This window comes from Bufo gargarizans, chromosome 2 (genome assembly GCF_014858855.1).
Source record: "Bufo gargarizans isolate SCDJY-AF-19 chromosome 2, ASM1485885v1, whole genome shotgun sequence".
Lineage (NCBI taxonomy): Eukaryota > Metazoa > Chordata > Amphibia > Anura > Bufonidae > Bufo > Bufo gargarizans.
The window spans coordinates 379,347,229-379,626,665 of NC_058081.1; the positions used below are offsets into that span (position 1 = coordinate 379,347,229).

Here is a 279,437-nt window from a genome sequence, read left to right on the forward strand (position 1 = left end):
CTATATCAGGATATAACCTGCACTGACTATCTGTATTATATATATATATCAGCTCCACTATATCAGGATATAACCTGCACTGACTATCTGTATTATATATATATCAGCTCCACTATATCAGGATATAACCTGCACTGACTATCTGTATTATATATATATCAGCTCCACTATATCAGGATATAACCTGCACTGACTATCTGTATTATATATATATATCAGCTCCACTATATCAGGATATAACCTGCACTGACTATCTGTATTATATATATATCAGCTCCACTATATCAGGATATAACCTGCACTGACTATCTGTATTATATATATATCAGCTCCACTATATCAGGATATAACCTGCACTGACTATCTGTATTATATATATATCAGCTCCACTATATCAGGATATAACCTGCACTGACTATCTGTATTATATATATATCAGCTCCGCTATATCAGGATATAACCTGCACTGACTATCTGTATTATATATATATCAGCTCCACTATATCAGGATATAACCTGCACTGACTATCTGTATTATATATATATCAGCTCCACTATATCAGGATATAACCTGCACTGACTATCTGTATTATATATATCAGCTCCGCTATATCAGGATATAACCTGCACTGACTATCTGTATTATATATATATATCAGCTCCACTATATCAGGATATAACCTGCACTGACTATCTGTATTATATATATATATATATCAGCTCCACTATATCAGGATATAACCTGCACTGACTATCTGTATTATATATATATATATCAGCTCCACTATATCAGGATATAACCTGCACTGACTATCTGTATTATATATATATCAGCTCCACTATATCAGGATATAACCTGCACTGACTATCTGTATTATATATATATATCAGCTCCACTATATCGGGATATAACCTGCACTGACTATCTGTATTATATATATATATATATCAGCTCCACTATATCAGGATATAACCTGCACTGACTATCTGTATTTATATATATATCAGCTCCACTATATCAGGATATAACCTGCACTGACTATCTGTATTATATATATATCAGCTCCACTATATCAGGATATAACCTGCACTGACTATCTGTATTATATATTATATCAGCTCCACTATATCAGGATATAACCTGCACTGACTATCTGTATTATATATATATATCAGCTCCACTATATCAGGATATAACCTGCACTGACTATCTGTATTATATATATATCAGCTCCACTATATCAGGATATAACCTGCACTGACTATCTGTATTATATATATATATCAGCTCCACTATATCAGGATATAACCTGCACTGACTATCTGTATTATATATATATATCAGCTCCACTATATCAGGATATAACCTGCACTGACTATCTGTATTATATATATATCAGCTCCACTATATCAGGATATAACCTGCACTGACTATCTGTATTATATATATATCAGCTCCGCTATATCAGGATATAACCTGCACTGACTATCTGTATTATATATATATCAGCTCCACTATATCAGGATATAACCTGCACTGACTATCTGTATTATATATATATATATCAGCTCCACTATATCAGGATATAACCTGCACTGACTATCTGTATTATATATATATATCAGCTCCACTATATCAGGATATAACCTGCACTGACTATCTGTATTATATATATATCAGCTCCACTATATCAGGATATAACCTGCACTGACTATCTGTATTATATATATATATCAGCTCCACTATATCGGGATATAACCTGCACTGACTATCTGTATTATATATATATATATATCAGCTCCACTATATCAGGATATAACCTGCACTGACTATCTGTATTATATATTTCCCTTACGTCCTAACCAGCAGCACATGTGGGGGTTTATCCGCCCCAGTGAAACTGGTAGGACAGACGGAATGTTTAATGAAGTAAAGTAATCAAATAAATCCACGCCCCCATTACCTCACTATAAGAGGCCAAACCCCCCATACATCAGTGTGTTTTTTTCTGTCCTTGGGACTGCAGGACAGACGGGGCAGCCATTTGGCTGCCATGCTCTTAGATTTCATGCTAACCTTGTGTTTCTCTTTCAGGGTTGCAGCTTATCTGATGAAGCTGGTGCTGCCGGCATGTTGGAGGCTCGGAGCTCCTGCATTCAGCTTCCTGTTTGGCTTACACACATTGTGTTCCAGCGCCCTCTGGTGGTTTGTTGCTGAACAACAATGATTAAAGTTTGTTCAAACCTGGCGTCTGACGTCAGTTTGGGCGCCAAATTTGAATATATAAAGCCTCCAGTCCTTCCAGGCTGTGCTGTTTGCAGCCTTGGGTTGGTTTCTGAGGCAGACTACTTTAGTCACCAGCTTTCCTGTGTCTGGTAGGTTTGCTGCTTCCTTGGTTAGCTAATGAATAGACATTGTTCATTCATTTTTAACTCTTTCTCTGCAGATAATGTCCTCTGCCGGTGATGGGGATCGGACTGGGCGCAAGACGTCATCCAAGCGCAAGCATTTGGCGTGTAAGGATTGTGACACCCCTCTAGCGGACTCCTATGAATTTAATAGGTGTCCCTCTTGCCGTCCTCCTCCTCCCCTGCCTCCTGATACGGAGCCTACCATACGGGACGTAGTAGTCTGGGTAAAGGACTTTGTGGAGTCCTCAATGAACACCCTAAGGGATTCCATGTCATCCAGAAGACCCAGTGTCCGATCTCCTCTGAGACCCACTCCTATGCAGGAGGAAGTCTACCATACCGTGGACGAAGTCCATTCCTCTGAGTCTAGCGGGGAGGAAGAAGAGGCTGGAAGGTACGCCTTTCCTGTAGAGAAGACCCAGAGGTTACTTAGATCCATCCGGTCGGGGGACCAGGATGTTGATCCCGGGGAAGCTTCAGAGTCCACCTCTAGGGGGCCAAGGGCCTTCAAAGTGGACGAGACTCTGTCTCGATTAATGAAGCTAGAATGGAAACATCCTGAGAAGGCACCGGTCATCTCAAAGCGCTTCAAGTCCATGTTCCCGATTGTGACTTCCCAATTTGACCAGTGGGGCACTGTGCCCAAAGTTGATTTGGCAATTGCAAAATTGTCTAAGAGGACTCTTGTCCCGGCTGATGACGGCTCCAACTTACAGGACCCGATGGACAGGCGGGTAGAATGCACCTTGAGAAGGTCTTACTCCACTGCTGCTGCTGCTGCTGCATCTGTGGCCATATCCTCTACGGAGGTAGCCGTCTTCCTCCAAAGACGCCTCCGACAGGTGCAGTCGGATATCGACTCTGGCATATCCCATGATGACATCCTGGCGCAGTTTAAGTCCATTCTACGTGCCGTGGAATTTCTGTGTGACTCTGGCCCACAACAGTTAAAATTAGCCTCTAAAGCTATGGCCCTCTCTGCAGCGGGTAGGAGGCCACTATGGCTAAAACCTTGGGTGGCAGATAATGCCTCCAAGTATAATTTATGCAGCCTCCCTTACGAGCCAGGAAGGCTTTTTGGGACTGAACTGGACCGCATTATGGAGGGTCTTGCCGATAAAAAGGGCAAATGCCTTCCTCAAACCCCTAAGGGTAGGGGTAGGCAGGGTAGAGGGTCCAGATCCTTTCAGGGCCAATCCAGGCCTCAGCGAGGCCGTGGGTCCAGGAGGGGAGGATCATATCGTTCCGGTGGGAACAAAAACAATAAAGCCGACCAGTGACGGCCCTCCCCTTCCGTCAGATCCAATCATAAATTTGACTCCTATTCTTTCAGACCTCCCAGTCGGAGGCCGTTTAACTTTTTTTCTAAATACCTGGACAGAGTTTGTTCCAGATCCCTGGGTCCTGAATATAATAAGGACAGGGTACAGGATAGAATTTTTATCTGTTCCCCCAGAAAAATTTGTTTTGACAAGATTACTTCCACGCGCGAAGCAAACGGTGTTGGAGGAGTCTATACTGGAATACAGGCGGAAAGGGGCCTTGGAGGAGGTTCCTCCAGAAGAGATTGGATCCGGCGTCTATTCGCCAGTTTTCCTTGTTCCCAAAGCCACAGGAGGTTGGCGCATGATCATAGATCTCCGCTACCTCAACCGATTCATAAAGAAAAGGCGGTTCCGGATGGAAACCATCAAATCGGTAATCAGCATCCTGAGCCCAGGGGACCTGATGGTCACACTGGATCTAAGGGATGCCTATCTCCACATCCCTGTGTGCCAGGCCCACAGGAAGTATCTACGAGTGGCAGTAAGTCTCAGAGGGACGGTGAAACATTTTCAGTTTGCCGCACTTCCCTTCGGCATCACAACCGCGCCCTACATCTTCACCAAAGTGGTGATAGCTGTAGTAGCTCCCCTCAGATTGAGAGGCCTGGAGATCATTCCATATCTGGACGATTGGCTTCTAAAAGCCCACTCGGTAGAGACGCTTCATCTTCATCTTCTGCAGGCTCAGTCCTTCCTCCAGCGCTTGGGCTGGATTATCAATTGGCAGAAGTCAGAGATTTCTCCCTCCACTACCAGGAGGTTTCTGGGGTTCATAATAGATTCTGCCAACATGACGCTCTACCTTTCTCCGGAAAGGAAGTTACGCATTTCCAAGACTGCAGATCAACTCATGGTTCCCCGCCGGGTAACTATCAGAGTATTGATGAGGATGTTAGGCCTAATGTCAGCAGCCGTGGATGCGGTTCCTTGGGCCTTGTGGCATATTCGCCCTCTTCAAGCGGAAGTTCTGAGTCTATGGGATCGAACTCCCAGAGGGCTAGAGACAAAGTGCTCCCTGTCATCTCAAGCTCGCCGCTCACTGAAGTGGTGGAAACAGGTCAAAGATGGGAGGTCCTTGATCCAACCTTGTTGGATCCTGTTGACGACAGATGCATCCCTTCTAGGCTGGGGTGCCCATCTAGAGGAACTTCAAGTTCAAGGATCCTGGAGCCCTCAAGAGCGTTTGATGTCATCCAATCTGAGAGAACTCAGAGCAATCCGGATGGCTCTCTTTCATTTTTTCCCCCTTATCAGAAACAAGGCTGTAAGGGTTCGCTCAGACAATTCTACTGCGGTATCTTACATCAACAAACAGGGAGGCACCAGGTCTCAGAGTCTACTCTCAGAAGTAGGTCTAATTCTGTCTTGGGCAGAGCAGAATCTTTCCCACCTTTCAGCAGTCCACATTCGGGGGTCCCTGAATGTGGTTGCAGACCAGCTCAGCAGAGGAGTCCCAGCTCTGGGAGAAATGTCTCTGAATCAGGAGATCTTTCATCAGATCACTCTCCGGTGGGGTCGCCCGGACATAGATCTCATGGCGACAAGATTCAATGCCAAAGTGGAAACGTTCTGTTCCCTGTATCGGGAGGACAATCCCTTGGCAGTAGATGCTCTGTCAATTCCATGGGAGTTCAGGCTGGCCTACATCTTTCCTCCCATCGCCATGATACCCAGGGTATTGATGAAGATTCGGCAGGACCAAGCCTCAGTAATAGCCGTGATTCCATTCTGGCCCAGGAGGTCTTGGTTTACCCTGCTCATGCAGATGAGCCGAGGGCAATATTGGAAGCTTCCCCCAATGCAGAACCTGGTGTCCCGGGGCACTCAGCTCTGCCTGGATCCATCCAGACTCAATCTGACAGCCTGGAGATTGATGAGTCCCTTCTAGAGCCGGAAGGGCTATCAGCAGCGGTCTTAAGAACGATGTCTCATTCCAGAGCTCCTGCGACTGTCAAGGCCTACGCCAGGGTAAAGCGCATTTTTCTTCTATGGTGTGCATCTCATCAAGTACCATCTCAGGATCCTCCAGTATCAGCTATTCTTCAGTTCATGCAGGATGGACTAGATAAGGGCCTCAGCCCTTCTACACTCAAGGTACAGATCTCTGCTCTGTCAGCCGCCTTTGGCAGATCTTTACATCAAGACCCTCTGATTAAGAGGTTCCTTAAAGGAGCCGTACGTCTTAAGCCTAGCATTTCAAGACCTATACCGCAGTGGGATCTCTCAGTGGTGCTTAAAGGGTTGAGTGGTCCTCCCTTTGAACCCTTGGAAGAAGTGGACTTTAAGTTTTTATCCTGGAAGGTAACCTTTTTGTTGGCCGTAACTTCGGCCAAACGCATTTCAGAGCTTCAGGCTTTTTCGGCATATGAGCCATACACTTTATTTTTACCGGACAGAGTCCTTTTACGTTTTTTACCCACCTTTTTGCCTAAGGTGCCCTCTGTGCACAACATTAATCAAGTTGTGTCTTTGCCTGTGTTATGTTCCTCTTCTTCCTCTGCAGAAGAAACTTCCCTCCATACTCTGGATGTGGCCAGATGTTTGAGAATCTACATTGAGAGATCCCGGGAGTTCAGAAGGTCAGAGAATCTTCTTATCCTGTTCTTTGGCAGGAATAAAGGGAAGAAGGCCTCTAAGCCTACTCTAAGTAGATGGATCAGAGAGGCCATCAGAGAATCTTTCGCTTCCCAGAATAGACCTCCTCCTGCCTTTGTCACTGCTCACTCCACCCGAGCAGTCTCTACTAGTTGGGCCGAAAGGTCTCTTATTCCTCTGGAACAGATCTGTTCCGCGGCCTCCTGGAGCTCACATTCTACCTTTGTGAGCCATTATAGACTCAACCTCAGGGGATCAGAAGACACTGCCTTTGGGCGGTCTGTTTTGAATTCCATTCAGCATTGAAGTCCCTACCCTTTAGGCTAACTTCTTGCTAAGTCCCCACATGTGCTGCTGGTTAGGACGTAAGGGAAGCGTTAATTTCTTAACGTTAATTTGTTTTCCCTTAGTCCTAACAGCAGCACACAAATATCCCTCCCTTTGTTTTTTGAGAGTTTCTTGTTATGACACACTGATGTATGGGGGGTTTGGCCTCTTATAGTGAGGTAATGGGGGCGTGGATTTATTTGATTACTTTACTTCATTAAACATTCCGTCTGTCCTACCAGTTTCACTGGGGCGGATAAACCCCCCACATGTGCTGCTGTTAGGACTAAGGGAAAACAAATTAACGTTAAGAAATTAACGCATATATCAGCTCCACTATATCAGGATATAACCTGCACTGACTATCTGTATTATATATATATCAGCTCCACTATATCAGGATATAACCTGCACTGACTATCTGTATTATATATATATCAGCTCCACTATATCAGGATATAACCTGCACTGACTATCTGTATTATATATATATCAGCTCCACTATATCAGGATATAACCTGCACTGACTATCTGTATTATATATATCAGCTCCACTATATCAGGATATAACCTGCACTGACTATCTGTATTATATATCAGCTCCACTATATCAGGATATAACCTGCACTGACTATCTGTATTATATATATATATCAGCTCCACTATATCAGGATATAACCTGCACTGACTATCTGTATTATATATATATCAGCTCCACTATATCAGGATATAACCTGCACTGACTATCTGTATTATATATATCAGCTCCACTATATCAGGATATAACCTGCACTGACTATCTGTATTATATATATATCAGCTCCGCTATATCAGAATATAACCTGTACTGACTATCTGTATTATATATATATATCAGCTCCACTATATCAGGATATAACCTGCACTGACTATCTGTATTATATATATATCAGCTCCGCTATATCAGGATATAACCTGCACTGACTATCTGTATTATATATATCAGCTCCGCTATATCAGGATATAACCTGCACTGACTATCTGTATTATATATATATCAGCTCCGCTATATCAGGATATAACCTGCACTGACTATCTGTATTATATATATATCAGCTCCACTATATCAGGATATAACCTGCACTGACTATCTGTATTATATATATCAGCTCCACTATATCAGGATATAACCTGCACTGACTATCTGTATTATATATATATCAGCTCCGCTATATCAGGATATAACCTGCACTGACTATCTGTATTATATATATATCAGCTCCACTATATCAGGATATAACCTGCACTGACTATCTGTATTATATATATATCAGCTCCGCTATATCAGGATATAACCTGCACTGACTATCTGTATTATATATATCAGCTCCGCTATATCAGGATATAACCTGCACTGACTATCTGTATTATATATATATCAGCTCGACAAGGGCTGCTGGGGAGGGTCTAATATAGTAAGGGGACTTCTCATTGGCCCACAAGCAAGAAGGGATGTCACTGATGGAAAAAAAAATCTCGAATATTTGAAATTGCGAAAATATATCACTATATTCTAAATATTTGCAAATTCTCGAAGTGCCGATATTCGCGATTAATATTCACTATTCGAATATTCGTGCCCAACACTACTGAAATACAGGGCCCATGGCTATATACCTCTTACAAAGGTGACACCAGTGGCGATTTCAAAATTGGTTTAGAGACCCCAACTGTTGTCGGTGACTCCAGTAGAGATACAATAGGACGGTCTGTGGTCTAGGGACCCCAATTGTGGCTCTGGTAGAGAGATAATGGTTAGGGCTGTGGTCTGTGAACCACTACAGTAGAGCTGTAATAATGAAGGTCTATGTTCTAGGGATCTTGACTTTTGTACATGACTCCGGTAGAGAAATAATGGTTAGGGCTGTGGACATCGACTGTTTTATGTCACTGCGGTAGAGATGTAATAATGGGGGTCTATGGTCTAAGTCACGTGACACTGGTAGACCTATAATGGTGGGGGGGTCTGTGGTCTAGGGATCTAGACTACTGTCTGTGACCCAGGTAGAGATATAATGGTGAGGGTCTAGTGACTTCGACTGTTGTACACGATTCTGGGAGAGATATAATGGTGGGGGTCTGTGGTCTAGGGACCTTGACTATTCTACATGACTCCAGTAGAGATATAATGGTGGGGGTCTCTGGTCTAGGGACTGTTTTACATAACTCTGGGAAAGATATAACAGTGGGGGTTTGTGGTCTAGGGACCTTGACTGTTGTACATGACTCCGGTAGAGATATAATGTTGGCGGTCTGTGGTCATGAGACCTGAGTGTTCTACACTCTAGAAGAGATATAATGGTGGGAGGTTGTGATCTAGAGACCCCGAGTGTTGACTCCAGTAGAGTTATAAATGGGGGGGAAGGGGGGGGGGGATCTTCTGTTTCAAGAATCTGCTTTACTCACTTTGATGGGGAAACAACTTCAAAGCAGAATCTTCTGTCGGCGTCTGGACACAGCTTTACAGCGCAGAGCCGAAGGTCCACGATCACCACCGTCAGCACGTTCTGGAAGAAGAACATAGGAGCTAAGGAGAGATCAGCACTGAAGGGGTTAACAGCCAGGTCTCACAGCTAATTACTGCTGACACCCTGCCTGTATATCCTGTCTGAGAGGTAGTCACAGCCCCGCCTCCTGCTGATGACATCACTGATATACTGACATGTGATCAGACATGAGGTCACACACCTTATACTACAGGAACATCTATTACTGCTGACAACCTGCCTGTATATCCTGTCTGAGAGGTAGTCACAGCCCCGCCCCCTGCTGATGACATCACTGATATACTGACATGTGATCAGACATGAGGTCACACACCTTATACTACAGGAACATCTATTACTGCTGACAACCTGCCTGTACATCCTGTCTGAGAGGTAGTCACAGCCCCGCCCCCTACTGATGACATGTGATCAGACATGAGATCACACACCTTATACTACAGGAACATCTATTACTGCTGACAACCTGCCTGTACATCCTGTCTGAGAGGTAGTCACAGCCCCGCCCCCTGCTGATGACATCACTGATATACTGACATGTGATCAGACATGAGGTCACACACCTTATACTACAGGAACATCTATTACTGCTGACAACCTGCCTGTACATCCTGTCTGAGAGGTAGTCACAGCCCCGCCCCCTACTGATGACATGTGATCAGACATGAGATCACACACCTTATACTACAGGAACATCTATTACTGCTGACAACCTGCCTGTACATCCTGTCTGAGAGGTAGTCACAGCCCCGCCCCCTGCTGATGACATCACTGATATAATGACATGTGATCAGACATGAGATCACACACCTTATACTACAGGAACATCTATTACTGCTGACAACCTGCCTGTACATCCTGTCTGAGAGGTAGTCACAGCCCCGCCTCCTGCTGATGACATCACTGATATACTGACATGTGATCAGACATGAGGTCACACACCTTATACTACAGGAACATCTATTACTGCTGACAACCTGCCTGTATATCCTGTCTGAGAGGTAGTCACAGCCCCGCCCCCTGCTGATGACATCACTGATATAATGACATGTGATCAGACATGAGGTCACACACCTTATACTACAGGAACATCTATTACTGCTGACAACCTGCCTGTATATCCTGTCTGAGAGGTAGTCACAGCCCCGCCCCCTGCTGATGACATCACTGATATACTGACATGTGATCAGACATGAGGTCACACACCTTATACTACAGGAACATCTATTACTGCTGACAACCTGCCTGTATATCCCGTCTGAGAGGTAGTCACAGCCCCGCCCCCCGCTGATGACATCACTGATATAATGACATGTGATCAGACATGAGATCACACACCTTATACTACAGGAACATCTATTACTGCTGACAACCTGCCTGTATATCCTGTCTGAGAGGTAGTCACAGCCCCGCCCCTTGCTGATGACATCACTGATATAATGACATGTGATCAGACATGAGATCACACACCTTATACTACAGGAACATCTATTACTGCTGACAACCTGCCTGTATATCCTGTCTGAGAGGTAGTCACAGCCCCGCCCCCTGCTGATGACATCACTGATATACTGACATGAGATCACACACCTTATACTACAGGAACATCTATTACTGCTGACAACCTGCCTGTGTATCCTGTCTGAGAGGTAGTCACAGCCCCGCCCCCTGCTGATGACATCACTGATATAATGACATGTGATCAGACATGAGATCACACACCTTATACTACAGGAACATCTATTACTGCTGACAACCTGCCTGTATATCCTGTCTGAGAGGTAGTCACAGCCCCGCCCCCTGCTGATGACATCACTGATATAATGACATGTGATCAGACATGAGGTCACACACCTTATACTACAGGAACATCTATTACTGCTGACAACCTGCCTGTATATCCTGTCTGAGAGGTAGTCACAGCCCCGCCCCCTGCTGATGACATCACTGATATACTGACATGTGATCAGATATGAGATCAGACACCTTATACTACAGGAACATCTATTACTGCTGACAACCTGCCTGTATATCCTGTCTGAGAGGTAGTCACAGCCCCGCCCCCCGCTGATGACATCACTGATATAATGACATGTGATCAGACATGAGATCACACCCCTTATACTACAGGAACATCTATTACTGCTGACAACCTGCCTGTATATCCTGTCTGAGAGGTAGTCACAGCCCTGCCCCCTGCTGATGACATCACTGATATAATGACATGTGATCAGACATGAGATCCACACCTTATACTACAGGAACATCTATTACTGCTGACAACCTGCCTGTATATCCCGTCTGAGAGGTTGTCACAGCCCCGCCCCCTGCTGATGACATCACTGATATAATGACATGTGATCAGACATGAGATCACACACCTTATACTACAGGAACATCTATTACTGCTGACAACCTGCCTGTGTATCCTGTCTGAGAGGTAGTCACAGCCCCGCCCCCTGCTGATGACATCACTGATATAATGACATGTGATCAGACATGAGATCCACACCTTATACTACAGGAACATCTATTACTGCTGACAACCTGCCTGTATATCCTGTCTGAGAGGTAGTCACAGCCCCGCCCCCTGCTGATGACATCACTGATATAATGACATGTGATCAGACATGAGATCACACACCTTATACTACAGGAACATCTATTACTGCTGACAACCTGCCTGTATATTCTGTCTGAGAGGTAGTCACAGCCCCGCCCCCTGCTGATGACATCACTGATATAATGACATGTGATCAGACATGAGATCACACACCTTATACTACAGGAACATCTATTACTGCTGACAACCTGCCTGTATAGCCTGTCTGAGAGGTAGTCACAGCCCCGCCCCCTGCTGATGACATCACTGATATAATGACATGTGATCAGACATGAGATCACACACCTTATACTACAGGAACATCTATTACTGCTGACAACCTGCCTGTATTTCCTGTCTGAGAGGTAGTCACAGCCCCGCCCCCTGCTGATGACATCACTGATATAATGACATGTGATCAGACATGAGATCCACACCTTATACTACAGGAACATCTATTACTGCTGACAACCTGCCTGTATATCCTGTCTGAGAGGTTGTCACAGCCCCGCCCCCTGCTGATGACATCACTGATATAATGACATGTGATCAGACATGAGGTCACACACCTTATACTACAGGAACCTCTATTACTGATGACAACCTGCCTGTATATCCTGTCTGAGAGGTAGTCACAGCCCCGCCCCCTGCTGATGACATCACTGATATAATGATATGTGATCAGGCATGAGATCCACACCTTATACTACAGGAACATCTATTACTGCTGACAACCTGCCTGTATATCCTGTCTGAGAGGTAGTCACAGCCCCGCCCCCTGCTGATGACATCACTGATATACTGACATGTGATCAGACATGAGATCCACACCTTATACTACAGGAACATCTATTACTGCTGACAACCTGCCTGTATATCCTGTCTGAGAGGTAGTCACAGCCCCGCCCCCTGCTGATGACATCACTGATATAATGACATGTGATCAGACATGAGATCACACACCTTATACTACAGGAACATCTATTACTGCTGACAACCTGCCTGTATATCCTGTCTGAGAGGTTGTCACAGCCCCGCCCCCCGCTGATGACATCACCGATATAATGACATGTGATCAGACATGAGATCCACACCTTATACTACAGGAACATCTATTACTGCTGACAACCTGCCTGTATATTATGTCTGGCACTACAGAGACCACCTCCATTACATGGCACTACAGAGACCACCTCCATTACATGGCACCACAAAGACCACCTCCACTAGGTGGCACCACAAAGACCACCTCCACTAGGTGGCACCACAAAGACCACCTCCACCAGGTGGCACCACAAAGACCACCTCCACCAGGTGGCACCACAAAGACCACCTCCACCAGGTGGCACTACAAAGACCACCTCCACCAGGTGGCACTACAAAGACCACCTCCACTAGGTGGCACCACAAAGACCACCTCCACCAGGTGGCACTACAGAGACCATGTGTACTTGGCGGCACTGCAGAGACTACGTTTACTTGGTGGCACTACAGAGACTACGTGTACTTGGTGGCACTACAGAGACTACCTGGACTAGGTGGCACCACAGAGACCACCTCCACTAGGTGGCACTACAGAGACTACGTGTACTTGGTAGCACTGCAGAGACTACCAGGACTAGGTGGCACTAGAGAGAGCTTTCTGTCTCTTGGAAGAGAGCTAATCTGCATAAACATTCTATTAGGAGACATTTCGCTAGTGACTTGTGGCTGTGTAGCCCTCAATCTAAGTCTCACCATTGAGAAGGGTCTATGAGAGCAGAGGACTGGGGCTGTCACCATCCCATTGCTTATACTGGAGTGTGCCTGTGCCATCTCCCTGCAGCCATTCCTGCCTGGTTCACCTGGTCTTCCGTCAACTCGTGTTAAGCTCTGGTTTGTGCATATCTATAGGGATCTCCATATTGGCCTCTTCAGCAGTCCAACAATGTTCCTGGTGTGACTGCTGGTTCAGTACTGACATACAGTAGACCGTCTAGAGACCAGTATAGTGCACCCAGCAATGTGTCTGTACATTAGTACTGGTGGTGGACCCATCTACCATTTATGACTGCACGTCTTCTCCTCCTACTTCATTTAGATTATTTTTAGTTAGATGATTTTGTTCTACTTTACAGGAAGGATGAGATGGGCACCGTCTTCTCTACTCACCACTTTCTTCTGATAAACCAGTTGGTTATTCTGAATGGAAAACCAGCGACTGAAAGAGAAACATCTGCAATTATCTTCATCATTGTTCACAGCTCTGTAAATATATGGACCCATGAAACCTGAGGAATCCATGCAGGCATCACAGAGGCTTATAGTGTAGGAGGGGTGGTGTCTTAGAATACAGAACCTGCAGTAGAAGCACCTGGAATAGGGAAGCAACTAGACAAGAGGAACCTGGAATAAGGGCTTCTAGAATACAGGACCAAGAACAAGGATAGATAATGGAGTAGGAATAACCTGAAAGACAGAGATTAGAATAGAAGAAACTCCTTGGATTATGGCAAGCTGGAATATAGAAACCTGAAATAGAGGAACCAGGAATAGCGGCACCTAGAATGGAAGTAGCTGGAATAGAGCAATGTAGAATACAGACGCTGCAACGTTTTATTGCCATGCAAAGGTCTCAACTGTACAACTCCTGTGGTGGAACATAAAACAGAGCAAATCACAATAATAGAACCTGGAAAACAGCCACTTGGAAAAGAGGAACCTACAATGGGTCCGCGATCCGTCAGTTTCGCAAAAAGATAGGGCAAGTTCTATCTTTTTGCAGTGCAGAGGCACGGAACAGAACCCCAGAAAGCACTCCGTAGTGTTCTGTTCCATGCTTCTGTTCCGCACTGTTCTACAGCTCTGTATTTGTGGACCCATTGAAGTTAATGGATCCGCATCAGTGATGCGGAATGCACACAGAGCGGTGCCCGTGTATTGCGGATCCGCAAATGCAGTCCACAATACGGCAATGGGCAGCATACGTCCGTGTGAATGAGCCCTAAAGCTGTTTTCCAACTTCATCACAAGGTCTGGACTCAATTTATTTCTTCAAATCCCTTGATAATTCCCCCTATTTGCTCTGCTTCGGACAACAACGCCTGGTTTCCAGTGTATCCAGGTAGGAGCACCGTGATACGTGCACCAACGTTAAGGGATATTTAGGCCACCCTACACCACTCTGGCATTCCTACACCTGGATACCATCTACTACAGTATCACTAAAAAGGGGCCCTGTGCCCTTGTTGCTTCCCTGCAACTGGCATCACGAAAACAAGTACACCTATTTCTCTTAAGGGGACTCCTTGCCGTTACCGTGCGGCGCACAATCACTTACAAGAACCTGGCAGTCAAGAAACCTGGAATAGAATAGCTTACAAGAACCTGGCATATAGAAAGCTAGAAGACAGATCCATTGGTATGCCTTGCAGAGGTGAAAGAATTTCTTGAAATTGGGTTTGGATCTGAAGTTAATGGATCAGTGCTCATTAAAGTCAGGTAGGACACTCTGAGGTCTCCTAGGACTGTTTCCAAACCCCATGAAGCCAGCATTAGTAACGTCAGTATAGCTATGGGTCGGGGATGGAGCCGGCCTGGCTAATAAAACCTTGCATGGTCCGATTTTAATTAAAACATGATCCACAAATTAACCCTTTTTGGTAGCTTCTTCTCTGTCTTCTAACCTTTAAAATGGTGACCTTCATTTTTAGAGATTCGTCTGAATCAAACTACAAAAGATTTGGATTTGACTTGAAACTGAATTTTTGGGGAATTCAATAAAAATTCTATTTGTTTAGAAGTGATTTACTCATCTCTAGTCCCTTGCCTTGTCTATAAGGTCTATGAAATGGGACAGGTCTTAGCTGAAGCCCTCTTTCCATGGGTTGGAAATACCATCTACAAATTTACATTTTCTTTAAATGGTTAGGGTTATTTCACAATAACACATTGAGCCCCTTTTTAGGCAATCTAACCCCCGTTACTCTACACAACATTAATGCCCCCTCACCGGCTCCACGTCTTAAAAGTATTACTGGCTCGTTTGAAGAGGTATCCTTCATTCACGACCTCTGATGTGTCTCCATCTCCTTGACGTACCAAGTCTTCATCGGAAATCTCCTGAGGAGCATCAAGATGTGGAGAAGACACAACGGTGAGTTGAGGCAGCAGAACACTGTATTAATGACAGCAGTGACATAAAGGGACTGCACCATTGATGAGGACAGAGAGAACATGAAGACTAGCAGATGAGAACTAGACAGGAACGGTTCTGTCTCGGGGGAACTCACGGTGCGTTTCATGCTGACCAGCTTCTGCTCCAAGTCTCTGTGCTCACGAGCTCCTTCTAGCACTTTTTGATGGACCTGTACATACAAAGCGCAAACTGTACAAATGTACTGAGGAACGTTCAGTGACATGTGTAATAGTGTTTAGTATGTCTACTAGGTCATAAGTAACATCTCCCATACCATACACCATGACAATATATCCACCCCGGACGTGTCCAGTGTAATGTCAGAAGTCTTGATGCTATTAAAAAGAGAAGCAATATAAAATATTGTAATTTGAGACCTAATAATGGTTTTAATGGTTAACTAAAATACATAATGGTATAAGGCGAGATTTCGAGACCCCTTAGGTCCCTTCTTCAGGACAGAAATGGAAAAACCCTCTTAAGAAGCATGGATATACACAGGAAAGAACAGAGGTGGAGGAAAAAGTCGCAAAACGCCAACAGTGGAATGGTCTTAGAGATGTATTTTTCTCCTTTCCCTTTGGTGATCCTGGCAGCAGCATTACAGACCTCCAAGTATTAGTATTAAAGGGTCATTTCAAAGCCCAGAGGGATAGTCGAATTTGGGAATACAAGTTTATGACCGTCTTGGATACACTTAAAGCCTGGATCACACGGGCTGATTGAGTGAGCCATTGTTGGGGAGGAAGTGTTCCCTCCCGGGAATTGCTTGCTCTCTAGTGGAGGAGACCGCGGCTATTACATGCAGTGATCTCCTCCTCAGTATGGCGGGGGGGGGGGGGGTGGTGCGGCAATGGCTATGACATCGCTCGTCCCCATACTGGCGGCAGATAGCTATTAGACAGCACAATCTGCCCCTGGCAAGTGCTGATTTTTAGGCGTGCTTAAATGTCAGAGTTGACCGATGAACGAGCGTTCAGCGGCAGCATTACACTCCAAGATGATCGCTAACGATTGTTCATGCAAACGCCTATTAGCAATTATAGGCCGAAAAATCGGCAGGTGTAACGTGGGCTTAGCACAGGAATTAATTTGTGGCCTGTGACAACATCGGAGGAGAAAGAGAGGTCGTCTCAGAGACAACCTTCACACATTAATTCCTCCACCTCTCTGTTCTTTCCTGTATGTCCATGTTTCTTTAGAGATTATTTTAATTTCTGGTCTGAAGAAGGGACCTCAGAGTCTCGAAATCTCGCCTTATAACATCATTTATTTTAGTTAACCATTAAAAGATATCAAAGTACAATACTTTATATGGTTTCTCTTTTTGAGGGCATCAAGACTTCTTACTACTGGCTAACATGGAGGAACCAAACCTTTCTTTTTTCTGCATAATGTCAGCCAAACCTGACCTCTCCTACATCACTTGTGCTCCACCCTAGACCTGTCCAGCACAAGTGGTGCTCTATCTGACCGATCACAAGTTTGGTCCACCTGATCTGCCTCTTACCTGTGTTTCATAAACTCTGCCCCACCTAGGACCTGCACAGTCTCGGCTCTACCTGACCTGTTCAGCACAGTCTCTGCTACACCAGACCTGTTCAATCTTTTACAATAAAACCCTTACAGGACAACAAGGTTGATAGGTCCCAGGTGACTAGCCTTCAAGAAACCCCCACCCCATTGGACTCACCTGTGCAGCAAGGCTCTTCCGATAGTCATCCAGGTTTTGCAGCACTGTGTGACTCTGCGCCAAAAAACAGGCCTGAGCATCAAGCAGCTGCAGCATCTGGCAAAGAAGCAATAGACATTAGTGCAGAATCTAAAGACATCACCTCTGAAATGGGAAATGTCCTCTTGAATGATGTCCACTGAACCCCTATCTGCGCTGACCACCAGTCACTAACCCCTAACCAGTCCCACCATCATCTCTGAAGGATCTATGAATATCACAGTAATGGGGTATGATCCCTTCACCACTACCATATTGCAGACCAGTTAGTGTGTATAGGGAATACTGTCTCCCTCTGTTATGTAGGGATCAGTCATGGAATCAAGAAGATCACCCACCTCTTCTACACTTCTGTCCTCTCTACATGAACTCTGTCCTGGCTTCCTATACACATTACCAAACCTCCCAAAAACTCACAAACTCCAGGATGTCAAATTTCTTCTTCCCTTGGATGACATTGATCTAAAAGAGAAAAGAGGTGAATGGTGATGTCGTGGCGAGATTGTGGTGTGATATAAGCCTGGTATCACAGATATGGCCATAGCCGTCTCATCGTGGAGTGATATAAGCCTGGTATCACAGATATGGCCATAGCAGTCTCATCATGGAGTGATATAAGCCTGGTATCACAGATATGGCCATAGCCGTCTCATCGTGGAGTGATATAAGCATGGTATCGCAGATGTGGTCATAGCGGTCTCATCATAAAGCGATATAAAGATGGTATCACAGAAATGGTCATAGCGGTCTTATCTTGAAGCGATATAAAACTGGGACCACAGATGTGGCCATAGCGGTCTCATCATGGAGGCATATAAACCTGGGACCACAGATGTGGCCATAGCGGTCTCATCATGTAAGCATATAAACCTGGGACCACAGATGTGGCCATAGCGGTCTCATCATGGAGTGATATAAACCTGGGACCACAGATGTGGCCATAGCGGTCTTATCATGGAGGGGTATAAACCTGGGACCACAGATGTGGCCATAGCGGTCTCATCGTGGAGGCATATAAACCTGGGACCACAGATGTGGCCATAACGTTCTCATCATGGAGGCATATAAACCTGGGACCACAGATGTGGACATAGTGGTCTCATCATGGAGGCATATAAACCTGGGCCACAGATGTGACCATAGCGTTCTCATCATGGAGGCATATAAACCTGGGACCACAGATGTGGCCATAGCAGTCTCATCGTGGAGGCATATAAACCTGGTATCACAGATATGGTCATATCAATCTCATCATGAAGCGATATAAAGCTGGTATCACCGATGTGGCCATAGCAGTCTCATCGTGGAGTGATATAAACCTGGTATCAAAGATATGGCCATAGCGGTCTTATCATGGAGGGGCATAAACCTGGGACCACAGATGTGGCCATAGCGTTCTCATCAAGGAGGTATATAAACCTGGGGCCACAGATGTGGCCATAGCGGTCTCATTGTGGAGGCATATAAACCTGGGACCACAGATGTGGCCATAGCGGTCTCATCAAGGAGGTATATAAACCTGGCACCACAGATGTGATGGTTATGTCTTCTAACCTGCAATGTGTAGTCCAGGACCCGTTCTCGGAACGCTTTACGAGATGCCTGCACTGCTGATGACGCTTCCTGCACCTCTTGCACCTTTTTGCGAGACAATTCTGCATTGTGATTCAGCGCACTTTCCAATCCTTCCCTGCAACGCTCCAACTCCTTGCGACTGTCTCGAAATGATCGCAAGTCTCTGAGAAGTGATACAGACATATTGACTGGGGCTTAAGGAAACATGACAGGACAGAGAGAGGCGATCACACTGGGAGCACATGGGGGAGAACGCAACTCATAGAAAGAGACCTTGAGCTGAGCTCTGGATGTAGCAGGTCTCATTCCACAAGAAATCAGAATTGTGACAGAAGTCCAGAACATAAGACCGCGACTTCTCTCAGCCGAGTCCATATCTGTAGACACACAGAAGTGCCCCCCCATTGTAGTGAAGCCTCCTGTGGTCACACAAATAATGAAGTCACCAGCCATCAACACCAGTCACATAATATGATCCATGCACAGGTCACCGGCCTGAAGACCTTGTTGTTCCTGGCCATGATGAGAAGACAAGGCACAAAGAAAACAACCACAGGCAGGGGGCAAACTATAGGGTACTACCCAGGCCCTGAAGTCTCAGGAGCCCTCAATTCTCCGTGACAAGCTTAGTACTATGACTGGTATAGATAAGGTGCCCTGTCTTAGAGCTTTTATTGGATCTTATGATCTTCACAAGGGTAAAACTATGGAAGCCTCACTCTTTAAGGAGATGCTGCAGTTTCTGTCTGAAGCTTAGCTGGATGGAGTCCAGGAGTTCCTGCAGGAACAGTATGGAGAGCAGTTAGGAGAGGAAAACATTATAGGAAAAAGAGGAGAGAGGAGGAGGAGAGAGAGGAGCCGTCTCACCAGGTGATTGTCGGTGATTCTATTCAATCCCTCAGAGAACTTCTCCAGACATTCCTGTTCCAAGAAACATCAAAAGAAGTCACAACAGAGGAGATAAGAGGTCCAAGATCATTATGTAACATCACCTAGCACTATGGCCCTCACAACATCATCCTAACCAATCACTCTGGTCCTCATAGCATCTTCATCCTGATCCAAAACCATGGTCCTCACACCATCATAATCCTAACCCAGCACCATGTTCCTCGCACCATCATAATCCTGACCTAGCACCATGGAACTCACACCATCATAATCCTGACCTAGCACCATGGAACTCACACCATCATAATCCTGACCCAGCACCATGTTCCTCGCACCATCATAATCCTGACCTAGCACCATGGAACTCACACCATCATAATCCTGACCTAGCACCATGGAACTCACACCATCATCGGCCTGTTATGTGCCGTTACTTAGGCATCGCACAGCCACGTCTGTAGGCATCGCACAGCCACGTCTGTAGGCATCGCACAGCCACGTCTGTAGGCATCGCACAGCCACGTCTGTAGGCATCGCACAGCCACGTCTGTAGGCATCGCACAGCCACGTCTGTAGGCATCGCCCAGCCACGTCTGTAGGCATCGCCCAGCCACGTCTATAGGCATCGCCCAGCCACGTCTATAGGCATCGCCCAGCCACGTCTATAGGCATCACACAGCCACGTCTATAGGCATCACACAGCCACGTCTATAGGCATCACACAGCCACGTCTATAGGCATCACACAGCCACGTCTATAGGCATCACACAGCCACGTCTATAGGCATCACACAGCCACGTCTATAGGCATCACACAGCCACGTCTATAGGGATCTCCCAGTCAGGTGTATAAATATATGCTTGGAATTTATTTAAGCAGTGGATGGAGTGGAATACTGGTGGAGTGATATACTGGTGGAGTGGTATACTGGTGGAGTGGACTTTATTTACATAGTGTTGTCAGTAATAGCAGTGAGTGGAGTGGTATACTGGTGGAGTGGTATACTGGTGGAGAGGTATACTGGTGGAGTGGGATACTGGTGGAGTGGGATACTGGTGGAGTGGGATACTGGTGGAGTGGGATACTGGTGGAGTGGACTTTATTTACATAGTGTTGTCAGTAATAGCAGTGGATGGAGTGGTATACTGGTGGAGTGGTCTTTATTTACATAGTGTTGTCAGTAATAGCAGTGGGTGGAGTGGAATACTGGTGGAGTGATATACTGGTGGAGTGGGATACTGGTGGAGTGGACTTTATTTACATAGTGTTGTCAGTAATAGCAGTGGGTGGAGTGGGATACTGGTGGAGTGGACTTTATTTACATAGTGTTGTCAGTAATAGCAGTGGGTGAAGTGGTATACTGGTGGAGTGGTATACTGGTGGAGTGGTATACTGGTGGAGTGGTCTTTATTTACATGGTGTTGTCAGTAATAGCAGTGGGTGAAGTGGTATACTGGTGGAGAGGTATACTGGTGGAGTGGGATACTGGTGGAGTGGTATACTGGTGGAGTGGACTTTATTTACATAGTGTTGTCAGTAATAGCAGTGGGTGAAGTGGTATACTGGTGGAGTGGTATACTGGTGGAGTGGACTTTATTTACATAGTGTTGTCAGTAATAGCAGTGGGTGAAGTGGTATACTGGTGGAGAGGTATACTGGTGGAGTGGTCTTTATTTACATAGTGTTGTCAGTAATAGCAGTGGGTGAAGTGGTATACTGGTGGAGTGGTATACTGGTGGAGTGGTCTTTATTTACATAGTGTTGTCAGTAATAGCAGTGGGTGAAGTGGTATACTGGTGGAGTGGTATACTGGTGGAGTGGTATACTGGTGGAGTGGACTTTATTTACATAGTGTTGTCAGTAATAGCAGTGGGTGAAGTGGTATACTGGTGGAGAGGTATACTGGTGGAGTGGTATACTGGTGGAGTGGACTTTGGTTTTTGTGGTTAGTATTACACACCATTTTGCGTTAGGCTTTTGTGGATTTTTAAGAGGTTTTAAAAACCTAAATATATATAAAACCCATCAATATTGTCGGTTTGTGCTGTTGAGGTGGACACAGAAGACCCTTGGAGTTTTTTCCCCATCAATCTTTTCTGCAGTTTTCATACGAGCCCCTGGATCTGAATGCTTATTCTTAACGACCTGCAGTTATAGTACAGCCAGTGCGGTATCTGCACAGCGCCACCTGCTGCCTGTTCATTTTCTTATTTCTCTGTCCACCTCGCTGAAGTGGACGCACATGCTCAGTTTCATCCTTTAAAGGGAACCTGTCACCGGGACTTTGTGTACAGAGCTGAGGACATGGGCTGCTAGATGGCCGCTAGCACATCCGCAATACCCAGTCCCCATAGCTCTGTGTGCTTTTATTGTGTAAAAAATAATTTGATACATATGCAAATTACCCTGAGATAAGTCCAGGGGCGGGACTCGTCTCACCGGCGGGACTCGTCTCACCGGCGGGACTCGTCTCACCGGCGGGACTCGTCTCACCGGCGGGACTCGTCTCACCGGCGGGACTCGTCTCACCGGCGGGACTCGTCTCACCGGCGGGACTCGTCTCACGGTAATTTTCATATGTATCAAATCGGGTTTTTTACAGAATAAAAGCACACATAGCTATGGGGACTGGGTATTGCGGATGTGCTAGCGGCCATCTAGCAGCCCATGTCCTCAGCTCTATACACAAAATCCCGGTGACAGGTTCCCTTTAACTGTCTCCTGAGCTGTGATAAGGAGACAGTTGCAGCAGAAAAGACATTCCCGTGAGAAAGGACACGCCCTTAGCTGCCAGCTTGATATAAATCTTGTAGAGAAATTGGAGCAATGAATGTGGAGATCTCTGGATCCATGTGAGGTCCAGGGCTGGTTCCTGCTTTATTAGAAAGAGACTGTCATGTCTTATATGTCTGATTTTCGGTTTTTTACATGGGATAAGCCCTTTGAAGGCTGTTAAGATGTCACATTGAGGGAGGGAGACACTTACTTTCAACATGGAGTCTTCTTGTGAGTGGAAGGACAATTCCTGCAGAGCACAAACAAATTGTCGGTTGGAAGAGCAGTACTGCCGTCCACCATCCATGGCGTGAGCACAGAGCTTAACCAGCTGTAGACAGAGAAGACAAGTGAGTGTGAGCTCCCGGGCCCAGGCCAATTCCTGATACATTGCTTGCATGGTATGTTGGTGATGTGACCCATCCTCTCCTATTAATGACACTAGGAATATCTAAGGAAAGCCTGAGAAGATGCACATTGCTCATTCTATGGCTCTGCCCCAGTGACCATAGTGAACCTGGGTGTGAATGGACACTTAGTCAGGAGACCAGCCCAGAGTTTTATGCAAGAATAGTTTGACACAAGAATAGTTGCCCCATCATACAGAAGACACACTGAGAAGATTCTATGGGATGATCAGGATACAACAAGTGGTACTGATCCAGAATACTCAGGGGTACACAACCCTACCAGTTACCCCAAATCAACATTAACCTTCTCTAGACGACTCTCCAGATCGAAAACCTCTGTCTCCACCATCTCCATGGCCGCTCTGCAAGACAAAAGCACAAAAGAACATCCAGATATGAGCAGATAAGAGGCCATCTCCATCTCCTTTAGGTTCCTCTGGGTTCTTATATGTGAAACCCAAAAACCCACTTGTATCTCGTGATCCACACATTTATATGTTCTGGGTGATTACATAAATAAGAGCTTCTGTTCCTGTGTGGAGTAGTCAACTTATCATGAATGACTTCTCCAGACCATTTATGGTGTAACAGGATGTAGAAACCCTCCAAGTAGATCAAGGAACCCATGCCCCACATAGAAAGCATGATACATATAATAATATCCTCCTGCTGCTTGAAAGTGATATCTGTGATGACAGTGGGTGAGGAACCTCTGTCTCAACCAAAAGATTCGACTTTGGGACACTCCTAACGGCGTAATCATGGCAGTTCTTTGTTTTTCACCCTTTAACTTTTATACAGATACCTGGACTTCGCTGCAGAGGAGCCACCAGGCTGCTACCTGCTAGAGTAGTCTCTGAGCAATTGACAGCTCACCCATTGGGGTCAGAGACACCGGTGAGGAGCACTGAGGGGTCAGGCATAATCATAGTCAGGGACATGCCTAGGTCATGTGCTATACAGTAAATGGTCTGAGGTCAGGGAAGGCAGAGTATGTGCTATACAGTACATGGTCTGAGGTCAGGGCAGGCAGAGTATGTGCTATACAGTAAATGGTCTGAGGTCAGGGCAGGCAGAGTATGTACTATACAGTAAATGGTCTGAGGTCAGGGCAGGCAGAGTATGTACTATACAGTAAATGGTCTGAGGTCAGGGCAGGCAGAGTATGTGCTATACAGTACATGGTCTGAGGTCAGAGCAGGCAGAGTATGTGCTATACAGTAAATGGTCTGAGGTCAGGGCAGGCAGAGTATGTGCTATACAGTACATGGTCTGAGGTCAGGGCAGGCAGAGTATGTGCTATACAGTACATGGTCTGAGGTCAGGGCAGGCAGAGTATGTGCTATACAGTACATGGTCTGAGGTCAGAGCAGGCAGAGTATGTGCTATACAGTACATGGTCTGAGGTCAGGGCAGGCAGAGTATGTGCTATACAGTACATGGTCTGAGGTCAGGGCAGGCCATGATGTGTTAATACAGGTCGGGCAACGGTTATATCAGGCAGCTGATTGTCCAGTAGACAAGCAGAGGTCAGTACACAGGCAGACAATGGAGACACCTCTTCAGGAACTTAGCAAGCTATGGAATTTACTGCTCACTCTCCCACAGTGGAAGGTACCAAAACCCCCCCAGGGTTGCCAGCAATTGTCTAGTTAAGATTAGGGTGCACATACTACTCCCTTTAGATCTGGAGGGAGCACACATCGACCCTAAGAGCAGACGAGGAGAGGCTATGCTGGCAAGCAGTTGTCAGCCTGCAAGAAGGAACAGAGCATAACCTGCAGCCGGGTCCTCCAGGAAGACAGAGTGAGGTAGGTGTGGGCCGACACTAACAATGTAACCTCGCCCCCGAATCTATACCGGCTCTATAGAGGTTTTATATCCAGCGGGCCAGTCCCCAATATTGACGCATGTCCCAGGTGGTCAGCAGGAACAATACAGTGAGATCATCATTATTTATGGGACCTCATCCTAGGCGGGAGCATTTATGGGAACTTTCTACTGTGTGGCGAGGCACTAAGGGGGCATTCTTATGTGGGGGGAGGCATGACTTATGCTGGATCTCTGATCGTCAGCCAGTTAGGATAACCCTGACTGCCTGCTTGTTAGAGGAAGTGAAGCATTAGATGCAGCAATCGCCTCCACAGTATGAGGACCAGCGGTGGCTACTGCAAGCATTACTCTGTGCTGCTGTTGGCGCTCCTACAGACTGATTATTTCTGGGCAGTAGACCGCGCTGTCTGCTGCCCAGAAATGTAGGCGTCCTCATGGTTTCACTCATTCATCAGGTGATCTGTGGGATCTTTAGATGGGTCAATTATCAGGAACAGATGTTCGTAGGAACTATCACTCCCAATAATTGCCCGAACATCTGCCTGTGTAAACCCAGCACTAATGTGACAAGCGATGCAGATATTTTCCCTCTTGGGCTTTTCAAAGAATGGGAGCGTGTCCTCTGTAGAGATGAGATCTAGACAACAAGCACCAGTGTCAGGGATATGGTACTGTGCCACGGCCGCCCCCACACCTCAGTCTTAGGCCACGGCCGCCCCCACGCCTCAATCTTAGGTCACGGCCGCCCCCACGCCTCAGTCTTAGGCCACGGCCGCCCCCACGCCTCAGTCTTAGGCCACGGCCGCCCCCACGCCTCAGTCTTAGGCCACGGCCGCCCCCACGCCTCAGTCTTAGGCCACGGCCGCCCCCACGCCTCAGTCTTAGGCCACGGCCGCCCCCACGCCTCAGTCTTAGGCCACGGCCGCCCCCACGCCTCAGTCTTAGGCCACGGCCGCCCCCACACCTCAGTCTTAGGCCACAGCCGCCACCCACTCCTCAGTCTTGGGCCACGGCCGCCACCACATCTCAGTCTTAGGCCACGGACACCACCACACCTCAGTCTTAGGCTACGGCCGCCCCCACTCCTCAGTCTTACGCCACGGCCACCCCCACACCTCAGTCTTAGGCCACCAGACATTGCCTTCATATCTTCATAGCTGTTCCCAACCAGTTATCAGGGGCACCACCAGGGGTGCACCTAGCCTTTCTGCTGCCTGAGGTGAAAACTGAAACGGCGCCCCCCACTAATGCCAATTTCTTTACCTATCGACTTTGCCGCAATGAAAGCGCTCATTGCCCATGGCCGTTCCGCTGCCCCCCTCTTGCCCCTATCTAGTGCCGCCTGACCTGGCCTCATTGGTGTTGCACCCCTGGGAACCACCTATCACCACAGATATGTCAGTGCACTGTCCCACCATCTGTTGGTGGTTGTAGTTCCCCCTGTAGAGTAGAGTAAGATGCAGTGATCCAAGGATTCTCGGGCCGATGAGGGGGCGCCCTCAGGTAACTCAGGGGAGCATGGTGATGATAGCCCCTCCAGTCATCCTGGAATGGTCAGATGATTATGACAACCAATGATAGGTCACCGTCCAGAGAAGCCGCACGGCGTCCAATAATTCAATGCATAACACAAGAGAACAAGACAGAGGGCAGTGAAAAAGTCTTCCCGCCCTCTCAGATTCAGTTACGTGTGTGGACAGTGGCTTCAGAGGTCTCTTCGGTCACATGTGGACCCTTCATGTGCATCTTCTGAACAGATGAGCTGATGTTCTGTGGAGAGTCCATTGGTCCAGTGCACAAGTTATGGATCCATATAGGTCCTGAGCCCCCCACCCCATGTGTGACTGGTGCATACTGGATCTACAGCACATATAATGGGACCCACGTGGTCCATAGAGCTCCACTTCTGCCCCTCCCTCCAGAGCCGAGCAGGGGTTGTATCATCACTCTCATCATTGTGAGGTCCAGAGCACTCCGCTCTGTCGTTTCTTGGATGAGACATCTCTTTATGTTACCTCAGCCGTGTTAGCCCCCCCATATCAAAATTTTTGAACAAAACATATGCAGTTGGTTAGATCTTTGTTAGATCAATTGTTGTTTGCGTTAGATCTCATACAGAAGTAGAGATATTAACAGTTATTTGCAGGGGGGGCTAACCCGTCATCAGCCCCCCCCTTATCAAAAAATTGACCAAACAATTAGCTATTTTGGAGGATATATGTTAGATCCGGTATGATCAACTAGTTGTTTTGTTAGATCTCGCATAATTACAGACTTATTAAGTGATTAATGAGGGGGGGCTAGCCCCCCTACATGCAACTTTCAGGCAAAATTTGATGCAGAGTATTAGGCCTTCGTTATATCCGGTAAGATCAAGTGGTTTCAACGTTAGATCTCATATAATTACAGAGATATTTCACATAAAAACACAGATATTAGGTAGTATTAAATAGGGGGGCTAGTCCCCCACATGCAATTTTCTGGTAAAATCTGATTCAGACTAATAGATCTGCATTAGATCCGCTAAGATCAAGTGGTTTCAACTTTAGATATCATATAATTATAGAGATATAAATATTTGGTATTACGTCAGGGGGGGCTAGCCCCCCCATATGCAAATTTCAGGTAAAATTTGATGCAGAGTATTAGGCCTTCGTTAGATCCGGTAAGATCAAGTGGTTTTAATGTTAGATCTCATATAATTACAGAGATATTATAAATATTTGGTATCACATAAGGGGGAGCTAGCCCCCCTATTCAATACTTCCTAATATCTGTGTTTTCATTTGAAAAATCTCTGTAATTATATGAGATCTAACGTTGAAACCACTTGATCTCACCGGCTCTAACGAAGACCTATTAGCCTGAATGATATTTTACCAGAAAATTGTATGTGGGGGGCTAGCCCCCCCTTATGTAATACCAAATATTTATAATATCTCTGTAATTATATGAGATCTAACGTTGAAACCACTTGATCTTACCGGATCTAATGCAGATCTATTAGTCTGAATCTAATTTTACCACAAAATTGCATGTGGGGGGGCTAGCCCCCCTTTTGCCGAAGTGACGGGTTAGCCCCCCTGCAAATAACTGCTAATATCTCTACTTCTGTGTGAGATCTAACGCAAACAACAATTGATCCAACCTGATCTAACAAAGAGCTAACCAACTGCATATGTTTTGTTCAAAAATTTGGATATGGGGGAAGGGGGGGGCTGAGGTCTTTATGTTTGCATTAAGTTTGACTCATCATCTGCTCCACATCTTCTCAATGAGGTTCTATAGGGGTCCATGGGCTCAGGAGTGGTCATGCCCAGGCTCGGACTGGCCCACAGGGGTACAGGGGAATCCCCCGGTGGGCCCCAGAGTAAGGTGGGCCCCTGTCTCCCACCCCTTGCACAAGTGGGACATAACACATTAGATTTACTGTACTACATACATATATTCAATGTACAGCACCTCAACCAGCCGGTGTTCATATAAAAAAACTTGTTAAATTATTTATTATATTTGAATGTATCCGTACGGTGGGCCCTCAAAATAAATTTTACTGGCGGGCCCTAGGTACCCCAGTCCAACACTGGTCATGCCCCCCGAAAACTGAGAGACTTCAACTACTTGCATCACGTCTTGTAGAAACCTGGAGGAGACGGAGGTACCAGGCTTGAGGGTGCACTTACATTTGCACAAGGATTACACGGGGGTGTTCTGTGTTCCGTCAGAAGAGGGTGAAACATTTTGATGTCTACATGGAGGGGTGAGGGGCAGCCGTGTTGAGACATTCGTAGTTTCCTCTTCTCACTTCCTGCCTCACAGCGGTGACATCGGGGGGGTATCCGGGATGCGCACCTTGTACACGAAGCCAGACGTTAACCCCTCACCTACCAGACCCGGACCATCAGCATGACATTAACCCCCCGACTGCCAGGCCCCAGACCATCAGCATGGCATGAACCCTTTATACTCCAGAGCCAGACCATCGGCAGGACCAATAACCGGGCACTTGTCAGACCCTGGGCATCAGTATGACTAACCCTATACCCACCGGAACATGGAAGACACTGATCGTCACAGCATTAACCCTCGCTGCCACTTTCAGTTTCCATCTGCTGCTATGTACATACATATCTACCCAGTGATAATATATATATGTATACACACACCAACCCAGTGATATAATATATACACATATCTACCCAGTGATATTATATATATACACACACACACACACAGTATATACATACACATATATCTACCCAGTGATATTATATATATACACATATATCTACCCAGTGATAATATATATATGTATACACACACCAACCCAGTGATATAATATATACACATATCTACCCAGTGATATTATATATATACACATATATCTACCTAGTGATAATATATATATGTATACACACACCAACCCAGTGATATAATATATACACACATATCTACCCAGTGATATAATATATACACACATATCTACCCAGTGATATAATATATACACACATATCTACCCAGTGATATAATATATACACACATATCTACCCAGTGATATAATATATACACACATATCTACCCAGTGATATAATATATACACACATATCTACCCAGTGATATAATATATACACACATATCTACCCAGTGATATAATATATACACACATCTACCCAGTGATATAATATATACACACATATCTACCCAGTGATATAATATATACACACATATCTACCCAGTGATATAATATATACACACATATCTACCCAGTGATATAATATATACACACATATCTACCCAGTGATATAATATATACACACATATCTACCCAGTGATATAATATATACACACATATCTACCCAGTGATATAATATATACACACATATCTACCCAGTGATATAATATATACACACATATCTACCCAGTGATATAATATATACACACATATCTACCCAGTGATATAATATATACACACATATCTACCCAGTGATATAATATATACACACATATCTACCCAGTGATATAATATATACACACATATCTACCCAGTGATATAATATATACACACATATCTACCCAGTGATATAATATATACACATATCTACCCAGTGATATAATATATACACACATATCTACCCAGTGATATAATATATACACATATCTACCCAGTGATATAATATATACACATATCTACCCAGTGATATAATATATACACATATCTACCCAGTGATATAATATATACACATATCTACCCAGTGATATTATATATACACATATATCTACCCAGTGATGATATATATATACACTGTGGTAGTGGAGCCGCTAGAGGACCATATGACGGCCACTGAAATGATGCATCTCACGCAGAGGAGCCCGGGTGAGAGCGGGAGAGGCCGGGGATCAGCCGGGCCGGTAATGAAGGTAATGTGGGCCGGGCTCCTCAATCAGGGCCCCCAGCCTGTCCTCTGACCCTGTGGGGGGGAAGCGCTGGGTGGTAGACTCTGATAGAGGGGGAATACTGTAGAGTCAGTGGTCTATGCTTTATGTTTTGGTTGCTGTAAAAAGTGATAATAAAGCTGCCCGTGGCCGTGTGCACCACATCTGCAGGGTCGGAGCGGCTTCTGGAGGTGCCCAACCGTCTACGCGGAGAAGACACCGATCCTGGAGAGCTAAGTGACCCCGAGATGTCACATATGGTGGAGGTACGCTATGGCATGAAGCTGGGTTCTGCAGAGCATAAAGGGCCAGAAGCCCAATTTAATCTCTGCTGATGAGACTGAGGTCTGCGGTGCAAAAGAAATGTGAATGCTGAGATTGTCTCTAGAAAGCGAGAGAGACACCTGGAGGCCGTGGTCTCCGATAAAGTGGACTCGCTTGCTGAAAAGTCCATTACCATGGGTCTCGTGGAAGAATATGTCAGGAAAACCTGAACACACAGATGGGATGGTGCGGTTTGATGCAGAGCGGGAGGCTTTGGAGGCGCACCTCCAGTCGGCCCCGGAGAGAGAGAGAGAGAGTCTTTAACGCTGAGTGGACACGTTGTAAAGGTCCAAGGTGTTGGGGATGTGCCGGGAGTTCCAGAGAAAAAGGGGATGTGTGATGTTGCTAAGGGCAACCAACGGGAGCAAAGCGAGATGGAGAGCGGCTCTGCTCTTAGGAGCTCATATGTTCCCTGCAAATGTGTACAGGGTCCTAGAGAGGACATATGGAGGTGCCATAATGCCGATGCTAGGAGCAACCAACCACTACACCATGCAGCTACCCGCAACAGAGGGAGGGCTGCTGGAGAGGCCGTCAAGTGGGCTAGTGCAACGGATTGTCCTTTGGTCAGGAGGCCAGAGGAAGACATGCAAGTTGTTGGTGGGTGGAATCCCACTATCGGTGGAGCTGGATTGTCTCCAAAGAGTGTCACGGGTACTTCCAGAGGTACTGATGTTCCTTAAGACGGGTCCAGAGACTGGTCAGACCCTAAACTCTTACTTTTGTGACTGATTATGGAACTGTACAACATGAACTGTTGAAGTGTGCTGAGCTTAAGGTCCATCCTGGGCAGAGACTTCCCATATTTCTGGCAGTTGTGGGAGGGAGCAAAGGTCCCAGATCCGGCTGCAGAGCTACCTTAAAGGGAAAAGCCAGAGGAGACTTGGCCAAACATCCGTGAGGTGATGGCGGCTGGAGTCTCACTGTCGGACAGTCGGAATTGTGACCAGACAAAAATGCAACCAGAGAAGTTGCTAGGAAAGAGTCCTGAGCGTGGGGAGTCCATGCTGGTTTCTGCTGAGACTGTGCAACATGGACTTAAAAAGCCTAATGGACTCATGGGCAACAACGGGTTAAATGAGAAGGTGTCTGATGGAAAAGACACCACTGTTATGTGGCGATAGTAATGTGGTGTTACATAGCATGTCTAACCTGCTCAGGTAAAAGCAGCGTGTGAACAGGCAGGAAGCCGGCTGAGATGTCTCCCTCACAGGCGTCTGCAGGAGAGAAAGTCACTACTACACCTGGATTGTCAGCTACAAGAGGGAACTGTGGGATGGCTAACCTCAGGGATCCAAAGCTAACCCGTGTAAGAGGCAGCAGGATAGTGAGACCTGAGGTTGACAAAACTGTTATAAAATCCAAAGCAGATGTGGTTACTGAGGAAATGTCCAAGGTGGGGATGAGCTCATGTGTGCCCCAGGAGGTCAGGGCTGATGATGAGTGGTACATGTGATGTGTGTGCAGCTCAGAGAGTGAGGCGGCCATGTCAGTTTCCTGTGAAACGAAGATGGTTGCTAGTGGCAACCAGGAGTCAGGTGTACTTGATGAGATGAGGGTCAGGTCTGTGAGCTTGATGTGGGAAGAGAAAATATCTGGCAGTGACTGTATGCTGGAAGGGTGTACAGAACCAGTGGTGGACCATGGAGGGACCTCCTTGGAGGCCGCTGATAAGGTGGCTGTGTGTGCAGCAGGTGTCAGTGCTGAGAAGATACAGAACCAGTGGTGGACCATGGAGGGACCTCCTTAGAGGCCGCTGATAAGGTGACTGTGAGTGCAGCAGGTGTCAGTGCTAAGAAGATACAGAACCAGTGGTGGACCATGGAGGGACCTCCTTAGAGGCCGCTGATAAGGTGACTGTGAGTGCAGCAGGTGTCAGTGCTGAGAAGATACAGAACCAGTGGTGGACCATGGAGGGACCTCCTTAGAGGCCGCTGATAAGGTGACTGTGAGTGCAGCAGGAGTCAGTGCTGATAAGATACAGAACCAGTGGTGGACCATGGAGGGACCTCCTTGGAGGCGGCTGATAAGGTGGCTGTGTGTGCAGCAGGTGTCAGTGCTGAGAAGATACAGAACCAGTGGTGGACCATGGAGGGACCTCCTTGGAGGCCGCTGATAAGGTGACTGTGAGTGCAGCAGGTGTCAGTGGTAAGAAGATACAGAACCAGTGGTGGACCATGGAGGGACCTCCTTGGAGGCCGCTGATAAGGTGACTGTGAGTGCAGCAGGTGTCAGTGCTGAGAAGATACAGAACCAGTGGTGGACCATGGAGGGACCTCCTTGGAGGCCGCTGATAAGGTGACTGTGAGTGCAGCAGGTGTCAGTGCTGAGAAGATACAGAACCAGTGGTGGACCATGGAGGGACCTCCTTAGAGACCGCTGATAAGGTGACTGTGAGTGCAGCAGGTGTCAGTGGTAAGAAGATACAGAACCAGTGGTGGACCATGGAGGGACCTCCTTAGAGGCGGCTGATAAGGTGACTGTGTGTGCAGCAGGTGTCAGTGCTGAAAAGATACAGAACCAGTTGTGGACCATGGAGGGACCTTCTTGGAGGCCGCTGATAAGGTGACTGTGTGTGCAGCAGGTGTCAGTGCTGAGAAGATACAGAACCAGTGGCGGACCATGGAGGGACCTTCTTGGAGGCTGCTGATAAGGTGACTGAGTGCAGCAGGTGTCAGTGCTGAGAAGATACAGAACCAGTGGTGGACCATGGAGGGACCTCCTTAGAGGCGGCTGATAAGGTGACTGAGTGCAGCAGGGGTCAGTGCCGAGAAGAGCCTGAGTTCCCTGTTGTGTGATGCTGAACCCTATATGTCGGCTGCTGGTGTCCTATGTACTGACCCCTCAGAGCCAGTTGAGTCCAGCAGGGATATGCTGCAGGATATGGAGGCTCATACTGGGGTGAATGTAGCTCAGGATGATCCATCTGAGTGCCTGGATGATAATATCAGTAAGGTCTGCACGCTGATGGAGGTGGTGTTCACTGGTAATGAGCCAGAGACATTTGTGGAAAATTCCTTACAGGTGTCAGTTGTCGGTAGTAACCTGGAGTATAACACCGCCAAGGAGGACGTCTATGGTAGAGAAGTGTGTTCAGTAAAAATGCTTGCCCCCTGCAGGTCGTGAGTGAAATGTGGAAGCTTATCTCCAGGTTGAGAGGGAAGCCACCGAAGGGGATGGCAAGACTGGTCCTGTGGGTGCAGATGTGATGTGTGTCCCGGTCACTGATGTTACAGGCGATGTAGACCAGGCTGCCGGTGGTAACAACGAACATGTTATGACGAGTGATGTGGTACAGGTTGTGGTGGAGGCCCCAACATATGAGCTTGTATGGTATGACTCTCGGGTATCAGAGCTCAGGGTCAGTTATACTGAGTGTAAAGAGCCAAGAGAGGATAGAGACTCGGCACTGTCAGTAGTGAGAGAGTTAATTACTGAATTGTCTGAAATTGCTAAAGTAGCACTTACACAAGCCCAGGGTGATGAGCTGTGCGATAGTGATGGAGAGAGAACAGATGATGCACCTTCTAGAGAGAGAGGTCCACAACCTCATGTAGAGGAGATGCTCATAGAAGGCGATAGACACGGCATGCCTACTGCTGAGGTGACCCTGGAGCGGGGTTATTTAATCTGAAAAGTCCTACGGCCTTTATCGAGGGGTCGGATATGTGGCAGTGTTGCTGCCAGAGGGCCATATGACGGCCATTGAAATGGTGTTGCCCTGGCGTCCCTCAGCAGCACAATATGGGGTGTCTCCACCCCTGTGAAGCGAATGGGACCGGGAATATTTTAATGAAAATTAATCAAGCACCTCCCCAAGTGCCTATATAGGGTCGAACCCACACAAGGACATTGAGGTTTTTTTCTGTCCTTGTGTGAGCCGGACTCTTGCTCCGTCCTTACCTTACGTTTCTTTTTTCTTTCTTGCAGGGATTTGACCGGCGGCTTCTGCTCCGTTGAGTCAGCGGAGCTCCGGTCATCTGATCAGGACGCACTTCCGCTGCCGCCTCTGCTGGATGGAGCGACCTAGAGTGGGGAGGTTTTTTTCCAGATCTCCCTACATTCTATAGTATTAGTATATAGTTATACAGAATTCTTCTATGTTATAAAATGTATTTTTTCTTCTTCTTGCTTACTACGCTCTGAGTGGGTGGAGCCTATTTTGGCGGGAGTTCCGCCTATTTAAGGGAGGCAGCGCTTTCACTTTGTCTCTTGGCATCAGAACTGCTTTTGTGGTCGCCAGAGTTCTGATATTCCTTTGCTGGTTACCAGTATCCCTTGTTGTTTAACTGTGCTTCTAAGCTTCAGCTGTGGGTTTTTTCCTTCTCCTCCTTGATTAGGTTTTGTTTTTTTCTTGCTATAAGCATATTTACATTTTCTCTCTTTTAAACAGAATGTCTTCTAGGGACTCTAGCGAGAGGGTGTCCTCTAAAAAATCAGGTTCTAAGGGAAGACATTTGCAATGCATTTCCTGTGACATCCCCTTACCAGATAATGATGACTACACCAGGTGTCATGATTGTTGGCCAAAATTACCGCCAAACACGGAACCCAATATACAGGATATGTATGTGTGGATGAAGCAGTATATGGAGTCTTCTTCCAAGGAAATTAAGGAGATCAAGGAGTGTCTTGCAACTAAGCCCAGGAAAAGGGCGAGATATGATGCATCGCCATCACCTATGCAGTCTGATGAGGACTTCAGAATCATTGATGAGGTACGCTCTTCTGACTCTGAGGTAGAAGAGGAGGAAGGGGAAATAGCCAAGAATATATTTCCTGTAGAGAAATTCTCCAAACTTATTAAAGCGGTGCAAGCCGAGGGCTTGCCTGACCAGGGGGAGGCTCCAACCACCTCAAATGAGGATCTAGGACCTTTCAGGTGGAGGAGTTACTCAGTGACATGATGTTATCTGGGTGGAAACATCCTGAAAGAGCCCCGGTGATAAGTAAACGCTTCAAAACGCTTTTTCCTATCAATGGATCTCACCTCCTAAAGGTTGATGTTGTGGTGGCAAAACTATCCAAGAAAACCTTAGTGCACTCTGAGGACGGTTCAACATTGTGTGAACCTATGGATAATAGGATTGAAGTTTCTCTAAAGCTTCTAGTCAGGCTTGTGTGTGGGTGGCTTATTTTCAAGTAGCCAGATCTATGAGGAAGTGGTTGGATAGAGTCCAAAATGAGGTAGACTCTGGGGTTAGTAGAGAGAACATCCTGAAATCATTTAAGAAAATTAACCTAGCAGTAGATTATTTGTATGACTCCTCTTGTCAGCAGGTAAAACTTGACGCTAGATCCATGGGCCTATCATCTGCGGGCCGTAGGGCTCTATGGCTTCGCCCTTGGTCGATAACTTGCCCAAATATAACCTGTGTAACTTAAAGTACGCACCAGGTAAACTGTTTGGATCTGAATTTGATAAGCTCATGGAGGATTTATCAGATAAAAAGGGAAAGTCCCTTCCCCAGGCACCTCGTTCCTTTCGTTCCAACTACAGACAGTCTCGTCATGGTTACTCCCCCCAAAGATCCTGTCAATGCAGACTGCAGAGACGGGGGAAGAGGAGCTGGATCCTCCGGAAGAGGAGCCTCCAAGTCTTCCAGAGGTTCTGCAAAGAGGAGTGACTTCTGACGCGAAGCGTCTCCCTGTAGGCGGCCGCCTCCAAAATTTTCTTTCAGCCTGGCAGAGTGTTATAGAGGATCAGTGGGTGCTGGATATAATAAAGAGAGGGTACGCCCTCTCCATCCAGTCCTCTCCTATGGAGAGATTTCAAATTTCCTTGGTCCTGAGACCTCCCAAGCAGGCTATCATAGAGAATGCAATCTTGGAGTTGATATCAATAGCTGCCGTGGAACCAGTTCCCATTCTAGAGGAAGGAAGGGGGGGGGGGGGTTATTCCCCTGTCTTCCGTGTCCCCAAACGAGGAGGCAAATGGAGACTCGTAATAGATCTCCGCTACCTCAACCGGCATTTGGTGAAAAGAAGGTTCTGCATGGAGACAATAAGGTCAGTAAAATCCATTATTATGGCAGTCAATCTCATGGCATCATTAGACCTAAAGGATGCCTATTTTCACATTCCTATCCTAGAAGCCCACCGAAAATGTCTTCAGATAGCCGTGAAAATAAGCGGAAGGTTAAACCACCTTCAGTTCAGGGTGTTTTCATTTGGGATCACATCGGCCCCCTTTGTATTTACAAAGGTGGTCTCAGCCATGGTCACAGTTTTAAGGGTCCAAGGGATCCGTATAATTCCATATCTAGACGACTGGCTGATCCTGGCAAGATCTGTGGACAACCTGGAGGTTCAGGTCAGCACCACGGAAAAGTCCCACCTAATTTCATCCACGAGGATAACCTTTCTGGGATTCATCATAGATTCCCACAAGATGCGTTTGTACCTCTCGCCTGCAAGGAAGGACAGGATATCCAAGGGATATCAGTTCCTAAGAGTTCTGAGTAGAGTAACCTTGAGAGTCCTCATGAAATTCTTGGGTCTACTGTCCTCCTCTGTAGAGGCAGTTCCATAGGCATTATGGCATCTGAGCTCTCTTCAGGTGGAAGTTCTCCAGTCATGGGACAGAAGAGTGTCATCGTTGGAAAATCTTCACACTCTATCAGCCAGAGTGCGTCTCTCATTGACTTGGTGGGCTACTCCCCTGAATGGTTGGTTTCTCCAGGAACCCAAGTGGATTCTATTAACAACCGATGGTTCGGGTTGGGGAGCCCATCTTCTAAGGAAAACAATATCTGTAACTTGGACCAAGGAAGAGTTGTCCCTCTCCTCCAATATGAAGGAACTATCTTCTATTTGCTTCATGGAATCTGGCGTTAGTCCTTAACCTCGTAGGGACATAAAGCGTACAGGTACGCCCTGATGTCCTGGTACTTAAGGACACAGGGCGTACAGGTACACCCTGTGTATTTCCGATCACCGCGCCGGGTGGTGATCGGAACAGAGTGCCTGCTGAAATCATTCAGCAGGCACTCTGCGACAATGCCAAGGGGGTTCCCGTGACACCCCCCCCCCCATATCGGCGATCAATTCAGACCTGCGGTTTGCAGCGTTTACGGGCGATTCTGGCGGGGATTGGCACTGCCATCGGGTCCCAGTGCTGCTGTAATGGGGACCCGATGGCATGAAAGGCAGCGCGATGCCTTCCTGAGGCATCGGCGCTGCCTTCCGGTGACGAGCCTGTGAGATCCAGCCCCCTGGATCTCACAGGCCGGAAGCTGTATGAGTAATACACACAGTATTACTCATACAGCCAATGCATTCCAATACAGAAGCATTGTAAAGGGGATTAGATCCCCAAATGTTGAAGTCCCAAAGTGGGACAAAAATATAAAGTGAAAAAAAGTTGAAAAAATTAAAGTTTCCTCCCCAAAAATGTAGTTTCAAGTAAAAAAAAAAACATTTTAGGTATCACCGCGTCCGTATCGAACGGCTCTATAAACATATCACATGACCTAACACCTCAGATGAACACCATTAAAAAAAAATTGCTAAATAAACTTTTTTTTTGTCACCTTACATCATTAAAAGTACAACAGCAAGCGATCAAAAAGGTGTATGCCCACCAAAATAGTACCAATCTAACTGTCACCTCATCCCGTAAAACTTAAGTAAATTTAAAAAACTAGACATATTAGGTATCGCCGCGTCCGTAAGAACCTGCTCTATAAAAATATCACATGACCTAACCCCTCAGGTGAACAGTGTAAAAAAAAAGCAATTTTTTCTCACCTTACATCACAAAAAGCGTAATAGCAAGTGATCAAAAAGTCATACCCCCCTATAATAGTACCAATAACACAGTCATCTCATCCAGATAAAAAAAATTAACCCCTACACAAGACAGTCGCCCAAAAAAACTACGGCTTTCAGAATGTGGAGATCTGTGTCTGACAACCTGCTCTATAAAAATACCACGTGATTTAACCTATTAGATGAATGTTGTAAATAACAAAAAATAAAAACTGTGCCTGTAACGGACCGTTTCAGCAGACAAGGGGTTAAAATCCGTACTGCCCACAGGGTTTTGAAATCCAACCAATCAATACCTTACAACACACACAATGCAAGTACAGCAACCAATCGTTCCCGCCCCCTAGAGGACCAGAAGGGAGACTGCGACACAGAACAGATACAACATATCCCCACAATGCATCATGGTTTCCTCCTCTCTGTCCCAGAGACAACCGAGGGCAATCCAATTATCTCTCAGGACAAAGGGAGATCGCCAATACACATGTGGAGACAACAGGACAGACATCACCAGTTAAACACACAATGGCACACCCCCACAGCAAACACAGACATGTAACATATCCCCAGATAGCTCAAGTCTGAGTGCATATCATTAGGTGAATGGCACTCAGAATACACGAATACAATACTATTAGCTATCTGGGTGCCCTCACATAACATACAATTTAACCGAACGCATAATAACATAAAATACAATTCTACAGACAGATTTAAGCTGTGCGGCCGGTCTGTCTTCTCCTTTACAGTTACTATGGGCCATAATCCTGAGGCAAGAGGCCTTCAAACAGTCCCCTCCAAAACCCAGTGGCGAGGTTGGTTTCGCCACAGTGCCAAAATACTTTTGCCTCAGAAAAAGTGTAATATAGAGCCACCAAAAACCGTATGTACCCTAATATAGTACCAACAAAACTGAAACCTTATCCGGTAGGTTTGCAAAATGGGGTCACTTTTTTTTAAGTTTCTACTCTAGGGGGGCATCAGGGGGCTTCAAATAGGACATGGTGTAAAAAAAAAAAAAAACTGTCCAGCAAAATGTGCCTTCCAAAAACTTTTATCTCTATTTTCCATTAATTCTTGTGGAACACCTAAAGGGTTACCAAAGTTTGTAAATCAGTTTTGAATACCTTGAGGGGTGTAGTTTATAGAGTGGGGTCATTTTTGGGTGGTTTCTATTATGTAAGCCTCACAAAGTGACTTCAAACCTGAACTGGTCCCTAAAAAGTGGGTTTTGGAAAGTTTCAAGATTTGCTTCTAAACTTCTAAGCCTTGTAACTTCCCCAAAAAATAAATTGTCATTCCCAAAATGATGCCAACATGAAGTAGACACATGGGGAGTGTAAAGCAATAGCTATTTTTGGAGGTATCACTATGTATTGTAGAAGTAGAGAAATTGAAATCTGGAAATTAGCAAATTTGTCTAAATTTTGGGTAAGTTTAGAATTTCTTTATAAATAATTTATTTATTTTTTACTCAATTTTAACAGTGTCACGAAGTACAATATGTGACGAAAAAACTGTCTCAGAACGGCCTGGAGAAGTCAAAGCGTTTTAAAGTTATCACCACATAAAGTGACACTGGTCAGAGTTGCAAAAATGGCCGGGTCCTGAAGGTGAAAATGAGCTCACTAGACATAATAGGGATCAGAGACATGATGGATGGTGGCTCACTAGACAATAGGGATCAGAGACATAACTGATGGTGGCTCACTAGACACAATAGGGATCAGAGACATGACTGATGGTGGCTCACTAGACAATAGGGATCAGAGACATGATGGATGATGGCTCACTAGACATAATAGGGATCAGAGACATGACAGATGGTGGCTCACTAGACACAATAGGGATCAGAGACATGACGGATGGTGGCTCACTAAACACAATAGGGATCAGAGACATGATGGATGGTGGCTCACTAGACACAATAGGGATCAGAGACATAACGGATGGTGGCTCACTAGACATAATAGGGATCAGGGACATAACAGATGGTGGCTCACTAGACAATAGGGATCAGGGACATAACGGATGGTGGCTCACTAGACACAATAGGGATCAGAGACATAACGGATGGTGGCTCACTAGACAATAGGGATCAGGGACATAACAGATGGTGGCTCACTAGACAATAGGGATCAGGGACATAACAGATGGTGGCTCACTAGACAATAGGGATCAGGGACATAACGGATGGTGGCTCACTAGACACAATAGGGATCAGAGACATAACGGATGGTGGCTCACTAGACAATAGGGATCAGGGACATAACAGATGGTGGCTCACTAGACAATAGGGATCAGGGACATAACAGATGGTGGCTCACTAGACAATAGGGATCAGGGACATAACGGATGGTGGCTCACTAGACACAATAGGGATCAGAGACATAACGGATGGTGGCTCACTAGACAATAGGGATCAGGGACATAACAGATGGTGGCTCACTAGACAATAGGGATCAGGGACATAACAGATGGTGGCTCACTAGACAATAGGGATCAGGGACATAACAGATGGTGGCTCACTAGACACAATAGGGATCAGAGACATAACGGATGGTGGCTCACTAGACAATAGGGATCAGGGACATAACGGATGGTGGCCCACTAGACACAATAGGGATCAGAGATATAACGGATGGTGGCTCACTAGACACAATAGAGATCATTTACAAAGACCGCGTTTTACGCCGGTCTTTGTTTCTCCCTTGTGATGGCGGAGAAGTGCCTAAGTTATGATGAGCTCACCGCCAAAACTCCATATGCGTTTGTGTACCCGTACAAAACAAAAGTACAAGCAAACACAATGCAGCAGCAGTCTGCAAACATAAAACATATGAATGCATGCTATACTCGCACCACAAAATGAATATAAGATATTAGCAAATATATTTTTCAGCCATGGCGGCGCGCACCTGTGCATTCACTGCATCTTACAGGATGTGCTGACAAAACAAAACAAAGTAGGACATTGCAGTGAGCTTCTACTAACAGATGGCGCCCCCTGCAGTCTGCCCATTGCCCCTGAAAAAGAAAAACTAAAAAAAAAAAAAAATTAAAAAAAAAAAAAAAAAAAAAGAAAATGAGCCCGGTCCCTAAGGGGTTAAACGGATTGCCAGCCGCTTGAACCTTTAGAGCAGGCACGCTTAACCTGCGGCCCTCCAGCTGTTGCAAAACTACAACTCCCAGCCTGCCCAAACAGCCTACAGCAGACCTTCACAGAGTATAATGACCCCTCAATGCCCCCCTTCACACAGTATAATGACCCCACAGCGGCCCTCCATTCAGAATGACCCCCAGTAGCCCCCACACTGGGGGAATACAGTATGGAGGGGGCACTGGGGGTCATTATACTGTATGGTGGTCACTGGGGGTCATTATATTTAATGGAGGCTCTGGGGGTCATTATACTGAATTGAGGGTCATTGGGGATCATTATACTAAATGGGGGACACTGGGGGTCATTATACTATGTAAAGGGCCCTCAGAGTATAATGACCCCCAGTCGCCCCCACACTGGGGGTTATACTGTATGGAGGGGGCTGTACTGCATCAGTCTGAGGATTGTATGGTGACCAGACGCCACTGTGCGGCATCAGTCTGAGGATTGTATGGTGACCGGACGCCACTGTGCGGCATCAGTCTGAGGATTGTATGGTGACCGGACGCCACTGTACGGCATCAGTCTGAGGATTGTATGGTGACCGGACGCCACTGTACGGCATCAGTCTGAGGATTGTATGGTGACCGGACGCCGCTGTACGGCATCAGTCTGAGGATTGTACGGTGACCGGACGCCACTGTACGGCATCAGTCTGAGGATTGTACGGTGACCGGACGCCACTGTACGGCATCAGTCTGAGGATTGTATGGTGAACGGACGCCACTGTACGGCGTCAGTCTGAGGATTGTATGGTGACCGGACGCCACTGTACGGCATCAGTCTGAGGATTGTATGGTGACCGGACGCCACTGTACGGCATCAGTCTGAGGATTGTATGGTGACCGGACACCACTGTACGGCATCAGTCTGAGGATTGTATGGTGACCGGACGCCACTGTGCGGCATCAGTCTGAGGATTGTATGGTGACCGGACGCCACTGTACGGCATCAGTCTGAGGATTGTATGGTGACCGGACGCCACTGTACGGCATCAGTCTGAGGATTGTATGGTGACCGGACGCCACTGTACGGCATCAGTCTGAGGATTGTATGGTGACCGGACGCCACTGTACGGCATCAGTCTGAGGATTGTATGGTGACCGGACGCCACTGTACGGCATCAGTCTGAGGATTGTATGGTAACCGGACGCCACTGTGCGGCATCAGTCTGAGGATTGTATGGTGACCAGATGCCTCTGCGCGGCATCAGTCTGAGGATTGTATGGTGACCGGACGCCGCTGTACGGCATCAGTCTGAGGATTGTATGGTGACCGGACGCCACTGTACGGCATCAGTCTGAGGATTGTATGGTGACCAGACGCCACTGTACGGCATCAGTCTGAGGATTGTATGGTAACCGGACGCCACTGTGCGGCATCAGTCTGAGGATTGTATGGTGACCAGATGCCTCTGCGCGGCATCAGTCTGAGGATTGTATGGTGACCGGACGCCGCTGTACGGCATCAGTCTGAGGATTGTATGGTGACCGGACGCCACTGTACGGCATCAGTCTGAGGATTGTATGGTGACCAGACGCCACTGTACGGCATCAGTCTGAGGATTGTATGGTAACCGGACGCCACTGTGCGGCATCAGTCTGAGGATTGTATGGTGACCAGATGCCTCTGCGCGGCATCAGTCTGAGGATTGTATGGTGACCGGACGCCGCTGTACGGCATCAGTCTGAGGATTGTATGGTGACCGGACGCCACTGTGCGGCATCAGTCTGAGGATTGTATGGTGACCGGACGCCACTGTACGGCATCAGTCTGAGGATTGTATGGTGACCGGACGCCACTGTACGGCATCAGTCTGAGGATTGTATGGTGACCAGACGCCACTGTACGGCATCAGTCTGAGGATTGTATGGTGACCGGACGCCACTGTGCGGCATCAGTCTGAGGATTGTATGGTGACCGGACGCCACTGTACGGCATCAGTCTGAGGATTGTATGGTGACCAGATGCCTCTGCGCGGCATCAGTCTGAGGATTGTATGGTGACCGGACGCCGCTGTACGGCATCAGTCTGAGGATTGTATGGTGACCGGACGCCACTGTACGGCATCAGTCTGAGGATTGTATGGTGACCGGACGCCGCTGTACGGCATCAGTCTGAGGATTGTATGGTGAACGGACGCCACTGTACGGCATCAGTCTGAAGATTGTATGGTGACCGGACGCCACTGTGCGGCATCAGTCTGAAGATTGTATGGTGACCGGACGCCACTGTACGTCATCAGTCTGAGGATTGTATGGTGACCGGATGCGGCTTTACGGCATCAGTCTGAGGATTGTACGGTGACCGGACGCCACTGTGCGGCATCAGTCTGAGGATTGTACGGTGACCGGACGCGGCTGTACGGCATCAGTCTGAGGATTGTACGGTGACCGGACGCGGCTGTACGTCATCAGTCTGAGGATTGTATGGTGACCGGATGCGGCTGTACGGCATCAGTCTGAGGATTGTATGGTGAACGGACGCCACTGTACGGCATCAGTCTGAAGATTGTATGGTGACCGGACGCCACTGTGCGGCATCAGTCTGAAGATTGTATGGTGACCGGACGCGGCTGTACGGCATCAGCCTGAGGATTGTATGGTGACCGGACGCCACTGTACGTCATCAGTCTGAGGATTGTATGGTGACCGGATGCGGCTGTACGGCATCAGTCTGAGGATTGTACGGTGACCGGACGCCACTGTGCGGCATCAGTCTGAGGATTGTACGGTGACCGGACGCGGCTGTACGTCATCAGTCTGAGGATTGTATGGTGACCGGATGCGGCTGTACGGCATCAGTCTGAGGATTGTATGGTGACCGGATGCGGCTGTACGGCATCGGTCTGAGGCATCTGGTAACGCAGACATTTTTGGTATACATTACATGGATGGTAAAAATGTGATGTGAACCCAGTGTCAGGATAAGCCCCAGTAGACAGCGGAGCAGCGGAGGCCGCCATGTGCTGACAGAGCGCTGCCTGGTCCTGGTGGTCGGGGGTGAGGACTGTGCTTCCCAAGGATCATTATCTACTGGGAAATACAGGGCCCAGTATAATATACACACATATCTACCCAGTGATAATATATGCACACACACATATCTACCCAGTGATATTATATATATACACACATATCTACCCAGTGATATTATATATATACACACATATCTACCCAGTGATATTATACACACACACACACACACACACATATCTACCCAGTGATATTATACACACACACACATATCTACCCAATGATATTATACACACACACACATATCTACCCAGTGATATTATACACACACACACATACATATCTACCCAGTGATATTATACACACATACATATCTACCCAGTGATATTATACACACACACACATATCTACCCAGTGATATTATACACACACACACATATCTACCCAGTGATATTATACACACACACACATATCTACCCAGTGATATTATACACACACACACATATCTACCCAGTGATATTATACACACACACATATCTACCCAGTGATATTATACACACACACATATCTACCCAGTGATATTATACACACACACACACACACACATATCTACCCAGTGATATTATACACACACACACACACACACACACACATCTACCCAGTGATATTATACACACACACACATATCTACCCAGTGATATTATATATATACACACATATCTACCCAGTGATATTATACACACACACACATCTACCCAGTGATATTATATATATATATATACACACATATCTACCCAGTGATATTATACACACACATATATCTACCCAGTGATATTATACACACACACACACATATCTACCCAGTGATATTATACACACACACACATATCTACCCAGTGATATTATACACACACACACACATATCTACCCAGTGATATTATACACACACACACACATATCTACCCAGTGATATTATACACACATACATATACACACACATCTACCCAGTGATATATACACATACACACACATATTATACATACAGATATTATACACACACATATATGACACACGCACCCTTGCCTGGGGTGCAGGCCTCACGCCTCATCACTGACACATTATGTGCTCTGGGAATACAGAGATAAGTTGGGAGGTTGCAGGGGCAGAGTCGTCTTACCTGGTGCGGGGAGAGTCTGTGAGACATTCCTCAAAGTCCAGAATGACCGTCATCTCTAATCAAGGAGTAATAACAGCCCAGAGAGAGAACAGCCGGGCCCAGCGAGACTGAGGGAGGAAGAGACAGCGACTTCCCCAGGAAGGAAGAGAAGAGGTAGTCTGTGTAGGAGACACTGAGACGAAGAGTCAGCTCTTATGGCGAGACCTACACATGTATGTGTGTAATAATTGTATTATATCTAGACTGTGTATATTACATGTGGACGGTGTATTAGAGGTGTATACTGTGTATATTACATGTGGACGGTGTATTAGAGGTGTATACTGTGTATATTACATGTGGATGGTGTATTAGAGGTGTATACTGTGTATATTACATGTGGACAATGTATTAGAGGTGTATACTGTGTATATTACATGTGGATAGTGTATTAGAGGTGTATACTGTGTACATTACATGTGGATGGTGTATTAGAGGTGTATACTGTGTATATTACATGTGGATGGTGTATTAGAGGTGTATACTGTGTATATTAAAGGTGGACAGTGTATTAGAGGTGTATACTGTGTATATTACATGTGAATGGTGTATTAGAGGTGTACACTGTGTATATTACATGTGGACGGTGTATTAGAGGTGTATACTGTGTATTTTACATGTGGATAGTGTATTAGAGGTGTATACTGTGTATATTACATGTGGATGGTGTATTAGAGGTGTATACTGTGTATATTACATGTGGATGGTGTATTAGAGGTGTATACTGTGTATATTACATGTGGACGCTGTATTAGAGGTGTATACTGTGTATATTACATGTGGACGGTGTATTAGAGGTGTACACTGTGTATATTACATGTGGATGGTGTATTATAGGTATATACTGTGTATATTACATGTGGATGGTGTATACTGTGTATATTACATGTGGACGGTGTATTATAGGTGTATACTGTATATTACAGGTGGACGGTGTATTATAGGTGTATATAGTGTATATTACATGTGGATGGTGTATTAGAAGTGTATACTGTGTATATTACATGTGGATGGTGTATTATAGTTGTATACTGTGTATATTACATGTGGATGGTGTATACTGTATATTACAGGTGGACGGTGTATATAGTGTATATTACATGTGGATGGTCTATTAGAGGTAAATACTGTGTATATTACATGTGGATGGTGTATTAGAGGTAAATACTGTGTATATTACATGTGGATGGTGTATACTGTGTATATTACATGTGGACGGTGTATTATAGGTGTATACTGTGTATATTACATGTGGATGGTGTATTATAGGTGTATACTGTGTATATTACATGTGGATGGTGTATACTGTGTATATTACATGTGGACGGTGTATTATAGTTGTATACTGTGTATATTACATGTGGACGGTGTATTATAGGTGTATACTGTGTATATTACATGTGGACGGTGTATTAGAGGTGTATACTGTGTATATTACATGTGGATGGTGTATTAGAGGTATATACTGTGTATATTACATGTGGATGGTGTATTAGAGGTGTATACTGTGTATATTACATGTGGACGGTGTATTATAGGTGTATACTGTATATTACAGGTGGACGGTGTATTATAGGTGTATACTGTATATTACAGGTGGACGGTGTATTATAGGTGTACACTGTGTATATTACATGTGGATGGTGTATTAGAGGTGTATACTGTGTATATTACATGTGGACGGTGTATTAGAGGTGTATACTGTGTATATTACATGTGGACGGTGTATTAGAGGTGTATACTGTGTATATTACATGTGGACGGTGTATTAGAGGTGTATACTGTGTATATTACATGTGTATGGTATATTAGAGGTGTATGCTGTGTATATTACATGTGGATGGTGTATTATAGGTGTATACTGTGTATATTAAAGGTGGACGGTGTATTAGAGGTGTATACTGTGTATATTACATGTGGATGGTGTATTATAGGTGTATACTGTGTATATTACATGTGGACGGTGTATTATAGGTGTATACTGTGTATATTAAAGGTGGACAGTGTATTATAGGTGTATACTGTGTATATTACATGTGGATGGTATATTAGAGGTGTATACTGTGTATATTACATGTGGATGGTGTATTATAGGTGTATACTGTGTATATTACATGTGGATGGTGTATTATAGGTGTATACTGTGTATATTACATGTGGACGGTGTATTAGAGGTGTATACTGTGTATATTACATGTGGATGGTGTATTAGAGGTGTATACTGTGTATATTACATGTGGACGGTGTATTAGAGGTGTATACTGTGTATATTACATGTGGATGGTATATTAGAGGTGTATGCTGTGTATATTACATGTGGATGGTGTATTATAGGTGTATACTGTGTATATTAAAGGTGGACGGTGTATTAGAGGTGTATACTGTGTATATTACATGTGGACGGTGTATTATAGGTGTATACTGTGTATATTACATGTGGACGGTGTATTATAGGTGTATACTGTGTATATTACATGTGGATGGTGTATTATAGGTATATACTGTGTATATTACATGTGGATGGTGTATACTGTGTATATTACATGTGGACGGTGTATTATAGGTGTATACTGTATATTACAGGTGGACGGTGTATTATAGGTGTATATAGTGTATATTACATGTGGATGGTGTATTAGAAGTGTATACTGTGTATATTACATGTGGTTGGTGTATTAGAGGTGTATACTGTGTATATTACATGTGGACGGTGTATTAGAGGTGTATACTGTGTATATTACATGTGGATGGTGTATTATAGTTGTATACTGTGTATATTACATGTGGATGGTGTATACTGTATATTACAGGTGGACGGTGTATATAGTGTATATTACATGTGGATGGTCTATTAGAGGTAAATACTGTGTATATTACATGTGGATGGTGTATTAGAGGTAAATACTGTGTATATTACATGTGGATGGTGTATACTGTGTATATTACATGTGGACGGTGTATTATAGGTGTATACTGTGTATATTACATGTGGATGGTGTATTATAGGTGTATACTGTGTATATTACATGTGGATGGTGTATACTGTGTATATTACATGTGGACGGTGTATTATAGTTGTATACTGTGTATATTACATGTGGACGGTGTATTATAGGTGTATACTGTGTATATTACATGTGGACGGTGTATTAGAGGTGTATACTGTGTATATTAAAGGTGGACAGTGTATTATAGGTGTATACTGTGTATATTACATGTGGATGGTATATTAGAGGTGTATACTGTGTATATTACATGTGGATGGTGTATTAGAGGTGTATACTGTGTATATTACATGTGGATGGTGTATTATAGGTGTATACTGTGTATATTAAAGGTGGACGGTGTATTAGAGGTGTATACTGTGTATATTACATGTGGACGGTGTATTATAGGTGTATACTGTGTATATTACATGTGGACGGTGTATTATAGGTGTATACTGTGTATATTAAAGGTGGACGGTGTATTAGAGGTGTATACTGTGTATATTACATGTGGACGGTGTATTAGAGGTGTATACTGTGTATATTACATGTGGATGGTGTATTAGAGGTGTATACTGTGTAAATTACATGTGGACGGTGTATTATAGGTGTATACTGTGTATATTACATGTGGACGGTGTATTATAGGTGTATACTGTGTATATTAAAGGTGGACAGTGTATTATAGGTGTATACTGTGTATATTACATGTGGATGGTATATTAGAGGTGTATACTGTGTATATTACATGTGGATGGTGTATTATAGGTGTATACTGTGTATATTACATGTGGATGGTGTATTATAGGTGTATACTGTGTATATTACATGTGGACGGTGTATTAGAGGTGTATACTGTGTATATTACATGTGGATGGTGTATTAGAGGTGTATACTGTGTATATTACATGTGGATGGTGTATTATAGGTGTATACTGTGTATATTACATGTGGATGGTGTATTATAGGTGTATACTGTGTATATTACATGTGGACGGTGTATTAGAGGTGTATACTGTGTATATTACATGTGGATGGTGTATTAGAGGTGTATACTGTGTATATTACATGTGGACGGTGTATTATAGGTGTATACTGTGTATATTAAAGGTGGACAGTGTATTATAGGTGTATACTGTGTATATTACATGTGGACAGTGTATTAGAGGTGTATACTGTGTATATTACATGTGGATGGTGTATTATAGGTGTATACTGTGTATATTACATGTGGATGGTGTATTATAGGTGTATACTGTGTATATTACATGTGGATGGTATATTAGAGGTGTATACTGTGTATATTACATGTGGACAGTGTATTAGAGGTGTATACTGTGTATATTACATGTGGATGGTGTATTATAGGTGTATACTGTGTATATTACATGTGGATGGTATATTAGAGGTGTATACTGTGTATATTACATGTGGATGGTGTATTATAGGTGTATACTGTGTATATTACATGTGGATGGTGTATACTGTGTATATTACATGTGGACGGTGTATTATAGGTGTATACTGTGTATATTAAAGGTGGACAGTGTATTATAGGTGTATACTGTGTATATTACATGTGGATGGTGTATTAGAGGTGTATACTGTGTATATTACATGTGGATGGTGTATTAGAGGTGTACACTGTGTATATTACATGTGGATGGTGTATTATAGGTATATACTGTGTATATTACATGTGGATGGTGTATTAGAGGTGTATACTGTGTATATTACATGTGGACGGTGTATTAGAGGTGTATACTGTGTATATTACATGTGGATGGTGTATTATAGGTGTATACTGTGTATATTACATGTGGATGGTGTATTAGAGGTGTATACTGTGTATATTACATGTGGATGGTGTATACTGTGTATATTACATGTGGATGGTGTATTAGAGGTGTATACTGTGTATATTACAGGTGGATGGTGTATTATAGGTGTATACTGTGTATATTACATGTGGATGGTGTATTAGAGGTGTATACTGTGTATATTACATGTGGATGGTGTATTAGAGGTGTATACTGTGTATATTACATGTGGATGGTGTATTAGAGGTGTATACTGTGTATATTACATGTGGATGGTGTATAATAGATGTATACTGTGTATATTACATGTGGATGGTGTATTCAGGGGTGGACTGACCATTTTGACCACTAGGATGCCCCGTCAGGCTCCGCTGGTCACTGCCGTCGCCCCGCCGGCTCTGTGTGCCCCCCTATCCTATCCTTCACTTTGCAAGCAGTATGGCTCGTGTAGTGCAGGACTCACTGTGAATTCTAATGAAGCGCTGATGAGTACTGGAGGACGGGGAAGCGGTGAAGGCTCTGTGCTCACCGCTTCCTGGTCCTCGGCTGTCGGCTGTGCAGGGCTGCGCACAGTGCGAGTCGCTCAAGGACGTCACGCTGTGCGCGACAGCCGGGGGAAGAAGATCGCGGTGCCGGTGAGGAGCGGCGGAGTCCAGGAGCAGGACAGGTAAGTGTTTGATTTGTTTTTGCTGGGGGCATAATGGCCAGGCTGCTGGGCTACTATCTGCACATTGTAAAAAAATAAAGTAATCTGCAAAATACTATATATTGGTGTCAGAAGTTGTGCTTTTTTTAATTTTTAGAATAATGATACAGGCTTTTTATTTGATACTTTTGTGTTGATTCTTTTTTTCCTTCTCTATATTAAGGGACACTACAGTCACCAGAAGCACAACAGCTGAACGTCGTAGTTCTGGCGTCTATAGCGCGTCTCTGCAAGCCTTTTTTTCTGAAAAGGCAGCGTTTACATTACTGCCGATGAACACCTCTAGTGGCCCCTCATCAGACCACGTGCAACCCTGGCATTCACGCTAAACTCTCCTCCCACGAAGCCACGCATGCGCAAAAGCCTCCCAATGCTTCCCTATGGGACAGCAGCGGTTAGCTATGACACACTGCACATTCCTGTACAGCTTCTGATACTCACACACTGACCTTTTCTATGCATTTTATTGCTGAGGTGACCTGTGATGTACTTGCACGTGGCACGTTACTGTGGAGCTCTGCCGTACACGGAGTCTGAGATACGCTGGTGTTGTGCTGGAGGCGGGGTTATTTATTTAAATTAGTAAACATTTATTTTGAACATAGTGAAGAGAAATACTGTACCAAGTGTAGGTGATATGGGCGGTGCTATATGTGGGTGTGGCTTGGGGTGGGTGGGGACACATGGGCCCCACAATCTCCTATTGCCCAGGGGGGCCCTATAAGTTGTCAGTCTGGGTGTATTATTGGTATATATTGTGTATATTACATGTGGACGGTGTATTAGAGGTGTACACTGTGTATATTACATGTGGACGGTGTATTAGAGGTGTATACTGTGTATATTACATGTGGACGGTGTATTAGAGGTGTATACTGTGTATATTACATGTGGATGGTGTATTAGAGGTGTACACTGTGTATATTACATGTGGACGGTGTATTAGAGGTGTACACTGTGTATATTACATGTGGATGGTGTATTAGAGGTGTATACTGTGTATATTACATGTGGACGGTGTATTAGAGGTGTATACTGTGTATATTACATGTGGACGGTGTATTAGAGGTGTATACTGTGTATATTACATGTGGATGGTGTATTAGAGGTGTATACTGTGTATATTACATGTGGATGGTGTATTAGAGGTGTACACTGTGTATATTACATGTGGACGGTGTATTAGAGGTGTATACTGTGTATATTACATGTGGACGGTGTATTAGAGGTGTATACTGTGTATATTACATGTGGACGGTGTATTAGAGGTGTACACTGTGTATATTACATGTGGACGGTGTATTAGAGGTGTACACTGTGTATATTACATGTGGACGGTGTATTAGAGGTGTACACTGTGTATATTACATGTGGACGGTGTATTAGAGGTGTATACTGTGTATATTACATGTGGACGGTGTATTAGAGGTGTATACTGTGTATATTACATGTGGATGGTGTATTAGAGGTGTATACTGTGTATATTACATGTGGATGGTGTATTATAGGTGTACACTGTGTATATTACATGTGGATGGTGTATTATAGGTGTACACTGTGTATATTACATGTGGATGGTGTATTAGAGGTGTATACTGTGTATATTACATGTGGATGTTGTATTAGAGGTGTATACTGTGTATATTACATGTGGATGGTATATTAGAGGTGTATACTGTGTATATTACATGTGGATGGTGTATTAGAGGTGTATACTGTGTATATTACATGTGGACGGTGTATTAGAGGTGTACACTGTGTATATTACATGTGGACGGTGTATTAGAGGTGTATACTGTGTATATTACATGTGAATGATGTATTATAGGTGTATACTGTGTATATTACATGTGGATGGTGTATTAGAGGTGTATACTGTGTATATTACATGTGGACGGTGTATTAGAGGTGTACACTGTGTATATTACATGTGGACGGTGTATTAGAGGTGTATACTGTGTATATTACATGTGGACGGTGTATTAGAGGTGTACACTGTGTATATTACATGTGGACGGTGTATTAGAGGTGTATACTGTGTATATTACATGTGGACGGTGTATTAGAGGTGTATACTGTGTATATTACATGTGGATGGTGTATTAGAGGTGTATACTGTGTATATTACATGTGGATGGTGTATTATAGGTGTACACTGTGTATATTACATGTGGATGGTGTATTATAGGTGTACACTGTGTATATTACATGTGGATGGTGTATTAGAGGTGTATACTGTGTATATTACATGTGGATGTTGTATTAGAGGTGTATACTGTGTATATTACATGTGGATGGTATATTAGAGGTGTATACTGTGTATATTACATGTGGATGGTGTATTAGAGGTGTATACTGTGTATATTACATGTGGACGGTGTATTAGAGGTGTACACTGTGTATATTACATGTGGACGGTGTATTAGAGGTGTATACTGTGTATATTACATGTGAATGATGTATTATAGGTGTATACTGTGTATATTACATGTGGATGGTGTATTAGAGGTGTATACTGTGTATATTACATGTGGACGGTGTATTAGAGGTGTACACTGTGTATATTACATGTGGATAGTGTATTTGAGGTGTATACTACATGTGGACAGTGTATTAGAGGTGTATACTGTGTATATTACTTGTGGATGGTGTATTATAGGTGTATACTGTGTATATTACATGTGGATGATGTATTATAGATGTAATATACACAGTTATATAGCTATAATACACCATCCACATGTAATATACACAGTATACACCATCCACGTGTAATATACACAGTATATACCTCTAATACACCATCCACATGTAATATACACAGTATACACCTCTAATACACCGTCCACATGTAATATACACAGTATACACCTCCCACATGTAATATACACAGTATACACCTATAATACACCGTCCACATGTAATATACACAGTATACAACTATAATACACCGTCCACATGTAATATACACAGTATACACCATCCACATGTAATATACACAGTATACACCATCCACCTGTAATATACACAGTATACACCATCCACATGTAATATACACAGTATACACCTCTAATACACCATTAACATGTAATATACACAGTATACACCTATAATACACCATCCACATGTAATATACACAGTATACACCTCTAATACACCATACACATGTAATATACACAGTATACACCTATAATACACCATCCACATGTAATATACACAGTATACACCTCTAATACACCATACACATGTAATATACACAGTATAGACCTATAATACACCATCCACCTGTAATATACACAGTATACACCATCCACATGTAATATACACAGTATACACCATCCACCTGTAATATACACAGTATACACCATCCACATGTAATATACACAGTATACACCTCTAATACACCATCCACATGTAATATACACAGTATACACCTCTAATACACCATCCACATGTAATATACACAGTATACACCTATAATACACTGTCCACCTGTAATATACACAGTATACACCTCTAATACACCATCCACATGTAATATACACAGTATACACCTCTAATACACCATCCACATGTAATATACACAGTATACACCTCTAATATACCATCCACATGTAATATACACAGTATACACCATCCACGTGTAATATACACAGTATACACCTCTAATACACCATCCACATGTAATATACACAGTATACACCTCTAATACACCGTCCACCTGTAATATACACAGTGTACACCTCTAATACACCGTCCACATGTAATATACACAGTGTACACCTCTAATACACCATCCACATGTAATATACACAGTATACACCATCCACGTGTAATATACACAGTATACACCTCTAATACACCATCCACATGTAATATACACAGTATACACCTCTAATACACCGTCCACCTGTAATATACACAGTGTACACCTCTAATACACCGTCCACATGTAATATACACAGTGTACACCTCTAATACACCATCCACATGTAATATACACAGTATACACCATCCACGTGTAATATACACAGTATACACCTCTAATACACCATCCACATGTAATATACACAGTATACACCTCTAATACACCGTCCACATGTAATATACACAGTGTACACCTCTAATATACCATCCACATGTAATATACACAGTATACACCATCCACGTGTAATATACACAGTATACACCTCTAATACACCATCCACATGTAATATACACAGTATACACCTCTAATACACCGTCCACCTGTAATATACACAGTGTACACCTCTAATACACCGTCCACATGTAATATACACAGTATATACCTATAATACACCATCCACATGTAATATACACAGTATACACCTCTAATACACCATCCACATGTAATATACACAGTTATACACCTCTAATATACCATCCACATGTAATATACACAGTATACACCTCTAATACACCATCCACATGTAATATACACAGTATACACCTATAATACACCATCCACATGTAATATAGAGTTATATATCTATAATACAAAAATCACTGCAGAAAATGCACTATAATGATCCGCAGCTGACAGTACTAGCTAATTCCTCAGGCCGATGTTAAAAGCTGAGAACTTTGCCCATATCCTCCAGTCAGGAACATATCGGAGCCCCTCATGCGCCACATCTTGGGGTCCTACCACTAACCTGCCCGTGGTGTGTGCACAGGGTCTGAACAGTGCAGTGAACTCCCAGCCAGACTCTCACCTGCCTCCATAGTGGTATCACCGATGCACTGTGAGCCACACCCACAGCAGACCATGTGACACAGAAGATACCACCACAATAAAGTGGCACATTCCATACAGATAAAGACAGAAACTCACTGAAAAAAAGTAGCCTAAACGTGGTGGAAATGCTCCAAACCCAGACACTGTAGCGCGTCTATAACCGGGGGAGCACCCGTTTAGGCCACTTTTTTTCAGTGAGTTTCTGTCTTTATCTGTATGGAATGTGCCACTTTATTGTGGTGGTATCTTCTGTGTCACATGGTCTGCTGTGGGTGTGGCTCACAGTGCATCGGTGATACCACTATGGAGGCAGGTGAAAGTCTGGCTGGGAGTTCACTGCACTGTTCAGACCCTGTGCACACACCACGGGCAGGTTAGTGGTAGGACCCCAAGATGTGGCGCATGAGGGGCTCCGATATGTTCCTGACTGGAGGATATTGGCAAAGTTCTCAGCTTTTAACATCGGCCTGAGGAATTAGCTAGTACTGTCAGCTGCGGATCATTATAGTGCATTTTCTGCAGTGATTTTATTTTCATCTGCACAATGTATCATTCTGTGTAAGATGTCGTTGTGGTACATGCAGTCCGCCCCGGCATCCTCCATTGTACGCATTTTTTGCTGGGGATTGCTGTTATCGGACCGCATGCGGAGTAATTGCTCCCCCGGTTATAGACGCGCCACAGAGTCTGGGTTTGGAGCATTTCCACCCATTTAGGCCACTTTTTTCAGTGAGTTTTTTTTTTATGCACCTATAATACACCATCCACATGTAATATACACAGTTATACACCTATAATACACCATCCACATGTAATATACACAGTTATACACCTCTAATACACCATCCACATGTAATATACACAGTATACACCTCTAATACACCATCCACATGTAATATACACAGTATACACCTCTAATACACCGTCCACATGTAATATACACAGTATACACCTCTAATACACCATCCACATGTAATATACACAGTATACACCTCTAATACACCGTCCACCTGTAATATACACAGTATACACCATTCACATGTAATATACACAGTATACACCTATAATACACCATCCACATGTAATATACACAGTATACACCTCTAATACACCGTCCACATGTAATATACACAGTATACACCTCTAATACACCATCCACATGTAATATACACAGTATACACCTCTAATACACCGTCCACCTGTAATATACACAGTATACACCTCTAATACACCATCCACATGTAATATACACAGTATACACCTCTAATACACCGTCCACATGTAATATACACAGTATACACCTCTAATACACCGTCCACCTGTAATATACACAGTATTACACCTCTAATACACCGTCCACCTGTAATATACACCTCTAATACACCATTCACATGTAATATACACAGTATACACCTATAATACACCGTCCACATGTAATATACACAGTATACACCTCTAATACACCGTCCACATGTAATATACACAGTATACACCTCTAATACACCGTCCACATGTAATATACACAGTATACACCTCTAATATACCATCCACATGTAATATACACAGTATACACCTATAATACACCATCCACATGTAATATACACAGTGTACACCTCTAATACACCATCCACATGTAATATACACAGTAATACACCTCTAATACACCATCCACATGTAATATACACAGTATACACCTCTAATACACCGTCCACCTGTAATATACACAGTATACACCATTCACATGTAATATACACAGTATACACCTATAATACACCATCCACATGTAATATACACAGTTATACACCTATAATACACCAGCCACATGTAATATACACAGTATACACCTATAATACACTGTCCACATGTAATATACACAGTATACACCTCTAATACACCGTCCACATGTAATATACACAGTATACACCTCTAATACACCGTCCACATGTAATATACACAGTATACACCATCCACATGTAATATACACAGTATACACCTCTAATACACCGTCCACATGTAATATACACAGTATACACCTCTAATACACCATCCACATGTAATATACACAGTATACACCTATAATACACTGTCCACATGTAATATACACAGTATACACCTATAATACACCATCCACATGTAATATACACAGTATACACCTCTAATACACCATCCACCTGTAATATACACAGTATACACCTATAATACACCGTCCACATGTAATATACACAGTATACACCATCCACATGTAATATACACAGTATACACCTATAATACACCATCCACATGTAATATACACAGTATACACCTCTAATACACCATCCACCTGTAATATACACAGTGTACACCTCTAATACACCGTCCACATGTAATATACACAGTGTACACCTCTAATACACCGTCCACATGTAATATACACAGTATACACCTCTAATACACCGTCCACATGTACAGACGTGGACAAAATTGTTGGTACCCTTTGGTCAATGAAAGAAAAAGTCACAATGGTCACAGAAATAACTTTAATCTGACAAAAGTAATAATAAATTAAAATTCTATAAATGTTAACCAATGAAAGTCAGACATTGTTTTTCAACCATGCTTCAACAGAATTATGTAAAAAAATAAACTCATGAAACAGGCATGGACAAAAATGATGGTACCCCTAACTTAATATTTTGTTGCGCAACCTTTTGAGGCAATCACTGCAATCAAACGCTTCCTGTAACTGTCAATGAGACATCTGCACCTCTCAGCAGGTATTTTGGCCCACTCCTCATGAGCAAACTGCTCCAGTTGTGTCCGGTTTGAAGGGTGCCTTTTCCAGACTGCATGTTTCAGCTCCTTCCAAAGATGCTCAATAGGATTGAGGTCAGGGCTCATAGAAGGCCACTTTAGAATAGTCCAATTTTTTCCTCTTAGCCATTCTTGGGTGTTTTTAGCGGTGTGTTTTGGGTCATTGTCCTGTTGCAAGACCCATGACCTGCGACTGAGACCAAGCTTTCTGACACTGGCTAGTACATTTCTCTCTAGAATTCCTTGATAGTCTTGAGATTTCATTGTACCCTGCACAGATTCAAGACACCCTGTGCCAGACGCAGCAAAGCAGCCCCAGAACATAACAGAGCCTCCTCCATGTTTCACAGTAGGGACAGTGTTCTTTTCTTGATATGCTTCATTTTTTCGTCTGTGAACATACAGCTGATGTGCCTTGGCAAAAACTTCGATTTTTGTCTCATCTGTCCACAGGACATTCTCCCAGAAGCTTTGTGGCTTGTCAACATGTAGTTTGGCATATTCCAGTCTTGCTTTTTTATGATTCGTTTTCAACAATGGTGTCCTCCTTGGTCGTCTCCCATGTAGTCCACTTTGGCTCAAACAACGACGGATGGTGCGATCTGACACTGATGTTCCTTGAGCATGAAGTTCACCTTGAATCTCTTTAGAAGTCTTTCTAGGCTCTTTTGTTACCATTCGGATTATCCGTCTCTTAGATTTGTCATCAATTTTCCTCCTGCGGCCACGTCCAGGGAGGTTGGCTACAGTCCCATGGATCTTAAACTTATGAATAATATGTGCAACTGTACTCACAGGAACATCTAGTTGCTTGGAGATGGTCTTATAGCCTTTACCTTTAACATGCTTGTCTATAATTTTCTTTCTGATCTCTTGAGACAGCTCTTTCCTTTGCTTCCTCTGGTCCATGTCGAGTGTGGTACACACCATATCACCAAACAACACAGTGATTACCTGGAGCCATATATATAGGCCCAATGGCTGATTACAAGGTTGTAGACACCTGTGATGCTAATTAGTGGACACACCTTGAATTAACATGTCCCTTTGGTCACATTATGTTCTGTGTTTTCTAGGGGTACCATCATTTTTGTCCATGCCTGTTTCATGAGTTTATTTTTTTACATAATTCTGTTGAAGCATGGTTGAAAAACAATGTCTGACTTTCATTGGTTAACATTTATAGAATTTTAATTTATTATTACTTTTGTCAGATTAAAGTTATTTCTGTGACCATTGTGACTTTTTCTTTCATTGACCAAAGGGTACCAACAATTTTGTCCACGTCTGTAATATACACAGTTCCCTTACGTCCTCAACAGCAGCACAGATGGGGTTAACTGCCCCTGTGGACTGGTAGGACCGGCGGAATTTTAATGAGCCCAAGAACCAATAAACGATCTTCAGCTCCCTGAAAGGGAGGAGATCACCCCCCAGCCCACCGTGTTTTTTTCTGTCCTCTGGACAGGTGGACTGGCGTGTCGCTCCCTCTTGGGAGCTGAAGATTGCTTAGGGTTCTTTTTCCCTCCTTAAAGCTTAGCTCGCTTTCTATGCATCTCAGTGCCTTTATTTTAGGCCTGATCATGGCGATTTCGGTCTGGGGTACCGTTGGGGAGGGGGGCGTCCCCTCCCCTCTTCTTTCATCATCTGTAGACGGTGCTCCGTTCCTCCGTTACCGCATGTGTGCGGCGCTATGGGCGCCGCCATTTCCCGGAAGTGACGCGCCTTAGGTGCGCTACGTCACTTCCGGTTTTCCGAAGCGATGCGGTGATGTATAAAACTCACCTTTTCTTAAACTGGCTCCCTAGAATGACATCCTGGACTTAGGATTAGTCTGGGGAGACAATTTTTCGTTTAGGTAGAGCCAGTATAGGCTCTGGTTTTTCTGAGTGCTTGCTTTGGCAGCACATATACAAAAAAAAAAAAAAAAAAGGGAGTGGTGCTGATCTCGTTTCAGGAACCCGCCCATTGGGCGGGGTTTCCTCCTTTTAAGCGCCCAGAGCCCATCAGTCAGTGCTCTGGTTGCGTTGCTTTCACAAGTTAGCTCCAGAGCTCTCCTGTGCTTTGTGATATTCCTGCAGTATTGCTTTGCTTGGGTTTTGTACTTCCTCTTCTTTCAGCTCTATTTCTTCTAGTGCTGGTGGGCCCCCTTAAGGTCTGGTTTTCTCCACCTCCTGATGTTGTAGGTGTTATGACCTGTTTTGTTTCTTCCATTACAGACTATGGCTTCCCCTAAGGAGGATCAGCGGAAGGCTGGGGCCAAGAGGAAGCATTTGGCATGTTACGAATGTAACACACCCCTAGTTGACAGCTGTCCTTACTCCAGATGTGAGAGTTGTCGCACGGCATCCACGGAACCCACGATGCAGGAGATGTTCCAATGGACCAAGACATACGTGGATGATTCCATCAAGGGAGTAGTTCAGCTACTTAATGAGAGGCTACCAGGTCCCTCTCAGACTCCCATGGAGGTGGTCGCACCGGTCGAAAGACCTACCCCCTGTTCAGTGGGGTCTTCTTCTTCTGAGGAAGAAGAATCTACTTCTTGCTTTTTTCCTCCAGAAAAGACGCAGAAGTTACTCAAGTCCATCAGGTCGGGGGACCAGGATGTTGACATGGGGGAGTCCTCCGATCCCGCCGGTCGGACACAGCGTGTCTTTAGAGCGGATGAGACCCTCCTCTCTGTGATGCGCACAGAGTGGAAGAAGCCTGAGAAGGGTCCAGTGCTTACCAGAAAATTCAGACTCATGTACCCGATGGCTAAACCCTTGGTGGAATCGTGGGGTTCCGTTCCCAAGGTGGACATGGCTATAGCCAAGTTGTCCCGGCGCACTCTAGTCCCTGCAGACGATGGGTCTAGCCTGCAGGACCCCCTAGACCGGAGGGCAGAGTGCACCCTTAGGAGGGGTTACGCGGCGGCCGCCGCCTCCGCATCTACTTCCATTGCGGCCACTGAGGTAGCCACCTATCTACGCTCTAGGCTTAATCAAATCCAGACGGATGTGGACCAGAGCGTATCAAGAGACGACATCCTGGCAGCCTTCAAGTCAGCCAACCTGGCTATGGACTTTTTAGTTGATTCCTCCCAGATGCAGCTAAAGCTGGCCGCCAAAACTATGGCCCTAGTTTCAGCTGCCCGCAGACCACTCTGGCTGAAACCGTGGATTGCGGATAACGCATCCAAGTTTAACCTTTGTGGGCTCCCCTTCGAACCAGATAGGTTATTCGGGTCCGAATTGGACAAAATAATGGAGGGGCTCTCCGATAAAAAAGGGAAGAGCCTCCCCCAGCAGCCCTTTCGGGGACGCCCCAGACAGGAAAAGAAGGGCGGAGGTCGTTCTGGGCAGCAGTCTAGGCGCAGAGATTGGGGGGGGCCATCTCGTAAATATCCGAGACGCCCCCGCAAACCCACCAGGGAGGCAAAACCCTCCTGACTATGGGCCTCCTCGAGGCTCTTGGATAAGCCCTGCTGCCCCTGCAGTGTCTCCTCTAGATTTTCCCGTACCCCTCCCCCAGATTCCCGTGGGGGGCCGTCTTACCCATTTCAAAGACTCTTGGAGCCGGTTGATTGCAGACCCCTGGGTCCAGGACATAGTTTCCGCCGGGTACCGGGTAGATCTTATCTCTCTCCCCCCAGAGAGATTCATCGCCACACGAAGCTTCGGGTCTGCCAAACAGGTGGTCCTAGAATCTTACATTCAGGACTATATTTCCAAGGGAGCCCTGGAGGAGGTACCGGCAGGGGAGAGGGGCCTAGGGATTTATTCACCAGTGTTCCTGGTTCCCAAGAAGACAGGAGATCTCCGGATGATCATCGATTTGAGATTCCTCAATCGATTTATAAGGAAAACAAGGTTTCGCATGGAAACCATAAGGTCAGTCAGCCATATCCTCAATTCTGGGGACGTCATGGCTACTCTGGACCTCAAGGATGCGTACCTTCACATTCCGATCCATTCCGCTTCCCGGAAACTCCTCAGGATCGCGGTCCAGATCTCAGGGGTTTGCAGGCACTTTCAGTTCGCCGTGCTTCCCTTCGGAATCTCTTCTGCCCCCCTCATCTTCACCAAGGTGGTGGTTTCGGTGGTGGCAGCTTTGAGACTCCAAGGACTGACTATTATTCCTTATCTGGACGATTGGCTTTTCATAGCCTCTTCAGTTCCGATCCTTACCCACCATCTTCAGGTCGCAGTCTCCTTTCTCTTCCGCCTAGGCTGGATTATCAACTGGCAGAAGTCGAATGTGAGCCCATCGACTTCAATCCATTACTTAGGATTCGTGGTCGACTCTGTGGAGATGTCCCTCCGGTTGACTCCAGAAAGGAGAGCGCGGATTCAGGACCTGGCAAAGGTCCTTTATGTCCCTCGTCGAGTCTCTATCCGGACTCTCATGAAGATGCTGGGGCTCATGTCAGCGGCTGCGGATGCGGTCCCTTGGGCGTTATGGCACCTCCGTCCTCTTCAGTCGGAGGTCTTACACCTATGGAACGGCAGCCCTGCGGGGCTAGATTCCCTGTGCTCCCTGTCCGGTCAAACCCGAAATTCCCTCAGATGGTGGTTTCAGCTACCAGCAGGGAAGTCTATGACCCAACCAGCTTGGGTCATATTGACTACAGACGCGTCCCTTGTAGGCTGGGGCGCTCACCTGGACGGATCCCCAATTCAGGGATCTTGGTCTCCTCTGGAGCGGCATCTTTCCTCCAATCTTCGCGAGATGCGAGCTATCCGGCTAGCCCTCCTTCACTTTGCGCCTCAGATCCGGGGCAAAGCAGTGAAAGTCCAGTCAGACAATATGACTGCTGTCCTCTATATAAACAAACAGGGAGGCACAAGATCATTGCCCCTTCTGTCAGAGATCGGGGTAATTCTTCGGTGGGCAGAGCTGAACCTTTCCCATCTATCTGCCGTTCATATTCGAGGCTCCCTCAATATGATAGCGGACCGCTTAAGTCGAGGATTACCGACCATGGAGTGGTCTCTGCATCCGGAGATCTTCAGGCAGCTAGTTCACAGATGGGGTATGCCAGAAGTGGATCTCATGGCAACCAGGTTCAACGCCAAGGTGATGAGGTTCTGTTCCCTCTACAGGGAAGACAACCCCCTGGCGATAGATGCTCTGTCAATACCGTGGAGGTTCAGGCTGGCTTACATCTTCCCTCCCTTTTCCATGATACCGAGGGTATTGATGAAAATCCGTCAGGATCAGGCCTCGGTAATAGCCATCATACCGTTTTGGCCCAGAAGATCCTGGTTTACCCAGCTCATTCAGATGAGTCGGGGACAATACTGGAGACTCCCCCCGGAGCAGACCCTGGTGTCGTGGGACACTCACCTCTGCCCAGATCTGCACAGGTTCAACCTGACAGCCTGGAGGTTGATCAGTCCCTTCCCAACATAGAAGGGCTTTCCGAGTCGGTCCTGAGAACTTTGTCGCATTCCCGAGCAGAGTCTACAAAGAAGGCCTACTCCAGGATCATGAGAATCTTCGAGGCATGGTGTGATTCCAGACAGGTGGCGTCTGCAGATCCGCCCCTTCCTGCGATACTTCAATTTCTTCAGGATGGATTAGATAGAGGCCTATCTCCAGCTACCTTGAAGGTACAGGTTTATGCCATCTCGGCCTGTCTCAACAGGCCACATTCTCGGGACCCACTCATCAAACGCTTCCTGAAGGGAGCTGAAAGACTAAAGCCTACTATACTGAAACCTATCCCCCAGTGGGATCTTTCAGTAGTGCTCAGGGGGCTAGCATCTCCCCCCTTCGAGCCCTTGGAGGAGGTAAATTTTAAATTTCTGACTTTAAAGATGGTCTTTCTTCTGGCTATAGCTTCAGCCAAAAGAGTTTCTGAATTGCAGGCTTTTTCCGCAAATCACCCGTACATTATTTTTCTACAGGATAGAGTACTCCTGAAGTTTTTACCTTACTTCAGGCCTAAGGTGCCTACTTTCCAGAACATCAATCAGGTAATATCTTTACCAGTTTTGTTTACAGCCTCCTCCTCTGATACTCCAGCTAGAGACCCGCTGGATATTTCAAGATGCCTCCAGATCTATGTGGATAGATCTAGTGAGTTCAGGAAAGATGAGAATCTTCTTATCCTGTTTGCCGGTAAGTCTAAAGGCCGTAAAGCGTCTAAAGCCACCATTAGTCGCTGGATCAAGGAGGCCATTTTGGAAGCTTTCGTCTCCCAATCCTTAGATCCTCCCGAGTTTGTGAGGGCCCATTCTACTAGGGCGGTCTCCACCTCGGTTGCGGAGAGAAGACTCCTCCCCTTAGAGTTGATCTGTAAGGCGGCCTCCTGGAGCTCTGAGTCAACCTTCATCTCCCATTATAGGATAGATGCTAGGATGGCAGAGTTTTCGGCTTTTGGGCAGACTGTTCTTAGTTCTGCCAGGCATGAGGACCCTCCCTAGGGGATTCTTCTTGCTATCTCCCCATCTGTGCTGCTGTTGAGGACGTAAGGGAATCGTTAATTTCTAACGATAATTTGTTTTCCCTTAGTCCTAACAGCAGCACACAAATATCCCACCCTAAATACATTATGCTTGTTAAAAACACGGTGGGCTGGGGGGTGATCTCCTCCCTTTCAGGGAGCTGAAGATCGTTTATTGGTTCTTGGGCTCATTAAAATTCCGCCGGTCCTACCAGTCCACAGGGGCAGTTAACCCCATCTGTGCTGCTGTTAGGACTAAGGGAAAACAAATTATCGTTAGAAATTAACGATTATACACCTATAATACACCATCCACATGTAATATACACAGTATACACCTATAATACACCATCCACATGTAATATACACAGTATACACCTCTAATACACCGTCCACATGTAATATACACAGTTATACACCTATAATACACCGTCCACATGTAATATACACAGTTATACACCTATAATACACCATCCACATGTAATATACACAGTATACACCTATAATACACCATCCACATGTAATATACACAGTATACACCTCTAATACACCATCCACATGTAATATACACAGTATACACCTCTAATACACCATCCACATGTAATATACACAGTATACACCTCTAATACACCGTCCACATGTAATATACACAGTTATACACCTTTAATACACCGTCCACATGTAATATACACAGTTATACACCTATAATACACCGTCCACATGTAATATACACAGTTATACACCTATAATACACCATCCACATGTAATATACACAGTATACACCTATAATACACCAGCCACATGTAATATACACAGTATACACCTCTAATACACCGTCCACATGTAATATACACAGTATACACCTCTAATACACCGTCCACATGTAATATACACAGTATACACCTCTAATACACCGTCCACATGTAATATACACCATTATACATCTATAATACACCATCCACATGTAATATACAGTTTATACCTATAATACACCATCCACATGTAATATACACAGTATACACCTATAATACACCATCCACATATATAACAGTATATATTACATGTGGATGGTGTATTATAGGTGTATACTGTGTTTATTACATGTGGATGGTGTATTATAGGTGTACATTACATGTGGATGGTCTATTAGAGGTGTATACTGTGTATATTACATGTGGACGGTGTATTAGAGGTGTATACTGTGTATATTACATGTGGATGGTGTATTAGAGGTGTATACTGTGTATATTACGCGTGGACGGTGTATTAGAGGTGTATACTGTGTATATTACACGTGGATGGTGTATTAGAGGTGTATACTGTGTATATTACATGTGGACGGTGTATTAGAGGTGTATACTGTGTATATTACATGTGGATGGTGTATTAGAGGTGTATACTGTGTATATTACATGTGGATGGTGTATTAGAGGTGTATACTGTGTATATTACATGTGGACGGTGTATACTGTGTATTATAGGTGTATACTGTGTTTATTACATGTAGATGGTGTATTATAGGTGTATAATGGTGTACATTACATGTGGATGGTCTATTAGAGGTGTATACTGTGTATATTACATGTGGATGGTGTATTAGAGGTGTATACTGTGTATATTACATGTGGATGGTCTATTAGAGGTGTATACTGTGTATATTACATGTGGATGGTGTATTAGAGGTGTATACTGTGTATATTACAGGTGAACGGTGTATTAGAGGTGTATACTGTGTATATTACATGTGGATGGTGTATTATAGGTGTATACTGTGTATATTACATGTGGATGGTGTATTAGAGGTGTATACTGTGTATATTACATGTGGATGGTGTATTAGAGGTGTATACTGTGTATATTACATGTGAATGGTGTATTAGAGGTGTATACTGTGTATATTACATGTGGATGGTGTATTAGAGGTGTATACTGTGTATATTACATGTGGACGGTGTATTATAGGTGTATACTGTGTATATTACATGTGGATGGTGTATTAGAGGTGTATACTGTGTATATTACATGTGGACGGTGTATTAGAGGTGTATACTGTGTATATTACACGTGGATGGTGTATTATAGGTGTATACTGTGTATATTACACGTGGACGGTGTATTATAGGTGTATACTGTGTATATTACATGTGGACGGTGTATTAGAGGTGTATACTGTGTATATTACATGTGGATGGTGTATTATAGGTGTATACTGTGTATATTACATGTGGATGGTGTATTATAGGTGTATACTGTGTATATTACATGTGGATGGTGTATTATAGGTGTATACTGTGTATATTACATGTGGATGGTGTATTAGAGGTGTATACTGTGTATTTTACATGTGGATAGTGTATTAGAGGTGTATACTGTGTATATTACATGTGGATGGTGTATTATAGGTGTATACTGTGTATATTACATGTGGATGGTGTATTAGAGGTGTATACTGTGTATATTACATGTGGATGGTGTATTAGAGGTGTATACTGTGTATATTACATGTGAATGGTGTATTAGAGGTGTATACTGTGTATATTACATGTGGATGGTGTATTAGAGGTGTATACTGTGTATATTACATGTGGACGGTGTATTAGAGGTGTATACTGTGTATATTACACGTGGATGGTGTATTATAGGTGTATACTGTGTATATTACATGTGGACGGTGTATTAGAGGTGTATACTGTGTATATTACATGTGGATGGTGTATTATAGGTGTATACTGTGTATATTACATGTGGATGGTGTATTATAGGTGTATACTGTGTATATTACATGTGGATGGTGTATTATAGGTGTATACTGTGTATATTACATGTGGACGGTGTATTAGAGGTGTATACTGTGTATATTACACGTGGATGGTGTATTAGAGGTGTATACTGTGTATATTACATGTGGATGGTGTATTAGAGGTGTATACTGTGTATATTACATGTGGATGGTGTATTAGAGGTGTATACTGTGTATATTACATGTGGACGGTGTATACTGTGTATTATAGGTGTATACTGTGTTTATTACATGTAGATGGTGTATTATAGGTGTATAATGGTGTACATTACATGTGGATGGTCTATTAGAGGTGTATACTGTGTATATTACATGTGGATGGTGTATTAGAGGTGTATACTGTGTATATTACATGTGGATGGTCTATTAGAGGTGTATACTGTGTATATTACATGTGGATGGTGTATTAGAGGTGTATACTGTGTATATTACAGGTGAACGGTGTATTAGAGGTGTATACTGTGTATATTACATGTGGATGGTGTATTATAGGTGTATACTGTGTATATTACATGTGGATGGTGTATTAGAGGTGTATACTGTGTATATTACATGTGGATGGTGTATTAGAGGTGTATACTGTGTATATTACATGTGGATGGTGTATTAGAGGTGTATACTGTGTATATTACATGTGGATGGTGTATTATAGGTGTATACTGTGTATATTACATGTGGATGGTGTATTAGAGGTGTATACTGTGTATATTACATGTGGATGGTGTATTAGAGGTGTATACTGTGTATATTACATGTGAATGGTGTATACTGTGTATATTACAGGTGGACGGTGTATTAGAGGTGTATACTGTGTATATTACATGTGGATGGTGTATTAGAGGTGTATACTGTGTATATTACATGTGAATGGTGTATTAGAGGTGTATACTGTGTATATTACATGTGGATGGTGTATTAGAGGTGTATACTGTGTATATTACAGGTGGATGGTGTATTAGAGGTGTATACTGTGTATATTACATGTGGATGGTGTATACTGTGTATATTACATGTGGATGGTGTATTAGAGGTGTATACTGTGTATATTACATGTGGATGGTGTATACTGTGTATATTACAGGTGGACGGTGTATTAGAGGTGTATACTGTGTATATTACATGTGAATGGTGTATTAGAGGTGTATACTGTGTATATTACATGTGAATGGTGTATTAGAGGTGTATACTGTGTATATTACATGTGAATGGTGTATTATAGGTGTATACTGTGTATATTACATGTGAATGATGTATTATAGGTGTATACTGTGTATATTACATGTGGATGGTGTATTATAGGTGTATACTGTGTATATTACATGTGGATGGTGTATTATAGGTGTATACTGTATATTACATGTGAATGGTGTATTAGAGGTGTATACTGTGTATATTACATGTGGATGGTGTATTAGAGGTGTATACTGTGTATATTACATGTGGATGGTGTATACTGTGTATATTACATGTGGACGGTGTATTACTGTGTATATTACATGTGGACGGTGTATTAGAGGTGTATACTGTGTATATTACATGTGGACGGTGTATTACTGTGTATATTACATGTGGATGGTGTATTAGAGGTGTATACTGTGTATATTACATGTGGATGGTGTATTAGAGGTGTATACTGTGTATATTACATGTGGATGGTGTATACTGTGTATATTACATGTGGATGGTGTATTAGAGGTGTATTACTGTGTATATGTCGTGAACCAGCAGGGCGTTGTCTAAGTGAACCCCTCTTTCTTCACAGTACCTGATGGTGAGGATAGACTTTCCCGATGGGAATACCAGGTCGCTACCTTGTGAGGTGGATTGCCCCGACAACGAGGGCAGGGGTGAAGACTGGGTGGAAGATGATGTGGAGGAGGATGAGTTCCTTGACCCCACATTGTCACGGCCAATGGTGAACACTGTGACACTGTTGCCACATTTGCAGTTGCCCGCGGCAACGTGTTGCTATGAGAGCATGCAGTGGCAGTGTCTCGGCCTTCTGGGTGATTGCCGTGACATGGTTGCCACACATGCTGTTGCCGGTGGTTACGTGGTTTGGTATGCTTATGTGTGCACTTCCCCTTTAAGTGGCTTCCTTCCTCTGTCTGGTGTTGGAAGGGTTAACTCCCTAGTGTTTTGTGCACACTGGGTTGTGTGTTTGTGGGTGCGGCTGCTTGGGCTATTTAGTCTCTGCTGGAAGCCTGTAGCTGAGTGTTCCTCCAGGCTTGGTGTGTGCTGGTGGTTCACGGCTCCTGGCTTCACCATCTGTCCAGTGAGGGCCACCCTTGTGGTCATAGATGTTCTATGTCATCCCGGTGTCTCCTTACCTTCCTGTCCCAATTTTTATGGAGTGGGTGATGTGCAGGGCAGGGGCGTACATAGAAATCACTGGGCCCCATAGCAAGCATCTGAATTGGGCCCCTTAACCCTGCCCACTACCCACCCCTGGCCCGTCCCACCTCCTGTCCTGGCTCCTCCCATGCCACACCCCATTAAAGAATCCCTAATGCCCCCCAAAATGCCCGGGGGGAAGGAGTAGGAGAGCACACTGTCCACTATGAGCCCCCCAAAATGCTCAGGACAGTGTGCTTTCCTTCTACTCCTCTCCCCCCCTGGGCATTTTGGGGGGCATCAGGGTTTGGGGGGCTCATAGAGGACTCAGGAGGGGGGGTGGAGGCTCATAGAGGACAGTGTGCTTCCCTCCTACTCCTCCCCCCCCCCTGGGCATTTTGGGGTAATGGGGGCATTAGGGGGGCTCATAGAGGATTCAGGGGGGGAGGCTCATACAGGACAGAGTAGGAGGAAAGCAGACTGTCCTCTATGAGCCCCCCAAACCCTTAATGCCCCCCAAAATGCTCAGGACAGTGTGCTTTCCTTCTACTCCTCTCCCCCCTGGCCCTGGGCAGTTTGGGGGGCATTAGGGGTTGGGGGGCTCATAGAGGACTCGGGGGGGGGGGAAGCTAATACAGGACAGAGTAGGAGGAAAGCAGACTGTCCTCTATGAGCCCCCCTCCCTATGAGTTCTCTTGCTGCCTGGCAGTGGCAGGCAATGCTGCCTTAATCTATCCCTTTCCCGTTCCCATACAGAACAACAAACAGGCACACCAACCAATCAATAGAAGGTGACCACCGTCCTGGGACTCCGTGTCCGGTCAGGAGTGGGCGGGCAGGCAGGCAGACCTTCAGGCTAGGGGCTGAGCTCGGTGCAGGGTCAGGTCAGAGAATGAGTGGGTTTAAGCGGCGCCCGCTCCTGCTGCCTGCAAACACTGGCCAATCAGCAGCTGCCTCTTTGTGCTGCTGACATGTGCTGATTGGCCAGTGTGAAAAGAGAACACGCCTGCAGCCTGGCCGGGAGAATCAACTTCATGCAATGAGGCAGGTTAATACAAGACAGGAGGGGGGCGGGGCCACCGATCAAAGACAAGTGCCGCGGGCCCGCTGCGCCTGCGCCACAGTGTGTGTAGTGTACTACTAGTACTGGCTAAAATAAACAGAGGGGGCGGGGCCTTCCCTGTGCTCCGGGCCCCCCTGCGCTGCGGGCCCCATAGCAACGGCGTGGTCTGCCTATATTGGCGGTACGCCACTGGTGCAGGGTGTTTGAATGTCTAGTTTGCTGTTACATGTCTGGTTGTGTTTGGTTTCATGTTTACTAGACATTCCCCTGTCTCAAGTTATTGCAGCTATGTTGTCCTGGGTTCCTGTGTGGTTCGTGGCATTAGCTGTGTCCTTTAATGTTGGTGTGGACACTAGCACTTGTGCACGGGTTCCAGTCAGTGTGTCTGTGGCAGGTAAGTGTGTTACTGGTTTCACTTACCTGCCATCTCCTTTAGCTGTATGTGTTTCCCCTCCTTACAGCCTGGCCTTAGTTAGAGACTCCTGTTCCTCTGTGTTGTGGATGAACAGGTCGTCTCTCCCCTGCTCCTAAGTGAGGGATTTCCAGGGCGACTCAGGATATTAGGTATCCAGTGTACGAGCCGTCCCACCATCGGGGTCCGCTCATATGGTGAGGAGTCAGGGAGAGGATTAGGAACACGGAAGGAGGTGACCTGCTCCCTTATCAATCCTTTTTGGCCTGGCTGATCCCTTTTCCATTTGACACCGCACGGTGGAAGGTTTCCCCCACTCTCCGCCGTGACACACTGTTGTGTCTTTTCATAGGTAAATGCATTTATATCCAATTCATTCTAGTCAAGATGGATGTTCATTGCCTTTTAAGAGTCATGCTCGACTATAGTTCCAATTCTGTCTTGAGTAGGCCAAAGTAAGGTCGCACAAAGGTTTCTACTCTTCAGTGTTATTCTTCTCATGAATGTACCAGTCTGAGAAGAATCCTCCTTGTCTACTTATAAATTTATGACGGGAGATAAAGATAAGCTCTATGCAGCTGGTGATAATTACCTATACAATTAGGAATTTATTAATGAAGAAAAATATATAATATGTATGTATTCATTTAATGAGCCTTAGTCCTTAGCATAAGACAATCAGTAGGATATATATATATATATATATATATATATATATATATATTACTATATATTATATTGTTATATGTTAAGAAGACATGTATCCAGTATATTATATATATTTCTCATTAGGATAATATTCGTCTCTAAAAGAGTGTCTGTAAAGATATGTATTTTGTAACAATTATTCACATCTTTGGTACGAGAGGAGGTACTGATATCTCTGTGAGAAAACAAGGCCATTCAAGTTATTTATGATTTATAAATCAACAGTGTGAGAAACATTCAGAGAGACGCCTAGAGGTCTGTCTCTAATTGCTACAAGTGTCAGCATTAATCCCTATAGCTTTGAATTAAAGCTTCTAAGGTCAAATGTATATAATACGTTTTATTCAGACTTACATCAGTTAACCCTTTATACTATGATGCAAATAGCTTATACAGCAGTGCCACCTAGGTATGAGTAGGTGACATTACAACAGTAGCAAAAGTGCATTCTGGGTAAGGTTATGATGTCACATTTTTTATCAATGGTCACGCCCATCCGACAATGATTAGAAAGTTCCAAACTAGGAAGGTGTGTCTAACTGATAAGTTTGTGATCATAAACCACACACAGAAGGTAGGAAAAGGGGAATAGAAAAAGGAGAGAGAGAAGAGATAAGTAAAGCTCTCTAGAGGGGTCTATCAAGATGAAAGCCATGGTGAGATGCGCTATGATGGACCACCCAGCTTTCCTAAGAGCAGAAGTGAGATTCCTACTAGGACTTGGTAAGAGACACAGAGAATGATATTTCATTTTATTAAGACTAATTTCATAGTGTGGGTGACATTATACCATCTAGATTGGCGAATAAATAATTACATTAATTGATCATCTCCATATTGAGATGTAGTCTTAGGATATTGTGAGGCTTCATTCTACCTGCAGAAGAATCTAGACTCAATCTAGCAAAGCATTACATGATTGTGTGTGTGTGTGTGTGTGTGTGTGTATATACAGTACAGACCAAAAGTTTGGACACACCTTCTCATTCAAAGAGTTTTCTTTATTTTCATGACTATGACAATTGTAGATTCACACTGAAGGCATCAAAACTATGAATTATCACATGTGGAATTATATACATAACAAACAAGTGTGAAACAACTGAAAATATGTCATATTCTAGGTTCTTCACAGTAGCCGCCTTTTGCTTTGATTACTGCTTTGCACACTCTTGGCATTCTCTTGATGAGCTTCCAGAGGTAGTCACCTGAGATGGTCTTCACTTCACAGGTGTGTCCTGTCAGGTGTAATAAGTGGGATTTCTTGCCTTATAAATGGGGTTGGGACCATCAGTTGGGTTGTGGAGAAGTCAGGTGGATACACGGCTGATAGTCCTACTGAATAGACTGTTAGAATTTGTATTATGGCAAGAAAAAAGCAGCTAAGTAAAGAAAAACGAGCGGCCATCATTACTTTAAGAAATGAAGGTCAGTCAGTCCGAAAAATTGGGAAAACTTTGAAAGTGTCCCCAAGTGCAGTCACAAAAACCATCAAGCGTTACAAAGAAACTGGCTGACATGCGGACCGCCCCAGGAAAGGAAGACCAAGAGTCACCTCTGCTGCGGAGGAGAAGTTCATCCGAGTCACCAGCCTCAGAAACCGCAGGTTAACAGCAGCTCAGATTAGAGACCAGGTCAATGCCACACAGAGTCCTAGCAGCAGACACATCTCTAGAACAACTGGTAAGAGGAGACTGTGTGAATCAGGCCTTCATGGTCGAATATCTGCTAGGAAGGGGACAGGCAACAAGCAGAAGAGACTTGTTTGGGCTAAAGAACACAAGGAATGGACATTAGACCAGTGGAAATCTGTGCTTTGGTCTGATGAGTCCAAATTTGAGATCTTTGGTTCCAACCACCGTGTCTTTGTGCGACGCAGAAAAGGTGAACGGATGGACTCTACATGCCTGGTTCCCACCGTGAAGCATGGAGGAGGAGGTGTGATGGTGTGGGGGGGCTTTGCTGGTGACACTGTTGGGGATTTATTCAGAATTGAAGGCATATTGAACCAGCATGGCTACCACAGCATCTTGCAGCGGCATGCTATTCCATCCGGTTTGCATTTAGTTGGACCATCATTTATTTTTCAACAGGACAATGACCCCAAACACACCTCCAGGCTGTGTAAGGGCTATCTGACCATGAAGGAGAGTGATGGGGTGCTGCGCCAGATGACCTGGCCTCCACAGTCACCGGACCTGAACCCAATCGAGATGGTTTGGGGTGAGCTGGACCGCAGAGTGAAGGCAAAAGGGCCAACAAGTGCTAAGCATCTCTGGGAACTCCTTCAAGACTGTTGGAAGACCATTTCAGGTGACTACCTCTTGAAGCTCATCAGGAGAATGCCAAGAGTGTGCAAAGCAGTAATCAAAGCAAAAAGTGGCTACTGTGAAGAACCTAGAATATGACATATTTTCAGTTGTTTCACACTTTTTTGTTATGTGTATAATTCCACATGAGATAATTCATAGTGTTGATGCCTTCAGTGTGAATCTACAATTGTCATAGTCATAAAAATAAAGAAAACTCTTTGAGTGAGAAGGTGTGTCCAAACCTTTGGTCTGTACTGTGTATGTGTGTGTGTGTATACATATATATATATATATATTGTCGGGTATATAAAGCAAATGCTTTATATAAATATAAAAAAAAATTATCGGGTCAAAAGAAAAATTATGCAAACTATATTGACCCGTTAGATGGACATAAACATCTCAAAGAGTTCAATCGAGAACCTGATTATTTTGTGCAATCAGTAAAACAGGGTACAAGCGTCTATGCAAAAATATAAATGGTTTATTATACAATAGGTTAAAATACAAACGAAAATGAATCAACATAAATTTCAATAATATACAATGATGTGCAGTACCCAGAATTCACCACTATATGATACCAACAAAACACTACTCAACCAACACAAGAATATTATGCAATACAGCTTTAAATCTGTGAGAGATATACAATCAATGGATTATGCGGAAAACTCAATCAAGAAGATGACAGATACGAGCCCTTGCTCCGCCCAAAAATGATGACCAATCTTTCAGATAATGGTAGTATTGCACCAAAACTTCTAAATTATTGGCTTGATATCAAACTATGGAATACAAAGATTCCCAACAAAGAGTTTCTCCAATATTATCCCCTTCTTTCAGTTATATGCATCTTAACTGAAATCAGAGAAAATACTGATGTAGCAACTAACGTTACACGTCCGCAAGTGAGCGGGTATCTGGCTAAGTATCAAGCCAATTAATTTAGATCAATACTACATAAAAACAAAATATACATTACCCAAGGGTCAAGTGATGTGCAGAGTCTTGGGGCAGCCAGCTCTCAAGAGTTTTTCCCGATAATCCAAATGATTCTCCAGAGATCTATAATCCCAATGTTTGTTTCTTTTTCTTTTTTCCTTTTCCCCTTTTTCTCCCCTTTTTTTTTCTTTCTGGTAACTGGTTTCTTAACCCAAAACTTATCAGATGAACACGCCCCCCGGGTTTGGAACTTTCCAATCATTGTTGGAGGGGTGTGTGCATTGATAAGGAGCATGGCGTCATAATACTACCCAGAATGCAATTTTGCTACTGATGTAGTATTAACCGCTTATATCTAGATGGCACTGTTGTATAAGCAATAAGCATCATACCATTAAGGGTTAACTCATACATGCCTAATATTTTCAATACTTCACACCTCTGACATCTGGGGCCTTGTCTCAGGGCTGAGGGACAAACTTTGATACATGAATATATACTTTGAGGAACATCTAGACCATTCTCACACTGTGGAATTCATGTTCAGATAGGAAAAACAACGAAGCCTCAGAATCTGCAGGTGCGGTGTATCTTCCAACTTTCTAAATGTATAATATATTGTTACAATAACACTAGTTATGAACAGTACAGTAATCTTCTCATGGACTTACTTCGGCCTACATGAAACTTCATACAAAACAGTGAATATAAATCAACATTGCTCTTAAAGGCAATGAACACCCATTATAACTAAAATAAGTAAATATAACTGTTTACACTTATGAAAAAGCACAACAATATATATATATTTATACACACAGTATATTGATAGAACATTCTTCGCCAAGCTAAGTGATGGATTCCCACAGGAAAGACTTATTTCAAGCCCTTCCCATTTAAGATATGGTCTAGGAAAGATCCTAGATCCCTGTTATTTGTCTTAATATTCTTACCAAAGTCACGTATGTGAAAATAGTCCAGGATGGGGCGGAAGGACACAGTTATCTCTTCTCAGTTATATCTTTGGATGGATTTTCCCATCTTGAAGTCATGTGACGTGTAGTTGGTTAGAGGGCGCGGAATGTATTAAGCATTCTATATTGATGTCTAGGATTAGACAGGCCCGTCCTGATATCATGAGATTTTCCCTGAACAGAGGTAATGTATATAACTTATGTTCCTATGTGATATCCTAACCTAATAATAGCTTGGTTATAATGTGACAAGTTATTTCCACTCACATGTATTGTTAGGCTTGTAATGCTTTATATTAACGATATATACATTCATTCACATGTATCATTGTGTTCATTTACTTCTATATGTTTATGTGACGAAACCAACCTCGCCACGGTGTTTTGGAGGGGGCTGGTTGCTAGCCTCTTGCCTCAGGATTATGGCCCATACTAACTTTAAAGAAGACAGACCGGCCGCACAGCTTAACTCTGTCTGTGGAATTGTGTTTTATGTTATTATGCGTTCGGTTACATTGTATGTTATGTGAGGGCACCCAGATAGCTAATATCATTGTATTCATGTATTCTGAGTGCCATTCACCTAATGATATGCACTCAGACTTGAGCTATCTGGGGATATGTTACATGTCTGTGTTTGCTGTGGGGGTGTGCCATTGTGTGTTTGGGTGGTGATTCCTGTCCTGTTGTCTCCACGTGTGTATTGGTGTTTTCCCTTTGTCCTGAGACATAATTGGATTGCTCCTCGGGTGTCGCCAGGCAGAGAGGAGGAAACCATGATGCATTGTGGGGATGTGTTGTGTTTGTGTATCCTGAATTTCTGCATATCTGTCCTGTGTCGCAGTCTCCATTCTGGTCCCCTGGGGGCGTGTCCACCAGATGGAGACCTGTATAAATACTGGCGAGTAGCCCTCAATAAAGTGTTCCTGTTTTATCCTTCATCATGTTGAGACTGGTGTTTGGATAACTGATCAAACTGGGGGATTGCTATACGCTGAAGATTTGCTATACTCCCCTGGCATAACTACGAGCTCTTGTAAGAGCTGTTCCTGCTCTCTGGCTGTAGGAGAGGTTCACCCACTGGAGCCTGGAGCCTTGTCGTAGGCACAGCGTGGGTGGAGGACGGTGAGACCCCATCCAAGCTACGGCGGTTCGTGGGGTCTGCAGGGCGTATGGTGTCAAGTGGAGTGCTTGGAGTCCTCGGAAAGCACTAGGAGCATCTATCGACGGAAGTACCCGGTCGGGGTGCTAGGCGTTCCGTTACAGTTTATAACCTTGTAACCAATAAACCTGTGTATTGTTGTATAATGCAGAACTACATGTTTTATCATTAACGTCATCTCACGTCAAAAGAACTTATTATCTGAGGAAATAGTCGGACTCAGATGTGAATTGCATCAATTAGGTTGTCTATAATTCACCAGCTCATGATTTTAAGAATTTATGACAAATGTTATACATTTTATTTTTTATGGTTAATTATTTTTAGGACCATAATTAATAATTCTTAATTGAATTATCACCCCCCCGACAACACATGGAATCAAGGTCATGCGAGTGACCTATGTAGTTTGGAGGAAGAGGCGGTGGTCGCACAGAGCCACCAGCACAGCAGAAGAGGGAGCAGGGTGCAAAAGCGGAGCGGCCGTCCCCTAGACAGTACGCCTGCTACTGCCCACCGCAGCAAGGGACCGAGCACACCAAAGCCAGCTCCAAGGAGTTCCCTGGCGTGGCAGCTCTTCAGACAATGTGCTGACGACAAGACACGAGTGGTTTTCACGCTGTGCAATCAGAGCCTGAAGCGAGGCATAAACGTTCTCACCCTGAGCACAACCTGCATGACCAGGCATCTAAGTGCAAAGCACGAGCTGCAGTGGAGTAGACACCTCTGTAATGGATCTCCTGGCACCCCGACCGGGTACCTCCGTCGATGGATGCTCCTAGTGCTTCCCGAGGACTCCAAGCACTCCACTCGACACCGTAAGCACTGCAGACTCCACAAACCACCGAAGCTGGGTGGAGGTCTCGCCATCTCCTACCCACCCTGGACCTACGACAAGGCTACAGCCTCCAGTGGGTGAACCTCTCTTCCTTCAGAAAGCGTTGCAGGAACAAGTAACAGGAACAAGCTCTTACAAGAGCTAGTAGTTATAGCCAGGGGAGTATAGCAAATCTTCAGAGTATAGCAATCCCCCAGTGTCGATCAGTTACCCAAACACCAGCCTCAACATGATGAAGGGTAAAACAGAAACTCCCTTTATTGAACACACAGCATTGACTTGTATACACATTTTCCAAGAAGGGTACCACCCCCATGGACCTGGTTGGGAACGGAGGACATGACATAGCAGCCAATCCTTTACAGTTTAAACACAAAACTAACCCTATTCAACAAACACACTGGCATTGTCTGTGACGCAATTAACAAACACACTGGCATTGTCTGTGACGCAATTAACAAACACAACATGCAAACAGACATCTTCACCCCCTCCATAATGAATGAATAGGGAGAGAGGAGACACATGTGATGGGATTATCTCCTGAGTGTATCATAGGGTGATCTACTCATCTAGGAGTCGGCTGCTCTTATAGTCAGCTATCTTAATCCCATCACTAACACAATCAGTGGGAGTCTCAGTGCAGAGTTAACCCTTTGTGTTGCTAAATCCACACCATGCCTTTTTACTGGGCAATAGGAAATATGTGGCATATAAATTCCACACATAAATCAGGGTTCATAGTTCCTTGTAACCCCAAAAGGTCTGAGGGGGTCTCCATAGTTCTGGGTCCATAGTCTGTAGGAAGAAGGTTGGCCCTCAGGCTTCTCCAGCAGCCCCAGTGATGGTTCAGTCCGTCACAACATCAAAAACCAAGAAAGGTCTCTGGCTCCTCCTGCTTCCTCTTCTGCTGCAGTCTCGGCCTCTTCATACACCTCTGGAGTGACAGTGCCACCTGCCACCCCGCAAACAGAGGATCTGCCAGCAACACCAACACCTGGGTCACCAAGCATCTCCACAATGTCCCACGGAAGCGTTCAGCTCTCCATCTCCCAAACACTGGAGCGGAAGAGGACGTACCCCCTACCCACCCGCGATCCCTGGCCCTGAATGCCAGCATTTCTAAATTACTGGCCTATGAAATGCTGTCATTCCGTCTGGTGGAGACGGAGAGTGTTAAAGGCCTTATGGCGGTGGCTGTCCCACAGTACGTCGTGCCCAGCCGCCACTACTTTTCCTTCCCTGCACAACCAAGTAGGGGACAAAATCAAGTGTGCACTGCGCAACGCCATCTGTGGCAAGGTGCACTTGACTACGGATACGTGGACCAGTAAGCACGGCCAGGGCCGTTATATCTCCATAATAGCACACTGGGTAAATGCAGTGGCGGCTGGGCCTGAGGCGGAGAGCTGTTTGGCGCACGTCCTTCCACCACCGAGGATTGCAGGACGCTTCAGTTTGCCTCCTGTTGCTTCCTCCTCCTACTCTGCTTCCTCATCCTCTACCGGCTCCTCATCCGGTCAGCGTAACACCTTCACCACCAACTTCAGCACAGCCCGGGGTAAACGTCAGCAGGCCATTCTGAAACTCATATGTTTGGGGGACAGGCCCCACACCGCACAGGAGTTGTGGCGGGGTATTGAACAACAGACCGACGAGTGGTTGCTGCCGGTGAGCCTCAAGCCCGGCCTGGTGGTGTGTGATAATGGGCGAAATCTCGTTGCAGCTCTGGGACTAGCCAATTTGACGCACATCCCTTGCTTGGCGCATGTGCTGAATTTGGTGGTGCAGAAGTTCATTCACAACTACCCCGACATGTCAGAGCTGCTGCATAAAGTGCGGGCCGTCTGTTCGCGCTTCCGGCGTTCACATCCTGCCGCTGCTCGCCTGTCTGCGCTCTGTTATGCTACCGCCTCATATGCGACGTGCCCACCAGGTGGAACTCCACCTTGCACATGCTGGACAGACTGTGCGAGCAGCAGCAGGCCATAGTGGAGTTTCAGCTGCAGCACGCACGGGTCAGTCGCACTACAGAACAGCACCACTTCACCACCAATGACTGGGCCTCCATGCGAGACCTGTGTGCCCTGTTGCGCTGTTTCCAGTACTCCACCAACATGGCCAGTGGCGATAACACCGTTAAACTGAACCCGGCCTGGATCCCTCAGGACTTGTCCGCACCTTGGGCAGAGTAGACCTGTATACCGGCACTGAGCCGCCATTGTTACACTGCAGCGCAATTACTCATGTTTGTATTCTGGATATTTCACCCTCTTCTGCAGTGTACCCTCATTTTAATTTTTTTAATTAAAACCAAAAACCAGTGCTGACTACCTCGTCCTCCTCCACGGCCGCTTCCACCGACACATCCACCGCCTCCTCAACCTCCTACTCCATGTGGACCTCCACCTCATAAATCAATTTTTTTTTATTTAAATACTTTGTCAGTTACATTTTCTGGTGAAATTCAGCAATTTTTGGGTGTGATATACCACTGCTATATCAAGTAGACAGGTTTAAAACATTTTTTATATATATATCTGCAGATGGGAACTATGTGGATAGTTGGTGTGCTATTTGCTCACCAGGCGTGGGGGTGATACTGTTTATCTAGCCTAGTGGGGAGGATACACGACAGTGCGAGTTTTATAGAATGTTGTAGGAATTTACTCATATCTTCTTTCTATATCCATAGATAGACACTTGAGAAAAAGAGAAGATCCTTTGTCATATAATTGGACCTGACCGTACATGGACTACCCCAGTGTGCAGGCTTGATGGTGACCATTGGCTGGTGTTTAGGAGGGGTAACAACGACAAGTCACACACCGCACGTCAAGAAAATCCGACCGACATCGATTTTTTTCTGTGATGATATGAGAAGCGAATCCTGGCCTGGAATCTGTATGCCAGATGGCGTCTCCGTCAAAGTATTAATGCAGGGAGATGGGAAGGATCCCCCATTGTATCTGCACACTAGCTAACGTTGGCAGTGTTGATGTGGACTTAGGGGAACGCACCGCTTCGGTTTTACCGGTAGTTTGGTGGTGGCCCCCACTGAACACATCGCCACATTTTGATTTAGGTCGGTCAGCTGATTGTGCGGAGTGTCACTGTCCTGTCCCCCTCTGGGATAGCCATCCATGCCGTCACCATGGTCACTAACACGCCCCCTAGACGCCTGGTGAGGCGATCCGGGCGTGTGTCTTCCTTTACCCTGCCCCCCGGGGCCGCTCTGCTTGCGATGCGTTCCACTGGGCGACGTTGCGCTCCAGACGCAGCCATGTGGGGAGGGTGACGGATGACGCACGTCGCGGCGCATGCGCCGGGGAGACGCTGAAGCAGGCACACTTGGCTACTCCATGACGGTTGGTCTCACCAGTTTTTAATAATATGATACGGCTGTATAATGAATTGTTGTTTTTAACTCTTTATGGTTAGAACACTTTGTGATCACTTAGGTTGTAGTGGATGCCGGATGTAATTGGAATACCGATATCTGTACATCGTATATATGATATGTGACACTTATGATTTAAGATCCACACTGAGTATTTATGCCACATGATGGTTTATGATGGTTTTACTATGTGATGTAAATAAGATATGCACCTGGATAGTCATGTGACAGTGTGATGTAAATAAGATATGCACCTGGATAGTCATGTGACAGTGTGATGTAAATAAGATATGCACCTGGATAGTCATGTGACAGTGTGATGTAAATAAGATATGCACCTGGATAGTCATGTGACAGTGTGATGTAAATAAGATATGCACCTGGATAGTCATGTGACAGTGTGATGTAAATAAGATATGCACCTGGATAGTCATGTGACAGTGTGATGTAAATAAGATATGCACCTGGATAGTCATGTGACAGTGTGATGTAAATAAGATATGCACCTGGATAGTCATGTGACAGTGTGATGTAAATAAGATATGCACCTGGATAGTCATGTGACAGTGTGATGTAAATAAGATATGCACCTGTATAGTCATGTGACAGTGTGATGTAAATAAGATATGCACCTGTATAGTCATGTGACGATGTTGGACGGTCATGTGACTTAATTGTTAACATTTGATTTCACTAATTACACTGATTTTGCAATGAATTGTGGGTATATAGATCCCACAGTATAGCACTGTTGTAGCTTGACAAAGGCCTCAGTGAGAAGGTCGAAACATTGCTGGGAATAAAGTTTGGGGTCGTCACCCTATCACCAATAACTGGAAGTGCTGCCTCTTCATTCGGTGGAGGAGAAGCTAGCCTCTCTGAGGAACATTGCACCCAGTGCACAACGTCTGACTGTGCTGCTGCACCATTTGCGGTATTATACACTACGTGCAGAATTATTAGGCAAATGAGTATTTTGACCACATCATCCTCTTTCTGCATGTTGTCTTACTCCAAGCTGTATAGGCTGGAAAGCCTACTACCAATTAAGCATATTAGGTGATGTGCATCTCTGTAATGAGAAGGGGTGTGGTCTAATGACATCAACACCCTATATCAGGTGTGCATAATTATTAGGCAACTTCCTTTCCTTTGGCAAAATGGGTCAAAAGAAGGACTTGACAGGCTCAGAAAAGTCACAAATAGTGAGATATCTTGCAGAGGGATGCAGCACTCTTAGAATTGCAAAGCTTCTGAAGCGCGATCATCGAACAATCAAGCGTTTCATTCAAAATAGTCAACAGGGTCGCAAGAAGCGCGTGGAAAAACCAAGGCGCAAAATACCTGCCCATGAACTGAGAAAAGTCAAGCGTGCAGCTGCCAAGATGCCACTTGCCACCAGTTTGGCCATATTTCAGAGCTGCAACATCACTGGAGTGCCCAAAAGCACAAGGTGTGCAATACTCAGAGACATGGCCAAGGTAAGAAAGGCTGAAAGACGACCACCACTGAACAAGACACACAAGCTGAAACGTCAAGACTGGGCCAAGAAATGTCTCAAGACAAGATTTTTCTAAGGTTTTATGGACTGATGAAATGAGAGTGAGTCTTGATGGGCCAGATGGATGGGCCCGTGGCTGGATTGGTAAAGGGCAGAGAGCTCCAGTCCGACTCAGACGCCAGCAAGGTGGAGGTGGAGTACTGGTTTGGGCTGGTATCATCAAAGATGAGCTTGTGGGGCCTTTTCGGGTTGAGGATGGAGTCAAGCTCAACTCCCAGTCCTACTGCCAGTTTCTGGAAGACACCTTCTTCAAGCAGTGGTACAGGAAGAAGTCTGCATCCTTCAAGAAAAACATGATTTTCATGCAGGACAATGCTCCATCACACGCGTCCAAGTACTCCACAGCGTGGCTGGCAAGAAAGGGTATAAAAGAAGAAAATCTAATGACATGGCCTCCTTGTTCACCTGATCTGAACCCCATTGAGAACCTGTGGTCCATCATCAAATGTGAGATTTACAAGGAGGGAAAACAGTCCACCTCTCTGAACAGTGTCTGGGAGGCTGTGGTTGCTGCTGCACGCAATGTTGGATGGTGAACAGATCAAACACTGACAGAATCCATGGATGGCAGGCTTCTGAGTGACCTTGCAAAGAAAGGTGGCTATATTGGTCACTGATTTGTTTTTGTTTTGTTTTTGAATGTCAGAAATGTATATTTGTGAATGTTGAGATGTTATATTGGTTTCACTGGTAAAAATAAATAATTGAAATGGGTATATATTTGTTTTTTGTTAAGTTGCCTAATAATTATGCACAGTAATAGTCACCTGCACACACAGATATCCCCCTAAAATAGCTAAAACTAAAAACAAACTAAAAACTACTTCCAAAAATATTCAGCTTTGATATTAATGAGTTTTTTGGGTTCATTGAGAACATGGTTGTTGTTCAATAATAAAATAATCCTCAAAAATACAACTTGCCTAATAATTCTGCACTCCCTGTATATATATATAATTGTCATTAACATTTTCGGGTGAAATTCACCAATTTTTGGGTGTATTATACCCCTCCTCTACCTCGTTGACAGTTTAATAAATTTCAGTAATTTTTCTGTTACATTCTTGGGTGACATTACACAGTATTAGAGGTGAATAAACCGCCGCTCTGCAGGTGACAGGGAATAGCGTTATATATTATTCGGTAATTGATGCGCCACCTCCTTACAGTCACTGCTTAAACTTTGAAAAGTTCTCCCACTTTTACGCTTTAATAATTTCTCCCATATTTTAACTTAAATTTTAAATTTGGAAAAACGAATCCTCCCTTGGCGGTGGCCTCTCTTTCTCACGCTCCCTCTCCGGCCTGGAACCCTGATTTGTCGATAACCGTGATCACCATGGTCGGCGCAGAAAAGAACATGGAACGTTGATAGAGCAGATATCCAAATGGATGATGGACGTCACGGGGACGTGCGACATGGTGGAGCAGTAAGTGGGCGCACGCCTACACAGACTGGCTGACGGGTCTGCCCCCTGCAACTTCTGGGTCTCCACATTGGGCACATGGCCTGAGCTTGCCCTTTACCCTTGGAGGTGCTCCCTGCCCTGCAGCCGGTGCACTGTCTGAACGTGTGTTTAGCACGACTGGAGGGGTTATCACAGGTTATATACCCCAATGTTAAAAATTTAAAACCAAAAAGCAGTGTAGGCACCTCCTCCTCCTCCACCGCCGCTTCCACCTCCACATCCACCGCCTCCTCAACCTCCTGCTCCATATGGACCTCGTCCTCCTAGATCAAGATCATTATTTTTTATTTTTACGTATTTGATGTTATTTGTAGTCATTTCCCTATCCACATTTGTTTGCAGGACACTTGTCCTGCTCTTCACCACATGTTGATGCCATTTGCAGCCCTCTAGCCCTTTCCAGGACATTTTTACAGCCATTTTAGTGATCAAAAGTTCGGGTCCCCATTGAATTCAATGGGGTTCAGGGTTTTTTCTCAAGTTTGGCCGAACCCGAACATCCAGGAGTCCGCTCAACTCTAGTCATCAGCACTCCTCGTTACCATAGCCACTAACACCACTGTCCTGTGCACGCCTTGAGAACCGTTTGTACATATATTTTTTGTTACCTCCCTGACCTGTTTTACTCTTGTACTGACGATGCCCATGTTATGCACCTAGATAAGGTGTTGAGGGTGTCACAGATAATATTAGGTGTACGTTTGGATGGAAACGCTGTTAGCTGCTTATCACAGCCTAGAACCCACAGATGCTTATATGGTCACAATCCCAGTAAGAGTATTGCGCTTTGGAACTATCCACCTACCTCACTTTGTGCTGCTAAGCCCCCTAAGTGGGGTATTAAATGGCTGACTTGAGAATGCTTTCCTGGAACGTTAGGGGATTGGGCAGCCCGAGGAAAAGATCGATGGTATTCTCAGGGATTAGAAGAGTTAACCCCCATATTCTTTGTCTTCAGGAAACCAATCTTACTTCTGGATACACCGACAGACTGCAAATGCCATGGGTTCAATGGGCATGACATTCTTCTCACAACTAATACTAGTTGTGTACTATGATTCATGAATCAGTGATAAGGGAAACACCCCTAGAGTATTAGTTGTGAGAAGAATGGGGTGCCCATTGAACCCATGGCATTTGCAGTCTGTCGATTATTGATTCAGAGGGTAGATTTACATTACTCTGTCCTCCTTCTCCTTGACCTGTCCTCTGCCTTCTCCATTACTCTGTCCTCCTTCTCCTTGACCTGTCCTCTGCCTTCTCCATTACTCTGTCCTCATCCTCCTGGACCTGTCCTCTGCCTTCTCCATTACTCTGTCCTCCTTCTCCTTGACCTGTCCTCTGCCTTCTCCATTACTCTGTACTCATCCTCCTGGACCTGTCCTCTGCCTTCTCCATTACTCTGTCCTCCTCCTCCTTGACCTGTCCTCTGCCTTCTCCATTACTCTGTCCTCCTTCTCCTTGACCTGTCCTCTGCCTTCTCCTTGACCTGTCCTCTGCCTTTTGACACTGTCGACCACTCCCTTCTGTTGCAAACTCTCTCATCTCTTGGCATCACTGACCTGGCCCTCTCCTGGATCACACCATACCTCAGCGAATTCACTTCAAAGTACTAACAAATACATACAAGGCCGTCCATGACCTGTCCCCTCTCTACATCCCTGAGCTACTTTCCCGATACACCCCCACACGCACTCTCCGATCCTCACAAGACCTCCTTCTCTCCTCTTATCACCTCTTCCCACAATCTCCTCCAGGATTTCTCCCGTGCATCCCCCATACTCTGGAACTCGCTGCCCCAACACATCAGACTCTCACCTACAGTGGAGACCATCAGGAGGAACCTGAAAACCCACCTCTTCAGACAAACCGACAACCAGTGACCCTGCTGCCTCTATACCGCCATGACCAGTTTCACCTGCACCTACTGTGTCCTTCTCCCATACCGTGTAGATTGTAAGCCTCGCGGGCAGGGTCCTCTCTCCTTCTGTACCAGTCTGTAACTCATCTTGTTTATGATTAGTGCAATTGTCTGTATTATGTATGTGCACCGCTTATCATATGTACAGCGCTATGGAAGGAATGGCGCTTTAATAATAAATAAATAAATAAATATTATCTTTGTAGTGGCATATATTAATTATACATTATATGTTATAATGGGGATTTATATTCTCCCCCCCCCCCCCCCCGCAACCATGGCAGTGGTGCATCAGGCTGCGGCTTTTGCTGCCGCCTTCCCACAGGCCGTAATTTTGTGTATCGGCAACTTTAATATGCTACTGGACTCTTCAATAGATAGGCAAGCGGGGTGGGAGCATGAAAAGCATTTATTGGGTTAAACCTGTTACGGGAGGTTGGATGGGTAGACACATGGAGACATAGAAACCCCAGTACTACAATCTACTGTTGTCACTCCCCTAGCCATCAGACTTGATCACATATTGACTATGCTTTGGGCAATCCTCTGTGTGTAGAGTTTTGGCTGTGGATTATGGGGTGCGTGGGGGGTGTCTGATCATTCGCCCAGACAACTAATTATATCTACTTTAATGGATCAATCAAGTGTCTCTTTGAGGGTTCATCCCTTTTGGTTGACGCTCCTGCTGCCCAATGATCGGATACCTGACCAGCTACAGTCAGGTCCATAAATACTGGGACATGGACACAATGTAACATTTCTGGCTCTATACACCGCCACAATGGATGTGAGATGAGACGGACAAGATGGGCTTTACCCGCAGACTGTCAGCTCTACCCGCAGACTGTCGGCTTTACCTGCAGACTGTCGGCTTTACCGGCAGACTGTCGGCTTTACTGGCAGACTGTCAGCTGTACCCGCAGACTGTCGGCTTTACCCGCAGACTGTCGGCTTTACCGGCAGACTGTCGGCTTTACCCGCAGACTGTCGGCTTTACCCGCAGACTGTCGGCTTTACCCGCAGACTGTCGGCTTTACCCGCAGACTGTCGGCTTTACCCGCAGACTGTCGGCTTTACCCGCAGACTGTCGGCTTTACCCGCAGACTGTCGGCTTTACCCGCAGACTGTCGGCTTTACCGGCAGACTGTCGGCTTTACCGGCAGACTGTCGGCTTTACCCGCAGACTGTCGGCTTTACCCGCAGACTGTCGGCTTTACCCGCAGACTGTCGGCTTTACCGGCAGACTGTCGGCTTTACCGGCAGACTGTGGGCTTTACCTGCAGACTGTCGGCTTTACCCGCAGACTGTCAGCTTTACCCGCAGACTGTCAGCTTTACCCGCAGACTGTCAGCTTTACCCGCAGACTGTGGGCTTTACCTGCAGACTGTCAGCTTTACCCGCAGACTGTCAGCTTTACCCGCAGACTGTCAGCTTTACCCGCAGACTGTCAGCTTTACCCGCAGACTGTCAGCTTTACCCGCAGACTGTCAGCTTTACCCGCAGACTGTCGGCTTTACCTGCAGACTGTTAGCTGTACCTGCAGACTGTCAGCTTTACCCCGCAGACTGTCGGCTGTAATCTGAGGGATTTACATCCAGATCAGGTGAACGGTGCAGGAATTGCAGCAGTTGCATCTGAGCCTCCCACTTGTGAAGGGACCAGAAGTAATGGGACAGAATAATAATCCTAAATCAAACTGTCACTTTTTAATACTTGGTTGCAAATCCTTTGCCGTCAGTTACAGCCTGAAGTCTGGAACGCATAGACATCACCAGACGCTGGTCTCATCCCTGGTGACGCTCTGCCCGGCCTCTACTGCCACTGTCTTCAGCTCCTGCTTGTTCTTGGGGCATTTTCCCTTCAGTTTTGTCTTCAGCAGTGAAATGCTCAATCGGATTCATGTCCGGGGATTGACTCGGCCATTGCAGAACATTCCACTTCTTCCCTTAAACTCTTTGGTTGCTTTTGCAGTATGCTTTGGGTCATTGTCCATCTGCCCTGTGAAGCGCCGTCCATTGAGTTCTGAAGCATTGGGCTGAATATGAGCAGATAATATTGCCCGAAACCCTTCAGAATTCATCCTGCGGCTTCTGTCAGCAGTCACATCATCAATAAATACAGGAGAAGCAGTTCCATTGGCCGCCATACATGCCCACACCATGACACTACCACCACCATGCTTCACTGATGAGGTGGTATGCTTAGGACCATGAGCAGCTCCTTTCCTTCTCCATACTCTTCTCTTCCCATCACTCTGGTACAAGTTGGTCTTGGTCTCATCTGTCCATAGGATGTCGTTCCAGAACTGTGAGGGCTTTTCTAGATGTCGTTTGGCAAACTCTAATCTGGCCTTCCTGTTTGAGGCTCACCAATGGTTTCCATGTTGGTTCACTCTTTTTATTTATTTTTGTATTTAAATCTTTGTTTTTTTACATCATACAAAAAAGTTATACCAATCTTGTAGTTAAATTATATCCCCTCCCCTATTCATTGTCTACTGCCTCTTGAAGAAAGGAAAAGGGGAATAAACAAATAAATCTTCGCACCTCTTGCCCCTCTCTCTCTTTAATTGCTGGTAGAAAAACCTCAGATCTACGGTATGTTGCTCGAACCATACTAATTTTTAAGATCTTCATATAATATTATACCCCCCTGTCTCCATACCTGGCCCAGTCTGTAGACACCCTGTTTTTAGCAAATTTTCTGCCCAATTGACTTTAATTCAGTAAGGTGGGTATTGTCCCACAACAGGGTGTCAGCATGGGGTCCAAACTGGGCCCACAGTAGTTTTGCCTCCTTCCAAACCCTATCCATCAATTCAAATAGCGGCATCTTACTACTTCCCCGTTGTACCAAAATTCCTGCTTCTTTTAATTGAAAAATAGTACAATTATCTAACCTATAGTTTATCCCGCCAACCCTGGACTTGTATCTTTGCGTATTACTCCTCATGATCATGTTTTCTATATGGCCAGCGATGAAACAAAGTTCTCCATCTGGGACGGATAGTCCGCCCTCCCGCTCTAAGATATACAATATCTGTGCTTTTATCCTTGGTTTTGTCCTCGCCATATCAAATCCATTAAAAGGCTAGCTATTATTTAAAATATTTTTGGGGGGATTATTACTGGAGAATTCCACAAAATATAATTCAAGGGAGGTAGTAGACACATTTTAACCAAGGAAATAGGACCTGCCATCGAGACATGTTCTTTTCCAAGCATCTATTTTTTTCCTAATTTCCTGTATTTTAGGGGCTACATTCAACTGAATGTAATCCTTGGGGTTGGAGTTATTTGAATACCCAGATATTTAACGGGTTCATCAATCTTCTTAATTTCCAGTGGTCCAGGTATGAAGTTGTTCAGAGGATCAGTCGGGACCGAGGCCGATTTAGCCCAGTTTATACTGAGCCCAGCATGTTTGCCATATTGGTCAAATACCTGGAAAATCTTCAAGAGTGAACTATGAGAGCCTACAACGAACATAATATCATCTGCGTATAAAGCAAGTTTTTCTTCGTGTTCCCCAAACCTGAAACCCACAATTTCTTCATCTTGCCTAATCCTATCCGCTAACGGTTCTATTGCTATCGCAAAAAGCAGATGGGAAAGGAGACTCCCCTGTCTGACCCCCTGCAGATATTCATGGTATCGGAATATTCCCCATTTAATATCCCTTTGGCTGAGAATTCTGTGTATAACAATCTTACCCATGATATGAAATGGTCACCAAATCCCATCTTCTCTAAGGGCCATTCTATGGTATCAAACGCCCTTGAGGATTCTATGGTAACAGTCAGGCGTTCACCACAATTCGTGGGCTCAAGCTTTGTAACGCACGATATTATCGGTTGTAGTTTTGCCTGCCATAAATCCCGTCTGATCCTCATGGACCCTCAACAAGCCCCGAGACCACACTTCTAAGTCTAGCTTCCAAATTCCTGTATTTTATCATCAGTATTGATTAACGAGATGGGACGGTACGAGTCCGGAAGAGTTGGGTCTTTTCCAGGTTTTAAAATCAATGTAATTAGAGCTTCTCTTAATGAGTCTGGCAGTTTCCCTACCGCCCTCGACTCGTCCCACATTACCAATAATTTCGGGGTTAATATTTGTTTATATTGGACATAGACTTCGAACGGAATAGCGTCTATTCCTGGGGCCTTATTCTTTGGGATCCTGGATAGAGCTTTATCCACTTCCGAGATGTTTAAGGGGCTTCACATCGATCTGTTGTTGGCCTAGAGATAGCGATTTCCTCCAAAAACTGTTGTATTTGGGCCAAATTCTTCTTTATCTCGCTCCTATATATGTCTTCATATATTCTTTGAGCAGTTCTATTTTAGCCCCTTGTTCAGTATTTTATGTCCCGATTTGTCTAGTAAACAATGGATATAGTTGTTTTATCTGGGTCGCTACCAAGGCTGCCAGCTTTTACCCGGGATATGAGCGTGGATATAATTATCTCTCACATCATTTTCTTTTTGTTGTTCCGCCAATAGAAGCCGCTCATCTTCCAGTTTGGACGCTCTTTCCATCCACTCTTCATAATTTTTATCGATGGGATTTTCATTATACTTTTTTTCATGTTTTTCCGCCTCTTGTTCCAACTCCATTACTTTTTTCCTTGTCCCTTCCTTGTATATTGCTGTATATTTTATACAAATCCCTCTAATATAAGCCTTGGCAGCCTCCTGTACGATATTATTTGCCGCTGACCCTTCATTCATATCAAAAAATTCCGTTATCGCTTTCAAAATCCTATCGTATCTCCCTAGTATATTTACCCACCCTATATTTATGTGCATCCCTCTTGTTTTTTTATTTTTTATCGTGCTTATACTTATAATTGGATTGTGGTCCGAGATCCCGCGCTGTCCGTATTTCACCTGTTTAATATCAAACGAGCCTTTATTATTAGTGAACACTAAATCAATCCGTGATAAACTCCTTTTAAGTCTTTAAATTTTTTTTATTTGGGGTGCATTACCCTCCAAATATCAATCAATCCATCCCATTTCCTCTGTGATATTTTTTATCTTAGATCCCGAGCTGAAATTTTGAGCATTACCGGCTCGACATCGATCTATTTTACTATCCATAACATTGTTGAAATCACCCATTACTAAAAGTGGTTTATCCCCTAAGGGAGGCGGTATCTAGATGTTTGCTATTATCCATGGTCTTCCTTCCAATATACACTCAATCAGGACATATCTACCTTCCTCATCTTTCGCTATTTTCCCTATTTTAATGTCTATGTCGCAGTGTATTAATATACTCACCCCTCTAGTGTATGAAGAGTGCTGTATCCACGGCCTAGACAACCCACTTATCAAACGTGTCTCTTGTAGGCAGACTATAGCAGGTAGGGATCTGCGTCAAAAACTGCCGCTCTCTTTACGCCCTACTCACTCCCCTGATATTCCACGAGATAATTCTCATAAAGACCTATTTATGCCTCTAGCCATTTCCAGAGTGTAGTCTGAGGGGCCCCGGGGGAGGGAGAGAGAGAAGCAGAGGAGAAAAAAGAAAGAAACATCTCGACAAGAACAAGCAGTACAATAGAATAGCTAACCTACCCCCCGTCTCCCTCCTGAAGGAGCCAGGCTAGCTTCAGTCCTGGTTCTCTATCTTGGCGGTTCCCCCTTCCAACCATCCCCCGGCCCACTTATCCCTCAGCTCCTTATCTTTTCTTTAATCCATGTTTCAACCGCTTCCACTGTATCAAAAACCCAATTTTTATTCTCCCATTCAATCTTTAATTTAGCCGGAAACAGCATCGAATATTTCACGTTATTTAAACGCAAGATTTTTTTCACATCAATAAACCGACTTCTTTCCTTTACCATTTCTTTGCACAATCAGGAAATAACATTACAGTAGTACCCAAGTATTCTAACTTCCCTTTTTTCCTTGACCTACGCAATATCTCCTCCTTATCCCTGACCGATAATTAAATATTATAGGTCGCCAGGTGGGGGCAGTTTTTGCGGGAGTCTATAGGCCCGTTCCACAAAGTTCTCATACTCCGAGACGTCCTGGCCCAGTTGCTGCATCAACCAAGTTTGTAAAAAAGTGCAGGGATCTTGTCCCTCCGCACCCTCTGGGATCCCAAGACATCTCAGACCTGTTTTCCAAATCAAGTAGTCTATTTATCAAATCCCTATTTTCTTCCTTTTAGGGAGTTTTTTTCTTTAATCGTTTATCTGCAAGAGGTCTTCAGAGTCAGATGCTAATTCTATCAACCTTTCTTTATATTTTTGCACGTCCGCTCGGAGGAGCCCCACCGACTCCCTAATATTTCCGGTCTGGAGAGAGAGGTCCTGTATTGCCAAGCTACATTTTTTTATTTCTTGGAATATATCTTGCAGGCTAGGGGCCTGCTCCTCTTTAGCAAAGGCGTTCTCCTCCAACTGTTTACTCCCGCTCTCCCCAGACTGGGAGCCAATCTTGGGTACCCTCAGGGCAAAATTTCTCTCTAGAATAGACTCCCCCTCTTCGCCCACCACTACATCCCCTTTTTTTTTTGGAGGGCTAATCTGTCCACGCATATTGGTCAAAAGTAGTTGCTTGGTTCTTTCTGTTTTTTTTTTTTAACATTGGGGAGATTGGAGGTATTTAACTCAACTTGCCCCTTCCCCTTTTTTCCCGACCCCTGTCTAGCCATCTGTAAAATTTGGACAATTAAACATGGAGATGGGTAACACTCGCTTAGTTGATTTGCAGTATTAATCAAGTTAATTCAGACCATCAGGTCATCCAGCCATTACATTTTGAGCAGTATACCCCGTATCAGGCTCCAATATTTATAGTGTTAGCAACTCCAACTGTTAGCACCATGCAAGTCAATAGCAGTCACTTTTCATAACTCTCCACAAACTTTCCACAGACCTTCAGGGGGGGAGGGGGTGCCACACAGATCCCACCTGTATACCTTTTAGGATCCGTTCCGTGACCCCCTTCCAATAGTCCCCAGCCTGCTCCCTCTCTCCACTGCGGTCCCGAACCACCAAACAACAGACCTCCAGATCTCCAGGCAAAAAGAGAGGCAGCAACTCCTCTCACCTCATGTTCACAGAGGGGGGCCCTCACGAACCACCAAGTCGACCCAGCCTTCCTTCAGTCTCGGCCCAGCGATCAGCTCCAATTCAGCCACCTGTAAACCGCAGCATACTCAGCAGGAACAAGGCTGACGGCGGTAGGTCAGTGGTGTGAACAAGGCAGTCGGATGATGGACGGCGGCAGGTCAGTGGTTCAGCGGCGTATCAAGGCGGCAGGCGGGGGAGAAGAGCAGCACAGCGGCAGGAGCGGCCTCGCTTGGAGCACATCTTCACATCGTGCTGGGAGAGAGGATGCGCACCTCTGTATTCACTCTGGTGAAGTCTTCTCCTGATTGGTGACTCTGACACACATACAGTACACCTACCTCCTGGAGAGTCTTCTTGATCCGGCCAACTGTTGTGAAGGGCGTTTTCTTCACCAGGGAAAGAATTCTTCGCTCATACACCACAGTTGTTTTCCGTGGTCTTCTGGGTCTCTTGGTGTTGCTGAGCTCACTGGTGTGTTCCTTCTTTATAAGAATGTTCCAACCAGTTGTTTTGGCTGTGCCTGATGTTTTTGCCATCTCTCTGATGGGTTTGTGGTGTTTTTCAGCCTAATGATGGCTTCACTGATGGTGACCGCTCTTTGGATCTCATCTTGAGAGTTGACAGCAACAGATTCCAGATGCAGATAGCCGACTGGAGATGACCTCTGGACCTTGTATCTGCTCATTGTAATTGGGATAATGAGGGAATAACACACCGGCCATGGGACAGCCGAGAAGACAATTGTCCCATTACTTCTGGTCTCTTAACAAGTGCGTCTCTCCCTCTGTGTGTGTGTGTCTGTCTCTCTTTCGCTCTCCCTCTGTGTGTGTCTCTGTCCATCTGTGTCTCTCTCTGTCCCTCTGTGTGTCTCTCTCTCTCTCCCTCTGTGTGTCTCTCTCCCTCTGTCAAATTCAAATAAGCTTTATTGGCAGGACCAGATATATATTAGCATTGCCAAAGCAGTTGAGTTTGCATAGGAAAAGGGGAGGGGGTGATATAAAGGGGAGGGGGGTAATATAAAGGGGAATGGGCATAAGTCTGTGGAAGTCCTCAGTTTCTCATGTCCCTCTCAGTCTGTGACACGCTGTCACATATTGGGCAGCTCTCTTCACCATTGGCTCCTCTTCTCTTCTGTACAATTGAAGTCCGGGATGAGAGCGGAGAGTCTCTGGAAGTGAGTGTCCCTCACTGATGAGTACTTGGGGGAATGTAGCAGGAAGTGTTCCTCGTCCTCCGGGACCCCCTGGTCACATTGCCGGCACAGTCTCCTCTCCCTGGGCTTGTAGGTCTGTCTGTGCCGCCCTAATTCCATTTCCAGGCTGTGGGCGCTCAGTCTGTACTGGCTCATTGTCTGTCTGTCTTTGGGGTCTTGTAGCACCTCCAGGTACGGGGCCAGTTTGTAGTCTCTCTGCAGTGACTGGTAAATCAATAGTTTTTTGGAGTTTATTTCTCTCTCTCTCTCTCTGTGTGTGTGTGTGTCTCTCTCTCTCTCTCCCTGTGTGTGTCTGTGTCTCTCTCTCCCCCTGTGTGTGTGTGTGTCTCTCTCTCCCTGTGTGTGTGTGTCTCTCTCTCCCTGTGTGTGTGTGTGTGTCTCTCTCCCTGTGTGTGTCTCTCTCTGTGTGTGTGTGTGTCTCTCTCTCTGTGTGTGTCTCTCTCTCTGTGTGTGTCTCTCTCTCTCTCTCTGTGTGTGTGTGTGTCTCTCTCTCTCTCTCTCTGTGTGTGTCTCTCTCCCTCCCTCTGTGTGTCACCATCACCCTGCTCACAGTGTTCCTATTTCTTGACGCAGCTGCATCAGAACGTTCTGTGCGGGGCAAGAAGGCCTAAACGTTCTCTCTCCACCCTATGTCGACCCAGACCTCACGGTGGTATGTCTCTCTCTCTCTCTGTCCCTCTCTCCCTGTGTGTCTCACCATCACCATGCTCACAGTGTTCCTATGTCTTGACGCAGCTGCATCAGAACGTTCTGTGCGGGGCAAGAAGGCCTAAACGTTCTCTCTCCCTGTGTGTCTCTGTGTCCCTCTCTCCCCCTCTGTGTGTCACCATCACCCTGCTCACAGTGTTCCTATGTCTTGACGCAGCTGCATCAGAACGTTCTGTGCGGGGTAAGAAGGCCTAAACGTTCTCTCTCCACCCTCTGTCGACCCAGAAAACGGCTTCCTCTTCATAGAGCTGCCATCCAGGCTTGGGCAGCCTCGAAGACACAACACGGCTTTAATACCCTGATCAGTGCTCTGCCACTTTGGGATAATCCTACGTTCCCCCCTTTATCAGGCTTTCCTGGCCCCCAATATTGGATATCACACAACGTCTGTTACCCTAAAGATGTTGATCAGAATAATGTAGTTTATCCATTTAGTCACTTTCCACCGCTACCTCCAAGTCAGACGCGCACTCCATGCCCAACTCCCTGGCTCCACATCTAATTATCCCCTAATTGGAGTCCTGCGGTCTCGGCCCCAGAGGCGTCATCTCTGCTATAGACACCCATCTGATCAACACTCAGATCCAATTAACACAATCGCCTGTATTGGATAGGTGGAAAAATGTGATTCTGGACCCGTCCGAGGACCTCTCTGAAATACTCGGATCACCTATGTGTCTCCGGAGGTCAACAACAGATTGTCTCTCATCCCAAGATATGTTTATTCGGCATCTTAGACGCCGCCGCCCACTCGCACTATACTGGAATATTCCTGCTACCGCCCTACGGTGGATGGGAGAGAGAAATCCGACAATCACTCAATTAGTAAAGGTCATAGTTACATATGAACATATTGTCTATAAACATAGGAAGTGTCCAAATCTGACAGAGGATGGGGGTTGTGGTTACACAATATCCAGTGCAGCATTACCACCTACACAGTAGATGTAGGAGCACAATTACTCTTGATGTCTCTTTTTACGTCTTTCTGGTGTCTATAACTATGCAGTATGTAGTCTGCACTGAGGCTCTGCACACCGACTCTGTATGACCTCATTTTAGTTTATTTTTTATGATTTGTTTTGTTCAAATGTTCAATAAAACAAGTAAAAAATAAAAATAAAAAAATGTGGCCTTGACGAAGCATTTGGTCAGGCGGATCCATATGAAGTGTTTTATATTGATGTGCCGGTTTATATTCCTAAGATTGTGAGTATAGATCGCAGAGAGACCGGGACGGCACACCGAGGTCGCGGCGAGAGACCGGGACGGCACACCGAGGTCGCGGCGAGAGACCGGGACGGCACACCGAGGTCGCGGCGAGAGACCGGGACGGCACACCGAGGTCGCGGCGAGAGACCGGGACGGCACACCGAGGTCGCGGCGAGAGACCGGGACGGCACACCGAGGTCGCGGCGAGAGACCGGGACGGCACACCGAGGTCGCGGCGAGAGACCGGGACGGCACACCGAGGTCGCGGCGAGAGACCGGGACGGCACACCGAGGTCGCGGCGAGAGACCGGGACGGCACACCGAGGTCGCGGCAAGGGCGCACAGAGGTCGCAGTCAGAGTCCGTGACGGCATACTGAAGTTGTCAGATTGTGACAACTGTGATTGGCAGCATCTGAGACAGTGCATCAACTTGAAGTCTGCACTTGCTTTTCCATTCGTGAGCAGCACAATTTCCTTTTATATTTATCTGTACAAAGCTTCGAGGTGGCGCTGAATGCAGCAGGAGTGGCCGGCCACAGGTTGGTGAAGCAGGAGCAGCTGACTGCAGGGCACAGGGGAGTCAGTGAGGTGGCAGTGTTTCCGTTACAAACTGACACAGGATGCTAAGGAACATACATATTACACTTTGTAAATTAGTTTTACTGAAGAAGCATTTGGTGGTTGGGAGGGTAAGGTTGGACGTGAGCTAAGGCTAGCCTGACAGCCAACATTCTGTGGTCCTATAATCGGTCTACATGTGCACCCAAGTCGCAGGTGGAGGCATCCTTAGTGAGGACTCTTCTGAGGCTAGCCAATCAGAAATTTGCCCTATAGCAGATACTAGGGTTTTAGCCACCACTTCAGCCCTTGGCGAGTTGATGGATACATCCAAAAACGGTTTGCTGGCTGAGCACGCCCTAGGTTCTGGGCGAGATAAACAAACATGCAAAGCCTGTGCATTCACACATGCTCAAATACTAATGCTGGCACATCTCCACCTGGTTCATGAAGACAAAATATTGTCTCTCAAAACAACTACAAAAGAAGCTGGCGCAAAGGCTGTATAATACGAGCAGATTTCATAGGCCAGAAATTGGCAACCTGACTGCACGCACACAGTGGGAGATGTGTGGAGCTTCTCTACAGGATGAGACCTGAGATTATGGTCTTCTAGAATCACATGGAGATCTCATGTGACACTGTTGTCCATCATATCCTGGAGCTTTTCTCAAGGATAAGACCTGCGCTCATCGTCTTCTTCATGAACCATGAGGAGAGGTCATGTGACACTGTTATCCATCATGTCCTGGAGATTCTCTATAGGATGAGACCTGAGCTCATAGTCTTCTCCATGAACCATGTGGAGATGTCATGTGACATTGTAATATCTATTAGTTCCTGAAGCTTCTCTATAGGATGATATCATGTCATGTCACATTTACTTATGTCCTGGAGCTTCTCTATAGGATGAGACCTGCGCTCATAGTCTTCTCCATGAACCATGCGGAGAGGTCATGTGACACTGTTATCCATCATGACCTGGAGATTCTCTATAGGATGAGACCTGAGCTCACTGTCTTCTTCATAAACCATGTGGAGATGTCATGTGACATTGTAATATCTATTAGTTCCTGAAGCTTCTCTATAGGATGATACCAGAGCTCATTGTCTTCTTCATGAACCATGTGGAGATGTCATGTGACACTATTATCCGACATGTCCTGAAGCTTCTCTATAGGATAATACCAGAGCTCATTGTCTTCTTCATGAACCATGTGGAGATGTCATGTGACACTATTATCCGACATGTCCTGAAGCTTCTCTATAGGATGATACCAGAGCTCATTGTCTTCTTCATGAACCATGTGGAGATGTCATGTGACACTATTATCCGACATGTCCTGAAGCTTCTCTATAGGATGAGACCTGAGCTCACTGTCTTCTTCATAAACCATGTGGAGATGTCATGTGACATTGTAATATCTATTAGTTCCTGAAGCTTCTCTATAGGATGATATCATGTCATGTGACATTTACTTATGTCCTGGAGCTTCTCTATAGGATGAGACCTGCGCTCATAGTCTTCTCCATGAACCATGTGGAGATGTCATGTAAAAACTGTTATCCATCATGTCCTCGAGCTTCTCTATAGGATGAGACCTGGGCTCAATGTCTTCGTCATAAACCATGTGGAGATGTCAGGTGACACAGTTATCCATCATGGCCTGGAGCTTCTCTATAGGATGAGACCTGGGCTCACTGTCTTCTTCATGAACCATGTGGAGATGTCATGTGACACAGTTATCCGGCATCTCCTGTACGGTCACCACTGGCAGTCCCTGTGCTGGAGCAGATGATGGCTTATTGAGCAGCTCATAGTGCAGTGCCTGCTCCATGGCACAGGACCAGCATCTCTCCACCTGTAGACTCTGAGGGTAGCAGGATTCTCCACCAGCATTGCTTTGACTTCTCAGTACAGAGCTAGTGCAATCTACTGCTCTCTGGTTTCACGTTCACATTAACACACAAACCACCCTTTCTGTACAAGAAATTTATGTAGTAAAAAAAAATAAACTTAATGTACAAATCAAAAAAACAGCAGCTTAAATAAAAGGCGAGGGGCTGGCCAGGAACACAGGAGACGCTGCGCTCTGTCCTGCATCAGGCCACCCAGCCAGAATGCTTCATTTCTTCAATAAATTAATGGGGAGGGGGATGTAAACAACTTGGGTGAGGAGTGGGGGGGGGGGCAGACAAAATGGAGAGAGACATTAGTTAGGGGACATGGTGACGGGGAGACGTTGGGTAGGGGGTCATCTGTAACAGACTCCCCATTTGTGGCACAGATTTCCCGATGTCCGCTCTTCTCTTGTGATGTCAGGACACCTGACGTATCTAAAGTTCATTCCACACGCACCAGCAGACCCCTTAAGACAGTGGCCCCCTTTTCCTTGGTTACCCACTCCACCTCAGAGCTGGGAATCCTGGGATCCAGGAGATCGGAGGTCCCTGCCGATGGGGGGCCCATCTTGTATGATCCTGGTCGTACACAGACCTGGAGGGCGACTTGGGCTCCAAATGTGCGTTGCGACCGGGGGTCTCTGAACCTGTAATTGGAGAAAAGAAAGACTCAAAATGGAGGAGATGGGGGTCTATACCTGACATAGCCAGGACATATGCCACCTCCTGGATATAGGTGACATGCTGGTTTCTTCAGCATGTAAAGGAGAACTGCAGGCATCCAAGAACCCTCCCTCGCACAAGTCATGTATGTTATTTCCATGCCAGTGATGGTCCCACAGTCGTGTTACACTCCAACCCTTTACATGACTTCTCTCTACAGTCTGGGAAAGGTTTCTAAAATGCTGGCTGGAAATGATGCCTTATGTGATAACTCTAGGGGATTCATACAGTCCCAGCCCAATCCTGGTATGTGGTGACCAGAAGGTTCAGTGTTACGGACGTGGGCACAACTCCTAACGCAGATGGACAGCCAGTGGTACCAGCCCATAACTGCTGTAATCTGTACCAGGTCATCCATAAAGCCTGATATGTAGTAGGACCCTGAGGAACAGCTCCAGGCCTTGGACTCCACAAAAACCTACTAATCAAAGGATCACCAACCAATAACATCACTAACTCACTGGACTTTGGGACAGAAGTCAGGCAGGCCAGCGTATCGTAGGGTCGGTGATAAGACCACGCTCTGCACTTCACGGCTCTGCAGGACATTGGGCTCAGATGGTGAGAAGCCGTTCTGAGGATCAGACTTCATCGGCACAGATGTGAGTATGCATGATGATCCTGGGGATAAGGACAATATGGAAGTAAGTAACCCGATTATAAAGTAGGTAACAGTGCGGAGAAGCTGTGCTCAGATCACACACCTGGGAGCAGCTCTCCCCGATCCAGCGTCCTCCGTACACTTCCTGCGCCGCTGCCCTGGTAGGCAATGTGCCACTTCTTAAACTGGGTACATGAGGACCGTGGACTCAGCCTGAAATTCATGAGAGCCATGAGTAGGAGATTCCACATGTGTCACAATGAATTCAACGTGAAAACTACATGTACCTGAGGGGGAAGGTGCACCAGCCTGAAGGCTCAGCGTATTCTCGAGGGGGGTCTCCTCTCTTACTGTACAACTCATCTCCTCTCAGCTTGTGACAAGACTCACAGTGACAAACACACAGCTTGGAGTCTTCCATGAAATAGCCCTCTACAAGACAAAGAGGTTATCCATCAGAAAGAGACTGCAAGATTAGGAGATGAGCAAGGTGGAGAAGACAGCAGGATAAAGAGAAGATGGAGGGGAGGAGGCACCAAAGACACACTGGGAGACAGAGAGAGACGGGAAGGTCGAGGCCGAAGGAAGGGAGACAGAGAGAGACGGGAAGGTCGAGGCCGAAGGAAGAGAGACAAAGAGAGACGGGAAGGTCGAGGCCGAAGGAAGAGAGACAAAGAGAGACGGGAAGGTCGAGGCCGAAGGAAGAGAGACAAAGAGAGACGGGAAGGTCGAGGCCGAAGGAAGAGAGACAAAGAGAGACGGGAAGGTCGAGGCCGAAGGAAGAGAGACAAAGAGAGACGGGAAGGTCGAGGCCGAAGGAAGAGAGACAAAGAGAGACGGGAAGGTCGAGGCCGAAGGAAGAGAGACAAAGAGAGACGGGAAGGTCGAGGCCGAAGGAAGAGAGACAAAGAGAGACGGGAAGGTCGAGGCCGAAGGAAGAGAGACAAAGAGAGACGGGAAGGTCGAGGCCGAAGGAAGAGAGACAAAGAGACGGGAAGGTCGAGGCCGAAGGAAGAGAGACAAAGAGAGACGGGAAGGTCGAGGCCGAAGGAAGAGAGACAAAGAGAGACGGGAAGGTCGAGGCCGAAGGAAGAGAGACAAAGAGAGACGGGAAGGTCGAGGCCGAAGGAAGGGAGACAGAGAGAGACGGGAAGGTCGAGGCCGAAGGAAGAGAGACAAAAAGACTGAGTGAGAGACTGAGACTAAAGGGGGGGGGGAGAGAGAGAGAGAGAGATGGGAAGGGTGAGACCAAGGAGAGAGAAAGGGACAGAGAGGAGAAGGGCAGGGCCAAGGAAAAAAAAGACAAAGAGGGAGAGGCCGAGGAGAAAGAGATAGGGGGGCTGGGGCCAAAGAGAGATGGGGTGATGAGAAAGAGAACCAGGACAGAGATGGGGCTGGGAGAGAGACGGGAAGGATGGGGTTGAGCAGAGAGACGGGTTGGGTTAGACCGTGGAGAGAGGCTGGGGGAATAAGGGCATTCAGAGCTGAGCAGACAGAATGTAGGGATGAATAGGCTGAAAAGACAAATAGGCGGGATCAGAGCAAGGACAGAGGCGGGGAGGGATAGGACGAGCAGAGGGCATAGGAGAGACATCGGGGGGGGGCTGCATAACAAGGCATTGTGGTAACAGTCAACACCCCTTACCAGGCAGAAGCAGCAGCTCCTTGAAGCGGAGGCAGAGGGCGAGGTATTCACAGCTCAGGAGAGCCAGAGGGTCGGGCGGCAGCCAGCACAAACTCTCCTTCACACCTAGAGAGGATAGTAACCCCAGGAGATCAGTGACCAGACACACCCAGTGCCATCCTCACCCAGCTGGCTGACAGTAATCCGAATTTATATAGTGTCAACATACAAGGAGACGAGGCACTGTGAAATCAGAGTCTACAGAACCGTGGTATAAACACCGGACTGAACGGTTGCCGTCCTCCAGCTCATCGATGTGGGAAGGACAGATGGAACCATGTCACTTACATATTTCCATCCCAGGTGAGGTCAGTCTTTCGGAATGAGGGAACCACCCTCGGCCACTTACCATCCACCATATCCGCCTTTTCTCTCTCTCCAGGAATATGACCCTCATGAGCATTCGACTCTGCCCCCTGCACCTCTCCTGTCACTAAGGAGACCTAGAGAGAAGATATCACAGGTGTTCTCAGTGGAAGGATCCACCACCATTGAGGTGTAGGGTCAGGTAGGACACTCACCTGCTCACACTGCCCGTACAGGTCTACCACAACGTAACACAGCTCCGGCAGGTCTTGTGCTCCCACCCCCTGATCCAAGCCATTAATATATAAGTGGAGACCACCCGAGGAGTCCAGCAAGAGCCCAACACACGTTCCCTCAGGACATAAATCAAGGTTAGGCCCATAACCTTCACGGATCTAGAAGATAAGGAGCAGGTAGAGGGAAGCGATACACAGACAGCGGCCATCACGTCACTTAAAGAGGACATCTTTCTGACATGTCCGTTTTAACAACTACCTGCACCCCTTTGTAAAAAACTATTATTGGCCTAGTTTGTACCGTTCCTTCATTATTCCTCCTGGAAGTCTATTGATGAATGGCAAGCAGTCTGCCATGAAGATCCGAACCGGTGTTTCCACTATGGAGTGTGACCCTACAGTCTGACACCAGCCGCACTGATGGGAGCGTGACCCTACACAGTCTGACACCAGCAGCACTGATGGCAGTGTGACCCTACAGTCTGACACCAGCAGCACTGATGGGAGTGTGACCCTACACAGTCTGACACCAGCAGCACTGATGGGAGTGTGACCCTACAGTCTGACACCAGCAGCACTGATGGGAGCGTGACCCTACACAGTCTGACACCAGCAGCACTGATGGGAGGCTAGCGTGACCCTACACAGTCTGACACCAGCAGCACTGATGGGAGTGTGACCCTACAGTCTGACACCAGCAGCACTGATGGCAGTGTGACCCTACACAGTCTGACACCAGCAGCACTGATGGGAGTATGACCCTACGGTCTGACACCAGCAGCACTGATGGCAGTGTGACCCTACACAGTCTGACACCAGCAGCACTGATGGCAGTGTGACCCTACACAGTCTGACACCAGCAGCACTGATGGGAGTATGACCCTACGGTCTGACACCAGCAGCACTGATGGCAGTGTGACCCTACACAGTCTGACACCAGCAGCACTGATGGCAGTGTGACCCTACACAGTCTGACACCAGCAGCACTGATGGCAGTGTGACCCTACACAGTCTGACACCAGCAGCACTGATGGCAGTGTGACCCTACACAGTCTGACACCAGCAGCACTGATGGCAGTGTGACCCTACACAGTCTGACACCAGCAGCACTGATGGCAGTGTGACCCTACACAGTCTGACACCAGCAGCACTGATGGCAGTGTGACCCTACACAGTCTGACACCAGCAGCACTGATGGGAGTGTGACCCTACGGTCTGACACCAGCAGCACTGATGGGAGTGTGATCCTACAGTCTGACACCAGCAGCACTGATGGGAGTGTGATCCTACACAGTCTGCCACCAGCAGCACTGATGGGAGTGTGACCCTACACAGTCTGACACCAGCAGCACTGATGGGAGTGTGACCCTACACAGTCTGACACCAGCAGCACTGATGGCAGTGTGACCCTACACGGTCTGACACCAGCAGCACTGATGGCAGTGTGACCCTACAGTCTGACACCAGCAGCACTGATGGGAGTGTGACCCTACACAGTCTGCCACCAGCAGCATTGATGGGAGTGTGACCCTACGGTCTGACACCAGCAGCACTGATGGGAGGAGTGTGACCCTACACAGTCTGACACCAGCAGCACTGATGGGAGTGTGACCCTACACAGTCTGACACCAGCAGCACTGATGGCAGTGTGACCCTACACAGTCTGACACCAGCAGCACTGATGGCAGTGTGACCCTACACAGTCTGACACCAGCAGCACTGATGGCAGTGTGACCCTACAGTCTGACACCAGCAGCACTGATGGGAGTGTGACCCTACAGTCTGACACCAGCAGCACTGATGGGAGTGTGACCCTACAGTCTGACACCAGCAGCACTGATGGCAGTGTGACCCTACACAGTCTGACACCAGCAGCACTGATGGGAGTGTGACCCTACAGTCTGACACCAGCAGCACTGATGGCAGTGTGACCCTACACAGTCTGACACCAGCAGCACTGATGGCAGTGTGACCCTACAGTCTGACACCAGCAGCACTGATGGGAGTGTGACCCTACAGTCTGACACCAGCAGCACTGATGGCAGTGTGACCCTACACAGTCTGACACCAGCAGCACTGATGGGAGTGTGACCCTACAGTCTGACACCAGCAGCACTGATGGCAGTGTGACCCTACAGTCTGACACCAGCAGCACTGATGGCAGTGTGACCCTACACAGTCTGACACCAGCAGCACTGATGGCAGTGTGACCCTACACAGTCTGACACCAGCAGCACTGATGGCAGTGTGACCCTACAGTCCGACACCAGCAGCACTGATGGCAGTGTGACCCTACAGTCCGACACCAGCAGCACTGATGGGAGTGTGACCCTACACAGTCTGACACCAGCAGCACTGATGGCAGTGTGACCCTACACAGTCTGACACCAGCAGCACTGATGGCAGTGTGACCCTACAGTCTGACACCAGCAGCACTGATGGCAGTGTGACCCTACAGTCTGACACCAGCAGCACTGATGGGAGTGTGACCCTACAGTCTGACACCAGCAGCACTGATGGCAGTGTGACCCTACACAGTCTGACACCAGCAGCACTGATGGGAGTGTGACCCTACAGTCTGACACCAGCAGCACTGATGGCAGTGTGACCCTACACAGTCTGACACCAGCAGCACTGATGGGAGTGTGACCCTACAGTCTGACACCAGCAGCACTGATGGCAGTGTGACCCTACAGTCTGACACCAGCAGCACTGATGGGAGTGTGACCCTACAGTCTGACACCAGCAGCACTGATGGCAGTGTGACCCTACAGTCTGACACCAGCAGCACTGATGGCAGTGTGACCCTACACAGTCTGACACCAGCAGCACTGATGGGAGTGTGACCCTACACAGTCTGACACCAGCAGCACTGATGGGAGTGTGACCCTACACAGTCTGACACCAGCAGCACTGATGGCAGTGTGACCCTACAGTCTGACACCAGCAGCACTGATGGGAGTGTGACCCTACACAGTCTGACACCAGCAGCACTGATGGCAGTGTGACCCTACACAGTCTGACACCAGCAGCACTGATGGGAGTGTGACCCTACAGTCTGACACTAGCGGCACTGATGGGAGTGTGACCCTACAGTCTGACACCAGCAGCACTGATGGCAGTGTGACCCTACACAGTCTGACACCAGCAGCACTGATGGGAGTGTGACCCTACAGTCTGACACCAGCCGCACTGATGGGAGTGTGACCCTACACAGTCTGACACCAGCAGCACTGATGGCAGTGTGACCCTACACAGTCTGACACCAGCAGCACTGATGGGAGTGTGACCCTACACAGTCTGACACCAGCAGCACTGATGGCAGTGTGACTCTACAGTCTGACACCAGCAGCACTGATGGGAGTGTGACCCTACAGTCTGACACTAGCGGCACTGATGGGAGTGTGACCCTACGGTCTGACACTAGCAGCACTGATGGGATAATGTCAGACTATGGAGGGTTACACTCCCAACAGGTAAACACAATCCTGACCTTTTCTGCAAACTGATGGCAATTCATTCATAAAGTCTAGAAGGAATAATAACGGAATGGTGCAAACCTGAGTCAGGAGGACAGATGCTCCACAATTGCTATTACAAGGGGGATGTACATGGTTACTAAAGCAGACATGTCAGGAGAGGCGAGAGGTCCTCCTAAAACTGACTGCCTTGTCAGGAGGAGGTACCTTGGCTCCATTGTAAAGAACAGCACTGCGCTGGAAGATCCAAGCGCTCCTTTTAATGGCGGCTGCCGTGGCCGGGAAGTTCAGCCTCTCGGGTGACACCCCAATAACACCAATGGAAAGAGAGGACGTCCACCGTGGTGAGAGCTGGTCTAGTCGGACCTGAGGGAATGAATCAACATGGAGGCATGTCAGCTGCCGGGTCATCAGAACACCAGGAGCATGTTCTCCAGCCACACACATGAAGACGAGGTCTATACTGCTCCGGGAGAACCCTATATGAGGCACAGGTCACACATGAAGACGAGGTCTATACTGCTCCGGGAGAACCCTATATGAGGCACAGGTCACACATGAAGACGAGGGCTATACTGCTCCGAGAGAACCCTATATGAGGCACAGGTCACACATGAAGACGAGGTCTATACTGCTCCGGGAGAACCCTATATGAGGCACAGTCCACACACATGAAGATGAGGTCTATACTGCTCCGGGAGAACCCTATATGAGGCACAGGCCACACACATGAAGATGAGGTCTATACTGCTCCGGGAGAACCCTATATGAGGCACAGGCTGCACACATGAAGACGAGGTCTATACAGCTCCAGGAGAACCCTATATGAGGCACAGGCCACACACATGAAGACGAGGGCTATACTGCTCCGGGAGAACCCTATATGAGGCACAGGCCACACACATGAAGACGAGGGCTATACTGCTCCAGGAGAACCCTATATGAGGCACAGGCCACACACATGAAGACTAGGGCTATACTGCTCCGGGAGAACCCTATATGAGGCACAGGCCGTACACATGAAGACGAGGTCTATACTGCTCCGGGAGAACCCTATATGAGGCACAGGCCGTACACATGAAGACGAGGTCTATACTGCTCCAGAAGAACCCTATATGAGGCACAGGCCGTACACATGAAGATGAGGGCTATACTGCTCCAGAAGAACCCTATATGAGGCACAGGCCGTACACATGAAGATGAGGTCTATACTGCTCCAGGAGAACCCTATATTAGACACAGGCCGTACACATGAAGACTAGGTCTATACTGCTCTGGGAGAACCCTATATGAGGCACAGGCCATACACATGAAGATGAGGTCTATACTGCTCCCGGAGAACCCTATATGAGGCACAGGCCGTACACATGAAGATGAGGGCTATACTGCTCCAGGAGAACCCTATATGAGGCACAGGCCGTACACATGAAGACGAGGTCTATACTGCTCCCGGACAACCCTATATGAGGCACAGGCCGTACACATGGAGATTAGGTCTACACTGCTCCAGGAGAACCCTATATGAGGCACAGGCCGTACACATGAAGATGAGATCTATACTGCTCCCGGAGAACCCTAGATGAGGCACAGGCCGTACACATGAAGATGAGGTCTATACTGCTCCCGGAGAACCCTATACGTTTATCAGCCGGAACGACCCGCACTTGTAGCTATAGAGCGCCCATGTACCTGGAGTAGGAAGAGTCGAGGTAATGGCTGGGCCAGCACCACGATGCCCTGGTTGTAGCTGCACACGCGCGTCGCTATCCTGTTTCCGTCTGAAAGTTGTATGTTCTTTCCGTGATTACCCATAAAGTGCAGGGAATGCAGTTGGAGGGCAGGCAGAGGGTCACCCTGAAACAAGAGGAACCAAGCAGTAGCATCACCCTGTGGTGGCGTGGCGGGCTACGACTACGGGGTACTCACATTGTGCTCTACATCTTCTTCCTCTTCACTTTCAGAATTCACAGATGGTGGTTTGGTGGCATCGGATTCTTCTAGAACTGAAGAGCTGACAACAGACAGAGCAGTGATGGAGCCGTGAAGATCCAGGATGGCATAGACTCCCTGAGGAGAGACAATGGCATTGGGTGGTGACAGGACATCACGAGGATCAACCAGAAATCAGGGGGGTCCTGCCTCCGGGGGTCTTCCATGTACGCATTCACTGCGCCTACAATTCTCATCATGGCCCCCGGCATGATCCCACAACTCTCGGCATTCCTCCATGACACGACCTCGCCACGTGATCTGACTCTTAGGATGGAGGATGGTGTGCTTTCAGCGTGGTCCTGAGGAGCAGCATGGTGGCACCACGACAACGTCAGGAGCGTGCCGATGGTTCATGGAAATGACCACCATCTGCACCCTCCATCATTTATGGTGGATATGCAGGATCTTCAGCGCTTCAGAGGGAGACGGTTCTCCGGCTTTAATACATGAAGAGTGCCACCACTTGCCAATAGGCTTTACCGGCTAGTCCTGCCCCACGCCTGAAGGTGTTAGAGCTGTCTCCAGTCCAGAGCATGCTCTGTGATCTGACCACACGTCTCCGACATTCCTCTGAATGAGGCAGCAAACGGCGACCACAAGATATTACACCGACACCGCACAAGACAACCACAGGAGAAAAGACAGCACTGCAGAGACTGCCCTCTCTGACAAGATGGTGGCTGGACATGTGAGGTGTCGGTGTAATATCCTGCAGGTGGTGTACGGTCATACCTAGCAGAGACGTGTGACTCCATCTCATCACCCAGCCTCCATCTTGTCTCTGTAGTCATGTGCGGTGTCGGTGTAATATCCTGCAGTATTGGTACTCCATCTCATCACCCAGCCTCCATCTCGTCTCTGTAGTCATGTGCGGTGTCGGTGTAATATCCTGCAGTATTGGTACTCCATCTCATCACCCAGCCTCCATCTTGTCTCTGTAGTCATGTGAGGTGTCGGTGTAATATCCTGCAGTATTGGCACTCCATCACATCACCCAGCCTCCATCTTGTCTCTGTAGTCATGTGTGGTGTAATATCCTGCAGTATTGGTACTCCATCACATCACCCAGCCTCCATCTTGGCAGTCAGGATGTCTCTGTAGTCATCTGCGTTGTCGGTGTAATATCCTGCAGTATTGGTACTCCATCACATCACCCAGCCTCCATCTTGTCTCTGTAGTCATGTGTGGTGTAATATCCTGCAGTATTGGTACTCCATCACATCACCCAGCCTCCATCTTGGCAGTCAGGATGTCTCTGTAGTCATCTGCGTTGTCGGTGTAATATCCTGCAGTATTGGTACTCCATCACATCACCCAGCCTCCATCTTGTCTCTGTAGTCATGTGTGGTGTAATATCCTGCAGTATTGGTACTCCATCACATCACCCAGCCTCCATCTTGGCAGTCAGGATGTCTCTGTAGTCATCTGCGTTGTCGGTGTAATATCCTGCAGTATTGGTACTCCATCTCATCACCCAGACTCCATCTTGTCTCTGTAGTCATGTGTGGTGTCGGTGTAATATCCTGCAGTATTGGTACTCCATCACATCACCCAGCCTCCATCTGGTCTCTGTAGTCATGTGTGGTGTCGGTGTAATATCCTGCAGTATTGGTACTCCATCTCATCACCCAGCCTCCATCTGGTCTCTGTAGTCATGTGCGGTGTCGGTGTAATATCCTGCAGTATTGGTACTCCATCACATCACCCAGCCTCCATCTTGGCAGTCAGGATGTCTCTGTAGTCATGTGTGGTGTCGGTGTAATATCCTGCAGTATTGGTACTCCATCTCATCACCCAGCCTCCAACTTGTCTCTGTAGTCATGTGTGGTGTCGGTGTAATATCCTGCAGTATTGGTACTCCATCACATCACCCAGCCTCCATCTTGTCTCTGTAGTCATGTGTGGTGTCGGTGTAATATCCTGCAGTATTGGTACTCCATCTCATCACCCAGCCTCCATCTGGTCTCTGTAGTCATGTGCGGTGTCGGTGTAATATCCTGCAGTATTGGTACTCCATCACATCACCCAGCCTCCATCTTGGCAGTCAGGATGTCTCTGTAGTCATGTGTGGTGTCGGTGTAATTTCCTGCAGTATTGGTACTCCATCACATAACCCAGCCTCCATCTGGCAGTCAGGATGTCTCTGTAGTCATGTGTGGTGTCGGTGTAATATCCTGCAGTATTGGTACTCCATCTCATCACCCAGCCTCCAACTTGTCTCTGTAGTCATGTGTGGTGTCGGTGTAATATCCTGCAGTATTGGTACTCCATCACATCACCCAGCCTCCATCTTGTCTCTGTAGTCATGTGTGGTGTCGGTGTAATATCCTGCAGTATTGGTACTCCATCTCATCACCCAGCCTCCATCTTGTCTCTGTAGTCATGTGTGGTGTCGGTGTAATATCCTGCAGTATTGGTACTCCATCTCATCACCCAGCCTCCATCTTGGCAGTCAGGATGTCTCTGTAGTCATGTGCGGTGTCTGTGTAATATCCTGCAGTATTAGTACTCCATCTCATCACCCAGCCTCCATCTTGTCTCTGTAGTCATGTGCGTTGTCGGTGTAATATCCTGCAGTATTGGTACTCCATCTCATCACCCAGCCTCCATCTTGTCTCTGTAGTTATGTGTGGTGTCGGTGTAATATCCTGCAGTATTGGTACTCCATCAGATCACCCAGCCTCCATCTTGGCAGTCAGGATGTCTCTGTAGTCATGTGCGGTGTCTGTGTAATATCCTGCAGTATTAGTACTCCATCTCATCACCCAGCCTCCATCTTGTCTCTGTAGTCATGTGCGTTGTCGGTGTAATATCCTGCAGTATTGGTACTCCATCTCATCACCCAGCCTCCATCTGGTCTCTGTAGTCATGTGCGGTGTCGGTGTAATATCCTGCAGTATTGGTACTCCATCACATCACCCAGCCTCCATCTTGGCAGTCAGGATGTCTCTGTAGTCATGTGTGGTGTCGGTGTAATATCCTGCAGTATTGGTACTCCATCTCATCACCCAGCCTCCAACTTGTCTCTGTAGTCATGTGTGGTGTCGGTGTAATATCCTGCAGTATTGGTACTCCATCACATCACCCAGCCTCCATCTTGTCTCTGTAGTCATGTGTGGTGTCGGTGTAATATCCTGCAGTATTGGTACTCCATCTCATCACCCAGCCTCCATCTGGTCTCTGTAGTCATGTGCGGTGTCGGTGTAATATCCTGCAGTATTGGTACTCCATCACATCACCCAGCCTCCATCTTGGCAGTCAGGATGTCTCTGTAGTCATGTGTGGTGTCGGTGTAATTTCCTGCAGTATTGGTACTCCATCACATAACCCAGCCTCCATCTTGGCAGTCAGGATGTCTCTGTAGTCATGTGTGGTGTCGGTGTAATATCCTGCAGTATTGGTACTCCATCTCATCACCCAGCCTCCAACTTGTCTCTGTAGTCATGTGTGGTGTCGGTGTAATATCCTGCAGTATTGGTACTCCATCACATCACCCAGCCTCCATCTTGTCTCTGTAGTCATGTGTGGTGTCGGTGTAATATCCTGCAGTATTGGTACTCCATCTCATCACCCAGCCTCCATCTTGTCTCTGTAGTCATGTGCGTTGTCGGTGTAATATCCTGCAGTATTGGTACTCCATCTCATCACCCAGCCTCCATCTTGGCAGTCAGGATGTCTCTGTAGTCATGTGCGGTGTCGGTGTAATATCCTGCAGTATTGGTACTCCATCTCATCCCCCAGCCTCCATCTTGTCTCTGTAGTCATGTGCGTTGTCGGTGTAATATCCTGCAGTATTGGTACTCCATCTCATCACCCAGCCTGGCAGTCAGGATGTTACCAGTAACGCTCATTAGCGATGATCTTGTGGGGTAAACGCTCATTCTTTGGTAAGTGCATATTTTGTGCGCCCCTGAAAGACCCTCGTTTCGCGGTGTCAGATGTTGCTGCTGGGACACGACGAGTCTGTATGGGGAAGAGCGAGGGCCTTAGCGATCATTCCTCCCATACTGTGGAGGAGATCACTACATGTAAATGCTCCGGTCTCCTCCGCTAGCCATCAGAAGCTTCTTTCCCAACAATCTGCTAGATGGTCGTCCGGTGTGAAGGGACCATTAGTCCTGCACGGGTCTCTACAGGAGGACAGATGGACAGGGTCCGCGGGCGGCCTCCTCGGCAGGGAAGACGTTGTTGGCGGTATGTGCGTCTGGACACAGTGTCCGGGACTTCAGGACCAGTCTAGAAGAGGCCGTTACCACAGACGCCTGTGCTGGAGAACCTTGCGCCGGCCGGCCTGCTGTGACTATGGGCAATGGGGCAGGTCAGAAGCATCCCCTCCACCGCCTCCCCCAAAACATACGCCCCAGCCAGGACCGGGGCCTCTTACCTTAGGAATGCCGCTGGCTGCCGCTCCCATGTCCTCTCCATTTATCAGAATGTGCAGAGTGTCATCACCATCACGACGCACCGCGAGTCTGCAGCCGACCTGAGGAGGACACACGTACACGTCATATACACAGCCGAGGCATGAGAGAGGTCACCTTCTAGATCACAGCACTACAAGGGACAGGAAGTCAGCGGGGCTGGGTTCTAGATCAGAGCATCACACAATGTCAGACAGGGTAAGGTTCTAGATCACTGCACCATAGACTCAAAAGAGAACTGGGTTCTAGATCACAGCACTATAGGAGAAATGAAGTCAGCGGGCTGGATTCTAGATCAGAGCATCACACAATGTCAGGCAGGGTAGGGTTCTAGATCAGAGCTCAACACAATGTCGGACAGGGTTCTAGATCAGAGCACCACACAATGTCGGACAGGGTTCTAGATCAGAGCACCACACAATGTCAGACAGGGTTCTAGATCAGAGCACCACACAATGTCAGACAGGGTTCTAGATCAGAGCACCACAGAGACTCAAAAGAAAACTTGGTTCTAGATCACAGCACTACAAGAGACAGGAAGTCAGCGGGGCTGGGTTCTAGATCACAGCACCACACAATGTCAGACAGGGCCTTAATCTCCGGGGGTCTAATCCTGGGGTACATCAGGGGTCTTACTACAGAGAAACAAATGGACGATCGAGAGAAAAAGTGAGAAAACCTCAGATATCAAACCCCCAGATAAATATCTAAAGGACGAGATTAAGTAAGACATGAGTGTGCGGTATACACAAACCAAAAACTAGGGCAGTACGTGACCCCAGAGAAGAATACAGACTGTGTGTGATATATAACAGGAGACACATGAGGTATACAGACTGTGTGTGATATATAACAGGAGACACATGAAGTATACAGACTGTGTGTGATATATAACAGGAGACACATGAAGTATACAGACTGTGTGTGATATATAACAGGAGACACATGAGGTATACAGACTGTGTGTGATATATAACAGGAGACACGTGAGGTATACAGACTGTGTGTGATATATAACAGGAGACACATGAGGTATACAGACTGTGTGTGATATATAACAGGAGACACATGGGGTATACAGACTGTGTGTGATATATAACAGGAGACACATGAGGTATACAGACTGTGTGTGATATATAACAGGAGACACATGAGGTATACAGACTGTGTGTGATATATAACAGGAGACACATGAGGTATACAGACTGTGTGTGATATATAACAGGAGACACATGAGGTATACAGACTGTGTGTGATATATAACAGGAGACACATGAGGTATACAGACTGTGTGTGATATATAACAGGAGACACATGAGGTATACAGACTGTGTGTGATATATACATAACAGGAGACACATGGGGTATACAGACTGTGTGTGATATATAACAGGAGACACATGAGGTATACAGACTGTGTGTGATATATAACAGGAGACACGTGAGGTATACAGACTGTGTGTGATATATAACAGGAGACACATGAGGTATACAGACTGTGTGTGATATATAACAGGAGACACATGGGGTATACAGACTGTGTGTGATACATAACAGGAGACACATGGGGTATACAGACTGTGTGTGATATATAACAGGAGACACATGAGGTATACAGACTGTGTGTGATATATAACAGGAGACACATGAGGTATACAGACTGTGTGTGATATATAACAGGAGACACATGAGGTATACAGACTGTGTGTGATATATAACAGGAGACACATGAGGTATACAGACTGTGTGTGATATATACATAACAGGAGACACATGGGGTATACAGACTGTGTGTGATATATAACAGGAGACACATGAGGTATACAGACTGTGTGTGATATATAACAGGAGACACGTGAGGTATACAGACTGTGTGTGATATATAACAGGAGACACATGAGGTATACAGACTGTGTGTGATATATAACAGGAGACACATGGGGTATACAGACTGTGTGTGATACATAACAGGAGACACATGGGGTATACAGACTGTGTGTGATATATACATAACAGGAGACACATGGGGTATACAGACTGTGTGTGATATATAACAGGAGACACATGAGGTATACAGACTGTGTGTGATATATAACAGGAGACACATGAGGTATACAGACTGTGTGTGATATATAACAGGAGACACGTGGGGTATACAGACTGTGTGTGATATATAACAGGAGACACATGGGGTATACAGACTGTGTGCGATATATAACAGGAGACACATGGGGTATACAGACTGTGTGTGATATATAACAGGAGACACATGGGGTATACAGACTGTGTGTGATATATAACAGGAGACACATGAGGTATACAGACTGTGTGTGATATATAACAGGAGACACGTGGGGTATACAGACTGTGTGATATATAACAGGAGACACATGAGGTATACAGACTGTGTGTGATATATAACAGGAGACACATGAGGTATACAGACTGTGTGTGATATATAACAGGAGACACGTGGGGTATACAGACTGTGTGATATATAACAGGAGACACATGAGGTATACAGACTGTGTGTGATATATACATAACAGGAGACACATGAGGTATACAGACTGTGTGTGATATATAACAGGAGACACGTGGGGTATACAGACTGTGTGATATATAACAGGAGACACATGAGGTATACAGACTGTGTGATATATAACAGGAGACACATGAGGTATACAGACTGTGTGTGATATATAACAGGAGACACATGGGGTATACAGACTGTGTGCGATATATAACAGGAGACACATGGGGTATACAGACTGTGTGTGATATATACATAACAGGAGACACATGAGGTATACAGACTGTGTGTGATATATAACAGGAGACACATGAGGTATACAGACTGTGTGATATATAACAGGAGACACATGGGGTATACAGACTGTGTGTGATATATACATAACAGGAGACACATGAGGTATACAGACTGTGTGTGATATATAACAGGAGACACATGGGGTATACAGACTGTGTGTGATATATAACAGGAGACACATGAGGTATACAGACTGTGTGTGATATATACATAACAGGAGACACATGGGGTATACAGACTGTGTGTGATATATAACAGGAGACACATGAGGTATACAGACTGTGTGTGATATATAACAGGAGACACATGAGGTATACAGACTGTGTGTGATATATAACAGGAGACACGTGGGGTATACAGACTGTGTGTGATATATAACAGGAGACACGTGAGGTATACAGACTGTGTGTGATATATAACAGGAGACACATGGGGTATACAGACTGTGTGTGATACATAACAGGAGACACATGGGGTATACAGACTGTGTGTGATATATACATAACAGGAGACACATGGGGTATACAGACTGTGTGTGATATATAACAGGAGACACATGAGGTATACAGACTGTGTGTGATATATAACAGGAGACACATGAGGTATACAGACTGTGTGTGATATATAACAGGAGACACATGAGGTATACAGACTGTGTGTGATATATATATATATATATATATATATAACAGGAGACACATGGGGTATACAGACTGTGTGTGATATATAACAGGAGACACATGGGGTATACAGACTGTGTGTGATATATAACAGGAGACACATGGGGTATACAGACTGTGTGTGATATATAACAGGAGACACGTGAGGTATACAGACTGTGTGTGATATATACATAACAGGAGACACATGAGGTATACAGACTGTGTGTGATATATAACAGGAGACACGTGAGGTATACAGACTGTGTGTGATATATACATAACAGGAGACACATGAGGTATACAGACTGTGTGTGATATATAACAGGAGACACATGGGGTATACAGACTGTGTGATATATAACAGGAGACACATGAGGTATACAGACTGTGTGATATATAACAGGAGACACATGGGGTATACAGACTGTGTGTGATATATAACAGGAGACACATGAGGTATACAGACTGTGTGTGATATATAACAGGAGACACATGAGGTATACAGACTGTGTGTGATATATAACAGGAGACACATGAGGTATACAGACTGTGTGTGATATATAACAGGAGACACATGAGGTATACAGACTGTGTGTGATATATAACAGGAGACACATGAGGTATACAGACTGTGTGTGATATATAACAGGAGACACGTGGGGTATACAGACTGTGTGTGATATATAACAGGAGACACATGGGGTATACAGACTGTGTGTGATATATATATATAACAGGAGACACATGGGGTATACAGACTGTGTGTGATATATAACAGGAGACACATGAGGTATACAGACTGTGTGCGATATATAACAGGAGACACATGGGGTATACAGACTGTGTGCGATATATAACAGGAGACACATGAGGTATACAGACTGTGTGTGATATATAACAGGAGACACATGAGGTATACAGACTGTGTGTGATATATAACAGGAGACACATGAGGTATACAGACTGTGTGTGATATATAACAGGAGACACGTGGGGTATACAGACTGTGTGTGATATATGCACCCACAGGGAGGGTCTCTGATGTTAGAACCTGTTGTCCTTCTCCGGCCGGTCCACAGAGACGTTCTCATGGCTGCGCCTCACATGTAGAGACGAAGCTTATAACGTCAGTGTGGAGCCTAAACAGCTGAGGCCACCGCTGTGTACAAGTGCGGAGAGATGTACGGCCGGTGTCGGCTCGGGACACGTATGTCCATGGTGCAGTGAGCTCATACCGACCATCAGATGTGTGTGCAAGAACGGAGGACATCTCCTCACTCATCTACCAACACCATCCCATACCCTGCACCACATAACACATTGCTCTGATCATATTCCAGACAGGCCATGTCCTAGACCACACAGAGAATCAGAGAGAGGGGCAATAGTCTAGACCAGGCATGCTCAACCGGCGGCCCTCCAGCTGTTGTAAAACTACAACTCCCACCATGCCCTGCTGTAGGCTGTTCAGGAATGCTGGGAGTTGAGGTTTTGCAACAGCTGGAGCGCCACAAGTTGAGCATGCCTGTTCTAGACCACACAGAAAATAAGAAAGAGGAGCCATATTCTAGACCACACTGAGAAGCAGAGAGAGGCCATATTCTAGACCACACTGAGAAGCAGAGAGGGGTCATATTCTAGATCACACTGAGAAGCAGAGAGGGGCCATATTCTAGATCACACTGAGAAGCAGAGAGGGGCCATATTCTAGACCACACTGAGAAGCAGAGAGAGGCCATATTCTAGACCACACTGAGAAGCAGAGAGGGGCCATATTCTAGACCACACTGAGAAGCAGAGAGAGGGGCCATATTCTAGATCACACTGAGAAGCAGAGAGAGGGGCCATATTCTAGATCACACTGAGAAGCAGAGAGGGGCCATATTCTAGACCACACTGAGAAGCAGAGAGAGGCCATATTCTAGACCACACTGAGAAGCAGAGAGGGGTCATATTCTAGATCACACTGAGAAGCAGAGAGGGGCCATATTCTAGATCACACTGAGAAGCAGAGAGGGGCCATATTCTAGACCACACTGAGAAGCAGAGAGAGGCCATATTCTAGACCACACTGAGAAGCAGAGACTCGGGGCCATATTCTAGACCACACTGAGAAGCAGAGAGGGGCCATATTCTAGACCACACTGAGAAGCAGAGAGAGGGGCCATATTCTAGACCACACTGAGAAGCAGAGAGGGGCCATATTCTAGACCACACTGAGAAGCAGAGAGGGGCCATATTCTAGACCACACTGAGAAGCAGAGAGAGGGGCCATATTCTAGACCACACTGAGAAGCAGAGAGGGGCCATATTCTAGACTACACTGAGAAGCAGAGAGGGGCCATATTCTAGACCACACTGAGAAGCAGAGAGAGGGGCCATATTCTAGACCACACTGAGAAGCAGAGAGGGGCCATATTCTAGATCACACTGAGAAGCAGAGAGGGGCCATATTCTAGATCACACTGAGAAGCAGAGAGGGGCCATATTCTAGACCACACTGAGAAGCAGGGAGGGGCCATATTCTAGATCACACTGAGAAGCAGAGAGGGGCCATATTCTAGATCACACAGACGCAGAGAGAGAGGGGCCATATTCTAGACTACACTGAGAAGCAGAGAGAGGGGTCATATTCTAGATTAGATCACACTGAGAAGCAAAGAGGGGTCATATTCTAGATCACACTGAGAAGCAGAGAGGGGGCATATTCTAGATCACACTGAGAAGCAGAGAGGGGCCATATTCTAGACCACACTGAGAAGCAGAGAGAGGGGCCATATTCTAGACCACACTGAGAAGCAGAGAGGGGCCATATTATAGACCACACTGAGAAGCAGAGAGGGGCCATATTCTAGACCACACTGAGAAGCAGAGAGGGGCCATATTCTAGACCACACTGAGAAGCAGAGAGGGGCCATATTCTAGACCACACTGAGAAGCAGAGAGAGGGGCCATATTCTAGACTACACTGAGAAGCAGAGAGGGGCCATATTCTAGACCACACTGAGAAGCAGAGAGGGGCCATATTCTAGACCACACTGAGAAGCAGAGAGAGGGACCATATTCTAGACCACACTGAGAAGCAGAGAGGGGCCATATTCTAGACTACACTGAGAAGCAGAGAGGGGCCATATTCTAGATCACACTGAGAAGCAGAGAGAGGGACCATATTCTAGACCACACTGAGAAGCAGAGAGGGGCCATATTCTAGACTACACTGAGAAGCAGAGAGGGACCATATTCTAGACCACACTGAGAAGCAGAGAGGGGCCATATTCTAGATCACACAGACGCAGAGAGAGAGGGGCCATATTCTAGACTACACTGAGAAGCAGAGAGAGGGGTCATATTCTAGATTAGATCACACTGAGAAGCAAAGAGGGGTCATATTCTAGATCACACTGAGAAGCAGAGAGGGGGCATATTCTAGATCACACTGAGAAGCAGAGAGGGGCCATATTCTAGACCACACTGAGAAGCAGAGAGAGGGGCCATATTCTAGACCACACTGAGAAGCAGAGAGGGGCCATATTATAGACCACACTGAGAAGCAGAGAGGGGCCATATTCTAGACCACACTGAGAAGCAGAGAGGGGCCATATTCTAGACCACACTGAGAAGCAGAGAGGGGCCATATTCTAGATCACACTGAGAAGCAGAGAGGGGCCATATTCTAGACCACACTGAGAAGCAGAGAGAGGGGCCATATTCTAGACCACACTGAGAAGCAGAGAGGGGCCATATTATAGACCACACTGAGAAGCAGAGAGGGGCCATATTCTAGACCACACTGAGAAGCAGAGAGGGGCCATATTCTAGACCACACTGAGAAGCAGAGAGGCCATATTCTAGACCACACTGAGAAGCAGAGAGGGGCCATATTCTAGATCACACTGAGAAGCAGAGAGAGGGGCCATATTCTAGATCACACTGAGAAGCAGAGAGAGGGGCCATATTCTAGACCACACTGAGAAGCAGAGAGAGGGGCCATATTCTAGACCACACTGAGAAGCAGAGAGAGAGGTCATATTCTAGACCACACTGAGAAGCAGAGAGGGGCCATATTCTAGACCACACTGAGAAGCAGAGAGGGGCCATATTCTAGACCACACTGAGAAGCAGAGAGGGGCCATATTCTAGACCACACTGAGAAGCAGAGAGGGGCCATATTCTAGATCACACTGAGAAGCAGAGAGGGGCCATATTCTAAGATCACATTGAGAAGCAGAGAGGGGCCATATTCTAGATCACACTGAGAAGCAGAGAGGGGCCATATTCTAGATCACACTGAGAAGCAGAGAGAGGGGCCATATTCTAGATCACACTGAGAAGCAGAGAGGGGCCATATTCTAGATCACACTGAGAAGCAGAGAGGGGCCATATTCTAGACCACACTGAGAAGCAGAGAGGGGCCATATTCTAGATCACACTGAGAAGCAGAGAGGGGCCATATTCTAGACCACACTGAGAAGCAGAGAGGGGCCATATTCTAGATCACACTGAGAAGCAGAGAGGGGCCATATTCTAGACTACACTGAGAAGCAGAGAGGGGCCATATTCTAGACCACACTGAGAAGCAGAGAGGGGTCATATTCTAGATCACACTGAGAAGCAGAGAGAGGCCATATTCTAGACCACACTGAGAAGCAGAGAGGGGCCATATTCTAGACTACACTGAGAAGCAGAGAGAGGGGCCATATTCTAGACCACACTGAGAAGCAGAGAGAGGGGCCATATTCTAGACCACACTGAGAAGCAGAGAGAGGGGCCATATTCTAGACCACACTGAGAAGCAGAGAGAGAGGTCATATTCTAGACCACACTGAGAAGCAGAGAGGGGCCATATTCTAGACCACACTAAGAAGCAGAGAGGGGCCATATTCTAGACCACACTGAGAAGCAGAGAGGGGCCATATTCTAGACCACACTGAGAAGCAGAGAGGGGCCATATTCTAGATCACACTGAGAAGCAGAGAGGGGCCATATTCTAGATCACATTGAGAAGCAGAGAGGGGGCCATATTCTAGATCACACTGAGAAGCAGAGAGGGGCCATATTCTAGATCACACTGAGAAGCAGAGAGGGGCCATATTCTAGATCACACTGAGAAGCAGAGAGGGGCCATATTCTAGATCACACTGAGAAGCAGAGAGGGGCCATATTCTAGACCACACTGAGAAGCAGAGAGGGGCCATATTCTAGATCACACTGAGAAGCAGAGAGGGGCCATATTCTAGACCACACTGAGAAGCAGAGAGGGGCCATATTCTAGATCACACTGAGAAGCAGAGAGGGGCCATATTCTAGACCACACTGAGAAGCAGAGAGAGGGGCCATATTCTAGACCACACTGAGAAGCAGAGAGAGGGGCCATATTCTAGACCACACTGAGAAGCAGAGAGGGGCCATATTATAGACCACACTGAGAAGCAGAGAGGGGCCATATTCTAGACCACACTGAGAAGCAGAGAGGGGCCATATTCTAGACCACACTGAGAAGCAGAGAGGGGCCATATTCTAGACCACACTGAGAAGCAGAGAGAGGGGCCATATTCTAGACTACACTGAGAAGCAGAGAGGGGCCATATTCTAGACCACACTGAGAAGCAGAGAGGGGCCATATTCTAGACCACACTGAGAAGCAGAGAGAGGGACCGTATTCTAGACCACACTGAGAAGCAGAGAGGGGCCATATTCTAGACTACACTGAGAAGCAGAGAGGGGCCATATTCTAGATCACACTGAGAAGCAGAGAGAGGGACCATATTCTAGACCACACTGAGAAGCAGAGAGGGGCCATATTCTAGACTACACTGAGAAGCAGAGAGGGGCCATATTCTAGATCACACTGAGAAGCAGAGAGGGACCATATTCTAGACCACACTGAGAAGCAGAGAGGGGCCATATTCTAGATCACACAGACGCAGAGAGAGAGGGGCCATATTCTAGACTACACTGAGAAGCAGAGAGAGGGGTCATATTCTAGATTAGATCACACTGAGAAGCATAGAGGGGTCATATTCTAGATCACACTGAGAAGCAGAGAGGGGGCATATTCTAGATCACACTGAGAAGCAGAGAGGGGCCATATTCTAGACCACACTGAGAAGCAGAGAGAGGGGCCATATTCTAGACCACACTGAGAAGCAGAGAGGGGCCATATTATAGACCACACTGAGAAGCAGAGAGGGGCCATATTCTAGACCACACTGAGAAGCAGAGAGGGGCCATATTCTAGACCACACTGAGAAGCAGAGAGGGGCCATATTCTAGATCACACTGAGAAGCAGAGAGGGGCCATATTCTAGACCACACTGAGAAGCAGAGAGAGGGGCCATATTCTAGACCACACTGAGAAGCAGAGAGGGGCCATATTATAGACCACACTGAGAAGCAGAGAGGGGCCATATTCTAGACCACACTGAGAAGCAGAGAGGGGCCATATTCTAGACTACACTGAGAAGCAGAGAGGCCATATTCTAGACCACACTGAGAAGCAGAGAGGGGCCATATTCTAGACCACACTGAGAAGCAGAGAGGGGCCATATTCTAGACTACACTGAGAAGCAGAGAGGCCATATTCTAGACCACACTGAGAAGCAGAGAGGGGCCATATTCTAGATCACACTGAGAAGCAGAGAGAGGGGCCATATTCTAGATCACACTGAGAAGCAGAGAGAGGGGCCATATTCTAGACCACACTGAGAAGCAGAGAGAGGGGCCATATTCTAGACCACACTGAGAAGCAGAGAGAGAGGTCATATTCTAGACCACACTGAGAAGCAGAGAGGGGCCATATTCTAGACCACACTAAGAAGCAGAGAGGGGCCATATTCTAGACCACACTGAGAAGCAGAGAGGGGCCATATTCTAGACCACACTGAGAAGCAGAGAGGGGCCATATTCTAGATCACACTGAGAAGCAGAGAGGGGCCATATTCTAAGATCACATTGAGAAGCAGAGAGGGGCCATATTCTAGATCACACTGAGAAGCAGAGAGGGGCCATATTCTAGATCACACTGAGAAGCAGAGAGAGGGGCCATATTCTAGATCACACTGAGAAGCAGAGAGGGGCCATATTCTAGACCACACTGAGAAGCAGAGAGGGCCATATTCTAGATCACACTGAGAAGCAGAGAGGGGCCATATTCTAGATCACACTGAGAAGCAGAGAGGGGCACATACATGAGGAATATCATATCCCTTATAATAATCAGTGAAGCTTTAAGCCAATCAGGAAAAAACAAACAAAAAGACTTACACGGATCCGATCCAAACTGCCACAGTAATTCTCCCGAAGGCGCTGGCCATTTCTCAGAATCTCAGACCCAGAGACCAACCAAGTGACCCGGGAGCGGAGATCAATTGCTGATGAGGGGAGACCCCCACCTAGGAAAGGGGCCTCATGTGGTGGAATAGAGGTGACCCCAATATGGCAGGATCCTGACCAGCGAGGGTCCAGTCGCTCCACTTTTACCTGCAAGGAATGGAGTCACATGATGAGAAGACGGACGGGGCAGAGCGGTCGCTCTCCTGATGAAGGCCATGCACCATTGATTCCATCTCCATCGGGGGGGGGTCACATACATAATATAACATCTGACCCTGTATGCGGCGATACCTTGGAACGCTTTTACTTATCCAGGCCGTTCGGAGACGGTTTTCTCATCACATATTGTACTTTATGTCAGCGGTAAAACTGAGTCAATAAAAAGCACCTTTATTTATAAAAATAAAATCCTAAATTTACAGAAAATTTGGAAAAATTCATAATTTTCTAAATTAGAATTTCTCTGCTTTTAAGGCAGTTTGTGATACCTCACAGAATACGTATTACGTCACATTCCCCGTACGACTACTTTCACACTAGCGTTTTTCTGGATCCGGCAGGGCTCCGTTACTGATGATACAACCGTCTGTGTCCGTTATAAACGGATCCGGTTGTATTATCTGTAACATGGACAAGACGGATCCGTCATCAACTCCACTGAAAGTCAATGGGGGACGGAACCGTTTTCTATTGTGTCAGTGGAAACAACAGATCCTTCCCCATGACTTGCATTGTGGGTCATGACGGATCCGCTTTGCTCCGCATCCCAGGACGGAAAGAAAACCGCAGCGCGCTGCCCTCCGGACTGAGAATGGGACGCGTTCTGGCAACTCCGTTCTGTTCAGTTACGTTTTGTCCCTATTGGCAGTGAATGGTGACAAAACAGAAGCGTTTCCTCCGGTATCGAGACCCTATGACGGATCTCAATACCGGAAAATATTAACCCTAGTGTGAAAGTCGCCTTAGACGTTAGAAGGCTTCGGATTTTAGAAGCAATTCTTAACATTTTTAAGCAAGTTTCACAAACCGGCTTCTCTAAGGACCAGTTCAGGTCTGAAGCCATCGTGGAAACCCCCCATAAGTGGCCCCAATTTACAAACTACACCCCTCAAGGTATTCAAAACTGATTTCACAAACATTGTTAACCCTTTAGGTGTTCCACAAGAATTTATGGGAAACGGAGATCACATTTCTAAATTTTACTTTTTTGGGTAGATTTTCCATTTTAATACATTTTTTTCCTGTAACACATCAAGGGTTAACAACCAAACAAACCTCAATATTCATTACCCCGATTCTGCCGTTTACAGAAACCCCCCACACAGGGCACAGAAGGGAAGATTTGGCTGGACTGGTTTATAGACACCATGTCCCATTTGAAGCCCCCCGATGCCCCCTACAGTAGAAACAATCAAAAAGTGACCCCATTTTGGAAACTACGGAATGAGATAAAAGCTCCCTCTGTTAACCCTTCAAGCATTGGGCCGCCCCGATGGGAGAGGGAGGGAGCTCCCTCCCTCTGTTAACCCTTTCCATACAGCGGTCCCTATGGACCACAGCATGGAAGCAGTTAACCTCTTCAGGACACATGACGTATTTTGCTGACACTCTGGTAAAAAACGTCTGACATCTGTGCTGCGATGTCAGCCGTTTAACCCTTTCCATACCGCGGTCCGTACGGACCGCTGTATGGAAAAGGTTAATAACAGTCAGGGAGCTCCCTCCCTCTCCTGCAAAGGCATGTGATCCCGTGCCTTTGCAGCCCCCGGACAGGATGGGATCACAGAGGTTGGGAGCCCCCAGACAGCTCCCCTCCTTCCCCTTCCCCGTCTGCGCAGTTGTGGCAGACGGGGAAGGTTCCCATGGCAACAGGACGCCTTCTCACTCATCCTGCTGTCCATGGTTCTGAACAGATCTGTGCTAAAGGCATAGATCTGTTCAGACAAAGTGTAAGTAAAATACAGTACAGTACACTATATAGTGTACTGTACTGTATTATACAGACATCAGACCCACTGGATCTTCAAGAACCAAGTGGGTCTGGGTAAAAAAAAAGTGAAATAAATAAGATTCCCTACACATATTAGGTATCGCGGCGTCCGTAACGACCTTATCTATAAAACGGTCATGTTACTTTACCTGAATGGTAAACGCCATAAAAATAAAAAAAACTATGATGAAATTTAAAATTTTGCCTACTTTACTTCCCAAAAAAAGGTAATAAAAGTTATCAAAAAAAGTCGTATGTATGCCAAAATAGTACCAATCAACCCGTCACCTCATTTCGCAAAAAATGAGACCCTACCTAAGATAATCGCCCAAAAACTGAAAAAAACTATGGCTCTCAGAATATGGAGACACTAAAACTTTATTTTTTTGGTTTTTGTTTCAAAAATGAAATAATTGTGTGTAAAACTTACATAAATAAAAAAAGTATACATATTAGGCATCGCCGCGTCTGTAATAACCTGCTCTATAAAAATACCACATGATCTAACCTGTCAGATGAATGTTAAAAATAACAAAATAAATAAAAACGGTGCCAAAACAGACATTTCTTGTTACCTTGCCTCACAAAAAGTGTAATATAGAGCAACCAAAAATCATATGTACCCTAAACCAGTACCAACAATACTGCCACCCTATCCCGTAGTTTCTAAAATGGGGTCCCTTTTTTGGGGTTTCTACTCTAGGGGGGCATCAGGGGGGCTTCAAATGGGACATGGTGTCAAAAAAACCGGTCCAGCAAAATCTGCCTTCCAAAAACCGTATGGCGCACCTTTCCTTCTGCGCCCTGCCGTGTGCCCGTACCGCGGTTTACAACCACATATGGGGTGTTTCTGTAAACTACAGAATCAGGGCCATAAATTTTGAGTTTTGTTTGGCTGTTAACCCTTGCTTTGTAACTGGAAAAAAATTATTAAAATGGAAAATCTGGCAAAAAAGTGAAATTTTGAAATTGTATCTCTATTTTCCATTAAATCTTGTGGAACACCTAAAGGGTTAACTAAGTTTGTAAAATCAGTTTTGAATACCTTGTTGGGTGTAGTTTCTTAAATGGGGTCACTTTTATGGAGTTTCTACTCTAGGGGTGCATCAAGGGGGCTTCAAATGGGACATGGTGTAAATAAACCAGTCCAGCAAAATCTGGCTTCCAAAAACCATACGGCGCACCTTTCCCTCTACGCCCCGCTGTGCGCCCGTACAGTAGTTTACGGCCACATATGGGGTGTTTCTGCAAACTACAGAATCGGGGCAATAAATATAGCATTTTGTTTGGCTGTTAACCCTTGCTTTGTTACTAGAAAAAATGGATTAAAATGGAAAATTTGCCCCAAAAAATCTAAATTCTGAAATGTTATCACCATTTGCCATTAACTCTTGTGGAACACCTAAAGGGTTAAAGACATTTGTAAAATCAGTTTTGAATACCTTGAGGGGTGTAGTTTATAGAATGGGGTCATTTTTGGGTGGTTTCTATTATGTAAGTCTCACAAAGTGACTTCAGACCTGAACTGGTCCCTAAAAAGTGGGTTTTTGAAAATTTCTGAAACATTTCAAGATTTGCTTCTAAACTTCTAAGCCTTGTAACGTCCCCAAAAATAAAATGTCATTCCCAAATTGATCCAAACATGAAGTAGACGTATGGGGAATGTAAAGTAATAACTATTTTTGTAGGTATTACTATGTATTCTAGAAGTAGAGAAATTAAAACTTGGAAATTTGCAATTTTTAAAAAATGTTGGGCAAATTTGGTATTTTTTTATAAATAAAAAATATATTTTTTTACTTCATTTTACCAGTACAATATGTGACGAAAAAACTCTCTCAGAACGGCCTGGATAAGTCAAAGCGTTTTAGAGTTATCAGTACTTAAAGTGACACTGGTCAGATTTGCAAAAAATGGCCGGGTCCTGAAGGTGAAATAATATTATGTGGAGAGAATCTAAATCGCACCTCCTCATTCCTATACTTCTGATGCAACAACTGTTTGCAATTTGCAGCATTTCTTTTGATACAACATGGCTATACAGCACTAGTATCAATCATTTGCTGTGCAGAGCAGATGATTGTGTGAAGAGCAAATGAGAGGAGAACAGAAGAGGATGTGGATAAGAGATTACATGTGGGGTGTATCGGGAGGTCAGAGATGTACGGGGGGGGGGGCAGGTTGTGATAAGAGGAGAGGAGGAGGTCCTGTGAGGATCGGAGATTACATGTGGGGGTGTATCAGGAGGTCAGAGATGTACAGGGGGGGGGGGGGCAGGTTGTGATAAGAGGAGAGGAGGAGGTCCTGTGAGGATCGGAGATTACATGTGGGGTGTATCAGGAGGTCAGAGATGTACGGGGGGGGCAGGTTGTGATAAGAGGAGAGGAGGAGGTCCTGTGAGGATCGGAGATTACATGTGGGGATGTATCAGGAGGTCAGAGATGTACAGGGGGGGGGGGCAGGTTGTGATAAGAGGAGAAGAGGAGGTCCTGTGAGTATCGGAGATTACATGTGGGGATGTATCAGGAGGTCAGAGATGAACGGGGGGGGGGGGGGGCAGGTTGTGATAAGAGGAGAGGAGGAGGTCCTGTGAGGATCGGAGATTACATGTGGGGGTGTATCAGGAGGTCAGAGATGTGCTGAGGGGACAGGTTGTGATAAGAGGAGAGGAGGAGGTCCTGTGAGGATCGGAGATTACATGTGGGGATGTATCAGGAGGTCAGAGATGTACGGGGGGGGGGGGGGCAGGTTGTGATAAGAGGAGAGGAGGAGGTCCTGTGAGGATCGGAGATTACATGTGGGGGTGTATCAGGAGGTCAGAGATGTGCGGAGGGGACAGGTTGTGATAAGAGGAGAGGAGGAGGTCCTGTGAGGATCGGAGATTACATGAGGGGATATATCGTGAGGTCAGAGATGTGCAGAGGGGACAGGTTGTAGACGGCTTTATATGTAGGTGTGGTATCTTGAAATGAAGTTGCTGGGCAATTGGGAGCCAATGAAGGGATTGGCAGAGGGGAGAGGCAGAGGAGAAACGAGGGAAGAGGTAGAGTAACCGGGCAGCGGAGTTGAGAATAGATGGGAGGGGAGTGAGAGGGCTACACAGGAGGATGTTGCAGTAGTCCAGGTGGGAGATGATGAGGGCATGCAGTAGCACTTTAGGTGAGAAAGGCTCAAATACGAGAGATATCCTTGAACTGAATGCAGCAGGTGGAGGTGAGGGTTTAGCTGTCTGGATTGCAGGACAGGGCAGAATCCAATGTTACCCCCCGGCAGGGCGTCTGTGAGACTGAAAACAGTGTTGTGCTATTAACTGTGATGGACAGGTAGGAGGGCGAGGGACATGGGGGAAAGACAATAAATTCAGTTTTCTCCATGTTGAGTTTAAGGAAGCAAGAGAAGAATGAAGATATTGCTGAAAGACCAGCTGAGATTCTGGAGAGCAGGAGGTGGTATTGGAAGCCATGGGACTCTATGAGCCGTCTCTGGCCCAATGTATAAATGGGGACCGAGGACAGAGCCTTGAGGAGCACCAACAGACAGGGGGCATGATGAAGAGGTGATGCACGAATGTCAAACTTTGAGGGCTCTGTTTGTGAGGTACGAGGAGATCCAGGAGAGGCCCAGGTCTCATACCCAGGGAACAGTGTGTTTGTAGCAGCAAAGAGTGGTTGACGGTGAAAGAGAACAGGTCCAGAAAGAGGAGCACAGAGAAATGTTAAAGGCAGAGGACAGGTCTAGAAAGAGGATATAGTAATGTAGAAGGCAAAAGGCAGATCTGAAAAGAGGATAGAGTAATATAGAAGGCAAAAGACAGGTCTAGAAAAAGTATAGAGTAATGTAAAAGGCAGAGGACAGGTATAGAAAGAGGATAGAGTAAAGTAAAAGGCGGAGGACAGGTCTAGAAGGAGGAGGTGCACAGGAGTAATGTAGAAGGCAGAGGACAGGTCTAGAAGGAGGAGGAGGACAGAGTAATGTAGAAGGCAGAGGACAGGTCTAGAAGGAGGAGGAGGACAGAGTAATGTAGAAGGCAGAGGACAGGTCTAGAAGGAGCAGGACAGAATAATGTAGAAGGCAGAGGACAGGTCTAGAAGGAGGAGCACAGAGTAATGTAGAAGACACAGGACAGGTCCAGGAGAGGGAGGACAGAGTAATGTAGAAGGTAGAGGACAGGTCCAGGAGAAGGAGCACAGAGTAATGTAGAAGACACAGGACAGGTCCAGGAGAGGGAGGACAGAGTAATGTAGAAGGTAGAGGACAGGTCCAGGATAGCGAGGACAGAGTAATGTAGAAGGTAGAGGACAGGTCCAGGAGAAGGAGCACAGAGTAATGTAGAAGGTAGAGGACAGGTCCAGGATAGCGAGGACAGAGTAATGTAGAAGGTAGAGGACAGGTCCAGGAGAGGGAGGAGCACAGAGTAATGTAGAAGGTAGATGACAGGTCCAGGAGAAGGAGCACAGAGTAATGTAGAAGGTAGATGACAGGTCCTGCTCCTCCAATGGTACAATAGTTATCTCACACAATGCTCAAAATGCACAGACACCCAATGTGTCCTCCCCCAAAATCCATATGAGAACCCCAAGGTGTCCTGCCAAAATCCACATGTGCCTGTCTGCTACTCACCTCAAAGACCTCATTGACGAGGAGCTCACTACTGCTGAACACGATGCCGTCACCATAGCCAGCGCTGCGCTCTGCTCGGGTTCCATCACAAAGGACAGACACGTTCTTTCCGCAGATGTTATGGAACCGATGAGAGACACTGGGGACTGGAGCAGAGGAACTCAGTGAGGAGGAGGAGGGAGTGATCGGTAACAAAACAACAAGGCTTCTCCATGCTGATGTCTGGACACAGACAAGGTAGGTTTATGGACCTGAAATGGCCGCATGGAGCTGTGGAGTACCTGTGGCCATGACAGCTCCATGTGACATCTTAGTACCATAACATACATGTGACTGCTCACCAGAGCAGAGATAAGAGACCGCTGCTTACCTGGAGAGGGGGTGGGGAGAGACTTGTCAGTCACATGACTTGCTGATAAGCTGTTGTCTATAAGGCCGCTCCCACCGGTCAGCGACACCTGGACACACTGTCCGTACAGGTCAATCACCGCAAAGATATCTAATGGGCAAAACACAGTCGGCTGCATGAATGAAAGACACCTAGAAGACACACACAGACGGGTAGAGTGCCTACTGCCCCGAAAATCACACAGACGGCTAGAGTGCCTACTGCCCCGAAAATCACACAGACGGGTAGAGTGCCTACTGCCCCGAAAAACACACAGACGGGTAGAGTGCCTACTGCCCCGAAAATCACACAGACGGGTAGAGTGCCTACTGCTCCGAAAAACACACAGACTGGTAGAGTGCCTACTGCCCCGAAAAACACACAGACGGGTAGAGTGCCTACTGCCCCGAAAAACACACAGACGGGTAGAGTGCCTACTACTCCGAAAAACACACAGACTGGTAGAGTGCCTACTACTCCGAAAAACACACAGACGGGTAGAGTGCCTACTGCCCCGAAAATCACACAGACGGGTAGAGTGCCTACTGCTCCGAAAATCACACAGACGGGTAGAGTGCCTACTGCTCCGAAAAACACACAGACGGGTAGAGTGCCTACTGCCCCGAAAATCACACAGACGGGTAGAGTGCCTACTGCCCCGAAAAACACACAGACGGGTAGAGTGCCTACTGCCCCGAAAATCACAGACGGGTAGAGTGCCTACTGCCCCGAAATTTAATCATTACACCCTTGACACATGTATTGGCGTATCTTCCCAATATCTGATTTTCCATGCCGTCTAAGACTGTACAGCGCCTGATTTTCCATGTGTCAATTAGAATATTCAAACTTCACTTTTATGCAATTCATTCATAAACCAGAGGTGAAGATGAAGCCACCATGGTGGCACAGTCAGTGTGTAATCAGTACGGCAGTGTGTACTGGCAGGGTGGGGCTTTTCGGCGTTGGTGGCTGCGCGCTGCCTCCGGCTCTGCTCCGGTCCTCTGTTGCACCCGTATGTATAGCATTCATCTGTGCCCCTGTACTGTACCCCGGCAGGGGATCGGGCAGGGTAAGTTTGAGAGGGCGAGGATGGGCCTTTTAAAATCTTTTCCTATGACATCAGAGGGGGTGACCCTATCGTGCTGACTAACTTACTGTAGGGTAAGGCGGGTGAGCTAGGCGATGCAGAATTGCATTCATCCTCTCTGCGTCCACACCCCAGCGGTGAGGTGCGCTCCCATTCTCTAGTCATTCACCAGTTTCCGTCACTCGCTCCCGGACTTGGATACGACTCACCTTGTCTTCCCCTTCATTGCACAGGACATAGGACTTAGGGGTAAGTGGCGCTTGTACATGTTTACAGCGCATGTCCAATCGCCGATCCTGTGGGACATTCCCTGTCAGTATAGAGTCCGCAAATATCAGAGATAAGGGTCTGGCTATGACATTACCTAATTCCCTTAGGACACGGGGGTGTGTGCCATCTGGTCCTGACGATTTGTCTATTTAAATCTTTTTAGGACGCCACTGTACTTCTTCCTGGGTCAGACAGGGCACTTTTAATGGGGAATTTATTTTTACATTCTGCATGTCTTCTGACAGTTTATTTTCCTCAGTGAATACAGTGGAGAGAAAAATATGTAACAGCTTTGCTTTCTCCTCGTCGCTCTCTGCGACTCCCCCCCTCATTACTCTTTAAAGGGCCGACACCTTCAGATTTATACTATTTACCATTTATATAATTGAACATTTTAGGGTTATTTTTACTCTCTTTGGCAATTAATCTCTAGTTTGGCTGCTTTTATTTTATTTTTTTCATATTCTATTTTTTTCCTTATAGTTTTTCAGTGCTTCCTCGCTCCCCTCCTGTTTTAGTGATTTATATGCTTTCTTTTTGTCATTTATTGCTTTCTTTACAGTTCTATTTATCCACATTGACTTCTTGTTCCTTAACCTATATTCCTATAAGGTATGTACCTCTCAATTCGATTTTAGAAAAATCTCCCATTTTGTAGCAGTATTTTTATTTTTGAGGACTTTGTCTCGGGTAGTTCGGCCTATGGCCGCTCTTAGTTGGCTAAATTTAGCTTTTTTGAAGTTTGGTATTTTTGTTCCTCCCTGTAGAAACGCTCTTCTGAATGATAATTGGAAGGTTATTACTTTCTGGTCACTATTTCCCGGTGTCCCCCAACCTGCACGTCTGTTGTTCTGTCAGGTCTATTGGTTAGTACTAAGTCCAGTATGGCCGTCCCTCTAGTCGGGTCCTGAACCAGTTAGGAGAGGTCATTGTCTTTGGCTGCTGCCATCTCAAACAAGCTGATCGGCGGGGGTCCCCGGTGTCGGACCCCCGCCAATCAGATGCAGATGATCTATCCAGAGGATAGGTCATCAGTTTAAAATAACTGCAGACCCCCTTAAACTCTTCCTTCTCCTTTCCTTTCAGTGCTCGTCCTCCCACTCTCGCCGCACCCCCATCCGAGGCGACAGATTGAATCTTACACCTGCTATTTTTCATTTCATATGATTTCCACAGCGTACAATAATAAACTATTTATACTCTTCATATGGCCGTCTTTGTAACGCATTATATAATTGTGATTCCTCGGGTAAGGCTACTTTCACACTGCGTTGTTATTTTCCAGTATTGAAATCCGGCAGAGAATCTCAATACCTGAAGAAAAAACATTTCCATTAAGTCCTCACACATTCTGAATGGAAAGAGATCCGTTCAGGAGGCATCAGGATGTCTTCCGTTCCAGCAGCATGCCCTGCCCGACCCCCTGAAGACGCCGGAGTGCCTGGTAAGACATGCCGGAGGCAGAGTTTGAGAGCTTTTTTTTAGCACAGTACAGGGGCACAGATGAATGGTATACATAAGGGAGCGACAGAGGACAGGAACAAGTGACCACAGCAGGAGAAGAGCCAGAGGCAGCGAGCAGCCGCCAACGCTGAAAGGCGCTATGCTCGCAGTACACACTGCCGTAATCATTGTGATTAGACAGCACGGCTCCCTCCTCTCCTGAGAGCACACAGCACGGCTCCCTCCTCTCCTGAGAGCACACAGCACGGCTCCCTCCTCTCCTGAGAGCACACAGCACGGCTCCCTCCTCTCCTGAGAGCACACAGCACGGCTCCCTCCTCTCCTGAGAGCACACAGCACGGCTCCCTCCTCTCCTGAGAGCACACAGCACGGCTCCCTCCTCTCCTGAGAGCACACAGCACGGCTCCCTCCTCTCCTGAGTACACACAGCACGGCTCCCTCCTCTCCTGAGAGCACACAGCACAGCTCTCTCCTGAGAGCACACAGCACAGCTCCCTCCTCTCCTGAGAGCACACAGCACAGCTCCCTCCTCTCCTGAGAGCACACAGCACAGCTCCCTCCTCTCCTGAGATCACACAGCACTGCTCCCTCCTCTCCTGAGAGCACACAGCACAGCTCCCTCCTCTCCTGAGAGCACACAGCACAGCTCCCTCCTCTCCTGAGAGCACACAGCACAGCTCCCTCCTCAGAACACACAGCACATCTCCCTCCTGAGTACACACAGCACAGCTCTCTCCTGAGTACACACAGCACAGCTCCCTCCTCTCCTGAGTACACACAGCACAGCTCCCTCCTCTCCTGAGAACACACAGCACAGCTCCCTCCTCTCCTGAGTACACACAGCACAGCTCCCTCCTCTCCTGAGTTCACACAGCACAGCTCCCTCCTCTCCTGAGTACACACAGCACAGCTCCCTCCTCTCCTGAGTACACACAGCACAGCTCCCTCCTCTCCTGAGTACACACAGCACAGCTCCCTCCTCTCCTGAGTACACACAGCACAGCTCCCTCCTCTCCTGAGTACACACAGCACAGCTCCCTCCTCTCCTGAGTACACACAGCACCGCTCTCTCCTCTCCTGAGAGCACACAGCACAGCTCCCTCTTCTCCTGAGAGCACACAGCACAGCTCCCTCCTGAGTACACACAGCACAGCTCTCTCCTGAGTACACACAGCACAGCTCCCTCCTCTCCTGAGTACACACAGCACAGCTCCCTCCTCTCCTGAGTACACACAGCACAGCTCCCTCCTCTCCTGAGTACACACAGCACAGCTCCCTCCTCTCCTGAGTACACACAACACAGCTCCCTCCTCTCCTGAGTACACACAGCACAGCTCCCTCCTCTCCTGAGAGCACACAGCACAGCTCCCTCTTCTCCTGAGTACACACAGCACGGCTCCCTCCTCTCCTGAGAGCACACAGCACAGCTCCCTCCTCTCCTCAGAACACACAGCACGGCTCCCTCCTCTCCTGAGTACACACAGCACCGCTCCCTCCTCTCCTGAGAGCACACAGCACAGCTCCCTCCTCTCCTGAGTACACACAGCACAGCTCCCTCCTCTCCTGAGAGCACACAGCACAGCTCCCTCCTCTCCTGAGAGCACACAGCACAGCTCCCTCCTCTCCTGAGAGCACACAGCACAGCTCCCTCCTCTCCTAAGTACACACAGCACAGCTCCCTCCTCTCCTGAGTACACACAGCACAGCTCCCTCCTCTCCTGAGAGCACACAGCACAGCTCCCTCCTCTCCTGAGAGCACACAGCACAGCTCCCTCCTCTCCTGAGTACACACAGCACAGCTCCCTCCTCTCCTGAGTACACACAGCACAGCTCCCTCCTCTCCTGAGTACACACAGCACAGCTCCCTCCTCTCCTGAGTACACACAGCACAGCTCCCTCCTCTCCACAGAGGAGACACGTGGCTCACCTCTTCCGGATGGCAGTCCTGTACAGGCGACACCTTGGTCTTCACCATTGATGTAATAGTGTAAATCACCTCGCGTAGTCTTCATCATGCCAATCCTTGAACCAGAACCCAGAGAATCCAGATCACAGCCATAGTTGTTCCTCAAGGTGTTCCCATCTTGCATGATGGCAGTTCCACTGACAGAAGAGAGGAAATCCATGTTATATTTATTCTGGAGGGGCGCCCCTAACCAATGGGCAGGGTAGAATACCTGCAGCCACTCATGATGTCAGAGGGTCCCTATACACGGAACCGCGGGGGTCTGCATTATTTACCTCAGCATCCAGGTGTCATAGTCAATGTCAGTCATCGTGTTGGGAAACTCCAGGTCCTCTGGGCGGATTGCTGTGACTCCTGTGAACGTGCCAGATGTCAGAGGAAAGGAACATGAAACCCTAGGGCAATAAGGGGGGGATGTGCGGGGCCATCAGCTAATAGTGGTGGGAAGGTGTCAGGCTAGAAGAGGTGAGGCAGCACCCAACCCTCTGCCTCACTGACTAGTCCTCACCTGCCTCTATGGATCCTGACCAGCGGTCCACCATCTTCTGAATAGCAATCTCAAATAGCTCCCCGTCCTTTAGAGGCCTGGTTAAGAAGAAGGAAAAGTCATGAGAGGAGAACAAGGAGACCACCAAGACAAAAGGCCCCCAGCACTGCTCACCGGTTAGACATGACGATGGCATCATTGAATTCACTGCGCGAGTTGTTCCTCAGGGCGGTGCGCCCACCGTTAGTAATGAGGGCGTTACTGCCATGCAGGTGATGGAAGCGCAGGTCAGACAGAGACTGCTGAGTGCAGGGGGTCCCAGGAGTGAGCGCCAGAACCTCATCTTCTTCCCCGGGCAGAGGAACTGTGTCTTTGGGGAGAAAGAGATGGAGTAAATGCCCCTACAGAACCCCCAAAGCAATCCCTTCCAGGTCCACGAAATATCTTCTGGCCAAATCCCAGCATAGTCAGACCGACAGGTGGTAAAATCAGCCCCGTGCGGGGGTATGTAAGGTGTGGTGGGGGATCCCAGGCACCCTTACCGGCTTCATCAACAATGGTGGCCTGTGCTGCTTGACCATATAAATCCACCACAGCGAACACATTAGGTGGCACGTTCCATGCGGCCACACCCTGAGCTACTCCATTAACAAAGAAGTTGAGAGTGCCATCTTCTCTCCGCACCACTCCCACAGTGTCCCCTGCCTGGAAGAGAAGAGCAGAGATCAGCAGGCACGCCAGCATGGCGGAGAGAGTCCGCGGCCTATCAGTATCCACACACATCTGACCTTCAGCCGGTCCAGGTTGTGCCCGTACTCGTCCAGGATGGTGGTGCCATTGTGCATGACTCCATTGCCTGTCATCATCCAGGTTCCTGCAGGAGAAGCAGAGACTTCAGAGCGGCACAGAAGCCGGCCCTGCTCACCAGACCCTGTGAGGCAACTTACCTGAGCGCAGATTGGTCATGGTGGACGGCAGTTGTAGATACGCTGGGTTATGGGTGGTGACCCCAATCTCAATCGATCCTGCCCACTTATCCACCATTTTGTCTATCCGCACCTGGAAGACCTCATTGTTATGGAGCGGCCGGTTACTGAGAACCACGCCATGGTTGAAGTCATCAGTGGCGCTGGAAGGAGAAGAAAACAAAGACACGAGTGGAAACGTGCAGCGAGGTGACAGCGCCCCGTCAGTGTGAAGATGGTGCATGTACTTACTGCGGCCGGAGGGCAGTGCGCCCCCCACTGGTGATTGAAGCTTTCTGGCCACAGTTAGTATGAAACAGAAGCTGCCCAGGGTCGGGGGTCTGAGAATTCTGGCGTCCTGCGTCCGGTGAGCGGGCCCTCAGAATGGCGTTATTCCTCCGCAGCCGATCGGCATGATTGTGGTTGTGAACGATCGTCACCTTGACGGCCATCCCGTAGAGGTCAACGACCCCGTACACTACTGGTGGGGTCTGACACGAGGCCACGCCTGGGAAAGAAGCAGATTTTCAAGCAAGGGGACCCTGAACACCCCCCAAAATGTTATCACATGGTGCTGCTGCCAAGGTCAGACTGCCCCATCCCCCCATGTCCTGGACATTCAGCGCCCACGGCCTAGCTGCCCTTTGCCTCCAGTTAGGAAGATAGTTTGGAAAAAGATGCAGCACTGCAGTAAAGTGAGGCAGAAGAGGTGGAGAAGCCGATGGCACGCACCCTACTGGCCAGTGTGGGAACTGCATCACCAACAAACCTCTAAAAAGTAAGGGGAGTCTGGTGTCTCTCTATAACCCCCCCCCCCCATGTGTCCAGCCTGTGCTCACATTCCCCTAGCACAATCCCAACCAGTTCTCCCACCACAGGGCTACCCCTGGCCATGACGCATTAATAAAGCACATCTATGAGATATGTCCCCCTCACCTTGGTCCATGCCATTGATGTAGAAGTGGAGGGCTCCACTGGATTTCCTGGTCAGCCCAATGTGGTCCCCCTCCTGCGTAACAGAAGAGCAACATATACAGGGTGAACTGCCTGCAACTACACAAGAGACCCCCGCTCCCCTGGTGCAGTGATTGGAGACCCCCGCACACAGTGTCCACAGCAGCCCAGGTGGGAGCAGGAGACTAACTAGACGGGAAACACCTGTATGCGGACCACCGCTGGTCATTAACACATATGGACCACCAGTAGCCAGGACACTGACCTGTAACTCGTCCAGGCTGAACTCACAGTATTCCCTCCGCGTCCCCTTCCCATTGGTCAGAATCCCACAGCCGCTCATCATGATGGTTCCTAGAGATCGGAGAGGATGTCAGAAAAACAGAGCAGCGGCGCCCCCAGAACATAGAGGACAGGCAGAGTATACAGAGTGTACTGGAGAGGTCACATGATACTAGACAGCCCCCCCCCCCAGTACATAGAGGACAGGCAGAGTATACAGAGTGTACTGGAGAGGTCACATGATACTAGACAGCCCCCCCCAGTACATAGAGGACAGGCCGTGTATACAGAGTGTACTGGAGAGGTCACATGATACTAGACAGCCCCCCCCAGTACATAGAGGACAGGCAGAGTATACAGAGTGTACTGGAGAGGTCACATGATACTAGACAGCCCCCCCCAGTACATAGAGGACAGGCAGAGTATACAGAGTGTACTGGAGAGGTCACATGATACTAGACAGCCCCCCCCCAGTACATAGAGGACAGGCAGAGTATACAGAGTGTACTGGAGAGGTCACATGATACTAGACAGCCCCCCCCCAGTACATAGAGGACAGGCAGAGTATACAGAGTGTACTGGAGAGGTCACATGATACTAGAGAGCCCCCCCCCCAGTACATAGAGGACAGGCAGAGTATACAGAGTGTACTGGAGAGGTCACATGATACTAGACAGCCCCCCCCAGAACATAGAGGACAGGCAGTGTATACAGAGTGTACTGGAGAGGTCACATGATACTAGACAGCCCCCCCCAGAACACTAGAGGACAGGCAGTGTATACAGAGTGTACTGGAGAGGTCACATGATACTAGACAGCCCCCCCCCAGAACATAGAGGACAGGCAGTGTATACAGAGTGTACTGGAGAGGTCACATGATACTAGACAGCCCCCCCCAGAACATAGAGGACAGGCAGTGTATACAGAGTGTACTGGAGAGGTCACATGATACTAGACAGCCCCCCCCAGAACATAGAGGACAGGCAGAGTATACCGAGTGTACTGGAGAGGTCACATGATACTAGACAGCCCCCCCCAGTACATAGAGGACAGGCCGTGTATACAGAGTGTACTGGAGAGGTCACATGATACTAGACAGCCCCCCCCAGTACATAGAGGACAGGCAGAGTATACAGAGTGTACTGGAGAGGTCACATGATACTAGACAGCCCCCCCCAGTACATAGAGGACAGGCAGAGTATACAGAGTGTACTGGAGAGGTCACATGATACTAGAGAGCCCCCCCCCCCAGTACATAGAGGACAGGCAGAGTATACAGAGTGTACTGGAGAGGTCACATGATACTAGACAGCCCCCCCCAGAACATAGAGGACAGGCAGTGTATACAGAGTGTACTGGAGAGGTCACATGATACTAGACAGCCCCCCCCAGAACATAGAGGACAGGCAGTGTATACAGAGTGTACTGGAGAGGTCACATGATACTAGACAGCCCCCCCCCAGAACATAGAGGACAGGCAGTGTATACAGAGTGTACTGGAGAGGTCACATGATACTAGACAGCCCCCCCCAGAACATAGAGGACAGGCAGTGTATACAGAGTGTACTGGAGAGGTCACATGATACTAGACAGCCCCCCCCAGACCATAGCGGACAGGCCGCGTATACCGATGGTACTGGAGAGGTCACATGATACTAGACAGCCCCCCCCCCCCCACAATATAGAGGACAGGCAGAGTATACAGAGTGTACCGGAGAGGTCACATGATACTAGACAGCCCCCCCCCCACAATATAGAGGACTGGCAGAGTATACAGAGTGTACTGGAGAGGTCACATGATACTAGACAGCCCCCCCAGTACAGTACATAGAGGACAGGCAGAGTATGTAGAGTGTACTGGAGATTGAGGAGAGGTCACATGATACTAGACATCCCCCCCCCCCCCCCCACCCTCATTACATAGAGAGGACAGGCAGTGTATACAAAGTGCACTGGAGATGGAGAGGTCACATGATCCCACCTGGTCCTCTGTGGCTCTTACCTGAGCGCAGGTTGGTCATGGTGGCCGGGTACTCCAGGCTGTTGGGGTTGTGGGTGGTCACCCCAATCTCTATGGAGCCAGACCATTTATCCACCAGCTTATCAATGCGGATCTGCAGAGAAGAAAGATTAGGATTAGGCAATGCCATGAGAGGCAGTGAGAAGACCTCTCCGGCCCCACCACCCTCACCTCAAACATCTCACTGTCCTTCAGGGGCCGGTTGGTCATCACAACGCCGTTATTGAACTCATCCAGCGGTCTTCGTCTCTCCGCTGTCTTGTTGCCATTGCTGAGTTTAATGAGCGTGCCGCACTTCTCATGGAACAGCAGAGCGTCGTTAGATGTAGGGGGAGAGTGCTCGGCCGCAGGTGGAGGAGACCCCAGACTCACACTCAGGAGACTTCCATGATACGCCGAGAGGATGGCATTACTGACGACGGCCGAGAGTTCTGTGCTTGGGAACCCTGAAGATGAAGAGAAAGATAAGCCCGAGTCCATCATCATCAGCCGCCATCCATCAGTCATCCATCAGCCACCAGTCATCCATCAGCCACCAGTCATCCCTCAGCCACCAGTCATCCATCAGCCACCAGTCATCCATCAGCCCAGTCATCCATCCGCCAGTCATCCATCCGCCAGTCATCCATCCGCCAGTCATCCATCCGCCAGTCATCCATCCGCCAGTCATCCATCCGCCAGTCATCCATCCGCCAGTCATCCATCCGCCAGTCATCCATCCGCCAGTCATCCATCCGCCAGTCATCCATCCGCCAGTCATCCATCCGCCAGTCATCCATCCGCCAGTCATCCATCCGCCAGTCATCCATCCGCCAGTCATCCATCCGCCAGTCATCCATCCGCCAGTCATCCATCCGCCAGTCATCCATCCGCCAGTCATCCATCCGCCAGTCTTGCCTCGGCCGCCATCCATCCGCCAGTCATCCCTCGGCCGCCAACCATCCGCCAGTCATCCCTCGGCCGCCATCCCTCAGCCGCCATCCATCCGCCAGTCATCCCTCAGCCGCCATCCATCCATCAGTCATCCATCAGCCAATCATCCCTCAGCCGCCATCCATCCATCAGCCACATCCATCCGCCAGTCATCCCTCAGCCGCCATCCATCCGCCAGTCATCCCTCAGCCGTCATCCCTCAGCCGCCAGTCATCCCTCTGCCGCCATCCATCCGCCAGTCATCCCTCAGCCGCCATCCCATCCGCCAGTCATCCCTCAGCCGCCATCCCATCCGCCAGTCATCCCTCAGCCGCCATCCATCCGCCAGTCATCCCTCAGCCGCCATCCATCCGCCAGTCATCCCTCAGCCGCCATCCATCCGCCAGTCATCTATCCGCCAGTCATCCCCCAGTCATCCATCAGCCACCAGTCATCCCCCAGTCATCCATCAGCCACCAGTCATCCCCCAGTCATCCATCAGCCACCAGTCATCCCCCAGTCATCCATCAGCCACCAGTCATCCCTCAGCCGCCATCCATCCGCCAGTCATCCCTCAGCCGCCAGTCATCCCCCAGTCATCCCTCAGCCGCCATCCATCCGCCAGTCATCCCTCAGCCGCCATCCATCCGCCACCAGTCATCCCTCAGCCGCCATCCATCCGCCACCAGTCATCCCTCAGCCGCCATCCATCCGCCACCAGTCATCCCTCAGCCGCCATCCATCCGCCACCAGTCATCCCTCAGCCGCCATCCATCCGCCACCAGTCATCCCTCAGCCGCCATCCATCCGCCACCAGTCATCCCTCAGCCGCCATCCATCCGCCACCAGTCATCCCTCAGCCGCCATCCATCCGCCACCAGTCATCCCTCAGCCGCCATCCATCCGCCACCAGTCATCCCTCAGCCGCCATCCATCCGCCACCAGTCATCCCTCAGCCGCCATCCATCCGCCACCAGTCATCCCTCAGCCGCCATCCATCCGCCACCAGTCATCCCTCAGCCGCCATCCATCCGCCACCAGTCATCCCTCAGCCGCCATCCATCCGCCACCAGTCATCCCTCAGCCGCCATCCATCCGCCACCAGTCATCCCTCAGCCGCCATCCATCCGCCACCAGTCATCCCTCAGCCGCCATCCATCCGCCACCAGTCATCCCTCAGCCGCCATCCATCCGCCACCAGTCATCCCTCAGCCGCCATCCATCCGCCACCAGTCATCCCTCAGCCGCCATCCATCCGCCACCAGTCATCCCTCAGCCGCCATCCATCCGCCACCAGTCATCCCTCAGCCGCCATCCATCCGCCACCAGTCATCCCTCAGCCGCCATCCATCCGCCACCAGTCATCCCTCAGCCGCCATCCATCCGCCACCAGTCATCCCTCAGCCGCCATCCATCCGCCACCAGTCATCCCTCAGCCGCCATCCATCCGCCACCAGTCATCCCTCAGCCGCCATCCATCCGCCACCAGTCATCCCTCAGCCGCCATCCATCCGCCACCAGTCATCCCTCAGCCGCCATCCATCCGCCACCAGTCATCCCTCAGCCGCCATCCATCCGCCACCAGTCATCCCTCAGCCGCCATCCATCCGCCACCAGTCATCCCTCAGCCGCCATCCATCCGCCACCAGTCATCCCTCAGCCGCCATCCATCCGCCACCAGTCATCCCTCAGCCGCCATCCATCCGCCACCAGTCATCCCTCAGCCGCCATCCATCCGCCACCAGTCATCCCTCAGCCGCCATCCATCCGCCACCAGTCATCCCTCAGCCGCCATCCATCCGCCACCAGTCATCCCTCAGCCGCCATCCATCCGCCACCAGTCATCCCTCAGCCGCCATCCATCCGCCAGTCATCCCTCAGCCGCCATCCATCCACCAGTCATCCCTCAGCAGACATCCATCCGCCAGTCATCCCTCAGCAGCCATCCATCCGCCAGTCATCCCTCAGCCGCCATCCATCCGCCAGTCATCCCTCAGCAGCCATGCATCCTCCAGTCATCCCTCAGCAGCCATGCATCTGCCAGTCATCCCTCGGCCGCCATCCACCATCATCCAGCACATTCACTTTCATCAATCATCACCCTCACCATCCTCTGAGATGATTACTACTTACCAGTGTCTGCGTCCAGGCTGCTGGGAAACTTATCTGGGCGCGGCTGTGCAGTGGAGAGCAGAGGACCTGCAGGAGGCAGCAGAGAGCAGGCAGTGGTATTACACAGGGTGGTGGCTTGTGAGATAAGGTGGGCTCTGAGGTGGTTATCGGGAGCAGACCCTCAAACCGATACGTACAGTAATAAGGCGGTACTGTCTGTATAATCTGTGCGAGTGTCCCTCCAGACCCCGCTGTCCTCACCCAGACAAGGATCTGTACAGTATGTGCAGGGTCATTAGTAATGGCCGTCTGTATACAGAGTAGTATGTGCAGGGTCATTAGTAATGGTCGTCTGTATACAGAGTAGTATGTGCAGGGTCATTAGTAATGGTCGTCTGTATACAGAGTAGTATGTGCAGGGTCATTTATGGTCGTCTGTATACAGAGTAGTATGTGCAGGGTCATTAGTAATGGTCGTCTGTATACAGAGTAGTATGTGCAGGGTCATTAGTAATGGTCGTCTGTATACAGAGTAGTATGTGCAGGGTCATTAGTAATGGCCGTCTGTATACAGAGTAGTATGTGCAGGGTCATTAGTAATGGCCTGTCTGTATACAGAGTAGTATGTGCAGGGTCATTAGTAATGGCCGTCTGTATACAGAGTAGTATGTGCAGGGTCATTAGTAATGGCTGTCTGTATACAGAGTAGTATGTGCAGGGTCATTAGTAATGGCCGTCTGTATACAGAGTAGTATGTGCAGGGTCATTAGTAATGGCCGTCTGTATACAGAGTAGTATGTGCAGGGTCATTAGTAATGGCTGTCTGTATACAGAGTAGTATGTGCAGAGTCATTAGTAATGGCCGTCTGTATACAGAGTAGTATGTGCAGGGTCATTAGTAATGGCCGTCTGTATACAGAGTAGTATGTGCAGGGTCATTAGTAATGGCTGTCTGTACACAGAGTAGTATGTGCAGGGTCATTAGTAATGGCCGTCTGTATACAGAGTAGTATGTGCAGGGTCATTAGTAATGGCTGTCTGTATACAGAGTAGTATGTGCAGAGTCATTAGTAATGGCCGTCTGTATACAGAGTAGTATGTGCAGGGTCATTAGTAATGGCTGTCTGTATACAGAGTAGTATGTGCAGGGTCATTAGTAATGGCCGTCTGTATACAGAGTAGTATGTGCAGGGTCATTAGTAATGGCTGTCTGTATACAGAGTAGTATGTGCAGGGTCATTAGTAACGGCCGTCTGTACACAGAGTAGTATGTGCAGGGTGAACGGGGCAGGGTCCTGCGTCCTCACCTGTATCTAGATCCTCCACGTCTTCCTCCTCTTCGTCAGGGGCCTGACATGATAGAACGGAGATCTGGGTGCACTTTCCATACAGATCGACCACTGCCCAGACCCCAGGGGGAATCCCTGCAGCAGCAGACCCACAGTCTCTGCCGTTCACCCACAGATGTAAGCTCCCCAGAGGTGGTCCGCTGAATGCCCACACGGTCACCCTCTCCTAGCTGGTCCAGATCTTGTCCGTATTCCTCCAGGATGGAGCGCCCATCTTCTAACACTGAGCAGCCAGACACAATCCACGCGCCACCCTTCAGTCCTGTGGCGCTGCTGGGGAAGTCGAGCAGAGACGGGTCCTGTGTGGTCAGCCCAATCTCCATGGAGCCGCTCCACGAGTTCATCTACGGGAAAGAGACCCATTATATCAATATATGAATGGGAGGGCTACAGAGTGTAAACATGTCTGGTAGGTGCATTATATATATATATATATATATATATATATATACATAGTGCCTTGCAAAAGTATTCGCCCCCCTGACTCTTTGTATTTTGTTACATTACAGCCTTCTGTTCAATGTTTTGTTAGTCTGAATTGTATGTGATGGATCAGAACACAATGGTCTAAGTCGGTGAAGTGAAAGGAGAAAAATATATAAATAAAACTATTGTTTAGAAATAGAAAAAAAATTGTCCTGTGCGTATGTATTCACCCCCTTTGTTAGGAAGCCCATAAAAAGCTCTGGTGCAGTCAATTACCTTCAGAAGTCACATGATTAGTGAGATGATGTCACCTGTGTGCAGTCTAAGTGTCACATGACCGGTCATTACATATGCACACCAGAGGCTGCAACACCTAAGCAAGAGGCATCACTGACCAAACCCTGCCATGAAGACCGAGGAGCTCTCCAAACAAGTAAGGGCCAATGTTGTGGAGAAGTACAAGTCAGGGTTAGGTTATAAAAAATATCCAAATCTTTGGTGATCCCCAGGAGCTCCATCAAATCTATCATAACCAAATGGAAAGAACATGGGACAAGAGACGGCCGCCCACCAAAACTGACGGAGCGGGCAAGGAGGGCATTAATCCGAGAGGCTATGTCTGGTGCAAACCCAACACATAACATCACCCAAAGAGCACCATCCCCACAGTGAGACATGGTGGTGGTGGCAGCATCATACTGGGGGGGACTGGGAAACTGGTCAGAGTGGAGGGAAAGATGGATGGTGCTAAATACAGGGATATCCTTCAGCAGAACCTGCCCCACTCTGTGCGTGATCTGAGGCTAGGACGGAGGCTAACCTTCCAGCAGGACAATGACCCCAAACACCAAACACATGGCTAAAGCAACACTTGGGGGGTTTAAGGGGAGACATGTAAATGTGATGGAACGGCCGAGTCACAGCCCAGATCTCAGTCCAATAGAAGATCTGTGGTCAGACGTAAAGATCGCTGCTCACAAGCACAAACATCCGACCTGAAGGAGCCGGAGCCGTTCTGCAAGGAGGAACGGGCAACAATCCCAGCGGTCAGATGTGGCGACTGCTCATAGAGACTTATCCAGAGCGATCTGGAGCTGTGATTGCTGCAAAAGGGGCTCTACAGAGTACTGACTGTAGGGGGTGACTAGTTCTGCATATTGACTGCAGGGGGTGAATAGTTCTGCACATTGACCTCTTCTGCTATTTTGTCCTATTTTTTGTTTGCTTCACAATAAATAAACATCTTCAGAGTTGTCGGCAGGTTCTGTAATTACAGGATGCAAATCCTCAAACAATCCATGGTAATTCCAGGTTGTGAGGCACCAAAAGGCAAGGGGGTGAATACTTTTACAAGGCGCTGTGTATGAGATTTCTATAGATGGAGAGTGTAAACATGTCTGGTAGGTGTGTGGACATATAATGCACCAGCCTTCTGGCCAGGACCAGCACTCCTCCCATTCGGGACAGCTGCTTTTAATTAGCAGTAGCCTGAATATAAAAGTGAAGTGACCACCAGCCCTCGGTCCGAGAGCAGGTCATGTCAGCTGTGACAACTGTTCAGCACGGTGCAGCGCTGCGCTGGTGGGACCCGGTGCCAGGGTGGCATTGCCAGGAGGCAGGGGTGCTGTTTGGCGGCTGAATCCCGCCGCCTGCTAGTGCGGAGCAGGTGGCGCCGGCAGTCGTCTGGCAGTACCGCGCCATATTTAGAGTAGGTCCCACTCCAAGAGGCAACCTTGGCGCGGTGAGCGGGCTTCTGCCTTTTGATCAAAAAGTACACTAATGCCTCGTATGTAGTATAGGGGGCCGAACACCAACTATGGCGCTGAGAAGCAATGTTAATTTAGCTGAAAAGCAGTTATAGATCAAAGCTAAGCTTGTGGATGTGCAATCTATAGTGGGGGTCAGCTCCATAGTGGTGGGCACAGCAGTCAGACAGGGACACCAGGGCACAGGTCACACAGGGATTTGCCTGTTTTCTTTATTCTCATAGACAAGCAAAATATATAAGTCCTTTACATTCAGGCAAAAATACAAAATAAATTCCTGCTCGGCTGAGCACTAACTAAACATAAAATGGCCCTTTCTATACGGGCGGCCTACTACCAGCCACACGACTATTCTAAATAAACTCCCAGGGCCAGATTTATCACGACTCTGACCGCTCACTCCACTGTCACATGTGGCTAGAGTCAGTTTTAGCCGAGTCAGATTTATGATCGGCCCTTTAAGACTGCAATAAATGTGCTTTGACGGTAGCAGTTTATCCGTCAGTAAGCGGCTTTACAAAAGTCGCACATCTTTACGAAAAAGTCGCAACTTTTTATGAAAAAGTTGCATGTTCTATTAAAAAGTCTGATAAGATGAGCATGGTCCTCACTGGAGTGAAATTGTGCATTTTTTTTGCGACTTTTTTGCGATTTTTTAAATAGTCCCAATAGTAAATCTGTCTAGAGATTCATTTACATACGAAAACACGCCCACTTTCAGAAAACTGGCGAGCATAGTGCAGAGCAGAAACAAAGTCGCAAACTTGTGCGCAGTTTTAGCATTTGCGCACTTTTTGGCGACTTTTTCACTCCATCATTCTGACTTGAGCTAATGATAAATGTGGCCCACCGTGTCCTTTTTGTTGCTTTAGCAGACTTCAGCAGCAATGGTGAAAACCAGTCAGTTCTACCAGTCCCCACCCAGACCTGCTCATAGTGCAAACCTTCATAGCCCAGAAATGAGCAGAGCTCCATCACCGGAGAGCTCTCTATTATGGGGTATATTGTTTATCATCATCCGGGGATGGTTAAGTAACAATCCAAGTGCTGCGTTGGATAAGATTCTTCAAACAGACTTTGGCCAAGTAATGGTACAAGCAAGGTTCACGCACCCAATACTTAGAAGAAGGCTTATGAAAAGCCCTTTTGGACATTCCAAATACATTCACACTTTATGGAACATTTTTGGAATGAAGGGGGATTTGAGTGCATTTTCATACATATACAATATTATCTAATGACATTATAACCAAAATTAATACTCATTGCCTTAAAGAGGACCTTTCACTGTGGGCAGAGCGGCGCCCAGGGGTCCCCCTGCACTTACTAGTATGCCTGGGCTCATGTCTCAGCTCTGTCTGTTGTACTGGACTGATTTTTTGTAGGAGGCGTGTCCCTTGCTGCAGTGCTGGCCAATCACAGCGCACAGCTCATAGCTCATAAAACTCTTTGAATGAGAAGGTATGTCCAAACTTTTGGTCTGTACTGTATATATATGAGATTTCTATAGATGGAGAGCGTAAACATGTCTGGTAGGTGCATGTCACCACCAGACATCTGAGAAGCCCTGACAGGCGTTCTTCAGAACCTCCTGCTTGAGGTTCTTTTGTTTTGCTTTCCTTTTCTCATCTCGTTAGCCTCTCTCAGCTGTCATGTAGTTGCACTGATTGCATCCCTTTAAATCCCCTCCCATACTGCATCACTTTGCGGTTTATACAACTTCCTGGAGTGTGTACATGCTGGATGCTGCAACTGATGCTTCTACAGATAAGTCTGTTCCTTTATTTGTGTTTTCCTGTTTGCTTGATCCTAGGTGACCCTGACTCCCTCCGTATTAAGTGTAGGGAGCCGGTGGTCGTGTCCTCTCACTATTATAGGGTGTTCAGGTGTCATACAGTCGAGGCACGAGGGCATGCAATTTTCTATCATAGAGATCTTTGCATGGGCTGAGAAGACAGGGAAAGTTTCAGGGCTTAAATAGGGGTCACCCTTTTGTTCCTTAGTTTCGGTTCAAGCCAGTCGGATCCTTATTTGTTACTTCTTGTTTTCTGTTACACCATCCGTGACAGTGCATTATATGAGATTTCTATAGATGGAGAGCGTAAACATGTCTGGTAGGTGTATATAAAGGATTTCTATACATGAAGAGTATAAACATGTCTGGTAGGTGCATTATACACTGAAGAGCAGAAGGGTAACAATATTTGTACTTTTGATTTTCAGGCTCTGTATCTCACCATCCACTACAGCTTCGGACGTGACAAAACTACTGTTTTGCTCTTAAAATTTTTAAATTTATATTATTTTGTGAATCCACCTTTGGCTTTCAGCACGGCCTGAACCCTTCTGGGCATGCTCTCCATTAGATACAAGCATGTCTCTGCTGAAATCTGTTCCCAGGTCTCTTCTACACGTTCCCAATGTTGGTCTTACTGGTCGACTCACTTGGGTACGAATACAGCTTTTTCTTCACCTCTACCCACAAGTGTTAGATTGGGTTGAGGTCTGTGGGCGCCGATCCAGCACCTCTACTTCATTGTCATAGAACCATTTCTTCTCCAATCTCGACGTAGGCTCGTGTCGTTGTCCTGCTGGAACACTAGGTCGTATTTTTCAAACAGATAGTACTCACGTGTATGTAGCAACTCGTGTTGTAGGATACTCACATATAGAACAGCATTGAGACCACCATCGATCCTGGCTGTGAAACCACCCCATACCATCAGGCTTTCTCCACCAGACTGGACAGATCCTTCTGTTTCTCGATCAATTATCCTCCTTTTCCCTTGTTTCTTCCAGAACCATTTGCCCCATCAGAGTCCAGTCTATTGACTTTCGTCTCATTGCTCCAAATCACCGGTTTCCAATCTTCTACTGTTTGTACTTTTTTGTAAGCTGGAGCTGACGCTTCTAATGATGATATTGAAGTCGAAAGGCTTCTTCACCCTTTTTTCAGGCCACCATTGCAGAGTTGTGTAATGCACATCACCCTGGGATCGAACTGAAAATCTGAAGGCGCTTATGCGGTTTTTGGGGTTTACCAACTACTACCGTAAATTTATCCTGAACTATACGACTGTGGTTAAACCTTTAACAGATGTGACTAGGAAGAATGCCGATTTCTCTGTTTGGTCTGAGGCGGCATTACAGGCCCTTTTAGCGGTGAAGGAGTTTCGCTTCTGCCCCTATTCTGGTGCAACCGGATGTGTCTCAGCCGTTCATCGTAGAGCAGGCATGTCCAAACTGCGGCCCTCCAGCTGTTGCAAAACTACAACTCCCAGCATGCCTGGATAGCCTACAGCTATTAGGGCATGCTGGGAGTTGTAGTTTTGCAACAGCTGGAGGGCCGCAGTTTGGACATGCCTGCCGTAGAGGTTGACGTATCCGAGGTTGGGGTAGGAGCAATCTTGTCACAAGGTCCTTCACCCAGTAAATGGCGCCCATGTGCATTTTTCTCTAAGAAACTCTCGACTGCTGAAAGGAATTAGGATGTGGGGAATAGGAAATTGCTGGCCATTAAGTTGGCTTTTAAGAAATAGTGTCATTGGTTGGAAGGAGCAATTCATCCTATTACTCTGCTTACTGATAAAAAAAAAAATATTAAATAAAAATCGGGCTTACTTGGAGTCGGCTAAACAACTGAACCCAAGGCAGGCCAGATGGTCGCTGTTTTTTTTACCAGATTTCATTTCATTGTCGCCTATCGCACTGGGGTTAAGAATGTCAAGGCTGATGCTTTGTCGTGTAGCTTTCCTGGGGGAGGCAATTCGGAAGATCCTGGTCCGATATTGTCTGAAGGGGTAGTTATTTCCGCCCTATATCCCAACCTGGAGGCAGAGGTGTTGGAGGCTCAGGGAGATGCCCCGGATTCTTGTCCTCCGGGGAAGTTGTTTGTTCCATCTGAAGTACGTCACAAGGTGTTCGAGGAACATCACTGTACGGTTCTCACAGGACATCCTGGGAGCAGATCCACTGCCAACCTCATCTCTCGTAGATTCTGGTGGCCGGGGTTGCATAAATGTGTTGAGGACTATGTGTCAGCCTGTAGTACCTGTGCATGTGCTAAGGTGATACATACTCAGCCTTCTGGGTCTTTGCTTCTGCTGCCCATCCCGTCCAGACCAAGGACTCATTTATCCATGGATTTTATCACAGATTTACCCAATTCTTCAGGTGGTTGTTGTTGTTGTTAATCGATTTAGTAAGATGGTGGACTTTATAGCATTACCTAGTCTACCCAATGCTAAAACTCTTGCACAGATGATTGTGGACAACGTGAAACTACATGGCATTCCCTCTGATATGGGGTCTGATCGGGGGACTCAGTTTGTTTCCAGATTCTGGAAGGCGTTCTGTACTCGTCTGGGGGTACAATTGTCCTTCTCTTCGGCCTTTTATCCTCAGTCGAACGGAGAGACCGAACGCACGAATCAGAATCTGGAAACTTATTTGAGATGTTTTGTCTCTGAGAACCAGAAGGAGTAGTCTTCGTTCTTGGCTTTGGCCGAGTTTGCTATGAATAACCGTAGACAGGAGTCCACTGATAAGTCGCCGTTCTTTGGGGCATATGGGTTCCACCCACAATTTGGCACTTTTTCTGGTACTGAGACTTCTGGGGTACTTGAAGAGGAAAGATTTCCCTCTTCTTTGTCATCTATTTGGCGGAAAATTCGAAATAATCTGAAAAAGATGAGTAAGAAGTATAAACCTGTGGCTGACAAGAGACGTATGAGTGGTCCGGACCTGAGAGTGGGTGATTCTGTGTGACTGTCCACAAGAAACATTAAGTTGAAAATACCTTCTTGGAAGTTGGGTCCAAGGTTAATTGGTCTATATAAGATCACTGCCGTTATTAACCCTGTAGCCTTTCGTCTTGAGCTTCCTCAAGCTTTGAAGATTCATAACGTGTTCCATAGGTCGTTGTTGAAGAGATATGTTGAACCTGTTGTGCCGTTCTCCTTGCCTCCCGCTCCTGTCATGGTGCACGCTAATTTCGAATTTGAAATCGCCAAGATAATTGACTCCTGAGTTCTCCATAGATCCCTCCAGTATCTCGTGCACTGCAAGGGTTACGGACCTGAGGAGTAGATGTGGGTCCCAGCGACAGACATTACTGCTAATCGTCTGGTGAGGGCCTATAACAGAGCTTATCCGAAGAAAGTCGGTCCTGGGTGTCCAGAGACCACCCGTAGAAGGAGGGGGTGGGGTACTGTCACGGTCACTCCCAGGCTAGCTGTTAGAAGGTCAGAGAGGCTGTCTGTCCGTGATGTCATCTGACAGTCCCTTTTAATTTCACTTTGTTGTTGATGACCACACCTCTAGTCAGGTGCAGCATAGTGGTCATTACTATTTAAGTCTGGCTACTCCCTTCACTCCTTGTGGTGTATAGCTTCATTTGCAAGTGGAAGAGCTGGTGTGTGTTGTCTCCTCTGGTGTTCCTACTCTTTCTTCTACTTCAGGAGTTAAGTGTCTCATTCCTTTGTATTTGTTTTGTGTTGTTTATCCTGCCTTCTGGTATCTGGTCTGAGTCAAGACCCCTGTTCCTTCAGCTTAAACAATGGGTCATCTTTGGGCCCTATCACTACCTCAGGGTAAGTCAGGCTTTATGTTCCAGTGAATGAATGGTCCTACCACTGAGGTCCGTTCATTCGGTTAGCAGTCAGGGCTAGGGCTAGGATTCATTAGGTGGTGACCTTTTCCTCCTCCTAGCTTCTAGACAAGAAACCTCCTACCCCCCCCCCCCCCTTGCGTTTGGTGTGGTGTTCCCTACCACACCTCATCGTGACAGCCATTCCTCGAAAGCCAAATTAATGGCCAGTAACTCTGTTACCCACATCGTAATTTCTCTCTGCGGAAGAGAGTTTTTTTTTTTTTTTTTTTTAGAGAAAGCTGCACATGGAGGTAATTTACCAGGTTCTTAGTCAAGTCAGTTGAGGGTTTTACCACTGTTGAATAGTTCAGAATAAATTTCTGGTAATAATTGGTGAACCCCAGAAACCACACAAGAGCCTTCAGATTTTTGGGTTGATCCTAGTCAAATACAGCACAGACTTTCTCCGGATCCATTCGAAAATCCGAAGACGACAACAGGTATCACAGAAATTGAACCTCGTGTACAGCAAAAACGCACTTCTCTAACTTTGCGTACAATTTATTATGTCTTAGGATCTGTGACACCTGTCTAACGTGATCCTGATGAGTCTCCACGTCTGGAGAATGAATTAGTATCTTATCCAAATACACGACTACAAACCTCCCCACAAGGTGATGAAAAATGTAATTCACAAAATGCTGGAAAACCGCAGGAGCATTGGACAACCCGAAGGGTATGACTAGGTTCTCAAAGTGACCCTCTGGGGTATTAAAAGCCGTCTTCCATTCATCCCCTTCCTTAAAGGGGTAGTCTCATCTTAATCACTGTTAAATCTGTTAATGATTTAACAATAATCATTTTTCTAAATATATTTAATTAACAAGTTCCCACCCCTTAGAAGAAAATAAACTTACCTGACTGTTGTCTTCCGTCTCCCCTGGTTACGGCCACCGCTCTTCTCAGGATTCGCAGTGGCCGCGTACGCAGATGTCTTCTTCTCTTCTCCCGGCCGGCCTGAACGCGCACGCCGAGGCCGCGCATGCGCTATGGCGATTTCTTCCTGACCAGTATAGTATACTTGCCAGGAAGAAATCACCAGGCCGCATGCGCGGCCTCGGCGTGCGCGTTCCGTACAGTGCACGGCCCCACCGGGAGAAGACATCAATCAAGATGGAGCCCTCCCCCTGCCGAGTGCCGAAACCAGGAAGTGGACAGCGCAATAATAGTTGAGAATACCCCTTTAAGTCCAACTTGGAGAAAACCTTGGCACCAACAATCTGGTTAAACCAATCAGGAATCAAAGGAAGAGGGTAAGGATCATGGACAGTAATCCGATTGAGTTCACGGAAATCCAGACATGGCCGAAGACCTCCATCCTTTTTTTAAACAAAGAAAACCCTGCAGCCACTGGAGACTTGGAAGGTCTTATGTGTCCTTCAGCCAAACTCTCGGTGATATACTCTCTCATGGCCGTTCTTTCAGGTCCAGAAAAGGTTATACAATCTAGATTTGGGCAACTTAGCTCCGGGAATAAGGCTGATAGGACAATCATATTCCCGATGTGGAGGTAAATCCTGGCATCCACTCTCATAAAACACGTCGGCAAAATCGGATATAAAAGAGGGTAATGTCTTAGTGGTTAAAACAGAAAAAGACGTATTCAGACAATTGTCTACGCAGTAATCACCCCAATCCAGAATCTGTCCCGCTGGCCAGTCGATGGTTGTTCTTCCTTAACCACGGTAAACCCAGAACCACCAGAGAAGAGACCCTCCAACACAAAACACGAGATGAATTCCTGATGACAGTCACCCACTTCTAATCTGATGTCAGGCACCACCCGAGACACTTCTGAGTCAGAGGTGCAGAATCAATAGCAAAAATGGAAAATGTTTTCTCTAATGCATACGGACGAACTGAGCATCAATCAGGTTCACCCCGGCCCCGCTGCCGATAAACACCTCAATCCCCACAGTCTTGGACTCTAGCGCCACCTCGGCAGTCAGGAGAAATTGTGTACTACCAGTAAAAGACAAATGCACGTTCTCTCCTCCCACCCCTCCCCTTTTTTTTGCCGCTGAAGGTATGGACATACTCTGATAAAATGTCCCTTTTGTCCGCAGAAAAAAAAAAAAAAAAAAAAAAAAAAAAAAAAAAAACACCACCTTCACTCCCTTCTTACGACCAGTACGCTTAAAAGTGGATCCAGGAGTAGCTCCCCCTAACTGCATGGGTTCGTCCCCAGACAAACTCAGGAGTATATTCACCTAAAGTGTGAGAGGAGGACGATGCGTTATGTGATAATACGTCCTGAGATTGGGGGCCCCTAGGTCTCTCAGGGGTCTATCCATGCGTATAGCCAGAGACATAGAGGCCTCCAGCGACAATGGGGTTTCACGAAAGGCCAAAGCGTCCTTCAGCCTCAATCTAATGATTACCAGTTATTGTCACCCAAATTAAATTTTTTTAAAAGTAAAGAAAAAAAAAAAAAGCACAAAAAAAAAAAACAAACCATGTGTTGCCAGTCTCACAGATCTCCTGCCACGGGGACGTCTGTATGTCTCGGTACATCCGTGACAATTACACTCCTATAATGCACCAACCACATGTAATATACACAGTATACACCTCTAATACACCATCCACATGTAATATACACAGTATACACCTCTAATACACCATTCACATGTAATATACACAGTATACACCTCTAATACACCATCCACATGTAATGTACACAGTATACACCTCTAATACACCATCCACATGTAATGTACACAGTAATACACCGTCCACATGTAATATACACAGTATATACCTCTAATACACCATCCACATGTAATATACACAGTATAGACCTCTAATACACCATCCACATGTAATATACACAGTATAGACCTATAATACACCATCCACATGTAATATACACAGTATAGACCTATAATACACCATCCACATGTAATGTACACAGTAATACACCTCTAATACACCGTCCACATGTAATATACACAGTATACACCTCTAATACACCATCCACATGTAATATACACAGTATACACCTCTAATACACCGTCCACATGTAATATACACAGTATACACCTCTAATACACCGTCCACATGTAATATACACAGTATACACCATCCACATGTAATATACACAGTATACACCTCTAATACACCATCCACATGTAATATACACAGTATACACCTCTAATACACCGTCCACATGTAATATACACAGTATACACCATCCACATGTAATATACACAGTATACACCTCTAATACACCATCCACATGTAATATACACAGTATACACCTCTAATACACCATCCACATGTAATATACACAGTATACACCTCTAATACACCATCCACATGTAATGTACACAGTAATACACCGTCCACATGTAATATACACAGTATATACCTCTAATACACCATCCACATGTAATATACACAGTATAGACCTCTAATACACCATCCACATGTAATATACACAGTATAGACCTCTAATACACCATCCACATGTAATATACACAGTATAGACCTATAATACACCATCCACATGTAATGTACACAGTAATACACCGTCCACATGTAATATACACAGTATACACCATCCACATGTAATATACACAGTATACACCTCTAATACACCATCCACATGTAATATACACAGTATACACCTCTAATACACCGTCCACATGTAATGTACACAGTAATACACCGTCCACATGTAATATACACAGTATACACCATCCACATGTAATATACACAGTATATACCTCTAATACACCATCCACATGTAATATACACAGTAATACACCTCTAATACACCATCCACATGTAATATACACAGTAATACACCTCTAATACACCATCCACATGTAATATACACAGTATACACCTCTAATACACTGTCCACATGTAATATACACAGTATACATCTCTAATACACCATCCACATGTAATATACACAGTAATACACCTCTAATACACCATCCACATGTAATATACACAGTATACACCTCTAATACACCATCCACATGTAATGTACACAGTATACACCTATATTACACCATCCACATGTAATATACACAGTATACACCTCTAATACACCATCCACATGTAATGTACACAGTATACACCTATATTACACCATCCACATGTAATATACACAGTATACACCTCTAATACACCGTCCACATGTAATATACACAGTAATACACCGTCCACATGTAATATACACAGTAATACACCTCTAATACACCAACCACATGTAATATACACAGTATACACCTCTAATACACCATCCACATGTAATATACACAGTATACACCTATAATACACCGTCCACATGTAATATACACAGTATACACCTCTAATACACCGTCCACATGTAATATACACAGTAATACACCGTCCACATGTAATATACACAGTAATAAACCTCTAATACACCATCCACATGTAATATACACAGTAATACACCTCTAATACACCAACCACATGTAATATACACAGTATACACCTCTAATACACCGTCCACATGTAATATACACAGTATACACCTCTAATACACCATCCACATGTAATATACACAGTATACACCATCCACATGTAATATACACAGTAATACACCGTCCACATGTAATATACACAGTATACACCTCTAATACACCGTCCACATGTAATATACACAGTAATACACCGTCCACATGTAATATACACAGTATACACCTCTAATACACCATCCACATGTAATATACACAGTATACACCTCTAATACACCATCCACATGTAATATACACAGTATACACCTATAATATACCATCCACATGTAATATACACAGTATACACCTCTAATACACCATCCACATGTAATATACTTCTAATACACCATCCACATGTAATATACTTCTAATACACCATCCACATGTAATATACACAGTATACACCTCTAATACACCATCCACATGTAATATACACAGTATACACCTATAATACACCATCCACATGTAATATACACAGTGTACACCTCTAATACACCATCCACATGTAATATACACAGTATACACCTCTAATACACCGTCCACATGTAATATACACAGTGTACACCTCTAATACACCATCCACATGTAATATACACAGTGTACACCTCTAATACACCATCCACATGTAATATACACAGTATACACCATCCACATGTAATATACACAGTATACACCATCCACATGTAATATACACAGTATACACCATCCACCTGTAATATACACAGTATACACCGTCCACATGTAATATACACAGTATACACCTCTAATACACCATCCACATGTAATATACACAGTATACACCATCCACCTGTAATATACACAGTATACACCATCCACCTGTAATATACACAGTATACACCATCCACATGTAATATACACAGTAATACACCTCTAATACACCATCCACATGTAATATACACAGTATACACATCTAATACACCATCCACATGTAATATACACAGCATACACCTCTAATACACCGTCCACATGTAATATACACAGTATACACCTCTAATACACCATCCACATGTAATATACACAGTATACACCATCCACATGTAATATACACAGTATACACCATCCACCATCCACATGTAATATACACAGTATACACTATCCACATGTAATATACACAGTGTACACCTCTAATACACCATCCACATGTAATATACACAGTATACACCGTCCACATGTAATATACACAGTATACACCTATAATACACCATCCACATGTAATATACACAGTGTACACCTATAATACACCGTCCACATGTAATATACACAGTATACACCATCCACATGTAATATACACAGTATACACCTATAATACACCATCCACATGTAATATACACAGTGTACACCTCTAATACACCATCCACATGTAATATACACAGTGTACACCTCTAATACACCATCCACATGTAATATACACAGTATACACCTCTAATACACCATCCACATGTAATATACACAGTATACACCTCTAATACACCATCCACATGTAATATACACAGTATACACCTCTAATACACCATCCACATGTAATATACACAGTATACACCTATAATACACCATCCACATGTAATATACACAGTATACACCATCCACCATCCACATGTAATATACACAGTATACACCTATAATACACCATCCACATGTAATATACACAGTGTACACCTCTAATACACCATCCACATGTAATATACACAGTGTACACCTCTAATACACCATCCACATGTAATATACACAGTATACACCTCTAATACACCGTCCACATGTAATATACACAGTGTACACCTCTAATACACCATCCACATGTAATATACACAGTATACACCTCTAATACACCATCCACATGTAATATACACAGTATACACCTCTAATACACCGTCCACATGTAATATACACAGTATACACCTCTAATACACCATCCACATGTAATATACACAGTATACACCTCTAATACACCGTCCACATGTAATATACACAGTATACACCTATAATACACCATCCACATGTAATATACACAGTGTACACCTATAATACACCGTCCACATGTAATATACACAGTATACACCTATAATACACCATCCACATGTAATATACACAGTATACACCTATAATACACCATCCACATGTAATATACACAGTGTACACCTCTAATACACCATCCACATGTAATATACACAGTATACACCTCTAATACACCGTCCACATGTAATATACACAGTGTACACCTCTAATACACCATCCACATGTAATATACACAGTATACACCATCCACATGTAATATACACAGTATACACCTCTAATACACCATCCACATGTAATATACACAGCATACACCTCTAATACACCATCCACATGTAATATACACAGTATACACCATCCACATGTAATATACACAGTATACACCATCCACATGTAATATACACAGTATACACCTATAATACACCATCCACATGTAATATACACAGTGTACACCTATAATACACCGTCCACATGTAATATACACAGTATACACCTCTAATACACCATCCACATGTAATATACACAGTATACACTTCTAATACACCACCCACATGTAATATACACAGTATACACCTCTAATACACCATCCACATGTAATATACACAGTATACACCTCTAATACACCATCCACATGTAATATACACAGTATACACCTATAATACACCATCCACATGTAATATACACAGTATACACTTCTAATACACCGTCCACATGTAATATACACAGTATACACCTCTAATACACCATCCACATGTAATATACACAGTATACACCTCTAATACACCATCCACATGTAATATACACAGTATACACCTATAATACACCATCCACATGTAATATACACAGTATACACCTCTAATACACCATCCACATGTAATATACACAGTATACACCTCTAATACACCACCCACATGTAATATACACAGTGCCTTATCAAAGAGCTGATCAGCGGGGGCCGCGGGGGTCGGACCCCCAGTGATCTGATGACCTGTACTGAGGATAGCTCATCAGTATCTCGGAGAAGCATTTTACTGGATGTCTGAGGAACGTTCTGCCACCTGAATGCACTTGGGCACACAAATCATCAAGATCTGCTGCTGGCAGCTCCCTATACAATTGCTGATCACTGCGGCCCGGAGGCGCTGCAGGCCATGGTAGCAGGTGTAGGCCACGCCGGCGGTTCACAGTCGCACGGACAACATGAGGCCTGGCATGGTCCTGCTGGGAAGCATCTCCTGGGACACTTTGGAGAAATGGGCAGACCACTGGGTCCAAGACCAAAGCAATGGATCGCCGAGCTGTTAGTAAAAGGATCGGTCACCGTACATTATATCACCCCACAATCCTGGGAGCGGGACTGGAGGGACACTACTGTGTGAAGGCCTCTCCATGGCAGTCTCCAGCCATCACTGCGGGACTCATCGCTGAAGAGGACAGACCTCCGGTCCAGCCTCCACTGCCGGCATGCACCATGATAGAGAGCGGTGAGGTCCGAGTCCAGGGTCATGTACATATGGGGGGGGGGGGGGGGGGTGAATAGTTACACAGCGGTTATATCTATATGGGGGGTGAATAGTTACACAGCGGTTATATCTATATGGGGGGGGTGAATAGTTACACAGCGGTTATATCTATATGGGGGGTGAATAGTTACACAGCGGTTATATCTATATGGGGGGGGTGAATAGTTACACAGCGGTTATATCTATATGGGGGGTGAATAGTTACACAGCGGTTATATCTATATAGGGGGGTGAATAGTTACACAGCGGTTATATCTATATGGGGGGTGAATAGTTACACAGCGGTTATATCTATAAGGGGGGGGGGTGAATAGTTACACAGCGGTTATATCTATATAGGGGGTGAATAGTTACACAGCGGTTATATCTATATAGGGGGATGAATAGTTACACAGCGGTTATATCTATATGGGGGGTGAATAGTTACACAGCGGTTATATCTATATGGGGGGTGAATAGTTACACAGCGGTTATATCTATATAGGGGGGTGAATAGTTACACAGCGGTTATATCTATATGGGGGGTGAATAGTTACACAGCGGTTATATCTATATGGGGGGTGAATAGTTACACGGCGGTTATATCTATATGGGGGGGGTGAATAGTTACACGGCGGTTATATCTATATGGGGGGTGAATAGTTACACGGCGGTTATATCTATATGGGGGGTGAATAGTTACACGGCGGTTATATCTATATGGGGGGGGTGAATAGTTACACGGCGGTTATATCTATATGGGGGGGGTGAATAGTTACACGGCGGTTATATCTATATGGGGGGTGAATAGTTACACGGCGGTTATATCTATATGGGGGGTGAATAGTTACACGGCGGTTATATCTATATGGGGGGGGTGAATAGTTACACAGCGGTTACATCTATATGGGGGGGTGAATAGTTACACAGCGGTTACATCTATATGGGGGGTGAATAGTTACACGGCGGTTATATCTATATGGGGGGTGAATAGTTACACAGCGGTTATATCTATATGGGGGGTGAATAGTTACACGGCGGTTATATCTATATGGGGGGTGAATAGTTACACGGCGGTTATATCTATATGGGGGGTGAATAGTTACACGGCGGTTATATCTATATGGGGGGTGAATAGTTACACGGCGGTTATATCTATATGGGGGGTGAATAGTTACACGGCGGTTATATCTATATGGGGGGTGAATAGTTACACAGCAGTTATATCTATATGGGGGGTGAATAGTTACACAGCGGTTCTATCTATATGGGGGGTGAATAGTTACACAGCAGTTCTATCTATATGGGGGGTGAATAGTTACACAGCGGTTCTATCTATATGGGGGGGTGAATAGTTACACAGCGGTTCTATCTATATGGGGGGTGAATAGTTACACAGCGGTTATATCTATATGGGGGGTGAATAGTTACACAGCGGTTATATCTATATGGGGGGTGAATAGTTACACAGCGGTTACATCTATATGGGGGGTGAATAGTTACACAGCGGTTACATCTATATGGGGGGGGTGAATAGTTACACAGCGGTTATATCTATATGGGGGGGTGAATAGTTACACAGCGGTTATATCTATATAGGGGGGTGAATAGTTACACAGCGGTTATATCTATAGGGGGGGTGAATAGTTACACAGCGGTTATATCTATATAGGGGGGTGAATAGTTACACAGCAGTTATATCTATATGGGGGGTGAATAGTTACACAGCAGTTATATCTATATGGGGGGTGAATAGTTACACAGCGGTCTATCTATATGGGGGGTGAATAGTTACACAGCGGTTACATCTATATGGGGGGTGAATAGTTACACAGCGGTTATATCTATATAGGGGGGTGAATAGTTACACAGCGGTTATATCTATATGGGGGGTGAATAGTTACACAGCGGTTATATCTATATGGGGGTGAATAGTTACACAGCGGTTATATCTATATGGGGGTGAATAGTTACACAGCGGTTATATCTATATGGGGGTGAATAGTTACACAGCGGTTATATCTATATAGGGGGGTGAATAGTTACACGGCGGTTATATCTATATAGGGGGGTGAATAGTTACACAGCGGTTATATCTATATGGGGGGTGAATAGTTACACAGCGGTTATATCTATATGGGGGGTGAATAGTTACACAGCGGTTATATCTATATGGGGGGTGAATAGTTACACAGCGGTTATATCTATATGGGGGGTGAATAGTTACACAGCGGTTATATCTATATGGGGGGTGAATAGTTACACCGCGGTTATATCTATATGGGGTGTGAATAGTTACACAGCGGTTCTATCTATATGGGGGGTGAATAGTTACACAGCGGTTATATCTATATGGGGGTGAATAGTTACACAGCGGTTATATCTATATGGGGGGGGGGTGAATAGTTACACAGCGGTTATATCTATATGGGGGGTGAATAGTTACACAGCAGTTATATCTATATGGGGGGTGAATAGTTACACCGCGGTTATATCTATATGGGGGTGAATAGTTACACAGCGGTTATATCTATATGGGGGTGAATAGTTACACAGCGGTTATATCTATATGGGGGGTGAATAGTTACACAGCGGTTATATCTATATGGGGGGTGAATAGTTACACAGCGGTTATATCTATATGGGGGGTGAATAGTTACACAGCGGTTATATCTATATGGGGGGTGAATAGTTACACAGCGGTTATATCTATATGGGGGGGTGAATAGTTACACAGCGGTTATATGTATATGGGGGGGTGAATAGTTACACAGCGGTTATATCTATATGGGGGGGTGAATAGTTACACAGCGGTTATATCTATATGGGGGGGGGGTGAATAGTTACACAGCGGTTATATCTATATAGGGGGGGGGTGAATAGTTACACAGCGGTTATATCTATATGGGGGGGTGAATAGTTACACAGCGGTTATATCTATATGGGGGGTGAATAGTTTACACAGCGGTTATATCTATATGGGGTGTGAATAGTTACACAGCGGTATATCTATATGGGGGTGTGAATAGTTACACAGCGGTTATATTCTATATGGGGGGTGAATAGTTACACAGCGGTTATATCTATATGGGGGGTGAATAGTTACACAGCGGTTATATCTATATGGGGGGGTGAATAGTTACACAGCAGTTATATCTATATGGGGGTGAATAGTTACACAGCGGTTATATCTATATGGGGGGGTGAATAGTTACACAGCGGTTATATCTATATGGGGGGTGAATAGTTACACAGCGGTTATATCTATATGGGGGTGAATAGTTACACAGCAGTTATATCTATATGGGGGTGAATAGTTACACAGCGGTTATATCTATATGGGGGGGGTGAATAGTTACACAGCGGTTATATCTATATGGGGGGTGAATAGTTACACAGCAGTTATATCTATATGGGGGTGAATAGTTACACAGCGGTTATATCTATATGGGGGGTGAATAGTTACACAGCGGTTATATCTATATGGGGGGTGAATAGTTACACAGCGGTTATATCTATATGGGGGGTGAATAGTTACACAGCGGTTATATCTATATGGGGGGTGAATAGTTACACAGCGGTTATATCTATATGGGGGGTGAATAGTTACACAGCGGTTATATCTATATGGGGGGTGAATAGTTACACAGCGGTTATATCTATATGGGGGGTGAATAGTTACACGGCGGTTATATCTATATGGGGGGTGAATAGTTACACGGCGGTTACATCTATATGGGGGGGGTGAATAGTTACACAGCGGTTATATCTATATGGGGGGTGAATAGTTACACAGCGGTTATATCTATATGGGGGGTGAATAGTTACACAGCGGTTATATCTATATGGGGGGTGAATAGTTACACAGCGGTTATATCTATATGGGGGGTGAATAGTTACACAGCGGTTATATCTATATAGGGGGTGAATAGTTACACAGCGGTTACATCTATATGGGGGGTGAATAGTTACACAGCGGTTCTATCTATATGGGGGGTGAATAGTTACACAGCGGTTCTATCTATATGGGGGGTGAATAGTTACACAGCGGTTATATCAATATGGGGTCAGAATAGTTACACAGCGGTTATATCTATATAGGGGGTGAATAGTTACACAGCGGTTACATCTATATGGGGGGTGAATAGTTACACAGCGGTTATATCTATATGGGGGGTGAATAGTTACACAGCGGTTCTATCTATATGGGGGGTGAATAGTTACACGGCGGTTACATCTATATGGGGGGGGTGAATAGTTACACAGCGGTTATATCTATATGGGGGGTGAATAGTTACACAGAGGTTATATCTATATGGGGGGTGAATAGTTACACAGCGGTTATATCTATATGGGGGGTGAATAGTTACACAGCGGTTATATCTATATAGGGGGTGAATAGTTACACAGCGGTTACATCTATATGGGGGGTGAATAGTTACACAGCGGTTATATCTATATGGGGGTGAATAGTTACACAGCGGTTATATCTATATGGGGGGGGTGAATAGTTACACAGCGGTTACATCTATATGGGGGGGGTGAATAGTTACACAGCGGTTATATCTATCTATATAGGGGGTGAATAGTTACACAGCGGTTACATCTATATGGGGGGTGAATAGTTACACAGCGGTTATATCTATATGGGGGTGAATAGTTACACAGCGGTTATATCTATATGGGGGGGGTGAATAGTTACACAGCGGTTATATCTATATGGGGGGTGAATAGTTACACGGCGGTTACATCTATATGGGGGGGGTGAATAGTTACACAGCGGTTCTATCTATATGGGGGGTGAATAGTTACACAGCGGTTATATCTATATGGGGGGTGAATAGTTACACAGCGGTTATATCTATATGGGGGGTGAATAGTTACACAGCGGTTATATCTATATGGGGGGTGAATAGTTACACAGCGGTTATATCTATATGGGGGGTGAATAGTTACACGGCGGTTACATCTATATGGGGGGTGAATAGTTACACAGCGGTTACATCTATATGGGGGGTGAATAGTTACACAGCGGTTATATCTATATGGGGGGTGAATAGTTACACAGCGGTTCTATCTATATGGGGGGGTGAATAGTTACACGGCGGTTATATCTATATGGGGGGTGAATAGTTACACAGCGGTTATATCTATATGGGGGGTGAACACTTTTGCCCCGTCCCGGGGGGGTTGAACACTTCTGCCCCGCGGCTCTCACCTTGCGCTCCAGGCGGACCGTGAACACCTCCCCGGGGCCCAGCGGGCGGGCACTCAGCACCAGGCCCTGGTTGAACTCCTGCGCCGGCTGTTTCCGGGTCGCCGTCCGATTCCCGTTGCTCAGGATAACGAGCTTGCCGGTGCGGGGGTGCAGCTCCGCCATCCTCGCCGCTTTACGGCACCGAGCCCCGGCGCTTTACGGTGTCACCAGGGAGACGAGTCTGACAGCGACCACCGGAAGTTCCGCATGGTTGGCGGAAAAGGGCTCACCGGAAGCTAACAATGGTTGGCGGAAAAGGGAAGACCGGAAACTTAGCTTGGCCTGCAGGCTGTACGAAGGCGATTGGCGGAAGTGACGTACAGTAACGCCGGGGAAGTGTCACGGAGTAATATCTTCCCGCTTCTGTCACCACCGGCGCGTACCGAGGGGACGGATACAGAGGGAGAGGGAGCGGGAGCAGCCGAGGTAAGTGGTGCTGGGGGTGACCGGGAACTGTCCGAGACCTACCCAAGTCTATCCAGGCCCCCAGTGGATCAGTACAGGCCTGCGCCCCTCAAGTCTGCGGCGATAGTAGCTTCCCCTGAGGAGCCCCCCAGTGTATCCTGACATTACATACATGTATATACATCACTGGCAGTGGTGTCCCCTGAGGAAGCTGTTGTACACTATGGAGCCCCCCCCTCCCAGTGTATCCTGACATTACATACATGTATATACATCACTGGCAGTAGTGTCCCCTGAGGAAGCTGTTGTACACTATGGAGCCCCCCCCTCCCCCGTGTATCCTGACATTACATACATGTATATACATCACTGGCAGTAGTGTCCCCTGAGGAAGCTGTTGTACACTATGGAGCCCCCCCCTCCCAGTTTATCCTGACATTACATACATGTATATACATCACTGGCAGTAGTGTCCCCTGAGGAAGCTGTTGTACACTATGGAGCCCCCCAGTGTATCCTGACATTACATACATGTATATACATCACTGGCAGTAGTGTCCCCTGAGGAAGCTGTTGTACACTATGGAGCCCCCCCCTCCCAGTGTATCCTGACATTACATACATGTATATACATCACTGGCAGTGGTGTCCCCTGAGGAAGCTGTTGTACACTATGGAGCCCCCCCCTCCCAGTTTATCCTGACATTACATACATGTATATACATCACTGGCAGTAGTGTCCCCTGAGGAAGCTGTTGTACACTATGGAGCCCCCCAGTGTATCCTGACATTACATACATGTATATACATCACTGGCAGTAGTGTCCCCTGAGGAAGCTGTTGTACACTATGGAGCCCCCCCCTCCCCCGTGTATCCTGACATTACATACATGTATATACATCACTGGCAGTAGTGTCCCCTGAGGAAGCTGTTGTACACTATGGAGCCCCCCCCTCCCAGTGTATCCTGACATTACATACATGTATATACATCACTGGCAGTAGTGTCCCCTGAGGAAGCTGTTGTACACTATGGAGCCCCCCAGTGTATCCTGACATTACATACATGTGTATACATCACTGGCAGTAGTGTCCCCTGAGGAAGCTGTTGTACACTATGGAGCCCCCCCCCCCCCCCAGTGTATCCTGACATTACATACATGTATATATGTTCTGGTTCTGACAAAGCTGCCAGTTCAGTTGATGTACTGCTCCAAATTAAGATACGTGCACGGAGAGATCAGACAGACAACTCACTACATGGAGTTAATCAGTATCTCTGGTTTATTTCTAAGAAAACAGACACTACATAGTTTTCACGAGAGGAGGGAGTGAGGGGGGTGAAAGATAAAGTATATATTTTCTATTGGCTATGAACTCTCTACTTTTCTGTAACCTTGACGGCCAGAGGAAATTCCTCCTCACTCCCCCCCCTTGTTCCTGGGTGAAACCGTTACTTCTTTCTTTGTAGCTGCTTGCTTGAGCTGAACGGAAACCACAAAGAAACACATGATAAAAACACAAAGTAAGATTCTAGTTTATAGGTGTAGGCTGAATGCCTGGCCGCCATCTTAGCTCAACAAGCAAGTATCCATTTTGTATCAATAGTCCATAACATATACATCATTGGCAGTGGTGTCCCCTGAGGAAGCTGTTGTACACTATGGAGCCCCCCAGTGTATCCTGACATTACATACATGTATATACATCATTGGCAGTAGTGTCCCCTGAGGAAGCTGTTGTACACTATGGAGCCCCCCCAGTGTATCCTGACATTACATACATGTATATACATCACTGGCAGTGGTGTCCCCTGAGGAAGCTGTTGTACACTATGGAGCCCCCCCAGTGTATCCTGACATTACATACATGTATATACATCACTGGCAGTGGTGTCCCCTGAGGAAGCTGTTGTACACTATGCAGCCCCCCCAGTGTATCCTGACATTACATACATGTATATACATCACTGGCAGTGGTGTCCCCTGAGGAAGCTGTTGTACACTATGGAGCCTCCCAGTGTATCCTGACATTACATACATGTATATACATCACTGGCAGTGGTGTCCCCTAAGGAAGCTGTTGTACACTATGGAGCCCCCCCCCCCCCAGTGTATCCTGACATTACATACATGTATATACATCACTGGCAGTGGTGTCCCCTGAGGAAGCTGTTGTACACTATGGAGCCTCCCAGTGTATCCTGACATTACATACATGTATATACATCACTGGCAGTGGTGTCCCCTAAGGAAGCTGTTGTACACTATGGAGCCCCCCCCCCCCCCCCCCAGTGTATCCTGACATTACATACATGTATATACATCACTGGCAGTGGTGTCCCCTGAGGAAGCTGTTGTACACTATGGAGCCTCCCAGTGTATCCTGACATTACATACATGTATATACATCATTGGCAGTAGTGTCCCCTGAGGAAGCTGTTGTACACTATGGAGCCCCCCCCCCCCCAGTGTATCCTGACATTACATACATGTATATACATCACTGGCAGTAGTGTCCCCTGAGGAAGCTGTTGTACACTATGGAGCCCCCCCCAGTGTATCCTGACATTACATACATGTATATACATCACTGGCAGTAGTGTCCCCTGAGGAAGCTGTTGTACAGTATGGAGCCCCCCCAGTGTATCCTGACATTACATACATGTGTATACATCACTGGCAGTGGTGTCCCCTGAGGAAGCTGTTGTACACTATGGAGCCCCCCCCCAGTGTATCCTGACATTACATACATGTATATACATCACTGGCAGTAGTGTCCCCTGAGGAAGCTGTTGTACACTATGGAGCCCCCCCCAGTGTATCCTGACATTACATACATGTATATACATCACTGGCAGTGGTGTCCCCTGAGGAAGCTGTTGTACACTATGGAGCCCCCCAGTGTATCCTGACATTACATACATGTATATACATCACTGGCAGTGGTGTCCCCTGAGGAAGCTGTTGTACAGTATGGAGCCCCCCAGTGTATCCTGACATTACATACATGTATATACATCACTGGCAGTGGTGTCCCCTGAGGAAGCTGTTGTACACTATGGAGCCTCCCAGTGTATCCTGACATTACATACATGTATATACATCACTGGCAGTGGTGTCCCCTGAGGAAGCTGTTGTACACTATGGAGCCCCCCCCTCCCAGTTTATCCTGACATTACATACATGTATATACATCACTGGCAGTAGTGTCCCCTGAGGAAGCTGTTGTACACTATGGAGCCCCCCAGTGTATCCTGACATTACATACATGTATATACATCACTGGCAGTAGTGTCCCCTGAGGAAGCTGTTGTACACTATGGAGCCCCCCCCTCCCCCGTGTATCCTGACATTACATACATGTATATACATCACTGGCAGTAGTGTCCCCTGAGGAAGCTGTTGTACACTATGGAGCCCCCCCCTCCCAGTGTATCCTGACATTACATACATGTATATACATCACTGGCAGTAGTGTCCCCTGAGGAAGCTGTTGTACACTATGGAGCCCCCCAGTGTATCCTGACATTACATACATGTGTATACATCACTGGCAGTAGTGTCCCCTGAGGAAGCTGTTGTACACTATGGAGCCCCCCCCCCCCCCCCCCAGTGTATCCTGACATTACATACATGTATATATGTTCTGGTTCTGACAAAGCTGCCAGTTCAGTTGATGTACTGCTCCAAATTAAGATACGTGCACGGAGAGATCAGACAGACAACTCACTACATGGAGTTAATCAGTATCTCTGGTTTATTTCTAAGAAAACAGACACTACATAGTTTTCACGAGAGGAGGGAGTGAGGGGGGGTGAAAGATAAAGTATATATTTTCTATTGGCTATGAACTCTCTACTTTTCTGTAACCTTGACGGCCAGAGGAAATTCCTCCTCACTCCCCCCCCTTGTTCCTGGGTGAAACCGTTACTTCTTTCTTTGTAGCTGCTTGCTTGAGCTGAACGGAAACCACAAAGAAACACATGATAAAAACACAAAGTAAGATTCTAGTTTATAGGTGTAGGCTGAATGCCTGGCCGCCATCTTAGCTCAACAAGCAAGTATCCATTTTGTATCAATAGTCCATAACATATACATCATTGGCAGTGGTGTCCCCTGAGGAAGCTGTTGTACACTATGGAGCCCCCCAGTGTATCCTGACATTACATACATGTATATACATCATTGGCAGTAGTGTCCCCTGAGGAAGCTGTTGTACACTATGGAGCCCCCCCAGTGTATCCTGACATTACATACATGTATATACATCACTGGCAGTAGTGTCCCCTGAGGAAGCTGTTGTACACTATGGAGCCCCCCCAGTGTATCCTGACATTACATACATGTATATACATCACTGGCAGTGGTGTCCCCTGAGGAAGCTGTTGTACACTATGGAGCCCCCCCAGTGTATCCTGACATTACATACATGTATATACATCACTGGCAGTGGTGTCCCCTGAGGAAGCTGTTGTACACTATGCAGCCCCCCCAGTGTATCCTGACATTACATACATGTATATACATCACTGGCAGTGGTGTCCCCTGAGGAAGCTGTTGTACACTATGGAGCCTCCCAGTGTATCCTGACATTACATACATGTATATACATCACTGGCAGTGGTGTCCCCTAAGGAAGCTGTTGTACACTATGGAGCCCCCCCCCCCCCCCCCAGTGTATCCTGACATTACATACATGTATATACATCACTGGCAGTGGTGTCCCCTGAGGAAGCTGTTGTACACTATGGAGCCTCCCAGTGTATCCTGACATTACATACATGTATATACATCACTGGCAGTGGTGTCCCCTAAGGAAGCTGTTGTACACTATGGAGCCCCCCCCCCCCCCCCCCAGTGTATCCTGACATTACATACATGTATATACATCACTGGCAGTGGTGTCCCCTGAGGAAGCTGTTGTACACTATGGAGCCTCCCAGTGTATCCTGACATTACATACATGTATATACATCATTGGCAGTTGTGTCCCCTGAGGAAGCTGTTGTACACTATGGAGCCCCCCCCCCCCAGTGTATCCTGACATTACATACATGTATATACATCACTGGCAGTAGTGTCCCCTGAGGAAGCTGTTGTACACTATGGAGCCCCCCCCAGTGTATCCTGACATTACATACATGTATATACATCACTGGCAGTAGTGTCCCCTGAGGAAGCTGTTGTACAGTATGGAGCCCCCCCAGTGTATCCTGACATTACATACATGTGTATACATCACTGGCAGTGGTGTCCCCTGAGGAAGCTGTTGTACACTATGGAGCCCCCCCCCCCAGTGTATCCTGACATTACATACATGTATATACATCACTGGCAGTAGTGTCCCCTGAGGAAGCTGTTGTACACTATGGAGCCCCCCCCAGTGTATCCTGACATTACATACATGTATATACATCACTGGCAGTGGTGTCCCCTGAGGAAGCTGTTGTACACTATGGAGCCCCCCAGTGTATCCTGACATTACATACATGTATATACATCACTGGCAGTGGTGTCCCCTGAGGAAGCTGTTGTACAGTATGGAGCCCCCCAGTGTATCCTGACATTACATACATGTATATACATCACTGGCAGTGGTGTCCCCTGAGGAAGCTGTTGTACAGTATGGAGCCCCCCAGTGTATCCTGACATTACATACATGTATATACATCACTGGCAGTGGTGTCCCCTGAGGAAGCTGTTGTACACTATGGAGCCCCCCCCCCAGTGTATCCTGACATTACATACATGTATATACATCACTGGCAGTGGTGTCCCCCTGAGGAAACTGTTGTACACTATGGAGCCCCCCACTGTATCCTGACATTACATACATGTGTATACATCACTGGCAGTAGTGTCCCCTGAGGAAGCTGTTGTACACTATGCAGCCCCCCAGTGTATCCTGACATTACATACATGTATATACATCACGGGCAGTAGTGTCCCCTGAGGAAGCTGTTGTACACTATGGAGGCCCCCAGTGTATCCTGACATTACATACATGTATATACATCACTGGCAGTAGTGTCCCCTGAGGAAACTGTTGTACACTATGGAGCCCCCCAGTGTATCCTGACATTACATACATGTATATACATCATTGGCAGTAGTGTCCCCTGAGGAAGCTGTTGTACACTATGGAGCCCCCCCAGTGTATCCTGACATTACATACATGTATATACATCACTGGCAGTGGTGTCCCCTGAGGAAGCTGTTGTACACTATGGAGCCCCCCCAGTGTATCCTGACATTACATACATGTATATACATCACTGGCAGTGGTGTCCCCTGAGGAAGCTGTTGTACACTATGCAGCCTCCCCAGTGTATCCTGACATTACATACATGTATATACATCACTGGCAGTGGTGTCCCCTGAGGAAGCTGTTGTACACTATGGAGCCTCCCAGTGTATCCTGACATTACATACATGTATATACATCACTGGCAGTGGTGTCCCCTAAGGAAGCTGTTGTACACTATGGAGCCCCCCCCCCCCCCCCCCAGTGTATCCTGACATTACATACATGTATATACATCATTGGCAGTAGTGTCCCCTGAGGAAACTGTTGTACACTATGGAGCCCCCCAGTGTATCCTGACATTACATACATGTATATACATCATTGGCAGTAGTGTCCCCTGAGGAAGCTGTTGTACACTATGGAGCCCCCCCAGTGTATCCTGACATTACATACATGTATATACATCACTGGCAGTAGTGTCCCCTGAGGAAGCTGTTGTACACTATGGAGCCCCCCCCAGTGTATCCTGACATTACATACATGTATATACATCACTGGCAGTGGTGTCCCCTGAGGAAGCTGTTGTACACTATGGAGCCCCCCCCAGTGTATCCTGACATTACATACATGTATATACATCACTGGCAGTGGTGTCCCCCTGAGGAAACTGTTGTACACTATGGAGCCCCCCACTGTATCCTGACATTACATACATGTGTATACATCACTGGCAGTAGTGTCCCCTGAGGAAGCTGTTGTACACTATGCAGCCCCCCAGTGTATCCTGACATTACATACATGTATATACATCACTGGCAGTAGTGTCCCCTGAGGAAGCTGTTGTACAGTATGGAGCCCCCCCCCCCCCCCCAGTGTATCCTGACATTACATACATGTATATACATCACTGGCAGTGGTGTCCCCTAAGGAAGCTGTAGTACACTATGGAGCCCCCCCAGTGTATCCTGACATTACATACATGTATATACATCACTGGCAGTAGTGTCCCCTGAGGAAGCTGTTGTACAGTATGGAGCCCCCCCCCCCAGTGTATCCTGACATTACATACATGTATATACATCACTGGCAGTGGTGTCCCCTAAGGAAGCTGTAGTACACTATGGAGCCCCCCAGTGTATCCTGACATTACATACATGTATATACATCACTGGCAGTAGTGTCCCCTGAGGAAGCTGTTGTACAGTATGGAGCCCCCCCCCCCCCCAGTGTATCCCGACATTACATACATGTATATACATCACTGGCAGTCGTGTCCCCTGAGGAAGCTGTTGTACACTATGGAGCCCCCCAGTGTATCCTGACATTACATACATGTATATACATCACTGGCAGTAGTGTCCCCTGAGGAAGCTGTAGTGTCCCCAGTGTATCCTGACATTATCTACATGTATATACACCACTGGCAGTGGTGTCCCCTGAGGAAGCTGTAGTAAACTATGGAGCCCCCCAGTGTATCCTGACATTACATACATGTATATACATCACTGGCAGTAGTGTCCCCTGAGGAAGCTGTTGTACAGTATGGAGCCCCCCCCCCCCCCCCAGTGTATCCTGACATTACATACATGTATATACTTCACTGGCAGTAGTGTCCCCTAAGGAAGCTGTTGTACACTATGGAGGCCCCCCCAGTGTATCCTGACATTACATACATGTATATACATCACTGGCAGTGGTGTCCCCTGAGGAAGCTGTTGTACACTATGGAGCCCCCCCCAGTGTATCCTGACATTACATACATGTATATACATCACTGGCAGTGGTGTCCCCTAAGGAAGCTGTTGTACACTATGGAGGCCCCCCCAGTGTATCCTGACATTACATACATGTATATACATCACTGGCAGTGGTGTCCCCTAAGGAAGCTGTTGTACACTATGGAGGCCCCCCCAGTGTATCCTGACATTACATACATGTATATACATCACTGGCAGTGGTGTCCCCTGAGGAAGCTGTAGTAAACTATGGAGCCCCCAGTGTATCCTGACATTACATACATGTATATACATCACTGGCAGTGGTGTCCCCTAAGGAAGCTGTTGTACACTATGGAGCCCCCCCAGTGTATCCTGACATTACATACATGTATATACATCACTGGCAGTAGTGTCCCCTGAGGAAGCTGTTGTACAGTATGGAGCCCCCCCCCCCCAGTGTATCCTGACATTACATACATGTATATACATCACTGGCAGTGGTGTCCCCTAAGGAAGCTGTTGTACACTATGGAGGCCCCCCCAGTGTATCCTGACATTACATACATGTATATACATCACTGGCAGTAGTGTCCCCTGAGGAAGCTGTTGTACAGTATGGAGCCCCCCCAGTGTATCCTGACATTACATACATGTATATACATCACTGGCAGTAGTGTCCCCTGAGGAAGCTGTTGTACACTATGGAGCCCCCCCCTCCCAGTGTATCCTGACATTACATACATGTATATACATCACTGGCAGTGGTGTCCCCTGAGGAAGCTGTTGTACACTATGGAGCCCCCCAGTGTATCCTGACATTACATACATGTATATACATCACTGGCAGTCGTGTCCCCTGAGGAAGCTGTAGTGTCCCCAGTGTATCCTGACATTATCTACATCACTGGCAGTGGTCTCGCTCTTTGTTTCAGCTGCGTTTACACAATGCCGGCCCTTTTGGAAAGACCTAAGATGTCAAACACGATGGCGCGAGCCCTCCATAGACATGTGATGATGGAGCGGGAGCGCAAGCGACAAGGTAAGGAGAACACTGTGTATGGGATTACGGTATAATGAGGTGTAATGGTGGCTGCACTGGGAGTAGTGAGAAAGCTTGTCTCTGCTGGTGTCCGCACTATGGTCCAGTCATCACAAGGAGATCGTATGGGGAGTGCAGAGAACGGTCACGGCGGAGATTGTATGGGGAGTGCAGAGAACGGTCACGGCGGAGATTGTATGGGGAGTGCAGAGAACGGTCACGGCGGAGATTGTATGGGGAGTGCAGAGAACGGTCACGGCGGAGATTGTATGGGGAGTGCAGAGAACGGTCACGGCGGAGATCGTATGGGGAGTGCAGAGAACGGTCACGGCGGAGATCATATGGGGAGTGCAGAGAACGGTCACGGCGGAGATTGTATGGGGAGTGCAGAGAACGGTCACGGCGGAGATTGTATGGGGAGTGCAGAGAACGGTCACGGCGGAGATTGTATGGGGAGTGCAGAGAACGGTCACGGCGGAGATTGTATGGGGAGTGCAGAGAACGGTCACGGCGGAGATTGTATGGGGAGTGCAGAGAACGGCCACGAAGGAGATCGTATGGGGAGTGCAGAGAACGGTCACGGCGGAGATCGTATGGGGAGTGCAGAGAACGGTCACGGCGGAGATCGTATGGGGAGTGCAGAGAACGGTCACGGCGGAGATTGTATGGGGAGTGCAGAGAACGGTCACGAAGGAGATCGTATGGGGAGTGCAGAGAACGGCCACGAAGGAGATCGTATGGGGAGTGCAGAGAACGGCCACGAAGGAGATTGTATGGGGAGTGCAGAGAACAGTCACGGCGGAGATCGTATGGGGAGTGCAGAGAACGGCCACGAAGGAGATCGTATGGGGAGTGCAGAGAACGGTCACGGCGGAGATCGTATGGGGAGTGCAGAGAACGGTCACGGCGGAGATCGTATGGGGAGTGCAGAGAACGGTCACGAAGGAGATCGTATGGGGAGTGCAGAGAACGGCCACGAAGGAGATCGTATGGGGAGTGCAGAGAACGGCCACGAAGGAGATCGTATGGGGAGTGCAGAGAACGGCCACGAAGGAGATTGTATGGGGAGTGCAGAGAACGGCCACGAAGGAGATCGTATGGGGAGTGCAGAGAACGGCCACGAAGGAGATTGTATGGGGAGTGCAGAGAACAGTCACGGCGGAGATCGTATGGGGAGTGCAGAGAACGGCCACGAAGGAGATCGTATGGGGAGTGCAGAGAACGGCCACGAAGGAGATTGTATGGGGAGTGCAGAGAACGGCCACGAAGGAGATCGTATGGGGAGTGCAGAGAACGGTCACGAAGGAGATCGTATGGGGAGTGCAGAGAACGGTCACGGCGGAGATCGTATGGGGAGTGCAGAGAACGGTCACGGCGGAGATTGTATGGGGAGTGCAGAGAACGGTCACGGCGGAGATTGTATGGGGAGTGCAGAGAACGGTCACGGCGGAGATTGTATGGGGAGTGCAGAGAACGGTCACGGCGGAGATTGTATGGGGAGTGCAGAGAACGGTCACGGCGGAGATTGTATGGGGAGTGCAGAGAACGGTCACGGCGGAGATTGTATGGGGAGTGCAGAGAACGGTCACGGCGGAGATTGTATGGGGAGTGCAGAGAACGGTCACGGCGGAGATCGTATGGGGAGTGCAGAGAACGGTCACGAAGGAGATTGTATGGGGAGTGCAGAGAACGGCCACGAAGGAGATCGTATGGGGAGTGCAGAGAACAGTCACGGCGGGTGATGGTGAAAGCTTCAGCCGTCTCATGAGGGTGGGAAGGTGAGGTTGGCTCTCCTGGTACCTGGCTATGGTCAAGCCTGACAGTGTCCTGTCTAATGCTTCACAGAGGAGGAGGAGGTGGATAAAATGATGGAGCAGAAACTGCGGGATGAACAGGAGAGGAGGAGGAAGAAGGAGATGGAAGAGAGGATGTCCTTGGAGGAGACACGTGAACAGGTGAGCTCTGGGGCCCTCAGTGTCAGGGATACTGGATGTGAAACAACTAAGCACTGCCATCTAGTGGCCTTATATATGTACTGTACTCGGGGAACGTGATGTACCCCATGCACTGCCATCTAGTGGCCTTATATATGTACTGTACTCGGGGAACGTGATGTACCCCATGCACTGCCATCTAGTGGCCTTATATATGTACTGTACTCGGGGAACGTGATGTACCCCATGCACTGCCATCTAGTGGCCTTATATATGTACTGTACTCGGGGAACGTGATGTACCCCATGCACTGCCATCTAGTGGCCTTATATATGTACTGTACTCGGGGAACGTGATGTACCCCATGCACTGCCATCTAGTGGCCTTATATATGTACTGTACTCGGGGAACGTGATGTACCCCATGCACTGCCATCTAGTGGCCTTATATATGTACTGTACTCGGGGAACGTGATGTACCCCATGCACTGCCATCTAGTGGCCTTATATATGTACTGTACTCGGGGAACGTGATTTACCCCATGCACTGCCATCTAGTGGCCTTATATATGTACTGTACTCGGGGAACGTGATTTACCCCATGCACTGCCATCTAGTGGCCTTATATATGTACAGTACTCGGGGAACGTGATGTACCCCATGCTAGGGCTGCAACGATTAATCGATGTAATCGATTATATTCGATAACTGGATTCGTTGTCGACGAATCCAGTTATCGAATAATCGCCGATTCGTTGCTATTCGGGCGGGCGGGCGGTCGCTGCATCTTTATTTTACCTTTTTACAATGACGCTCCCGCTCCTGTAACAGCCAGGCAGAGCGGACGGCGGCGTAACGTCACTCACTCACGTGACACGCCTGCTCCGCCTCCTTCATTCATGAAGTGGGCGGAGCAGGTGCGTCACGTGATTGAGTGACGTTACGCCGCCGTCCGCTCTGCCTGGCTGTTACAGGAGCGGGAGCGTCATTGTAAAAAGGTAAAATAAAGATGCAAGCATCGGGGCCGGGGCTGTTATGGGGAGGGGGGGGGGAGGATCTGTCTATGACACTGCTATGGGAAGGGGGGTCTGTGTATAGCACTGCTATGGGGAGGAGGGGGGGTCTGTGTATGGCACTGCTATGGGGAGGGGGGGTCTGTGTATGGCACTGCTATGGGGAGGGGGGGTCTGTGTATGGCACTGCTATGGGGAGGGGGGGTCTGTGTATGGCACTGCTATGGGGAGGGGGGGTCTGTGTATAGCACTGCTATGGGGAGGGGGGGTCTGTGTATAGCACTGCTATGGGGAAGGGGGATCTGTGCACTGTTATGAGGAAAGGGATCTTAACAGTGCACATATCCCCCTCTCCATAACAGCGCCACCCACAGATCCCCCTCTCCATAACAGTGCACATATCCCCCTCTCCATAACAGCGCCACCCACATATCCCCCTCTCCATAACAGCGCCACCCACAGATCCCCCTCTCCATAACAGCGCCACCCACAGATCCCCCTCTCCATAACTGCGCCGCCCACAGATCCCCCTCTCCATAACAGCGCCACCCACAGATCCCCCTCTCCATAACAGCGCCACCCACAGATCCCCCTCTCCATAACTGCGCCGCCCACAGATCCCCCTCTCCATAACAGCGCCACCCACAGATCCCCCTCTCCATAACTGCGCCGCCCACAGATCCCCCTCTCCATAACAGCGCCACCCACAGATCCCCCTCTCCATAACAGCGCCACCCACAGATCCCCCTCTCCATAACTGCGCCGCCCACAGATCCCCCTCTCCATAACAGCGCCACCAACAGATCCCCCTCTCCAAAACAGCGCCACCAACAGATCCCCCTCTCCATAACTACGCCATCCACAGATCCCCCTCTCCATAACTACGCCATCCACAGATCCCCCTCTCCATAACTACGCCGTCCACAGATCCCCCTCTCCATAACTACGCCGTCCACAGATCCCCCTCTCCATAACTACGCCGTCCACAGATCCCCCTCTCCATACTACGCCGTCCACAGATCCCCCTCTCCATAACTACGCCGTCCACAGATCCCCTCTCCATAACTACGCCGTCCACAGATCCCCCTCTCCATAACTGCGCCGCCCACAGATCCCCCTCTCCATAACTACGCCGTCCACAGATCCCCCTCTCCATAACTACGCCGTCCACAGATCCCCCTCTCCATAACTACGCCGTCCACAGATCCCCCTCTCCATAACTACGCCGTCCACAGATCCCCCTCTCCATAACTGCGCCGTCCACAGATCCCCCTCTCCATAACTACGCCGTCCACAGATCCCCCTCTCCATAACAGCGCCACCCACAGATCCCTCTCTCCATAACTGCGCCACCCACAGATCCCCCTCTCCATAACTGCGCCGTCCACAGATCCCCCTCTCCATAACAGCGCCACCCACAGATCCCCCTCTCCATAACTACGCCACCCACAGATCCCCCTCTCCATAACGCCGTCCACAGATCCCCCTCTCCATAACTGCGCCACCCACAGATCCCCCTCTCCATAACTGCGCCGCCCACAGATCCCCCTCTCCAAAACTGCACCGTCCACAGATCCCCCTCTCCATAACTGCGCCACCCACAGATCCCCCTCTCCATAACTGCGCCACCCACAGATCCCCCTCTCCATAACTACGCCGTCCACAGATCCCCCTCTCCATAACTGCGCCGCCCACAGATCCTCCTCTCCATAACTGCGCCGTCCACAGATCCTCCTCTCCATAACTGCGCCGTCCACAGATCCCCCTCTCCATAACTGCGCCGTCCACAGATCCCCCATAATAGTGTCGTCCACAGATCCCCCATAATAGTGTCGTCCACAGATCCCCCATAATAGTGTCGTCCACAGATCCCCCATAATAGTGTCGTCCACAGATCCCCCATAATAGTGTCGTCCACAGATCCCCCATAATAGTGTCGTCCACAGATCCCCCATAATAGTGTCGTCCACAGATCCCCCATAATAGTGTCGTCCACAGATCCCCATAATAGTGTCGTCCACAGATCCCCCATAATAGTGTCGTCCACAGATCCCCCATAATAGTGTCGTCCACAGATCCCCCATAATAGTGTCGTCCACAGATCCCCCATAATAGTGTCGTCCACAGATCCCCCATAATAGTGTCGTCCACAGATCCCCCATAATAGTGTCGTCCACAGATCCCCCATAATAGTGTCGTCCACAGATCCCCCATAATAGTGTCGTCCACAGATCCCCCATAATAGTGTCGTCCACAGATCCCCCATAATAGTGTCGTCCACAGATCCCCCATAATAGTGTCGTCCACAGATCCCCCATAATAGTGTCGTCCACAGATCCCCCATAATAGTGTCGTCCACAGATCCCCCATAATAGTGTCGTCCACAGATCCCCCATAATAGTGTCGTCCACAGATCCCCCATAATAGTGTCGTCCACAGATCCCCCATAATAGTGTCGTCCACAGATCCCCATAATAGTGTCGTCCACAGATCCCCATAATAGTGTCGTCCACAGATCCCCCATAATAGTGTCGTCCACAGATCCCCCATAATAGTGTCGTCCACAGATCCCCCATAATAGTGTCGTCCACAGATCCCCCATAATAGTGTCGTCCACAGATCCCCCATAATAGTGTCGTCCACAGATCCCCCATAATAGTGTCGTCCACAGATCCCCCATAATAGTGTCGTCCACAGATCCCCCATAATAGTGTCGTCCACAGATCCCCCATAATAGTGTCGTCCACAGATCCCCCATAATAGTGTCGTCCACAGATCCCCCATAATAGTGTCGTCCACAGATCCCCCATAATAGTGTCGTCCACAGATCCCCCATAATAGTGTCGTCCACAGATCCCCCATAATAGTGTCGTCCACAGATCCCCCATAATAGTGTCGTCCACAGATCCCCCATAATAGTGTCGTCCACAGATCCCCCATAATAGTGTCGTCCACAGATCCCCCATAATAGTGTCGTCCACAGATCCCCCATAATAGTGTCGTCCACAGATCCCCCATAATAGTGTCGTCCACAATTTGTTTTAATATGGCCTTTGAACATAATTTTTCAAGTAAGATCATATAAACCTCTCTGTTTTGTAATTTTGTCGTTTTTCCCGATTAATCGATTAATCGTAGAAATTAATCGGCAACTAATCGATTATTCAAATAATCGTTAGCTGCAGCCCTACCCCATGCACTGCCATCTAGTGGCCTTATATATGTACTGTACTCGGGGAACGTGATGTACTCCATGCACTGCCATCTAGTGGCCTTATATATGTACTGTACTCCATGCACTGCCATCTAGTGGCCTTATATATGTACTGTACTCCATGCACTGCCATCTAGTGGCCTTATATATGTACTGTACTCCATGCACTGCCATCGAGTGGCCTTTTGTATGTACTGTACTCCATGCACTGCCATCTAGTGGCCTTATGTATGTACTGTACTCCATGCACTGCCATCTAGTGGCCTTTTGTATGTACTGTACTCCATGCACTGCCATCTAGTGGCCTTATGTATGTACTGTACTCCATGTACTGCCATCTAGTGGCCTTATGTATGTACTGTACTCCATGCACTGCCATCTAGTGGCCTTATGTATGTACTGTACTCCATGTACTGCCATCTAGTGGCCTTATGTATGTACTGTACTGCATGCACTGCCATCTAGTGGCCTTATGTATGTACTGTACTGCATGCACTGCCATCTAGTGGCCTTATGTATGTACTGTACTGCATGCACTGCCATCTAGTGGCCTTATGTATGTACTGTACTGCATGCACTGCCATCTAGTGGCCTTATGTATGGACTGTACTCCATGCACTGCCATCTAGTGGCCTTATGTATGGACTGTACCCCATGCACTGCCATCTAGTGGCCTTATGTATGGACTGTACCCCATGCACTGCCATCTAGTGGCCTTATGTATGGACTGTACCCCATGCACTGCCATCTAGTGGCCTTATGTATGGACTGTACCCCATGCACTGCCATCTAGTGGCCTTATGTATGGACTGTACCCCATGCACTGCCATCTAGTGGCCTTATGTATGGACTGTACCCCATGCACTGCCATCTAGTGGCCTTATGTATGGACTGTACCCCATGCACTGCCATCTAGTGGCCTTATGTATGGACTGTACCCCATGCACTGCCATCTAGTGGCCTTATGTATGGACTGTACCCCATGCACTGCCATCTAGCGGCCTTATGTATGGACTGTACCCCATGCACTGCCATCTAGTGGCCTTATGTATGGACTGTACTGCATGCACTGCCATCTAGCGGCCTTATGTATGGACTGTACCCCATGCACTGCCATCTAGTGGCCTTATGTATGGACTGTACTGCATGCACTGCCATCTAGTGGCCTTATGTATGGACTGTACTCCATGCACTGCCATCTAGCGGCCTTATGTATGTACTGTACTGCATGCACTGCCATCTAGCGGCCTTATGTATGGACTGTACTGCATGCACTGCCATCTAGTGGCCTTATGTATGGACTGTACTGCATGCACTGCCATCTAGTGGCCTTATGTATGGACTGTACTGCATGCACTGCCATCTAGTGGCCTTATGTATGGACTGTACTGCATGCACTGCCATCTAGTGGCCTTATGTATGTACTGTACTGCATGCACTGCCATCTAGCGGCCTTATGTATGGACTGTACCCCATGCACTGCCATCTAGCGGCCTTATGTATGGACTGTACTGCATGCACTGCCATCTAGTGGCCTTATGTATGGACTGTACTCCATGCACTGCCATCTAGCGGCCTTATGTATGTACTGTACTGCATGCACTGCCATCTAGCGGCCTTATGTATGGACTGTACTGCATGCACTGCCATCTAGTGGCCTTATGTATGGACTGTACTGCATGCACTGCCATCTAGTGGCCTTATGTATGGACTGTACTGCATGCACTGCCATCTAGTGGCCTTATGTATGGACTGTACTGCATGCACTGCCATCTAGTGGCCTTATGTATGGACTGTACTGCATGCACTGCCATCTAGTGGCCTTATGTATGGACTGTACTCCATGCACTGCCATCTAGTGGCCTTATGTATGGACTGTACCCCATGCACTGCCATCTAGTGGCCTTATGTATGGACTGTACCCCATGCACTGCCATCTAGTGGCCTTATGTATGGACTGTACCCCATGCACTGCCATCTAGTGGCCTTATGTATGGACTGTACCCCATGCACTGCCATCTAGTGGCCTTATGTATGGACTGTACCCCATGCACTGCCATCTAGTGGCCTTATGTATGGACTGTACCCCATGCACTGCCATCTAGTGGCCTTATGTATGGACTGTACCCCATGCACTGCCATCTAGTGGCCTTATGTATGGACTGTACCCCATGCACTGCCATCTAGTGGCCTTATGTATGGACTGTACCCCATGCACTGCCATCTAGTGGCCTTATGTATGGACTGTACCCCATGCACTGCCATCTAGTGGCCTTATGTATGGACTGTACTGCATGCACTGCCATCTAGCGGCCTTATGTATGGACTGTACCCCATGCACTGCCATCTAGTGGCCTTATGTATGGACTGTACTGCATGCACTGCCATCTAGTGGCCTTATGTATGGACTGTACTCCATGCACTGCCATCTAGCGGCCTTATGTATGTACTGTACTGCATGCACTGCCATCTAGCGGCCTTATGTATGGACTGTACTGCATGCACTGCCATCTAGCGGCCTTATGTATGGACTGTACTGCATGCACTGCCATCTAGTGGCCTTATGTATGGACTGTACTGCATGCACTGCCATCTAGTGGCCTTATGTATGGACTGTACTGCATGCACTGCCATCTAGTGGCCTTATGTATGGACTGTACTGCATGCACTGCCATCTAGCGGCCTTATGTATGGACTGTACCCCATGCACTGCCATCTAGTGGCCTTATGTATGGACTGTACTGCATGCACTGCCATCTAGTGGCCTTATGTATGGACTGTACTCCATGCACTGCCATCTAGCGGCCTTATGTATGGACTGTACTGCATGCACTGCCATCTAGCGGCCTTATGTATGGACTGTACTGCATGCACTGCCATCTAGTGGCCTTATGTATGGACTGTACTGCATGCACTGCCATCTAGTGGCCTTATGTATGGACTGTACTGCATGCACTGCCATCTAGTGGCCTTATGTATGGACTGTACTGCATGCACTGCCATCTAGTGGCCTTATGTATGTACTGTACTGCATGCACTGCCATCTAGTGGCCTTATGTATGGACTGTACTCCATGCACTGCCATCTAGTGGCCTTATGTATGTACTGTACTCGGGGAATGTGATGTACTCAATGTTCTTCTGTCTACGACTGGTCTAACTCAATGGGCGGGGGGGTGAATATCTGACTATAAGGGGGGCGTCGTGAGTTATTGGGGACGCTTACCTCAGGGACCAACTAATACAGAACATTCCCGTCCTTTTAGAGGGCAGCGTATACGCATACAGCACTGATATACTGTGCTCTGTGTGTCTATAATATATACACATACAGTGTGGAGGGGGCACATACTTTTGCATAGGTGTCTTCTTCAGGTTCTCACCATCTTCTTCTTTCCTCCTCAGATCATGAAGCTCCAGGAGAAGCTGAATAAGCTGCAGGAGGAGAAGCACCAGCTCTTTCTCCAGCTGAAGAAGGTTCTCCACGAGGAGGAGAAGAGGAGGAGGAAGGAGCAGAGGTAAGTGAGGTGGAGGGTACACCTAGACATCTGCACAGGTGACGGACAGGTAGATGGCGGTACTTCTCCAGCATCAGGTGGATCTGCCTGTGCCCCGACTACAGAGACTTGCCAGGAACAGGCGTGAGTGTTGTGCTGTATAGTCGCCTGCTAGGGGCCCTGCTCCCACCGTCTTCTACTGAAGGGGGGGGGGGGGGGGGGGGGGAGGGGGTCGTCCCCCGTATTTTTAAACCGTTTATTTTCAATAAAATGATTATTTTGTTGTTAGCGTTCTTTCAGGCTGAGATTTTCTATTCTATTTTTGAACGTTTACCTTTATCACCTGTAGCGTGAGGCGCAATCTGCACAAAACATCTTTAACCTGCTGGGGACGTCCCGGTACATCATGTGTAGTTCCGGTGCCGAGCCTGTGAGATGCAGCCCCCTGGATCTCACAGGCCCCGGAAGCTGTATGAGTAATACACACAGTACTCATACAGCCAATGCATTCCAATACAGAAGTATCCTGATGCATTGTAAAGGATTAGACCCCCAAAAGTTCAAGTCCCAAAGTGGGACAAAAAAAAGTTGAAAGTTTTAAAGTTTTCCCTCCCAAAAAATGTAGTTTCAAGTAAAAAAAATAAATAAAATAAATGTAATTTCCCCCAAATAAAAAAAATATATATATATTAGGTATCGACGGGCTCTATAAACATATCACATGACCTAACCCCTCAGATGAACACCGTAAAAAATAAAAACTGCTAAATAAACCATTTTTTGTCGACTTACATCACTAGAAGTACAACAGCAAGCTATCAAAAAGGCGTTTGCCGACCAAAATATTACCAATCTAACCGTCACCTCACCCCGCAACAATCGGCCAAAAAAATAAAAATATGACTCAGAATGTGGAGAAACGAAAACATCATTTTTTATTATTTGAATTTTTTTTTTGTTTTAAAAAAGCTGTTGTGTAAAACTTAAGTAAATTTTTAAAAAAAGTATACATATTAGGTATCGCCGCGTCCGTGATAACCTGCTCTATAAAATTACCACATGATCTAACCTGTCAGATGAAGGTTGTAAATAAAAACGGTGCCAAAACAGCTATTTCTTGTTACCTTGCCGCACAAAAAGTGTAATATAGAGCAACTAAAAATCCTATGTCCCCTAAACTAGTACCAACAATACTGCCACCCTATCCCGTAGTTTCTAAAATGGGGTCCCTTTTATGGAGTTTCTACTCTAGGGGGGCATCAGGGGGGCATCGGGGGGTCTTCAAATGGGACATGGTGTCAAAAAACCAGTCCAGCAAAACCTGCCTTCCAAAAACCGTATGGCGCTCCTTTCCTTCTGCGCCCTGCCGTGTGCCCGTACAGCGGTTTACGACCACATATGGGGGGTTTCTGTAAACTACAGAATCAGGGCCATAAATATTGAGTTTTGTTTGGCTGTTAACCCTTGCTTTGTAACTGGAAAAAAATTATTAAAATGGAAAATCTGCCCAAAAATTTAAATTCAGAATTTTTAACTCAATTTGCCAATAATTCTTGTGGAACTCCTAAAGGGTTAACAAAGTTTGTAAATCAGTTTTGAATACCTTGAGGGGTGTGGTTGCTAGGATGGGGTAATATTTGGGTGGTTTCTATAATGTAAGCCTCACAAAGTGACTTCAGACCTGAACTGGTCCTGAAAAAGTGGGTATTTGAAATTTTCAGAAAAATTTCAAGATTTGCTTCTAAACTTCTAAGCCTCTAACGTCCCCAAAATAAAATGTCATTCCCAAAATGATCCAAACATGAAGTAGACGTATGGGGAATGTAAAGTAATAACTATTTTTGCAGGTATCACTATGTATTGTAGAAGTAGAGAAATTGAAACTTGGAAATGTTCAAATTTTTCGCAATCTTTGGAAAATTTGGTATTTTTTTTTTTTATAAATAAAAATGATTTTTTTTTACCAGTGTCATGAAGTACAATATGTCACGAAAAAACAATCTCAGAACGGCCTGGATAAGGCAAAGTGTTTTAAAGTTATCAGCACTTAAAGTGACACTGGTCAGATTAGCCAAAATTGGCCAAGTCCTTAAAGGGACACTGACCGGCCCAATAAGCATAATTGGCTGTACAGGTCCTTCTAAAAAAATTAGCATATTGTGATAAAGTCCATTATTTCCTGTAATGTGCTGATAAACATTAGACTTTCATATATTTTAGATTCATTACACACAACTGAAGGAGTTCAAGCCTTTTATTGCTGTAATATTGATGATTTTGGCCACAGCTCATGAAAACCCAAAATTCCTATCTCAAAAAATTAGCATATCATGAAAAGGTTCTCTAAACGAGCCATTAACCCAATCATCTGAATCAACTAATTACCTCTAAACACCTGCAAAAGATTCCTGAGGCTTTTACAAACTCCCAGCCGGGTTCATTACTCCAAACCGCAATCATGGGTAAGACTGCCGACCTGACTGCTGTCCAGAAGGCCATCATTGACCCCCTCAGGCAGGAGGGTAAGACACAGAAAGACATGTCTGAAGGAATAGGCTGTTCCCAGAGCGCTGTATCAAGGCCCCTCAGTGGGAAGTCTGTGGGAAGGAAAAGTGTGGCAGAAAACGCTGCACAACGAGAAGAGGTGACCGGACCCTGAGGAAGATTGTGGAGAAGGACCGATTCCAGACCTTGGGGGACCTGCGGAAGCAGTGGACTGAGTCTGGAGTAGAAACATCCAGAGCCCCCGTGTACAGGCGTGTGCAGGACATGGGCTACAGGTGCTGCATTCCCCAGAAACAGCGGCAGAAGCGCCTGACCTGGGCTACAGAGAAGCAGCACTGGACTGTTGCATGTCATTCGGAAATCAAGGTGCCAGAGTCTGGAGGAGACTGGGGAGAGGGAAATGCCAAAATGCCTGAAGTCCAGTGTCAAGTCCCCACAGTCAGTGATGGTCTGGGGGCCATGTCAGCTGCTGGTGTTGGTCCACTGTGTTTTATCAAGGGCAGGGGCAATGCAGCCGCTATCAGGAGATTGTGGAGCACTTCATGCTTCCATCTGCTGAAAAGCTTTATGGAGATGAAGATGTCATTTTTCAGCACGACCTGGCACCTGCTCACAGCGCCAAAACCACTGGTAACTGGTTTACTGACCATGGGATTACTGGGCTCAATTGGCCTGCCAACTCTCCTGACCTGAACCCCATAGAGAATCTGTGGGATATTGGGAAGAGGAAGTGAGAGACGCAAGACCCAACACTCTGGATGAGCTTAAGGCCGCTATCGAAGCCTCCTGGGCCTCCATAACACCTCAGCAGTGCCACAGGCTGATTGCCTCCATGCCACGCCGCATTGAAGCATCCTGGGCCTCCATAACACCTCAGCAGTGCCACAGGCTGATTGCCTCCATGCCATGCCGCATTGAAGCATCCTGGGCCTCCATAACACCTCAGCAGTGCCACAGGCTGATTGCCTCCATGCCACGCCGCATTGAAGCATCCTGGGCCTCCATAACACCTCAGCAGTGCCACAGGCTGATTGCCTCCATGCCACGCCGCATTGAAGCCTCCTGGGCCTCCATAACACCTCAGCAGTGCCACAGGCTGATTGCCTCCATGCCACGCCGCATTGAAGCCTCCTGGGCCTCCATAACACCTCAGCAGTGCCACAGGCTGATTGCCTCCATGCCACGCCGCATTAAAGCCTCCTGGGCCTCCATAACACCTCAGCTGTGCCACAGGCTGATTGCCTCCATGCCACGCCGCATTAAAGCCTCCTGGGCCTCCATAACACCTCAGCAGTGCCACAGGCTGATTGCCTCCATGCCACGGCGCATTGAAGCCTCCTGGGCCTCCATAACACCTCAGCAGTGCCACAGGCTGATTGCCTCCATGCCACGCCGCATTGAAGCCTCCTGGGCCTCCATAACACCTCAGCAGTGCCACAGGCTGATGGCCTCCATGCCACGCCGCATTGAAGCATCCTGGGCCTCCATAACACCTCAGCAGTGCCACAGGCTGATGGCCTCCATGCCACGCCGCATTGAAGCATCCCGGGCCTCCATAACACCTCAGCAGTGCCACAGGCTGATTGCCTCCATGCCACGCCGCATTGAAGCCTCCTGGGCCTCCATAACACCTCAGCAGTGCCACAGGCTGATGCCTCCATGCCACGCCGCATTGAAGCATCCCGGGCCTCCATAACACCTCAGCAGTGCCACAGGCTGATGGCCTCCATGCCACGCCGCAGTGAAGCCTCCTGGGCCTCCATAACACCTCAGCAGTGCCACAGGCTGATTGCCTCCATGCCACGCCGCATTGAAGCCTCCTGGGCCTCCATGCCACGCCGCATTGAAGCCTCCTGGGCCTCCATAACACCTCAGCAGTGCCACAGGCTGATTGCCTCCATGCCACGCCGCATTGAAGCATCCTGGGCCTCCATAACACCTCAGCAGGGCCACAGGCTGATTGCCTCCATGCCACGCCGCATTGAAGCCTCCTGGGCCTCCATGCCACGCCGCATTGAAGCCTCCTGGGCCTCCATAACACCTCAGCAGTGCCACAGGCTGATTGCCTCCATGCCACGCCGCATTGAAGCATCCTGGGCCTCCATAACACCTCAGCAGGGCCACAGGCTGATTGCCTCCATGCCACGCCGCATTGAAGCCTCCTGGGCCTCCATAACACCTCAGCAGTGCCACAGGCTGATTGCCTCCATGCCACACCGCATTGAAGCCTCCTGGGCCTCCATAACACCTCAGCAGTGCCACAGGCTGATTGCCTCCATGCCACGCCGCATTGAAGCATCCTGGGTCTCCATAACACCTCAGCAGTGCCACAGGCTGATTGCCTCCATGCCACGCCGCATTGAAGCATCCTGGGCCTCCATAACACCTCAGCAGTGCCACAGGCTGATGGCCTCCATGCCACGCCGCATTGAAGCATCCTGGGCCTCCATAACACCTCAGCAGTGCCACAGGCTGATTGCCTCCATGCCACGCCGCAGTGAAGCATCCTGGGCCTCCATAACACCTCAGCAGTGCCACAGGCTGATTGCCTCCATGCCACGCCGCATTGAAGCATCCTGGGCCTCCATAACACCTCAGCAGTGCCACAGGCTGATGGCCTCCATGCCACGCCGCATTGAAGCATCCTGGGCCTCCATAACACCTCAGCAGTGCCACAGGCTGATTGCCTCCATGCCACGCCGCAGTGAAGCATCCTGGGCCTCCATAACACCTGGGCATGCGCAGGATCTCGGAACGTCGGGGACAGCAGAAGCCGCCCAGCGAAGTGAATATTGATGATTCTAACTTTTTAATATTTCTAATTTGTCCCCGAGACGTCACTGAAAGATCTTTTGGGGACACAGACTTTTGTTTTGTACCATTTCCACTGTGACCGAAGCAGCCTGCTGTGGGGGCTTTGTACAAGGCTGAGCTGACCCTACAGATCTGCACTGCTTCTGCCTGGGCTCCCCCGTGGTCTGACGTCCGGGGACCCGTCCCGCTACAGTGCGGGAGCAGGACCTGTAAAGCTCCATCGCGCTGCAGGCAGTAACACAACTCCTCGCACGATCATCTGTTTCTGTCCAGGAGGCCGGGGGCCGCTAACCTTGGCTCTGGGGGCCGCATGCGGGTCGTGCAGCCCTGCCCTAGATCATAGTCTGCCTCCGCTGAAGCCTATGTTGTGTAGAAACGCGTTTCGCGGCTGAGCGATTCATATATGGCTTCTGGGCGGCATGTTCCAGAGCTGCATGTATAGTGGTAGGTGTACTGTGGGAGTTACTGGTCCCAGCACCACCCCACTGGTGACTCTGCAGGCGTTTAGAGTCCAGTGTCGGCCCGTCTTATCTCGTGGACCTCGTCATCGTTACGGTCTGAGCGCATTCATCTTGCCCTTGGATGATGTGCGGTCTGATGTCTTATTGTGAGGCGCACGCGTCCTGTGATCCCTGATCAAAGATTAGAGGTTGCAGCCCAACAAGCATTGCCTCGTATTGTAGCGGGGCCCCACATAGGGGATATTAAAGGGGGACTCCAGGACTGGATAATTGTGACCAGTCCTCAGGGACCCCTCCAGCAGCTTTCACCGCGCCGTCCATTGTATAGGGGCAGCATTGGTCTCTCTCATGCCGTTCAGGGCGCTCACCGGCTGCCAGTTTCCTCACTGTGCCTGCGCCGAACACTGTCAGGTCCTTTGATGCCAAGAGGCCGGATAGAAGTCACATCAGACTTATGTTTAATGTCTTAACACTATAGGGGCCAACATTGTGTGGAGGCAGCAGTACTATACAGGGGAAGTAACTATGGGGTGGGGCGGCTACGGTGTAGGGGGGCTACGGTGTAGGGGGAGTAACTGTGGGGTGGGGGGGCTACGGTGTAGGGGGAGTAACTGTGGGGTGGTGGGCTACGGTGTAGGGGGAGTAACTGTGGGGTGGGGGGGCTACGGTGTAGGGGGAGTAACTGTGGGGTGGGGGGGCTACGGTGTAGGGGGAGTAACTGTGGGGTGGGGGCAGAAAGGGATAGGACTGGGGCATATAGAGCGCAGTTGGAGGCCAGGCTTAGTGGAAATACACTTGCTATCCTCTCTCCTTTTGGCTTCTCAGAAGTTGGGAGGGATGCTGGCTGACCCCACCCTCTTGCCGTGGTCCTGCCTCCTTCCATTTTGGCCCCACCCACAACATGGGGCCATTTTTATGCTTCCTAATCCGCCCCTGGTTGTGACCCACAGCCGATGATGCAGGGGGGCATCTAGAAGGGGTTTCTCCAGTCCTGTTGAGTAGGTGGTTTGAGGCTGAAGACGCTCTGACCATCTACACATCCGGATGGCTGTACGGTACCGGTGAACATCTGGGAGGCCAGCCCCTCCAAACCCTTGAGGACAGTGAGATGTCTGTAGGATATCCTGGGGCGAGACCCTCCCCAGAGAAAGCGAGAAAAGGAAACATGGGGGCTTCAATGTCCTGAAGAGGGATGAGTGAATCGACTTTGGATGAAACATCCCAAGACTAGTCACAGAATACTGTACGGAGCAGGAGCGCCGCTCAGTGTTAGAATGTATTGGCTCCGATGAGCTGAAGTTATTACTTTGTGAAGTCTCGCGAGACTTTGAGTAATAACTTCAAAAATTAAAGGGGTTCTGCAGTTTGTTTAAACTGATCTATCCTCTGGGTAGATCATGAGCATCTGACCGGCGGGGGTCCGACACCCGGGACCCCCGACGTTCAGCTGTTTGAGAAGGCAGCGCCGCAGCCCTTTCGCTGTTTACCGCTGGCCTGGGCTTTACCTGATGGGGCTGACTGAAGGGCCCATCTCCAGTCACCGGGTCTGTCAAGGACGAGTTAAGGGAAGATTGGATACTCGACAACCGGGTTTGTCCATCTGAAGTTTTCTTTGGATACTGTAAAACGCTGTGCGGCAGCGGTCTCCGAGCGTGGAGCATCCATGGTGGTGGCGGATTTAACCAGCGCTGCCATCTACCTACTCCCTCTGTGCCGGATCATAAACTTTCTGGTTGGCATACAATCGTACGGGCAGTGAGTATAGCCTTCAGCTGAGAGCGAAGATCCCTTAGATCAGACATGGCCAACCTGCAGCTCTCCAGCTTCTGTATAACTACAACTCTCACTGTGCCCTGCTGTAGGTAGCCTGGGCATGCTGGGAGTTGTAGTTTTGCAACAGCTGGAGAGGCTCAGGTCGGCCTGAAGCCAGAGGGCCGTGGATTTCAGGGCTAGTAGTGAATCTAATTGCTTATTGGGACCCAGAGCTGTGAATTCTCCACGGATATCTGCCTCGTGGGTTTCCCAGAACCTGGCCAGTATCGTCAGCTTGGATCAAAAGCTTGAGTGTCTCCTCGCTGCCCAGTGTGGCCTCATTAAGTCTCCAAGAATACCTCCCCAAATCCAGCAAGTTACCCCTCGGTGTCACCGGTGCGTGGTCTGACACGGATATTCCCTATATCGGCCCTGGAGATGGAGGGTTTGAGAGACCAGTAAGTAGTCGGAATGTGTAGCCCCTGTCACCCGGGCGCAGTATCCTCCATGCCTCCATCACATGCATTGTGGTGAAAGGAAACCGCGGCGCGCCAAGTGGAGGAGTCCTGAGGGGGAGCTAGCGTTTAGGTTGAGGTCACCCCCCCACAATCAGGGCGCCTTCACCAAACGCCTGAAATTAGCACAATGTTGGCACCAGCCAACTACCTGACCAGAATTGGGTGTATATAGATTTGCTACGGAAAGCGGTGCGTTACCTACATCGTCCTTTCAGAATATAAACCTTCCATCGCCATCTGTTTGGACAGAGCGGAGAGAAAAGGGGAACCCCCTCTGGACGCATGGGGTCCATAACAACTGTGGTACCATCAGAATAACGGTGGGAGAGCGCTGGGATGCGGTGAGACTTCAAACGAGTCTCCTGTAAAAGTGCAATCGTGGGTTAATCCTTGGGTAATGGCGACAATACCTGCGAGCGTTTCTGAGGCACATTCATACCCTTGACGTTGGAGGCGCTTACTACTAAGTCATCCATGACCAATTAAGGAGGGAAGAATGCGCGTCAGAAACCGCCATCGGGGCTGGCAGCAGCATAATGGTGGACCGACCCCGACTGGACAGTTGTCAAAGTGTACATGGCATCACCAATATCGGAAGCCTCCAGTCCCAAAACTGGGGACAGAAGCGATAATTGTTGAGCGAGACCCCAAGCCAGTTATAGTAGCGGTATCGGCACACGCCATTAGGGTGGTGGCCGAGATGTCTTGGTACGGGGTCACGGCAGCTCCCTCGCACAGACGGTCAGGTTTGAAGTTGGCGGCTCGTAGGAGATCTGCTGTATCCTTGTCATTAAGGAGCTGGCAGATTATGTCTCCAGGTGGGCCACCCATGCAGGGTTTAGGACGCTCTATGACAATGCGGGTGCCGTGTGGTGGCGGCGGCGTCAGGCGGGCGCCGTGTGGTGGCGGCGGCGTCAGGCGGGCGCCTTGTGGTGGCAGCAGTGGACTTTATGCTTCAGTGTATGATGTTGGATAAATGTAAACTGGTCTACATGTGTTTCTGCAGGGAGACTGGTGACAGTTCCTGCAGAAATATCCGCCTCAGAACGTTCTGTGCGACTGCATTATATATAGATAAGAATTAACACAAAATGTCTCCTCCTCTAAACTTGCGTGCGACCTCTGGCAGGGATGCAGGGGATGCTGGTGGACGGACAGTATTTCCGTTGGGTCCGCTTCTGTCCGCCATCTAGTGTATGCTCGTGATATGATATTACATGGCAGGCAGGCGATTCCTCGGGGTGGTGGTACCTGATGCTGGAGAATGGGGTCTGGGAGGCGGTTGCTGTCGGGGCGTACCCCAGCTAATGGTCTTTGTCGTGCAGTGACCTCACCACGCTGACGTCGGCCGCTTACCAGCAGGGCATGGTGATGCACACAGGAGCCCATCTCATTAACATGCAAGGTAAGGCTGATGAAATTGTTTAACCCTTTGCTGGATGCCCTGACCCCCAAGACCTGAGTTTTCTCCCATTCCTATTCCAGGGAGTCCTGGGGGGCATTCCCGCCATAGCTCTCTCATGGCGGATCGAGCCAAGCAGATGTTCGGGCCCCCAGTGATATCGGTGAGTTTTGTCTGCATTTCCTGAATGCGGTGTCTGACCTTTTCCCCAAATCACCATACTCTCTCTTTTCAGGGTCGCCATTACTCCACCCAGCCGTCCTTCAGCCCCACTGCCGCAGAGCATGGCCAGTACCAAACCAGCCAGTCAGGCCATGGCCCCTACACGGTCAGCCAGCCGCAGCACAGCTTCGGGGCCGGCCAGTCTGGACCCGTCACCTACACGGGGAGCCAGTCAATCAGAGGTTAGAGTGGTTCTGTGCGTAGACAGGTTGCCGTTGGTTCTGTACGGCTGTGTGAGGACCTGTTTGGTCGTTGCAGGTCCTGCTGCCTTCCCCACCATGCAGTATCTGTCTCACCAGCAGCCGGGGTACACAGTTCATGGTCACTATTCGGGAGCTCACGCAGGTTAGTAGCCTGTGCCTCAGAGGCCGTAGTTCCCGATTGTGGCAGGATCTTAGCTTGTCTCTGGTGTATGTTCCTGTCCCTGCTGTGACCCAAGTCCTGGTATCTGCTAACTTTTTTGTCCTCTTCAGGATTTATGCCACCGAGCAGCACCATCCCGCTCCAGAAGCAGCTTGAACATGCCAATCAGCAGTCCGGCTTCACCGACTCTGTGAGTACCTTCATGTAACAGGTCCTGGACTACTCGTGGTACATCCATCTACTGTCCTGGTGGTCTTCTCTCTGGATGTGTCTGCTGCTGTTTGGAGCTGATGGTCTGATTTTTCACGTTGCTTTCTGTCTCTTCTCAGTCAACTCTTCGCCCTATGCACCCCCAGGCTCTGCACCCCACGCAGACCCTCCTGACGGCTCCACCGATAGCAGTTCCAATGCAGCCGACCAAGGTAAGATGACTTGTGAACCTTGTCTGGCAATATGACTGCAGATCTTCTAGACCTTTACTAGTGACCATGCCGCCATCTCCGACTGCACGCCCTGAAATTGTGTCAGGTTACATGTTGTGGATGGGGTCAGCTTCCCTAACCCAGCCTCGCCCAGAAACCATCTGCATTTTAATCGCCAGCTTCCATGGCGGAAAGTGAAGGTTAATTTCTAATGTTCGCACACGTAGTTTCCATCGGGTAGGCGGGCGTGTAGTGCGATGTCCGTGTAGTGCAGATTGCAATGTCCATGTGCTTGGCGGCTCTATGGCGAAAAGAGTTGCCCGTCCATGGTGCTCTGGAAATATAAAGCAGCATCTCTCAGGATCTGAGTAGCAGAATAACACAAGAAAGGTAGGTTTATTTCTGAGGACACGTTTTGGAAATGTCCGTTTATTTTTTTAAGGCTTAGAGTTCTGGAAGTTTTTTAAATTTTCATTCTAAAACGACCCAATTTTAGAAACTACACGCCTCAAGTTATTCAAAATTTATTTTTTACAAACTTTAACCCTTTTTAGGTGTTCCATAAGGATTAAAGGGAAATTGATGTGAAATATAATAAACTTTTTTTTAGCTGATTTTCGTGTCGCATGAAAAAAATGGATTAACAGCCGAAGAAACGGACTCAGGGTTAACCTGTTGCTGCAGTTTACAGAAGCCCCCCATTTGTGGTGGTAAACTGCTGTATGGGCACATGGCAGGGTTCCGAAGAGAAGGAGTGCCATATTGGCTTTTGCCGGGCTGGTTTCTCGAATGGTTTTCGGGCACCATGTCACATCTGGAGAGACCCTGATGTACCCCAATAATGGAAACCCCAAAGAAATTTGGAAACGACACCCTTGGAAGAATTTGAGGGGTTTACTGAGCACTTGGTGTTTAATAGAAGACTTGGCTGTGAAGATGAGAAGTTGCTTTGGCCCTCGGTGTTCTGCAAAAAACGTGTTCACAGCAGATGGTGCGTTAGGTTTTTTCACAGATCTGCCAGTTCAGTGCACAATATGTTGTGCCCACCATGTGCCAGTGTGAAAAGTCAGCCCTCTATTACGCTATGCTCCCTGGTTGTATGAAGGCCCTTTGCGTGGCCCTAAGGTTATACTCCAGAGTTCCATGGTATGTCTGGGTACAAGAGCACCATGTGCATGCGAGGCCCAGTGTGGTGACAACTGGAGAGACTCTGGGTTGACATAATAAATGGAAAGTGAAATTTAGAAAATTTCCACAGATCTGGCATTTCAGTGCCCAATATGCCCAGCTTGTGCCATCTGAGACACACCACGCCCGGTGGGTTCCACTGGGCACTGAAATACTAAAGACGCTGATGTAAACTGCTGTTCCCGCCGTGGGGCTCAGAAGAGAGGCCACTTTGTGTGGCTCAGATTTTGACAGCACCCTTGAGTAGGACCTCAGGCCTGAGATCTCCAGGAACGTTTTGGAGATGATAGATCTAGGGCACTGCAGAGAACTTTCCTCCCGTCTGCAGGATATTGCCCCAAAGACCAAGTAAGAAGATCGGCCTCGGAGGCAGAGGTTTTTCCCTGCAGTTCCTGGAGACGAAATGGGGAAAAGGTTCTTAAGGTCTATTTGTTTGTTTTTGGTAAAAAAGCCAAATGAATCCTTCAAGGTTATTCTGAATCTAAAACTGCAAAACGTTTCTTTCGGCCAAGAGGTTCCGCATGGAGGGTCTCGGGTCCGCTGTGGATCTGGAGGAGGCGCGATTCCTCATCCTCCCAGTTTGGGTAGGGGGTTCTCTGCTGCAGCTTTGTTCTGGGCTCCAAGACTAGTCATCAGGTTGCCTGCCGAGACAGCGGCACTTGTAAGGGCTCATGCACACAACCCTATGTTTGTTCCACGTCTCATTCGTACCTTTGGCGTACGTTCCCCGGCCCCACAAAATAAATGATAAAACATGTCCTATCCTTATCCACCAACCAATAGAAATGGCCTATTCCTGTCTGAAGTGAACTATAAAATGCCCGGATCCGCGGAACGCTAAACCGTACCGGCCGTGTGCATGGGGGGGGGGCACTAATCCCTTACCTAGACTACTTTTTATAGTTTCTCACTCAGAACAGAGTCTTCTGCAGGATAATCTCTGCTCCATCTTAAACTGACACGGTCCCTCCTGTGACAGATGTCAGGAGATCAGAGACTGGCTGCACGTGACGGAATCGGACAGCCTCCTTGGTTTAGGGTTGTTTCTGGTATCGCACTTTTCAGTATCGGGATGTTCATCTTTTCGATACTAGACTCTCCTCTTATGGCGCATGCGCAGACAGTGGAGAAGGAGAGAGGGAGAGTCCCTCCTATGATGCGGTCACACTGTGTCCGGTGAAGTGAGCGGGCTCTGAAGCTGCCCGCACCACTGCATGTGCCACTATTAATTAAAGCAGGAGGCGGGACTGGGGAGGGGATACACTGCTGCGCCGTCTGAGCAAGTGAGCTCGGCGAACAGCAGCAGCCGCCTCCTCCCCAGAGTCGAGCAGCCGGCAGGTGCCTGGCCACTGCGCCACCAATGATGATTAACCTTTAATACAAATGTAGGAGGCGGGTGCCGGCAGCGGTACCCCCGTCCTGTATCTGTATTAAAGGTTAATCATCATTGGTGGCGCAGTGCTTCCCCCTGTGCTCCCACTCTTGCTGTGCCCCCTACACCTCATGTCTGTCTTTCCCGCTGCCCTCTCTACCTCGTCCCACTCTTGCTGTGCCCCCTACACCTCATGTCGGTCTTTCCCGCTGCCCTCTGTACCTCGTCCCACTCTTCTGATGGCCCCTCTTGCTGTGCCCCCTACACCTCATGTGACTTTCCTGCTCCCCTTTCTACCTCGTCCTCCTCTTGCTGTGCCCCCTACACCTCATGTGACTTTCCTGCTCCCCTTTCTACCTCGTCCTCCTCTTGCTGTGCCCCCTACACCTCATGTGACTTTCCTGCTCCCCTTTCTACCTCGTCCTCCTCTTGCTGTGCCCCCTACACCTCATGTGACTTTCCTGCTCCCCTTTCTACCTCGTCCTCCTCTTGCTGTGCCCCCTACACCTCATGTGACTTTCCTGCTCCCCTTTCTACCTCGTCCTCCTCTTGCTGTGCCCCCTACACCTCATGTGACTTTCCTGCTCCCCTTTCTACCTCGTCCTCCTCTTGCTGTGCCCCCTACACCTCATGTGACTTTCCTGCTCCCCTTTCTACCTCGTCCTCCTCTTGCTGTGCCTCCTACCTCATGTCTGTCTTTCCTGCTGTCCTCTCTACCTCCTTCCACTCTTCTGATGGCCCCTCTTGCTGTGCCTCCTACCTCATGTCTGTCTTTCCCGCTGACCTCTCTACCTCGTCCTCCTCTTGCCGTGCCTTCTACCTCATGTGACTTTCCCGCTGTCCTCTCTCCTGATGGCCCCTCTTGCTGTGCCTCCTACCTCATGTCTGACTTTCCCGCTGTCCTCTCTCCTGACGGCCCCTCTTGCTGTGCCTCCTACCTCATGTCTAACTTTCCCGCTGCCCTCTCTACCTCGTCCTCCTCTTGCTGTGCCTCCTACCTCATGTGACTTTCCCGCTGTCCTCTCTTCTGATGGCCCCTCTTGCCGTGCCTCCTACCTCATGTGACTTTCCCGCTGACCTCTCTACCTCGTCCTCCTCTTGCCGTGCCTCCTACCTCATGTCTGTCTTTCCCGCTGACCTCTCTACCTCGTCCTCCTCTTGCCGTGCCTCCTACCTCATGTGACTTTCCCGCTGCCCTCTCTACCTCGTCCTCCTCTTGCTGTGCCTCCTACCTCATGTGACTTTCCCGCTGTCCTCTCTTCTGATGGCCCCTCTTGCCGTGCCTCCTACCTCATGTGACTTTCCCGCTGACCTCTCTACCTCGTCCTCCTCTTGCTGTGCCTCCTACCTCATGTCTCTTTCCCGCTGTCCTCTCTTCTGATGGCCCCTCTTGCCGTGCCTCCTACCTCATGTGACTTTCCCGCTGCCCTCTCTACCTCGTCCTCCTCTTGCTGTGCCTCCTACCTCATGTGACTTTCCCGCTGCCCTCTCTACCTCGTCCTCCTCTTGCCGTGCCTCCTACCTCATGTGACTTTCCCGCTGACCTCTCTACCTCGTCCTCCTCTTGCTGTGCCTCCTACCTCATGTCTCTTTCCCGCTGTCCTCTCTTCTGATGGCCCCTCTTGCCGTGCCTCCTACCTCATGTGACTTTCCCGCTGCCCTCTCTACCTCGTCCTCCTCTTGCTGTGCCTCCTACCTCATGTCTTTCCCGCTGTCCTCTCTACCTCGTCCTCCTCTTGCCGTGCCTCCTACCTCATGTGACTTTCCCGCTGCCCTCTCTACCTCGTCCTCCACTTGCCGTGCCTCCTACCTCATGTCTCTTTCCCGCTGTCCTCTCTTCTGATGGCCCCTCTTGCTGTGTCTCCTACCTCATGTGACTTTCCCGCTGCCCTCTCTACCTCGTCCTCCTCTTGCTGTGCCTCCTACCTCATGTCTCTTTCCCGCTGTCCTCTCTACCTCGTCCTCCTCTTGCCGTGCCTCCTACCTCATGTGACTTTCCCGCTGCCCTCTCTACCTCGTCCTCCTCTTGCTGTGCCTCCTACCTCATGTCTGTCTTTCCCGCTGCCCTCTCTACCTCGTCCTCCTCTTGCTGTGCCTCCTACCTCATGTGACTTTCCCGCTGACCTCTCTACCTCGTCCTCCTTTTGCTGTGCCTCCTACCTCATGTGACTTTCCCGCTGCCCTCTCTACCTCGTCCTCCTCTTGCTGTGCCTCCTACCTCATGTCTGTCTTTCCCGCTGCCCTCTCTACCTCGTCCTCCTCTTGCTGTGCCTCCTACCTCATGTGACTTTCCCGCTGCCCTCTCTACCTCGTCCTCCTTTTGCTGTGCCTCCTACCTCATGTGACTTTCCCGCTGCCCTCTCTACCTCGTCCTCCTCTGGCCGTGCCTCCTACCTCATGTCTCTTTCCCGCTGTCCTCTCTTCTGATGGCCCCTCCACCCTGGTCATGGTCGTCTTCGTCATGCTTTCCTTCACCGGTTTCTCTGGTCATTGACTCCTGGCGGATATGTTGTTGTTTCTTTGCAGGCGGCCCTGTCTTATTCCCACCCATCGCGCTCTGCTTCTCCTGGAGGCTACCCCCACGGGACCCCGCCTCAGCAGCCACATACGGTAAGAGGGTGTCCGCAGCACCACTTTGATGATGATGATGATGACGACATGACTGATGACTCTTCCTCGCTTTCCGCCACAGTCCGGGTTCCAGGCCTCCCCGCAGCCGGCGCCTCGTCTTCCCTTCATGCAGCACGGACAGAACCAGAGATTCTACAAGTGACCGGCGCCTCGTCTTCAGCCGGTGTATGAATGGTGTAAATATTCGTGATAAGAGACCCCAGTACTCCAGCTCCTCGCTGTACCCCACACACCCTGCAGCTTTTTAACCTTCCGCAGACTGGGTGGTGATGTAAATAAACTGACATTACCTGTTGTGATCTCGTGTGTATTGATGATGAAACGGCTGCTGACAGTAGAGGAAGATCTCAGGCGCACGCAGCTTTGTCATTTATATCAAGTCAGGTTATGGCTGATGCCTGGCATATAACGAGCATGTCCACGAGACTCAGCCCCCCCCCCCCCCCCCCCCACAGCCACGAAAACCACAGTAACATACTTCATCCTGAGGCGGTGACCAGCGGGAACTGGTGTAGGAAGGATAGTCTCGGTTCCCGGAGAGCTGGGTGCGTCCCGTGTCGGCTACAGGCTGCATCTCAATGGGGGAGGAGAGGGCTGGAGGACACATTAAACTATGGACCGGGGGGGAGTAATACTGCAGATAGAGGGGGTAATTATAGGAGAGGAAGATACTGCAGATAGAGACCGGGGGGGAGGGGGTGTAATACTGCAGATAGAGACCGGGGGGGAGGGGGTGTAATACTGCAGATAGAGACCTGGGGGGGTGGGGGGTGTAATACTGCAGATAAGAGACCTGGGGGGGGGGGGGGGGTGTAATACTGCAGATAGAGAGTGGGGGCAAGGTAATTGGACTAGGGAGGTTGACAGTGCAGATAAAGAGCGCGCGCAGGGGGGGGGGGGGGGGGGGGAGAGAATAACTGAGACACGGCTGGATGATAGCTATGACAGTGGGAATAACTGAGACATGGCTGGATGATAGCTATGACAGTGGGAATAACTGAGACACGGCTGGATGATAGCTATGACAGTGGGAATAACTGAGACACGGCTGGATGATAGCTATGACAGTGGGAATAACTGAGACACGGCTGGATGATAGCTATGACAGTTGGAATAACTGAGACACGGCTGGATGATAGCTATGACAGTGGGAATAACTGAGACACTGCTGGATGATAGCTATGACAGTGGGAATAACTGAGACACTGCTGGATGATAGCTATGACAGTGGGAATAACTGAGACACTGCTGGATGATAGCTATGACAGTGGGAATAACTGAGACACGGCTGGATGATAGCTATGACAGTGGGAATAACTGAGACATGGCTGGATGATAGCTATGACAGTGGGAATAACTGAGACACGGCTGGATGACAGTGGGAATAACTGAGACACGGCTGGAGGATAGCTATGACAGTTGGAATAACTGAGACACGGCTGGATGATAGCTATGACAGTGGGAATAACTGAGACACGGCTGGATGATAGCTATGACAGTGGGAATAACTGAGACACGGCTGGATGATAGCTATGACAGTGGGAATAACTGAGACACGGCTGGATGATAGCTATGACAGTGGGAATAACTGAGACACGGCTGGATGATAGCTATGACAGTGGGAATAACTGAGACACGGCTGGATGATAGCTATGACAGTGGGAATAACTGAGACATGTCTGGATGATAGCTATGACAGTTGGAATAACTGAGACACGGCTGGATGATAGCTATGACAGTGGGAATAACTGAGACACGGCTGGATGATAGCTATGACAGTGGGAATAACTGAGACACGGCTGGATGATGGCTATGACAGTGGGAATAACTGAGACACGGCTGGATGATGGCTATGACAGTGGGAATAACTGAGACACGGCTGGATGATAGCTATGACAGTGGGAATAACTGAGACACGGCTGGATGATAGCTATGACAGTGGGTATAACTGAGACACGGCTGGATGATAGCTATGACAGTGGGAATAACTGAGACACGGCTGGATGATAGCTATGACAGTGGGAATAACTGAGACACGGCTGGATGATGGCTATGACAGTGGGAATAACTGAGACACGGCTGGATGATAGCTATGACAGCGGGAATAACTGAGACACGGCTGGATGATAGCTATGACAGGGGGAATAACTGAGACACGGCTGGATGATAGCTATGACAGTGGGAATAACTGAGACACGGCTGGATGATAGCTATGACAGTGGGAATAACTGAGACACGGCTGGATGATAGCTATGACAGTGGGAATAACTGAGACACGGCTGGATGATAGCTATGACAGTGGGAATAACTGAGACACGGCTGGATGATAGCTATGACAGTGGGAATAACTGAGACACGGCTGGATGATAGCTATGACAGTGGGAATAACTGAGACACGGCTGGATGATAGCTATGACAGTGGAATAACTGAGACACGGCTGGATGATAGCTATGACAGTGGGAATAACTGAGACACGGCTGGATGATAGCTATGACAGTGGGAATAACTGAGACACGGCTGGATGATAGCTATGACAGTGGGAATAACTGAGACACGGCTGGATGATAGCTATGACAGTGGGAATAACTGAGACACGGCTGGATGATAGCTATGACAGTGGGAATAACTGAGACACGGCTGAATGATAGCTATGACAGTGGGAATAACTGAGACACGGCTGGATGATGGCTATGACAGGGGGAATAACTGAGACACGGCTGGATGATGGCTATGACTGTGGGAATAACTGAGACACGGCTGGAGGATAGCTATGACGGTGGGAGTAACTGAGACACGGCTGGATGATAGCTATGACGGTGGGAATAACTGAGACACGGCTGGAGGATAGCTATGACGGTGGGAATAACTGAGACACGGCTGGATGATGGCTATGACAGTGGGAATAACTGAGACACGGCTGGAGGATAGCTATGACAGTGGGAGTAACTGAGACACGGCTGGATGATAGCTATGACAGTGGGAATAACTGAGACACGGCTGGATGATAGCTATGACAGTGGGAATAACTGAGACACGGCTGGATGATAGCTATGACAGTGAGAATAACTGAGACACGGCTGGATGATAGCTATGACAGTGGGAATAACTGAGACACGGCTGGATGATAGCTATGACAGTGGGAATAACTGAGACACGGCTGGATGATAGCTATGACAGTGGGAATAACTGAGACACGGCTGGATGATAGCTATGACAGTGGGAATAACTGAGACACGGCTGGAGGATAGCTATGACAGTGGGAATAACTGAGACACGGCTGGAGGATAGCTATGACAGTGGGATCAACTGAGACACGGCTGGAGGATAGCTATGACAGTGGTAATAACTGAGACACGGCTGGAGGATAGCTATGACAGTGGGAATAACTGAGACACGGCTGGATGATAGCTATGACATAGTGGGAATAACTGAGACACGGCTGGATGATAGCTATGACAGTGGGAATAACTGAGACATGGCTGGATGATAGCTATGACTGGGAGGGGGAGGGGTTCTCCTTTATGTAAAGTCCTGTCTAAAGCCCACACTCCGGGGAGATATAAGTGAGGGACATGGACATGTGGAGTCTCTGTGGGGAGAGATACATGGAGCTAAAAACAACAATAAATTACTAACAGGAGTTTACTATAAACCACCTAATATACCGGAGTCCACAGAAAATCTACTACTGAACGAGGGACGAGGCGGCAAATCATAATGAGGTGGTTATTATGGGGGAACTCCGCAGATATAGACTGGGAAACTGAGACCCGTACATCTCATAAAGGAAACAGGTTCTGGGCAATAACCAAAGACAATGACCTCTCCCAACTGGTTCAGGACCCGACTCGAGGGATGGCCATACTGGACTTAGTACTAACCAGTAGACCTGACAGAACAGCAGACGTGCAGGTCGGGGGACACCGGGGAAATAGTGACCAGAAAGTAATAACCTTCCAATTATCATTCAAGAGAGCGTTTCTACAGGGAGGAACAAAAATACCAAACTTCAGAAAAGCTCCATTTATCTAACTATGGGCACTGTCACACCTGCGGTTTTCTTTTCCGGCGCTGAGTTCCGTCCTAGGGGCTGAATACCGGAAGAGATCTGATCGGTTTTCTCTCCCTGCGTTCTGAATGCAGAGCGATCCGCTCAGGACGGAGATAATACCGCAGCGCGCTGCAGTTTTAGCCCCGGCCCAAACACTTGCCTGAATGCCGGATCTGGCATTTTTTCCCCATAGGAAAGTATTAGTGCCCGATCCGCCCCATGCGCAGACCGGTCAAAATGTGAAAACAATACAGAACTGATCCGATTCTCCGGATAAGAAAGTGAGAGACGGATCCGTTCTTGTAAGACGGACCCATCTACAAACGCTTTCCGTTCGCATGCAGATTGCCGGATCCAGCAGGCAGTTCCCGCGACGTAACTGCTCGCTGGATCACTCTGCCACAAGTGCGAAAGTATCGGCCGAACTAACTGGGGCAAAGTCCTCAAGAAGAAGAATACCGCCACAGAATGGGAGATCGTTAAAAGCGTCCTAAACTCTCATTGTGAGAGGCACAGACCGTATGGGAATAAAGGGTTAAGGGACAATGGATAATAACTGGAAAGAAAGCAACTAAAATCACTAAAACAGGAGGCGGGTGCGGAAGCATCGAAAACTATAGGGAAACAATAGAACACGTACACTGAACACAAACATAAACACAGCACTTTTTATTTTGCTCCCATTTTGCAGGATCTGAACCCGAAGATCTGAGACATTTTCTACAGACACAGAAGACCCGTCACTCTCCGATATCTGTCTAAGGCCGAGAGCGGTCCGCGGTATGCCGGGCTGGATTCCTGTCCCGAGCAGGAGCGCACGGCGTCATTGGTTGCTACGACGCCGTGCGCTTCAGGCTGCCGCTGGACTACAGTAATACACTGGTATAGTGCGCTCCTGCTCTGAACAGGAATACAGCCCGGCATACCGCAGACCGCTCTCGGCAGCGGAACACTGCCGTGTGCATTCAGCCTTAGTCTGTGTTAGTGAGCGCTTCTCCTTTGCCGAGATGATACATCCCACCTCACAGGTGCGGCAGATCAAGGTGCTGATTAGACAGCCTGAATAGTGCACAGGAGTGCCTAAGACTGCCCACAATGAACGGCCACTCTGAAATGTGCAGTTTGATCACACAGCACAATGTCTGAGGGAGCGTGCAGCTGGCGTGCTGACTGCGGGGATGTCTACCAGAGCTGTCACCTGTGCAATGAATGGTCATTTCTCTACCATAAGCGTCTCCAGAGAATGTGGCAGAACATCCAACCGGCCTCACAACCGCCGACCACGTGTAACCGCACCATACTGTATATATACTACAGAGGACAGTATTATATATATATATATATATATGCCCCCATACTACAGAGGACAGTATTATATATATATATATATATGCCCCCATACTACAGAGGACAGTATTATATATATATATATATGCCCCCATACTACAGAGGACAGTATTATATATATATATATATATATGCCCCCATACTACAGAGGACAGTATTATATATATATATATATGCCCCCATACTACAGAGGACAGTATTATATATATATATATGCCCCCATACTACAGAGGACAGTATTATATATATATATATATGCCCCATACTACAGAGGACAGTATTATATATATATATATATATATATATGCCCCCATACTACAGAGGACAGTATTATATATATATATATATGCCCCATACTACAGAGGACAGTATTATATATATATATATATGCCCCCATACTACAGAGGACAGTATTATATATATATATATGCCCCCATACTACAGAGGACAGTATTATTATATATATATGCCCCCATACTACAGAGGACAGTATTATATATATATATATATATATGCCCCCATACTACAGAGGACAGTATTATATATATATATGCCCCCATACTACAGAGGACAGTATTATATATATATGCCCCCATACTACAGAGGACAGTATTATATATATATATATATATGCCCCCATACTACAGAGGACAGTATTATATATATATATATATATATATATATATATATATATATATGCCCCCATACTACAGAGGACAGTATTATATATATATATGCCCCCATACTACAGAGGACAGTATTATATATATATATATATGCCCCCATACTACAGAGGACAGTATTATATATATATATATGCCCCCATACTACAGAGGACAGTATTATATATATATGCCCCCATACTACAGAGGACAGTATTATATATATATGCCCCCATACTACAGAGGACAGTATTATATATATATGCCCCCATACTACAGAGGACAGTATTATATATATATATATATGCCCCCATACTACAGAGGACAGTATTATATATATATATATGCCCCCATACTACAGAGGACAGTATTATATATATATATATATATATATATATATGCCCCCATACTACAGAGGACAGTATTATATATATATATATGCCCCCATACTACAGAGGACAGTATTATATATATATATATATATGCCCCCATACTACAGAGGACAGTATTATATATATATATATATATATATATATATATATATGCCCCCATACTACAGAGGACAGTATTATATATATATATATATATATATATATATATATGCCCCCATACTACAGAGGACAGTATTATATATATATATATGCCCCCATACTACAGAGGACAGTATTATATATATATATATATATATATGCCCCCATACTACAGAGGACAGTATTATATATATATATATATATGCCCCCATACTACAGAGGACAGTATTATATATATATATGCCCCCATACTACAGAGGACAGTATTATATATATATATATGCCCCCATACTACAGAGGACAGTATTATATATATATATATATATATATATATATATATATGCCCCCATACTACAGAGGACAGTATTATATATATATATATGCCCCCATACTACAGAGGACGGTATTATATATATATATATGCCCCCATACTACAGAGGACAGTATTATATATATATATATGCCCCCATACTACAGAGGACAGTATTATATATATATATATATGCCCCCATACTACAGAGGACAGTATTATATATATATATATATATGCCCCCATACTACAGAGGACAGTATTATATATATATATATATATGCCCCCATACTACAGAGGACAGTATTATATATATATATATGCCCCCATACTACAGAGGACAGTATTATATTTATCCCCTTATACTACAGAGGACAGTATTATATATATATATATATACAGTATATGCCCCCATACTACAGAGGACGGTATTATATATATATATATATATATATGCCCCCATACTACAGAGGACAGTATTATATATATATATATATATATGCCCCCATACTACAGAGGACAGTATTATATTTATCCCCTTATACTACAGAGGACAGTATTATATATATATATACAGACGTGGACAAAATTGTTGGTACCCTTTGGTCAATGAAAGAAAAAGTCACAATGGTCACAGAAATAACTTTAATCTGACAAAAGTAATAATAAATTAAAATTCTATAAATGTTAACCAATGAAAGTCAGACATTGTTTTTCAACCATGCTTCAACAGAATTATGTAAAAAAATAAACTCATGAAACAGGCATGGACAAAAATGATGGTACCCCTAGAAAACACAGAACATAATGTGACCAAAGGGACATGTTAATTCAAGGTGTGTCCACTAATTAGCATCACAGGTGTCTACAACCTTGTAATCAGCCATTGGGCCTATATATATGGCTCCAGGTAATCACTGTGTTGTTTGGTGATATGGTGTGTACCACACTCGACATGGACCAGAGGAAGCAAAGGAAAGAGCTGTCTCAAGAGATCAGAAAGAAAATTATAGACAAGCATGTTAAAGGTAAAGGCTATAAGACCATCTCCAAGCAACTAGATGTTCCTGTGAGTACAGTTGCACATATTATTCATAAGTTTAAGATCCATGGGACTGTAGCCAACCTCCCTGGACGTGGCCGCAGGAGGAAAATTGATGACAAATCTAAGAGACGGATAATCCGAATGGTAACAAAAGAGCCTAGAAAGACTTCTAAAGAGATTCAAGGTGAACTTCATGCTCAAGGAACATCAGTGTCAGATCGCACCATCCGTCGTTGTTTGAGCCAAAGTGGACTACATGGGAGACGACCAAGGAGGACACCATTGTTGAAAACGAATCATAAAAAAGCAAGACTGGAATATGCCAAACTACATGTTGACAAGCCACAAAGCTTCTGGGAGAATGTCCTGTGGACAGATGAGACAAAAATCGAAGTTTTTGCCAAGGCACATCAGCTGTATGTTCACAGACGAAAAAAATGAAGCATATCAAGAAAAGAACACTGTCCCTACTGTGAAACATGGAGGAGGCTCTGTTATGTTCTGGGGCTGCTTTGCTGCGTCTGGCACAGGGTGTCTTGAATCTGTGCAGGGTACAATGAAATCTCAAGACTATCAAGGAATTCTAGAGAGAAATGTACTAGCCAGTGTCAGAAAGCTTGGTCTCAGTCGCAGGTCATGGGTCTTGCAACAGGACAATGACCCAAAACACACCGCTAAAAACACCCAAGAATGGCTAAGAGGAAAAAATTGGACTATTCTAAAGTGGCCTTCTATGAGCCCTGACCTCAATCCTATTGAGCATCTTTGGAAGGAGCTGAAACATGCAGTCTGGAAAAGGCACCCTTCAAACCGGACACAACTGGAGCAGTTTGCTCATGAGGAGTGGGCCAAAATACCTGCTGAGAGGTGCAGATGTCTCATTGACAGTTACAGGAAGCGTTTGATTGCAGTGATTGCCTCAAAAGGTTGCGCAACAAAATATTAAGTTAGGGGTACCATCATTTTTGTCCATGCCTGTTTCATGAGTTTATTTTTTTACATAATTCTGTTGAAGCATGGTTGAAAAACAATGTCTGACTTTCATTGGTTAACATTTATAGAATTTTAATTTATTATTACTTTTGTCAGATTAAAGTTATTTCTGTGACCATTGTGACTTTTTCTTTCATTGACCAAAGGGTACCAACAATTTTGTCCACGTCTGTATATGCCCCCATACTACAGAGGACAGTATTATATATATATATATGCCCCCATACTACAGAGGACAGTATTATATATATATATATGCCCCCATACTACAGAGGACAGTATTATATATATATGCCCCCATACTACAGAGGACAGTATTATATATATATATATGCCCCCATACTACAGAGGACAGTATTATATATATATATATATATATATATATATATATATGCCCCCATACTACAGAGGACAGTATTATATATATATATATATATATATATATGCCCCCATACTACAGAGGACAGTATTATATATATATATATATATATATATGCCCCCATACTACAGAGGACAGTATTATATATATATATATGCCCCCATACTACAGAGGACAGTATTATATATATATATATGCCCCCATACTACAGAGGACAGTATTATATATATATATATATATATGCCCCCATACTACAGAGGACAGTATTATATATATATATATGCCCCCATACTACAGAGGACAGTATTATATATATATATATGCCCCCATACTACAGAGGACAGTATTATATATATATATGCCCCCATACTACAGAGGACAGTATTATATATATATGCCCCCATACTACAGAGGACAGTATTATATATATATATATATGCCCCCATACTACAGAGGACAGTATTATATATATATATGCCCCCATACTACAGAGGACAGTATTATATATATATATGCCCCCATACTACAGAGGACAGTGCGCTGTGTATACACTACGGGAAATTATATATATACATGAGCGCTGTGTATACAGATCAGCGCTGTGCCGCTTCCGGTCCGGTGATCATGTGACCGTCGGGGGAGGGCAGGAGCGGGCAGAGTCACCGCAGGGATGTTTTGAAGCGTAGCCAGGGGGGCCACATACGCTCAAAGCAATCATGGATGCCATCGACCAATGCAGTGATCTCTTCCAACCGGAATATCTCGTCTACTTTGTCAATCCATTGACGCCTTGTCGGTGGCATTGGAGGACGTGGATCTTTCAGATGAGTTCCACGCGAAATATGAAAGTGTGGAACAAAAAGCTGCCCGTGCGCCTCATACAGACGGCAATGCGTACGCGCTAGTTCAGTCTGCGGGCCACAGAGGAGCTTTCCTTCAGTTCCAAGAGGTGGTTATCAAGGCCCTAATTTATCAAACCCAGGCTGGGATGGGGCCCAGTACTTCAGGGAGTCATGGGGCCCGTGTCGTACCAGGGCAACATTTTCCAGGTCAAGTCCCCCAGGCAGCAAGGAAGGGAAGGACCCATAAAAGATGCAGAGTGTGTTCCAAAAGGGGGAGAAGGAAAGTCACCATTGCCCACTGTGAACCCTGCCCTGTGCCCGCAGGGGGGCTCAGAGGCTGCCAATCATCCATGGTGCCCCCTGTAGTTTTACCACCTTACATCTCCGATCTAGTCGGCATCGCTTACTGATCCACTTCTCACCAACCACTACATATTCATTTCTGTGAAACACCTTAAAATGTTCGTACGGGGGGCTCTTTCCAAAATGGGGTCACTTCTTGGGGGTTTTTAATTACTGGGGACCTCAGGAATCTTTTAAATGCGACAGGGCAGCTAAAATCCACGTCTGCCAATTCAGGGCAGCAGAATCCATGCCGTTTGCCTCTGGAGCCCGGCCGTGCCGCCATACATCCGTTTATGTGTTGGCGTATTAGGGGGGGGGGAATGGGGAACAAAATGTGGGGTGCATTTTGTCCTGTTTCCCCTTGTGAAAGATGTGGGTGTAAAGCAACTTTTTTTGTGAAAAAAATGCAATTTTTCCATTTTGAGTGCCAAGTGTTTCCTAATTCTGTAAATTACCCGATGGGTCAAAGTGCTTTCCGTTTGCGAGATCCGTTCAGGGCTCAGCAGCCCAAAACGGATCAGTTTTTCCCCTTAATGCATTCTGAATGGATAAGGATCCGCTCCGTTTGCCTCCGTTCCGTCTCCATTCCGCCTGCAGCGTTTTGGTGTCCGTCTGACAAAACTGAGCCAAACGGATCCGTCCTGACACACAATGCAAGTCATCGGGATGGATCCGTTCTCACTGACAATAGAAAACAGATCTGTCCCCCATTGACTTTCAGTGGTGTTCCAGACGGATCCGTCTTGGCTATGTTAAAGATAATACAAACGGATCCGTCCTGACACAATGTAAGTCATCGGGATGGATCCGTTCTCACTGACAATAGAACACGGATCCGTCCCTCTTTGACTTTCAGTGGTGTTCCAGACGGATCCGCCTTGGCTGTGTTAAAGATAATACAAACGGATCCGTTCTGAACGGATGCAGACGGTTTTATTGTCTGAACGGATCCGTCTGTGCAGATCCATGACGGATCCGCACCAAACGCGAGTGTGGAAGTCGCCTGACACGATTGATCCAAAGAGGCGGATGCGCTTTCCGCCCCGGAGGTCGGTACTGCCCTCGTAGAATGAGCTTTAGGTTAGAAGGCGGCTCCTTCCCCATTACCATATAGGCTTCCCGAATAGCCGACTTCAGTGACTGATCAATGTTGAAGGACGCGTCTCTTGGCATCTAAACTGTGAACAACTCCCTGCTTTAGATCTAGGATTTTGGCAGAATGAGGGAAGAACAACCTCCTCCAGACGCCACCTCAAGGAGAATAGAGTCCTCAACCTCAAAAGAATTCTATCATCTCCGATGGTTAGGAATGGCTCCCGGCAGAGAAAGCTTGTATTAACCCTGGGAGCGGACGGATGACCCTCAAGACGTTCTTTCTTGTCGTCAAGAACTTGACATTTACTTCCTCCATAGGTTCAAATACTAAGACCTGAAAGAACAAAGCTTAGGTCCCAGGGTGCAACTATCGGTTTCAGTCTTGGTCTAAGTCTGTCCGTACCCTTCATGAACCTAACTATCCATGGGTTAACAGCCAAGAAAGTGCACAGAGCAGATCTCTGTGCTAGGAGGGTGCTAGGTTTTAACCCCTTGCTAAAGCCTTTTTTTTTAAGAACCCCAGAACTGACGGAATATCCCCCATTTTAACTGCAGAATTTTCCTTACACTAAGATATATGTTTTATGGTAGATTTTACAGGTGACTTTTTTCCTACTGGCTAACATGGTGCTGACTACAGAATCTGAGAGGCCCCTAGATGTAAGCATCAGCTTTTCAGGATCCAGAGACCGGACCTTGTGTTAGAAGGTCCTGGGACCGCGCTAGTGTCCAGGGGTTTTCCCCAGTCATGTTTTTCGGGAGTGGGTACCATGCTTTTCTCAGCCAGCCTGGTGCTACTAGAGTGACCTTTACCCTGCCCTCTCCTATCTCGGTATTACAGGTAGCAGGGAAAGCAGAATGCTGGATGGAAATTCCACCTGATCGCTAGCGCATCTGTTCCTGCACTTCATCCTTGGATCCTGATCACTAGCGCATCTGTTCCTGCACTTCGTCCTTGGATCCTGATCGCTACCGCGTCTGTTCCTACACTTCGTCCTTGGATCCTGATCGCTAGCGCATCTGTTCCTGCACTTCGTCCTTGGATCCTGATCGCTAGCGCATCTGTTCCTGCACTTCGTCCTTGGATCCTGATCGCTAGCGCATCTGTTCCTGCACTTCGTCCTTGGATCCTGATCGCTAGCGCATCTGTTCCTGCACTTCGTCCTTGGATCCTGATCGCTAGCGCATCTGTTCCTGCACTTCGTCCTTGGATCCTGATCGCTAGCGCATCTGTTCCTGCACGTCGTCCCTTGGATCCTGATCGCTAGCGCATCTGTTCCTACACTTCATCCTTGGATCCTGATCGCTAGCGCATCTGTTCCTGCACTTCATCCTTGGATCCTGATCGCTAGCGCATCTGTTCCTGCACTTCGTCCTTGGATCCTGATCGCTAGCGCATCTGTTCCTGCACTTCGTCCCTTGGATCCTGATCGCTAGCGCATCTGTTCCCGCACTTCGTCCCTTGGATCCTGATCGCTAGCGCATCTGTTCCTGCACTTCGTCCCTTGGATCCTGATCGCTAGCGCATCTGTTCCTGCACTTCGTCCTTGGATCCTGATCGCTAGCGCATCTGTTCCTGCACTTCGTCCTTGGATCCTGATCGCTAGCGCATCTGTTCCTGCACTTCGTCCCTTGGATCCTGATCGCTAGCGCATCTGTTCCCGCACTTCGTCCCTTGGATCCTGATCGCTAGCGCATCTGTTCCTGCACTTCGTCCCTTGGATCCTGATCGCTAGCGCATCTGTTCCTGCACTTCGTCCCTTGGATCCTGATCGCTAGCGCATCTGTTCCTGCACTTCGTCCCTTGGATCCTGATCGCTAGCGCATCTGTTCCCGCACTTCGTCCCTTGGATCCAAGGAGTAATAGATCGGTACTTTTGTGTTGTTCTTGTTCGCGAATAAATCCATTTGCGGCATCCCCCATTTCTAGACTAGAGTGTTGAATATTTCTTCATTTAAGGCTCCATTTACATGTCCGTAGTGTGTTTTGCGGATCCACAAAACACGGACACCGGCAATGTGCGTTACGCATTTTGCGGACTGCACATTACCGGCACTAATAGAATATGCCTATTCTTGTCCACAATTGCGGACAAGAATAGGACATGTTCTATTTTTTTTCAGGAATGGAAATGCGGACCCGGGCAAAATGCGGAACGGAATTGCGGACGTGTGAATGGGGCCTAAAGGGAACCTGTCATCAACTTTATGCTGACCTCACTGAGGGCGGTATAAACTAGAGACAGAAATGCTGATGTCAGCGGTGTGTCAGCAGCAGGTGGACGGGAGAGCAGGAATAACCAGGACTCTTCTCAGGTGGCCGGGACTCTTCTCAGCAGGCCGGGACTCTTCTCAGCAGGCCGGGACTCTTCTCAGCGGGCCGGGACTCTTCTCAGCGGGCCGGGACTCTTCTCAGCGGGCCGGGACTCTTCTCAGCGGGCCGGGACTCTTCTCAGCGGGCCGGGACTCTTCTCAGCGGGCCGGGACTCTTCTCAGGGGGCCGGGACTCTTCGCAGGGGGCCGAGACTCTTCTCAGGGGGCCGGGACTCTTCTCAGGGGGCCGGGACTCTTCGCAGGGGGCCGGGACTCTTCGCAGGGGGCCCGGACTCTTTGCAGGGGGCCGAGACTCTTCTCAGGGGGCCGGGACTCTTCTCAGGGGGCCGGGACTCTTCTCAGGGGGCCGGGACTCTTCTCAGCGGGCCGGGACTCTTCTCAGCGGGCCGGGATTCTTCTCAGGGGGCCGGGACTCTTCTCAGGAGGCCGGGACTCTTCTCAGCGGGCCGGGACTCTTCTCAGCGGGCCGGGACTCTTCTCAGGGGGCCGGGACTCTTCTCAGGGGGCCGGGACTCTTCTCCAGGCCCAGTCTGCAATGATTGTAATGTTGGTTCTCGGCAACCACTTACTTTTATCTTATAAATGACCGACCGCTGAGATCAGCTCACCCGTCTGTACTTTATGATGCCGTTAGTATGTGCAGCATGAAGGTGATGACGGGTTCCCTTTAGACTCCACTCTCCTGGATCCAATCTTTTCCGGCTTAGAAAATCTGTCTTTTTTATTTTTTGTTCTTTATTTAAGAATATACGAATAACAAACCGTGTATCAGCAAAGTAGATAAAATACATCGAGTACTTCAAAGATAATGCGCTACAATGAAAGGTCATCATGTTACAGTCATCTTACTACAGCAGGTCCCCTGCAGGGAGATACTGATGAATATTTACTCCTGGCACCAGAAACAATAATGACCAGGAAGAATGTAATGACACACTCGTAAACATGTTGGAAGGTGCATCCAATATAGGGAGAACAAAGCTCAGACGGACAATGAACACAAGAGGAAGGGGGAGCACAGAAGAGTACAAGGCTCCGAAATTCCTGGGATTCCTGGAAGGAAAACCAGGGGGCCCATGCATCAAGGAAAGCTTTATGTTTAGCTCGTAACTGCGAAGTAAGTTCCTCCATTCTCCGGATCTCCTCCACCTTTTGGATCCAGCAGCCAATTGTCAGAGGCAAGGAGAGCTTCCACCTCGCAGGGATGCATGACCTAGCCGCTATCACCAAGGAGCACAGACAAGACCTACGAAGTACAATCATTGGGAGATCCGATAGGAATAATAAAAAGAAACCAGGCGTATTTGGTACCGTAAACTGAAAAATTTAGGACAGTGCTTTATGAATCGACTGCCAAAAAGGACAGATTTTTGGCCATTCCCAAAAAATGTGTAGCATTGAACCCATGGCTGAGTCACAACGCCAGCAAAGGGGACGCAGATGGGAACATTTTCTGTAATCTGACCGGAACATAGTACCATCTGGACATTATCTTATATCCCGCCTCCTGGAACCTACTCACCATGGATGACCTGTAGAGCAGACAGAATAGTTTTGACCATTGGTCAGGGGGAACGTCTACTCCCAGATCTTGAGACCACTTCGTCACATATGGGGGCAGGTAATCCTGTCGGGGAGAAACCAAGGTCTGGAAACATTCAGATAGGGAATGTCTATATGCGCCCGACCCAACACATGCTTTCTCAAAGGAGGTAAGAGACCTGTCAAACCCTGCGGAAGCCGGAATAGAGGATAGGAAGTGTGTCAGTTGTCTGGATCTCCAGAATCCCAAGGGGCAGGGATCTGTCAATTTCAATATCACGTCATATGTAAACCCATCTGCCCGAGGTTCTAAAAAAGGGAGCACGGGACCTACCATTTACCCACCATTGCAAAAACGGTCCTCCCCGACAACTCGCCGGGAAACTGGGATTTCCTAGAACGGGGAACAACGGTGAGGGGGAGATCAAGGGATTTTCTTTGACCTTATGAAATTGTGTAATGGTGGGACCAATTGTTGGGTGGTTAGAAAGCGCTGAAGAGAGTTTTACATCTACCCAGGGCAAGGAGGCCAGAGGAGAGCTCGAGCACAGTTGTTCGATCGAGACCCACTGTTTGAACAGTGAGTGTTGACACCAGTCCACTATCCTTTGAAGCAAGGAGGCTGAGTAATATTTACGTAAGTCAGGTACACCTAGCCCTCCTTTGTCCCTCGGGATGTGTAAGAGAGATCTAGCAAGTCTCGGGCTACCCCTAGCCCAGATAAATCTGAATAAGTCCCCATGGATCCTATTAAAGAAACTAGAGGGGAGAATAATGGGGAGGGTTGGAAAGAGGTATAATACCCGTGGGAGGATGTTAATTTTAAAAATAGCACATCTTCCAAACCACGTGTGTAGTCCCTTCGACCACCTCTTAAGATCTTCCCTGATCTGGTCCCAGAGAGGGATAAAATTCCTGTGGTACACCTCCTTCAGATCCGAGCGGGATATAAGTGCCCAGATATTTCACTGCTCCGGTAGCCCACTTGAATGGGGAGGAAGCGACCAGGTCGGATACAAGAGTATTGGGTAGTAATATATTCAAGGCCTCTGATTTCTGAAAGTTAATCTTCAGATTAGAGAGGCCGTGAAATGTGTGAAATTCCGCCATCAAGTTTGGAAAATAAATCTTGGGGTTAGTAAGCGTGAACATTAGGTCATCCGCATAAGCTGCCATCTTAAATTCTTTGCCCTCAACCGAGAGTCACGATATATTTGGGTTCTGTCAGATTGCCCTCTGGTTCCAGAGTAAGAACAAAGATCAGTGGGGAGAGGGGGCACCCCCGGCGGGTCCCATTCTGTATCGCAAAAGATGGAGAGAGCAGACCATTCACCTTCGTGGCCACAGACGGAGACTCATATAGAGCTCAGACCCATGTCGCCAAAGGACGGGTGATGCCAACGTAGCACAACACCGCGAACAACCAAGGCCACGCCACCCTGTCAAAGGCTTTCTCAGCATCTGTGGACAAGAGGCAGAGTGGGGCGTCTCGGATCCTGGCGTGGTGAATCAGGTTGAGCACCTTAGTGGTGTTATCGCTCGCCTCACGCGTCATTGTGTAGGAGATTAGATAGCAGCGGAACCAGACGTGTGGCCAGAATTTTAGCAAACAATTTAAGGTCCACGTTTAAAAGTGAAATGGGACGAAAGTTGCCGCAGAGGGAGGGGTCCTTTCCTTCCTTATGTGTTACTATGATATGAGCATGTGACATGTCTGCAGGGAGTGAATGCCCTGTGCTGAGTAGTGATGGACGAACATCTGCCGGGACAGTGCGCGAACACGATCAAATGTTCGCGAACCGCAAGTCCGCGGCGGATCCCATTCATTTTAATAGCAGGCGAACCTAAAAAGCCTTCAGCTCATATATGCAGCCAATAAATAATTGCTAGAAGCGCACAAATCGTCCCACAACACGGACACTGACACCAGATGTGTTATTCGTATTTGCGATCTCCATTCATTATTTTTTTCAATGCGAAATATCGGTAATATAATTTTCGCGTACGCACATGCGCAAATGCACTATACAGTACCGAAATGCACTATAAAGAAAGTATATTGGTATATAACACCCCGCTTCAATCAGTTTTTTTGGGGGGCGACTGGTATATCACACCAGTAGAAATGATTTGTCCCAGTAACGCTTGTCCCGCTATATACCTGCGGTATCGCAGCAGAACCGCACACGACTGCCGCACAATACGAATGCGCTATAATATACCGTCTAACATAGAAAGTATATATAACACTGTACACGGAAGGCGATCCATCAGAATGTACATGAAGATAAAACGTAACCTGTAATAATGTTACTAGGAGGGTCCATTCACATGTCCGTGAGTGTTTGGCAGATCCGCAAAACACGGACACCGGCGATGTGCATTCCGCAATTCGCCAGCACTATAATAGAAAATGCCTAATCTTGTCTGCAACTGCCTAATCTTGTCATTTTTGCGGAACTTGAAGCACAGATGCGGAAGTGCGGATTCGCAAATGCGGATGCAGACAGCACATTCCGGCCCCATTGAAAATGAATAGGTCTGCACCCGTTCCGCTAAATTGCAGAACGGATTCTGACCCATTTTGCAGACAAGTGAATGGAAAAGATATCCCTCAAAATGAAAATAAATGAAATTATTAAAGTTAAGCAAAAAGCCTAGATGTGGTCAGCAATAACAAGTGCTCGGCGGCACTAAATCAGGTGCTCGGCGGCACTAAATCAGGTGCTCGGCGGCACTAAATCAGAACCATATGTCCTACCACAATCCGGGGGCTCCAGTGCACATCCATGAATCCCGGAGGGAAAGCAAACACCATCCATCCCTGGGCCAGATGAGGATGTGGTATTGAAGGGCAGGGGGGGGGGCAAAGAACTGTCCCTGATATTGCCCTACAGGGGGGCTATTCTGGCCCTGATAGCCTAACCACAGACCACCCGCCCTGATAAGAGGGACCCGTCTGGAACCTTACCCTATATAACAATGGCCCTAGTAAGCCCCTAGCCCCAGGACCCCTGACTTCCAGGTGATCACTATATAGATCTATGTGTTTGTGACTCATTATATAGTATATTATAAGTATATCGCACCCTCTGTGTATCACACCTATCGATAGCACTCCTATACCGGTCCTTACAAGGGCTTTTGTGGCCCTATTACCCAGCGTTTGGTGTCCCTAACAGTCTGTCCCTGCTCCACACAGCGACCTCTCCCTGCACTGGCAAAACACTGAATGTAAAATGGCCGCCAGATCGGGCTTATTTATAAGGTAGGGGGGGGTGTCCATGTGCTGAAGCGTCTCCATTGGCTGTCCTGTACCACCTGATGTGTGTGTCATGGGTCAAAGTTCTTCACAATGTAAAAGAATATGGCGGGCGCGAATTTCTCCATATGTTCGGCGAATCGCGAACACGCAAATTTCGGCGCACAACGACTGCCGGGCGAACCACAAGGCCATCTCCAGTGCTGAGTCCATTAAGTGCTTTAGCTAGTGGGGCCCGGAGAAGAGGTAAAAATCTCTTGTAGTAGGAGGCAGGGAGGCCGTCAGGACCCGGGGTCTTACCAGGGTTGGGCGATATACCGGTATCACGATATACCGCGGTATTAAAAAAACGGTGATATGGCGATATCACCGTTTCCTAAATACAGCGGTATTTCGTGACGTCATAGAAGCGGTCATGTGCGCTGACCGCTTCTAAATCTGTGTCCGCGGCCGCCCGCCCCAGCATGAACCGATACTGGATATTTGCAGAGTACTTGTACTAGTATAACATCTCCTTGTGGCTGCCCCATACAGTATAACGCCTCCTTGTGGCTGCCCCCATACAGTATAACGTCTCCTTGTGGCTGCCCCATACAGTATAACGTCTCCTTGTGGCCCCCCATACAGTATAACGTCTCCTTGTGGCTGCCCCATACAGTATAACGTCTCCTTGTGGCTGCCCCCATACAGTATAACGTCTCCTTGTGGCTGCCCCATACAGTATAACGTCTCCTTGTGGCCCCCATACAGTATAACGTCTCCTTGTGGCTGCCCCATACAGTATAACGCCTCCTTGTGGCTGCCCCCATACCGTATAACGTCTCCTTGTGGCTGCCCCCATACAGTATAACATCTCCTTGTGGCTGCCCCCATACAGTATAACGCCTCCTTGTGGCTGCCCCCATACAGTATAACGCCTCCTTGTGGCTGCCCCATACAGTATAACGTCTCCTTGTGGCTGCCCCCATACAGTATAACGTCTCCTTGTGGCTGCCCCCATACAGTATAACGTCACCTTGTGGCTGCCCCCATACAGTATAACGTCTCCTTGTGGCTGCCCCATACAGTATAACGTCTCCTTGTGGCTGCCCCCATACAGTATAACGTCTCCTTGTGGCTGCCCCATACAGTATAACGTCTCCTTGTGGCTGCCCCCATACAGTATAACGTCTCCTTGTGGCTGCCCCCATACAGTATAACGTCTCCTTGTGGCTGCCCCCATACAGTATAACGTCACCTTGTGGCTGCCCCATACAGTATAACGTCTCCTTGTGGCTGCCCCATACAGTATAACGCCTCCTTGTGGCTGCCCCCATATAGTATAACGTCTCCTTGTGGCTGCCCCCATACAGTATAACGTCTCCTTGTGGCTGCCCCCATACAGTGTAACGTCTCCTTGTGGCTGCCCCCATAAAGTGCAACGTCTCCTTGTGGCTGCCCCCATACAGTGTAACGTCTCCTTGTGGCCCCCCATACAGTATAACGTCTCCTTGTGGCTGCCCCCATACAGTATAACGTCTCCTTGTGGCTGCCCCCATACAGTATAACGTCTCCTTGTGGCTGCCCCCATACAGTATAACGTCTCCTTGTGGCTGCCCCCATACAGTATAACGTCTCCTTGTGGCCCCCATACAGTATAACGTCTCCTTGTGGCTGCCCCCATACAGTATAACGTCTCCTTGTGGCCCCCATACAGTATAACGTCTCCTTGTGGCCCCCATACAGTATAACGTCTCCTTGTGGCTGCCCCATACAGTATAACCTCTCCTTGTGGCTGCCCCATACAGTATAACGTCTCCTTGTGGCTGCCCCATACAGTATAACGCCTCCTTGTGGCTGCCCCCATACAGTTTAACGTCTCCTTGTGGCTGCCCCCATACAGTATAACGGCTCCTTGTGGCTGCCCCCCATACAGTATAACGTCTCCTTGTGGCTGCCCTCATACGGTATAACGTCTCCTTGTGGCTGCCTCCATACAGTGTAACGCCTCCTTGTGGCTGCCCCCATACAGTGTAACGCCTCCTTGTGGCTGCCCCCATAAAGTATAATGTCTCCTTGTGGCTGCCCCCATACAGTATAACGTCTCCTTGTGGCTGCCCCCATACAGTGTAACGCCTCCTTGTGGCTGCCCCCATACAGTGTAACGTCTCCTTGTGGCTGCCCCCCATACAGTGTAACGTCTCCTTGTGGCTGCCCCCATACAGTGTAACGTCTCCTTGTGGCTGCCCCCATACAGTGTAATGTCTCCTTGTGGCTGCCCCCATACGGTATAACGTCTCCTTGTGGCTGCCCTCATACAGTGTAACGCCTCCGTGTGGCTGCCCCCATACAGTGTAACGCCTCCTTGTGGCTGCCCCCATAAAGTATAACGTCTCCTTGTGGCTGCCCCCATACAGTATAACGTCTCCTTGTGGCTGCCCCCATACAGTGTAACGCCTCCTTGTGGCTGCCCCCATACAGTGTAACGCCTCCTTGTGGCTGCCCCCATACAGTGTAACGCCTCCTTGTGGCTGCCCCATACAGTGTAACGCCTCCTTGTGGCTGCCCCCATACAGTGTAACGTCTCCTTGTGGCCCCCATACAGTATAACGTCTCCTTGTGGCTGCCCCCATACAGTATAACGTCTCCTTGTGGCTGCCCCCATACAGTATAACGTCTCCTTGTGGCTGCCCTCATACGGTATAACGTCTCCTTGTGGCTGCCCCATACAGTATAACGTCTCCTTGTGGCTGCCCTCATACGGTATAACGTCTCCTTGTGGCTGCCCCCATACAGTGTAACGCCTCCTTGTGGCTGCCCCCATACAGTGTAACGCCTCCTTGTGGCTGCCCCCATAAAGTATAACGTCTCCTTGTGGCTGCCCCATACAGTATAACGTCTCCTTGTGGCTGCCCCCCATACAGTATAACGTCTCCTTGTGCCTGCCCCCATACAGTATAACGTCTCCTTGTGGCTGCCCCCATACAGTATAACTTCTCCTTGTGGCTGCCCCCATACAGTGTAACGCCTCCTTGTGGCTGCCCCCATACAGTGTAACGCCTCCTTGTGGCTGCCCCCATAAAGTATAATGTCTCCTTGTGGCTGCCCCCATACAGTGTAATGTCTCCTTGTGGCTGCCCCCATACAGTGTAACGTCTCCTTGTGGCCCCCCATACAGTGTAACGTCTCCTTGTGGCTGCCCCCCATACAGTGTAACGTCTCCTTGTGGCTGCCCCCATACAGTGTAACGTCTCCTTGTGGCTGCCCCCATACAGTATAACGTCTCCTTGTGGCTGCCCTCATACAGTGTAACGCCTCCTTGTGGCTGCCCCCATACAGTGTAACGCCTCCTTTTGGCTGCCCCCATAAAGTATAATGTCTCCTTGTGGCTGCTCCCATACAGTATAACGTCTCCTTGTGGCTGCCCCCATACAGTGTAACGCCTCCTTGTGGCTGCCCCCATACAGTGTAACGCCTCCTTGTGGCTGCCCCATACAGTGTAACGCCTCCTTGTGGCTGCCCCATACAGTGTAACGCCTCCTTGTGGCTGCCCCCATACAGTGTAACATCTCCTTGTGGCCCCCCATACAGTCTAACGTCTCCTTGTGGCTGCCCCCATACAGTATAACGTCTCCTTGTGGCTGCCCCCATACAGTATAACGTCTCCTTGTGGCTGCCCCCATACAGTATAACGTCTCCTTGTGGCTGCCCCCATACAGTATAACGTCTCCTTGTGGCCCCCATACAGTATAACGTCTCCTTGTGGCTGCCCCCATACAGTGTAACGTCTCCTTGTGGCTGCCCCCATACAGTGTAACGTCTCCTTGTGGCCCCCCATACAGTATAACGTCTCCTTCTGGCTGCCCCCATACAGTATAACGTCTCCTTCTGGCTGCCCCTGCCCCCATACAGTGTAACGTCTCCTTGTGGCTGCCCCCCATACAGTATAACGTCTCCTTGTGGCTGTCCCCATACAGTGTAACGTCTCCTTGTGGCTGCCCCCACACAGTATAACGTCTCCTTGTGGCTGCCCCCATACAGTATAACGCCTCCTTGTGGCTGCCCCCATACAATATAACGCCTCCTTGTGGCTGTCCCCATACAGTGTAACGTCTCCTTGTGGCTGCCCCCCATACAGTATAACGTCTCCTTGTGGCTGCCCCCATACAGTATAACGTCTCCTTGTGGCTGTCCCCATACAGTGTAACGTCTCCTTGTGGCTGCCCCCATACAGTGTAACATCTCCTTGTGGCTGCCCCCCATACAGTATAACGTCTCCTTGTGGCTGCCCCCATACAGTATAACGTCTCCTTGTGGCTGCCCCCATACAGTATAACGTCTCCTTGTGGCTGCCCCCCATACAGTATAACGTCCCCTTGTGGCTGCCCCCATACAGTATAACGTCTCCTTGTGGCTGCCCCATACAGTGTAACGTCTCCTTGTGGCTGCCCCCATACAGTATAACGTCTCCTTGTGGCTGTCCCCATACAGTGTAACGTCTCCTTGTGGCTGTCCCCATACAGTGTAACGTCTCCTTGTGGCTGCCCCCATACAGTATAACGTCTCCTTGTGGCTGCCCCCATACAGTATAACGTCTCCTTGTGGCCCCCATACAGTATAACGTCTCCTTGTGGCTGCCCCCCATACAGTATAACGTCTCCTTGTGGCTGCCCCCATACAGTATAACGTCTCCTTGTGGCTGCCCCATACAGTGTAACGTCTCCTTGTGGCTGCCCCCATACAGTATAACGTCTCCTTGTGGCTGTCCCCATACAGTGTAACGTCTCCTTGTGGCTGCCCCCATACAGTATAACGTCTCCTTGTGGCTGCCCCCATACAGTATAACGTCTCCTTGTGGCCCCCATACAGTATAACGTCTCCTTGTGGCTGCCCCATACAGTGTAACGTCTCCTTGTGGCTGCCCCCATACAGTATAACGTCTCCTTGTGGCTGTCCCCATACAGTATAACGTCTCCTTGTGGCTGCCCCCATACAGTATAACGTCTCCTTGTGGCTGCTCCCATACAGTATAACGTCTCCTTGTGGCTGCCCCCATACAGTGTAACGCCTCCTTGTGGCTGCCCCCATACAGTGTAACGCCTCCTTGTGGCTGCCCCATACAGTGTAACGCCTCCTTGTGGCTGCCCCATACAGTGTAACGCCTCCTTGTGGCTGCCCCCATACAGTGTAACATCTCCTTGTGGCCCCCCATACAGTATAACGTCTCCTTGTGGCTGCCCCCATACAGTATAACGTCTCCTTGTGGCTGCCCCCATACAGTATAACGTCTCCTTGTGGCTGCCCCCATACAGTATAACGTCTCCTTGTGGCTGCCCCCATACAGTATAACGTCTCCTTGTGGCCCCCATACAGTATAACGTCTCCTTGTGGCTGCCCCCATACAGTGTAACGTCTCCTTGTGGCTGCCCCCATACAGTGTAACGTCTCCTTGTGGCCCCCCATACAGTATAACGTCTCCTTCTGGCTGCCCCCATACAGTATAACGTCTCCTTCTGGCTGCCCCTGCCCCCATACAGTGTAACGTCTCCTTGTGGCTGCCCCCCATACAGTATAACGTCTCCTTGTGGCTGTCCCCATACAGTGTAACGTCTCCTTGTGGCTGCCCCCACACAGTATAACGTCTCCTTGTGGCTGCCCCCATACAGTATAACGCCTCCTTGTGGCTGCCCCCATACAATATAACGCCTCCTTGTGGCTGTCCCCATACAGTGTAACGTCTCCTTGTGGCTGCCCCCCATACAGTATAACGTCTCCTTGTGGCTGCCCCCATACAGTATAACGTCTCCTTGTGGCTGTCCCCATACAGTGTAACGTCTCCTTGTGGCTGCCCCCATACAGTGTAACATCTCCTTGTGGCTGCCCCCCATACAGTATAACGTCTCCTTGTGGCTGCCCCCATACAGTATAACGTCTCCTTGTGGCTGCCCCCATACAGTATAACGTCTCCTTGTGGCTGCCCCCCATACAGTATAACGTCCCCTTGTGGCTGCCCCCATACAGTATAACGTCTCCTTGTGGCTGCCCCATACAGTGTAACGTCTCCTTGTGGCTGCCCCCATACAGTATAACGTCTCCTTGTGGCTGTCCCCATACAGTGTAACGTCTCCTTGTGGCTGTCCCCATACAGTGTAACGTCTCCTTGTGGCTGCCCCCATACAGTATAACGTCTCCTTGTGGCTGCCCCCATACAGTATAACGTCTCCTTGTGGCCCCCATACAGTATAACGTCTCCTTGTGGCTGCCCCCCATACAGTATAACGTCTCCTTGTGGCCGCCCCCATACAGTATAACGTCTCCTTGTGGCTGCCCCCATACAGTATAACGTCTCCTTGTGGCCCCCATACAGTATAACGTCTCCTTGTGGCTGCCCCCATACAGTATAACGTCTCCTTCTGGCTGCCCCCATACAGAGTAACGTCTCCTTGTGGCTGCCCCCATACAGTGTAACGTCTCCTTGTGGCTGCCCCCCATACAGTATAACGTCTCCTTGTGGCTGTCCCCATACAGTGTAACGTCTCCTTGTGGCTGCCCCCATACAATATAACGCCTCCTTGTGGCTGTCCCCATACAGTGTAACGTCTCCTTGTGGCTGCCCCCCATACAGTGTAACGGCTCCTTGTGGCTGCCCCCATACAATATAACGCCTCCTTGTGGCTGTCCCCATACAGTGTAACGTCTCCTTGTGGCTGCCCCCCATACAGTATAACGTCTCCTTGTGGCTGTCCCCATACAGTGTAACGTCTCCTTGTGGCTGCCCCCACACAGTATAACGCCTCCTTGTGGCCCCCCATACAGTATAATGTCTCCTTGTGGCTGCCCCTATACAGTGTAACGTCTCCTTGTGGCTGCCCCTATACAGTGTAACGTCGCCTTGTGGCTGCCCCCATACAGTATAACGTCTCCTTGTGGCTGCCCCCATACAGTATAACGTCTCCTTGTGGCTGCCCCCCATACAGTATAACGTCCCCTTGTGGCTGCCCCCATACAGTATAACGTCTCCTTGTGGCTGCCCCATACAGTGTAACGTCTCTTTGGGGCTGCCCCCATACAGTATAACGTCTCCTTGTGGCTGTCCCCATACAGTGTAACGTCTCCTTGTGGCTGCCCCCATACAGTATAACGTCTCCTTCTGGCTGCCCCCATACAGTATAACGTCTCCTTGTGGCTGCCCCTGCCCCCATACAGTGTAACGTCTCCTTGTGGCTGCCCCCCATACAGTATAACGTCTCCTTGTGGCTGTCCCCATACAGTGTAACGTCTCCTTGTGGCTGCCCCCATACAATATAACGCCTCCTTGTGGCTGTCCCCATACAGTGTAACGTCTCCTTGTGGCTGCCCCCCATACAGTGTAACGGCTCCTTGTGGCTGCCCCCATACAATATAACGCCTCCTTGTGGCTGTCCCCATACAGTGTAACGTCTCCTTGTGGCTGCCCCCATACAGTATAACGTCTCCTTGTGGCCCCCATACAGTATAACGTCTCCTTGTGGCTGTCCCCATACAGTGTAACGTCTCCTTGTGGCTGCCCCCACACAGTATAACGCCTCCTTGTGGCCCCCCATACAGTATAATGTCTCCTTGTGGCTGCCCCTATACAGTGTAACGTCTCCTTGTGGCTGCCCCTATACAGTGTAACGTCGCCTTGTGGCTGCCCCCATACAGTGTAACGCCTCCTTGTGGCTGCCCCCATACAGTGTAACGTCTCCTTGTGGCTGTCCCCATACAGAGTAACGTCTCCTTGTGGCTGTCCCCATACAGTGTAACGTCTCCTTGTGGCTGCCCCCATACAGTGTAACGTCTCCTTGTGGCTGTCCCCATACAGAGTAACGTCTCCTTGTGGCTGCCCTCATACAGTATAACGTCTCCTTGTGGCTGCCCCCATACAGTGTAACGTCTCCTTGTGGCCCCCCATACAGTATAACGTCTCCTTGTGGCTGCCCCATACAGAGTAACGTCTCCTTGTGGCTGTCCCCATACAGTATAACGTCTCCTTGTGGCTGCCCCATACAGAGTAACGTCTCCTTGTGGCTGCCCCCATACAGTATAACGTCTCCTTGTAGCTGCCCCCATACAGTATAACGTCTCCTTGTGGCTGCCCCCACACAGTGTAACGTCTCCTTGTGGCTGCTCCCATACAGTATAACGTCTCCTTGTGGCTGTCCCCATACAGTATAACGTCTCCTTGTGGCTGTCCCCATACAGTATAACGTCTCCTTGTGGCTGCCCCATACAGAGTAACGTCTCCTTGTGGCTGCCCCCATACAGTATAACGTCTCCTTGTAGCTGCCCCCATACAGTATAACGTCTCCTTGTGGCTGCCCCCATACACTATAATGTTTCCTTGTGGCCCCAAGAGTTTTTTTCTTCTAAATGGGCATTTATCGCGATATATATCGTTATCGCAATAAATTTCTTAATATCGTTATCGTGGGAACATTTTTGATATCGTCCAACCCTAGGTCTTACTGGGTTGCATAGTTTTTAAAGCCTCTGCTATTTCCTCGGCAGAGATCGGTCTGTCTACGTCTAGGAGGGAGTATGTAGGTATCTTCAGCATACCCGAATCAGCAAGATACTTGTCCATCGCCGAGCACGGAGACACATTGGTGGAGATTGTATAAGGGTTGGTAATACTGAGCAAAGGCTTCTGAAATAGCGGGCGGGTCATTAAGGAGGGACCCTCGGGCAGTGGCTATACGGAGAACATAACTTCCCCGTATAGCTAGCAATCTGGCTAGCAATTTACCACTTTTGTTTCTGAACTCAAAGAAGTACCTGCGGCCTTAGCTATAATGGTTTTGGTACGTATCTCCAACTTCTCCTTGAGCTTACTTCTGGCTAAGAGGAGGGAAGTGCGCGCAGCCATCGCGTGGGCCTGTTTAAGGTTGGCCTGTTCAAGGCTGACCATTTCCACTAAAAGCTGAGAGATTTCAGCTGCCCTGTCTTTCTTACGTCTCACTCCATGCTTAATGAATTCCCCACGGATTACACATTTGTGGGCTGCCCAAACCGAGATAGGCGACAAAGTACTGAGAGATCTCTGTATGTATCTCCTGAGCTACCGCCAGATCCTGCAGTGAGGATTCATTTAATCGCCACTGCCAAGATTTCGGAGCAGGGAGGGGGGACTTCAAGGAAACATGGAGAACCAAACAAAAAAGCCTCAATATAAAACCGTAAGTTAGGGCATGGAATGAATAACCATAACGTGACGAAGGAATGAATAACAATAACCTGGCGAAGCTGAGGCGAAACGCGCTCCGAGGTTCTTAGCCTGCCCCGTGCCTTCCCCGTGCCTGCTGCTTTTACCCGCCATCAGGTCTCATGGTATACTTTAACTCTCTCTTACCCACAGATGAGCTCATATCCTTTACAATAAGGCTTGGTGTGTGTGGTCTCACTTATGGGAGGGCTCTACATATATTTCACATTTTTCCCCTTTATTGCTAGATTCAGGCGGATGTTTGATTACTTTCATCACATTTTAGGGCCGAGCTGAGACTCATCTGGTGGCTATGCACCAGGGTGACGACCACATGAATTACTGTTGGACTAGTCATATTATATGGGCTATTGTGTTGTGAATCCCCCCGGTGCATACTACTGGTATACTTGACATGTTTCCCATCTTCTGGCGGGTAGCAGTGACACCGGCCAGTGGATTGCGGCATCCGGTTTTTCTGCTGACTCTTCTACTCTTTTCTTGCTATCTCTAATATTTTAGTAATCATGATATGTTTATTATAATTAAATAAAAGTATATATTTTTTAATACACCGGGCATACTTTTGTTGTTTGTTCAACAACATTATAGGTTTATATGGAGCATCGTGTGGTCTGAAAAGGTCAGCGGGTCTATGACTGATGAAGCTAAGAGGGATACCGCCGAGTGTCTCAGTAAAAAATAGTCTAGTCTGGAATAAGTGTCCCTCGCTGCTGAATAAAACGTGAAGTCTTTGACCTCAGGGTTAAGAGCCCGCCACGCGTCTACTAACTGGTGGGTATGGAGAAGCTTTTTGATGTCCTGGAGATATGAGTGGGCAAGGTGAGAGGTCCCGAGACATCTACGACAGGGTCTAATGCCACATTGAGATCCCCCCCGACCAACAGGGTGCCTTCTGCAAAGTCATCCAGGCGAGTCACAATCCCAGTTAGGGCCTTGAGTTGTTTGGTGTTGGGCAGGTATACATTTGCTAGGGTGTACAGTTGTCCTGCTAGACGTCCCTTAAGAAATAGGAAGCGACTATTGTCATCAGTGCGAGCATCTAAGAATTCCCATGGAACAGATCTGGCAATAAGTATGCTTACTCCCCTCGACTTTGACCCCAAAAAACAGCTATGATAGGTATCCGGATACCCAGGGGATTTAAGCAACGGCATACCTACGGAAGTGGGTCTCTTGGATAAAAGCTACCTGTACCTTCTTGCTCCATAGGAGCCGGAGAATGGGAGGAGCGCTTATCAGGGGTATTCAGCCCATTGGGGCTGATAGATGCAAACTGGACAGTAGTCATGGCTTCAATCTGCTAAGAGAGGGGAGAGTGAAAAATACGAACTAACAGACAGAGGAGACAAGAGGGAGGGGGAAAGACAAGACAAACAAAGAAGACTTTACAATATAACCCTAACCGGCTAGTCTAGAGAGGGTAAAACAAAACCTGCTGAGAAAAACTCAGCAGAAAAAGGTGGGAAAACCCCCCACTATGCGATTCTTGGAAGGCTTGGAGAGAGTCGACCAAGATTCGCTTGAGCTAGTTGGAGAGAGGGAGAGCAATCAGAAAATGCGTCCCAGTCCCTGGACCCAGGTCATATTAATCTGATTGGCAATCAAGAACAAGACAGCTACTGGTAAACAATACCAGCATGCCCACATAACATGGGTGAGAGAGTAGGGTTCGGATCATCCTACACAGTGACTCTGAGAGAGACAGTTACTGGCTATGACAATAGAGGCCTTCAAGACCCATTCATTAATCAGGAACAGAGCGGGGAGTATGATCTCGTCCCCCCACTGGCACATCTTGAGGCAATGCTCGGCTGTCACCAACACCCTGGAAACTAGATGAGTCTGAGACAAAAGATGGAGGGATCGGGACGTCCCACCAGTTCGGTAGTGACACTATAGGTACATCCCAAAAGACAAGTCCTCTGCCTGGTCCGGCGAGAGAAGAGCAAATGTGGTTCCATTCCTGCGGACAATCAAGTGGAAGGGGTATCCCCATCGATACGTGACTCCAGCCTCAGTGATAACTTGGAGGATCGGTTTCAAAATACACCTCATAATCAAGGTTCTTCTAGACACATCCGGTAAAATGTGGATTTGAGAATTTGCAAAAGGCACCGGGCCTAGTCTCCAGGCTCGCAGTTTAATATTGTTTCGGCGCCCTCTATTCTCCTGGTCATCAAGTTGAAGCAGCAGGTGTCTGTTTAGAGCTTTTTGAGAGGCCACGCTCGCCTCTACCTGTGTCATATGTGAGTCCAGAGAGTTAGAAAGATGCTCCTGGGAAATCAGTTTGGTAGAAATGGCGCTAATGTCAGCTTTAACTGAGGCAATGGCTTTGTCTTGTTTAGATTCAAGCTTCAATAACATTGCCTTTAAGTCCATTTTAGTGGGAAGAGTACTGAGCAGCGACCAAATATCTCGTCATTTAGGCCTTTTAGCACGCTTGTTAGGCGAAGAGGAGGCTGAGGACGCCGAATCAGAGGCCTCTGAGAGTGATTGAGTATGGAAGATGGTAGGGGTAGCTGGCAAATCCTGCGGCAATATCTGCTCAATCGTGGGGTCCCCCGCTAGATGGGAGATGCCTTCAGGGGCACAGGGTGGCAAGGTTTCTATTGTGGCCATAGGGGGTGACCCTGTAATGTTGGTCTGCCGGGGTGGCAACTGGAAGCCTAATATATCAGGCGCAGGTGTCTTGAGAGGGTTTCCCCCCCATAGTCTCTGCGTAATTAGAGGGCGATGCGGGCATCTGTGCCCGTCGCATCGCATGACAGGAGGAGTCAGGCGGCGGTCTCACTTCAATTCCAGCGATCCCTGAAGCCGGTGCAGAGGGCGAGGAGGCCGATTGTAGCGTGGCCCATGTGCCTGGGCTGAAGGGGAAAGAGGCCTTTGCAGGCACCATTGGAGCCCCATCACAGTTCCGGTCTGTAATGACAGGAGAGCCGGTGAGCTGGGACTGGAGTCGAATGGTATTGGGCCTGTTCTGACGCATCTGGCCCCGTCGCTTCCATCGGCGCCATTTTGTGGCACGGATGGCGTGTGGCACGGACGGCGGCTGCTGGGAAAAATACCGCGCTATCTGCGGTTCTGATGGCACAAAGCGGGTCCCTCGGCGTCCAGAGCGTCTCACCATGCCCAAGAGAGGAGAGAAGGGCCACTAAGAGAACTACAAAAGGTATTTAAGAGGGCCCAGGGTCCGGGAGCTCTGTACACAGGCTGCTCACACGTCAATGCTCAGGTCACACCAGAAAATCTGTCTTGACATTTTGTGTTCCTTTTAAAAAGATTGCTGACAGGAAGTTGACATTGTTTTCTGCCCATAAAAAATAAATAAAAATAATATCTTGTTGGTTAGGGATATTAGGATTTTGCTCCTTCTACCCCTGAGTGTTTATGTATGACACAGCCGCCTTATTGTCTGATCCGACTTGAACGTTGGATCCCCTTAGTTCATCTGAAAACTAAGTCAAGGCTTCTTTCACTGCCCTTAGTTCCCGGAAATTGGAAGACTGTATTCTCAGAGTCTGTGACCACTTCCCTGGGCTGACAGAGCCCCCCAGCCCCAGAGGCTGGCATCTGTGGTAAGAATCGCTGGGTCCCTTACCACCCATGGCACCCCGTTTTGGAGATTGTGTATCACTTGCCCCCAATCCAGAGATATTAAGATATCCTCTGGAATTGTAATCAGTTTGTCCAATGATTCCGGTCTAGGATTCCATTGTTGTAACATATAATTCTGAAGTGGTCGGGAGTGCCATTGGGCCCATTTCATTGCTGGGATACAGCCTGTTAGAGGGCCATAGTCTGTCTGATGGGATAGGACTTTTCATTATCTGGGATTGGATTTTCTGTATTTTTTCTTCTGGTAGAAAACGAATCTGTTTGACAGACTATGAGAATGCCCAGAAACACTATCTTTTGAGTAGGTAGAATCTGCGATTTTTCTGAGTTTATTATCCAACCTAGATCCTCTAACCTGCATCTGGTCTTTAACAGATTGTTTTCTAGGTCTATTTTGGAATCACCTACTTTTAAAAGGTTGTCTAAGTAAGGTATTATTAGGACATTCTCTTTCCTCGGATAGGAGACCATTTTTAACATTATCTTAGTAAAAAGTCTGGGTGCTGTAGTTATTCCATAGAGAAGGGCTTGAAATTGAAAGAATCCACACCGCTATTCTCAGATACTGTTGGCAATTTTGGTGAATCGGTATATGGAAATATGCATCTTTTAGATCCGATGATGCTAAGAAGACCCCCTCCTGTAGAACATTTACCACAGACTTCATCGACTCCATTTAGTATTTATAGTATTTTAAAATCAACTTGTTTCTTTTTCTTTTTTGGTTTGGTTTGCTACCATGAACACTGTAGAATAGTACTCTAGACCGATTTGATGGAACCGGCAGAAGAACCTCCATGTCCACCAAGACCAAAATTCCCTGCTCCAAACAGAGTTGAAGAGATCCAGAGCTCTTGACCAGAGAGACCATAAAGATGGAGAGGGGGACATTGAGAAAGGGAATCCTGTACCCCTGAGAAAGTACATCAACCAAGGGCTTGGCGAAAAGATCTTCCAGGATTCCACAAACGTTCTAAATTTTCCCCCCACCGGACTTCCGGCGTCATTTTTTGGAAGTATCGGTATTCCTAGGATTTAAGAAAACACCTTTCCGTTTATTCTGTTTGTTAGCTCTCCATCCTTCAGTCTTCCCTTTTTTTTATTTTGAAACCGGTCTTTTTTATTTTTTCAACGAAAAAAGGGTGTTTTCTGGGAAGCTTTTCTTAGTCAGATGCCTTTTCAAGTATTTTCTCCAAATCTTTTCCAAAAAGCAGGTCGTCATAGAAGGGAATACTACAACATCTAGATTTAGAGTCCACAACCCCAGACCATGATTTTAGCCATAGCGCTATTGGCCAATGCAGTGGTTATGGCGGTAAGTCTTACCAAGTCCGCTGTAGTGTCAGACAGGAAGTCGACCGCTTTTAAAAGCATGGTGATGGATTCTGCAAAGCTTTCATAAAGGTGTGATCAATGTTAGGCTTAAATAAGGATGCCACTGCATCCCATGTTTTTCTGAGATTTGAATCTTTTTGTCCATGGGATCACGAAAAGTATCTTCAAACGGTAAGGAGGGACCTTTTGCTAACTTAGAAAGAGAATGGTGGGGGGTGGGATGTGAGCGACAGCAGCGTGCGTTAGCTCCTGCTATCTATAACAAATATCCTGCTCCATGGGCTTACTTTAGTCTCCCAGGGACGCTCTCTTCTTGCCAGGTGTTAACGCCCGGTGTCCTTCTGGAGGGGTCCCATGGCCGTAGGAACAGCCAAGAAAAGCGAGGAGATGGCGCGAGGTGCGCAAGATGGCACCGGGACGCTCTCCACGGCAAAGCAGCAGGGCAGAGCGGGAGGTATGGCGGGAGCTGCGAGGGCTGCAGCGAACTCCAGGGCACCACTGAAGATGCCAGAGCTGCAGGGACCCTACGTGGAAGAGGATTTAGAGGTGGAGGAGACAACCCAGACTACTGCAGGAGGAGCCCATGAGGACACTATGGAGGTTGGTGAGGCAGCTAGGATAGAGGAAGAGAGGGCCATGTCTCCCCAGAGTGCAGAGCCGACACTAAAAGATGTCTTTAGGGCAGTTACTCAGTGTGGAGTGACCCCGACAGCATCACAGCAGCAAATGGGGTCCCTGAAGCAAGAGTTCTTCTTTATTCGCCATGATCTGCAGAAAGTTAATGAAAGAATCGTGGAGGGTCGTGTCAGTGAGGTGGAAGAAAAGCTACCCCCTCTAACCAGGGCATCCCGCACCAATGACAGTGAGGTGGAAGATAAGCTACCCCCTCTAACCAGGGCATCCCGCACCAATGAAAGTGAGGTGGAAGAAAAGCTACCCCCTCTAACCAGGGCATCCCGCACCAATGACAGTGAGGTGGAAGATAAGCTACCCCCTCTAACCAGGGCATCCCGCACCAATGACAGTGAGGTGGAAGAAAAGCTACCCCCTCTAACCAGGGCATCCCGCACCAATGACAGTGAGGTGGAAGATAAGCTACCCCCTCTAACCAGGGCATCCCGCACCAATGAACAACAGAATGCACTGGGCACTCTCTGATATCATGACCAATACTGAATTTATTAGATAAACCTAGTACTACCCAATGAAGGGGTAGACTAAAAACAATAGAATATCAGCTAGAACATAGAAATCGAAGACATCTACAATAAAATATCTCAATAAAATCGATAACATAAATCGATAAAAATCGCTGTATAAAACAAAGTACATATACTGATGACTGATAGAACAGCATACACAATAGCTGCAATCAATGGTGTGGCAGGAAAAACCTCAAGATCTTGAGGATCGAGGTTTGTTTGATTACAAATCTGACCATAAAGATAAAAAAGTCTGGCATTTTTTTGACTGATTTTAATATTCCTTCTATATTTCTGTATTTTACGATGAATTAGATTTTTATGTATTTATATACTGATGTCTAAGTTATTATTCACACATAGCAGCAGTTACCATGTTTGAGTAAAGGATCGATACTAAAATTATGATCCGGTTCTGACAACAAAAAGATCCAGACCAGACTTTGTATGACATCACAACCCCTATAAAAGAGGGGCATTCTGGGGGACTTGCAACCACTGAGGAAGGGGTTATTCAATTCCCCCAAAACTTTATACGAAAGTGCCCATCTAATACCGTCTGCCGCGCAGTAAGTGACTCAAAACTGCTGAACTAGAGACCGTGTACAATTATCGAGGTCCACGTGCAAACAAGCCGCCGGCGTGGGAGTTTAGACGGAAGAAGTTGGTAAGACTACGGTCAATTACACTTAAAGAGGACCTTTCACTACTGTACAAACTAAAAACTAACTAGATCAGTGGGCAGAGCGGCGCCCAGGCATACTAGCAAGTGCAGGGGGACCCCTGGGCACCGCTCTGCCCACTGATCTAGTTAGTTTTTAGTTTGTACAGTAGTGAAAGGTCCTCTTTAAAGACCAACATCCAGAGCAATGTTTGGGCACTTGCTCCATTGAATGGTAAGATCGTTCGATTTTTTATGCCGGCTTATATGTGCTGGGAACACACAGTCAATTGCTTCAGCGGGACGCCGCTGAGATCTCAACATAGCGGGACCCCGCCAGTACTGCTTGTTGGGGAAGAACTAATCACAAGTTTTCCTATGAGATTGAGTTGAGATATTGTATTTTATTGTAGATGTCCTAGATTTTTATGTTCTAGCTGATATTATATTGTTTTTAGTCTACCCCAGTGGTGGGCAAACTTTTTAGTCAACTGAGCCAAATAACAACACTGCGATTGAAATTTCTTTTAAAGAGCCAAATTTTTTCCCTACCCGGGAACTTTCACTACCCTCGTCACTTCCTGTTGTGACGCAGCACGTTCCGACGTTTGGAAGGAGGAGGTTCCTAATAGTGGGAGGAAATATGGGTGATATGAGATGTACACGCCCTCTCCAGCTTTGCTAGGTGACATGGGGCCCTGGGGCAAAAAACAATAAAGGCCCCCCCCATGCACATTTCACCAGCCCAAACAGAACCAGGGCGGCCGTGGCCCCATGGCACATTTCTCCAGCAGTGCCAGCCCATGCACAGACATCTCTCTCATGACTCCCCCTATGCACATTTCTCCAGTCCACACAGAACCAGGGCGGCCGTGGCCCCATGGCACATTTCTCCAGCAGTGCCAGCCCATGCACAGACATCTCTCTCATGAATCTGAGATGTCTGTGCATGGGCTGGCACTGCTGGAGAAATGTGCCATGGGGCCACCGCCGCCCTGGTTCTGTGTGGACTGGAGAAATGTGCATAGGGGGAGTCATGAGAGAGATGTCTGTGCATGTGCTGGCACTGCTGGAGAAATGTGCCATGGGGCCGCTCCCTGGTTCTGTCACATCTCTCTCATGACTCTGAGTCATTCGCCCCCCCCATGCACATTTCTCCAGTTCAAACAGAACCAGGGCGGCCCATGGCACATTTCTCCAGCAGTGCCAGTGCCAGCACATGCACAGACATCTCTCTCATGAATTCCCCCCCCAATCCAATGCACATTTCTCCAGTCCAAAAAACAGAACCAGGGCGGGCTAGTACACTGGCTGGGTGAGATGGTGGGAATGGGATCCAGTAACTAAGTTGTTATAATTAATCAACCTACCTACCTGGCTGCCTCCTGTCACAGTCTCAGAAGATTCTTCTTTGTGTGGGCGGCGGGCCACGGGCCTTCCCTGGCAGAGTCTGTGCTGTGGCTGGCTGCCGCTGGCGCGGCTCGCTCCTTCTTCTTTGCTCTGGGGGCGGAGCTGTAGCAACGTCAGAAGACGCGAAGACGTGCGGCACGCTCACTCACAGCCACCGCTCGAGTCTCTTAAAGAGGCAGGCAGAGCGGGGCTCAGAGCGGCCGCTGGCGGGGGGCCCCCTCCTTTCCATAACTCCATGCACAGCTGCGCTTAGCAGTTAGAAAACTTAGCAGCGCTAGTATTGCGGGCCGGCGCTGGGGGGCCCCTGTAAGAGCCGCATTCAAGGGGCTAAAGAGCCGCTTGTGGCTCGCGAGCTGCAGTTTGCCGACCACTGGTCTACCCCTTCATTGGGTAGTACTAGGTTTATCTAATAAATTCAGTATTGGTCAAGATATCAGAGAGTGCCCAGTTCATTATGTTCTTATTGCTATTCAATTGAGTAGATAGGGTGAACCTACTCTACTGAGAGCACCTCTTATGGTCCCTGGTTCCTCCTGTGCGCCACATATTTATATAGATCTCAGCATAGATAGCCAAGAAGGATGATCTGGAGAACCGTCTTAGATGCAACAATGTACATCTTCTGAGGATTCCTGAAAAAGTTGAGGGACAAGACCCTATGTCTTACTTTGAAACATGGCTTAAAGACGTATTTGGCACTGGGATGCTCTCCCCATTATATGCGGTGGAACGAGTCCCCACCAGACCTCTGCCGCTGGGAGCAGCCCCACGACCCGTTCTGATTAAATTACTTCACTACAGGGGACAGGGATGCCATTTTCAGAGCTGCCAGAAACCGCCCTGACATCACCATCAACCGGCGAACAATTGCATTTTTTCAGGACTTTTCTTCCGAAGTCCAAAAGAAGCAGAGCCAGTTCCTGGATGTCAAGCGGCGACTTCGTTCCCTGCAAGTGTCCTATTCTATGGTGTACCCGGGTGGCTGCTTTGGGATCTGTTCATTTCTTCAATGCTCCGAAAGATGCTGCCACTTGGATCGCCCAGCATGAACGTCAGCTGCGACAGTAGGAGAGGTCATGGCCGTCCGTCCATTTAAAGTTTGTACCCTTGGTTGCTAATGAGCGACCTATTGGAAAGCTATCCCTCTACTGTTCTACTACTGAACTGCCCACAGAGCGCACGTATCCTTTTATGGCGAGGACAATCTCGCTCAGCAGAAGTAGAGTTTGAAGCGTTACTTAGATGTCCGGTTTCATGGAGGACTTCTGCCTCGGCCTGTTAGATGAGGCAATGTAGGCATGCTTTTTTTGGTTCTGTTTTTTGTTTTTCTTTTCTGGGCATCTTCTCTACCATGTCTGTATTGATGCACTGTATCTGTGATATCATGCCTGTCTGTTGGTGCGTTACCGCCTCTATCACCAGCACCTACAATGCTCCTATTATGTTATCAGCTGGATCACGTTTCTGATGTTCAAGTATGGCTAATGGATTTAATATTGTGAGCTGGAATGTGGGCGGCCTGGGTGACCCGTCCAAGCAATTTGCCGGGATGGATTATCTGCGCCCGTATTTCCCCGCTATTATATGTTTGCAAGAAACCAATTTTACAAAGGAGGGGGCACAGACTTTCCATAGGTCACGGATGAGTCCTACATTCCACTCAGCGTTCTCTAGCTATTCCCGAGGGGTTAGCGTCCTGGTCCATAAATAAACCCTTCCATGTTCAGTCGTCCAATATCGACCCTGACGGACGCTCTATCTGCATACACTGTATTATCTTCACGCAGGAGTACCTGCTAATATCACTATATATACCTCCACCCTATAGCAGTGTGGCGTTGAGAGGCACCCTGCCTTTTATTAATAGTAACCCTGATTTACCAGTGATTATGGTGGGAGATTTCAACAATACTATTCATCCCTACTGGGATAGATATGGGGGGGCACAGGCGGGTGCTGATGGCCCTGTATCAGCCTTTGGTGAATTGTTGGCGGAGCTGGCCCTGATGGATTTGTGGCGCACTCGACATCACAATGTGCGTCAGTTTTCTTGCTATACCAGATCGCACAAGGCCTTATCACGTATTGCTCTGGCACTGGGGTCTGAGTTGGTGTGCAGACAGGTGCTGGAGGTGAAGTATTTGACTCGGGCTTTGTCTGACCGTTCCCCTTTGGTTTTGAGTCTGTCCGCCACACCCGTGGTTCCCGTCCCAGCAGATGTGGACGTTTAACTCTTTTTGGTTACAGGTAATGGACTGTTCCTACATTAGTTCTACTATGCAGGAGTATCTACCCTGAACGTAGGCTCAGCCACAAGCGGGGTGGTATGGGACGCCATGAAGGCTTGCTTAAGGGGGGTGCTTATTTAGGGGATTAGAGCCAGACTTAAAAGCCGACATTTTGGAGAATTTGTGAGGTACCGAGTTGGGGTGACCAGAGGTAAACTTTGTGGAGAAGGGCGATCAGTTGTCGTTATCTCTCTGGAAGGAGGCTCAAGATGCATATAACGCGCATGTTGTGGAACTTGCCCGCACAAAGCAATCCTTCCAGCGACAGAACTATTATGATGAGGGGGAGAAGACAGGCCACCTACTAGCCCTTGTGGCTAGGGCACAGTCCACTTCGGCATATGTTACCGCTTTACAGGGGGTGGATGGGACGGAAATTGTGGATAGCCAGGCCCTAGTGTCTCTATTTCGTTCCTTTTATGCTGATTTGTATCAGTCACGTCCAGGTTGTAATAGGGAAGACATATCATCATACCTACATGGGGTATCCTTGCCTAGACTGTCAGATTCAGATAGCATGTACCTTAATGGTCCGTTACAGTTGCTGGAAATTGAGGAGGCGGTGTCTTCAATGGAAAATAAACAATAACCGGCTGTCAGTAGAAAAGTATAAGAAGTTTGGAGATGTCTTACTGCCCCAGTTGTTGGGGGTTTACCAGGAGGCCTCAGAAACAGGGACGCTTCCACCATCCATGCAGGAAGCTATTATAGTTGTTCTCTCCTCCCAGATTCATACCGACCCATATCATTGTTACCCACAGACATAGATACCAGCTAAGGTGCTGGCTACGCGCCTTTCAAAAGTGGTCTCTTCACTAGTACATATGGATCAGTCTGGATTCTTGCCGGATAGATCCATGATCTCAGACGCCTAGATCTAAAGATGCAGATTCCGGTGGACAGCCCAGGGGATAGAGTCATCTGTTCCATAGATGCCGCTAAGGCATTAGATAGTATTGAGTGGGAGTATCTATGGGAGCTGCTGGAGAGGTTTGGTTAGGTTCATAGCATGGGTGCGGCTGTTCTATAGTAGGCCTACAAAGCGGGTGAGGGTGAACGGATATCTATCAGAGGGATTTCGGCTCTATAGGGAAACCAGGCAGGGATGCCCTTTGTCTCCGTTACTGTTGGCCCTCGACAGCTATTGTTAGGAGGAATGATGGGATTGTAGGGTTTAGCCGGGGTGGCTCACAGGAAAAAGTTGCTTTATATGCGGATGATGCCTTGTTGTTGTTAACCCAGGCTAGGGAGTCCCTACCAGAGATTAGGCATGTGATCAGTGGTTTTGGGCGCTACTCTGGCTTAGCTATCAATTGGAGCAAATCGTCCCTCCTTCCTATAGATCAGGGGTGCACAACCTTTTTTGGTCTGGGGGCCGCATTGTCACATCACTCTATTTCAAGGGGCCGCAAATAAAAAAATGTTGATCGGCGCTCATCTGCGTATTACACAAGCCAGTGCAAAGTGACTGGGGAGGAGTGATCGCTGCCGCAGTCGTGCTGCAGATAATCGGACATCTTTCATCCTGATAAAATATGGAAATCAGCCGACAAATGAGCGATTCCTTGTTTATCGACTGATCAGCTGCAGGATTATACTGGCCAGATATAAGATATGAGCGCTCCTATGAACACTTGTTCCCAGTAATTGTCCCATATATCGTGCTGCAGCATAACCCCTGAAACCGGAGAGTTATACTTACCTGCTCCCGCCCCTCCGGTCCTTCGCACTGCCCCCGCTGTTTACACCTGGCAGTGCATGGACATGGTCATACACCACTCCAGACAATGACTGGCTTAGGCGGTGATGTGGCCACAAGCAGCGTGTCACTGCTGAAGCCAGTCATTGCCTGGAGCCGTGCAAGTGACCATGGCCATGCACTGACAGGTGTACACAGAGCAGGAACCGGAAGATGGAGGCAGCGCAGAGGACCAGAGCGGAGTGCAGCAGTTAATTATGAATTTTCGATTTCAGAGGCCATGCTGCAGGAACTTGTTAAAAATTATTTTTTACCAGAAAAGTGGCGACATTTCCTTCCATCCTGCCTCCTATTTATAAATCAGCGTTTTCCTTCACTGCAGAGGACGGAGTTCACTGGTTATTACCATCTCCTGCCAATCCAGTTATAGGCGCCCCGCAGTAACCAGTAAGCACATTACCTTGCTAGTCGGGAAGGTGCCTATTGGTTAACGCTTGAATGACCAGGCCCGAAACACTTTTTGGGGATTTAGCGCGCGTGGTGGTTCAAATGGTTGTAACTATCTTATTTGTTGGACGACCAAAATCATTTTTGCAACAATTTTTATTTGGGGGAAACTGTACAAAACATACTCCTTATTCTTTAAACATGAAAAAACTGACCCAAAAATAAATTATTATAATTGGTTCTCTATTTTGTGTAGGCCGTTTTGCTATATAATATGAAAAGTTTCACGTGAATGGGGCGGTAATGGTGACGGTTTTGATTGGTGTGGGTGCTTTTTTTTTTATGTATCTTTTTTTTTTACTTAATATATTTCTGCTACATAATATGTCCCCCAAGAGGTCATAAAAAGACCTTGGGGCACACTGTCCCTTTTTAAAATTTTGCACTTTTTCATAAAAAGGCTGTGGTGGGACAGTGAACACTCTTTTATTAAGCACTTTTTCCTTTTTATTTAATTTTTTCAATTATTTAGTTTTCACATTTTTTTTAATCATTTTTTTACTTTGTTAAATATATTTTTTACCACATAAGTGACTTTTTTTTGTACTATTACCACTGTAACTGGAGCATCCAAAGGAGCCCCAGTTACAGGGAAACCAGCCTGCTGCGGAGGCTTTGTACCAGGGCAGCGCTCCTCTGCCCCCGAGACACCCAGAGATCACATGATCGCTGGGTCCACACTGCAGAGTGCTCATCGAGGAGAAGGCAGAAGCGCTAATAAAGCGCTTCTGTCTTCTCCTCGGCTTCCCCGCTCTCGCTAATAGCCGGGGACCCTTTCTGCTCCTGCTACAGTGCAAAACCTGTGATCCGTCTGCTGTGCGGCGCTCTGTGCAGAAACACAGCTCATTGCAGGATCAGCTGTGTTTCTGCCCAGCAGGGCGGGGGCCACAAACCATGGCTCTGGGGGGCCGCATGCGGCCCGCGGGCCGCAGGTGGTGCACCCCTGCTATAGATCATGTGGATAACTCTGATCTATGCTCAGTCAGGACTGCAGGTGGTGAGTGAATTCAAGTATTTGGGGGTAGTGGTGTCTAGTAAACTCACGGACTATGAGAACCTGAATTTATCCTCCCTCATAGGCAGATTCAAACAGAAAAGGCAAGTATGGTCTAAGCTGCCGCTCAGTGGTAGGACGGATCAATCTCATTAACCCCCTCAGCCCCCCTAGCTTAAACCCCCTTCATGACCAGAGCACTTTTTACACTTCGGCACTGCACTACTTTCACCGTTTATCGCTCGGTCATGCAACTTACCACCAAAAAGAATTTTACCTCCTTTTCTTCTCACTAATAGAGCTTTCATTTGGTGGTATTTCATTGCTGCTGACGTTTTTACTTTTTTTGTTATTAATCGAAATTTAACGAAATTTTTGCAAAAAATGATATTTTTCACTTTCAGTTGTAATTTTTATTTTTTTTTAACTACATTTCTATATAAACTTTTCTCTAAATTTATTGTTCTACATGTCTTTGATAAAAAAAAATATGTTTGGGTAAAAAAAAATGGTTTGGGTAAAAGTTATAGCGTTTACAAACTACGGTACAAAAATGTGAATTTCCGCTTTTTGAAGCAGCTCTGACTTTCTGAGCACCTGTCATGTTTCCTGAGGTTCTACAATGCCCGGACAGTAGAAACACCCCACAAATGACCCCATTTCGGAAAGTAGACACCCTAAGGTATTCGCTGATGGGCATAGTGAGTTCATAGAAGTTTTTATTTTTTGTCACAGGTTAGTGGAAAATGATGATTTTTTTTAATTTTTTTTTCTTACAAAGTCTCATATTCCACTAACTTGTGACAAAAAATAAAAACTTCCATGAACTCACTATGCCCATCATGAAATACCTTGGGGTGTCTTCTTTCCAAAATGGGGTCACTTGTGGGGTAGTTATACTGCCCTGGCATTTTAGGGGCCCATATGTGTGAGAAGTAGTTTGAAATAAAAATGTGTAAAAAATGCCCTGTGAAATCCTAAAGGTGCTCTTTGGAATGTGGGTCCCTTTGCCCACCTAGGCTGCAAAAAAGTGTCACACATGTGGTATCGCCGTACTCAGGAGAAGTTGGGCAATGTGTTTTGGGGTGTCATTTTTACATATACCCATGCTGGGTGAGAGAAATATCTCTGTCAAATGACAAACTTTGTATAAAAAAAATAATAATGGGAAAAGTTGTCTTTTAGAGATATTTCTCTCACCCAGCATGGGTATATGTAAAAATACACCCCAAAACACATTCCCCAACTTCTCCTGAGTACGGCGATACCAGATGTGTGACACTTTTTTGCAGCCAAGGTGGGCAAAGGGGCACACTATTCTAAAGTGCACCTTTCGGATTTCACAGGACATTTTTAACACATTTGGATTTCAAACTACTTCTCACGCATTTGGGCCCCTAAAATGCCAGGGCAGTATAACTACCCCACAAGTGACCCCATTTCGGAAAGTAGACGCCCCAAGGTATTCGCTGAGGGGCATATTGAGTCCATTAAAGATTAAACGTTTTGTCCCAAGTTAGCGGAAAGGGAGACTTTGTGAGAAAAATAAAATAAAAAAATAATCAATTTCCACTAACTTGTGCCCAAAAAAAAAAAAAATCTTCTATGAACTCGCCATGCCCCTCACGGAATACCTTGAGGTGAAAAATAAAAATAAAAAAAATTTCCGCTAACTTGTGCCAAAAAAAATGTCTGAATGGAGCCTTACAGGGGGGTGATCAATGACAGGGGGTGATCAGGGAGTGTATATGGGGTGATCACCACCCTGTCATTGATCACCCCCCTGTAAGGCTCCATTCAGAGGTCCGTATGTGTTTTGCGGATCCGCGGTGTCCGTGTTTTGCGGATCCACTGATCCGCAAAACACATACAGACGTCTGAATGGAGCCTTACAGGGGGGTGATCAATGACGTGGGTGATCAGGGAGTCTATATGGGGTGATCACACCCCTGTCATTGATCACCCCCCCCTGTAAGGCTCCATTCAGACGTCCGTATGTGTTTTGCGGATCCGATCCATAAAACACATACGGACGTCTGAATGGAGCCTTACAGGGGGGTGATCAATGACAGGGGGGTGATCAGGGAGTCTATATGGGGTGATCAGGGGTTAATAAGGGGTTAATAAGTGACAGGGGGGGTGTAGTGTAGTGTAGTGGTGGTTAGTGCTACTTATTACTGAGCTGCCTGTGTCCTCTGGTGGTCGATCCAAGCAAAAGGGACACCAGAGGACCAGGTAGGAGGTATATCAGACGCTGTTATCAAAACAGCATCTAATATACCTGTTAGGGGTTAAAAAAATATCGAATCTACAGCCTGCCAGCGAACGATCGCCGCTGGCAGGCTGCAGATCCACTCGCTTACCTGCAGTTCCTGTGTGCGCGCGCGTCTCGCGAGATGACGCGCCAATGTGTGACTGTGCCTGAGTGAGCCGCCTCCGGAACGCGATCCTGCGTTAGGCGGTCTGGAGGCGGTTAAGATGATCTGGATGCCACAGCTGCTTTATCTACGCCATAATTCCCCCCATATAGTTGCCTCCGTTTTTTTCACTGAATTAATAAGTTGTTTAGGAAGCTTATATGGAAGGGGGGGTGTTGGCCCATAGGTTGTCACAATTGTACCCGATTCATCCGGTTTACAGAACCCCTCAGTTTCTGTTTAACATAGGACTTTGGATTCCAAATGTCCACGATGTGGGGAGGTGGATGCAGGTTACACCTGCTGTGGTCATGCTTGGCCCTGGAAGGCTTTTGGCTGCATCTCATTAACGCTCTATATGAAGTTACAATGGACGTGACCCCATTTGTATATTGTATATGTGGAGGATCTGCCAATCACTGAACCCAGAAAGCGGCGCTGGCCAGAATGTTATATATGGCTCACAAGCCGATTGCCCAGCATTGGCTTAGAGGAGTGTAGTCCTAGTAGAACCCAATATATAGCCAAGATTAACTGGCTAATCAATATAGAAAGAGGGGTGCTCTGACCAAATCTGAGAAACTGGACTCCTTGGATTGACACCCCAGGGAACTCCAGAGATACCGTCTGGGACTGGTGTGAGGGGTACAAATGCCTGATGTGTGTAGCTGGATCCGCGATTGGAGGTCTCTTGCAGGAGTTAGGGAATGTCTCTCCATGTCTGATAACAAAATGTACTTTTACCCACAGGATCAAGATGTAACGCAGTATTGTTGAAAGTGCTGTAGGGAAGGAGCATGTATTTATCAAAGACATGATGGTGGGGTCGGGTGGTGAGGATCGTGGAGGATGGAGAGCACCGTCAAGATGTTATGAGGGAGGAGGGTATGCGGCTGTGCGGGTGTAACATTGTAAATATGTTAATAAAAAATTACTTTAAAGAAAAGGTCTATTTTTGGGCAATTTAAAAGAAGGTCTAAATTTTGGTCTTGAAAGGGAAGTCTCTTTAGTAGTTCTGGACAGAGACTTTCCGGGTCTAACCCCTTCCCATCCGGGCCTCCCCCTTCCTGACCGGGTCTAACCCCTTCCCATCCGGGCCTCCCCCTTCCTGACCGGGTCTAACCCCTTCCCGACCGGGTCTAACCCCTTCCCATCCGGGCCTCCCCCTTCCCGACCGGGCCTCCCCCTTCCCGACCGGGCCTAACCCCTTCCCGACCGGGCCTAACCCCTTCCCGACCGGGCCTAACCCCTTCCCATCCGGGCCTCCCCCTTCCTGACCGGGGCTAACCCCTTCCCATCCGGGCCTCCCCCTTCCTGACCGGGTCTAACCCCTTCCCATCCGGGCCTCCCCCTTCCTGACCGGGTCTAACCCCTTCCCATCCGGGCCTCCCCCTTCCTGACCGGGTCTAACCCCTTCCCATCCGGGCCTCCCCCTTCCTGACCGGGTCTAACCCCTTCCCATCCGGGCCTCCCCCTTCCTGACCAGGCCTAATTTTGCTAATCTGACATCTCACTTTGTGGTAATAACTTTGGAACGCTTTATCTTATCCCAGCCATTCAGAGATTGTTTTCTCGTGACACATTGTACTTCATGCTAGTCATAAATTTAAGTCAATATATTTCACCTTTATTTATGGAGGAAAAAAAATATATCACAAATTTACCAAAAATTTTGAAAAATTAGCAATTTTCTAAATTTCAATTTCTCTGCTTTTAAAACAGAAAGTGACACCTCATAAAATATTACTTAACATTCCTATATGTCTATTTAATGTTGGCATATTTTTGAAAATGTCATCTTTTTTTTAAGACGTTATAAGTTTAGAAGCAATTCTTAATTTTTAAGAAAATTGCCAAAACCCACTTTTTAAGGACCAGTTCCGGTCTGAAGTCACTTTGTGGGGCCTACGTAGTAGATACCCCCATAAATGACCCCATTGTAGAAACTACACCCCTTTTACAAACCTGGTTAACCCTTTAGGCCATGGATGTCAAACTCATGGCCCTCCAGATGTTGCAAAACTACAACTCCCATCATTCCCTGATAGCTGTAGTATGCCCAGGCATGATGGGAGTTGTAGTTTTGCAACAGCTGGAGGGCCACGAGTTTGACATCCCTGCTTTAGGCGTTCCACAAGAATTAAAGGAAAAATGGAGATCACATTTTTAAATTTCACTTTGACAGATTTTCCATTTTAATCCAATTTTTGGTTTAACACATCGATGGTTAACAGCCAAACAAAACTCAATATTTATTACCCTGATTCTGCGGTTTACAGAAACACCCCACATGTGGTCATAAACTGCTGTACGGGCACACGGCAGGGCGCAGAAGAAAAGGAACGCCACATGGTTTTTAGATGTCTTGTCCCATTTGAAGCCCCCTGATGCACCCTTACAGTAGAAACTCCCAAGAAGTGACCCCATTTTGGAAACTAGGTGATAAGGTGCCAGCTTTAATGGTACTACTTTTGGGTACATATGATTTTTTTGATCATTCATTATAACACTTTATGGTTGGTTGTTTTAGCACAGTTATTTATTTTTACAGCGTTTACCTGAGGGGTTCGGTCAAGTGACATTTTTATAGAGCAGGTCATTACGGATGTGGCGATACCTAATATGTATACTTTTTCTTATTTAAAGTTTTACACAATAGCATTTTTTAAATTATATGTTTTAATTTGTCCATGTTCTGAGATATATATATATATATTTTGCGATTTTCTTATGTAGGGGCTAATTTTTTTTTGCGGGATGAGGTGACGGTTTTATTGGTACCATTTTGTAGGACATACGCCTTTTTTGATCACTTGGTGATGCAAGAGGACAAAAATAGCTTTTTTTGACAGTGTTTAGAGGTGGAAGGGCGACAGGGGGAATCTAACTCCTGCCGCATCACATCTCATTTCCTCTTCTCTGTGCATTTCCTACATATTTTTTAAGGATGTTTATCTGAAATTACACCTAATTGATACAAGGATAAATGCCGTCTCTAACCGAACAAACTCTACCGCACCAAAACTCAACCCGCAGCATATAATTGATCTAAGAAAAGGTTTTATTTATTACATATTAAACAAATAGATAAATAGCAGCGGCGTGTATACATCGGAAAGACAAAGAACCGCAAACTATAGGTCACATCCAGACAGATGATAATAAGGACGATATAACTGATCACAAAGTGCGACTCCTATAGTAAACGGAGAAACAGGTAATTAACCCTTTGAGGACCCAGAGATTTTCCATTGTTGCCTTTTCGTTTTTCACTCCCCGCCTTCCCATAGTCGTAACTTCATTTTTCCATTCACAGCCTTATGAGGGCTTATTTTTTGCGGGACAAGTTGTACTTTCTAATGGCGCCATGTACGGTTGCATACCATGTAGTAGGAAGCGGGAAACGCAATTCTGATAAAAGGTTTTTATTTATTTTACACTGTAAACACTGTTATCTTTATTCTCCAGGTCAGTACGGTTACAACGATACCACACTAGTATCATTTCTCTAACAAAAACCTTTGAGGAAAAACATTTTTTTTTATAACCATATTCTGAGCCCTACAACTTTTTGTAGCTGTGTGTACGAGGCTGCGAGGGCTCACTATCTGCAGGACAATCTGTTCTTTTCAGCTATACCAATTTGAAGTGTGTGCGACTTTTCGATCACTTTATAAAAAAAAACAACAACAAACTATTGGGTAGCTGAAGTAAAAAAACAAAAAAAAAAAAAAAAGGCAAAATTGGCAGTTTTTTCCCCCGTTACGCCATTTGCCGTATGCCATTAATATTGTTATATTTAAATTGTATGGGCATTTTCACACGTGGCGATGCCCATGATGTACTTTCTTATGGTTTAAGTATTTTGAGGAAAGGGGGGTGATTTGAACGTAATTTTTTTTTTTGACCTCTTCAGGACACATAACGTACCGGGCGGCGGTGATCGGAACCCGGTGCCTGCTCAAATCATTGAGCAGGCACCTTGGCTAAACTCTTACACCGGGCCCCGCCGCTCACCGAAGGATTTCTAGACTGTAATCCTTAACCTGTTATTAAGTTTAACTAACGCTGCGCTCTCCCCTGTATCGGTACAGCACTAACGAACAAGCTTCCATAGCAGGCAGAGCGGACGGCAGCAGTAACGTCACTCACTGACGTCGCGCGCCTGCCCCTCCCACTTTATGAATGAACCAGGCGCGCAACGTCAGTGATTGACGTAACGCTGCCGTCCGCTCTGCCTGCTATGGAAGCTTGTTAGTAAGTGCTGTACCGATACAGGGGAGAGCGCAGCGTTAGTTAAACTTAACAGATTAAGGATTACAGTCTAGAAATACTTCGCTGAGCAGAGGGCCGGTGTATTGGGGGACACTGTTATAAGGGGGATCTGTGGATGACATATATAGCAGTGCCACACCCAATAACAGTGTCATCCACAGATCCCCCCCCATAACAGTGTCATCCACAGATGCCCCCTCCCCATAACAGTGTCATCCACAGATCCCCCACCCCATAACAGTGCCATCCACAGATCCCCCACCCCATAACATTGTCATCCACAGATCCCCCACCCCATAACAGTGTCATCCACAGATCCCCCACCCCATAACAGTGTCATCCACAGATCCCCCACCCCATAACAGTGTCATCCACAGATCCCCCCCATAACAGTGTCATCCACAGATGCCCCCTCCCCATAACAGTGTCATCCACAGATCCCCCACCCCATAACAGTGCCATCCACAGATCCCCCTCCCCATAACAGTGCCATCCACAGATCCCCCACCCCATAACAGTGTCATCCACAGATCCCCCCTCCCCATAACAGTGTCATCCACAGATCCCCCACCCCATAACAGTGTCATCCACAGATCCCCCACCCCATAACAGTGCCATCCACAGATCCCCCACCCCATAACAGTGCCATCCACAGATCCCCCTCCCCATAACAGTGCCATCCACAGATCCCCCACCCCATAACAGTGTCATCCACAGATCCCCCACCCCATAACAGTGTCATCCACAGATCTGCCACCCCATAACAGTGCCATCCACAGATCCGCCGCCCCATAACAGTGTCATCCCCAGATCCGCCGCCGCCCCATAACAGTGTCATCCACAGATCCACCGCCCCATAACAGTGCCATCCACAGATCCCCCCCTCCCCATAACAGTGCCATCCACAGATCCTCCCCCCTCCCCATAACAGTGCCATCCACAGATCCTCCCCCCTCCCCATAACAGTGCCATCCACAGATCCCCCTCCCCATAACAATGTCATCCACAGATCCCCCATAACAGTGCACAGACCACTATTAGTTCAAAACCCACCAAAAGCACACCTTTTGGTTAAAAATATATATTTTTCTTATTTTCCTCCTCAGAAATAAGTGCGTCTTATAGGGCGAAACATACGGTAATAATGAAAAGAACTCCAGCAGTCATGATGCAGAAAGGTGAGACTTTTATTGAACTGCAGCCTTTATTTACACAGTGACGTTTCAGCCGAATATGTGATAAAAGGTAGTAAGGAAATAGTGAGACTATACAAGTAGCTGATGACTCAGTCTATCAGCAATAAGACCATACAGTCCACACAGGTCCCATCCATGTACAGTCCGCTACTTATGCGCACATGTCTTGTGCCATCATTGGAATAAGGTACTGTATATAAAAAGAGAGAAATCCAGGAGTAGCCATATCTGAAAGGGAGACGGATACATCTACATCGTCCTGATAGTAGGAGAACGTCAGCTCATCCACTCAGATGAAGCCATTTGTAGTAATTACCTGCTGCCGCTTTTGGGAGGATGAGAACGTAGAGAAGCTAGCTGCGCTCCACAGACCGGGGTGGTGAGCACAGTGGATATTCACCCCCTGAGGAAGCTACACGCGAGGCGGGGTCTGAACCATACTGGTCGGTAATATTTATTCCATTAAGGGCACTTTCCCACTAGCGGTTTTTCTTTTCCGGCACCGAGTTCTGTCCTAGGGGCTCAATGCCAGAAAATAACTGATCAGTTTTATCCTAAAGCATTCTGAATGGAGAGCGATCCCATCAGGATGCATCAGTTCAGTCTTTTTGACTGATCAGGCAAAAGATAAAACCGCAGCACGCTACGGTTTTATCTCCGGCCAAGAAAAACCTGAAGACTTGCCAGAATGACTGATCTGGCATTAATGTCCATTAAAATGTATTAATGCCGGATCCGTCCAAAAGAGTTCCGTCGTTTGCCGGATCCAGATTTGCAGTCTGCGCAATGAAATAGGAGGAGCTGTGGGCGCAGACCGCTTCCCGTTTGTCTTTGTTGCAGCTTGCGAGGGAGACGGGAGGACGCCATCGAAGACGAGTACAACGTTTTTTGGTTTGTCAATAAATATAAGCAGCTCCTATGTACTTCTACATGGGGTAGTAGTCCTGTTTACTACCACTCCAAGCATCCACTATGTACTTGTACCACCTGCGGGCCCTATGCACTTTTGCATAGGGACTGCAGGTGGTTCAAGTACATAGTGGATGATAGGGGTAGTAGTCTTAAAACATGAATAAAAACACTCCTCCCAGACAATCTTGGTGCAGTGGCGGTCAATGAGGGACCGCTACAAGAAGGACTTCAACAAGGAGGTTAAGCGCCTGTGTGGGTCTGGAGGAACGAGCAAGAGGCCGTACAGTTATGCAGCCGCATTGGGGTTCCCAAGAAGACCCCTAGAGCTGCGAAGGTAAGATATGTATGTGTGTGGCCCAGGCAGACTGTCATTTGGCACTCTGTCCGGGACATCTACATATGAATTGATGGATTGGGTGGAGTAGAGATGAGCAAAGCTTGAGAGGATACATCGGAAGTTGCTTTAAAGAGGACCTTTCACCAGAATTAAACTTATAAAGTAACTATACAGGCATGTAGAGCGGCGCCCAGGGACCCCCCTGCACTTACCGTTATCCCTGGGCGCCGCTCCGTTCTCCCGTTATAGCCTCCGGTATCTTTACAGTTTACAGGCGCCGGCAGGGAAACCTGCCGGCGCCTCCTTCTCCCATGCTGCAGCGCTGGCCAATCACAGCGCTCAGCTCATAGCCCGAGAGAGAAAAAAGCCTCTCGGGCTATGAGCTGAGTGCTGTGATTGGCCAGCGCTGCAGCATGGGAGAAGGAGGCGCCGGCAGGTTCCCCTGGGTGGAGCCTAACTGTAAAGATACCGGAGGCAATTACGGGAGAACGGAGCGGCGCCCAGGTATAACAGTAAGTGCAGGGGGGTCCCTGGGCGCCGCTCTACATGCCTGTATAGTTACTTTAGAAGTTTAATTCTGGTGAAAGGTCCTCTTTAACCTCTTAACACAGGGCGTCCTGGTACTTAAGGACACTGGACGGTGATCAGAACTGGGTCCCTGCCCCCCCCCCCAACTTTTTTTGGGGCGCCATCATTTTTATTTTTTTCTGCGTACACCGACTGTGGCCGGCACTCTTCGCGTCCGGCTATTGTCAGCGCATCGCACACCCCACCGCTGATCAGCAAGTTGGAATTTTCTTTTCTAAATTTTTTGTCTAAAGTTTTTTTTTGTGTGTCTGTTAGGTTTAAGGCAAGTACGTGAACACCTGTGCCCCCCCACACACAAAATTAAGTTTAACACTCACGCAGTCCCCTATGGCCCGCCGGATGTTCTCGGCCGAGAAGGCATACGCCCCGCTTGCCTCCGAGTCTGAGAGCCCCAGTGAGGACGAGGATGACCCCACTTTCCTTTTGTCATCCGCGTCATCATCTATCGATGATGAGTCCCCCCCAAGGCGGCGGAGACGCCGCCATGCTAGGGACCCTGTGGCCCACCCTGGTACGAGCCGCTCTGGGGCTCGTACTAGTTTTCCGGCCCACCAGTTAAATCCACCTGAGCCCCCTCCCGGTGAACCTGCATGGTGTACCCCAGAGCGATTTGAGCCTGTGATTACTGAGTTAGTAGGCCAACCAGGAATCCAGATTTCCACAGTCGGCTTCACTGAATACGACTTAGTCTTTTTTTCAGTGACGACTTTGTAAATATAATGGTGGAGCAGACGAACCTGTACGCCCAACAGTTCATTGCTCAACATCCGGGCTCCTTTTTGGCTAGGGCCGGTGGCTGGACCCCGGTCAGTGTAGCTGAGATGAGGATGTTTTGGGGCCTCGTGCTGCATATGGGCCTGGTCAAGAAACCCAGTGTCAGGCATTACTGGAGTGGGGACGTCCTATACCAGACCCCACTTTACAGTACGGCCATGACACGCTCCCGTTTTGAGGCCATCTGGAAATGTCTGCATTATGCAGATAATGCAGCATGTCCCCCCCGAGGTGATCCTGCCTATGACCGCCTGTACAAAATACGGCCGGTCATCGATCACTTCGGAGCCACATTTGTGCAGGCCTACGTACCTGGAAGGAAGGTCGCGGTTGAGGAGTCTCATTGCTTTTAAGGGGAGACTCCTTTTCCGCCAGTATGTTCCCTCTAAGCAGGCGAGGTATGGCATGAAGCTATACAAACTTTGTGGGACCGTGTGGAAAAATCAACGCGGCCTCCCTGCCCACCCCCTCCAGGTACCTATCTCCAGGGGTGAGACCCGTGCCCTTACCTGTGCAAACCTGTTGCTGGTCAGATATAAGGACAAGAGGGATGACCTTGTACTGTCCACAATTCATGGTAACAGCATCACCTCTGTCTCTGTGCAAGGTACCGCGGCAACGGTCCTCAAGCCCGATTGTATCGTCGACTATAATCGGTATATGGGAGGAGTGGATCTCTCTGATCAAGTCCTCAAGCCATATAACGCCATGCGCAAAACCCGGGCATGGTACAAAAAAGTTGCGGTCTACTTGGTGCAGGTTGCCATGTACAACTCTTTTGTGCTGTCCCGGAGCGCTGGCAGCACAGGGACATTCCTCCAGTTCTATGAGGCAGTCCTCAAGGTCCTGATCTTTTCTGACCGGGAAAGGGCAGGCCGGAGTACCTCGGGAGCTGGAGGCGCCCGGATCGTCCCTGGCCAACATTTATCAGGTGTGGTCCCCCATACTGGAAAGAAGGGACGAACCCAAAAAAGTGCAGAGTGTGTCACAGGAGGGGGATACGGAAGGACACCACTACTCAATGTAACACGTTCCCCGATCATCCGGGCCTCTGCGTTATTGGTTGCTTCAGGGAGTATCACACTTCCATGGAGTACTACATTTATATTCCCCTTCCCCAATTTAGCCACTGACAATCTGATAAAAAAAATAAAAAGACCCCTCCTAGACTATGGAGATACTAAAATGTTAGTAAATAAATTTCAAAAAGTAGACATTAGGTATCGCCGCGTCTGTAAGAATCTGCTCTATAAAAATACCCCCCCATCCCCTCAGATGAACACGGTCAAAAAAAATTTTTTATAAACCGGTGCCAAAACAGCAATTCTTTGGCAAATTTTCAATTTTTATCAGTTTTTTCCAGTAACAACGCCCCTTGAAGAATCTGAGCGAAACGTGTGTCGGGGTGCGCTCACAGCTGACTGAAGGTTGTATTCTACCATTTCTCAGGAATTTTCTGTCCCTCTTCCCTTTTATCTGCCTGCAGTTATTATATCCAGAGATGGTTTCCTATTGGTACCTCATGTGGATTTTTACATACAAGGCATATGGGATTAGGTGATAGTTCCCATGGGATTCATGGAACATAATTTTGTTATTGCTCACCAATTAATATAATACTGGGGAGGGAGGGGGCCGCACTGGCCACCAATAAATTTAAAACTGGAGAGGGAGGGGGGTCTGCCCCCTGCTGCCTGGCAGCACCTGATCTCTTACAGGGGGCTATGATATGCACAATTAACCCCTCAGGTGCGGCACGTTAATTGTGCTGATCACGGCCCCCTGTAAGAGATCGGGTGGTGCCAGGCAGCAGGGGGCAGTCATGTACACAGTTCTTAGTATATTCTAACTTGAAGGGTCCCCATCACTATGGGAACGCCTCTGTGTTAGAATATACTGTCGGATCTGAGTTTCACGATCTAACTCAAATCCGATGGTATATTCTAACATAGAGGCGTTCCCATAGTGATGGGGACGCTTCAAGTTAAAATTTACCATCGGATTGGAGAAAACGCCGATCCGATGGAATATTAATAGGGACTCCTGACTTTACATTGAAAGTCAATGGGGGACGGATCCGTTTGCAATTGCACCATATTGTGTCAACGTCAAACGGACGTGCATTGTAAGTCTGGACAGATCCGTTTGGCTCCGCACGGCCAGGCGGACACCCGAACGCTGCAAGCTGCTGAGCGGAACGGAGGCCAAACGGTGCCAAACTGAGGCATTCTAAGCGGATCCACATCCAGTCAGAATGCATTGGGGCTGTACGGATCCGTTCGGGGCCGCTTGTGAGAGCCTTCAAACGGAACTCACAAGCGGAGCCCTGAACGCAAGTGTGAAAGTAGCCTTAGAAGTTTAGAAGCAAAATCTAGAAATTTTTCAGAAATTTTCAAAAACCCAATTTTTAGGGACCAGTTCAGGTCTGAAGTCACTTTGCGAGGCTTACATAATAGAAACCATCCAAAAATGACCCCATTCTATAAACTACACCCCTCAAGGTATTCAAAACTGATTTTACAAACTTTGTTAACCCTTTAGGTGTTCCACAAGAATTAATGAAAAATAGAGATACAATTTCAAAATTTCACATTTTTGGCAGATTTTCCATTTTAATAATTTTTTTTCCAGTTACAAAGCAAGGGTTAACAGCCAAACCAAACTCAATATTTCTGGCCCTGATTCTGTAGTTTACAGAAACACCCCATATGTGGTCGTAAACCGCTGTACGGGCACACGGCAGGGCGCAGAAGGAAAGGAACGCCATACGGTTTTTGGAAGGCAGGTTTTGCCGGACTGTTTTTTTGACACCATGTCCCATTTGAAGCCCCCCTGATGCCCCCCTAGAGTAGAAACTCCAAGAGGGTGGCAGTTTTGTTGGTACTAGTTTAGGGTACATATGATTTTTGGTTGCTCTATATTACACTTTTTGTGAGGCAAGGTTACAAGAAATTGCTGTTTTGGAACCGTTTTTATTTTTGGTTATTTACAACATTCATCTGACAAGTTAGATCATGTGGTATTTTATAGAGCAGGTTGTCATGGACACGGCGATACCTAATATGTATAACTTTTTTTAGTTTTTTTTATTTATGTAATTTTTACACAAAGATTTCATTTTTGAAACAAAAAATAATAATATATAAAAATCATGTTTTAGTGTTTCCATAGTCTGAGAGCCATAGTTTTTTCAGTTTTTGGGCGATTATCTTGGGTAGGGGCTCTTTTGTGGGATGAGGTGACCGTTAGCTTGGTACTATTTTGGTGGGCATACGCCTTTTTGATCGCTTGCCGTTTTACTTTTTGTGATGCAAGGTGACCAAAAAATGGTTTATTTAGCACAGTTTTTTTTTTTTTTTACAGTGTTCATCTGAGGGGATCGGTCATGTGTTTATAGAGACGGTCGATATGGATGCGGCGATACCTAATATATATGTCTACATTTCTTTTTCCCCTAAATTTTTACCAATTGTTTTTTTTTACTTTATTTGGGGAAAATGAAGTTTTTGTTTATTTTTACTTGAAACTTTAAATTTTTTTGGGGGGGAAACTTTCACTTTATTTTTTGTCCCACTTAGGGACTTCAACTTTTGGGGGTCTAATCCTTTACAATGCATTCCAATACTTCTGTACATAAGACGTACAGGTACGCCCTGTGTCCTTAAGTACCGGGACATCAGGGCGTACCTGTACATAGACACTTCTCTGTACACTACAACAATGTATGGGCTTTATCTTTGTACAGTATGTTTTATTTTTGTTATGCAACTTTACATGCATCATCCCAAGTCTCCTTGCTCGCCTCTATCCTGAGGTTCTCTAATTTTTACATTAATTTGCTTTTTGTTTCAAGCAGTACTCGGGCGCCTGAAGCTCCTTGTGAAGTCCAACCGGAGGTGGTCCCTGAAGAGCTGTCCACCGCGGATCCCTCTCGTCCTACTCCAACAGCTTGTCAGGACCTCAATGTTCCCCTTCGTGTGCCCTCTGGCGACACAACGATGGCTACATTAGCACAGCTTTTTGAGGCCCTCATGTGTTGCCAGAGGAACGGTAGGAGCTGTCAGGCGGACTACGAGGATCTCACAAAGCTCGTTTACGAGTCCTTGATGGGATTCACCAATAGAGTTGCAGCTTTAGAGGACACTGTGCGATGTCTGCAGGAGGGGGCAGTTGGGTCCAGTGCATCACTATTGGTTATCATTGCTCCCTGTAATGGAACGTTTTACGCCCGACCAGCTGTTTAAGGCCCAAAGACAGGTGGACAGCGTCCTGTGGCAAGTGAAGCCACCCCCACATCCCTTCCTCCGCCCCAGATCTCTCCCCCATCCTAACCTCAGCCCCCATCCCCAAACGCCCGAGCTCTTAACTCCCTTTTCTCCCTCTCCTCATTACTTTTTCTCCAACCACTTTCACCACTCCCTCAACTCTGGCTCGGTCAACTCCTTCTCCTGCCCCATCCTCAAGATTGAACTTCCCACAACACAGTTATATGTCCACAGGGGCACCAAACCGTGTTCTGCCCTCCACCAACCTTCTACTCCTACTAGGCCTTCATATAGGCATATGTCTTTTTTTTGGTTTCCTTTATATACATATTTTTTTATTTTTTTTATTTTTACAAACATTTTATTTAAAAATAAAAGTTAGGTTGTTTTGAAAATGTATGTCTTTTTTTTTTTAAGTGTATACAAATAATTCACATCTCTTTTGGGGCGACCAATACATGTGTTGCTCCACCAGCGCTGGGAGATAGACGATAGTGTGTATAACCGCCCCGACAATCTCCCAGTGCCAGTGGAGCGACACAAGTATGGCGATATAAATAATATACGAAACAAGATTCAATGTACGGTGATATAGAAAAGTTAATGAACAAAAAGTTAACTATACAATAGACCGCACTGTAACCACCCACATAAACAGGCAACAAAACAATCACTTAATGGTTTAAGGAAAATTCATCACAAATTGTTTATACAAATGGGTCCTGCCAGTCCACCCTGCCGGCATCAGAGCAGAAATAATCTGCAAGAGAGTCTCATCCTTGCAACCGCTACACTTAACCGCGGCCCAAAATGTTGACTGCTGGCCATCTCACTGTCCTCCGGTATCTGCTCCAAATGTAGGGGTTCTTTAACCCCTTAAGGACACATGACGTACCGGTACGGCATGTTTCCCGAGTCCTTAAGGACACATGACGTACCGGTACGTCATGGCTTTAAATAGCGATGCCGGCGCCGCGGGGGTTAATCGGAACGGGATGCCGGCTGAAATCATTCAGCCGGCATCCTGTAACAATGCAGGGGGGGGGGGGTCATTTGACTCCCCCGCATCGACGATCGCAGAAAACCGCAGGTCAATTCAGACCTGCGGTTTGCTGCGCTTTTTGCAGTTTCTGATGGGATCAGAAACTTTAGAGTGCCTAAAATCAATATAGTACACCCCCCCCTGCACCCCTGCATGATTTGATGGCGGCGGGTGGTGCAGGGGGGGTGTCGCAGGCGGTGGGGGCGTTGCGGGAGGCGGGCGGTGCGGCAGGCGGGATCTGCGCCACCAATGAGAAGAGAGGGGCGGAGGTGGGGCGGGCGCACTGCACCGCCAATGATAGTACTTTTCCTACACAGAGCGGTGCCCAGAGATGTCCCTGCACTTACCATTATTCCTGGGCGCCGCTCCGTTCGCCCGCTGTGCCCCATTACTGTCTCCTCTCCTGCTCCATATGCCAATTACCATCGGGGCAATGGGGAGGAGACATCAGCTTCTCTAGTGGGCGTTCCTTCTCCCTGCTCTGCGATTGGACAGCGCTACAGCCAGCGAGAAGGAACGCCCACTAGAGAAGTTGATGTCTCCTCCCCATTGCTCCGATGGTAATTAGCATACGGAGCAGGAGAGGAGACAGTAATGGGGCACAGCGGGCGAACGGAGTGGCGCCCAGGAATAATGGTGAGTGCTGGGACATCGCTGGGCGCCGCTCTGTGTAGCCTAATACTGAAAGTCTGGACCCCGGAAAAGTAGTCTAACACATAATACAGGAGGCGGGTGCCGGCAGCAGAATCGCATTGCCAGCACCCTGACCCTGACAGGGAGCTGCGATAAGCGGCAGTTAACCCCTCAGGTGCGGCACCTTTGTTAACTGCCGCTAATCTGCTACCAGTACCCACCTCCTGTATTAAGGGGTAATTATCATTGGTGGTGTAGTGCCCCCCCCTCAATCCCCCACCCCATTAAAATCATTGGTGGCACAGTGCGCTCCCCGCCCCTCTCAACCCCCCAGTATTAAAATCATTGGTGGCGCAGTGCCCACAGGGTCCTCTCCCCTCGCCCTCATTGGTGGTGCAGTGGCAGCTTCTGATCGGAGCCCCAGCAGTGTAAGGCCTCATGCACATGACAGTTGTTTTTATCGGTCCACAAAATGGGGTTCCGTGATCTGTTCTTGTTTCCGTGTGTCTTCCTTTATTTTCGGAGGACCACCAGACATAAAGGAATGTAAAAAAAAGTCTAAGACAGGTTTGCCATGCAAATGATAGGGAAAAAAATGGCCGCGGACGACAATCTTGTGTGCCTCCGCGTTTTTTAGCGGTCCCATTGACTGGAATGGGTCCGCGAACCGTTTTCCGCAAAAATAATAAGACAGGTTATATTTTTTTTATGGACTGGAACTACGGATCACAGACGCGGATGGCAAACTGTGCATTAGCCGAGTTTTCAACGGACCCATTGAAAATCAATGGGTCCGCAGAAAATCACGAAAAACGGCGCAACGAACACGGAATAAAACATGAGGCCTAAGCCTGGGGCTCCAATCGGTTATCATGGCAGCCAGGACACTACTGAAGCCCTGGCTGCCATGGTAACATCCCGGCTGCTGTGTGCACTATACACAGGACAGCAGGGACAGTGTGAGGTCCTGGTCACCCTGATAGATCTCTATCAGATTCTACTGAAGCCCTGGCTGCCATGGTCACCTCCCTGCTGCTGTGTGTACAGAGCCCAGGACAGCAGGGAGAGTGTGATGTCCTGGTCACCCTGATAGAGCTCTATCAGACTCTACTGAAGCCCTGGCTGCCATGGTAACCTCCCTGCTGCTGTGTGCACTATGCACAGGACAGCAGGGAGAGTGTGAGGTCCTATTCACCCTGATAGAGATCTATCAGACTCTACTGAAGCCCTGGCTGCCATGGTAACCTCCCTGCTACTGTGTGCACTATGCACAGGGCAGCAGGGAGAGTGTGAGGTCCTATTCACCCTGGTAGATCTCTATCAGACTCTACTGAAGCCCTGGCTGCCATAGTAACCTCCCTGCTGCTGTGTGCGCAGAGCAACAGGGACAGTGTGAGGTCCTGGTCACCCTGATAGAGATCTATCTGACTCTACTGAAGCCCTGGCTGCCATGGTAACATCCCTGCTGCTGTGTACACAAAGCACAGGGCAGCAGGGACAGTGAGAGCTCCTATTCACCCTGATAGAGATCTATCCAACTCTACTGAAGCCCTGACTGCCATGGTAACCTCCCTGCTGCTGTGTGCACAGAGCGCAGAGCAACAGGGACAGTGAGAGCTCCTATTCACCCTGATAGATCTCTATCCAACTCTACTGAAGCCCTGGCTGCCATGTGCACTATGCACAGGACAGCAGGGACAGTGTGAGGTCCTGGTCACCCTGATAGAGATCTATCAGGGTGAATAGGACAAGGGATGAAAAAAATCCCAGGTTCTGGCCCCTAAGGGGGGAGGGGGGGGGGGAAGTAGTTATTAAACAAAAAGTGTAAAAAGTTAATAAAATTAAGTATGAATCACCCCTTTCCCAATTTCACATATAAAATGTATAAATAAACATATTACATAATCGCCACGTCAGAAAAGTCCAAACTATTAAAAAAAAAAAAAAAAAAAAAATCTATGTGGTAAATGCCAGAACAGAAAAAATAAATAAAAACTGCGCGATTCGCCATTTTTTAAAAATGCGGATTGCACGTGGCTTTTTTTTGGTTTATTTTTTCGCGTGGTATCGAGTAGCACAATACTTTATGGTATCGAAACCGAATTAAAAAATTTGGTATCGCAACAACTCTACCTGGCAGTGGTTGAGGTGGAGGAAAATCTAAATTGTCTGTTATATAGACTGCGGCCCATATAAGAATTTTGAAAAACCATTGAATCGTTGGTGCATCCATAGGCCCCTACGTCGACTGCAACAAAATATTGGGCATCTGCGATGGCCATTAGGATGATCGAGAAATATTTATTGTAGTTGAAAAACTCTGATCCGGTTCCTTGGGGCTTGATAATCCTGATATGTTTCCCGTCTACCGCACCGATGCAGTTGGGAAACTGACAAACCTCCCAAAAATGTTCTGCAATTTGTCCAATTTTGTCGCGTTGGATGTGGGATAAATTCATCCTGCAGTTGTTCCCAGAAAACACGGCACGTCTCCTTCACAATTATGGAGACAGTTGATATCCCAAGCCGAAATTAAGAATGGAGTGAGGTGAAACTTTCTCCACTTGCCAGAAAAAATGACAAAGATAAAACCCCACACAATACAAGGTACATCAATTGGACGCAATTCTTTGGGACCTTATGGCCATTCGTTTGTTCTGTTGTAATTTTCTCCGGCCAAACATACTTTTTGGGAAAATGCATTGATAGAACAGGCTCTCCATGGCGAACAATATTGCTCACTCTGCTTTCAACATCGGCAACGCCCAATATATGGGTAAACGTTACCAGACAAGATGCTGAAGTCACAATACTAATGCAGAGCCTCATTGGATGCGCAATTCTGCACCGTGTACAGTGATGCTTGAAAAAGTTAGGAAATTTCAGTTCTGAAAGATTTATGGAGTCACCTTAAAACCATAAAAATTAACCGTAAAAACATTATACTAAAAATATATAATTATTAAAAGGTTATTTACCTTACGGTCAGCAATTGGCGTTCGGCTGGGGAAACACTGCGGCGGAAAGTGCTGTCCTGTCTTTGGATGTGAGGCGACACCCGTTGTAAGAGATCATCAAAACTTTCAACGCTCATCCGTAAGTAATAAAAAAAAAAAAACTTTTCTGGATAATCGCTCAATTCAGGAAACAGTTTCAAAAGCTCCCCTCATCCTTGCAGACGTTATCGGATGCACCCAATAGCGACGCTGATGATGCCGTCTGGCTCTAAAAAAGTCTTCTCCAGCGGGAAACAAGGAATGTGCTCCGGCATCATCTTTGCCATCTTCAGAGGGAGCATCTGAGGGTAAGTGACCTTCGGTTGTCTTTTATGGCCACTGTAGTATTTGCATAACTGATTCTCTTTGATCTGTGAAAATTTAAATATCGGATCCATCTTTCCGTTTGAAAACAGAAGATAACGGAATAGACGGATCCGGCAAAAACAATCTCAGTTACACGGTTTCACGGATCCAGACGTTCTTTCCAGCGACCGAACAGTTGTATGAAAAAAAAAAAATGTATGGTAAAATTTGTTTTGCCGGATCGTCAGTTCCGGTGATGGAACTGCTTGCCGCATCACTCTGCCGCAAGTGTGAAAGTACTTCTTAATTTTTGTATGAAACGCATGCCACCTGGCACTATAGATTGATACCTTTTCTTTATGTGATAATTATTTTCTCCCATTAATTACCTGTTTCTCCACTTGGCGTTTACTATAGGAGTCAATGACCGCGGACAGGATCTGCAGCCAGCACAGGAGTACGGAGGAGAGAACTGGCCTGTCAGGGCCAGGAGGCAGAGGGCTCAAGTCTGTGCTCCTGAAGGTGGAAAGGGTAAAACTTGGCTGAAGAATCCAGTGGGAGGTGAGACACGGGGCAGTGGGGCGCCGCCAGCAGAGCAGGCCGGGCAGGGGGCGCCGCCAGCAGAGCAGGCCGGGCAGGGGGCGCCGCCAGCAGAGCAGGCCGGGCAGGGGGCGCCGCCAGCAGAGCAGGCCGGGCAGGGGGCGCCGCCAGCAGAGCAGGCCGGGCAGCGGGCGCCGCCAGCAGAGCAGGCCGGGCAGGGGGCGCCGCCAGCAGAGCAGGCCGGGCAGGGGGCGCCGCCAGCAGAGCAGGCCGGGCAGGGGGCGCCGCCAGCAGAGCAGGCCGGGCAGCGGGCGCCGCCAGTCACTCAAATCACCGTAATGTTCCGTGAACAGACCTGCGTCTCCTGCTCCCTCCGGCTTGTGCACAGTACTGAGCAGGGGAAGAAGCCGACATCACAGGTCTGCGAACAGATAGGAGAACGGGGCCGCCGGAGATGAAGTGAATTGGAAACCCCTTACATTTGCTTAGTTCGAAACGTACAAAGAATAAATAATAATAACGTGCACCCTCCAAGTACCCAGATTACAGACCTAAATTCCCTGGTCACATGATTAAGACAGAATCTCAGTAAAAGGTCCTCATACCTTGACCTATACTATTAATATATACAGTAAGGCTACTTTCACACTGGCGTTTCCGGGTCAGTTTGCGAGATCCGTTTCAGGGATCTCACAATCGGCCCAAATCGGATCAGTTCAGCCCCAATGCATTCTGAATGGATAAGGATCCGCTCAGAATGCATCAATTTGGCTGCGTTTGGTCTCCGTTGTGTTTTTTAGACAGTCACTAAAATGCAGCTTGCAGCGTTTATGTCCGCCTGACGATGCGGAGCCAAGCGGATCCATCCTGACTTGGATTGAAATTCAATGGGGGACAGATCTGTTTTCAATTAACTTACATTGTAAGCAAAGACGGATCCATTTTGGACTTAGACTTTTTTTTTAATGAATAATGCAAATGGATCCGTTCTGAATGCAGGTGTGAAAAGTAGCCTTACACTGCCAAACCATGATTGGCAGGGGGACCGCGTGGGACAGGGAGTGAGGGGGGAGAAGGGCGGGGGGACCGCATGGGACAGGGAGAAGAGGGGGGGACCGTGTGGGACAGGGAGTGAGGGGGAGAAGGGCGGGGGGACCGCATGGGACAGGGAGAAGAGGGGGGGACCGTGTGGGACAGGGAGAAGAGGGGGGGACCGTGTGGGACAGGGAGTGAGGGGGAGAAGAGAGGGGGATCTTGTGGGAGAGGGAGTGACGGGGAGAAGAGAGGGGGACCGTGTGGGACAGGGAGTGAGGGGGGAGAAGGGCGGGGGGACCGCATGGGACAGGGAGAAGAGGGGGGGGACCGTGTGGGACAGGGAGTGAGGGGGAGAAGGGCGGGGGGACCGCATGGGACAGGGAGAAGAGGGGGGGACCGTGTGGGACAGGGAGTGAGGGGGAGAAGAGAGGGGGATCTTGTGGGAGAGGGAGTGACGGGGAGAAGAGAGGGGGACCGTGTGGGACAGGGAGTGAGGGGGGAGAAGGGCGGGGGGACCGCATGGGACAGGGAGTGAGGGGGGAGAAGGGCGGGGGGACCGCATGGGACAGGGAGAAGAGGGGGGGGACTGTGTGGGAGAGGGAGTGAGGGGGAGAAGGGCGGGGGGACCGCATGGGACAGGGAGAAGAGGGGGGGGGACCGTGTGGGACAGGGAGTGAGGGGGAGAAGAGAGGGGGATCTTGTGGGAGAGGGAGTGACGGGGAGAAGAGAGGGGGACCGTGTGGGAGAGGGAGAAGGGCGGAGGGACCGCATGGGACAGGGAGAAGAGGGGGGGGGGCCGTGTGGGAGAGGGAGTGAGGGGGAGGAAGAGGGGGGGACCGTGTGGGAGAGGGAGTGAGGGGGAGGAGAGGGAGTGAGGGGGAGGAGAGGGAGTGAGGGGGAGAAGAGGGGGGGACCGTGTGGGAGAGGGAGTGAGGGGGAGGAGAGGGGGGGATCTTGTGGGAGAGGGAGTGACGGGGAGAAGAGAGGGGGACCGTGTGGGACAGGGAGTGAGGGGGGAGAAGGGCGGGGGGACCGCATGGGACAGGGAGAAGAGGGGGGGGACCGTGTGGGACAGGGAGTGAGGGGGAGAAGAGAGGGGGATCTTGTGGGAGGGAGAGTAGTGACGGGGAGAAGAGAGGGGGACCGTGTGGGACAGGGAGTGAGGGGGGAGAAGGGCGGGGGGACCGCATGGGACAGGGAGAAGAGGGGGGGGACCGTGAGGGAGAGGGAGTGAGGGGGAGAAGGGCGGGGGGACCGCGTGGGACAGGGAGTGAGGGGGGGAGAAGGGCGGGGGGACCGCATGGGACAGGGAGTGAGGGGGGAGAAGGGCGGGGGGACCGCATGGGACAGGGAGTGAGGGGGAGAAGGGCGGGGGGACCGCGTGGGACAGGGAGAAGAGGGGGGGTACCGTGTGGGACAGGGAGTGAGGGGGGAGAAGGGCGGGGGGACCGCATGGGACAGGGAGTGAGGGGGGGAGAAGGGCGGGGGGACCGCATGGGACAGGGAGAAGAGGGGGGGGACCGTGTGGGAGAGGGAGTGAGGGGGAGAAGGGCGGGGGGACCGCGTGGGACAGGGAGTGAGGGGGGAGAAGGGCGGGGGGACTGCATGGGACAGGGAGAAGAGGGGGGGGACCGTGTGGGACAGGGAGTGAGGGGGAGAAGAGAGGGGGATCTTGTGGGAGAGGGAGTGACGGGGAGAAGAGAGGGGGACCGTGTGGGAGAGGGAGTGAGGGGGAGAAGGGCGGGGGGACCGCATGGGACAGGGAGAAGAGGGGGGGCCGTGTGGGAGAGGGAGTGAGGGGGAGAAGAGGGAGTGAGGGGGAGGAGAGGGAGTGAGGGGGAGGAGAGGGAGTGAGGGGGAGAAGAGGGAGGGACCGTGTGGGAGAGGGAAGTGAGGGGGAGGAGAGGGAGAAGAGGGGGGGACCGTGTGGGAGAGGGAGTGAGGGGGAGGAGAGGGGGGGACCGTGTGGGAGAGGGAGTGAGGGGGAGGAGAGGGAGTGAGGGGGAGAAGAGGGGGGGGGGACCGTGTGGGAGAGGGAGTGAGGGGGAGGAGAGGGGGGGATCTTGTGGGAGAGGGAGTGACGGGGAGAAGAGAGGGGGACCGTGTGGGACAGGGAGTGAGGGGGGGAGAAGGGCGGGGGGACCGCATGGGACAGGGAGAAGAGGGGGGGGGGACCGTGTGGGACAGGGAGTGAGGGGGAGAAGAGAGGGGGATCTTGTGGGAGAGGGAGTGACGGGGAGAAGAGAGGGGGACCGTGTGGGACAGGGAGTGAGGGGGGAGAAGGGCGGGGGGACCGCATGGGACAGGGAGAAGAGGGGGGGGGGACCGTGAGGGAGAGGGAGTGAGGGGGAGAAGGGCGGGGGGACCGCGTGGGACAGGGAGTGAGGGGGGAGAAGGGCGGGGGGACTGCATGGGACAGGGAGTGAGGGGGGGAGAAGGGCGGGGGGACCGCATGGGACAGGGAGAAGAGGGGGGGGGACCGTGTGGGAGAGGGAGTGAGGGGGAGAAGGGCGGGGGGACCGCGTGGGACAGGGAGTGAGGGGGAGAAGAGAGGGGGATCTTGTGGGAGAGGGAGTGACGGGGAGAAGAGAGGGGGACCGTGTGGGAGAGGGAGTGAGGGGGAGAAGGGCGGGGGGACCGCATGGGACAGGGAGAAGAGGGGGGGGGCCGTGTGGGAGAGGGAGTGAGGGGGAGAAGAGGGAGTGAGGGGGAGAAGAGGGGGGGACCGTGTGGGAGAGGGAGTGAGGGGGAGGAGAGGGAGTGAGGGGGAGAAGAGGGGGGGACCGTGTGGGAGAGGGAGTGAGGGGGAGGAGAGGGAGTGAGGGGGAGAAGAGGGAGGACCGTGTGGGAGAGGGAGTGAGGGGGAGGAGAGGGAGTGAGGGGGAGAAGAGGGGGGGACCGTGTGGGAGAGGGAAGTGAGGGGGAGGAGAGGGGGGGAGGGGGAGAAGAGGGGGGGACCGTGTGGGAGAGGGAGTGAGGGGGAGGAGAGGGAGGACCGTGTGGGAGAGGGAGTGAGGGGGAGGGAGAGGGAGTGAGGGGGAGAAGAGGGGGGGACCGTGTGGGAGAGGGAGTGAGGGGGAGGAGAGGGGGGGGAGGGGGAGAAGAGGGGGGGGCCGTGTGGGAGAGGGGAGGGTGAGAGGGGAGAAGAGGGGGGGACCGTGTGGGAGAGGGAGTGAGGGGGAGGAGAGGGGGGAGGGGGAGAAGGAAGAGGGGGGGACTGTGGGAGAGGAGTGAGGGGGAGAGGGGGGGGGACCGGTGGGAGAGGGGGGAGGGGAGAAGAGGGGGGACCGTGTGGGAGAGGGAGTGAGGGGAGGGAGGGGGGGAGGGGGAGAAGAGGGGGGGACCGTGTGGGAGGAGAGTGAGGGGGAGGAGAGGGGGGGAGGGGAGAGAAGAGGGGGGGGGACCGTGTGGGAGAGGGAGTGAGGGGGGAAGAGAAGAGGGGGGGACACGTGTGGGAGAGGGAGTGAGGGGGGAGAAGAGGGGGGGGACCGTGTGGGAGGGAGTGAGGGGAGAAGAGGGGGGGGACGTGTGGGAGAGGGAGTGAGGGGGAGAAGAGGGGGGGGGACGTGTGGGAGAGGGAGTGAGGGGGAGACGTGTGGGAGAGGGAGTGAGGGGGAGAAGAGGGGGGGGGGACCGTGTGGAGAGGGAGTGAGGGGGAGACCGTGTGGGAGAGGGAGTGAGGGGGAGACCATGTGTGACAGGGAGTGAGGGGGAGACCATGTGTGACAGGGAGTGAGGGGGGAGACCATGTGTGACAGGGAGTGAGTGGGAGACCATGTGTGACAGGGAGTGAGTGGGAGAAGAGAGGAGACCAGTGTGACTGGAGGGGGAGGAAGAGAGGAGACCAGTGTGACTGGAGGGGAGAAGAGAGGAGACCAGTGTGACTGGAGGGGGGGGAAGAGAAGAGACCAGTGTGACTGGAGGGGGGGAAGGAGAAGAGACCAGTGTGACTGGAGGGGGGGAAGAGAAGAGACCAGTGTGACTGGAGGGGGGAGAAGAGAAGAGACCAGTGATGACTGGAGGGGGAGAAGAGAGGAGACCAGTGAGACTGGAGGGGGAGAGAGGAGGGACCAGTGAGACTGGAGGGGGAGAAGAGAGGAGACCAGTGAGACTGGAGGGGGAGAAGAGAGGAGACCAGTGAGACTGGAGGGGGAGAAGAGAGGAGACCAGTGAGACTGGAGGGGGAGAAGAGAGGAGACCAGTGAGACTGGAGGGGAGAAGAGAGGAGACCAGTGAGACTGGAGGGGGAGAAGAGAGGAGACCAGTGAGACTGGAGGGGGAGAAGAGAGGAGACCAGTGAGACTGGAGGGGGAGAAGAGAGGAGACCAGTGAGACTGGAGGGGGAGAAGAGAGGAGACCAGTGAGACTGGAGGGGGAGAAGAGAGGAGACCAGTGAGACTGGAGGGGGAGAAGAGAGGAGACCAGTGAGACTGGAGGGGGAGAAGAGAGGAGACCAGTGAGACTGGAGGGGAGAAGAGAGGAGACCAGTGATGACTGGAGGGGAGAAGAGAGGAGACCAGTGTGACTGGAGGGGGAGAAGAGAGGAGACCAGTGTGACTGGAGGGGGAGAAGAGAGGAGACCAGTGTGACTGGAGGGGGAGAAGAGAGGAGACCAGTGTGACTGGAGGGGGAGAAGAGAGAGACCAGTGTGACTGGAGGGGAGAAGAGAGGAGACCAGTGTGACTGGAGGGGGAGAAGAGAGGAGACCAGTGTGACTGGAGGGGGAGAAGAGAGGAGACCAGTGAGACTGGAGGGGGAGAAGAGAGGAGACCAGTGTGACTGGAGGGGGAGAAGAGAGGAGACCAGTGTGACTGGAGGGGAGAAGAGAGGAGACCAGTGTGACTGGAGGGGGAGAAAAGAGGAGACCAGTGTGACTGGAGGGGGAGAAGAGAGGAGACCAGTGAGACTGGAGGGGGAGAAGAGAGGAGACCAGTGAGACTGGAGGGGGAGAGGAGACCAGTGTGACTGTACATTACACTATATTAACCACCTCCGGACCGCCTAACGCAGATCTGCGGTCCGGAGGCGGCAGCTCTGCGCAGAGTCACGCATATACGCGTCATCTCGCGAGAGCCGAGATTTCCTGTGTACGCGCGCACACAGGCGCGCGCGTTCACAGGATCGGAAGGTAAGCGAGTGGATCTCCAGCCTGCCAGCGGCGATCGCTCGCTGGCAGGCTGGAGATGTGATTTTTTTAACCCCTAACAGGTATATTAGGAGCCGTTTTCATAACAGCGTCTAATATTCCGCTACCTGGTCCTCTGGTGTCCCTTTTGTTTGGATCGACCACCAGAGGACACAGGTAGCTCAGTAAAGTACCACAAAACACCACCACACTACACTACACCCCCCCCGTCACTTATTAACCCCTTATGAACCCCTGATCACCCCATATAGACTGCCTGATCACCCCCCTGTAAGGCTCCATTCAGACGTCCGTATGATTTTTACGGATCCATGGATCGGATCCGCAAAACACGTACGGACGTCTGAATGGAGCCTTACAGGGGGGTGATCAATGACAAGGGGGGTGATCAATGACAGGGGGGTGATCAATGACAGGGGGGTGATCACCCATATACACTCCCTGATCACCCCCTGTCATTGATCACCCCCCTGTAAGGCTCCATTCAGACGTCCGTATGTGTTTTGCGGATCCGATCCATGTATCCGTGGATCCGTAAAAATCCAAACCATTTTTTTTTTTTACCCAAACATTTTTTTTTATTAACGACATGTAGAACAATAAATTTAGCGAAAAATTTATATATGGATGTCTTTTTTTTTTTGCAAAATTTTACAGCTGAAAGTGAAAAATGTCATTTTTTTGCAAAAAAATCGTTAAATTTTGATTAATATCAAAAAAAGTAAAAATGTCAGCAGCAATGAAATACCACCAAATGAAAGCTCTATTAGTGAGAAGAAAAGGAGGTAAAATTCATTTGGGTGGTAAGTTGTATGACCGAGCGATAAACGGTGAAAGTAGTGCAGAAGTGTAAAAAGTGCTCTGGTCATTAAGGGGGTTTCAGCTAGCGGGGCTGAGGGGGTTAAAGAGTAGTGATGAGCGGGAGGTGCCATATTCGATTTCACGATATTTCGCGAATATTCGTGTTATATTTGTCGAAATCGAATATTCGTAATTATTCCAATTATCGCGAATAATATGCAATTTATTTTTCGCGTATTGCGATTATTTATCTTGATAGTATAAGGCAACGTTCCTATGCTAATTGACTATGGCTAGGCTAATATGTGTATTTTATGAAATTTCGTGATATTGCTCTAACTTCGTCTCTTAGAATATTACGAATATTCTAAAAGACGAAGTTAGAGCAATATTACGAAATTTTCGTAAAATACACATATAGATTGTAATTTAGCTAATATAGTGCTATAATCCCTTTTTTTTCCTCAAATTTTTTTTGCCTCTTCTGAACTTAAGTTTTGTAAAATATGTACACTATTAAAAAATATTACTATAGCAGTATATTAGCTTGAATACAATCTATGTGTATCTTACGAAATTTCGTAATATTGCTCTAACTTCGTCTTTTAGAATATTCGTAATATTCTAAGAGACGAAGTTAGAGCAATATTAAGAACATTTGCAAAAGCCAAAATTGCGATGCGAGTAATATAACACGAAATAATCGCATGAAGATTTCAACTTAGCCCTGCTATACTCCATATTCTAGCCTAGTATGGAATATAGCAGTGCTAACTTGAAATCTTCATGCGATTATTTCGTGTTATATTACTCGCATCGCAATTTCGACTATTGCGAAATTTCGTAAAACACACATATAGATTAGATTGTAATTTAGCTAATATGGAATACAGCAGTAAGTTGAAAACGCCACTGACTGGAGCAGCCAGGAATCCAAAGGACAGGTAAGAACTACTGTAGGGAAGTGGGAAAGAAAAAAATATAATAATAAAAAATAACGAATATTCGATTTCGCGAATATATATAGAACGATAGTCTAAATATTCGCGAAATCTCGAAATTGCAATATTCGAGAAAAAAATTCGCAATTCGAATATTCGCGCTTAACACTATTAAAGAGGACCTTTCACCTGAAAATCCAAGTTAAACTAAAGATATGCCCTTACTTGCCGGCCCCCGGTGGTGCTTATTCAGTTCTCCATTTTGCACTCAGTGCCCCCATTTGTCCACGGTGCCCCCCGCAATATTTCCCGCCTTCTATGCTATAGAGCTTTTCAGCTCAACTGGAGGGGCCTGCAAAAGTTCTCCCGGGCGTGTCTTTCCTCTCCCCAGCACGGAGCGCATCTGATCAGCGCGCTCCGCTCATAGCAGGGAGAAGAGGCTCCAGTCCTCGCCAGATTCGCCAGAACTGGAGCGATTTCTTCCATCCTGAGCCAGCACCTCTGATGCTGCTCCAATGCTCGCCGCAGGAATCCAAGATGGCGCCGGCTCAGGATGGAAGTGACGAGATCGCCAAGGAATCAGTTGGAGAAGGGAGTGCGCAGCGCTGCGCAAGCGCACATCCACCGGCTTAGCAAAGAATTATTGCAGCACCGCGATAGAAGTACTTCGTACACCGCGCATGCGCACTTAGGGGTATAGAGATTTTGCAGCACAAAATGTTGCATCAGATCTCCCTACCCCTGAGTGCGCAGGCGCTCACAAATCATCAGCTGCAGTTCAGCTCTATGTGGTGAGGTCGGTATCCAGCACTCAGCTCTGCGGTAAAGATGAACTGCAACTGATGATTTGTTGGCGCCTGCGCACTCAGGGGTTAGGGAGATCTGATGAAACATTTTGCGCTGCAAAATCTCTATACCCCTAAGTGCGCACGCACGGTGTATGAAGTACTTCTATCGCGGTGCTGCAATAATTCTTTGCTAAGCCGGTTGATGTGCGCTTGCGCAGCACCGCGCACACCCTCCTTCAGCTGATTCCTTGACGATCTCGTCACTTCCGGTATAGACTTTTGGCAAGGTATAGAGATTTGGCAGAACACCGGCAAACATGGCGTGGAGCTGAGGAAGAATGGAGTGCTGGACCACTGCAGGGAGCCCGGACATCCAGTCTGCTGCACTGTCACCTTGTGGTGCTGGTCAATGCAGTGCATGATCTACACACATCACACGCGGATGCATGCGCTGCAGGCCATTATAGCCAAGGGATAAAGTACAGAGAAGAGCCGCCATAATTACCTGATGTTATGTGGACCAGTAACGGTTTCCTGCACGCTCACCTCTTAGGCCACGTTCACACCAGCGCTATTTCTGTTCTGCCTCAGACAGACGCCGTCCTGTTTCATCCATCATCGCAAGAGTTCCATTGTGAAAAACAACACATATGCCAATGTATTACGGCCTAAACGATTACTCGATTGAAACGAGTAATTCAACACCCCAAAAAAAATCCTCGATGCCAATTTTTGCAGCGAGGATTTGTGTGTGTTACAGAGCGCGAGTGAACCGTTTCCTACAACTCACCGCTCCGCGGTCGCCCGCACCGCCCTCCTGGCACATCGGCAGGACAAAGAGCACGCACTATGACCTCAGGACGCAGAGAAGATAAAGGGGCTGTGGCGCGGCGCCCCTACAGGAGAGGTACGTCTTCTGTCACTGGCGCTGGGGACATGGCTAGGAGGGGCCAGCTGGTCGCTGAGGAGTATTAAGTCGTTTTTTGTTATTAGAGTGCTCGAACAGTCGATAGCTACAGCCCTATAAGGCTCCTCTCACCGTTTCTGGGTCCGCCTGTGAGATCCGTTTCAGGGCTCACACAAGCGGCCCCAAACGGATCAGTTCAGCCCCAATGCATTGTGAATGGATAAGGATCCGTTCAGAAGGCATCCGTTTGGCTCCGTTCTGCTCTGGAGGCTGCTTGCAGCATTCTGGTGTCCGCCTGGCGGTGCGGAGGCTTGCAGCATTTTGGTGTCCGCCTGGCGGTGCGGAGGCTTGCAGCATTTTGGTGTCCGCCTGGCGGTGCGGAGGCTTGCAGCATTCTGGTGTCCGCCTGGCGGTGCGGAGGCTTGCAGCATTCTGGTGTCCGCCTGGCGGTGCGGAGGCTTGCAGCATTCTGGTGTCCGCCTGGCGGTGTGGAGGCTTGCAGCATTCTGGTGTCCGCCTGGCGGTGCGGAGGCTTGCAGCATTCTGGTGTCCGCCTGGCGGTGCGGAGGCTTGCAGCATTCTGGTGTCCGCCTGGCGGTGCGGAGGCTTGCAGCATTCTGGTGTCCGCCTGGCGGTGCAGAGGCTTGCAGCATTCTGGTGTCCGCCTGGCGGTGCGGAGGCCTGCAGCATTTTGGTGTCCGCCCGGCGGTGCGGAGGCCTGCAGCATTTTGGTGTCCGCCTGGCGGTGCGGAGGCTTGCAGCATTCTGGTGTCCGCCTGGCGGTGCGGAGGCTTGCAGCATTCTGGTGTCCGCCTGGCGGTGCGGAGGCTTGCAGCATTCTGGTGTCCGCCTGGCGGTGCGGAGGCCTGCAGCATTTTGGTGTCCGCCCGGCGGTGCGGAGGCCTGCAGCATTTTGGTGTCCGCCTGGCGGTGCGGAGGCTTGCAGCATTCTGGTGTCCGCCTGGCGGTGCGGAGGCTTGCAGCATTCTGGTGTCCGCCTGGCGGTGCGGAGGCCTGCAGCATTTTGGTGTCCGCCCGGCGGTGCGGAGGCCTGCAGCATTTTGGTGTCCGCCCGGCGGTGCGGAGCCATACAGATCCATCCTGACTTACAACGTAAGTCAATGGGGACGGATCCGTTTACATTGACACGATATTGGTGCAATTGTAAATAGATCCGCCCCCCATTGACTTTCAATGTAAAGTCAGGACGGATCCGTTTGACTTAGACTTCTTTTGACTAAGCGTACGCAGACGGATCCGTATTGAATGGATACTATTGATTGCATTTATAGGTGCGGATGCGTCTGTGCAGACACCAGACGGATCCGCACCTAACGCAGGTGTGAAAGTAGCCTAATCTATAGGTTTTTTTGCAGGATGGGAAATTGTAGTGTACAGCATCTTTCCATCCTGCAAAGTCCAGAAAAAATATATATATAAATTTTTTGTACAATGGAGCTGTATGGTGACGGATGCCACAGTACGGCATCGGTCTGAGGCGTCCGTTAAACGTATGACGAAACATGATGTGAACCCGGCCTAGCTGACAGGAACAGACTCCAAGGACTAGGATGGGATCCGTTCAGTTTCTGTTTGGGATCCTGTCTTTTTAGCAGACAAAAAAGTCCGGCACGCAAGGATTGTTTTCTCCAGTCTTTCACAAAACCCTTGACGGAGGCTCCAAACGCAGATGTGAACAAGTGCGGGCCACGTATTAGGTCATGGACGGATCCGTTCAGAACGGATATGTTTGCGTTATCTGTAGCATAGCCAAGACGGATCCCTCTTGAACTCTATTGAAAGTTAATGCAGCACAGATCCGCGTTCTATTGTGCGAGTGAAAACGGGTCCGTCCCCATTGACTTGCATTGTGTGCCAGGACGGATCCGTTTTGCTCAGTTTCATCAAACGGACACCAAAACGCTGCAGGCGGCCTCCAGAGCGGAATGGAGACGGAACGGAGGCAAAGTGAGCGGATCCTTATCCATTCAGAATGCAGTAGAATGCAAACTGATGCGTTTCGGACGCTTATCAGAGCCCTGAACAGACCTCAAACGGAAAACAAAACGCCAGTGCGAGAGTAGCCCAAAAACACACTCCTCGGCAAAAAAAAAAAAAAAAACTCCTTAAAAATGGTGAGAGAATTTATACTCTTCGGAGAAAAATAAAAGTATTGCAACCACTAAACAGTGACCCGTCAGGGGGCCGCCCCGCTACACAGTGACCCGTCAGGGGGCCGCCCCGCTACACAGTGACCCGTCAGGGGGCCGCCCCGCTACACAGTGACCCGTCAGGGGGCCGCCCCGCTACACAGTGACCCGTCAGGGGGCCGCCCCGCTACACAGTGACCCGTCAGGGGGCCGCCCCGCTACACAGTGACCCGTCAGGGGGCCGCCCCGCTACACAGTGACCCGTCAGGGGGCCGCCCCGCTACACAGTGACCCGTCAGGGGGCCGCCCCGCTACACAGTGACCCGTCAGGGGGCCGCCCCGCTACACAGTGACCCGTCAGGGGGCCGCCCCGCTACACAGTGACCCGTCAGGGGGCCGCCCCGCTACACAGTGACCCGTCAGGGGGCCGCCCCGCTACACAGTGACCCGTCAGGGGGCCGCCCCGCTACACAGTGACCCGTCAGGGGGCCGCCCCGCTACACAGTGACCCGTCAGGGGGCCGCCCCGCTACACAGTGACCCGTCAGGGGGCCGCCCCGCTACACAGTGACCCGTCAGGGGGCCGCCCCGCTACACAGTGACCCGTCAGGGGGCCGCCCCGCTACACAGTGACCCGTCAGGGGGCCGCCCCGCTACACAGTGACCCGTCAGGGGGCCGCCCCGCTACACAGTGACCCGTCAGGAGGCCGCCCCGCTACACAGTGACCCGTCAGGAGGCCGCCCCGCTACACAGTGACCCGTCAGGAGGCCGCCCCGCTACACAGTGACCCGTCAGGAGGCCGCCCCGCTACACAGTGACCCGTCAGGAGGCCGCCCCGCTACACAGTGACCCGTCAGGAGGCCGCCCCGCTACACAGTGACCCGTCAGGAGGCCGCCCCGCTACACAGTGACCCGTCAGGAGGCCGCCCCGCTACACAGTGACCCGTCAGGAGGCCGCCCCGCTACACAGTGACCCGTCAGGAGGCCGCCCCGCTACACAGTGACCCGTCAGGAGGCCGCCCCGCTACACAGTGACCCGTCAGGAGGCCGCCCCGCTACACAGTGACCCGTCAGGAGGCCGCCCCGCTACACGGTGACCCGTCAGGAGGCCGCCCCGCTACACGGTGACCCGTCAGGAGGCCGCCCCGCTACACGGTGACCCGTCAGGAGGCCGCCCCGCTACACAGTGACCCGTCAGGGGGCCGCCCCGCTACACAGTGACCCGTCAGGGGGCCGCCCCGCTACACAGTGACCCGTCAGGGGGCCGCCCCGCTACACAGTGACCCGTCAGGAGGCCACCCCGCTACACAGTGACCCGTCAGGAGGCCACCCCGCTACACAGTGACCCGTCAGGAGGCCACCCCGCTACACAGTGACCCGTCAGGAGGCCACCCCGCTATATAGCAGTGATGGCGAACCTATGGCACGGGTGCCGGACGCAGCACTCAGAGCCCTCTGTGTGGGCACCCACGCCCTGTCTATGGCATAGCAATATGCTTTAGACTTTTCCTGCCATTCATCCTCCCCAGGACGCACTATGAACCGCGCAGGCAGCGCACTGAATGTAGGCTATTAATCTATTATAGATAAATGATAAAGGACATGAGAGATATATTATATTGGTATTCAGGTTAAATTGCCGTGTTGGCACTTTGCGATGAATAAGTGGGAATGCCCATAGACTATAATGGACCGGAGCGGAATGCCCATAGAGAATAATGGACCAGAGTGGAATGCCCATAGAGAGTAATGGACCGGAGCGGAATGCCCATAGAGAGTAATGGACCAGAGTGGAATGCCCATAGACTATAATGGACCGGAGCGGAATGCCCATAGACTATAATGGACCGGAGCGGAATGCCCATAGAGAATAATGGACCGGAGCAGAATGCCCATAGACTATAATGGACCGAAGCGGAATGCCCATAGAGAATAATGGACCAGAGTGGAATGCCCATAGAGAGTAATGGACCGGAGCAGAATGCCCATAGACTATAATGGACCGGAGCGGAATGCCCATAGAGAATAATGGACCAGAGTGGAATGCCCATAGAGAGTAATGGACCGGAGCAGAATGCCCATAGACTATAATGGACCGGAGCGGAATGCCCATAGAGAATAATGGACCAGAGTGGAATGCCCATAGAGAGTAATGGACCGGAGCAGAATGCCCATAGACTATAATGGACCGGAGCGGAATGCCCATAGAGAATAATGGACCAGAGTGGAATGCCCATAGAGAGTAATGGACCGGAGCAGAATGCCCATAGACTATAATGGACCGGAGCAGAATGCCCATAGACTATAATGGACCGGAGCAGAATGCCCATAGAGAGTAATGGACCGGAGCAGAATGCCCATAGACTATAATGGACCGGAGCGGAATGCCCATAGACTATAATGGACCGGAGCGGAATGCCCATAGAGAATAATGGACCAGAGTGGAATGCCCATAGAGAATAATGGACCAGAGCGGAATGCCCATAGACTATAATGGACCGGAGCGGAATGCCCATAGAGAATAATGGACCAGAGTGGAATGCCCATAGAGAGTAATGGACCGGAGCAGAATGCCCATAGACTATAATGGACCGGAGCAGAATGCCCATAGACTATAATGGACCGGAGCAGAATGCCCATAGAGAGTAATGGACCGGAGCAGAATGCCCATAGACTATAATGGACCGGAGCGGAATGCCCATAGACTATAATGGACCGGAGCGGAATGCCCATAGAGAATAATGGACCAGAGTGGAATGCCCATAGAGAATAATGGACCAGAGCGGAATGCCCATAGACTATAATGGACCGGAGCGGAATGCCCATAGACTATAATGGACCAGAGTGGAATGCCCATAGAGAATAATGGACCAGAGTGGAATGCCCATAGAGAGTAATGGACCGGAGCGGAATGCCCATAGAGAGTAATGGACCGGAGCAGAATGCCCATAGAGAGTAATGGACCGGAGCAGAATGCCCATAGAGAGTAACGGACCGGAGCGGAATGCCCATAGACTATAATGGACCGGAGCGGAATGCCCATAGACTATAATGGACCGGAGCGGAATGCCCATAGAGAGTAACGGACCGGAGCGGAATGCCCATAGACTATAATGGACCGGAGCGGAATGCCCATAGAGAGTAACGGACCGGAGCGGAATGCCCATAGACTATAATGGACCGGAGCGGAATGCCCATAGACTATAATGGACCGGAGCGGAATGCCCATAGAGAGTAACGGACCGGAGCGGAATGCCCATAGACTATAATGGACCGGAGCGGAATGCCCATAGAGAATAATGGACCGGAGCGGAATGCCCATAGACTATAATGGACCGGAGCGGAATGCCCATAGACTATAATGGACCGGAGCGAAATGCCCATAGAGAATAATGGACCGGAGTGGAATGCCCATAGAGAGTAATGGACCAGAGCGGAATGCCCATAGAGAGTCCATTATATACCCGCTCCGGTCCGTTACTCTCTATGGGCATTCCACTCTGGTCCATTATAGTCTATGGGCATTCCACTCCGGTCCATTACTCTCTATGGGCATTCCGCTCCGGTCCATTATAGTCTATGGGCATTCCGCTCCGGTCCATTACTCTCTATGGGCATTCCACTCCGGTCCGTTACTCTCTATGGGTATTCCGCTCCGGTCCATTATAGTCTATGGGCATTCCGCTCCGGTCCATTATTCTCTATGGGCATTCCACTCCGGTCCCTTACTCTCTATGGGCATTCCGCTCCGGTCCATTATAGTCTATGGGCATTCCGCTCCGGTCCTTTATAGTCTATGGGCATTCCGCTCCGGTCCTTTATAGTCTATGGGCATTCCGCTCCGGTCCATTATAGTCTATGGGCATTCCGCTCCGGTCCATTATAGTCTATGGGCATTCCGCTCCGGTCCATTATAGTCTATGGGCATTCCGCTCCGGTCCATTATAGTCTATGGGCATTCCGCTCCGGTCCGTTACTCTCTATGGGCATTCCGCTCCGGTCCGTTACTCTCTATGGGCATTCCGCTCCGGTCCGTTACTCTCTATGGGCATTCCGCTCCGGTCCGTTACTCTCTATGGGCATTCCGCTCCGGTCCGTTACTCTCTATGGGCATTCCGCTCCGGTCCGTTACTCTCTATGGGCATTCCGCTCCGGTCCGTTACTCTCTATGGGCATTCCGCTCCGGTCCGTTACTCTCTATGGGCATTCCGCTCCGGTCCGTTACTCTCTATGGGCATTCCGCTCCGGTCCGTTACTCTCTATGGGCATTCCGCTCCGGTCCGTTACTCTCTATGGGCATTCCGCTCCGGTCCGTTACTCTCTATGGGCATTCCGCTCCGGTCCGTTACTCTCTATGGGCATTCCGCTCCGGTCCGTTACTCTCTATGGGCATTCCGCTCCGGTCCGTTACTCTCTATGGGCATTCCGCTCCGGTCCGTTACTCTCTATGGGCATTCCGCTCCGGTCCGTTACTCTCTATGGGCATTCCGCTCCGGTCCGTTACTCTCTATGGGCATTCCGCTCCGGTCCGTTACTCTCTATGGGCATTCCGCTCCGGTCCGTTACTCTCTATG

General features: G+C 47.9%; 4 protein-coding genes across 4 annotated transcripts in view; 2 read left to right on the plus strand and 2 right to left on the minus strand.

Annotated features, from left to right (window-relative positions):
- ACAP1 (ArfGAP with coiled-coil, ankyrin repeat and PH domains 1) overlaps positions 1 to 46,167 on the minus strand; it is an 81,456-nt gene extending 35,289 nt beyond the window's left edge. The window contains exons 1-12 of the mRNA XM_044280757.1: positions 46,040 to 46,167; positions 23,669 to 23,726; positions 23,166 to 23,285; positions 20,156 to 20,209; positions 20,008 to 20,066; positions 19,268 to 19,451; positions 18,131 to 18,175; positions 17,675 to 17,770; positions 16,076 to 16,150; positions 15,796 to 15,905; positions 13,956 to 14,004; positions 9,105 to 9,205 (exon numbers count right to left, since the gene is read on the minus strand). Of these exons, the coding sequence (XP_044136692.1) occupies positions 9,105 to 9,205; positions 13,956 to 14,004; positions 15,796 to 15,905; positions 16,076 to 16,150; positions 17,675 to 17,770; positions 18,131 to 18,175; positions 19,268 to 19,451; positions 20,008 to 20,066; positions 20,156 to 20,209; positions 23,166 to 23,285; positions 23,669 to 23,726; positions 46,040 to 46,092 (1,004 nt within the window). The 5' untranslated portion in view covers positions 46,093 to 46,167. The remainder of the gene's footprint in view (positions 1 to 9,104; positions 9,206 to 13,955; positions 14,005 to 15,795; positions 15,906 to 16,075; positions 16,151 to 17,674; positions 17,771 to 18,130; positions 18,176 to 19,267; positions 19,452 to 20,007; positions 20,067 to 20,155; positions 20,210 to 23,165; positions 23,286 to 23,668; positions 23,727 to 46,039) is intronic.
- LOC122928184 lies at positions 1,892 to 6,779 on the plus strand. The gene is made up of 2 exons (XM_044280758.1): positions 1,892 to 2,806; positions 5,675 to 6,779. The coding sequence occupies exons 1-2, from the start codon at positions 2,451 to 2,453 to the stop codon at positions 6,636 to 6,638; spliced, it is 1,320 nt and encodes a 439-aa protein (XP_044136693.1). The 5' UTR covers positions 1,892 to 2,450; the 3' UTR covers positions 6,639 to 6,779.
- A 54,084-nt stretch (positions 46,168 to 100,251) lies between the features above and the next one.
- NEURL4 (neuralized E3 ubiquitin protein ligase 4) lies at positions 100,252 to 166,632 on the minus strand. Its single transcript, XM_044280767.1, is given in 30 exon segments — positions 100,252 to 100,806; positions 101,344 to 101,503; positions 101,587 to 101,696; positions 101,771 to 101,915; positions 103,129 to 103,233; positions 103,517 to 103,610; positions 103,689 to 103,868; positions 107,396 to 107,554; positions 108,878 to 109,042; positions 109,115 to 109,255; positions 113,565 to 113,663; positions 124,357 to 124,572; positions 131,036 to 131,181; positions 131,406 to 131,534; positions 136,175 to 136,350; positions 136,489 to 136,567; positions 136,722 to 136,798; positions 136,875 to 137,070; positions 137,243 to 137,405; positions 137,489 to 137,574; positions 137,648 to 137,829; positions 137,918 to 138,173; positions 138,602 to 138,674; positions 138,885 to 138,973; positions 140,904 to 141,015; positions 141,093 to 141,367; positions 143,967 to 144,032; positions 145,253 to 145,415; positions 145,417 to 145,638; positions 166,384 to 166,632. Coding segments are annotated over 30 exon segments (4,431 nt in total). The 5' UTR covers positions 166,546 to 166,632; the 3' UTR covers positions 100,252 to 100,601.
- Positions 166,633 to 166,697: 65 nt separating this feature from the next.
- On the plus strand, positions 166,698 to 201,438 carry GPS2 (G protein pathway suppressor 2). The gene is made up of 12 exons (XM_044280768.1): positions 166,698 to 166,848; positions 175,727 to 175,833; positions 177,679 to 177,788; positions 185,398 to 185,510; positions 194,865 to 194,944; positions 195,025 to 195,104; positions 195,177 to 195,345; positions 195,422 to 195,508; positions 195,637 to 195,716; positions 195,856 to 195,948; positions 201,035 to 201,118; positions 201,201 to 201,438. Exons 2-12 carry the CDS (start codon positions 175,740 to 175,742, stop codon positions 201,279 to 201,281), a joined length of 1,071 nt encoding a protein of 356 aa, XP_044136703.1. The 5' UTR covers positions 166,698 to 166,848; positions 175,727 to 175,739; the 3' UTR covers positions 201,282 to 201,438.
- The last annotated feature ends 77,999 nt before the right edge of the window (positions 201,439 to 279,437 follow it).

Excerpts from the sequence above, each read along its gene's own strand:
- LOC122928184 (XM_044280758.1), top strand. The coding sequence starts at position 2,451 with ATGTCCTCTGCCGGTGATGGGGATCGGACTGGGCGCAAGACGTCATCC. Across the intron at positions 2,807-5,674 it reads GAGGAAGAAGAGGCTGGAAG|AGCTCCTGCGACTGTCAAGG; the intron begins GTACGCCTTTCC and ends GTCTCATTCCAG.
- GPS2 (XM_044280768.1), top strand. The coding sequence starts at position 175,740 with ATGCCGGCCCTTTTGGAAAGACCTAAGATGTCAAACACGATGGCGCGA. Across the intron at positions 175,834-177,678 it reads GCGGGAGCGCAAGCGACAAG|AGGAGGAGGAGGTGGATAAA; the intron begins GTAAGGAGAACA and ends AATGCTTCACAG. Across the intron at positions 185,511-194,864 it reads AGGAGGAGGAAGGAGCAGAG|TGACCTCACCACGCTGACGT; the intron begins GTAAGTGAGGTG and ends TTTGTCGTGCAG.